At 42.0% G+C, this 240,224-nt stretch overlaps 45 protein-coding genes and 1 non-coding gene across 82 annotated transcripts; 22 read left to right on the top strand and 24 right to left on the bottom strand.

The window, feature by feature from the left end:
* Positions 1–2,855: 2,855 nt before the first annotated feature.
* LOC108604276 (DNA-binding protein Ets97D) lies at positions 2,856–4,913 on the top strand. The gene is made up of 5 exons (XM_017993678.1): positions 2,856–3,147; positions 3,347–3,473; positions 3,541–3,610; positions 3,667–4,399; positions 4,461–4,913. The coding sequence occupies exons 1-5, from the start codon at positions 3,084–3,086 to the stop codon at positions 4,892–4,894; spliced, it is 1,428 nt and encodes a 475-aa protein (XP_017849167.1). The 5' UTR covers positions 2,856–3,083; the 3' UTR covers positions 4,895–4,913.
* Positions 4,914–5,003: 90 nt separating this feature from the next.
* Positions 5,004–27,870, bottom strand: LOC108604277. Its single transcript, XM_017993679.1, has 3 exons — positions 27,663–27,870; positions 26,205–26,754; positions 5,004–6,471 (listed from the first exon to the last, which is right to left on the bottom strand). The coding sequence occupies exons 2-3, from the start codon at positions 26,479–26,481 to the stop codon at positions 5,489–5,491; spliced, it is 1,260 nt and encodes a 419-aa protein (XP_017849168.1). The 5' UTR covers positions 26,482–26,754; positions 27,663–27,870; the 3' UTR covers positions 5,004–5,488.
* A 359-nt stretch (positions 27,871–28,229) lies between these two features.
* Positions 28,230–30,689, bottom strand: LOC108601451 (the record flags this gene model as incomplete). Its single annotated transcript, XM_017989349.1, has 3 exons — positions 28,230–29,076; positions 29,134–29,208; positions 29,270–30,689. Coding segments are annotated over 3 exons (2,112 nt in total), but the record flags the coding sequence as incomplete, so codon positions are not given.
* A 368-nt stretch (positions 30,690–31,057) lies between these two features.
* Positions 31,058–35,048, bottom strand: LOC108604659 (ankyrin repeat and sterile alpha motif domain-containing protein 1B). Of its 3 annotated transcripts, none has more exons than XM_017994210.1 (9): positions 34,926–35,048; positions 34,519–34,654; positions 33,663–34,450; positions 33,439–33,601; positions 32,737–33,050; positions 31,846–32,672; positions 31,553–31,789; positions 31,354–31,485; positions 31,058–31,293 (listed from the first exon to the last, which is right to left on the bottom strand). In XM_017994210.1, exons 2-9 carry the CDS (start codon positions 34,620–34,622, stop codon positions 31,216–31,218), a joined length of 2,643 nt encoding a protein of 880 aa, XP_017849699.1. In that variant the 5' UTR covers positions 34,623–34,654; positions 34,926–35,048; the 3' UTR covers positions 31,058–31,215. The 3 variants fall into 3 exon arrangements, with proteins under 3 accessions (XP_017849699.1, XP_017849698.1, XP_017849700.1); XM_017994209.1 differs by having other exon boundaries at positions 34,519–34,640; XM_017994211.1 differs by having other exon boundaries at positions 32,737–33,011; positions 34,519–34,640.
* Positions 35,049–35,432: 384 nt separating this feature from the next.
* Positions 35,433–39,657, top strand: LOC108604627 (prolyl 3-hydroxylase sudestada1). 2 transcript variants are annotated; one of them, XM_017994176.2, is made up of 7 exons: positions 35,434–35,541; positions 37,611–37,701; positions 37,763–37,902; positions 37,956–38,153; positions 38,212–38,406; positions 38,466–39,083; positions 39,148–39,657. In XM_017994176.2, exons 1-7 carry the CDS (start codon positions 35,493–35,495, stop codon positions 39,459–39,461), a joined length of 1,605 nt encoding a protein of 534 aa, XP_017849665.1. In that variant the 5' UTR covers positions 35,434–35,492; the 3' UTR covers positions 39,462–39,657. The 2 variants fall into 2 exon arrangements, with proteins under 2 accessions (XP_017849664.1, XP_017849665.1); XM_017994175.1 differs by lacking the exons at positions 37,611–37,701; positions 37,763–37,902; positions 37,956–38,153; ... (1 more) ...; positions 38,466–39,083; positions 39,148–39,657 and adding an exon at positions 35,754–37,514 and having other exon boundaries at positions 35,433–35,541.
* A 6,153-nt stretch (positions 39,658–45,810) lies between these two features.
* Positions 45,811–53,912, top strand: LOC108603852 (mucin-5AC). 2 transcript variants are annotated; one of them, XM_017993006.2, is made up of 6 exons: positions 45,811–45,878; positions 46,399–46,557; positions 48,631–48,839; positions 51,220–51,424; positions 51,483–51,734; positions 51,809–53,912. In XM_017993006.2, the coding sequence occupies exons 2-6, from the start codon at positions 46,518–46,520 to the stop codon at positions 53,530–53,532; spliced, it is 2,430 nt and encodes an 809-aa protein (XP_017848495.1). In that variant the 5' UTR covers positions 45,811–45,878; positions 46,399–46,517; the 3' UTR covers positions 53,533–53,912. The 2 variants fall into 2 exon arrangements, with proteins under 2 accessions (XP_017848495.1, XP_017848494.1); XM_017993005.2 differs by having other exon boundaries at positions 51,184–51,424.
* LOC108603855 (kinesin heavy chain) lies at positions 48,854–50,664 on the bottom strand. The gene is made up of 2 exons (XM_017993009.2): positions 50,524–50,664; positions 48,854–50,466 (listed from the first exon to the last, which is right to left on the bottom strand). The coding sequence occupies exons 1-2, from the start codon at positions 50,524–50,526 to the stop codon at positions 49,117–49,119; spliced, it is 1,353 nt and encodes a 450-aa protein (XP_017848498.1). The 5' UTR covers positions 50,527–50,664; the 3' UTR covers positions 48,854–49,116.
* A 45-nt stretch (positions 53,913–53,957) lies between the features above and the next one.
* Positions 53,958–56,996, bottom strand: LOC108603853 (ATP-binding cassette sub-family G member 5). Of its 2 annotated transcripts, none has more exons than XM_017993007.2 (12): positions 56,954–56,996; positions 56,549–56,738; positions 56,340–56,448; positions 56,083–56,273; positions 55,882–56,026; positions 55,357–55,822; positions 55,183–55,300; positions 55,035–55,128; positions 54,839–54,977; positions 54,596–54,787; positions 54,349–54,535; positions 53,958–54,292 (listed from the first exon to the last, which is right to left on the bottom strand). In XM_017993007.2, the coding sequence occupies exons 2-12, from the start codon at positions 56,606–56,608 to the stop codon at positions 54,179–54,181; spliced, it is 1,815 nt and encodes a 604-aa protein (XP_017848496.1). In that variant the 5' UTR covers positions 56,609–56,738; positions 56,954–56,996; the 3' UTR covers positions 53,958–54,178. The 2 variants fall into 2 exon arrangements, with proteins under 2 accessions (XP_017848496.1, XP_017848497.1); XM_017993008.1 differs by having other exon boundaries at positions 54,040–54,292; positions 55,183–55,297.
* A 206-nt stretch (positions 56,997–57,202) lies between these two features.
* On the top strand, positions 57,203–68,240 carry LOC108603803 (ATP-binding cassette sub-family G member 8). Its single transcript, XM_017992901.2, has 8 exons — positions 57,203–57,607; positions 64,854–64,987; positions 65,260–65,391; positions 65,463–66,823; positions 66,882–67,351; positions 67,413–67,533; positions 67,588–67,868; positions 67,932–68,240. Exons 2-8 carry the CDS (start codon positions 64,857–64,859, stop codon positions 68,166–68,168), a joined length of 2,733 nt encoding a protein of 910 aa, XP_017848390.1. The 5' UTR covers positions 57,203–57,607; positions 64,854–64,856; the 3' UTR covers positions 68,169–68,240.
* A 20-nt stretch (positions 68,241–68,260) lies between these two features.
* Positions 68,261–70,363, bottom strand: LOC108603804 (bifunctional purine biosynthesis protein PURH). Its single transcript, XM_017992902.1, has 4 exons — positions 70,299–70,363; positions 69,163–70,235; positions 68,541–69,101; positions 68,261–68,475 (listed from the first exon to the last, which is right to left on the bottom strand). The coding sequence occupies exons 1-4, from the start codon at positions 70,315–70,317 to the stop codon at positions 68,356–68,358; spliced, it is 1,773 nt and encodes a 590-aa protein (XP_017848391.1). The 5' UTR covers positions 70,318–70,363; the 3' UTR covers positions 68,261–68,355.
* Positions 70,364–70,628: 265 nt separating this feature from the next.
* LOC108603805 (tRNA dimethylallyltransferase) lies at positions 70,629–72,224 on the bottom strand. Its single transcript, XM_017992903.2, has one exon. It carries the CDS (start codon positions 72,163–72,165, stop codon positions 70,810–70,812), a length of 1,356 nt encoding a protein of 451 aa, XP_017848392.1. The 5' UTR covers positions 72,166–72,224; the 3' UTR covers positions 70,629–70,809.
* Positions 72,225–72,823: 599 nt separating this feature from the next.
* Positions 72,824–74,617, top strand: LOC108603258 (aldo-keto reductase family 1 member B7). Its single transcript, XM_017991906.2, has 4 exons — positions 72,824–73,006; positions 73,512–73,692; positions 73,746–74,433; positions 74,492–74,617. The coding sequence occupies exons 1-4, from the start codon at positions 72,932–72,934 to the stop codon at positions 74,538–74,540; spliced, it is 993 nt and encodes a 330-aa protein (XP_017847395.1). The 5' UTR covers positions 72,824–72,931; the 3' UTR covers positions 74,541–74,617.
* Positions 74,539–78,944, bottom strand: LOC108603256 (transmembrane protein 245). Of its 10 annotated transcripts, none has more exons than XM_017991898.2 (9): positions 78,653–78,944; positions 77,989–78,562; positions 77,320–77,928; positions 76,725–77,265; positions 76,276–76,466; positions 75,810–76,219; positions 75,598–75,750; positions 75,392–75,421; positions 74,540–74,819 (listed from the first exon to the last, which is right to left on the bottom strand). In XM_017991898.2, exons 2-9 carry the CDS (start codon positions 78,511–78,513, stop codon positions 74,618–74,620), a joined length of 2,661 nt encoding a protein of 886 aa, XP_017847387.1. In that variant the 5' UTR covers positions 78,514–78,562; positions 78,653–78,944; the 3' UTR covers positions 74,540–74,617. The 10 variants fall into 10 exon arrangements, 9 of the variants coding, with proteins under 9 accessions (XP_017847388.1, XP_017847390.1, XP_017847387.1 ...); XM_017991900.2 differs by having other exon boundaries at positions 76,276–76,454; XM_017991896.2 differs by having other exon boundaries at positions 74,541–74,819; positions 75,598–75,747; positions 76,276–76,478.
* A 362-nt stretch (positions 78,945–79,306) lies between these two features.
* On the bottom strand, positions 79,307–82,268 carry LOC108601452. Its single transcript, XM_017989350.2, has 5 exons — positions 82,250–82,268; positions 80,223–80,280; positions 79,731–80,166; positions 79,584–79,661; positions 79,307–79,523 (listed from the first exon to the last, which is right to left on the bottom strand). The coding sequence occupies exons 1-5, from the start codon at positions 82,266–82,268 to the stop codon at positions 79,395–79,397; spliced, it is 720 nt and encodes a 239-aa protein (XP_017844839.1). The 3' UTR covers positions 79,307–79,394.
* LOC108603255 (serine/threonine-protein phosphatase 4 regulatory subunit 3) lies at positions 80,390–87,028 on the top strand. The gene is made up of 9 exons (XM_017991894.2): positions 80,390–80,578; positions 82,797–83,190; positions 83,262–84,388; positions 84,456–84,633; positions 84,705–84,960; positions 85,019–85,291; positions 85,362–85,495; positions 85,567–86,393; positions 86,456–87,028. Exons 2-9 carry the CDS (start codon positions 83,079–83,081, stop codon positions 86,555–86,557), a joined length of 3,009 nt encoding a protein of 1,002 aa, XP_017847383.1. The 5' UTR covers positions 80,390–80,578; positions 82,797–83,078; the 3' UTR covers positions 86,558–87,028.
* A 1,725-nt stretch (positions 87,029–88,753) lies between these two features.
* On the top strand, positions 88,754–89,896 carry LOC108601454 (cilia- and flagella-associated protein 36). The gene is made up of 4 exons (XM_017989351.2): positions 88,754–88,905; positions 88,965–89,176; positions 89,237–89,397; positions 89,458–89,896. Exons 1-4 carry the CDS (start codon positions 88,803–88,805, stop codon positions 89,894–89,896), a joined length of 915 nt encoding a protein of 304 aa, XP_017844840.2. The 5' UTR covers positions 88,754–88,802.
* A 12-nt stretch (positions 89,897–89,908) lies between these two features.
* On the bottom strand, positions 89,909–95,720 carry LOC108603807 (leucine-rich repeat-containing protein 40). 6 transcript variants are annotated; one of them, XM_017992906.2, is made up of 12 exons: positions 95,566–95,716; positions 95,066–95,199; positions 93,460–93,851; positions 92,398–92,792; positions 92,173–92,296; positions 91,932–92,104; positions 91,490–91,863; positions 91,161–91,433; positions 90,913–91,056; positions 90,666–90,854; positions 90,426–90,611; positions 89,909–90,365 (listed from the first exon to the last, which is right to left on the bottom strand). In XM_017992906.2, exons 2-12 carry the CDS (start codon positions 95,086–95,088, stop codon positions 90,260–90,262), a joined length of 2,379 nt encoding a protein of 792 aa, XP_017848395.1. In that variant the 5' UTR covers positions 95,089–95,199; positions 95,566–95,716; the 3' UTR covers positions 89,909–90,259. The 6 variants fall into 6 exon arrangements, with proteins under 6 accessions (XP_017848395.1, XP_017848396.1, XP_017848398.1 ...); XM_017992907.2 differs by having other exon boundaries at positions 91,161–91,430; positions 95,566–95,715; XM_017992909.2 differs by lacking the exon at positions 91,161–91,433 and having other exon boundaries at positions 95,566–95,715.
* Positions 95,555–97,937, top strand: LOC108603808 (carotenoid isomerooxygenase). The gene is made up of 4 exons (XM_033293940.1): positions 95,555–95,640; positions 95,938–96,446; positions 96,509–97,538; positions 97,599–97,937. The coding sequence occupies exons 1-4, from the start codon at positions 95,596–95,598 to the stop codon at positions 97,872–97,874; spliced, it is 1,860 nt and encodes a 619-aa protein (XP_033149831.1). The 5' UTR covers positions 95,555–95,595; the 3' UTR covers positions 97,875–97,937.
* Positions 97,938–99,869: 1,932 nt separating this feature from the next.
* Positions 99,870–100,838, top strand: LOC117134872 (modular serine protease-like). Its single transcript, XM_033294250.1, has 3 exons — positions 99,870–100,288; positions 100,365–100,723; positions 100,828–100,838. The coding sequence occupies exons 1-3, from the start codon at positions 99,870–99,872 to the stop codon at positions 100,836–100,838; spliced, it is 789 nt and encodes a 262-aa protein (XP_033150141.1).
* A 1,333-nt stretch (positions 100,839–102,171) lies between these two features.
* On the top strand, positions 102,172–104,413 carry LOC108601455 (modular serine protease-like). 2 transcript variants are annotated; one of them, XM_033294140.1, is made up of 4 exons: positions 102,172–102,233; positions 102,523–103,235; positions 103,304–103,838; positions 103,915–104,413. In XM_033294140.1, exons 2-4 carry the CDS (start codon positions 102,557–102,559, stop codon positions 104,399–104,401), a joined length of 1,701 nt encoding a protein of 566 aa, XP_033150031.1. In that variant the 5' UTR covers positions 102,172–102,233; positions 102,523–102,556; the 3' UTR covers positions 104,402–104,413. The 2 variants fall into 2 exon arrangements, with proteins under 2 accessions (XP_033150031.1, XP_033150030.1); XM_033294139.1 differs by lacking the exon at positions 102,172–102,233 and having other exon boundaries at positions 102,434–103,235.
* Positions 104,414–104,428: 15 nt separating this feature from the next.
* Positions 104,429–106,369, bottom strand: LOC108602011 (adenosine deaminase 2). The gene is made up of 6 exons (XM_017990014.1): positions 106,219–106,369; positions 105,671–106,165; positions 105,431–105,600; positions 105,194–105,375; positions 104,968–105,104; positions 104,429–104,909 (listed from the first exon to the last, which is right to left on the bottom strand). Exons 1-6 carry the CDS (start codon positions 106,289–106,291, stop codon positions 104,449–104,451), a joined length of 1,518 nt encoding a protein of 505 aa, XP_017845503.1. The 5' UTR covers positions 106,292–106,369; the 3' UTR covers positions 104,429–104,448.
* Positions 106,370–107,874: 1,505 nt separating this feature from the next.
* LOC108604661 (adenosine deaminase 2) lies at positions 107,875–109,841 on the top strand. The gene is made up of 6 exons (XM_017994213.1): positions 107,875–107,974; positions 108,032–108,529; positions 108,589–108,758; positions 108,818–108,999; positions 109,056–109,189; positions 109,247–109,841. Exons 1-6 carry the CDS (start codon positions 107,899–107,901, stop codon positions 109,708–109,710), a joined length of 1,524 nt encoding a protein of 507 aa, XP_017849702.1. The 5' UTR covers positions 107,875–107,898; the 3' UTR covers positions 109,711–109,841.
* LOC108604665 (low molecular weight phosphotyrosine protein phosphatase) lies at positions 109,737–110,495 on the bottom strand. Its single transcript, XM_017994216.2, has 4 exons — positions 110,376–110,495; positions 110,131–110,315; positions 109,896–110,069; positions 109,737–109,841 (listed from the first exon to the last, which is right to left on the bottom strand). Exons 1-4 carry the CDS (start codon positions 110,398–110,400, stop codon positions 109,758–109,760), a joined length of 468 nt encoding a protein of 155 aa, XP_017849705.1. The 5' UTR covers positions 110,401–110,495; the 3' UTR covers positions 109,737–109,757.
* Positions 110,496–110,582: 87 nt separating this feature from the next.
* Positions 110,583–111,384, bottom strand: LOC108604664 (low molecular weight phosphotyrosine protein phosphatase 1). Its single transcript, XM_017994215.2, has 3 exons — positions 111,221–111,384; positions 110,812–111,161; positions 110,583–110,754 (listed from the first exon to the last, which is right to left on the bottom strand). The coding sequence occupies exons 1-3, from the start codon at positions 111,249–111,251 to the stop codon at positions 110,668–110,670; spliced, it is 468 nt and encodes a 155-aa protein (XP_017849704.1). The 5' UTR covers positions 111,252–111,384; the 3' UTR covers positions 110,583–110,667.
* LOC108604663 (low molecular weight phosphotyrosine protein phosphatase 2) lies at positions 111,381–112,097 on the bottom strand. The gene is made up of 3 exons (XM_017994214.2): positions 111,980–112,097; positions 111,561–111,919; positions 111,381–111,503 (listed from the first exon to the last, which is right to left on the bottom strand). The coding sequence occupies exons 1-3, from the start codon at positions 112,026–112,028 to the stop codon at positions 111,405–111,407; spliced, it is 507 nt and encodes a 168-aa protein (XP_017849703.1). The 5' UTR covers positions 112,029–112,097; the 3' UTR covers positions 111,381–111,404.
* A 2,299-nt stretch (positions 112,098–114,396) lies between these two features.
* Positions 114,397–152,031, top strand: LOC108602749 (mediator of RNA polymerase II transcription subunit 15). 9 transcript variants are annotated; one of them, XM_017990910.1, is made up of 13 exons: positions 114,397–114,925; positions 128,167–128,217; positions 134,358–136,575; positions 138,382–139,447; positions 144,635–144,909; positions 145,202–145,339; positions 145,470–145,763; positions 145,823–146,062; positions 146,661–148,001; positions 148,056–148,238; positions 148,299–148,391; positions 148,456–148,573; positions 150,784–152,031. In XM_017990910.1, exons 3-13 carry the CDS (start codon positions 134,392–134,394, stop codon positions 150,903–150,905), a joined length of 6,054 nt encoding a protein of 2,017 aa, XP_017846399.1. In that variant the 5' UTR covers positions 114,397–114,925; positions 128,167–128,217; positions 134,358–134,391; the 3' UTR covers positions 150,906–152,031. The 9 variants fall into 9 exon arrangements, with proteins under 9 accessions (XP_017846399.1, XP_017846404.1, XP_017846405.1 ...); XM_017990911.1 differs by lacking the exons at positions 114,397–114,925; positions 128,167–128,217; positions 150,784–152,031 and adding exons at positions 134,001–134,133; positions 149,279–149,608; XM_017990912.2 differs by lacking the exons at positions 114,397–114,925; positions 128,167–128,217; positions 150,784–152,031 and adding exons at positions 134,001–134,133; positions 148,880–149,183.
* On the bottom strand, positions 116,523–117,368 carry LOC108602757 (ubiquitin-conjugating enzyme E2 G1). Its single transcript, XM_017990929.2, has one exon. The coding sequence runs from the start codon at positions 117,137–117,139 to the stop codon at positions 116,636–116,638; it is 504 nt and encodes a 167-aa protein (XP_017846418.1). The 5' UTR covers positions 117,140–117,368; the 3' UTR covers positions 116,523–116,635.
* A 1,276-nt stretch (positions 152,032–153,307) lies between the features above and the next one.
* LOC108602756 (maker208) lies at positions 153,308–154,357 on the top strand. Its single transcript, XM_017990928.2, has 4 exons — positions 153,308–153,438; positions 153,501–153,562; positions 153,622–153,902; positions 153,972–154,357. Exons 1-4 carry the CDS (start codon positions 153,412–153,414, stop codon positions 154,130–154,132), a joined length of 531 nt encoding a protein of 176 aa, XP_017846417.1. The 5' UTR covers positions 153,308–153,411; the 3' UTR covers positions 154,133–154,357.
* Positions 154,358–154,526: 169 nt separating this feature from the next.
* Positions 154,527–157,148, top strand: LOC108602752 (endochitinase). Its single transcript, XM_017990921.1, has 7 exons — positions 154,527–154,630; positions 154,941–155,574; positions 155,631–155,754; positions 155,813–156,304; positions 156,360–156,539; positions 156,598–156,786; positions 156,845–157,148. The coding sequence occupies exons 1-7, from the start codon at positions 154,627–154,629 to the stop codon at positions 156,980–156,982; spliced, it is 1,761 nt and encodes a 586-aa protein (XP_017846410.1). The 5' UTR covers positions 154,527–154,626; the 3' UTR covers positions 156,983–157,148.
* Positions 157,149–157,854: 706 nt separating this feature from the next.
* LOC108602750 (sarcalumenin) lies at positions 157,855–164,149 on the top strand. 4 transcript variants are annotated; one of them, XM_017990919.2, is made up of 14 exons: positions 157,855–157,927; positions 158,400–158,614; positions 159,995–160,078; positions 160,131–160,238; positions 160,293–160,691; positions 160,748–160,825; positions 160,884–160,922; positions 161,084–161,161; positions 161,223–161,261; positions 161,327–162,000; positions 162,117–162,438; positions 162,495–162,667; positions 162,947–163,402; positions 163,462–164,149. In XM_017990919.2, the coding sequence occupies exons 2-14, from the start codon at positions 158,554–158,556 to the stop codon at positions 163,888–163,890; spliced, it is 2,940 nt and encodes a 979-aa protein (XP_017846408.1). In that variant the 5' UTR covers positions 157,855–157,927; positions 158,400–158,553; the 3' UTR covers positions 163,891–164,149. The 4 variants fall into 4 exon arrangements, with proteins under 4 accessions (XP_017846408.1, XP_017846406.1, XP_017846409.1 ...); XM_017990917.2 differs by having other exon boundaries at positions 160,290–160,691; XM_017990918.2 differs by lacking the exon at positions 157,855–157,927 and adding an exon at positions 158,240–158,302 and having other exon boundaries at positions 160,290–160,691.
* A 596-nt stretch (positions 164,150–164,745) lies between these two features.
* On the top strand, positions 164,746–165,398 carry LOC108602759 (COX assembly mitochondrial protein 2 homolog). The gene is made up of 2 exons (XM_017990930.2): positions 164,746–165,153; positions 165,215–165,398. The coding sequence occupies exons 1-2, from the start codon at positions 165,073–165,075 to the stop codon at positions 165,374–165,376; spliced, it is 243 nt and encodes an 80-aa protein (XP_017846419.1). The 5' UTR covers positions 164,746–165,072; the 3' UTR covers positions 165,377–165,398.
* On the top strand, positions 165,362–166,083 carry LOC108602755 (protein Abitram). The gene has a single exon (XM_017990927.2). The coding sequence runs from the start codon at positions 165,384–165,386 to the stop codon at positions 165,987–165,989; it is 606 nt and encodes a 201-aa protein (XP_017846416.1). The 5' UTR covers positions 165,362–165,383; the 3' UTR covers positions 165,990–166,083.
* On the top strand, positions 166,077–167,260 carry LOC108602754 (protein BCCIP homolog). The gene is made up of 3 exons (XM_017990926.2): positions 166,077–166,281; positions 166,337–166,463; positions 166,531–167,260. Exons 1-3 carry the CDS (start codon positions 166,159–166,161, stop codon positions 167,169–167,171), a joined length of 891 nt encoding a protein of 296 aa, XP_017846415.1. The 5' UTR covers positions 166,077–166,158; the 3' UTR covers positions 167,172–167,260.
* A 124-nt stretch (positions 167,261–167,384) lies between these two features.
* On the top strand, positions 167,385–169,892 carry LOC108602753 (putative aminopeptidase W07G4.4). Of its 3 annotated transcripts, none has more exons than XM_017990924.2 (4): positions 167,385–167,453; positions 167,744–167,856; positions 168,197–168,569; positions 168,632–169,892. In XM_017990924.2, the coding sequence occupies exons 2-4, from the start codon at positions 167,843–167,845 to the stop codon at positions 169,766–169,768; spliced, it is 1,524 nt and encodes a 507-aa protein (XP_017846413.1). In that variant the 5' UTR covers positions 167,385–167,453; positions 167,744–167,842; the 3' UTR covers positions 169,769–169,892. The 3 variants fall into 3 exon arrangements, with proteins under 3 accessions (XP_017846413.1, XP_017846412.1, XP_017846414.1); XM_017990925.2 differs by lacking the exon at positions 167,385–167,453 and adding an exon at positions 167,677–167,692; XM_017990923.2 differs by lacking the exon at positions 167,385–167,453 and having other exon boundaries at positions 167,628–167,856.
* Positions 169,893–179,722: 9,830 nt separating this feature from the next.
* Positions 179,723–179,795, top strand: Trnaf-gaa. Its single transcript has one exon. It is a non-coding gene; the product is annotated as a tRNA-Phe (tRNA).
* A 12,491-nt stretch (positions 179,796–192,286) lies between these two features.
* LOC108602242 (peptide tarsal-less AA) lies at positions 192,287–193,402 on the top strand. The gene has a single exon (XM_017990291.2). It carries the CDS (start codon positions 193,073–193,075, stop codon positions 193,172–193,174), a length of 102 nt encoding a protein of 33 aa, XP_017845780.1. The 5' UTR covers positions 192,287–193,072; the 3' UTR covers positions 193,175–193,402.
* A 14,876-nt stretch (positions 193,403–208,278) lies between these two features.
* LOC108604726 (vesicle-fusing ATPase 2) lies at positions 208,279–211,099 on the bottom strand. The gene is made up of 2 exons (XM_017994306.1): positions 210,922–211,099; positions 208,279–210,843 (listed from the first exon to the last, which is right to left on the bottom strand). The coding sequence occupies exons 1-2, from the start codon at positions 211,029–211,031 to the stop codon at positions 208,701–208,703; spliced, it is 2,253 nt and encodes a 750-aa protein (XP_017849795.1). The 5' UTR covers positions 211,032–211,099; the 3' UTR covers positions 208,279–208,700.
* Positions 211,100–211,305: 206 nt separating this feature from the next.
* LOC108602255 (tRNA:m(4)X modification enzyme TRM13 homolog) lies at positions 211,306–212,704 on the bottom strand. The gene has a single exon (XM_017990309.1). It carries the CDS (start codon positions 212,675–212,677, stop codon positions 211,367–211,369), a length of 1,311 nt encoding a protein of 436 aa, XP_017845798.1. The 5' UTR covers positions 212,678–212,704; the 3' UTR covers positions 211,306–211,366.
* A 332-nt stretch (positions 212,705–213,036) lies between these two features.
* On the top strand, positions 213,037–213,677 carry LOC108602070 (probable small nuclear ribonucleoprotein Sm D2). Its single transcript, XM_017990090.2, has 2 exons — positions 213,037–213,147; positions 213,242–213,677. Coding segments are annotated over exons 1-2 (360 nt in total). The 5' UTR covers positions 213,037–213,145; the 3' UTR covers positions 213,600–213,677.
* On the bottom strand, positions 213,640–214,500 carry LOC108602069 (protein D3). Its single transcript, XM_017990089.2, has 2 exons — positions 214,255–214,500; positions 213,640–214,201 (listed from the first exon to the last, which is right to left on the bottom strand). The coding sequence occupies exons 1-2, from the start codon at positions 214,378–214,380 to the stop codon at positions 213,722–213,724; spliced, it is 606 nt and encodes a 201-aa protein (XP_017845578.1). The 5' UTR covers positions 214,381–214,500; the 3' UTR covers positions 213,640–213,721.
* Positions 214,501–214,620: 120 nt separating this feature from the next.
* Positions 214,621–215,399, bottom strand: LOC108602063 (protein D3). The gene is made up of 2 exons (XM_017990083.2): positions 215,213–215,399; positions 214,621–215,157 (listed from the first exon to the last, which is right to left on the bottom strand). Exons 1-2 carry the CDS (start codon positions 215,312–215,314, stop codon positions 214,675–214,677), a joined length of 585 nt encoding a protein of 194 aa, XP_017845572.1. The 5' UTR covers positions 215,315–215,399; the 3' UTR covers positions 214,621–214,674.
* Positions 215,400–215,455: 56 nt separating this feature from the next.
* LOC108602062 (putative odorant-binding protein A5) lies at positions 215,456–216,329 on the bottom strand. Its single transcript, XM_017990082.2, has 2 exons — positions 216,140–216,329; positions 215,456–216,085 (listed from the first exon to the last, which is right to left on the bottom strand). Exons 1-2 carry the CDS (start codon positions 216,299–216,301, stop codon positions 215,594–215,596), a joined length of 654 nt encoding a protein of 217 aa, XP_017845571.1. The 5' UTR covers positions 216,302–216,329; the 3' UTR covers positions 215,456–215,593.
* A 1,225-nt stretch (positions 216,330–217,554) lies between these two features.
* LOC108602485 lies at positions 217,555–218,684 on the bottom strand. The gene is made up of 2 exons (XM_017990608.1): positions 218,291–218,684; positions 217,555–218,226 (listed from the first exon to the last, which is right to left on the bottom strand). The coding sequence occupies exons 1-2, from the start codon at positions 218,682–218,684 to the stop codon at positions 217,793–217,795; spliced, it is 828 nt and encodes a 275-aa protein (XP_017846097.1). The 3' UTR covers positions 217,555–217,792.
* Positions 218,685–221,447: 2,763 nt separating this feature from the next.
* Positions 221,448–222,759, bottom strand: LOC108602486. Of its 2 annotated transcripts, none has more exons than XM_017990609.1 (4): positions 222,556–222,759; positions 222,220–222,490; positions 221,974–222,155; positions 221,448–221,588 (listed from the first exon to the last, which is right to left on the bottom strand). In XM_017990609.1, exons 1-4 carry the CDS (start codon positions 222,757–222,759, stop codon positions 221,448–221,450), a joined length of 798 nt encoding a protein of 265 aa, XP_017846098.1. The 2 variants fall into 2 exon arrangements, with proteins under 2 accessions (XP_017846098.1, XP_017846099.1); XM_017990610.1 differs by having other exon boundaries at positions 222,247–222,490.
* A 1,736-nt stretch (positions 222,760–224,495) lies between these two features.
* On the bottom strand, positions 224,496–225,491 carry LOC108601456. The gene is made up of 2 exons (XM_017989353.1): positions 225,016–225,491; positions 224,496–224,956 (listed from the first exon to the last, which is right to left on the bottom strand). Exons 1-2 carry the CDS (start codon positions 225,470–225,472, stop codon positions 224,496–224,498), a joined length of 918 nt encoding a protein of 305 aa, XP_017844842.1. The 5' UTR covers positions 225,473–225,491.
* Positions 225,492–227,428: 1,937 nt separating this feature from the next.
* LOC108603894 lies at positions 227,429–238,497 on the bottom strand. 3 transcript variants are annotated; one of them, XM_017993068.1, is made up of 10 exons: positions 238,449–238,497; positions 234,344–235,926; positions 233,373–233,609; positions 232,972–233,225; positions 231,428–231,618; positions 231,015–231,317; positions 230,646–230,820; positions 229,809–229,919; positions 229,562–229,740; positions 227,429–227,961 (listed from the first exon to the last, which is right to left on the bottom strand). In XM_017993068.1, the coding sequence occupies exons 2-10, from the start codon at positions 234,936–234,938 to the stop codon at positions 227,820–227,822; spliced, it is 2,187 nt and encodes a 728-aa protein (XP_017848557.1). In that variant the 5' UTR covers positions 234,939–235,926; positions 238,449–238,497; the 3' UTR covers positions 227,429–227,819. The 3 variants fall into 3 exon arrangements, with proteins under 3 accessions (XP_017848557.1, XP_017848558.1, XP_017848559.1); XM_017993069.1 differs by lacking the exon at positions 231,015–231,317 and having other exon boundaries at positions 238,449–238,490; XM_017993070.1 differs by lacking the exons at positions 227,429–227,961; positions 229,562–229,740; positions 230,646–230,820; positions 231,015–231,317 and having other exon boundaries at positions 229,815–229,919.
* Positions 238,498–240,224: the final 1,727 nt, after the last annotated feature.

The following is a 240,224-nucleotide window of genomic DNA, read 5'->3' as shown; positions in this document are numbered from 1 at the left end:
ACATATTTATTGTGCATTTTTAGTTTAAATAAATAAAATATACTTTGGCTTTAGTGAGAACTGTTGTTGTATCAGATGATTGAGAATTGCAATAAAGCCTGTTGCGGCCCCCTTTTTCATAAGATATTGTTGCGTTAATTATGTTTCATGTTGAACATTCATGTTTCTGCTTGTGTGTGGAACTACAGGTGCTTCGAAGCGAACTGCAGGGTTGCGCAAGAGCAACTACATTGCCCACAAGAGCAGCAACAGAGAAACTTAAATGCCGGCAAAATATTCTCTCAAGCGTGAAGCAGTTGAATTGATAAGACACGTTATGATATTAAATAATAGTAGCAAGCAGCAGCAAGATAGCCAAAAATTATTAGCCAATGTTTGTAAAACAAATACGGTTGTTATGATTCTTAAAAGCCATGTTTGTAAAGTTTTAGAGCGCAAATTGAAATCAATGAAAAGCATGACAAAAATACAAGCCGCATGCAAATCATTTTCGTTGCGGCAGTGACAAAATTTAATAAAAAATAATTGCTAATGACTCTAAACGAATTTTTATGTGCAAAATTTGCTAATGACAATCTAAGCGTGACTCAAACAGCAAATAAATGAAAGTTCTGAGAATTGCTTGCGCGCTGAGCGAAGGACTATAAATAAAGATCAGCCAATAATTTCTAGCTCAAATAATTGTGAATCATGTATTTAGCACTTTTTAGCAAAATGGTCTAAAAATTTGCTTAAGCTGTTAATTTATTTAAAGCTCATAAGCTACTTTAAGTAATTAATAAGTCAAACGAACTAAGTCAGCTAGTTAATCATTCAAGGTTGTACAATTTATGTCTTTGTCGACCCAGTAAGCCTGATGGCAGTCAATGGAAATGCACATGCGAACCAATTAATTAATATAAATTATGAAATGGAAAGAAAAAACAACAACAGCACACAAAAAAACGGAAACACAAACGTTACCTGAGTTATGTGTTGCAAAAACGCAGTTCTATCGCCTTTGAAATGTCCTTGCAACTGATGATGGCGACGTAACTCATGCTCGTGCCGAACCCTAGGCCGACCTAAATACCAGGCAAGGCTTTCACATAGAGTGCCCGAAAATGCAAATACAGCTATGAATATTTTACAATGGTCATAGAATGTAGCCTAATTCACTTGCGCTAGTTTTAGGACCAACAGCGACCGGTTAGCCGTCGTATCCATGTGGGAGTGTGGCCTATTGATTTAATTTTTAGAGCCAACATTTTTGTGACGCAATTCCCATTGAGTTGAATGCGCCATGTCGTTGTGACGTTCAACAATCCTAAAGCGCCTTCAAGGGTTGTTTTTGTCATATTCGCGTCGCGTTTGCTGCTGCTGTTTGCTGGCAGTCTGCCCTAGACTCATAACCCGTGGAGCAGTCGGCGGCGCCACTATGACTACACATAATTTAATGGCATATTTGTTGTTATTTCCCATGCGAGCTGTTCGTAGCCAGCTTAGCTCGTAATTGATATAAATATTTTGGGCTAGCTACAGACCTGCTGATTGCATGAATTGCCAAGAAGTAAGCTGCAGTGGGGCAAGACATGACCTAGACACTTTGGTCTAGTTTGATGACTGTTTGGATAGTGATCAGTGGTACTGCGAAGGTCATTGCGACGTCTTGTACAAACACAAGTATCCCAACGGATTTGCATAGCAAACAAATTAAATATAATGACGAATAACGCTAAAAAGTTTTTGGTTACACATCTGTGGTGACACTGAGTCAGCTTGGTCAAATGCAAGATAAGTTTCCAAGATGATCTAAGCTCAGTTACTCAACAAAAAATAACGTATGATTAAACAGGCAAAATGGCAAACGATTTAAGGGTAAATAAGAGTTTTTACTCAACTAACTCAATTAGAATTTTAACAAAATCTTTCTAGTTTTAATTAACGTACCTTCCTGCCTTTCTCTTGTTATCATGTCATCTACATTTTAGCTTGAAATTCGCAAGTAAACAACTCTTTATGTGACCGACCCCGCGCTCTGCCAACTGAGTCAACAATGAGGCAACAAATGTACCCAACTCTATTTTCAGCACAAAACATGAAAAATCGTTTGTAGTAACAAGTGCGCTATGCACTTGAAGTGTCGACAAATTAGTTAACACTCTGACTGACTGTGTCTGCCTCCCCTTTCTGTCTCTTTTAGACGTTATTGACAACGACAATTGTTGGTCTCTGTTTGTCTGACACACTGCCTGATTGACTGACTAGGCAGAAAAGGTTCTTATACACTCTATCTAACTTAAAGTAGCTTACTTCACTTGTGAATGTATATAACCAAACCATGCACTTCCTCAATGCGTTTAAACAAACATCTTCACTGTGACTGCAAATTCCATTCTTAAGTGTATCACTGTAGTGTTCTTTGCAAAAGTGAGCGACTTGAGAAGCATTTCGTTTATGGTTATCAATAAATGTAGAGCTCTTAATTAATATCAATAGCTTTGGTGTGAAGATTGCTTTTTTATGAATCAAATGCTTCTGTCAATTTGCTTTGCAGTAAGCGTAAATTCTTATAATAATTGTGAGCATAAACAATTTAGTAGACAAAAGAAATTTTTGAAGGTTAACATGTAAATTTATTTATATATGGACACTCGCATATATGATTTGTCCAATAAATATTATCAGAATCAATTTTTTTTTTTTTTTCTATTCTTAATATATCAATTAATCGTATTAAGTGAAGCAGCAGCAGCCTCATCGTGTGTCCATTCACATACATTGTACTGAATTTTTAACCTAACAGCATAGTGATCAGAATCAATAACTATGAATGTATATTTAAAAAAGTTAGGAAATACACATATACATATACATATATTCATTCATATATTTCATATTGCATTTAAACAGCGCGCTTTTGCAGTAAAAAGCTGAGTGCTACGACACGCAATTTGCGCGCAGTATCGACTGAACCAACTATCGATAATTTTCACATCTAAATTTAAGTCAAAAATTTGGTTCGATCTGGTAACATTGATATTATCGGCATCGATTCTTTTGGAAGCACTACAAAACATTACAGAAATTATAAACAAATTAAAATGGATAGCAACAATGATCTTTCGGATGAATTAATGCAACGGCTGACTGCTGGCGGTGGCCTGGGTGAGTTGTAAATGAACGCAGTATAAGAAAAGAAAGAGAAAGCAACAAATTTTGTGTACTTACACACACCACCTGTGGTGCTTACATGAAGTTCACCAAAACATTGTGACGAACGTTTGCTCGATTTACGAGGCACAAGCTGCTCAGACAATGCATTCCAATTGTACATTCTGACTATAAATATGCTTGTATTTTACAGAGGAAGTGATAGCCAGCGAAATATTTGAAGAGAACAACATTTATGAGGACGGCCATGATGTGGAAAATGAACCAGACGACATTATTGTTGTGCACATGGACATTAGAGAACCGCTTAGTACACTTAAGTATGTTAGTGCTTACAGCTGTGTAAATCCGTTTAAAAATCATAATTTTCTTTCATTGTCTATGCAGAAGACTTGTGGAACAAAAGATTGGCGTGGAATTAAACTATTATACATTTTGCCTGCAAGATGCACAAGAAGTAATATTGGCAGTTTCACATTTTTATTGCTCTAATTAATACTTACTTTATTGCAGCTGGAACCCCACAAAAATCTTGTCGATCAGTGTGTTAAGGGCGAGGGTCTGGTGCAGATCAATGTTCAAATACAAACTATACGCAAGAAAATTAATATTGCCGATGTGCTGAAGCCCACTGAAGCTGCGTTGGCTACAATTGCGCTGGAGGACACAACGCAGCTTCCTGCCGCTCAGGAAACAAATAGCAGTTGCAAGAGTTCGCCGCCCAGTAGTCCAATAAAAGCCGCAAAGAAGCGCAAGATTAAGGAGGAATCAGCAGATGTGGATGTTACGGACGAGGACAAAGAGACGGATGTTGATGTGGCCAAACCAGTGCTCAACTGGGTGCTCGATAGCAAATTCAAGCGCGAGCAGGCACGACTCAAAATACCCGAAGCAGTCAGTGAATGGACACAAGCGCATGTATCTCATTGGCTTGAATGGGCCATCAAGGAGTTTGAGCTGCGCGATATTAATATGAATGACTGGTGCATCAATGGCCAAGAGCTATGTGCCATGACGCATGAATGGTTTAGTCGGAAATTGCCACGCGATCCGGGAAACGTCTTTTGGACGCATCTGCAGCTGTTAAAGGAATGCAACTTTGTATCTGTAGTCCATAAGCAGGCTGAAGAGCTACGCAAACCCAAACCGACCAAGCCAAGCGGCGCAACAACTGCCACCACAAGTAATGCAGGACTCGAGCAGCGCATTATGAGGAAATCGTATCAAAGCGCCAAAGGGAATGACTGTGAGTTGCTAAAAGTTAAAAGCCAGTTGATTGCTGAACTAAGTTTATTATCTCATTACAGCTGGAGAAAACTCACCGGCGCCGCAAAGTCCCAACAACTACAACAGCGTTGGCTCTGGCAATAATGGACAGGTGCAACTGTGGCAGTTTCTGTTAGAGATACTCACCGACAGCGAACACACAGACATTATTGAATGGGTGGGCACCGATGGCGAGTTTAAGCTGAGCGATCCGGATCGCGTGGCGCGCCTTTGGGGCGAGAAGAAGAACAAGCCTGCCATGAACTATGAGAAGTTATCGCGTGCGCTGCGCTACTACTACGATGGTGACATGATATCCAAGGTGTCGGGTAAACGTTTTGCCTACAAATTCGACTGCGATCTGAAGCTGTTGATTGGCTACGATGCCTGTGAGTTGTCGCGGCTGGTGAACGAGCGTAAATGGACGGATCAGCAGAAAATGGCACAACGTGAAGGCGTCAGTGATAAGGCATGACATGCGGAAATTGCCATTAAACAGGAACCCGACATACTATGGCAATATGAGGAGCCATAGCGTTGGCCTAAAATGTTAGTTGTTAGTTTTATAGACAGACGCCATGCAATGCAATTGTGCCGTTTCAGGCAAGACATTTTATTGTATGTAATTTGTATGTGTAGATTTATAATGTATTTACTAAGCAGTATAATCTCTGTAATGCTAAGCTATGGCTATAAATATCATAATTTTAGTAGTTACTGTTACTATAAGTATACGAGTACTAGGCGTTTAGCTTTAATTGAATATTGTTCGTTACTTGATTGTTGCGATTTTTGTAAAATCCATAAAATTCAATTCATTTCCTATTCTCTGTGATTTTACATGACTAGTTCGCCGCTCTCTAGACTAACTTAACTAAACTAAACTAAACGTTAACACTTAGCGACTCGTATCTAAATGTGCGTCTCAGTTTCGATGGCATGCCCGGGAATGTGCTCAACTTGTTGCTGCTGCTGCACGCACGCTGCACGTCTCTGCGGTGTAGCGTCGTTAGCTTGTGCTAGTTGTAATACTTTAAGTTTAATTTGTGACACATTGAAATGCAGCCAACTATAGCTCAGTCGTGATTTCGTCCTGCGGTCGAAAGCCCAGCTTGTAGAACTCGTCCTCCAGCCACAGCGAGCTGGCGTTGAGATCCGATATGAGATTGCCGCTCTTCAGCGTGTTGAAGCTGCTGCCGAACGGATCTGAGGCACGTGGCTCCTCGAATTCATGCAGACTGATGAGCGAGCCAAACAGATGCAACTTCTGCTGCGCCGAGGCGTTGCTATTGCGATCTCCTGGCAGCAGATCCACGCCCAGTTGATTGCTGGTCGTGTGCGTTGTCTGCTGCTGCCTAAAGATGCTATGGCCAGCATGCTTCTTGGCGGGCGCGGCGTAGATCACCTCCTGGCCAGCGCCGCCACTGTTGGCCTGGAAAAAGTCTATGAGCTGGCCAACCTGCGGCTTGTAGCGCTCCAGCGCCTGCTCCGACCAAGCATACAAACGCGGCCAGTCATGCGGCGGCGTAGGTATCAGCTCGATGGGTCTGTTCAGCAGTATCAGCAGCTTGGCCAGATCACGCACTATGGGACGATACGAATTGGCAGCTGCCACTTCGCCAGACAGATAGAGCTTACGTATTTGCCGGCGTGTGTCATTCAACATGGCCAGAAAGTACTCCGCATTGGGGCGCATCTCGTTCAGCTGACGCATAAAGTCCGCACGGTCCAGCGTACTCTCGTTGATGAGCTTCTGCTTGACAGACTTGCGCCGACGCTTGCGGCGCACCAGCAGCACGGCCACCGCTAAGAGCGACAGACAGACCAGAAAGCCACCTAGCAGACCCGCCAGCGCCGCCATCAAAGGACCCGAGTAGCCAGTGGGCACGCACACGCGACCCATAAACTCTGTATGCGCTGACCATTGATCCAGGTAGCCGGTGGGGCATTGTTCGACGCATTGGCGTGTGTCTGTCACCAAGTACAGTGGACACTTGATGCAGCCAGCCTTGTTGCAGCGCAGACAATGCGAGCTGGTGGTGACGGGACAGCCTGTAAAGAGAGCACAACAAATAGTTGAAAATTGGGTTAGTTTGAGTTTGAGAGGTGGAAGGTCTGTGTTCAATCAGCATAATTGCTGCTCATTTGCATAGCAAGCACACACAAGTCACAGCGCTCCCACAGACAATTCTAAAGCATTAATGGGCACAAATTAAGTCATCGCTGGCCAGCTAATTACACTGTCAAACACAAAAGCTGAAAAATGAAAAATGACAAACACACGAGTTTGTCAAACTTCTAGCTGAGTGCGTCGAATGTTTTTCTAGCATTCAAATTCAAGGTAAAACCAACACGACAATTGTTTGAACTTAAGCAGCAGCAACAACATTAACATATGAAGTGTTGGCTAAACAAAGAGCTATGCTGCGACATATTCTAGGAAGTCAGGGCGTCCACGTCCACTGGGAAAGTTCAACAACAACTATGTAGAGAGCCAGCCCCAAAGTGTTGTCGCTCGACATCAAAGCTTTTTTTCGGAGTCGCATTGACAACTGCAAAGCATGACGACGACAACAACGCAATGAGACTCCCAAGCAGCAATGCCACAAGACTTGTCGGTGCGGTGGTGTTGTCGTTGTCCGATCAGCAGCTGGCCCATTTATCTTGAGCTAAAGTTGTTGTCTCGACAGTGTCTCTGCTTGCTTTGCTTTACTTTGTTTGTCTGTGTGTGTGTGTGTGTCTGCAGGCATTGCACCACGTACACTACCATTGATTGCCATGCTGCTCAGGTGCCTGTGCCTGTGCCTTAGTCTGAGCTGAGCATCGTTCTCATCAATGGCATTAACTTGTTTAAGCGCTAATCAGACGCAACCCCCGAAGCAGCAGCCGCAGCAGCAGCAGCAACAGTCGGCAGTCCTCTCTCATAGCCTTGGCCAATTCCCATGCAAGAGCTGCTGCGGATAATCAGTCGCAATCACAGCTCGTAATTGATATTGTTTTTGCCCACAAACGTGTAGCCAACTCCCAAATGGGGAGGCGAACAGTTGATCAACGATAATTGCTTATTAAATGCAACATTGGCCCCTGCTGTCAATGTCGAACTCCTTGGGCTGCAAATTATAGTGCGCTGCATTTGCATTGATATATATAATGCATATCGGTAGATAACTGTTTTGATTTTATAATGGCATACTTAAGCAGCTGGCAACATCTCTATAACAATTTTGAATGCTCATAAAGCAATTTATATTTATTTGCTGGCCATAAAAACGCCAGCTAATCACTTTAACTATATAAACAAACCTAAGCACAAAGCAGACAGACAACACACAAATTAACATAAATAACAAAAATTATTGAAACTTTCTATCTGCTGTGGCTGCTGCTGCTGACTCAGAGAATCTGAATCTGAGTCCCTCATGGGCTTTTAGCAAGTAAATTAACGCTTATACCATAAGCATGTGCATTTTTTGGTATTTACTTTTTTATTATCTAGGCAGCAACAAAAACAACAACAACAGCTTTGACTTTCACTCAAAAACAAATATAAAAAAGCAAAAACAACAGCAATTATAATAAAAAGTTTATCGCTCAATCGCCAAAACGTTGGGTTAGGCGTTAATTTTATGGCGCAGCAAATGAAACACGCATGGATGCTGCTGCTCATAGTTCTATAAAGTATCTATATATATGTAGGCTATATATGCTTGATTGTTATAGATAATTGAACTGGTTAGAGTGGGGCAGGCGAAGCTGAAGCTACAAGGTCGTCTCATGTCAATGAGTCGCGCATTGAAATTGAAAATTGGATATCGAATAAAATCAGTGCCATGTAGTGAACAATGCTCGGCTACTGTCTATGGCGCTTGGTGGGGGGTGCGTCTGTTTGCGGGGCGTGGCACTTACGCGCACTGTTTGTCAATTAGGCATTCACTAAGTTTCAACCAAATGTTTTAAACAAATTCAAAGCGTTTTTGTAGCGTGCGGGGGCGTTGCCAAATTGTTATTGCCACAGTGTGCTTCATAATTTAACGGCCAAATGCTTTGAACTCGTCGCAACGTGTTTAGCTTAGCTCTGCCAGCTCTGCAAATATCAACAATTTGTACTCGTTTCTTGCCTTTTGTGTATTTTTTCCCGTTTAGCTGCGTTGCTTTTGTTTTTCTTGTTGTTGTTGTTGTTGCTGCTGCTGCTGACTGCTTGACTTTCTTCGCAGGGCAAGCGACTAAAAAATGAAAAAACTTTTACTCAACTCAGCGCCAGGAAGACAGGAATCCAAATTGTGCCATGCACAAGCGACGTTTATTAAAATAACGGTACTTAAGTACGCCCTAAGCACAACATGCAAACATGCAATTGGGCGTTTATAACAAAAAAGAAATGAAATTGGCGCCCATAACAACAACAGCAACAATGCAGATCAGAGCAAAGCTGGAGTAAAGAACTTTGGTAACGATCATGTGACAGTATGACTGAAAAGTATGTTCTCCACTTGGTAAAGTTCAAAACGAGTGTTCATATTAAATACTTTAATTTGATCGTTAATGTAGTCGTTATAATCCAAACAGTTAATTTTTCTTTTTCACATTTGTAAATGTTAACGGTAATAATATTGAAACAGATATAAAGCTATAATTTCTATATAAAAATCGAATGCAAATTATTGAATTATCTTTGGCATAACATAAATGTTCATACTAGCGACTTTTCAGCTTATGTAGTTCAACTTTCTTTCATCAGCAGCTGTTTACTTTTCTTAACACACCCACTGTGTTGTCTTTTCTTTTTGTTTTTGCCCCAAGCCCAAAAGTTCGTGAACTCTATAAATTTAATAAATTTAAAGTTATACGCGCCTATACATAAATTATATATTGTCAAGAGTTCGAATTGCTGGGGCTTGGCTGTTGCTTTATTGTATTCCTTAATTTTAATTGTCAATATTTTTTTAATATTTGCTGCAGTTGCAAGCGACAATTTATTATAAAAATTACTTCTTTTTTTGCAGACTGAAGTGTCAGACATTCATTATATATAAATAAGTAGTTCTATACAAATTGTTGTTGTTGTCTTATGATAAATTGCTGCTTGAGCTGCTGTTGCTGCTAAAACCAAAACTCAAGCCCAAACAACAAAAAAATTCATTTAAAATTTGTCGATTTTTCAAACATCCGTTTGTTTTGTCATTATTGTCACGATTTTGTAGCTGGACAGGCCCAGACATAACAACAGTCCACAGAATATGATAAATTTGCACAGCATTTTGTATTCGGAGTTTTTGTTATTGTTATTGTGCCAAAATGTAATTAAAATGCAGCTGACAAAATAAGAAGAATTACTTAATTTTGTGTATTCGATACATAAATTCTAATCAATCTAAACAGCTAACAAAGTATTGTTAATCAAGCTGTTGCAAGCGCGGCTTGGCGACAGTTGTAACTTGTTTAGCGAGTTGCCAACATGTTTGCCAGCTATAAAAATCAAATTTACAACTGCAGCTGTCAGCTGTTGTTGCTGTTGTTGTTGCTGTTGCTTTTGTTGCTTGTTAATTTACTGCTGAGTGCGCATGCGTTGCCCCATTGCTTCAACTTAGGCTCTATAATTGCTGGCGTAGCTGGCGAATAACTTGACATTAATGCATGTTGAGTTTAATTGTTGCAGCAGTTCCTTGTGGTCGGCCGATCGATCGCTCCGTTGTTGTTGCAAGGCCCACACACAAGCAGAGCGACACACACTGAGGAAATTGTTTAAACAATGTCACAATTGTTGCCAATTGACTTTGGCGCAAGAGCGTGACGTTCTCGTCCCACTGTCATTTGCATAATTTGTCGATAGGCCGCGCCAACGATATCGCAGTTATATATATATAGATATAGAACAAGTAAATCAATTGCAAATTACAGAGCAGGGCGACAACGACTTTGCCATTGAATTTTGTTGGCAATTACAACAATTGACAGCAAAGCTATAACAATATTTAAATAAATGAGCAATGATAAGCCAGCACAGTGGTGCAAAAAGTCAGATTACGACACATTAAAGTTGCTTAAGCTGTAAAATAGTTCAACGCATTTATCTTGAGCTTCATTAGGCTGGAATTTTGCGCTAAGCAAGTTCCAATTAGCCCAAAGAGCGACTTAAGCTTAAGCCACAAGCTGATTAGCATGACGAAATGTCGTACAAAAAAAAAATAAAAACAGAAAAAAGAAAAACAACAACATGCCCCCCTGGGGCGAGTGGGTGAACGGCAAACAGGCAACGGGCTATGGACAAACGGCAACGGCAACTGCTGTGGCCTGAAATGGTTAAAGCCAAAAGTTCAAATGCTTTGGCGGTTACATCAAATGAAGTCATTGCTGCAGGCAATAGTAACATGACTCTCTCTCGCTCTCTCTTTCGCTCGCGCTCTCGCTCTCTCACTCTGTTGAAAACAAATACTTGGCGTTGCAAAAAATGCGACAAAATCTGCACACGCGCTAAGCTAAGCGAACCGGTTCAGCTTGTGAGACGCTTGTGAGTGGCTGCGCGAACTTGCGCAATGTGGCATGCAACAAACGGTTGCAAATGCTTGTGGCCAGCAAATTGTTTGGCTAAATGCAATTGCACGCAATACAAAAAAAAATAAAAAAAAAACCAAAAGTGTGACGATAATTTTGCTGTCCGGTTTTATCAATTAATTTGAATTTATTCAGTGCGGCAGGCGTTTGCTTAATGGCCGAAAAAATGTGCGCTTGGCCTTCAACACACACACACACTCACACACACACATGTAGATACATTTGTATCTAATGGTAATTGACGCTTGGGGCGAAAGTAGTTTGCTGATAATGCCACAAAGAGACGCTCGCGTCCAATAGCCAAATAATTGCGCACAAATAACAAAAGAGCAAGTTAACAATTGCAGCAAACTTTCAATGCAAACATACGAATTGATCGATGGCATTAAAGCCCAAACAGTAGTCAACAGTAGTAGCTGCTGTGGCAGCAACCAGATGAGCAACGTCATGGTACGAAGTTCGCCCTGCCACACACACAACACACAACTTTCTTTTTGAGGTCAGTCCAATGTGTGGCGGCGGCTCATTAAAGATATTCGTGGCTTGCAGCAGCAACAGCAGCGGCTGACAGGCGCAGTAATTAAATTTTAAGCAAATGATAAGCGTGGGCCTAAGCCAGATCCAACAACAACATACTGTAACAAATGCGTAGAAAGCTGTTGCTTTTTATTTTTTGGGGCAGGCAACGGTTGCAGACTGACAACGGCTGTGGCAGTGTCAATAATGCGCCAAGCGACAGCGACAACATGTCACACAAATCAAATCAAATGCAACTAAAGCAAGGCTGTCAGACTGTTGCATGCAGCAGCAGTAGCAGCAGCAGCAAGTACTTGACCGAATTCTATAGCAACACACACAACAGCAGCAGCAGCAACTGCATAAGTGTGTGTGTGTGTGTGTGTGTTTGCATAATTATGCCCAGTTGACTGTCAGACTGACTGCAACTGCAACTTGATGCCAAAGTCTTTCGAAAACAAATATTTGCAAATTGCTGCTGCCGCTGGCAACAATTTAATCAAAATGCCAAAAGCCAAACGGCGCAGTACACATGTTTATTTAAAGTTTGTTTGATTTGCACAACTTTTAATTGTTTAAAGACTTGGCAACACTTGGGCTAGTCTGCGAGCTTAGCCCGCATATATTCACACATGTCAAACAGCTGAAAAAAAAATAGAAGAAAAATATTCGTTGTCATGGCTAAAGTAAAATTGATAATAATCTGCCATAAAGCATAGAAACAACATTTACAACAACGCAGCGGCAGCGGCAGCAGCAGCAGCAGCAGTAATGCTGCAACACGACGACGACAGCAGCAACAGCAACAGCAACAATGTCGCCACAGACTGTTGCTGCTGCTGCAGCGTCAACTGGATCGTGCTGCTCAAGCCAGAAATATGTTTAAAATCGTGCACCCAAAAATACACACACACACACACATGCATATGTGGATATGTGTGTGTGTGTCTTGGCTTCCTTGAAAGGTGTGCTTGAACAATTAATTTTGCTTTTTCGGCAAAGCATATGGAACTGTCTACGATTATGGAACTGCGGAACTGCAGTTAGCTTCGAGTCTGGCCTGGGATTTTGTCATGCCAGTGAGCGAGAGAATGCGGGCAACGACCAGGTCCAGCTCCAGCTTCAGTCTGTGTGTGTTTATTTATTTATGGCTGCCATGATAATAATGGCCATGATGAGCTCAAGCTGCAGCCTGCATTGTCCATTTTAAGCTAGATTCTAAGCGCAGGCTTTGGAAAGTTGTGTTCGCGGATTTTCCGCGGAAAAAAGAGAAAAACGAGCAATTTGATGACGCCAATAAAATGTGTTTAAACGCGAATTGATTGTTGTAGACAGCGCGCAACGTTGTTGCAACATGCCAGAGCCAAAGACCCCACCAGACGCACTAGCTCCACTCCATCCATGTGTGTGTGTGTGTGTGCGTGTGTGTGCTGACATCTAGTGGCTCTTGAGCTGGAAACTTGCAGCCTGAAGTGCAGTCAGACAAACAGCAAAGAGTTCAAAAACACTTGAGAGCAGCAGCAGCCTCCAATAGAGTCTTGAAGATGCATCGACTACTCACACACACACACACTTGAGTGATTTTTGGCAGTTTGAGCTCAAGGTAAAGTCTTTTTCAGCTGCGCTGTCTGCTTTGTTTGCTTTACATGCTGATAATGAAGTCAAAGTGTAGCTTCAACTTTCACGCGCCTGCATTACGAAACTTTCTAGTCTAAACTTATTAATGATGCTGGCTGCCCCAATGCGTAGCAAATCATATGCATTTACTTATATATTGACTATATATTATTGCTCTATTGTTTTTGGGTCAACGCTGCTTGCTGGGCGTGTCTACACTATGTGCATAAACTATTGTTACAGAAACGCTTTGCGAATGCCATTAGCTCTCAGTGCCTGACTGTAAATCGAAACACCTACGCGCAACAGCAACAACAACAACACACTTGTCTGGCAAGCACAAAAGCTAAATGTTTGAGCATATGTAATTGCAACTCGCTGCAGTTGCACTTTGAACGTTGCTTTTAATTACCCGAAAATAAAAACAACAAAATATAAAAATAAAATGTTAACAGACCAACAACAACAACAAAATGCCTGTAAAGAACCAGTGCATACGAAAATGTTTAAGTACCAAAAACAACAACAACAACAACTGCAGTTGCAACGGCCTTTCAAAGTGAACGGCCCACGAAGAAAAAAGTATTACAATACTTGTGCGCACCGTGAGAACAGTGGGGCAAAAGCTTTAAGCATTACAAAATATTAAATAATATAAATTTGCTAAATATATTAAATATATGCTATTGTATACTACTGCCAAATTTAACTACTAACTGCACATAATTTTAATGTTTAAATTTAGTGCTGTTTGCTTTCTGTATTTAACTTCTGCATTCTTTTCGCTACAGCATTGTGCAACTTTCAATTCCACTGTGCACTGTGCACCGCATGCAATATATTTATTGCTCTACTAGCCCCATTTCGCCCACCCACTCGCCTCATGCTTGGCGCATGCGTCGCCGCAGAGCGGAAGTTGACCACGAATCGCAGCAGCAGAGGCAGCGGCAACTACAACTACAAATAATAATTGCAATCAGCTGAGTCCGTAAATGCACAAAATTTACAATTTTACTTGATTTATTAACTCGGCGCTGGCGTCGCTTGGCGTTGCGTTTTAAATGTGCAACGTAGCGGCAATCAAAAGCTGCTTAAATCAACAAAAATTAGCGCAGGGCCAGTTGAGCCAAGTGCTGGGAAGGGGTAGGGGCTAGAGGGAAATTTGTCTGCAGCCTAAAGTGGTGGGCAGCAGCAATTGTCACTGTCAAAATACGAATTTGTGCAGAGATTTGTCTAGGGGGGAAGCGAACTGTCACTCAATGACATTTTACGATAGACATAATAATACATTTTCATAAATGTAACATTTTAATTTTGGTAAACCGAACGAGCAAGATTATGAAATATCCGGCGGCGCTTGGAAGAGACGCCAAACTTTTAAGATTCGTGGGTTTGATAAGCTGGCAAGTTTTTCAGAAAAAAAACCTGCGCAGCGAGCGCTTTCAACACACATAAAGACAGAAAAAGCAATAACAAAATTTTCTTTTTGGAGCTGCATTTGGCAATGCAATTCCGGCGAAATGCTTTACCAAAAGTGCAAGCGAACAAATGCATATGAATTCATAAGAAAGTTTGCTAACATGAACTAAAAATGAGCGTGTATTAGATGCTCTTGCTAACGATTAAATCTTAAGCATAGCTTAAAGGCACAGTTTAGATTTGTAGTTCAATTGTTCTAGCTTGGAGCTGTGAGCTGTTTAGTTCATTAAGTGAACATGCATTGCTCATTAGGCTCAGCAGTTAATCGATCTAGCTATAAAGCTAAAGTTAAAGCTAAGTCAATCTAATATTTTGCAATCAAGGAACGATATATTATCGAGCTATGAGTTCAATGAGCAATATGCTTGTTCATGAACTAATTCAAAAGAAAAGCTGTAACTGAATTTAGTTCACATTTGTCTGCATAACTTCATTTGGCTTAAATCAAATCTACTTCACGCCTGATTAGAGTATTCGTTAGCTTACCTTAACCCCAACTCTATTTGCCACTGTCTGTGTCTGCTGTTGAGGTTTATGGACACTTTTGACATGACTGACACATGTTTTGGTTTTAGTTTTGGACCTGGGCTTTGTGGATTTGGGTTTTGGTTAACTTCATTTGAATATGCTTTTGGCACTTGGCTCATAAAAAGTGCCTCAGCTGCAGCAGCTTTATGGCTACTTGAGAGCTCACCCATGCATACAAGTAGACAGTCAGTCCTACAGTTGTTGTCTTACCTGGTAGCGAGATCAAAGTACCTTTAGTTTATAGGCTGAGTTAAAAAAAAATTGCAAAGGCCAAAAAGCGATTTCGCCTTCAACTTATTTCTGCTGCTGATCAGCAGTCTGGGCAATTGGCCGCTTGACACCCACATACAGTTATCTACGCTTAATTAATTGAGTTCAACAAGTTGAAGAAATAATCAAAATCAATTTAAAATATAAAAGTCACATTGGCCCGTTGGCGCTTTTTGGGGTCAACAGCAAAATGCTGACAATGTCAAAAAGCGTCAAATCATTTGCAAATTGCAAAACAGACTTCGAAAATTGTTATTACATCAAAAGACTGTTGTTGTTGTTGTTGAGCCAATTTAGCACTATTCATTCATAAAAATGTTTATGCTTAAACGTTGCTGCATTTGGCAACTCACGCGGCGCTTAAGTTTTTGTATATTGAAATATTGAGAAAAACGTGCGCAGGCTGCTCAATCAAAAACGCATTACATGAATTTTGATTTTTATATGCTATAAATATAAATAAATATTTCAAATTGCTTGCGCAACTTTTGGCTGCCGCCTCTGGGGCAGACAAACATATTGAACTATCAGGCTACATATGTGTGACTGTGTGTGTGTTTTTTTAATTGTCATTAAGCGCACATTGTGTGACATAATAATTTTAATTACATTTCAGCTTAGAATGAACTTGAACTCGAGTTCAGTTGCCAGTTGATACTTGAGAGAGCGAGAGCGACTGCTCGTAAATAAACAATAAAAAAAAGAATCTAAAAACAAACTAAATACTTTAGTAGTTGGAGCTTTTATTTATGCTAAGCTCAAGCTTTGGCTGCAACTATTTGCATAATAAAAAGTTTATAAAACTTGCTGCTGAGTCAGAGGCTACAATTATAACAAGTTGTAGCTTTAATGATTCATTTGATATTTTAAATGTTTGGTGCTCATTTCTTATGCTGAAAGAGCCGAAACGCTTTTGGCATACAAAATGCCTACAAAGAGCCATCAAATTGTTTAACAAGTTCATTGCCACTCCAAGAGTTTTCTCAGCGTTTTTCCTATACAAACAGTGGATAAAGCTATATGTGTATATATAACTGAAGCTTAGTCATAAGCATCATCACATGCAAAACTGGTTCTCTAATCATTTGCATGACTTTCCCATTGTATAAATAATAAGCACTTTATACTAATTGCAACTTTTTGATTGCAAGGCTATGATATCATTGCGAAATATTCATATATATATATATATATATATATATATCATAGCTTCTAATCTAGTGTAAATTCTTTGCGGCCAGCGAAGCCTAAACAAATTGATTTATGGCAAAAAAAAATATTACAACACTCAATGTAAATTGTTGTTGTTTTTAGAGAGGAAGCAACCGCTGCCGCCACATTCAATGTCAAATGTTGCCAAGAGTTTTTTGTTTAAATTGAATTTCTCTAGTGATTGAGCAAGTTTTTTTTTGTTGTAAGTGGCAAGCAGCAGGGGCGCTGCTTTAATTAAGGCAGTGGCAGCGGCATTTAACGGTTCTCCATTTGCCACTTGATGCTTAAGCAAACATAAATTGTGGCGTATTTATAAGATAAAAGTCAAGATCGCGCGATTAGCAATTGGTTGGCTGGCTGGCAGGCTGGCTGCGGCTAAAAACTGGCGCAATTATGGCAAGTGGCAACAGGCAAGCAGCTAAATTGAAATGTAGTTGGCCAAAAGCGGCTTTTTCAAGAACCGGCCAAGCCAAAATTAACGCGCTGTCTGCAACTGTTGCTAAAGCTTGTCTAACTAGCCACTGCGACTTAAATATGATAATGTGTTAGCATTAATCAGCAGAAACTAAGAGCAGCCGCTTATGCTAATTAAAAAGAGCAACAGCAGCAGCTTTCTTTTAAAACTTAAACAATGCGCTAAATGTTTGGCATATTAAATTCACACACAATTAAATAAAACACTTCTGCGTGTGTGTGTGTGTGTGTGTGTGTGTGTGTGTTGCTGCAACTTGACTCCACAACTTGCTGCTACGTGCAACAAAAACAATTGCACGCCCAACTGTTTGTTTATTTATTTCGCCTCTAGACACGCTGCTCTTATTTAATGAGAATTTCATTTGCATTTCAACTTATTCTTTGATAGTTAAATGCATTTAATTTTAGTTGAGTTATTGTCTGCGTCGCTGCGCCTCAAGCGGAAATGCTGAGCGTCTGCGCAGCGGCACGTCTGAGCTTAAAAAAAACTTCCGCCGCGGCACAAACTTGAGCTTAAGCGACAAAGTTTATTTAAGCCTAATGTGCTTTAATTGATACGCAGCGCCCTCAGCATTTTCCCAAGCGTTTGTTTCTTATTTGTTCGTCGATAAAGTCGCATTTGCTTAGCTTAGAAATAAATTCTGGTTGACTCTCTTGAGAAGCTTGACTTCTTCTTCTACGCTGAGAACCAGTTTTGGTCGACAAACTTGTTTCTTTTTTTTTTGGCCAAAAGCCACAAGCGCTTGGCAAAGAAGTCAAGTTGGGGCTTTTAAAACGCCGCCGAAAACTTGCAGCTGTCTGTCTGGCAGCCATATGAAGCCATAAAGAAATTGGCCACAACAACAACAAATACAAAAAAAAATACAACAAAAAAATGTTAAGCAGCGCACATTGTTTTAATGAAACTTTATGCGGGGCATACAAACAAATCAAGAGCGCAGATGCGCTGCGCTTTGGCCAAATTAGTTGCGAGTTCATGTTAAATTAATTTACAAAAGCAGCAAACATTGCGAACTAAAATGCAGTGAGGAGCAGCAGCGGGGCTGTTGACTCTTGAACTGCCAGCCCAAGTACCGCAAGCTGCTGCTGCAGAGATCGGCGATAAAATCGAGAAGTAGCAACTCCGCCAACTCCTGCAGCAGAACAATGCTGCACGCCTGTTGTTGCAGCAGCAGCAGCAGAAGCAGCAAAAGAGCATTGACATCATGATGAGGATGCTGCTAAGCTAAGCTGCTGTCACTGCAAAGAAAGTTTGACTGCCTGCCTTTGGTCTATGCTGCAAGCTTAAGACTGTGCAACATGCTGGCTGGAGTGTCGTGTCGTGTCGTGTCGTGAGTGGCAGCCACTGACTAAGCGACTGACGAACTGCTAACATAGAACAAACTGCCGGCTTGCAATCAAACTGAGAAACTCGCTACAGCTACAACTGTAAGTTGAAGTTTGTCTGTCTGTCTGTCTGTCTGTCTGTCCGACTGTCTATTCGACTGTTGGTAAAGTCGTGACACTGAACAAATGTCAGCACTTGCGGGCGTTGCGCATGTTTTTGAGCTGGCAAGCGGCTTTGACTTTGAGCTTGAGGCCACTGAGCTAGGCAACCAATCAATTAACTAGGCCAACAGTTGCGAAATTTGATATGGCTATGAGTGCGCCTAATGTGACTTATGTTGCCGACAGACTCAGAACTAACGGCATATTGAAGAAAAATGCATTCTATTAGTTTAACTTAGACACGCCCACGTCGCCCGCACATGGCCAAGAGTGGTCAAGCTCCGCTGGAGTTATTAAAACACATATCGAACGACTTCATGGCCAGCATACAAAAGACCCAATAAGCAAATGAATGTCAACGCACCGAAAATAAACACAAAAAATAATAAAAGTGTCATTGCCATTGTGTGGCAGCCACAAGAGCAAAAGTTGCTGCTGCTTCTTCTTTATTCAGTTCGATTATTTGCGGTCTCTTTAACTTTCGCATAGCGTTAAATGAGTTTTCGTTCATCTTTTATGCGCTTTAACCTCAGGAATGTCGGCAAATTTGTTATTAAGCTCAAGCATTATAGATGATAAATGTTTTATCATTTCCAAACTATATTTAGTTCACAGCAATAACATTAAATTGAGCGATTTATGGCGCTAAGCAACATTTAAGACAAGAACACGACATGGGCAGCAGCATGTCCATTCGCACCTTGCCACAAGAACAAAACTGTAAATGACAAACATATATCAAATCGAGAAAGCTGCGTAGACCGAACAGCGTTACACACTTTTAATGATATTTCATTGTAGATCTCTCGACTGAGCCAGCAGCAGCAACAACTACACACACGTGTGTGTGTGTGTGTGTGTGTAGCTGTGTGTGTGTGGCGATTGAACATGCTGCGGACAAGCGTTGCGCACGACTAGATATTGGAGTATCTTCAACATGCAGCTCATAGCTATACACACACATTAAATTATCTATTAAATAGACAGTGGGTAGCTCAAACAGTTTGGCAGCTATAGCTGTTCTAATATAAACTTTATATTAATAAATTTATATGTAGCCGATCTAACAATTGTTGGAGTTAACTTTGCTGACTACTTAGACTAATTGATAAGACTATGAATAGTTGAATTTTGTGATTATTCTAAATTTGAATCCAGTCAACTTTATATAAATCTTGATGTGAAAACTTACTAACTCACTACTGAGACTTTTAATCTGAACTTACAAAGAAGAAGCACGACGCAACTCCAGAACAGCTACTGGAGGAGTGTCCAGCGCTTTTCAGAGTAAGACTTATCCAGTTGGGGACCCACACCCTAGACACTAATAAGATAAGAAACTGGAAACAAATTTTGGCATTTCTGCACAAAATAGGACTGGTCAAGGAACTTTAAACTATAGATCTTTTAGGTCGCAGCGCACATTTACTCCAATTAATAATAATTATAATACAAAGCAGAAACTACAGCGTTGGCCAAATAACTATTATACATTTGCCTAACTTACTCACTAATTAAAGTGAACTACTTTATATATAAAGCTTACAATATATTTTCCATAGCTTATAGCTATTTGTTGCTGTTCTTCATTATTTCTTGAGCCACCCTCGCCTGTTGGCTTTGCTTATGCCTTTGCCTTTGCTTTCTATTTATTAGGTTTGCATGTGTTCTGTAGCGGCTTTTGGCCTGGTCTGGGTCTGGCTCTCTTGCCAGGTACTGTGGGCTGGTTTCTATTTCTAAAGCATGTTGCCGCGGCTAATTAGGTTGTAACTTTTAAATGTGAACACACATTTTGTCGAAAAGAAAAATCTATAAAAATGAAATGCTCGTTTTAACACTTTTGTGTGGTTCAAGAGGTGCGGGTGAGTGGGTGTCTGTCTGTCTGTCTGTCTGTCAGAATTTATGCATCATATCGAATTGTAATTGGGTGAAAGTTTCCACTTGAGATTTATGCGTGGCTATAGAATTTTAGACGCTTATTGTTTTGAGTATTTTGGCAAAGTGTGTGTTAATTATATGCCCGCGAGTGTGGGACTGGGACTCGGACTCGAACTCGGACTGTGACTGAAGATGTTTAAGCGTGTTTAGCTTTTAGCATTTTGGCCCTTGGCAGACTAAACTATAATTTGCGTCAGACTCAGTGTCAGTTGTTGCTGCATCATTAGCTAATTGAGCGTTGGCCCTGGCTCCATGGCAGACACAGCATATGTATAAATTATACAAAACTATATTTCATAAATAACATTTGATTATGGCCTGTCTACAGACAAGTGAGCAAAAAAAAACAACAACAAAAAACTCAAAAACAATAAAATGTTTATTTTGAAAGAAAAAAGACATCGGAGACGTGTGTGGAGAGGTTCGTTCACCTGCTTAGCTTAGCTTTAATCGTATGCAAACAAGCAAGAAATGCGAGGGGTGGGGTGTGCCGTTAGATAGGCGTCGATAACGGTAACTGCATAAATATCAAACGCAGCTGAAATATGACAAAACACATTATATAGGAAAATAGGCAACGCCTAAGATTCTATAAAAAATCAATAGCATGTCAATAATTTTCAATCAATTGAGATGCTGGTTGGCTGGCTGGGCACAGTGGGGCGAGATTAACATAATATTATAGTTAAGCCTAGAGATCGTAGATAAAGATTAAGGTGTTGAGAACATGAAAAAGCGCTTCAAAAAAGAAAAGCTCAAATATTTCAGTTAAAGAGCCATAATAATAAAATGTAACAATTTAATGTGCCACACTTTGAGGCATTGACAACTTAAAAGCTCCAAGCGCACAAATTAAAGCAAAAAGAAATGTCGCCACACTTAATTGTGTGTTGGGCAATGTTTAAACGAAATAAACGCACACACAAACATACAATTTTTATAGTCAAAATATTTGTGGAATTTATAAAAGTTGCGACAAGCACTAAGCAGCTTAGTTGCATTTGTTTAAACAACAAATATTTGTGTGAAAAATTTGCTGTTGTAATTCCGGTAGCCGATAATATACAAATGAATGGATGCGCAACAGCTGCCACATGTGGCAAGCTCTCACATTCGTAGTCGATCGCTTAACAAAAGCAGCAATTTTCATTAAATTGCCATAAATTAAGCGTCAACGTGGCTGTGGCTGAGGCTGCTTAACTTTTGCATTAGCCAAGGTGAGTCTGGACTGCCAACAATGCAAATTAACTGCAATGAAAATGCAAATTTTCTATAGTAGTAGTAGTTAGTAGTTGCTGCTGTTGTTGTTGTTGTTTTGATTCATTGTTGCGCCTGCTGGCGAGTTTTGCGTAATTTATAAAGCTGCTCAAAACAGCTTAAAGCTGACGAATTGATTGAACGCTTGCAGGTCTAGGCACGGGGCCAACATTTAATTTTTATATGCACTTGTATGTTTATGTGTCTGTGTGTGTGTGTGTGTAGTATAATTGACTGTTTATTGGCTATGTCGTTGTCGGCTTTTGGCTTTTTGATCATTTATCGTTGATGCTCAAGCAGCAAGCACTGCGCATTTAGTAGTGGGAGTTTTGTTTTTTTTTCTGTTTTTTGATCGCTCTCAGCCCAAAGGTGTTGCCATGACAAATTGTGCAGCAGGCGCGGAAGCAATTTGCAGCTGCAACAACAGTCAAACTTTGATTTCCGCATGGGCTGCAGCAACAACAACAACAACAACTATAATCAATAAAAAGAATTATCAACTTGAAAGTTAAGCAAGCAGGCAAAGAAAAAAGAAAGCATACAAAATTTCTAGGTCAGCATTTATTTATTTATGCAACATGCCCCCGCTGCATGCTGCACTGAGCGCTTGCGGTTTAGAGTTCAAATGTCAGCAGCACACACATACACACACACACACACATGTGTATAACAGATGTATGCTAAAGAGAGCGGGAGAGGAGAATGTTACTCACATGCTGAGCTGAAACATCTGGAGCTGAAACTAATGTCTGTGATTTCTATTTCAATTAAGCACTGCCTGGCTCTGCAGTCAATCAGTCAACTCGTCATGCACTCAATGCATCACACCCAGACATAATGAGCAAACAATGCAACAAGCTGCAGCAGCTGCATTTGCTTTTCTTCATTCATTCTGATTTCATTTTTTTTTTGAAGTTCTATAGCCCGCATATGCAAAGCCCAATGCTTACTCAAATTTATAGCTTTGGCTTTTTGTTTTGTTTCGAAAATATGACACAATAATTTCATTTCATATTACTTTTTAGTGAAAAACACCCACGCTGCCACACAATATAATTGCTTGTGTCATGAAATTCTTTTTTGTTGCGCTTTAAGCTTTTGCTTAACATTCACTTTTCTTTTTGTTAATTTGGCACTTTCTTTCTAACTTTCAAGTGTGTGTTTGTCTTAACGATTTGCTGCCGCCAGTGTGTGGGTGACAACTGCTTGTGGTAGCTGCCACATGTAAATACATTTGCCAGACACCTGTAGTTTTTTATTTGAAAAGCGCTTTTTCGTTGTATTTTCTTTTTATGGAGATTTACGCTGTGCGCTGCACTTTGTCTGCTGCTGGCAACGTAGGTGGTTTCATTTCGTTTGTTGTTGCCTCAAATTGTTGCACTTGTTGGCCATTGTTGGCTGTGTTGTGCGGCATGTGGTTAGCTTGTTCGCCTGTCTTGTCTTGCCACAAGCCGCAGCAACAACACAACGCTAACAACAAACAAACAATGCTATGCGCTTGATAAAAATCTACACAAAATTTGCCTATTTGCTATTTGGTGAGGCGTTTAGAAAGTTCAATACGAATCGAAGACAATAACGCACTAAAGATTATAGAAGAAACGCAAGCAAAATATGTAGAATCGAAGAGTACACAGAGAGAAAAGTAAGCGGCTTTGCTTAATTTTAATCCAGAGATATTGGAAGCTGATTAGAAATTGATTTTATCTTTGTTCTTTTATCCGCAGAGTCTAATATAATGCTTCAGTTTCAAATGGAATATAATTTATATTTTATTACAAAGCATTTCGTAAATTTCAATTAAGGCTGCATCTTTTTTCGCGGTGTATATTTTTGCAATGAATTGTGAAATTAGCGCAGCGAAACGAGAAACTAAGAGTTAGAAATTTTATATGCAAATTTCAAACTCAACTTTGACTCTCACTTTAAAACTGTTTTATGCGTGCTTAATCTCAATCTATCTTTATAATTTAATAGTATTGTTTTCAACAAATATATTTGCAATTTAAACAACAACAACAGTTTCTTTCAAGTTCTAAACACAATAGAGTGCGCATAAATAAATTTATGTTGAGCTCTTGCACAATTTGCAGGCATGTAAAATAAAAACAAATAATTATAGCCCACAACAAACGATCGCTTAAATAAACAGAGCCAAACAAAACGGAAAATATTATTGTGCTTGTTATTGTATTTTTGCAAAAGGTGTAAACAAAATGCAGCAGCAGCAACAGCAACAGATACGATAGACAGACAATGGAAGGCAACAGCAAAGAACGACGAGCGGAGGAGCGGACGAGCTCATGTGGCAGGCAGTGTGTTAAAAACTACCTGTAAGATACGTAGATACAATATGCGTACGACTCTGTAGCAAGGTGCAAGGTGCAAGGTGCATGGATGGTGTGGCATGCCGGCGTGGCGTGTCGAATCGAATGGCATGAAATATGGAAAAACGCCATGAAATGGGCTTTCGTCAAATTAGCGTGCCAGCGTTAACTCTAGTCTCTCTCTCTCTCTCTCTGTCTATCTTTCACCCGTTCTGTTTGTTGCATCCACAGGGATGCGCTGGCACTGTGGGATATTTCGCACATTTGTGCTGCTGTCAGTTCAATGGCGTGCTCGATTTGCTACCTGCAATGCAAACGTTTGCCCAACCTGACTGACTGACTGAGTGTCTTGATTTATTTCAACGACCTTTGCAGCTGTATGTATCTGTTGTTTCTCTTTATCTAGCTAGCCATATATGCAGATTTGCATTGCCTAGTGCTGTTATCTAATGTCTGACTTTGGCACTTGATCTACACCAACTGGGAGACGCTGTCTCTGAGCCTCATAAAATACAGCCAACGTTTAGTTTTTACGATTGTCGGCTGCTCTTTGTTTACCATAGAGACTCACACATAGAGTGTGCAAGCGAGATAGCTATATAGGCTACAAGTTCCAAGTATCTTGGGCAACGTATCTAAATACATCGCTTGCTTTGCTCGCAGAGTTGAAGTGCCACAGAGCTCGCTGCTAAGCCTCCTGCTAAGATTTTTCTCGCCAACATGGCAATTCCTGCGCACTGTACCCACCGAAAAGATATACATATATATATATATATATATATATATATAAAATACTAAAAAAGAAACAGGTCTGGTTTGGTCCAGGGCCAAAGTTTGCGTGCCTTGCAGAAATTTTTATGGCTACTCGGTATCTGTTTGGGCTCCAACTCCAAACTCCAAAAACTGCCTAAAGAGAGCATTTGCCGCTTTTTGGCGCAGGTAGCCCAATCTAAAAGAAAAGACGAAAAATAAAACGCAGAACGTTTAAATAGTTCGAGTGCCAACGTCTGCTGCCGTCTCTAAACTTAGACAATTGGCATTCGGCTTACTCATTTGGCCTGAAACTGAAACTGGCGAGATCGTCGCTCTCCACTGCCAGCTGCCCACAACTGACGAAAGTACTTTCATTTTCACGCTCATAAATGTTCGTCATAAAAATATCAGAAACGCAGCAAGAGACATAAACTTAAGCGTGGCTTAAATGACATTTAAATAAACGAGCAGCAAGAATTGACTGCTGACAAATGTAGAAAGGTAAAAAAGAAGTCCCAAAGTCCCTTTCACTGGCTACAGGAAATTCGCTGCGCAGACTCTGCTCTGACTCTGGACTCTGCCTGTGGCACGTTGCACGAGAGAGTGAGTGTAATAAGAGAGGCAAAACAACAATCATGGCCAGCACACGTCTGTGGCAGTGATTACACTTTAATCTCGTTATAATGACGCAAGAAAATTTAAGCAGCGGATGCGCTGTGGCAGGCAGAAGAGCAGCCAGCAACAGCAACAACAGCAAATGCGTATTGAGCAATAAAGACTTGAAGCTGCGGTTGACATCCTGGTTGCCAGCTGGGCTATCCATCCAACCATCCATCCATCCATCTAGCCAGCCAGCGTTCAATTGAAGGCAATGCGATTGAATTACCATAAGAGCGCCAAAAGGCAAAGGGAGAGATAGGGAGAATGATGTGTGGAGAAACAAAAGCCACAATACAAACAGAAACAGACAAGGCGCAGACAACAAATGCACTTGTTCGTATAATATATTATATTTTTTGTATTTTTTTGAAATATGATGCCAGACCAAGGCGCAGGTCATAAACAAGAGGAAGACAGAACAGACGACAGTGGAGCGACAAAAAGTGTTGTAAGATAAGGTTTAGATAAGCGCGCATACCTGGCACTTGGCTTGAGCTGGAGTTGAAGTGAACACTTCCTCAGTTGTCGGCGGTGTCGGTTCAAAAGCCAAAGGGACGGACATAAGGAATAACCCAAACCCCAAGTGAACAAAATCTAGAGACGCGCTGACATTGATAAGCAGCACTTGAAATAGAAACCCATAAAGTCTAGCGCTGTATCTTTATTCACTCTTTATTTATTTCTTAAATAATATTCAATATTATATCAGCTTACCTGCATTTAGCTGCACGCCCGGCAACACCACCGATGATTCCGACTTGAACGCCAAAATCTCATCCATATCGACATTTAACTTTGATATAGAAGCTCTGCCACTGCTGCTGGTTGGCTTCTCGGCCCCCATGTCCAACGTTGTGGACGCATCCAGTTCCATATCCATCAGTGTATTGGCTTTGAAGAGACCCGCATTGCGATATTCCTTGGCAATAAGTGTGGCGCCCATTGCCGCCCCCAGCAGCATTGGCAATAGCCACAATTGTTTGTGGCACATTTTTACATCGACTCTCTCAATCTCCCTCAGCTAAACATGCAACAATTTGTTATTGTGTTTTTTTTTTCAATTATTTAGTTTAGCGTCAGTATGAGCGTTCGCTTTAATTAAGAGTTGGCAAAAATTTGTTTTTTATATTTAACGAAATTAGTTCAAGTCCCGACAATGACTTGAACAACGACGTAAATTCAATTACGTGTGGGCTTTTAAAAAAAATTATATCATCTCACTTATTCAGGCTTGAGTTGCGTAGTTTTTATTTACGTTTTGGCACTGCAAAGATAATAAATGCAAATACATATACAAATAAAAATTTGGCGATAGTAGCAAAACAAACTAAATTAATTTAAATATTTTACTTTTCACTTTAGCGTTTTAATTTTTTTTTATTGTGTGCATATTTTACAGCAGACTTCTCCAACATATTTTCAACAGCTGCTGCTCAGACTTAAGCGCGGGCGCGTCAGCAATTAATTAAATTTTACATATGGAAATTACTCAATGCGCTAAATTCCATTACAATTTTCCATAGAGTGTTGCGCATGCGCTGAGCAAGAAACGGAAATACGTTTGGATTTCCACAATTGAATGACGCCTCAAAGGAAATCCACAATAAATAAATACAAATAGTATAATACCACGGCAATAAACGGTAAATAAATGGGCTGACTACCTGGCTGCGCACACACACGCACGCCCTTAAAGGGCGACACACACACACACACACACTCATAATTCACATAACACCAGTTAAACTGTCAATGATTAACAATGCGCCGTTAGCGCCGCCGGTCAATATCAATGCAATTTCCATTCGTGCTGCTGCCGGCGGCGGCGGCGGCACACATGTTGATTTGCTGTCTCGCTCACTTTATTGCACTTTCTTAATCTCTTTGTCTTATTAAATGTCGCGTTGTTGGCGAAATTGGGGGCGTAGAGGAAAGAAAACAGCGCTGCGTCTGCGTGGGCTTCTTCTTCTTTGCAAAACAAAAAAAACGGCACCACAAACACAAGCATTAACCAAATGCAAACAAATACACAAGTTGAAAGCTAAGCTGTGTTGTTTATATCCGGCATAAAGAACAATAAAAGCGAGCGCTTAATTTGGCACAAATATTGGTTTATTTGTTTGTTTGTCAATTCTCATATTCATATTAGTCGCTTGTAACTGTATTTCGTACCTTTATTTTGACACTTGATCTGCTTTGCTTAGGGATCTTTTTACACAAATAAAACAAGCATATGATGTATATAACGGTGAAACACACAGCGAGAGCGCAAGATAACGCGTTAAAACAGTTCTCTTAATATTTTACACACGCATTTCGAATTAGCGCATCAATTTTTTCGATGATCTTTTCCGCTCAACCGACAAACGATCCGCGCGCTTCGAACGCAACTTTTAAAATTAACAACAATCTGAGTTGACTTTGTGTTAGGGCTGCCGAATTTAGTAACTGGAAAAAACATCGGCGATGTATCGATATATCGATGTTCCAGCTACTAACTAGTGTGACCAAAAACATACAAACAAGAAAGTACTTTTTTGGACAATATAATAGCGCCACCTCTGGTAAACAGAACGAAACGTAAACAACCCACAGCTGATCGGTCGTTATTTTAATTGATATTGTGTTATCATTAAGTGCGAGTAAGAGGCGAAGTCGAACACTATTAGATGCAAATAATAACAAAAGCGGAATGAGCTCCGCTAAAATTGAAAGCGGTGTGAGTTTATTTTTAAAAAAAGAGTTTAGTAATACATAAAGGTTTAATGTTAACAAAATTAAATACATATTGAAGGTTTAAAAATATTGTAGAACATAACTTTTGAAGCCGGCGATGCTGCATTTTCACTTGCCGTCAAAACTCGAAGTCTAAGAGATTTGAGTTTATTTTAGAAAATATTTTAGTTATACATATACATAATAGCTTAATGTTAGTAAATTTAAATTATTTTGAAAGATAATTCTTCAGCTTAACTTTTATTCTCGTCTTGAAGCCGGCGATGCTGCATTTGCAGTTCAAAGCGCCGATTTGAACGCACTCCACGTATGAGCTCTACATTCTTTGCCTTTGTTGCGGTACGTCCCTTGAACATCTCCATATGACGCTGTTGGCGTGCCTGAACCTTACTCTGTACAGGCTCCGCATCCTTGCTGCTAACAGCTGCTGAATTAAAAACAAATGCCGAGCTGGAAATGTTGCTACTTAAGGGTAACCGTTTTGGCAAAATTGCCTTTGCCATCATGTCTCTAGGATTTGGAAGATTCCCTTGTTGCTCAGATGCTTTCCTGGGTGTTATTGGCACGCTAGATACATCCAATTTCTTCAGAGCGCGTGGTCGGCTTGCTGCTCTTACGTTAGGAGCGGGCAATTTCTTTGCAGATGACTTTGTGATAGATTCGATCCGTTTCTTGACTGATGACTTTACAGCCGACGAAGTTTGCAGCTCCTTGGCGCGTAATTTCTTGCGTTCTACATGCTCAACGAGATTCTCCATTTTAGCAAAATGCTTCTGATGAATCGCTGTAAAGTTGGGCAGCTTGGTAACGGTTTTAAGCTTGGTGGGTGTTGCAACCCTTTGGAAGAATTCTAGAAAAGATATTTGTTTAGGTAAAGTATCACAAATTATGAGTATGCAACTCTTACTAGGTTTTGGAATGCGACTCTCTATAACGCGGCTACAATCTGCTGACAAGGAACGTTTGCGCCTTTGTGTTATATCTGCAAAAATATAAATGTTAATTAAATTTTGCGCACAGCGGGCATTATTTGCAGTACTTACTAGATATATCCAGTCCCTTCCTGTGCTTATTATTAACGGCTATAGTCTCTACTGGGCTGTAAAATGATACAGTATTAGAAACTTTCTCGTTTGAAAGCGATTTGGAACGCCTGCGTCCACGTTCACTGCAATTCAGTAGATCATTGTTGAACTTTTCGTTGGCAGCTGTGGTGTTACCAGAGAATTGAAAGTTAGCACTAGATTTTAACGGAGTTGGAAACTTGAATGGCTTTGAGTTGTCATTAAGATTAATCAGCGTTGTTCGGTTGTTATCCGCGGTAGTTAATACCACTTTAATGGCTTTGTTTTCCAATATAACTGGCACTTTGGGCGCTGGACATTCCATATCTTCAGCATTTAACATTAATGTGTCCATGTATATAACTGAGTTTTCATCTGCATCAAAGGTTCGGTTAAGAACAGTAGGACTATCATCGACTTGCAAGAGTGAAGGCATATCCTGATCGTCCTCGTCTTGCAGTAGTGAAGGCATATCATCATCGTCCTCGATTTCCAATGGGCACAATTCTAATTCAATAGTTGTATTCAACTTTGATTGAGCATCTTGATTAGTTTGTATATTCTGATCTTCCTCGTTTTCCAATGGGCACAAGTGTAAATCAGTTTCAATATTTGTGTGAGCCTTTGACTGCGCATCTTGATTGGATTGCTCAACATTATTTTTTTGTGTACAGGCAACAGCGATATTCGAGTGCGCATCCAGATTAGATTTCTCAATATTCTTTTCCTGTGTGCAAGCGACTGTTGATTTCTCGCGCTCGGGTTGTAGTAGCGAAGGCATATCCTGATCGTCCTCGATTTCCAATGGGCACAAGCCTAGATCAGATTCAATATTGATATCAGCCTTTGACTGCGCATCTTGATTGGATTGCATATCTTGATCGTCCTCGTTTTCCAATAGGCACAAGCTTAAGTCAGTTTTGATATTTGTATCAACCTGCGCATATTGATTGGATTGCGTAATATTCATTTCCTGTGCGCACGCAACTGTAGACTCCTCGTGATTGTCCTGCACGTCATTGTCTTCATCCAGTGAGCACAACTTTATGTTAGTTTTTGCACTGGACTCTACATCCTCATTAACAATCTGATCTACCACTTCCCTCTCAATAGGTTGCGTTGTTACCATTGACTTCGCTTTTTTGCTTTGCTTGCGCTTGGACTTACGGCTGCGCTTTTGTGAATGTCGGCCAACTTCAGCGGCAGACCACTTATGCGCATCATCTTCCTCTTCACGTTCCGCTACGGTGGTGATATTTTGTGCAGCAGCCAATGCACTACTTTTTACTTTGCTAGCCGAGGACATTACATTTCTTTCTATAATATCATCATAGTCTATTGGCGGACGTACGCTCTTACGTGTGCTGCGGCGTGGAGTCTCACAGGCCACAACCGCTTTTGCAGTTGGCGTCTTGGGTACAGGCATCTCAACAGGCAAGTCGTCCAAGGAATCAATTGTCTTTTGACGGGTGCGTGACCGCGTTGATCCTAAAAGTAAACCTTTAAGTAATAATTTATTGACTTGTAACTTAATTGCACACGCTTACTAGAATTGGTATCCATTATGTACAAAATTGTTCAGATATTTTTTCGATGGCGTCTTTATTTTCATTCGTTGCGTTTAAAATGCTAAATGCAAGCGCAATGTTAGTTAACATGCGTTGCTTTTCAGAGCTGCTATTTTGAGTAATATTCGATTACACCGATCGTAAAGTATTTGTTTTATCGATAGAAAAACTGCTGGCGGTTATTTTTTAAAAACTGATCATTAGTAATGTGTTTATTTCGGAAAACTTTTAAAAATACTACTGCTGACATCACAATAATGACAGCATTATAATGGCATCGACGACTAGTTAGTCATAAATACATTGAAATAAAATCAAATGGCATGAACGAATATGTGGCACGCATCATAGCACTCATCATGTTCTGCTTAAAGCTAGTTGATAGGCCACCTCAAAGGCTTGGCCCAAAGTTAAAATGATCTCATTTGCTAATTCCTGTAAAGCAAAAATAAAATAATGTCAGAAGTCTTAATTCAGCAATAGTAGCGTACATACCACTTTGTCAACCATGAATACATGGCAGTAATGGAGTTCCTGTTCTTTGGTTATGTACGCAAAATAACGCATGTCCTCCGCATCCTGACAAACACAATTGATGTTTTCAATATCGTGCGAGCAAATTGCAGTCTACAAATTGTGAATTAAAGTGTCATATAGATTGATCTCAACTTAAACTCGACAAATAACTAAGTACCTTAGTCTCATGATCTATAAACTTGACGCCCAGACAGGAAGCGGCAATGTCCACTTTAAGACGTGTTTGCGAATTGGCAGCCTTGAGATACTTTGTCGACGTTGTACAGTTTTCCAACAAGCTAATATCACTGACGCTTGAGGCCGACTTCAAGTTTTCTTCAATTTTTAGCTTTTGTATAGACTTTCGAGCCGATATGGTGCCTTGCAATTGTCTGATGACAGTAGAACCCAGATACTAAAAACGAATTATGTATTACAAAAGGCAAAAATAACACATTTATATATGCTTACGAATACAGAGTAGCGAATTTCTCCATAGACCAGCGTATAGGGTGAATGACACCAATTGGAAGCCACAGTCTGTGACTTGCCCAATAATAGCTCAGCCGGATTACGTATGTGTAGCGAATGACGTTGATCTGCTGGTGAAGCATTTCCATTTTCTTGTGGCAACGGCTCTTCAATACTTTGCATATAGGTTTCTTGCTCAACAGTGGACACCTCGTTGCCGATATTTTCAAATATAGTATCGATCTCTGCCCAAACACGTGAGGCGCTAAAATCTTCGCCGCTCGCCGAATAACGCTGCTTTGAAAGACTGCGGCGTTGCTGGTTTATGGCAGATCTCACCATGCTGGGCGAACGCAGGCCTTCACGCACAACTGAAACACGTCCATCGACCATATCCTGTGATAGATTCAAAGTTGAGCCCTTGAAGAGCCCTGCAAATGGTATATCGCCCACGAATTCCTCCACAATTTCCGAGCAAATGGAATTGGTGGTGCCCGTAGAATCACCAGCGTCCACAAGGCGTGTGCGTATGCGTGGCGTCACCACTGGTTGCATGTAATTCAGGATTGTTGTCTCAGCATCGACGACAGTGGGTGGTGGATAATCTGGCGTAGGTGAATGCCTAACATGCGTTGGCAAACGTTGCTTACCTTCAGTATCATTATTATTGTTGTTATCAATAACAGCGGATGGAATTGCAGCCTGCTCACATTCTCTGGGCATTATATTCGCATAGTCATTATATTCAGTGTGCGTGCGGGGCATGGGTATTGGCGACGGCAGCGACATTTCCACGTACTGAGGCACAGTTGAATGCTGATGTGCAGCTGTAAAAATAAATACAATGAAAATGACTCAGTGCCCCAATGCATTGATTGACGCATTGCTTACAGCTGCTATTGGTGCTGATGGTGGGCTCCTCGCTGTTGTATCCTGATTTTAGCATATTTATATATTCATAAGAGCGCGATGGTATGGAGCCATTTGAGAAATTATTGCTCGACTGCAACAGCGAGCTTTGGTACGCCTCCTTGTAGACGGGCTTATAGGTGATCCATATGTCTGGGGTGGGCTCAAAGCCATTAACATCGTTGGCCGATCTTTGTTGCTTAACGGGCTTCATCTCTAGATAATTCGCTGGCGGTTTGGTGTAGTTGTCCAAAGAGCTTAAAGAGTGCGAAAGTCCGTTTGGTTTGTCTAGCGTTCTTTAGTGGATTATGCGGTGGTAGTATATGTGGAGGGTTACGTGGAAAAGAAACAAGATAAGACCAAGAACCCGTTATATGTAGGCGCTGACAAAATGATGTACCAACCAATTGTTTTTAGAGACGAGTGCTAAGTGTATATGTGAATGCATGTGCGGGGTGGTGGTGCAAGTATGTGTTGGTATGAGTGCTGACTTTTCCATATGGCATGAGCTGAGCTGTGAGTTGAGTGGAGCACATAAACAAGAATTAGTGTTTGTCAGTTTGGTTTTTGGTTAATTAAGGTCAACATTAATTACAACAACAATAGCTTATTTATATGGAATTGAACGCGTGCGTGGGCGTGTTCCATGAATTTTTAGTTAGAGCTTGACTTGGCTTGGCTTACTTCCTCAGCTTGTATGCATCAGTTTGCTTGGATAACTTTTGCCGCTGCGCATTCTTCTCATACAAACGTTTCGGCAACGTATGTATGCCGTTCTCCAGATCCAAACCAGATCCATTGGCCAGCTGAGCTGGTTTCATGCGCAACAACTGCGCCTCTGTAAATTCTGCAAGAATCAATGTGTGTGGGTGTTAGCAATTCGTGGCAATTGGAGTTAGCACACAAACCATTTATAACTGCTACAATATCGTATGTAACATGGGGCGGATAGTCGGAGAGTATCTCCAGTGCGGTGCGGCCATTGTGATCTGTAGCGTGCACATCAATGCCAGCCTTTAGTAGCGCCACCACCACCGACTTCTTGCCGCAGAGCGCAGCCTCATGCAATGCACTGCCCGCATGCGTCAGAATGTTGACGTCAACGCCAGCCGCTAACAATGTTTCCACCACCTTTTTGTGCCCGTTGCGACTGGCAAGATGCAGGCAAGTGTGTGTAAATATGTGCTTTGTGGGCGTTGTGGCATATTGCGTGGCATATCCTAGTTTTTCAGACAAATTATCTTCCTCATAGCGGCGATAGGGTGTAATTAAGTCTGGATCGGCGCGCAGCAGCGTTTGTACCACTTGCAGACGTCCAAATTGGGCGGCCAGATCCAATGCGGTTTGAAAGCTGTTATTGCGTATGCTAGGATCGGCACCATAGGACAGTAGTATTGCCACTACAGCATTGTGTCCATGCTGGGCGCCCGAATGCAGTGCCGTTTCGTTTTCAATCGTTTGTGCATTGGGATTGGCCGGTGTGTGACTCTGGAAGAGCAGCATTTTCACAATATCCTGATGGCCAGCCCAGGAGGCTAAAAAGAGTGGCGTTGAGCCTCGAATGTCTGGCACATCCACCTGTGCGTGATGGGCCAACAGCAGCCGCACAATACTGCTGTGGCCGTTGAGACAGGCATGATGTAAGGCCGTGTAGCCGTTTACATCCTGGCAATTAAGATTGGGGCTGCGACGAAAACTATCAAATAAACACAAAGCCAATTAGAAATATGTATGTATGTATTTGTTTACAAATTATCACTATACCTGGAAAGCGGTCCATGCCTTTTTGCAGTCAACTCCAGCAATTTGCCAACGGTTTGTATGTCACCATTACGCGCTGCCTCTAGTAAATGCTGATCCTTCCCCATTTGAAGTTATTTTTAGAGCTGTTCATAGGAGACTAACATGTAGCTTCTAAATTAAATTCAATGAGATCATTTCACCACACCGCCCACTCTCCCACTACTCCCGTTCTCACAGCAGGTGGCAGTCAGCTGTGCGCGCTCACACATACATACGCATTCACGCATTCCATTCGTATGCATGTATTCGTATTCTTTTCATAAACTTGTTTGTTTTTGTAAGCGCACTGTTTTTAGGGCCTACTCTTCCAAGGTCATCGAACGCCATTGCCACCCAATTTCCCCCAAAAAATCGAACTGTAAACTTACCATTCATGTAACATTAAAATTAGCCCTTAATTAATACACCACTTGCTCTACGAAAGCCCACACGAATTAATCATTTTTGACTATTTTAATTAAACGATCATTGTTGTGCAGAGTTGACACGGACTGGATATGTAATGTACTATTGCTGTTATGGCATTAACAATCTCTGTTAATGATACCGAGCGAACTGCCAACCACTTAACATTATCGCTGCCAACTTGTTTTTATATTTGAAATTTACGCAAAATTAATAGATAATTGAATAACATAATATGAGTTTTAATATTCTCCGAATTTCGAAAGTGCTTTTAAAAAAAATGTTTTCCCTTTGAAAATGTATTTACCGTACCAATTATTAAGTCGCGAAAAGAAAATGCAACGTTTTTTGCCAAAATTTAAATTTTAAAATTGAAATGGCATGACAGAATTGCCAACTACTGCATGAAAATAGAATGGCGCTGCCAACTTTAATTTCGTTGGATGGTTTACCAACACTTCCAAGCGCATTGCACACTGGCAAACGAAAAAGTTTTATAAAATTTAATTTAAGACAAATATTCTAAAAAAATGGAGGAGACGAGTCCAGTGAAAGCCAAGCGAAAGGACAAAGTCGAAGGTGAGTGGAAGCAAACGTATCTGAATAATTAAACACACGAAAAGCGTGCTATAAGGTAGTAAGTGAGAGAGCCGGCACACCGAATAAAGAGACATCGGCATCGAGATATCTGCTTCGGTGCTTGTTGTGTGCGTGCGGCCGTAAATTAAACTTAAGGTATGCGCCTGATTAACTTGCTTAATGCAATATTATTCATTGTGTTGCCCTTGCAGACAAATGCGCTGATGGCGAAACTCCACTTGATGCACACAGCGAAGGTCCGCATAAGAAACTGGCGCGAATAAGCGAGGCAGACAATGCGAACGTGGAGTTAAGTTTGAATACCGCTTATCAGCAAAAGGAACTGACACAATGGCTGCAGTCAGCATGGTTAAGTCAAGCTAAATCTGCCAAAGAGGATGCAACCGGCGCACAAATATATGCGGAACCATTTCAAATCTGCTTGCTGCCTGAGCTGCTAAGTAAGGGGCGCAACCAGACGCTGGTGGATGAAATGATAAACAAAGTGCATTGGTCACGCAAGCAAATGGATCTGTATGAGTTCTACCAGAGCACGGATCTATCCAACATGGCTGAGTGCAAGCTACTTACAAACTTCCTGCAGCTATTGCGGAAGCAAGTGCGTCCATGGCTGGAGGAGGTGACAAATTTAAAGCTGGACTATGTGTCGGCTTCATGCAGCATGTACACCTGTGGCGACTATCTGCTCGTACACGACGACTTGCTCAAGGATCGCCAAATAGCCTTCATCTACTACTTGTCGCCCTGGGACAATGTTGCTGAATGGAATGAGCAACAGGGTGGTTGCCTGGAGATATTTTCCAGTGATGAGCAATGTTTTCCACAATTTCCCGTGCACCGGAAGATAGCACCTAAAAACAATCAGTTTGCATTTTTCAAAGTTGGCTCGCGCTCCTTTCACCAGGTGGGCGAGGTGACAACCTTTGACTATCCACGACTGACCATAAATGGCTGGTTCCATGGCGCAACCAACGAGAGCTCTGCTGCGGACTCCTCGCGCGCCTTTCCACGTCCGAGCTATCTGCAGCCGGACGTTAACAATAAGCCCGTGCTTGGCCTGTTACTCAACGATGTTTACTTGAAAGCGGCCACGCGGCGCAGCATACAAAAACGCATCGAGGAGAACTCGGAAATATGTTTATACGAATTTTTCAAACGTGAGAAATTTGAACTGGCGCGCGCACAACTTTTAAATGATGAAACGCTGGCGTGGCGACGCCAAGGTCCTGCTAATGCGCACAACTATGAAGTATTGGACCTGAACACTGCACGCGGAACAATCGAGGAGCTGCTGCAGCTGTTTCGCAGCAATGCTATGTTCCATCTTCTGCGCGACTTTACCGATCTAGATTTGTATGGAGTGGATGCCATCACACCCATGTGCAGCGTCGAGCTGCAGCGTTGGTCCCACGGCAATTATACAGTGCTCGGCGATGGTTTGGTCAGCGACGAGAACACACTTGATCTAGTATATTATCTGAACGCATCCGAAGGCGCTGCCGTGATCACATATCTATCGCCAGATGCAGCACAAGCACAGCCTGCTATGCTAGAAAATGGTATAAGCACTGACAGCGATGCTGCGGACGATACGGTGGATGAGTTGGAGGATGAAATCAGCGACGATTCGGTGCTGTTAACTATAACGCCTGTGGACAATGCGCTAAATATTGTTTATCGCTGCGAGGGTACAACGAAGTTTACAAAATACGTGTCACGCAACACGCCGTTGGACAAAGGACCTGTCTTTGTCATATCCTGCAGCTATAGAGAATAATGCTGCGAGTCAATATTCCAAGCCAATATTACTTGTTAGGCTGGCCCAACGCACACACACAAACACACGCTTAATGTGTAGCTATCATTATACACATGCAATTATACATTTGTAACGGTTGATTGTAAACATAAACGCAAACAAGCAAATTTAAATAAAAAATATGTACAACGTTGCGCGCAAAAGCAAATTTTATTTATTTCAGTTTTAAGTTAATTGTGTGTATATTTAAAAAAACCACATTAATGGACATTTATTTATATCTTTGCAGACCAATATCGCATAGCAGCTACCATAGCATTCATTGTGGTTATTGTTGTAATTGGCGTGCCCATGTGGTGGAAGACAACCACAGTCTATAGGTAAGTCTGTTATATATATGTTAGCTATGCAAGATTTTTAATAAACAAAAATTTATTCTAGAGTACAATTGCCCTCGTCTGCCATATTACGCCTTAGCGATGTACCCATCAAAGCCGCAGTACAAGTGGCCATCTATACACATCAAGCGGATCGCGCTCAGCTGCTTATAAGCGAGCTGAGAACTGCATTTAAAAGCAGCGGTACTGCACCTATTAAGTTGTTATAGTCAGCTATTAATGACTCTTACTTTTAGAAATATGGAACGTGGAGTTTAGCCAGCTGCCGACATTTGCCAGAGCTGCAGAGGCACACACGCCAGCGGCGTTAGAGAAGCTTTTGCTGCAGGAATATCCACAGAATGAAGGCGATTTTATGATCATTGAGTGGCCCAAACTGCAGGAAGAACTGCTGTTGACTACCGAACGCTCAGCGTTAATGCGCAGCGATTGCAGTGAGTATTTTAAGCTCCTAATTAAATTTTAAAATCTTATGTATTACTTTCCTGACAGCCTCCAGCAAACTGACGCAGCTGCTGCACTCCAAGATACTGCAAACGCATCGCGTCAGTCAAACACTCAGCACCGATGAACGTTTGGGCGAAAAGTCTGAGGCACCACAGCCTGCCTATGATGTGGTTGTCTCTGTGCTGAATCCCAAGCCTAGACTAACGCATGCTAAGTGGAATGTAGGGTTAGCAGCGCAGAGTAAGTAGCTGCTGCCTTAAGTGCTTCTAATGCTTTACTAAACATTTCGCGTTTTACAGCCTATCTTGAACCCTTTTTGGCGCAATTATCCGACATATCCAACTATACTGTGCGCACGCAATGGAAATATCGCGTTGCTATTGAGGCAGACCAGCGCCAAATACGGGACGACAGCAAATTGGGTCGTCATTACGCACTGCAAGAGTCTGCACTGCCGCATTTGCTCACTTCCATTGCACAGAATCTAAGCGGCAGCATAACAGATAGGCCCGTTATTAATCTTGTAGTGTATATACCGCCCTGCAATCTAGCACCATTGCATATCTACAACACCGAGAACGAGATGCTGACGAGCAATGGTGTGGATGCTTTTATATCGCCACCCTGGGGTGCTTTCATCATAGCTAATCCACCGGAGCATGTGTGTTTGGCCTACATGCAGAATGAAGCGCCTGTGGAGTATTATGTTAACACCAATGACAATATGCAAGTGATGCTGGATCAATTGCATAAGCTCCTGGACATCAGCAGTGATATGGAAGTGCAGGGAATTAAGACTGTGGACATAGAGCAGCTGTCGCCACGACGCTGGGAATATGAGGCTTACATGCGACGCAGCGCTATACGTCATATAGCCACGGCGACCAACACGCTGCAGAGCCTCATTAAACTGCTGGGTGAGTAAGCAGCACAGCGTGAATTAGCCACAAACATTAATAACTTCATATGCTTTGCCTGCAGATGAGATTAGCTATATTGTAATAGACGATAAAGTGGGCAATGCCATAAAGAATTCATATGAAGACATATTGGCTGCCAAGACTGCTTTGCTGGAGCATCGCTTAGTGGCGGCGTCGACGCTGGCTAAAAGCTCTTTTGTGGCCTCGGAGCGCGGCTTCTTTGATGCCAGTTTGCTGGCGCAGCTTTATTTTCCGGATGAACAAAAGTATGCCATTTATATACCACTGTTTTTGCCCGTCATGGTGCCTGTGCTTAGCTCCTTTAACATGCTGCGCAAATTGCATGAGCGCTGGCGGAAGGAAAAACAGCATTAAACGAGGCGCAACAAATGGCGTCGTTCAAGCAAAAACATGCCGTTCTTAATTAAAGTATTTACACTAATTTAAAGCATAACTGAATGCTTCTTGTCTTTATTTCGCTATGACTGTCAAAATTCACATAAGTCACATAACCATAATTAAAAACGTGGCAACATTCAAGCAGAATTCATTGCCAAATTTCAAATTGTTCAAATTATTTGTTGTTCAGCAAATCATAACAGTTTAGACAGTAAGCTCAAAGCAAATTGCCCACAACAGACAAATGTTGACGACGTATTGTCTAAGGTGCGATATCAGCGTAATAAATTTGATGTCAGGGCTGCACTTGCGCTCTACCCCCAGCTCCCAGCTCTCAGCAACCTAACCTTAGATCTCAGCGTGTGAATCGGTCAAATGCGAAATGCGAAACGCAGCCTGCTGTGTGTCAAAACAAAACAATAAGAAAGCTATGCAAAAAATAATCAAAATTGTTCAACACAAAAGCGCGAATACACTGCAGCATATCGTAAGCAAGAAATCAGCAACAAATTATAAATATGTATGTGTATATGTAGGAGTGACAGCATTGTTTTTCAAGCTAATTAGTTGTATACATATTTATTTAATTGAAAATGTAAAATCCTGCGCAGGGCATTTGCAATGGCAGAGAGAAAACAAGGCGGTGACTGTCAAAACTCGTTAAGCATTTAAATGTATAAAAAGCTGAGCTGAGCGGAGCGGAGCGGTAAGGGCCGTCAGCGTTGGCGTTGTTGGCATACTACGATGAGGCATTAAAACTAAATAGTTAATTTTTAATTGCGCATGGCTGGTTGGCTCTCTGCAGACAAAGCACATAGCAATATGTCTGTCTATATTCGTGTGTGGCATGCTTTGAGTGCTTTTGTTGTTGTTGTATTCAACGAGTATTTGTCTCTGAGTATTTCAAAGGTTAAATATTATTTTAATGAGCCAAGCTTGTTGCTTGAGATTGGGACGTACTCCGCCAGCAGCAGCTTCAACACTTGAAAAATACAATAAATTCAAAAAAATACAAAAATACATGATAAAAAAAACAAAAACCTTTTCTCCAATGTACGAGCAGCCGCCGCAGATCGCAATAAAAGGTCAACAATGTGACTTTTAACCAACGCCAAATGCCGTCAGCTTGCCAAGTGACTTTGTGTCACGGCTCTTTATGCTCTCGCTGTGTGTCCCTGTGTGTCTCTCGTGCAGACCCATCATACATATGTCTGCCTGCAAGGGTCGGCCCGGTCTCTGCATTTCCGGGCACACAAATTACATGCTACTTGGGCGCTGCTGCGGCCGCAAGAAAACCCATTTTTCCCACACGCAGCAGCAATATCGCTTATAAAACAAAATAGAAACCAAACGAAGAAAAGAAACATTGTTAACCGCAGCCGCATGCAAGAAATCAATTCAGTTTGACGATCTGCGCTTAGAGATCGGAACTACGTCGAAGGCTAACATAATAACCAAACTAATTTTGATGCGGTTGTTAAAGATTTCCAAACTTCAAGCAGCAGATTGAACAACAACATTTGAAGAAGCAACGCAATGCTTGTTGTAAAGATGCTGCACTAGCACTTAAAGTAGGCGCATTGTTTGATCGAACTATGTTGCACACAATGCCTGCCAACAAGGCGTATAATTAATAATTGATTGAATTTTACAAAACAATTTTTGTAATGAATGACAAAGCAGTCGGAGCAGCTGCGCCGCCAGTCGTGGCGCAAAAGAATTGAAGAATTTTTAACTGTAAATGGCACAAAGTACACATCATAGTTGTATGCCCAAGGAGCCGTAGCCAGGTGTGCCCATGAGTTGGCTTATATGGTGGCCAGGCCGGAGCAGCAGCAGCAGCAACAGTCGCAGGCATTGCAAAATGCTGCAATTGTAATTGTTTGACCATAAGAGTTGTGCCTCTAGCTCTGTTTGCTTGTTTTTTATAGCCTTGTTGCATTCCCACCATCGATCGATAAACGCTAAGTGAAATTAATAAAAATTGCAATCAACTGGCAACTGGCAGCGATGCTGCACCAAAAACGTCAATTGCGTCTGCGCAATGCCACATAATTTGTTTAATTAATTACGCCAACACATTTACTTTTTGGTTACATTGCCCAATCAATGCCGCTGAAACTTTTTCACATAAAAAACGAAGAAAAAAAAGCTAAAACTAAAAACTGTAACAGTCTGCAGCTATTGAAAGCCAAAAGATGCTGTTGCTGTTACTGCCGTTAACTCGTCAGCAACATTCTCAGCATGCGCCAAGGCCAGTGGCATTTTGTCTACACATGTATATGCAACAGTCTCGCGCGTCTTGAGTCTCGCTCACAGCACATCCAATCATTTGGTGAACGGTGTTTGATAGTTTAGCATTTGCCAGCGTTCTAGGAACTGCAACGCTGCTTGCGATGGCTGCTGGCAATTGTTGTGTGCAAAATTATGCTAAACTAGTCGTATACTTAATATTAGGAAATAAGCGAAGCGGCATACAGTATTACAAATTATAGCATTAAGGCATTATGATTATTATTTTTAGCTTAATGCTGTGGCAATTAAGCAGCGCTTGTCATTTGGCAGCTCAATAAAGTTAGGCGAACGTGTTATATAAAGACTGGCAGCCATGGGAAACAAATCTCAGGGCTTTTGCTTTTGGATGCTGCTTGCTTGGAAAAGTGTCGAAGTTGCTGCAAGTTATGATCGTGCTCAAGGACGATGCCAATAAACAAATAAAGCGAAATGTATTAAAAAAATATTACTTACCGCGCTTTTGACATAAATGCCAATTTAAATGCTGCAAAACGCATAAATCAGCAACAACAGACTGTGGCTGTAGTTGTAGTTTTAGTTGTTGCTGTTTCTGTTGTCATGTTTTGGCCAAAGCTAACGATCAGCACAAGTGGCGCACCTTTAAATGCCTTTTGCGGATGATGTTGCCAACGCCAGCGGCAACTTGAACAATTTTGAAGAAGACACCCGCAACGTTGGCCAAAGTTCAGCTGAGTGCCGAGTAGTGACAACAGCTAAGAGACAGCCCGTACTTTAAGCAAATGCCTTCTAATTGAATTAACATAAATACGAATAAGTTGTGCCATAATAAATGCGCATAATTTGCAAGCATCCTGGTCAGCTGGCATTTAAGTAGATGTGAGTGCTTGTCGTAGGAAATGACACTCAGGCTTTGGCTTTGTCTGTGCAACATACACACAGAATCTGCCAACAATGTGGTCGAAAGCTCATTAGCATGATTACAAAGCAGTCAAAGACTGCATAATAATGCACACACACACACATATTGTTGCAAATATAATTACGAAAATGCAGTTGTATGGGCATGCAATTAGTCACAGATAGTCTAACCACAGCAACAGCAATAGCAACAGCAACTTGCTGCAGCATCTGCGAATTCTTGGCGAAATCAGTGTCTAAAGACACCGCCAGCAGCAGCAGCAGCAAGCACCACCACCACCACCACCACTACCGCTGCCATTCCCATAATTTGCAAATACATATTTTTAGTTTTTATTTATTTGTTGTACTCGTCTTTAGCTGTGCATGCGCTTACAAGTATCTGTGCGCATAGCAACTGCAATGTCTCTAACATTTTCTCACGTTTCGTCGTTGCAGAGATTTCGGCACAAGTTGCGCCTTTGGTGTGGCTTGACTTGAGTTAGTGATGGTGATGCTGGCTCATTCACGCGGGGGTGAGCCTAATGCGCATTTTATGCAAATTCTCAACTCAGCTGCAAACATATGTCTCTCTCGCTCGCTCACTCTTCCTCTCTCTCTCTTTAGCTCTATGCATATATTGATTGCTTAAAGTTACTTAGGTTTGGCCAGTTTATGAGTGCAAATAATAATCTGGCACACTTTAGCGTCTAAATCAAAAAAACAAGTTCGTTGCCTAAGTCTTTCGTTTTTGTGGTCACATTAAAAGCGCGCATCAGTAAATTTGCGAAAAAATACCACAATTCGGCCATGCGTTAGCCAAAAACGTCAAATTAACTAACTGACTGAATGAGAAACTGACTGAGTGACAGTCGAACCGCAATCGAATCGCAATCCTTCGCATTTATTTGGTGATTGTAGCCAGCGTCCTCTCATATTGCGTCTGTTGGCATTTCGCAAGCGTCGTCGCATCATAAAACAGTAAATTGCACAGCTGCGGCAGCATTGCCACGTGCAGGCGTTCCAAATCTCAGCTGGCGCTGTGTGTGTAATTTCTTATGATGGGGCTTACCAACGAGCTGGAGTTTATCATGAGGAAAATCTGCTCATGCTTATGCTCATTGCTGTACAATTACTCAATGGGCCCACTGGCTGCGATTCCAATTGAAATCTGCGCGCAACCCAAAAATATTTTCCAGCTGTCTAACTTCTCTTTTAGTTGCTTGCGTTACTTTGTCGCTAGCCTGCCAGAAACAAATGCCAGCCACCAGACGCCGCCAGTTGCCAGCCAGTGATTGTTGAGCACATCTTCAGCTTAATTGAAATTTACTTTTGCTGCTGCTGCTGGTGCTGGTGCTTGTAGTTGCAGTTGGTGAATGTCTGAATGCATTTTGTTTTTTTCATTAGATTTGGCTCCCACACATTGTGCAAATGCTTTCGGCTTTCGGCACTTTTACTGCCAGCCTGTCAAGCTTATATAATCCCCAAACGACACACAGAGCAAATATTAAATAATTTAGGCCAAGCGAGCGTTAAGCGCCGACGCTTAGGCATTCTTAAGACCGCTCTTCATGCCCATTGTCTGTGACTCTGCTCGATCGTTAATCAATGTCAGTGCGTAATTGATGTGTATTTAATTGCTAGCGGGTGTTAATTAGAATTATGGCAGCTAAGCTTTTTTGTAATGCTGACGCTAAGCAACCAAAAGTGGTTCGTGTCTGAAGTCTTTTGTTTTGGCTATTGGCATTGGTCAACTTCCTTATGACCTGGGCTATTCCCACGCAGCTGCTGTGGCCTGGCATCGCGTGAGTCACAGACGAGAGGATGACACAAAACGTAGGCCACAAATAAATTGAACATTTATTATGTTTTCTAGCCAGGCAACGCGCTTACATAATCTACAACTGCAGCTGACTGCAGCAAATGCCTAAAAATTAGAAAAAATAGCAAACAACAGCAAGCAGTAAACAAAATAATGGCAAAGGCTTGCTGGCGGCGGCGGCGGCAAGGCACAGCTACAACATGGAAGCATCTAGCCATATGCCAGGCCAGGTTGAAAGTCACAAGGCTCGTCTTCGTTTCGTTTTGTGAAGGCAGTTGACATTTTTTTCTTGCTTTGCATGACTTTGCAAACGTTTTAGTTTCTGGGATTTTTAGATTTTATTTTCCGGCAGTCAACCTCAACTTTGAAATGCCAAGCCAAGCTGGCTGCTGCCTGATTGTTTGAACCGGCTGACAGCCCTAAATGGGCTCGACGCTGATGGACAACAGGCGGCAAATTGCGGTCGACGCCTTCAGTTGTCGCCTTGACAAATTAAACGCCAAACAAATATCTCGCACTCGCTTTCGCTCTATCTCGCTCTTACTGCTTATGCAGCAACGCCCAACAAAATAGCTGAAGATATGCCACAAAAACTACGGGCGTGCGAATTCCCACACTGCAGCAAAATGCCGCACATACCCCCACTCTGTGGCACACTACTTACCCATATACGCGAACCGGATTGTGGCTGTGGCTGTGGCTTTGGCTGCTGCTGCAGCGACGCGACTTTTGAACCGACTTGGCACAGACAGTTGGCGCTGGTGGAGTCAGTAAATGACAATGCCGCCGTCGCCGCTGCTGCTGCTGATGCTGCTGCTGCTGCCATGACTAACTATGACATAATACCAGCGGAAGATGCAACCGACGCGATGCTCAGCTCGTTTGCCAGCATACAAACAAACAAACATATTGGAGTACATGTAATTGCAGGCGGCGGTGGCGACTTTAGTGCGGTGGGAGTGTGGTTGCTTGCTCATAAACATTTGCCCTGCAGACAATGCTGACGTAAGTGGCAGCCTGCCGCTCTGACTGACTGCTGCTGTGCAACTTCAGTTACTCCTGTCCATCACTCGCTTGTCACACGTTGCGTATGCGTAATATGCGTTAAGCATGCGACACAAAAGCCACAACCGAAGTCTACACGAAATTAGCGCTTCTAGCCAACTTAGGCTCGTGTGCGCTGCAGCAACAGCAACAACAACAACAACAACAAAAGCAGCGCGACGCGACGCGACTCGACACGACGCAACGTCTGCAGCGACGGCGGCGGCGGCGACGGCAGCTGCTGCTTCTGCTTGTGCCATTGTGGAGCCCCAAGTGGATTTTCCTTTCGCTTTCAGAAATCATTTCGCTTCGACAACGTAAACGATAAAGTCGCAAATCGCGCATCACTGCGCCTCGCTGGCTCGTCTCGTGCGGTTCGTAGTTGCCTCTTTACCACAAAAAGATCTACCAAAAATAAAAATAAAAAACTGTTATTGTGACTTTGCTGTGCTGTGACTCTGTGCCGTGCTGTGTGACTATGACTGAGTGTTTTTCTGGCGTTTAACCAGCCAAGTGAAGCGAGCAAGCAACAGACAAGACACTTGGCTTTTGGGGCTGTGTAGCTGCATGTAGTTTGTTTGGTGTCTTCAACGTTTCGTTGCACATTCTAAATGGTTTTCCGTAGTCTTCGCACCTTGCGAAACACTAACGTACGCATTTACATACGGCACGTAGAATTTTAGCTGCTTTTTGCTGCTCATTTTCTACTTGACTGCCGTCTGCTGTCTGCCAAGGCATGACAAACATTTTCCTCCTTAGCCCCCAGAAACGCTCGTTAATATTGTGCTAACTTCCAACTGCAAAATGATTATAATAATTTATGTATAAAAGTTAAATATTAAAAATGAATTTGTGCATGTTGCAATACTTACAAGTTTCGTGTTTTGATTGCAGTGCATTCCATGTGAATAACTACTGTAACTAGCAGCCTAAGCGATTTTGGATTACGCTTTTGCATAATTAAGAAATTAAAAAAACCCATTTTGGATAACAATTGCGGATTAAACAGCGCCATGTTGAGCATCACTTACAAAGTGTGCGCCATTTTGTTGGGTAAGCATTAAAGCATTATTAAAGAAATTAATTTTAAGTAAATGTGATTTCCCATCGCGAAATATAATTTAGAAATAATTAAAATAAGTTATGAAACTAACTCAGCCAAAATGTAATGTAAGATGCTTTTTCTTTTATTTATTTAAATTATTTCATTCTTGAATACCAAATTAAAGTAAACTTAATACAAAAATAAATTAAATTAAATATAAAAGTTGTATTTAATATAAATCCTTTCCTTATTAAGATAAACAAGTAAAAGAAACCACATATAATCTGAAAGCAAATTAAAACAATAATTTATTCAACAACACACAGTTGAGTGTTAAATATTTTAATGGAAAAAAATGAAAAACTAATTATAATTTATTTTATGCTTGTCATTAAAAGAAAAAATTAAAAAAGTATTTAAAGTTATACAATTTGGCATTAAAAACACATTAGCTGAGCTTAACGTCTGCTAAATTCAATAAAAAATTCTTGTTTCTTGGCAATCTTTAAAAGGAAATCTTGTTAGTTTCGCTAAGCGTAGCTCGTTAAAATGCCACACAACATAAATCGATTAAAGTGTTTATTAGATTTTAATACAAGGAAAGAGAAAAAATGTCTGATTACTTGAGACTTTGATGTATGGGCTACGCATTAAATTGACCTTCCAGTTTTTTATAATTAAGCATATACAGACATATATGACAGCTGCTCCATTATGTTCACTCAAAGCTCATCATCGATAACAAATTCGCATGATCATTAGCTGGCGTTGGCTCTTTAATCTTTCATTATAAGAAATTATGCATCAAGGCTCACAAACTGTTGAAAGCAGCAGCAACAAATGATATTTGCGTTTTAATTAAATATCGGCGAAATGTCTGCGCAATTTGTTACGAATTCTTCTTAACAATAAAGCGAAGAGCCCTAAAACGCCTAAGGCTTGTAAATAGCGATATTGGGTCAGGCCATAATGATATGCATACGCAAGTAGTTGTAAGCGTTTATTGTTGGCCAATTTTTGTAGCATGATCATTAGGGTGCAGACAACGCCTTGCGGAAGCTTGAGCTTGATCGGTCGCTGCGTGCGACTCACTTGAGAAAGCAAACAAAAGCAATTGGATATTGTTTAAGCTGCATGGCTATGGGCAAACAAAAGAGCAGACAATGGCAATCGCGCAGCATCTGCCCAGTCATAGTTCACTTCAACTGCGCGAGCAATGTAAGGGAAAAAGTCGAAATTGAAAATGAAATGAAATTCATTTGAATTTGAATTTGTATTTGAATTAAATGCGAATCTGTTGCTAACATTTCTTTCGTCTTGATGATGAATGGGATTGCAATTGCATAATGACAGCAATTTGTGTCTGTCTAGACGGACGAACAGACAGACAGACAAACGTTGTTGCTAGTCTAGGCGATTAGCATTAGTTCTGCAATTGCGACTGCATTAATTGCAGCAAGCGCATCTTCCGCTTGCATTTTGCAAAACAGTGGCCATAAAAAAACCACAAAAAATAGCCAAAAAAAGCAAAAACATAACTAAAAAAAAAACACGCTTACATAAACGTCATGGTAATTAGGCGTTTGGGCCATAAAAGTAGCTTGATAGACAAACAACATTGCTTTGCTGTTAGCTTTGATTAACATGACATTTTAATTGCTTTACAATTCATATATATACACATTGATCTGTTCAATTTGGTTAGATATATTGACATGTGTCGGTGTGGGAACTTGTACGTTTTGCATTCAACTCAAAATTTTAACGATGTAAAAGCCTAAAACGAAAGACGCGAGACGCAAGACGACTGTCAATTTGAAGTAACGAGAAAAAAAATAAACATATAGAGACACGATCTCATAGACATTGCGCACACACAGCAAGAACTTGAACCTTGTGCAGCATTAAGTACTTGTAGACATAAATCATGAGCATGCCTAGGCCTCGCATGCTTAAGAAAGTGATGCGAGCGCCACAGCCAACAGTTGAAGGTCAACATTGACTGGCTGACTGCAGCTTGGTCTTGGCTCCCCCACTTGAGTTTGATTTGAAGATTAACGAGCGCACGATTTCTGTTACAGCAACAACGATGCTTTGGCTGGATCCGGCGCAGACGCAGCTATTGGACGAGGATGAGGATCTGTTTGGACGGCCCTGGCCAACGTACAGTTTGCAGAATATGCCCAAGACGCAGTTTACTTGTCGCGATAAAATACTTGGCGGCTACTATGCGGATCCAGAGACGCAGTGTCAGATGTTCCATGTGTGCGTGAAGCTGCCGGGCATAGGGGTAAGTGTTAAGTGCTAGAAAGCGCTAGCAAAAGGAAAGACTTAGGCAACGAACTTGCTGTTGCTGTCAGTTAAATGGCAAAGCTACACAGCATGGAGTATGTGTGTGTGCATGTGTGTGTGTGTGTGTGTGTGTGTTGCGACTTCGTGACTTCGTTTGCAGCGACTGCATAACTAGAAGAAGAGACCTAAAACGTTGCTTGACCTTTAAATGTGCGATAAATGTTTGCTTGCTTGCTTTTTTTTTAAAGCAAAGGCAAGCCACTTTTTTTTCCAGGCTACTTAGCGTTTGTTGCAGTTGCAATGCTTGCTTCTGTAATGATTGTTCCTTGGTTGTGCAGCTCTGCACATAGCTTGTTAAACAATTCATACAACTGTTGCTCACGCTGCTGTTCACGCGTCTGAAATGCCGCATTCTGTTGCTGCCACAAGCGTTTGATCATTTCCGCATATAGCGACAGCTTCTGCTTGAAAAGTAAACGCTGCTGCTGCACATTATCATTGGATTGCGCCAGCAGCGCATTCAGATTGTTCAGCATTTGATTCTTTTCCGCCAACTGCTGCTCGCTGTGCTGCAGCTGAAAGCCCAACTCAGTTACCAATTGCTGCAGGTCCAGCAAAGTGGATACAGCCTGCTCGGTGCCGCCTTTAATGCCACTTATATAGCTGGACATTTGCTGCTGCAGCGTACTCAGCTGTGCTTCGCTCTCTTGCAGCGCTAGCTGTTGCTGCTTCGCCTCTTGCTGCTCCAACTCCAGTTCGAGCTTGGTGTTGAAATTTTGCTGCAGCTTGGCAGTTAGATCGCTGACTTTTAAATGCTTGCCACGGCGACACCAGAACTGCAGCTTGGAGAGCTTCTCGTTGAGACTTTTGCTCTTACGACGCTCGCGCAGATAAAGCGCACGCCAGAGCTTTGAGTTGCTCGCCTCTTCCATTTTGAGCAGCTGCAACTTGGGCATGGTATAGTTGATTAACACTGTAGACTCAACGCAGTCTGCGCCCATCAGCTCATGCAGCAGTTCCATAAATTTGGTATTGTCATAGCGCAGATGCGACTTTTCATGATTGTCTAGCACGGCAATGACTTTCAGCAGCGCACTCATGGGCGTGTTAACCAGCAGCGACTCTGGACTTTCCACGCTGGGCAAATGTATGATCTTAAGCTCTCCACTCTTGGGCAGCTTGTTTTGTTGTATGCTGAGTGTGAAGCGCAGATACTCATGGGGCGTGGGCAGCGACTGCAGCTTGCGTCGTATTATCCCCTCCATGTAGCTATAGACATCATGCGGCGTAGCTACAAACTGGCTTTTAACACCTGGCTGTGCATCCAGATTGGTGGGCTCCTCATGCTTTGCGTTGAGCAGCATATGACTGATGGCTATGCTAACCTCAAGCTTCAGTTCCAGGCCATAGACATGACGAAACAGCTCATTGAGTATGCGCCCCAGCAAGTCCTTACTGTCGCACTGATCACCTTTGCAGTCGTTAACTGGCCAATCGCCGTAATTGAATATGGTACTGGCTTTGCCCTTGAACACATCGGACAAGACGCTGGCGATGGCCTGCTCGCAGACAAGCGCCTGCTGCCGCTCAAGCTTCGGCAATTTGCGAAATAGATAAACTTTGGCCTAAGTAGCAATTGGCAATGAGTGTTTTGCTTGTTGCTGTTGACACAAGTGTCTTACCATAATATATCTGTGTAAACCTCAACAACATCAATGCTCTAGAACAAGTTTCTAATATAAAAACTAACAATTGTCAATTGGCCTACTGCCATAGTGGCCAGCTACTCGATATCGATAGCTCAACGCAGCTGGAAACGAGAACGTTCACTTCAATTAAACAACAAATAAGTATGTTCTGCAGTTGCCGTTGCAGCGACAGCAGCAACCACAACAGCAGCAGCAGCAGCCACAGCATCTGCTTAGGTTAACCACAAATGCCAAGTGCCAAGCGAAATGCCAAAGTTTGTTAGCGGCCTTTTTGGCTTGCTTGACTGTTGCTGTTGTAAAAGATCTCAAAAGCCTTGTCGAGGCTATACGCTATAGCTTTTGTCACGATATTGTCGTTGCGCTTAAGTACACACAACATGAGTTAACTGTATGCTTATACTACAATTAAGCAATTAACAAACATATTTTATTATTTATTTGTCTGCACAGCGAAAAACAATTGAAGTGCACTTTTATTTATATAAACTATATACCCGATTGCCACCAAATTTAAATATTATTTTGTTCTCTTTAGTTATTATTGCTGCCTTGCTTTGGCCTTACTAATTGTTGCTACCCTTTCTAACACTTTGCATGTTGCTCCCCCCGCTTGTGCTGTTACTCTTTGCGCAGCTATCACATCGCAGAGCTAATTCGTTTGTCCAACAGGTGCAAGACTATCGCTTCCTCTGCCCCAACAGCACGGCCTTCGATCAGGAGCTGCAAATTTGCGCCAACTGGGCGGACGTTGATTGCGACAAGGCCACCGCCTACTATGACAACAACAATTTGAACGATTTATATCGCGGCGGTGACGAGAGCAAAGCAGCCCACGAGGAGGAGGCTACCTTCCATTTGCAGCGTGCCGAAAGCGGTAATGCGCACAATAATCATTTATTATTTAAATTATGATAAATGTGCTTTAATTACAGCTGATGTTCGTCGCCACAAGGAGCAGCAACAGCAGCAGCAGCCAAAGACGCGCTCGAGACATAACTATGCGAATGCCAATTCCAATGCCAATTCCAATTTAAATGCGGACAGCACGCCTGCTAGTAAGCGACCCATCTCCAGCTATTATACGCCCACCACAAGCAGCAGCAGCAGCACCACAACCACCAGCACTGAGCGCAGCTACTACAACAACCACAATTATAATAACAACAACAACGATGATTCAAAACGTAAGTTTTTAGACAATGGCAGCTTTAAATTTATTACACAAATTAATCATGCGCTTATCTTGCGCTTTGTGCAGAAGACATCGATGATATCTTCAAGGGTTCCCACAGCTCGCACTTCTTTGCAAACCGTCATGGTGGACGCGAATTCGACGAGGAGCCCGCGCAGCGTGTGCGTCCCAATGACGTTAATGATTACACTCGCAAGACCACCGAGGCAGTTGGCAAAACACGTGCCACGCCCACACGCGCCCAAACAACAGCATCCACTACAACAACGACAACAACAGCTGCGCCTACAACAAAAGCGCTGAAGAAGATAACGCTGCATGCTGCATACAATACAGACTTCCAGGACTTCACTTCCCATTATAGATCCACCACGCCCAGTTCGGTGACGCCCACGGCTGCAACCACGCCACGCCTGGGCAGTGGGATTACCAGTCGCTTTAGCTTTGGCCAGAGCGACTATCAAACCCAGGAGCGCATACAGCCCACCACCTACAATCCCAATGCCAGTGGCTTTCGCAAGAGCACCGTGTCCAGCGCCACCAAGCTCAGCGGCAAGAATGCCCAAGACTTTGATAAGGAAACCACACGCCGCAGCAAGACCACTGTGATTACCACACGCAAGCTAAAGCTGGGCCCCCAGGAGTCCAACTATGTCAATCACAATGAGTTCGTTGAGCTGCCCAGACACAAGTTGCAACAGCCGCAGCCCTTCCAGGCGCAGCGCAAGCCAGCGCAGTTGGAGCCGCAGTATCAGCGTCCCAAAGCGCCAGCGCAGCCTTTGACGCGTGTAGGCAACCAGGAGCCAACGCCCTTCAAGGCGGCGACCAGTGCCAGGCCGCGCGTCATCAGCAATCGCGGCAGCATCACCTACAAGGCTACCACGCAACGTTATGTGGATGATGAGATTCACTATCCCACCACCACCACCAGCAGTGCAGTTAGTCCAAGTGCCGCTGTTGCTGTCAAGAAGTTGTCCACGCATGCCGCCAGAGATGCCTTTACGCCCACTACCTTCAAGCCTACGACTTATAAGAAATCCTACGAGCAGAGCTTCTATCAAACCCAACAGACACAGCGTCCTAGCCAAGCTGCCGTGCAGAGCATTAGCAAGAAAACGTCGCCCGTAACTGCTAGCTTGCCCACAACTGCCAATCCGTACTACAACGTGGATGAGGACGATGGTCAATACCATCCGGAGCTGTACGAGAACGATTTTCCACGCAACCGCTTTAAGTTCCTACGCAATCGCTCCAGCAGCTCAACCACCAGCAGCACCACCAGTGCACCAGTTAGCAGCAGACAGCCACATGGCTTTCAGCAGGCGCACAGTCATCTGCGCAGTCAACAGCAGTCTGCCTATCAGAAGGAGCAATCCGATCTGAGCGATGAGGATGAGCTCTTCAAGACTGCGCAGTCATTGAACTTTGGTGCTGCCAGCATTAACAAGCTACGCGCTGACATCTACAAGGCCGAGAAGACCTCGCAGCAGTATAACTCGCAGTACAGTCCACAAGCAGCAGCGCCATCTAGTCCGAAGACGACCAGCAGTAGCAGCAGCAGCAGCAGCAGCTCAACAACAACAACTACAATAGCCAGCACTACCAGACGCCCCACAACAAGTACTACAACAACCACCACAACAACGACAACCAGTTCCCCAGTTGAGAAGAAGACTGGCAAAAGCAAAAAGGAGCAACAAAAGGAAAAGAAGAGCAAGTCCAATGGCAAAAGGCCAGCGCATGCTGACGAGGATACTAGCTATGATTATGCCTACTATGACACGGATTAGGTTCATTCCCCCCGTCCATCCATATACTGCGCCACAACCTACTTAACATTTGCCTCTCTACATACTCTTCTTTTTATAGGTGCCACAGTATTTTAAATATCACAACTTTTATTCCGCCCTCCGTCTCCAATTCAATTGCATTTTCCAGAAACACTCGCGTAGATTCATTCAACTCTGTTGCATTCTAATGAATTCCCAAGCGTGTATCTAGTTATTTAAATAAAAACAAAATACAAAACATATGTATGTTTAGTCGTTAGACAATTGTTAAACTAAAGTGCAGCGAAACTTTAAATCATAACTTGTAAATGCAGCTGGCAAAATTTGTAAACGAATTACTATTTTCGAATTAACTGTATGCTGTAATGTGTTTTATTCAAATGCATTGCAATATTTGTATTAAATATAAGTTTTCTTGTAAATAAAACCATAAATAATGTAATCTGCTGAGTTTAAAATTGTGCGCGCCACCAGTTAAGTTATGTTATCGATAACTCAATTAAGCTGAACTTTGACTATCGAGACAGTAGCCCTGGTAAGCTTCTTATGTGGTGAGTTTTGTTTTTTATGCTTGTCTTTCTTGCATTTTTATTAAATTAAATCTTAAAGCATACTAAGTTATGTAAATTAATTTAAGCAATGCGTTTCAGTCCTTAAATTTCTGACGCACACAGCGTGGCATGGGAAACAAATAGAGAAGCATATTGAAAGCAGCCAGACCAACGGCAAAGGCGCAAGAGGCAGCAACATCAATAGTCTCCTACATAAATGTACAATAAATGAAAATGTAATTGCAAACATGTGTTTTTAGCTTACATCCGGATCCGGCAGACCCAAACGCTCATGCATAAAGTCCGCTGGCTTTGGGCATATGACGGAGGCGGTGGGCGTGCAGTTAAGCTTGCGCGTCTGGAAGGCGATGCTATGTAGCAGCGACGAAGCATAGCGTGTATGTGTGCCCTTGGTATTGTCCTGCAGCCAGGGCTGCAAGCCCTTAAAGGAGCTACAACAATAAAATAATTAATAAAAATCTAAAAATCTTTACAAATTCAATTCAACTTACCGCACTGTTCCGCTGGCCAAAGCAATGCTAATGACCAGCACATAAGTTACTGCAATGGCTGCATTGAAGGGTACCTTGACCACGAGTAGGAATGCTATGGCCAACTGCTCTGCAAGCACAAAACTGGACCAGAGCGCCACCAGCAAATAAGCAAAGACTGTGCCATTGTTAAACTTGGCATCCAGCAGCAAGCTGCAAGAGCAATTGTTAACTAAAATAAGTTGCATATGTGTGTGCACTTACGGATAGATAACACAGCTGGCCAAGACAGCAGATACTGCTGAGAATGGTATGGATACAGCATTGTAGGCGACAAGTAGCGTTGTGCCAGAGTATAGCCCTTCGGGCGTATCCTGCGAGAATTTCTTGCGCCATATGGGAACTATAAAATGTAAGACAATAAAATAAAATGATATAAGAGATTCTATAAAGCGCTTACATAGCGTTATGGTAGTCAAAATGCCGCAGCCGTAGCACAAGCCTAGTATATTGAGAATCATGCCATTGCGTGTAAAGAAACCGCTCGCATCATCCTGCCGAATGTAAAATATGTTATATGGATTTAAAGTTAAGCTAACAACACTTACGCCAACATTGTTGTAGAATGCCCACAGGGTAGCCATAGCCAGGGGCAGGAGTAGCAAGCGTAGGAAAAGCGTTTTCATGCCCACTACGCCACAGGAAAATGTGGAGGCCAACAATCTTCTAAATATACAAGATTTTGATTGGAAGCTACATTATTTTTGATGCAACTGACTTACAAGTAAAGCATGACCCAGACTTTGAGTTCGCCAGGCTTGCCATAGGCCAAAGGCACCTTGCCTGATCCCATATTGTTTAGCGGCGCGTCCGAATTGGGTGTTTCTCTGGAGAAGCGTTCGACAAGCGCCTCAATCTGCTGACTGGACTCTAAAAAGCGATCGCGACTGCGTCTGTCCACTGTGGATAGACATAGATAATACATTAAGGGGTTCTCCAGCTGTGGGCAAGGAAAGCCAATTGCATGGAAATACTCCAGCATGGCGCGAGTGCCGCCGGAGTAGACTACGCCGCCCAAGCAAAGAAATAGTGCACGATCCAAAAAGGGAAACACATCGGAGCGTGGCTTCTCCAGCGACAACAAAATGCCGCAGCCTGTTTTCTTGGCAGTGTTGGAGAGTATGGAGATGAGCAAGTAGGCGCTCAGCGGATCCAAGCCCTGAGTGGGCTCATCCAGCAGCAGCATGACTGCAAACAGTTCAAAATGAATTTGTTACACTTCAAAATTATAAAGTGTGCTAGCTAACCTGGATCTCTGACCAGCTGTATGCCTATGGCCAGTCGTCTAGCCTCGCTGATGTTCAAGTACTCCACGCGCTTGTGCGCTACCTGTGAGAGTGCCAAGTCAGCCAGCACTTGACGCACCTTGGAGCTCTTCAAATAACCACCCAGCTGCAAGAGAATTATATAGCAGCATCGGCAATAAATTTAAGATTTATGGGACTTACAATTGTGGGCGTGTAGTGCAGAGTTTGCGCCACTGTCAGGCCCGGCACAAAGGTGCAGGATTGTGTGACATAGCCGCAGCGCTGCTGAAACAAAGCCTTGCTTAGAGGTGCGCCATTGAGCAGCACTTGGCCCCGAGTGGCGCCATCCGCACGCCTGGCGATCACATCCAACAGCGCACGCTTACCGCTGCCTGCAATCAAACACAAATGTTAGCTTGTTATAGTTAAAAACTATGAGAAGGTCAGAGGTCAGTTACCCTTGGAGCCTAGTATGGCCATCACTTCGCCACTGTGCACAGTCAAATTGACGCCTTTGAGCACCAGCGCTGAGTTGCCAGCTCCGTTAAAGCAGCCACCACCATCCACCTGCAAAGAGCAAAGAGAGTGCGTGAGCATGAGATGAGCGAGGGAGCGCGCATGCAAACAAAACAAAAGACTGCAACTGTTTCGATTCCAGTGCACTTGCCTCGGTGGTGTGGAATATGTTGTGCGCTTCCAGAACATAATCGCTGCCGATCATTTTCATAGCCGAAACTTGCTACAAGCTACAATAACAACAAGCGCTATGTATGTTTGTTTGTTTGTTCGTTTGTTGTTCTTTTGCAGTCTATGCCTCACACGCTGTACGCAGTCCAAGAGCGGCTTCAAATTGAGCACTGGAATGAGAGTTAAGCGCGCATGTTAAAAGAGAGGGAGAGCGAAGCAGAGCGAGAGAATTTAGAAGCTGCTATTTTTAAATATTAGCTATTTGGTAAATTTCTAATCTTAAGCTAAAGCTTATCAATAAAATTTGTTGTTTCAACCTTTGAGTAATTAAAGTAAGCATTTATTTGTTTATTAACAAATCTGAACTACAAAGGGCTATTTATACCTTTAAATAAGCGTCGACACGTCCAACTCCACTGAATGCAAGAATTCAACTAAAACTGTTGCTGGCACTGATCAGCCAACAGTCAGTTGGTTTCCAATTGGAAACATTGGAACGTGGAAAGTTGCGCTCTGCGCTTCCAGCTCTACTCGCTGTGAGCTGGCTAAGATGGCGTCCGAGGCCAAGTTCAGCTCAGTTCGGTTTGAGCAGAGCACTGGGAGAGTTGTCGAGCTTCATCAAGCGCTTGCTTGGCGGTCGCTGAAAAAAAAGTATATACAACAAAAGAGTTTTACACTAGTGTATGAAAAAAACAAAAATACAAACTGTGCAGATCTAATTGAAATGTTAGCGGCGTAGCCAACGAATGTTTGTGCGTTATTAATATTTTTATATTTTTTATGGCCATGTGCAAGTGCATGCAAATGCGGTTAATAAGTCTCGTCTGTTTGCGGTGCGACAAATGAAATTGCCAATAGCGGCAACTAAAAATAATTCTCCAATCAGAAACGCAAAGCCAACGAAATATATATAATAAATTGTGACGCAGCTGCAAAGCGCGCTCTGTGACTGTGTGTGTGTGTGCGTGTATATTTATGGAATATGCAGTAATAACTACAATACAACATAGTACAAGCAGCAGTTTATAATTAAAGCCTGGTAAGTGTGCAAAGATACAAAAAGTATATTTTAGGCAATAAGAACTATAGCAGCCGTTAAGTGACACGCATTTTGGGACTGGGAGTGCACAGGCTAATTTTAGTTTTGCACTTACAACAGGTATTAACTGTTAATTTTATTAAATACCAGCAGCGGCGCACTCAAGCGACCACCAATTGCCACCTCAAAGATACAAGACACAACAGCTACAGCTACAGCAATGGGCAGCCAGTATGTCTATGTGTGTGTGTGTGTGTCCGTGTGTGTGTGTGTGTGTATCTATAGAGCAGTGTTGACGGCGCGCAAGCTGCTCCTGCTCCACGTTGTTGATTTCTTGGTCGTCGCCATTGCAGGTCAAAGATCCCACAAGCAAGTTTTGTCTAGCAAACGTTGCCTCCACCACTGTCGTTCTTTGGTGCCCCAGCTCTATCGTTGTTTCCACCATATTTCCACTACTTCCACTTCTTGCTCGCTTATTTGTTGTTGTTGTTGTTATTTCCATTATGCTCAAAAGTTCTGCGCGCTTAGGGCGCTCTGTATAGTCATAGTCAACGCCAAAGCTGGTATACACAGAGTCTGTTTCTGTTTCTATGTGTGTCTGTTCGTATTTGTATTTGTATTGCCGTCTGTGCGCGCTTGTGTATCTTAGAGATACAAGTTTCTGTTTGTTTGTTTCGCTCGCTGGCTCGCCAAGTTCTTGGCTTCTTAGCAGCATTGTTCCCACCGCGCGCTCACTGCTTTGTTAATTTCTTGCGTCTTAGTCTTATTGCTGGCATTTCCTCTGCTGCTGCATCGATCAGAGTGCCGCTTGTAGCAGCGACGCATCTTCAGCTTCAGCTTCTAAATGTAGTTGCTCCATCAACTTTCACATTCATTTTGCAATTTTGTTGCGATCACAATCACTTTCAAAAATTGAGACCAAACAATTAATGTTGTTTTTTTTTTTTGTTGTTTGGAGCGTGTTTTCGCTGATAAATCACAGCAATAGTTAAGTGTGGCGCGCTGGTTTTGAGCTTTGACTTTTAACATAATTCTCAGGCACATTTGTCATAGCTCAAACTATGCAAATTCAACTGTTATGTCTAAACGACTCGCACCTAATTACGTTGGCCGCCATGTGGTACCGTTAGTCTGCGGTTCATTGAAAACGCTTTGCTATCAGTTCCAAAGATTTTAGCTGCTTAGGTCTGCTGACTGGTGGGTTTTCTTCTCTTCTTCTTATTGTTGTTCTTAGTGTAGCGTAAATTAGTTAACAGTATTATTATAGCTATTAACGGTGCTGATGATTTGTTGGTCAGCCAGCAAGCCAGCCAGTCAGCCAAACCAAAAAAAAAAAAAAAAACAGGCCGCGGCGACAGTATCTGATCTAAGAACGCGCTGGTAATTCAATTCTTACAATTTTAATTTCGTCAAGACGAAAGACTTAAGACACAAACTTGCAGTCTAGACACCAAAGCCAAAAGAAACCAATGGCGGCGGCTTAACTCGAATTGATTGTCAGTTATTGACTTTTTTATCTGTTTGGCGGCACCACAGCGGGTGGTGCGGCTGCCAGTGGCATGTTCTTTGTCTAGGCTTATATTAAGGTGTGGTGGCTTGGTCAGAACTTGTTCGAGTATGTTTTATTTTGTTTTTGCTGCTTTAAACACAAAATGCATTTACTTTGCCATATACTTAGTAATCGACTGGCATTAGCTGCTCATCAAATTCATGAATCATTGCATTTAATGCGCGATGAAGTCATTGCTGCCAAGACAGAACCAACTAAACTAAAAAAAAAAACCCATGATACTTAACGAAATGAAAAAGAAATTTCAGTTTGGAAATTCACAAATTTATGCATTGATAAGTACACAAGGCGGGTTAATTTGGGCTTTATTATAATTAAATCAACACATAAAAGAAGTGGAAGCAACAGCATAGACGCATAATTAGGCAAAGAAAGTACGAGTTTCGTATGCTACACAGCTCATGACTTTTATGGCCATAAAAACGAGAAATTCATTTCACTTCAAAAACTTCAACTTGAACTGCGTGTCGACAGCGCACACAGCACGGCACACTTAGAATCAGAATGGAAGCAGTACATATCTCATGTTCTACACTTACACACACACGCACACACACTCATGTGCGCACACCCTGACGTGCTGTGCATAAATTGTTGCTTGAATTTATGTCGCAGCGCTTGCAAGATGTTGTAAATTTGGCTTGGTCTACAATAGGTTCAAACTGCACAGTGTCACAAGCTATGCAAAAAGAATAGTTGTAAGCTAAAATATATTCAACTAAATTTATGTTGACACATTACATTCATTAAGCCGCTGTCAATTACAATTTACACAACGCTAAGTTTGTTGATCCTATGAGCCGCTTGTAAACTAGTTTCAAACTAGAGTTATTTCATTCATAAAACTGTCAAGCCACGTGCTATATAAAAAATATAATTGTAGTTTACATTGAATGGTAGCTAAAGCCAAGCTCGTTAGTTGCAATTGTTTAGTTATTAAGTTTGCTTTTTAAAGTTATTGAACAGTTAAACATGAAAACAAAAAATTCGAAGCTTCAACTTTTTAGCTCAGCGAAGTAAAATGAATTTTAAATTTGCAAAAGTAATCAAAACAAAAAAATATCGTTAAATTTGGTTTATTGTAAAAAAATTGCAAGTTATATAATAAATAAACAAATGGGTAAATAAAATAGTCTGTAAAAATTTATTTGGAAAGTTAAGTTAGTTAAACAAAATAGAAGCATAATGTGAATGAATTAATGACAATAAATTTATCAATTCAACAAATTTATTATATAATATAAAGTCTGCTGTCTACAAGTTTTTCAAAATAGAATTGCCTGCGAATTAATTTCAAATTCTAAGCTATGCGCACAATGTGTCTGTCTGTAACTTGCCCCAGTGTGCCATCAATGGCGCCTCGTCTGCGGTGGGTGCGTTGGCTGTCTGGGATATGTCCAACTAAGTCTGTCTCTCTCGCATTTTAATGCATGTGAGTGTGCAAAAAAAAAAAAAGAAATAAGTACAAAATTTGTTATTTTGTTTGGCATGGAATTTGTGTCAATTAACCTGGCACACGTGTGTGTCTCTATTATGAGTCTGTGTGTATGTGTATGTGGGACGTTGGTTGAGCGAATTGTTGCTGCTGCTTTGTTTTTAGCCTGCATTGAGTTACAATTCGGTATGCAAATTTTCTGCGGCTTATAGAGCGCACTTTCACAAGCCTCGCCTCAGGTGTGTTGCAACATAGGAAAGTGTTTTGTGCGCTGGCTTGGCGTTAATTGCCTGTAAAGATGCCGCAAACTGTAATATTGTGTGGCAATTAATAAAAAAAAATTAACTGACCTTGCTTGAATTTTCCAACTGAATCACTTGAAACTCAGCACAAACTGTTGCCAGCAATGCATATAGCCATGACGAGTATTTTGTTCACGACACGACATTAACTTGGCTTTTGTTTTTGGGGTCAGCACCGAACGCAGCGAATTGGACGTTGTCAGCAGCAGCAGCAAAAGTTGGCGCATTCTTTAGCTATATCTGTGTGTCTGTCTGTCTGTGTATGTGTGTGTGTTCGTTATGGTTTTGTAGTTTTCATATTTATGTATGCCAGATTGCCTAATTTAATAACAATTGTTTATGCAAATCAAAGCGTTAACCCAGTTAGTGAGCCAAAGATGCTTTGGCTTCAATGGAAAGTTAACAGCGCGATTTGTCTTTTGCCACAATTTATTAAATGCTTATTGTCTGCCAACATATTCACATGAGAGAGCGAGAGGAAGCGCACTTGTATGCGAACAATTTTGGTTCATAATCAATTTACGCAGCAACAACTTTCACAAAAAATTTAAACTCTCGTGTTTGTCAAACTGACTGACTGGCTGACTGACTGTCGCTTATCTCAGCCCCATGAGATACGAGCATAATTTGCATTAATAAAAAGAAAAATAATGTGCTAAAAACTTCAAGATTTTTGTTGATGCTTTTGCGCTCGCATTTATCAGCGATTTCGTTTTAAAGCCGCTACAAGTCGGAGACAAGTTCAACAAACCGCTTTGCTAGCTTGGCTGGAATGTTGCTCACCAAATGATCAAAAACTGGTCATCATATGTGGCTGTAAACAATTTGCATGCGCATTACAATTGATATTAGTCAGCGTAGCAGCCACGCCCCAAAAACAGAAATTCTTTTACGACTATTAATTGCATATTGCATTGGCGACCCACTTTGGCCATTTATCAGACGCCCAAAATAAAAGAGATTTCACTTTCTCAACTGACTAGGCCAGGCCAAAACACACCGGGACACACTGTCTGTCCGTCTGTCGATCTGTCTGTCTGACCGTCTGTCTGTCAGTTTGATTTGATGTCTGCGGACCTGTTACCTCTTGCACTGTTGGAACAAGTTTCGTGCCACTGCCAGCGGCACTCAAACTCACTCAGTTTTCAATATCGCGTTGACCAAATTAAATTGCCGCTTGTTGCGTGGGAAACACGGCAAAGGGTCATTTCGGCCAAGATGACGGCAAGAGAAGCTTACAAATTTGTAAGGGAAATGTGTGCTGGCGCACTTGCTGACTGGCTAACTGCATTTTTGCATCAATGCTTATGCTGTTGTTGGCCAAGTCAAGCGCTGACCACGACACGACACGCAACGGTGCTGCAAACAGAACTTGTCAACCAACAATTGCTGCCTCAAAATGCAGCACAAGCAACGGGAATTGGCTGGCAACGGGTCTCGGTCTCGTTAGGCACTCACTCGATCATGTTACAATAGTAGTAGCCATGGCTAAGCTCGACCAAATGCATTGCCAATAACCGTTTTAGCCAATTAATTGTTTGTCATAGCGTCATTTGATTTATGCACACGCTTGCACTTTGCTCCTCAGCTAACCAACAAGTTGCAGCTTTAAGTTGCCACATTGACTTAATCACGCTGGGGTGATATAATTCTGGCCAAGCAACTGTAACTGTGCCACACACACACAGACACACACAGCTCCAGTTTCCGCAATTGCAGCGGAACTTGATTGCCGGTTTTTTTTTTTACTTTTGGTGCAGCTGCAACTATTTGATTTATACGCTTGCCAACTGCGCTTAGATTTGCAGGCGGATAAAAATGCATACATGGGTGTGTTATAATAACATATGAAATCGAAATTTAGTTCGGGTATAAGCAATAATTGCAATAGCTGGAAATTAAGAGTGGCTGCTGCTAGTTGGCTATTAAAAATTCGATCGCAATATTACAAAATAATTATAAAAATAATAACTGATATTTGCTCTTTTATGGCGGATGTTTCCCTAACATTGCTACAGATGTTGAGTCAGACTAAGCATTTTAAACATGCCTAATGCTCATTTATACATTTAATTGAATAATTTAATTGCAACGTAAATAAAAATTGCTTGCTATACAAACCTACGCATAATATTTATTTTTGGGCTTAATTATTTAATTAATTTTCAACACTTTTTGTTTATGTTTTCCACTTTAAGTAAATAAACATATCAGCGTACAACTTCAATAATGAAGCTGATTTTCTTTGCATTACTTGCACTTGCCAGCCTGAACGCATAAATCAATGTCTGCTGCAGTCAATATACACATTCATTCATTCATTCATTCATTACCCGCAGCAGCAGCAGCAGCAACAACAACAAAGCGTCTTTTGCCGCCGACCAGTCTTAACTTTTCTCAGCCAGCCCTACAAGTAGGCAGTATGGTCATATATATACTTAAGTCTGCTCGCATGTAGGTAGATACTTAGTGTTGTGTCTTTTTTCTTTAAGTTGCCTCTGGCAGCCTCTGCACTTATATTTATATTAAAAGCGAAGCTTGCTGGTGGGGAGTTGGTATTAAAAAAAAAAAAGATACGAACCTTTTTGCTTTTAGCCGTGTGTCTTGGCACTTTCACTTCAACAACAAACTAGCAGCTAAAAATCTCACAACAACAACAATAGCAATAACAAGAGCAAAAACAATAAGCAAACAAAATGTGTAAAAGGCAAAAACTTTAACTAAACTATGCTGAACTCTCAGGCTACATAACACACAAATGATTTTTAATGAAAACGAATTTAGCACGCAATTAAAACTGTTTATCATAACAAAAGCAAAAGGCCTGGCAAAAGATATATAACTATAACAACAAAATATATTTAATAACAGTCACTGCCAGCTGTAGCGAATAAAATGCGGTAATCAAGCGTTCGGATGCGTTTTGTATCTCAACCTCAAGCTAAAGCTGAAGCGTTGACTAATAAAAAACACACACACAAATTTAAGCGCTTGCCATTCACTTTCGCTTTAAGTTTGAATAAACAGCGCGCATAGAACGCTGTAGCTACGTAACTTGGCTTAGTATTTACTCTAATCTCAACTCAACTTAGCAAAACGGAAACACGCATACGCCTCGCTGCACCAGCACCAAAGTCAAGTGGCAGCAACAGTTGCACTTGATATACACACTAAAGCCAAATGCAGCCGCCGCTTATCGTGGATTGCATAAGTGCAGCCCAAACACATTTGAAGCGCCTTTTGCTGCTCATTTGCATGGGTTGTTTTAGTTTTAAATTTTCCTTTTTTCTTTTGGCAATTAAAAACGCGCTGACCGTGACGACATTAGCAATATTTATGGCTTTGTTCTGCTCAACAAACGTTTGTGGATTAACTTAACTCAACGCAAGATACCAAATTGAAAGTTTATAAAAACTCATCAATGTATATTAAAAGAAAGCATGATTTTAATTATATTTAATATTTTGTGGAAGCAACAAAGTTGTAAATGAAGCTTGTGCTATAAAATTGATAATTATGATGATCACAAATAAAATAATTCTGAGTTTTCCAACAAAAGCTACGCTATAAAGTCTATAATGAAATTATGATATCCTTGGACACTGAGATAAATCTTTAACTTTATTTAAATATATAGAAATTGGAGCTTCATTTTATTTAACTTAATAATAACTTTCTAACTTAAAAGAAGAAAAGATTAGCAAATCTTCTATATATTTGTTTTTTTAGTTTAGCAAGTCTTAGAAATTTTAAGTTCTTAACTTCCTCTTCATGTCAAATATGATTATAGTATTATATATAGTAGAGTATAAAATAAAACAATGGAACTGTTGTATCTCATGTTTAACTGATTCACATAAAATTAATTTAGCTTCAATTATGCATAATGGACGCACTGCTGACATTCTTGACCCAATTTGACTTGCTTCTCTTCTGTAGATTATGGAGCTGAGCAACTTTTCGAGCAACAAGAAAATGTCACGCGAGGAGCGTCGCTACTCGGTGCCACATGGTCCAAATACGCCGCTACCGCCGGCGGCTTCTGAAGATCTACACGCCTGGTCCATTTACAGGTGAGTGCGGAAATGTTTTTTTGTAGGCGTGCCCGCCTTTTGACTGCGCATTGATGCATCCGCTGGCTTTTGGGGCTGCACCTGCTGCTTGACAAAAACAGAAAACCAACATAATGTTGACGCTTGATTAAACCACAAACTAACGGAAGTTCATAAGCCATAACGCTAATTGAACGCTAGGCCAACATGCAGGCCACGCCTTAATGATATGCCGCTGATCATTGCTATGACCACCACTAACCACTAACACACACTCCTCTCCCCATTGGCAGGCAAAATCTAAACTCTGACTTTACCGATTCGGCGCTGGGCTCGTCAGATAAATCACCGCTGCCATATGGAAATTTCCAGCTACGCGATACCACAGTGCAATCAATCTTAAATCATCCGCGCTACGGGCCCAAGTGAGTACCCACATCTAAGATTACACACATGAGTTGGAAATGTAATTTATTATTCTATCTATCTGTGGCAGATCTCCGCTGGGTTCCAATATGTATACATATTTAAAGTTCGGCTTGCCGCGCGTATTTCCACCCAATGCCGGCTCACAGCGCTCGCATCGGCCTGGTCCAGGGCCCGGTGGCTCGAGTGCCTTGGGCGGCGTGCGTGGCCGCATGAATCGCGGCTTTCGGGATAGCTCCTTGGCACCAGCGGGAGCCGGTTCCAGTGGCTACGACAGCAGCGATAATGAGACCACACGCAGTCGCTTGCCCGCAAATTTACGCAAATATCGCAGCGAATCGGACTTCCGTGCCATCAGCGGCATGGGCATGGCCATGACGCACTCGCGTCCAGAGTCGCGTGCTCAAGTGTCGGGTGTGCCGGCGGCGGCGCTGCGTCAGGCGCACAGTCGCGCCAGCATTGCAGTGGGACAGCAGCTGCATCAGCATCACCAGCTACAGCAACACCAGCAGCAGCACCAGCAATACATGAGCAATGGCAAGCACTATGGACATCGTTCGCATAGCGAGGCGGATTTGCTGGGTGCTGGCATGGGAGGCGGCGGGGGCGATGTGGCCGGCTTGGGCTATGACTACGGCGAGTCGCGCATTTACGGCAGCACGCGCCATGCGCAGCCGTATGGACGCAAGCAGTCGAGCATGGGTCTGATCTACCCCAACATACAGGTGCACTGCCTGGATGTGAGTCCTTGCCTGCACGGCGTCTCGCTGCAGGCCAAGGCGGGCGATCTGTTTGCCATTATGGCAACGTCGCAGCGCGAGGGCAGTGCCTTGGCGGAATGTCTGGCCGGACTGCGCGAGCGCTTGGGCGGCGAAATTCTGATCAATGGCCAGCAGGTGCATCGCCGTGGACTGCGAGAGTTGTGCAGCTATGTGCCGGCGCTGGAGGTATCCTCGCTGGATCCGCGCATGAGCGTGCAATGCACTTTGAACTTTCATGCCGCGCTGCGTGGTCCGCTGGATCGCAGTGATTTGAAGGAGCGCATGGATGTGCTCATTGAGGACTTGGGGCTGAATACGGTGCGTGCCTCGAACGTGTCCACATTGACGCATTCGGAGAAGCAACGCTTGAGCGTGGCCTGTCAGCTGCTGGCGCAGTCATCGGTGCTCATTCTGGACCAGGTGACCAGCAACATGGACATCTTTGATACCTTCTTTCTGGTGGAGTACTTGCGGCAGTGGTGCAGTGGTGGTCGCATTGTCATCATGACGCTGCAGCCGCCCACCTTTGAAATACTGTCCATGTGTTCCGGCGTGCTGCTGCTCTCCGGCGGACGCACTGTCTTCTCTGGCAGTCGCGCGGATTTGCCACGACATATGGGCGAGCTGGGCTACCCATGTCCGCCCTTCAAAAATCCTGCGGACTATTACTGTAAGTTAACTTATCGAAGTTCAGCTCAGCTGTTTAGCTAATGTTCTGATTTCTTTAGTGGATCTGGTTACGCTGGACGATCTGTCCGCTGCTGCGATGCTGGAGTCTTCGGCGCGCATTGAATCGTTGGCGAATGCTTGGGATCAAATAAATGCGGAGCCACCGCTGGCTGCACCGCCTGCTTCCTTACCCAACTTTACGCTCAAGGCGGGCTTCTTCGGCCAGTACAGGGCGCTCATCAAACGCTTTGCCGGCTACAAGCAGCCTGGCTCGCTTCTCACCTGGATTAGCAAGCTCATAGCCGCCGCTGTGCTGTCGCTTTGCATTGGCTGCATCTTCTGGGATGTGCCCGCCTCGGATCCGCAGCTAACGTACAACGATCGCTTGGGCTATCATCACTGCGTCATGGTGCTGGCCTACTGGCCACTGGTCATGCTGACCATACGCGATACCCAAGAGGATCGTCGCCATGCGGAGCGCGACATACGCTTGGGCCTCTACTCTCGCAGTCTCTACATCATAGTGCAGGTAAATAGCGGGCAGAGCCCAAAGTACAACAGCAATTTGATTATGAATGGTTTGCTCGCAGTGTCTGCTGGGACTGTTTCCCAGTCTGTGCATCTGGCTGGCCTATCTGCTGCCAGCGCACAGCATGGCCGGACTGTATACCTACTCCAACAGCAGCGATACGGGCATCTATCTCTACATGGGTAAGCTACATTTAATATACAATAGCTGCAATTGTTACTTATGCTCTGCTGTAGGTTACATGCTGCTCTATCTGACGCTGGTGCAAACGCTGGCGCTCTTCTGTGCGCATCTGCTGCCCTGCAAGGTGTCCGCCAGTCTGTTGAACAGCCTAATCAGCCTGGCATTGGCCTCTGTGGGCGGCTATCTGGTGCATCCACGCAACTTGAGCAAGTTCTGGCATTGGCTGCAACTTGCCTCGCCGCAGCGTTGGCTGCTGCCCGTGCTGGTGCAGGATGAATACAGCGCAGAGACATTGGCCAACTCCGCCGGACTGCAGCTGTGCCGCAACAAACAGGCAAGTGTGCATTGGAACTGCAGTGAAAGATAAGTTTCATTATTTTGCTTGACATAATTGCAGGTGCAGCATCAAGAGATTATTGTGCAACAGCCCTGTCCACCGCCGAACGGCACGCAAGTGTTGCACGACTATCAGTTGCTGCCGCAGCAGCATGTGCTGGATGCTACGTTGAGCTACGATCAGACCAGCTCTATGGCACTGGTCCTGGCCTCTGTGCTTATATTCTGCCTGACTTTTCTGGTCTTTGTGTGCAATTGTCGCGGCGCCTGCCGCAAGCGACGCAGCCGACGCTACTAGACGACGCTGCACGGCAATGGGACGCAGCAACATTGTACATTAGCTAGCAACTAAATTTGATTAAATAAAATAGCAATTAGTACAAGCAACGGTTGTTTAACTAAGGCAAGGGAGTGATACTATCTTTATTGTATATAAGGAATGCAGTTGCAGTTGTTAATGATATGTGCAGGTTTCGATAGCAGATTTAATGATGGAAGAGACGCAGATTGGTGTGAGCCATAATGATGCCATGTTCATCGCAAGCAGCAATGACGCCCGCATCATTTGTCGAGCCCGCTGGACTGGCAATATAGGAGACGCCGCTCTGCAAGCAAAAGCCAAAAGCCAAGTTAATAATAATTTCAATTAAATGTTGCACTGTTTGATTACCAAACTGGCGCGATCAATGTTATCGCGGAAGGGGAAGAATGCATCAGAGCCTAGGGCCACGCCCTTCAGCTGCTTTAGCCATTGCTGCTTTTGCTCCGTGGTCAGCTGCTCTGGCGCCTTGTCGAACATGCTCTGGAACTGTGTCATTGGCATATCCTTGCCTACAGTGCCGTTCACATAGTTATCAATGGCATTGGAGATCTCAGCGCGCTTAACGCCCGCCTTGAACTTCATGCCCGCTACGCTGGGATGCTGACGCAGCCACCAGTTGTCTGCCTTCTCGCCCGCCAAGCGCGTGCAGTGTATGCGCGACTGCTGACCCGCACCAATGCCAATGACCTGTCCATCGCGCGCATAGCAAACCGAATTGCTTTGCGTGTACTTCAAGGCTATGGTGGCCACAATTAGATCACGAACTGCAGCCTCTGGCATGGATTGCAGCTTGCTGACCACATTCTTGAACAGCTGAGCATCAATGACAGCATCATTGCGCTTCTGCTCCAATGTTAGACCGAAAATAGTCTTGCGCTCTATGGCGCTGGGCTCATAGTTGGCATCCATCTATCAAATGTATAGTATGTTAATGCAAAACTCGACGGAGTCTTAAAGGCGAAGTTCTCACCTGCAAAATGCAGTAGCTGCCATTCTTCTTCTTCTTGAGAATCTCCAGCGCTTCGGGCGTATAGCCTGCAGCAATAATACCATCGGATACCTCACGCGATATAATCTTAGCGGTCACCACATCGCACACATCCGACAACGCCACAAAGTCACCAAAGCTGCTCATGCGATCAGCGCCACGTGCGCGCGCATAGGCCGTAGCCAGCGGCGTCAGTTGCTCATACAGATCGTCCACCATACAGAGCTTGGCCTGGGCTGGGTTAAGCGCAACGCCCACAGCAGCGCCGGCAGGCGAGACATGCTTAAAGCTTGTGGCCGCCGGCAGCTTGAGCGCCTGCTTCAGCTCACGCACCAGCTGCCAACCGTTAAGCGCGTCGCAGAGATTAATAAAACCAGGCGAACCATTCACCACACACAGCGGCATCTGCGCCAACTGTGTATACAGCTGTGCTGGCTTCTGATGGGGATTCATGCCATAGCGCAGCTGCAGCTGCGAAACACCACTGCCATATTGCTTTCTAAAGTAATCAGAGATGGCGTCATCATAGCTGGCCGTGTGCGTAAAGGCCTTAAGAGCAAGCGCCTGTCGAGTCTCCAGCGTGGTCTCACCCTTGGCCGCAAGTTCCGCCAGTACGCGTTCGTAATCCACAGCCTCGCAGACAACGGTTACACGCTGATGATTCTTGGCCGCTGCACGCAGCAAGGTAACACCACCAATATCAATATTCTCCACTGCATCGGCCAAGGTGACATCCGGCTTGGCTATGGTGCTGCTGAATGGATACAGATTGCAGACGACCAGCTGTATAAGCTCATATTGCTGCTGCTTCATGTCCGCCAGATCGCTGGGAGTGGTGCGCGAGAGTATGCCGGCATGCACAGCTGGATGCAGCGTCTTGACACGTCCACCCAGCATCTCTGGTGCGCCAGTGATGTCCGACACATCCTTGACAGCCAGTCCTGCGGCGCGTAGCGCTGTGGCCGTGCCACCGCTGGCAACCAGCTCAAAGCCTAGGGCAGCCAGACGCTTGCCCAAGTCCAGTAGACCTGTCTTATCCGAAACGCTGAGTAGAGCTGCAAGCAAAGTGGGTGAGTTTTAAATTAAGGCTCCCTTTTCAGTTTTGAGGTTAAGCTTACCTATTTTCTTGCTGGCCATGGCTGTAATTGCTGCTGGGAGTTGCGTGTAGTGCTGCAAGCGACAACTGAAATGCAAATGAATGATGAAACAAGCTCAGTTGCCAGACGTGGGCTAAAGATTGCAATAAACATGTTTTCGCTTTTTCGCGCTAGGCAACGACCCCTGCCGTGTAGGCTGTGGTTGCACTGATAAAGTCCATGACGAAGACAGCAGTAAGGGAGATGCACAAGGGCGTACTTAGCATTGAATACTACTCTAAGTATATCATTAGTTTATAACTTTACACATGAACTTATTAATTGATGTAACTAAATGTTTGCTTGGTATTAGCCAGACTTAATCATGCAATCCCTGCTTGACTACGCCACTGTATTTATGTTATCTGATGCGCTTGCATCAGCAAATAAAGCAAAAATAAATACATATCACATTAAAGGTTTATGTACGTAAACATTATTTATTACTAAACTGAACTGATTCCATCTCATTTTACAGCCGCTTATCAGCAGCTCAAGCTTCAGCTTCAGCGTTCGCTGCCCGCTGCTGCTCGCGTCGCTGCGACTCGCGACGTCGTTTATGTTTGTTTGACTTGAGATGCAGCCCCCATTGGAACTCGCCCACAAAGTGACGTTCACAGATGCTGCAAAAATTGCTTGTTTCCTCATTGAGTTCACCACCGGGATGCACACGTTTCGCCATCGGCATTATCTCGCAGATTTGATGCTGTCTATAGCTGTCTATAATGCATTCGGCCCGTTTGAATACCGCCTCATGCCAATCGCTCACATTGCTGGTGTCCAGCTCGTAGAGATCTGGCACTTGACGTTGAGCGCTGGCCAAAAAGCGATTGTTTATCCACTTGAGCTGCTTCTTGGAGTAGCGACGCGTCACCAGCTTTAGCTGCTCACAACACTTGCTTAGCAGTTGCAAACTTTCGGCCAAGTTTGCTAGCACTATCTCTAGCTCAGACAGCTGCTCCTGTGTAGGCAGCTCATAGTTGTTCTCGCTTAAATACGCCACCACGCGTTCATCGTGCTGCGCGTCGTACTTCATCAAGTACGGAACAAACTCCTTGTAGCCTATGGTCTGCAGCACGCCCTTGGTAAACTCCTCCGTTTTATCTCCAGCGTAGCAATTGTGGAACTGACGCAGCTCCTGAAGCAGACCCTGCTGCAGCATGGCATCCACACGTTTGTCCAGTCGCTCATTGAGCACCTCCTGCTGACAGCGCAGCCACAACAATATGATATGTGGATAGCGTAGTGGTCCGCCCAGACGATTGCCGCCTGGTTGCTGTCGTTGCTCCGCCAGCTTGTCAGTCAGCGTTTGTCCTGTGCTTTGGTAAACTTCAATAGCACGCTTAATCTTGCGCCTGTTGTTGGGATGCATGCGTATTGCACTGTTGGCATCTATTTTGTTCAAATACTCATGTAGCTCAGCTGTTGTCATTGCAGTCATGAGCTCTGCTGTTAAATGTTCTGCATTTTCGCTTGCGTCCGCCTGCAGTTGCTTTGTTTCCACCAAAATATCCCACAACAATGACTCTATGTAATAGTTGGTACCACCGACAACAATCGGCGGCTTGGACTTGGCCAGCAGCTCCTCGATGATGGGTAGCGCTGCATTGCGAAAATGTGTCACTGTAAACGGTTCGGCAGGTGTCACCACATCCAGCAAATGATGTCGTACACGTGATTGTTCCTCCTTCGTTGCCTTAGCTGTAGCTATGTCCAGTTTGGTGTACACTTGCATAGAATCAGCGCTGATTATCTCACCGCCAAAGCGCTCTGCCAGCTCAAGTGATAATTTGGTCTTCCCCGTGCCCGTTGAGCCCAATATCACAATTAGCGGGACTTTGCGCAGCATATTTAACTTTAATTTAATATAATTTTTCAATTTATTAAACTGGAAGTTATTTTGTTACACACGCAGCGCGCGCAGCAAAGAGCGAGAGAGTCAGAGAGCATGCGATTTGTCTCGCGTTTTAAGCACGTGTGGGTAAGCAACCTGTTGATTCTTCTTAGTAACTACGCACAAAATTGACATTATCCGCAAGTATTCGGCAACGCATATAGTTATTTAAATTTTAGCACCAAAGCCTTGAAATAACAACATTTATTTATATTTATAAACTTACAAAATCAAAGCGCCTATTAGTTGGTTTTAAAAGCCGCCTGGATGACACTGTGCTGTCTCTTGTTAACCAACACTTAAAGTTTATCATAGCAGTGTGTTACAATTTAAAATAAATGCATATAAAAAATAACAGAGTTTTTTGTTTCCAGGGCACTCCCAGGTCACACTACTGTTGCATCTCTCATTATTCATATTAAAAATATAAATATGTATGTATATACAATTTGAAACAAATCCAGCATCTCCGCTTTGCGCAGTATTCAAAATTTCCCGCGGTCTTCAACAGCTCTCAGACTTGAGGGAAATTGTCTGACTACGCTCATGTACTTCTCTCATATACTTACACACACATAAAGCGTACATGTATTTGTGTCTCACAAAAAGTCCGGCATTCATTCCCTTTAAAGCTCTCAGTCAAAACGGTTGTCGTTGCGCTTTTTATTTGAGTTTAAAGAGTGAATTCAACAAGTCTGAAATTCTTAAATACAAAACTTTAATGATGGCGTGCAATAAATTCGTGACTCTAAGCAATGACGAGAAAATGCCCATCATTGGCATTGGCACTTGGCAGGTAAATATGTTAACAATTGATTCCCAATAATTAACATGCATATACATATATTTTTATAAATAATCATATACTATGTATGAAAGCATGTAATAATTAATGATTCTATATGTATATGTGCTTCGTATTTTGTTAGTATATGCATGTATGTACATTAAAACATAAGTTGTATACTATATAATTCTGATTGATGATAATTTGATAAGATGTGCCAGAATTTAATACTTAAAAAAATTATGCATTGCGTCATTAGCACTTAAATCCTGACAAAGTTAAATATAAAATACATTTAAAATGATAGTACAGATAGCAGTTAAAAATAAAGCAAGTCACTGCACTTAGCTCTTGACATAAATAAATGTAGGAACGTTGACCCACAAATGTTTTAGTACGAACTGGTTTTTAAGCCAACAGTTGAATCTTTGTTTAGCTTGATTTTCTCTTTACTTACTTGAACGAAAAATGCAAATACAAGAACTTTATTTAACCGCAATCTCATTTTACATAGGCATCTGATGAAGAAATCGAAACCGCAATAGATAGTGCACTGGAGGCGGGGTATCGTCATATAGACACCGCCCCTGTTTATGGGAATGAACAAGCTATTGGGCGTGTGCTGAAGCGTTGGCTGGATGCGGGCAAAATCAAGCGAGAGGAGCTGTACATTGTGACCAAACTGCCACCCATTTGTAAGGGATGAAATCTTTTAAAATTAACTATTAATAATAATAATTCGCTGCAGCTAATCGTCCACATGAGGTCGAACCAACGATTAAGAAATCATTGGCCGATCTGCAGTTAGACTATGTGGACATGTATCTCATACACACACCATTCACCATTTGCATTAATCCCGATGGCAGCTTTAAAATGGACGAAGAGGGACTCATGGAGGTGGATAAATCTACCAATCTCGCTGCCACCTGGCTGGAAATGGAAAAGCTGGTAGCACAGGGCTTGACCAAGTCTATCGGTGTCTCGAATTTCAGCAAGGAACAAGTGGAGCGTCTATTGAAAAACTGTAAAATTCCACCAGCCAACAATCAGGTTGAGCATCATGTGTATTTGCAACAACGCGATCTCATTGATTTCTGCCAGGCTAACAATGTAGTTGTCACAGCCTACTCGCCACTGGGTTCAAAGGGTATTGCCAAGTTTAATGCCCAAGCTGGCCTAAAGCGCGATCTACCCGATTTGATGGACATACCAGAGGTTAAGGATATTGCAGTTGCGCATGGCAAGACGCCAGCTCAGGTGCTGATACGTTGGATTATTGACACGGGAGTTGTGGCTATTCCAAAGAGCACCAATGCAGCACGACTCAAACAAAACCTGGATGTCTTTGATTTTCAGCTAAGCGCTGATGAGGTGGCAAAGCTCTGTGCGCTGGATAAGAATATACGCATATGTGACTTTGCATTTTTCCACGGGTAAGTTGAAGTCACTACTATTGTCAGTTCAATATAATTATAATATAATTTATTTTAGCGTGGAGCGTCATCCTGAGTTTACGTTCAAAAATCAATACACTAACTAAGCTAAGGTTTTACAAACAAAAAGAATTTTGTATACTTATGTTATGTAATAAAAGCACAGTTATATATTTTCATAGCATCAACAGGTTTTTTGTGGCTCCATCAACTGTATAGTTTTGGTAACAATTTTCAGTTGAACAGGTTTTCCCAAACGCTTTTCCACACCCACGGGTGTGGCCGCCGCTTCATTCAGTATAATAACCTTTGAGTTCTTTTCGTTTTCATTTTCCTTTATACTATTTAAATGCTGAATTTTTTGATTGGCTGCAGTTGGGTTTTCACTGGAAATATAGCTGCTAGGTTTTCAAAATGCACTTTAAGATATTTAAATGAACGTTAGTACTAATATTTATTCGAAACAATGCTTTGGAACTTAAACAAATCACACAAGATTAGTATTATATGGAATAAAACCGGTTTACGGTTATGGACACAAGCTTTCAAAGCAAACTTATGTACTATATACGAATTTCTACATATAGAGGTATACGGTTTGGACTGACTACGAAAGAACGAAGCATTACTACCCTTGCTAAACTATTAATAATCTAAAACTGTATATTTCTTGATAAATATATGTATGTACAAATATGTTGGACTTATAGTTTTAGCAAGGGTTTATGCCTTAAGGAAAGTTAAGGTAGTTCGTCGACATATTGAAATGCTTTTAACGGAAGCAAACTGTTGCATACATTCAATTTTTGTTAAATAAATAAAAACAAGCGTTGAGGTAACAAATATAAACAAAACTATGTTACATATAACAAATATACGCAGTGTAGTTTGTTAGTTTTGTAGTTCGAGTATTAAAAGAGAAATTCGAGGTTCCAGTAACGCCATGCGTTTGACTCACGTAGTGCGTGTTTCCTCATCAGAGCTACGTCTGCAAGAGACAAAAGTTTGATTGTTAGTGTTTAATTCATTAGGAATGCCAAGCAAACACGCTACAAAGCTAAATAAAAATTTAAACAAAGAAAACTCACTTAGATCCTGGAGCGGCAGTTAGTTTTGTAAATAAAATATATAACTTGCATGCAAGGAAATTAGGCCCAAACATACCTGGGATCTGAACTGGTGCGCATGGCCAAAGTTGCCACCTCAAAAATACCAATGAAGAAGCAGAGCATAAGTGGACCGAATATGGCGCCCTGCCAACCAATCCAATACATGCCGCCTGCTATAGCTAGACCATTCAGATATGGATGTCCACTGCTAAAAATAATGCAAAAAAGAATATAAATATATATATATTTTAAAATACAATTACTTACCCCTTAAGATCCGCATATATGGCGGTTTCAAACGAGGAGGGCACCATAAATTGCAGCAGGAACAATATTAGCCCAGCATAGAAACGATCCTGCGCCAGCCAAAGCTCTAGGAACGCAGGCACAGCACACCAATAGCTACCCAAGAATGGCGCCGCCGCTAGCATTGCAGCCAATGCAGAGGGCAAGAATACAATACGCGCACCAAACACCGTATGCACCAGCCAGGTAAAGAGTCCCGTGAATATGGAGCATTTAAACATCGACACCAGCACTACAGTTATTGAATTCTCCAGCGCATCGGCTATCTTAGTGCCTGAGGTAGAATAGCCCATATACTTGGTAATCTGCAGTGGTGCATATTTCTCCTGACTGCTGGATAGCAGGTAGAACAAGGCCGTAAAGAATACAATCTGTTGATAAACAGAATTGATTTGACAAAAATAGCTTTATAGATTACTATACTTACCATTTCCAGTATAAACTCTATACAAGCTTGTCCACCCGACAGCAGCAGAGAGAGAATTTCGCCCGTTACGCCCATTATCATGGAGAGATTGGTACGTATGATATGCCAAAGAGATTCGGCCACCTCAAGAATAGTCTGTGTATTGCTTTGGGCCCAGCCAATGATGCCCTGTTTTGCCACTAAAACTAGCTCTTTAAAATGTCCTTTGTTAAAATAAACGGCCATGGGTTAGCAAATGCAACATGTAATGAGGTTATTAGAGTTTGACGCATACATTACATATGTACTATGAGTACATATTGTTAAATGGGGTATTAGGCAAAAAATAAAAAGCAAATGCACTCAACTAAGTCAACAAAACCAAAAGCTCAAAAGTTAAAGTCACATGGGACAAATGAAAAAAGCAACATAAAAGAAAGAGAAACCAAGCATTTGGTATTTGTACTTACCAGGATTATCAACAATCTCACCAAATGTGCTCTTTAGAGCATCTGTGGGAACACGTGGTCCATAGGAACTGCCAGCCTTGTTAAAATCAATCCAGTACTGTATAAGCCTATCCCAAACATCTAGAATTTGTTCCTTCAGCTTTGTGGCATGCACTTTGTCTGCCTCCGCCAGCCAATCATCAATGTAAGTTTCAATTTTGCGTCGACCATAATGATGCGCATTGTCGAGCGCATCATCAATGGACGCTTGTATATTGGCGGGCAAAATATCAATTAGCTCTGGACGATCTGTGATTGTCTTGTTAATTAGATCTTTGCCCAAGTACGCCACTTCCACAGTCTCTGAATAGATGTTTACACAAAAGAAAACACCCAGAAATATGATAATGAGCAGCATGAGTATGATCATAAGTATGGAGGTGACAGACTCTACGCATGATTTTAACGAATTGCGCACAATGCAATTGATTTTGTAGTTGAGCTCTAACACGCCTGGTAAACACAGCGGCAACACAGCCGAATGATGCTCCAATGCCCAGGCCTAGAAAAGATAAATAAACTTAAAAAATTGGTCTAAATGAACTATGTAAATTACCTTTAGTGTTTGATAGCCATCGTCCAATTTGCAACAGATGAACTGTGTTATGCCCGTATAGCTGCAGATGGTGTAAAGTAAATGCAAAAATACTGGCACTGCTGCCAATATAAAGAGCCAAATGTTGCGATACAAGAATGTGGCCAGGCAGGCATAGAAGAGCAGCTTGAAGTAAGTGTCGCTTTGATGGCCGTCATCATCCGTAGTGGCTGGTTTCGCATCGAATGTATCTTCCTCCGAGTTGACGGTGTCGCTTAAGGAAATATCCTCCACATCTGATTGCAGCATATGCTCACCGCCAGCTTTGTTAATTATGCTTAAATTGCTTAAGGATTTTTCAAAATCATGCCTATCGAATAACTTGCGAAAGCGTTCCAAAAACGTATCCGTTTCGTTCTCTTCGTTTGTTTGCAAGTGATACGCAGTGGAGACAATCACATAAGCCATAACCAGCAGAAATACAGGTACTTGCAGCGCGCCTAGAAAACTACACAGAAATCCAGCTATGGCAATCCACATAAATTGGCCAGCAATGATGAAATGTGCATTTTTTTCAGGCTTCCAAAAGAAGTGCACCGAGCTTAAGTAGATGACTATTAAGGCCAAAAGCTAAATAATAGAAACAATTACTGTTATTTTGATGCATTATTTTGTTAAATACAAACTTACCATATATACATTCAGAAAGCCGATAATCTTGACAAATAGTCCATGGGAGAATGTAACCCAGTGCCAAAGCGCTAACAGAAAGCCCTTTGGAGCATACAGCACCAACAGCTTTATGCAAACGGCTACGCCGCAGCCGGCCAACAATAGTTGCCAGTGATGGCACAGCCAGTTGATGAGCAAACGTCCACAATGCTCAGTGGCCTCCAGTGGTGCCAAGCAAATGGACACAAGAATATTCGAGTCGTTATCTTCTAAGCGCTGAAACCAGTTGTTAAGCAGCTCAGCCAGTTTTCGTTTGAAGGGAAACAGCACCGCTCCCATGAGAAAGGCCCACAGCAGGGGACGCACAAATGGGCCGAGTATAAAGCAAACAGCTACGAAGGCAGCAATCCCAGCTGCTATTAGAAAGTTATACATAGCCGCGCGAAAGCTTTCATGATTCTGCGAGCGCATGCGTAGCAATCTATTCAGCACGCTATCAAAGGAGCGATCACGCCTTATGGGTATGCTATCCGAGCGGTTCATGGTGAATAACAGTGGATTCGCGAGGTCACACAATGAGGAACTGAAACAACTGTATACGCATGTATATGTTAGGAAAATGATTTCGACATGTGGCGTTGACACGCCCGTATAAGTATTTTTAGTTGCTGACTGGACTTACTATTTGAATTTTTTGTAATCTTCCAGAGAAATGTCAACTGATTTACATTCTGGGCTAGATCAGTACACTTGCATGTACTTTAAGGGCAGGAAGTGTGCTGGGCCCGTCGACGTTTCCAAAATAATATACCTTGAATTTTTTTTTATTCGGATTCTGGCACATAAACAAACTCAGTATTGTTGTTTTTATTTGCCAAATGACGTCAGCTGTTCAAGCAGTGCTGTAAAATATTGAACGTAGTGGGTTTTGTAACACTTACAAGCATTCGAAATAGACGCCGGATAAACAAACGCAATGGAGAGTAAGTTAATTTACACAAATTAAAAATGCAATATTTTTGAATATAATCGTTCTGTTTTTGTAGAGTTAACGGTACAGCAACTGCATAGCTTGCAAAATACACTTGCAGATTTAAATTACACCAAAGATGCGTATATTAAATTTTACAGCAAAATGGCGCAACACGCCTATACAGTGGACCTAAAGAATTTGGTATTATTTTTAAAGGTCATTATTTATGTGTGTTTAATTATTGTAATCTATGTATAGACTCGTGGTGACTTTACTCGATCTGAAGAGGTGCTTCAATTGAAAGAGTTGCCGCCATTGAACACTCAACCCACAGAATATACACCAATGCTTATTCCAGTAAGCCTAAGCACACGCAAATCACATTTATTTACAGCTATATATTTATTTACAAATTGATTTTAAATCTCTAGTCAGATAAGTTAGAGGAACTTTACAGTGCCATCAATGAGGGAGAATCACTGCTCTGAGCATCCTTTGGACTGACTGGGATATTCTTAAGCCAATAGGTGTGTAAGATTTGTTGAATCTGCTCCAAGCACTCGAAGGAAGGATGCAACCTCTGAAGTTAATACAATTGCTGGTTTTAAACAACTGGCGTGAAATCTGAGAACTAACTTACATTAAATAAAGGTATTATTGGTGTCCTTCTGAATACACTGCCTTTAGTGCGAAGTATTAGCATGTACTTCACATCAAGCTATTTAAATGAAATAAAAAAAATATTTTACAAGTTCATCGAGAAAATATCTTCTACTTGAAAACTCACATTTTCAATAACTTCATTGAGAACCATGTCATGAATATGTCCATGTTCCACACAAATTGATGTTGACTCGCGTCCAAAGGTGCGCACTGTTGTCGCCTGCAGTGCTATGTCCCTGCTGTAAAAGACTTTTTCCGACTGCACCAGGTTCAATGCGGTGCGAAGTAAATAAGAGGATATAGCTAACCATAACAATGAAGGAATCAGAATGTGAGCTGCTGTAATTCTAGTTCCCTCTTTGTCAAACTTTAGGATAATAGCGAAGTAAACGACCGCCAAGCCGGCGATTAGCAATATTCTTTTAAATTGAGCTCGACACTGTTCGATGTGCAATCGATTTGACAATTGAATTCGCACTACATTGTTGCCGTATTTTTGAACAGTCAGCTCTAGATCCTCTACTAACTTTCCAGCATATTTGGCTGGAATGCTAAAGAATCTGTGAGTATATGGATCCATTATAAGAAGCTTATTGTTTATAATAAACAAACAAACAAGTCGTATTGTTTTGGTTGATTCTTTGCTTGGATGACACTGTGCTGCCAACTACGGGCTCACATAAATACTTCTAAAGTGTTGCATTAGTCGAATACTTGCGTGTACTGAGGTTAAGTAACGAGTGAATACCACTTATACTCAACAAAAAAACAACATGGCGTCACCACAGAAATTCGTAGTCGTCTCGGTTGGTGCAGCGTCCGTTCCGCGAAAATTGTAAAATAGAGAAGTAAATCGCAAATATATTGTAAAAAAGTTATTGGAAACAGTAAATATGCGAAAACGTAAGCTGTATTTGCTTTGATTGAGTGTAGAAAAGCGCAGCCAACCGCATATTGACAAGGAATTGCAACGTGAGTGCATTTAATTTATTGTTACAAGACTGAAATGCTTCCCCTCGCGCTCTCGCCTCCTCCGCTATTGCCCTCTTGCGGCTTCTGTGTTGTGCTGCTCAACTTGTGTATGTGTACGAGTGTGTATATATTTATGAAACTCTTTGGGTTCTGACGTATTACAAATTCGGATTAATTTTCATAATTTAGGACAGATAAAATCAGTTAATTTTTTTGAAGACTTGTCAAGTGCGGCGTGAGTGTAAACATTGCATATTTTTGATATAAATTGTTTTCATTTGGATGCTTGTACTTTATGCAACAAACGTTCCCTCGAGTTGAAATTTTTAGTATGTTGAGTATAATATTGCCGCTGTTACATGTGGTGAATTTTCGCTCGTCTTTTCAGTTTGTGGTGTGTGTGTGTGTACGTACGTACGTACGTGACGACTATTCGAATGGTGTGTATCCGTTGTTTTTCGTGTATCTTTCGAATACGTTTAATTAAACTAAACACCAAAAAATACGCACAATTAGTTAATATTAGATAAAAAATAAGTTTTTCCAAAACAAAATATGAGTGTGAATCAAAACAAAAACTATTTGGCTAAAAGTGTGTGCGTCACATGCGTTCCACAGATAAACGGAATTTCTCTCACCACGCTCTTTGACTTTGATATGTACGCTGCAATTTTTGCAATTCTGTTTTGTGCTCGACATTCGCAATAATTTTATTGAATGAAACTAAAGAAAACTGCCCAAAATGCGATGTATACATATGTACGTATGTATGTATAGCATACACATTCAGAAGAAGCTACGCATTTGCACTTTTCATAATAAATTGTATGCTTTCAATAAAAGTTGTCATTGGTATGAACAAGATTAGACATGCTCATTTTGTTAATCGCTTTTCTGCGCATTCATTGTGTGAGATTCATCATCAAACATTTATTAATGTGTGTGAGTGTGTGTGTGTGCATAAATACAAACGCATTTGCAAAAATCTTTTGCAGTATACACACACACAGATGCATACATACATATGTATGCATATGTATAGAAGAGCTCCAGATACTGAGGATACTGTCATTGTTCACGTTTGCGCGTCTATGCTTATTAACAAAATAATGATTTCATTGCATGAACCAAATGCATTTTATTAAATTATCAAAACTCTAGGTATGACGTGTGTATTTTTGTGTTTAGTTGCATAAATAAATACTTCCGAATTCGCATGTATACATATCTAAATAGATATTTATGCAAAGTATTTGTTTTTAATTGCTGCCTTTGTTTTGCTCTCTTTCGCAAGAGACTCTTAAAATGTGTGTTTGTCTAATACGTATTTTATATTATTACTGCTGCTTATCAGTAAGGAACTGGCGGCCTTTACTTAAAAAAAAATTGTAGGTTGCGTAGCGAATTGATTAAATCTTTACACGAAAAGCAAACACTAATCAAACTTGATGTTTATCAAAAGTTAAATCTCAAATATTTCTACAATATTAATTTTATTAAGTGAATACCAAATAAACACACAATTCTTACAGATGAGACGTGCTGCTCATTGATTTTTTATTACCTAGTGCGTACGCTAAACATTGACAATAATATTATCATGCATGTGTACATATATAACAATCTAATCTAGGCAAAGCGGAATCCCTCCGCCTGCCAGTTGCCACCCACTAACTACATGATTGTGCATGATGAATGTATGTATGTATGTACCTGCATACATATGTAGTATATGTATCAGTATGCGTGTGTGTTAAGCTCTCTCTTACTTAGACTGTTTGTTTTTCTTGCGCGCGTGTCGTTGTGGGGTGGCTTTGGCGAAAGCGCGATAGTAGTTTGCAATGTATGTACATACATATGTGTGGGTCAGACGTCAGAGACTCTCTTGGTTTTGCTCTCTCAAACGCAGGAACAGAAAATGTTGCTGCGTTCGATACTTAAACAAAATAAAAAATAAGTTTATATTTGTTTTTTTGTTTATAAACAGATTGTGCACTAGCAATTTTTATGCTACTGTCTGTTTGCGCGTGTTTATCTCAACTTAACTTTCACATTTTCATTCATGCTGTTTTTTGCATCGTTTGTTTTGATGCTCTCTTCGTCTCACCATATACAAGTGATCATGTTTTTATTCCCATTCATAGCATATCATAGCATTTTTTGTTAAGCAAAATATGATAAAATAATGAAATTTATTTATTCTTTTGATGTATTGCAGCTTATTTTTTGGAGCTGAAGTCTAAAAAGCACAGCCTAACAACCTAACATGGATATGCAAGTCAAGCATACAGATTAGCTGAATGATTTGAATTTCAAATTCAACATCCTAATTTACTATTAATTAGTCTATTAGACTAGCCCCCAAGCGGCTACAAGCCATAACAACAAGTGAAGTTTAGTAACAATTAATACAAGTGCGTAGTAGAAAAAAAAAACAAAAAACAATTTAAATAAAATAACAAACAAGGAGAGAGAATTGTAACAACTAGCAAGTGCAACCATGACGACCGACACCCGCCGACGTGTAAAGCTCTACGCTCTGAATGCAGATCGACAGTGGGATGATCGCGGCACTGGCCATGTCTCCTCGACATATGTGGAGCGGCTTAAAGGTCCGTATAAGTTGTTAACAACAATAATAGCATCAACTATGTGTTTGTTTGTATATGTCATTATATTTTAGGCACATCGCTTTTGGTGCGAGCCGAGTCCGATGGTTCGTTGCTTTTGGAAAGCAAAATACAGCCGGATACAGCCTATCAAAAGCAGCAGGACACATTAATAGTTTGGTCCGAAGGCGATAATTTTGATTTGGCGTTAAGCTTTCAAGAAAAGGCCGGTTGTGATGAGATTTGGGAAAAGATCTGTCAGGTGCAAGGCAAAGATCCATCTGTAGAGATAACACAGGACATTGTTGAAGAATCGGAAGATGAACGTTTCGAGGATATGTCCGATACAGCACCGCCCATAGAGCTACCGCCATGCGAATTATCGCGACTTGAAGATATATCCGAGACAATACAGAGTTGTTTATCTACACCGTTGCGCAAGGAGAAGCTCTCCATGGCCTTGGAATCGGAGAACTATATCAAAAAGCTGTTGAATCTATTTCATGTCTGCGAAGATCTAGACAACACCGAAGGCCTGCATCATCTATTCGAGATTTTTAAGAATATTTTTTTGCTGAATAAGAACGCTCTTTTTGAGATTATGTTTGCTGACGATACCATTTTCGATGTGGTTGGCTGTCTTGAGTACGATCCTAGTGTTGCACAGCCCAAGAAGCATCGACAATATCTAAAGCAATGGGCCAAGTTTCGAGAAGCAGTGCCCATCAAGAATCAAGATCTTTTGGCCAAAATTCATCAAACGTTTCGTGTACAATATATACAGGATATAATATTACCCACGCCATCAGTTTTTGTTGAGGACAACATGTTGAATACGTTATCCAGTTTTATATTCTTCAATAAGGTGGAGATTGTAACGCTTATACAAGAGGATGAACGCTTTCTGCTTGATGTGTTCACACTGCTCACCGATCCGACCACTGGCGATGTCAAGCGCCGTGATATTGTATTGTTCTTAAAAGAGTTTTGCAATTTTGCACAGAATTTGCAGCCACAGGCCAAGGATTCGTTTTACAAAACGCTCACCTGCCTGGGCATACTGCAAGCTTTGGAGCTAACGCTAGTTATGAGCGATTGCAAAACAAAGTCGGCATCCATTGATATACTTACGGCAATTGTAGAATTCTCACCGCTGGTTGTTCGAAACTATACATTGAACCAGGCCAATCGACCTGAGGGCGTAAGTGTTATAAAAATAAATCATTTAATTGAAGCGTTTAACTAAATGGTTTTTATTCTTTATGCAGGAGCGGATGTTGCTTAACATTGCCATAGAGCAAATGTTAAACGATGCGGAGCCAGAGTTGGGCATTGCAGTGCAGCTTATGGGCATTATTAAGATACTGCTGGAGCCTGAGAATATGTTGACTGAGAAGGGTGATTTTCTAAACTTTTTCTACAAGTACAGCGTCCAAACACTTGTTGGTAAGTTAGCAACAAATCGAACTCCATGTAGTAAGTGTTCTTGTAATTTATTCTCGTTTCATTTGCCACAGCGCCTTTGATGTTAAACACAACGGGCGATCGTCCACAGAATGAAGATTATCAGACAGCACAGTTGCTTGGCATCGTATTGGATATATTGTCATTCTGCGTTGAGCATCATAGCTATCATATTAAGAATTTTCTATTGCAAAAAGATCTCCTCAAACGCATACTGGTGCTAATGAAGAGCACACATACGTTCCTTGTTCTAGGCGCTTTAAGACTGCTGCGCAAAATAATTGCACTCAAAGATGAGCTATATAACAGGTGTGTATAAATCGAAGTAAACTTAATACGTTTATTGTTAATGTTGTTGTTTTCTTAGACACATTGTTAAATGTAATCTTTTTGCGCCTGTTGTGGATGCGTTTATACGTAATAATGGTCGTTATAATCTGCTCGAATCGGCTATTTTGGAATTGTTTGAGTTTATAAAACTCGAAGATATACGCACATTGTGTGTATATTTCGTAGAGAACTTTAGCAAAATATTTGATGAAATCGAATATGTGCAGACATTTAAATACCTTAAGAATCGTTATGATCAGTATCAAGATCGACCAAAAGATCGCGATAAGTTGGAGAACCGCACAGATGGGTAAATATTGAGTGACCTAAGCTTTATAATCAATTTTACAAATGTTGTTATTGTTTATGTATAAATAAAGCAACAGCCTGCCTATGATACGCAGTGGCGGACGTTTCCGACGTGATCAGCGTCAAATGGAGGAGGAAGAAGAGATGTGGTTCAATGAGGAAGATGATTTCACCGAGGATATTGACAGCTACAATGCCATGAAACGTAAGCTTATTTAAAATGAAATCATGAGTTCTGTGAGTTCTCATGTTACGCTATGCTCTGTCTTATTTCAGCTGCTGAAAAGAATGGCGCGCAAGCAGCAAATCCGAATCAGAAATCGCCGCCTCACAGCACTTCACCACTCCATACTGGTGCAGCTGGTGGTTTGTTAGGCAACTTGAATTCCACGGCAACGGCAACAGTAACGTCCAGCACAGTAACTGCGTCGGCGGCCAGTGGCAGCAGCAGTCCGGAGGCAGCACCCAGCGTCGATGAGCAAACACAGGCTGCAGTACAGTTAGCTGCTGCCGCCAATATTGCCCTGCAACAACAACAACAGCAGCAACAGCATGCATTCCAGCAGCAACAACAGACGTTGTCATTAAATAGCACAATTGTAGCTGCAGCTACGGCTGCCGTTGCTGTAGCATCCACATCATCAAATGCTGCTGCGGCGGCGCAATTAGAGAGCCAACAGCTGCAGCAACAACAACAGCCACAGCCCGTGATTTCGGATCTGCAGCAGCAGTTACCACAAACCCCGGAGCTAGTACTGTCGCCCGCAGAAGTTGCGTCCTTGTCAACGTCATCCACGCTGGAAGGTGCGACAACGTCAGCGGCCGCTGTTGCGCTCTGTGACTCAGCAACTGCCACGGCTGCTGCAGCCGCTGTTGCAGCCTCGCAGTTTTTAACAACATTCGCATCAGCAATGGTCGCTTCGGTTACAGCGGCTGCGAGCACACCCAGCCTTGCAGATGTTGAGGACAACGCGAGTGAACTGCCGTCAGTGTCAGACTCAATCACTAGCTGCACATCTGCCGATGAGCAGTTAAAGGTGGAGCAGATCAAGGAGGCGCTCATCGCCGAAACTTTTAGTGAGGTTGACAAAATGGATAAAAAAGTAAGTTGTGCAATATTATGTTTGCTTATTTTCATTTACCTAACAAGTGTTTCTATTTTAAGCCCGGATTGGTTGACTATGAAAGCGATTCTGGTGAGGATGATTACGAGGATGATGAAGACTCTGCTGGCCCTCTAGCTCAAAAGCGTGCCCGTATCGCATAGTAAGCAGGCGTTTAGTACAGTGGAATCAATTACATACACACGAGCACACACAGACACACACACACACATATATATATACAACCAACGAATGTTAGGCTTAAAAACAGTGAGCGCGAAGGCCGAACAGCAAAAGCAACAACAGCAACAGCAACAACAACAATTAACAATGTTAAATCGAAGAAGAAGCACATGATCAACTTAACCGTAGAGAAGTGTACGGATAATCTGGAAGTTGAACAGTTGGGCGGGGCTGATTACCTCCTCCGTCATGCTTGCTTTTAAGCAATCATGTTAGACTAACAAGCATAACGTATAAAATTACAATTTTAGCATAAACATTTATTTTAATTCAAGCAAACAAGCAAGCAAAACAAAAAAAAAAAAGAAAAGAGGAAACCCCTTCTAAGTAAAACAAGAAATTATAAATCTTACTTTACTAAATTAAAACAAACCATTCAAAAAATATTTATAAATAAATATGCATATGTGTATATGTTATAAGTGAAAGTAACATATAGATATATATATGTACGCACACGCAAAGCAAAAAACACACACACACCTACACTAAATTATGCACTTATTCTTGCAGTTGTGTGTGTTGAATTTAAGTGCTAAAATAACAAAAGAAAAAACCACTAAGAAACCAAAATATATAAAATAACTTATATATAAATGTTTAGAAATTAAATCAAATGAAAATTTCAGCAGAAGCAGCAACTTTATTGAAAGAAGATTAATCGGATTGTAATGCGATTTGGCGGTGCAGCTCACATATTCAACTCCGTTGACTCGAAAACAAAGCTTATAAAGTTGGCTAGCGTACAAAATGATGCATAACATGCATTCAAAGATTTTGTGCAGTATTTAAAAGGCAATTGTTCTTAACGATTATAAATAAATTATTTTTATATATTATTTTAAATATTATAAATTTGTGCTATTTTTAAAACATTTTAAGTCAACAACAATGCCTAAGGGTATTCTTAATATAAATTGCTTCTTAAATACTCATAAGCCAACTTTAGAAACTTTGTTTTGCTCATCCATTTAGCCATATGTATAAAATAATAGACCCTACAAATATGAATATGCGTAATGTAATAGACCTTGTATATAATTTAGCATTGCCCCTATATCAAGCTGCTTGCTACAATTTGCTGATAATGTTGGTGTAACGCGACGATTTGTAAAATAGTTAGTCAGGGGGGATTTTTTTCAAGCAAACACAAACAACTATACTTACAGTACTGAACATTGTCTAATTTTATAAAAACTGAAATATTTGCGCCACTGTACACAAACACACACACCAATACACACAGAGAGATACACATCCGAAAATTTAAATTATAATTATAAATAGCGTGTAAAGTGTTTAAGCAAAATATTGCAAAGGTAATAAGAAAAGTCTTCTTACGTTTTCCATGTAAGTTATTTTTATAGTTTAAATAATGTTTGTAGTTAATGGTGAAGCATTCACACACACACACACATACACACACCCAAAATATACAATACAAAAACAACAACAACAGGAATATACAGACTATTTGCATTAAAACAGCTACAGTTTGGCCTAACTGCCAATGAAGTTATTTGTTAACGATCTTATTTAGTTTATACACACTTCACATTTCATTTACATAACTGAAGCTAAAAAATGGTTTCCTTTAAATCAGCTGAGCAATAGATACACGAGAGTTACACACAGTTCACAGATTGACATACTTATAAGTATGAATGAATAGATATACCAATTTATTCTTCATGTTGTTGTTTTTGTTTGTTTGTTTGATTGAACTGCAACAATAAACACGCAAACGTTAAGTACATAATACAAGAAAACTATAGTTTATACGTAGTATTTATGATATAAGCATAAACCTGTGTATTGTATGTATATGATATTGCTGTCTAATCCTAATGCCCTAATCCTAATACACAACTACATACAATAAAATACGATACCTAACATATATATATATATATATAAATATAATTTGAGCATCTCTATATATTATGATTGAGTAAATTAAAATAATAGTTTTTAATAGTTTTTAAACAAAAATTACAAAAAATTGCAACAAGCGTGTCTTTTATTTTGTGTTCGACAACTCTGCAAAGCGATTGCCACTGGGGGATGTTCCTGGTTAACATGGCAACCAGTTCAATAACAAATATACTGAGGACAATATTCGTTGGGTTATAAAACATTTTTAAAGTTCTTTAGTTTAAAACGAAAATGTCTGCTGAAGATTCCTGGGTTTTTGATTCGCTGGTTTGTTTTCTACATGGACCTGTTTGGAATGCAGGCACCCAAACGTTTATAGAACAAAAGTCCTTGGGTATGTAAATTTAGATAGACACGTCATGATTTTGCATTCTTACTGCTGCTCGCATGCAGTATTCGATCCCAATTTACAGTTGGATGAGAACGATGCGGAGATACGACAAATCCATGAAGAGTACAAGAATCTGGTGGACTTTATGCTGGGCAGCTTCATGGAGGAAATGCATATAACGCCGGAACAGTTTGAGCTAGCCTGCCTGGAAGGCTGCCAGCAGCAGGGGCAAGGCGAGAATCCATTTCGTTTTCATCAGGTGCTCTTTCAGCAGGTAATTCCCTAAGCTCAATTGGCTATGATAGACATCCCTTTGCTAATGTTTAGCCTTTAGATATGGGCTGCGAATGATTTGAAAATCTTTATACGCATGATGACGCAACGCAATGTGGAGTTGCAGCTGCAAGCGCTCGATCTCATTGAGAAGCATCAGCTGGCGCGCCTCAGTGCTGCAGGCGAGTCAGCTGAAGCAAATGCCACAGATGTTGAGCAAAGGTAAGTGTTTGACTTGACTTCCCAGCCAGTTGTCAGTTGCTCAGCTGTTCAGCTTTGCAGTGATGAGGATGCACAACTTATTGCGCAATCAATGGAAAAGGAGCTGGGCAGTCCTGAGGCAGCACTTGCAGCTGAGCAGGATGCAGATATTGATCTAGTGCAGGACAAGTTGCAGCGCTTGAATCTCTTTTTCGAACGTGAGGAAAAGATTGATCCCAATGATGTGGTCTCACGCCAGGAGTATTTGCGTCAGCAACGTGATAAGATTGTCGAAATTAAAAAACAAACGCGCACCAAACAATTGCAGGACACGCTGGCACGTAGCACGCCACAGACGCTGCCTGGTGCTCGTCCCAGCTCAGCGCAAGTAGCACAGCAGATGCTGGACAATGTGGAGTTAACAGTGCCAGCGCCACTTGATGAGGCCGAGAATACAGCATTGCAGCTACGCCGTACCTTGGCCAAACGACTGCGCAACGAGGTGGTTGAACACAAATAAATTATGCCAACAATTTTAGTTACATTTTTTATTTGGTATTTATTAATTGCAAGCATTTGGCCAACTGCTAACAAAGTGAAAGTTCTGTTGCTGACTAGTTTACTTGCTTGCTCTTTGCCTATTTTTATGGTACACTGTACACTGCGCGGATATGGCCAAATATACATACACATACGCAGTCACACTCACACACTCACACAGGATGTGCGTGTGTCTGTGTGTCGGCGTATATGCATGTCAACTGCTTATACATAATTTTCTTTAAGTTACTTGTCAAAACTAATACAATAAATATTGTATGGGAGCGCATGTGTAGCTAACGCTAGTAAATAAATTAATCAACAATTAGTTATTGCTTGTGATTTAGATGGGTATGCGGTCACGCAGATAAGACATAATGGCATCGGTGCCCTTCATTAGTATTTGATGACGCGGCTGGCGAAACGGATTGCCAATCAGCTCCAAATGGCTGCAAACAAATAAATTGATTAAATTATGCCAAATAATATTTTTACAAATTTGCACGTACGTAATATTTGTTAAATTGCCTAATATCGGTGGTATGTTGTCAATGTCATTGTTGCGTAAATCCAAATTACTTAAACGCTTCATGGCCTGCAAGCCAGCAACATTTAGGGCCTTGATGTGATTGTCACTCGCAATCAAGATTTCCAGGCCTTGCAGCTCATACAAAGCATTGGGCAAGATTTCAAAGCTGCGTATAATATATAGTTAATAATTGTTTAGTTCATATGCATACAGTACGTACCGATTGTTAGCAATATTGAGCTCACGAAGGGTGCTTAGCACACCGAACTCATCGGGCAAGCCGTTGAGCAGATTGTTGGACAGATTCAGAAATGTAATGCGTGTGAATTGCGATATAAATGGTGGCACACTGCTTATTATATTCTGCGACAAGACCAGCTCTGTTACCAATCCACGCATGTGCTGCAAACTGTATACAAATTTAGTTTCTCTTCACAAAGAATGAGTTCTATATGTGTGTGTTATACCCATTGGGCAGTGTGCTCAGCTTGTTGCGCGCAAAGTCTACCACATGCACCTGCTCGGCGGCGGCCAGCTGGAACACCTCATCGGGCACATTAGTAAGTTCCTCCAAATTGACAGCTAAAGTGCGTGAATGTCGCAGTTTGTACCTGTAAAAATTCAAAGCGCAAATAAGTATGCAACATTATTTCTAATACATTTAAAAGCCATAAACAATGAAAATAGACAAGCGTGAAATTTGGTGATACACTACACCCAACGTGGATTTACAACGCAGCGTTCACTGCGCTCATAGACTTCATGCTCTGCCATTGCTCTAGCATCACAGCCATAGAAGGAAGGGCGACTCATATAGCAATTGGCTTGTTGCAACTGTTGCTGCCACAAATTATTCTCGGGCATACTACTATATGATAAACGTGGTGCTGTTGAATAGCAAGCTGCATAGCCTTCAAAGTTATTTGGCGTGGGCATGAAACGAGAATATTGATACTCAAACTGCATGGGATCCTGTTGCAGGCAGCTGCTGTTGCATGCAGCTATAAGTTTCGGTTGCATAACTTAAGAATGAACGCTACTTACTTGTCTGGCATATTGCCAGGCAAATTAGGCATGCCCATTGCTGTCGCGCTGTTGACGCCTGCCAGCTCAGCGCCACCCTCTTCTCTAACCTTTGCCTGAGCACGCTCGTGCAGTGTTTTTAAAATACGCGTCGTGCCACATTGTATAATATCACGGCGTATTGTCTTGATGGGATTACCGTCCACCTGCAGGCTTATCAAATGCGCCAGCGACGACAAAGTGACGGGCAAGACGCTAATGGAGTTATTGGACACATCCAGACGATTTAGATTACGCAGCAGGCACAACTCATCGGGCAAGTCGCTCAATTTATTATCGCGCAAGTCAAAAATTTTTAAATGCGGCAAGTTGCTGCACAAGTCCTTGGGTATGCACTGCAAAGTTAAGGCAAGTTGAATACTTTGACAGCAGACAAAAGAAAATTAACAATTGTAATACGAACCTCTATAAAATTATTGCTGGCATGCAGTTCATTGAGCATCTCATTGCCCTCAAAATCCGGCAGCTCCTTTATATCGTTATGCTGCACATACAAGCACTGCAGCTTTCTAAGCAAACCCATATCCTCTGGCATGGAACTTAAATCATTCTTCATTAAATCCAGTTTTTGCAATGCTTTGGCGTAGAGCGTTATTCGTTTACTATAGAACCAATAAAAATTTGTTTGTCTCAGCTTAACTTACAGCGCATATTGACTATGTCGGGTGGTAGTTCCTTGATGTGATTATTGGGCAATAAAAGCGCAGTTAGACGCACCAGGAAACCAATGCCACCGGGCAGCTCTTGAATGTTATTGTTGCCAGCATCCTTATGGTGGATTGTAGTGTGTTAGCAAGCCAGACGTTTAGTAATTGGATTATTATATACCGCAACCGTTATTATGTAGTATTAAAATAAATGCTACTTACCAGAAATTCCAACATGTGTAGATTGCTTATGTCGGGATTAAGCTCAATAAATAAATTGTATGAGATATTCAAGTGCCGCAGCTCTGGCAAGCTGTAAAGCTCAGCAGGCAAGTCCTTAAGCTTATTGTGGCTAAGATTCAAGCGTACCAGCTTTTCAAGCTTGCCAATCTGTGGTGGTAAGGAGACCAGCGCATTGTCATGCAGCTGCAGCACTGTCAGCGTTGTCAAGTTCTCAATTCTTGGCGAGATTTGTGTCAGCGTATTTGAGCTTAGATCTAGATTACTTATGGGCACTTGATTCCACCAGGCGTCTTCTTCTTTGATGCATAATTGTTCCAAGGTAGCGGCTTTGCTGTCCTCATCCGCTTCATTAATATCGTAAATGCGCTCGGGCACTGCAAAAGAAAAGAGAAGTGGGAGAAAAAATAGTAAAACCCTTGTAACATTTCAAAACAGTGCAAACTATGTACTATTGGCTTGACTCGACTGCACCGGTGGCTCATCCAATTCGAGCTCATCTTCGGGATCCTCACTCTCCAGCTCATCGGCTGAGGAGGCCATTTGGAATTCACGTATCTGATAGTAGCGCCTACTACGCGGATACGGACCACACATGCAAAACGATGTGAGCTCCTTGCGTGTTTGGCGCGAGGACGCAATCTTGAAGGAGAGTAGACAACAGTCAAAGTCAGCAACACTTCCGTGAGCAGCAAACGCAGCTCATAAACTAAACAACACATTGACGATCACACTAAACATTTTGTAAATTTTACTGTGCGCTGTCTGTCTACTGATGCGTGTAATTTGCACAATGCTCATTTATGGTTTAGCCAGGGCCAAGGTCAAGTTTGAGATCATACATCAATTAATTGCTTTTACATATAGTGAAACCACAAGGCGCTGCTGTCCATAAGTTTGTTATTGTCGGAAGCCACGTACGTTTGGGGCACATCTTTTAGCGGCTCGATTATAGACATCCAACGTTGCATTTGCTTGGCCGTAACCACTACGTACATACATATGGCAAACAATAGCTGCAATCAGCTTTGGCATGCTACTTACCACGTGCCATGCCCTTGTTTGTCAAATTCAATGTGCCCGTCTTGCGTGCCAGCTTCCACAGATCGTTCGACAACAGCGCATTATCCTCATTATTGGATCGCTCATGGAAAACGGGTTGCACAGCGCTTCGAATGCGTGGTGTCAAGCTTTGGCGCGGTCTGGGCGACACACGTGGTATTCTACTAACGGCTGACTTGGCGTGTGGTGTGCCATTGCGGTTCCCACACTGCTGGCCGCCATCCATTTCGTTGGGACAGCCGTAGTGTGTGAAGCAGGCGTGTGAATTTGTTGTCGTTGGATTAAAGTCGCCGCTGCAATCTAGAGCATCACCATAGTTGCACTCGTTGGATAAATGGAACGAGCTTAGAGCTGCGTTTGCGTTGTTGTTGTAGCTAGTAATAGAATGCGTTAATTTGGGTTAATTAATAACTAAAAATATTTCGGCTATGTTTATTATTTTGCGTCGTTAGCTGTTTTTGTTGCTGCTCTTGAACAACAGCTGATGTCTTTGCTGTTTAATGCGTTTGCCAACACTGTTAATCACTGCAACGCTTATCAGCACTTGGCGCGTAACGTTTGAATTTGCAATCAATTAAATTGCTACTATTTATGAATTGTTATTTGATTATTATAACATTAATTGTTTTTAATTTATTTTATATTATTATAAACTTTTTATCAGGTACTCATATATTAAACAATTGTTTTAAGCAAACGCCAACAAATGACAGTTACAAGAGATATTTTGCTTGTACTATTAATCTAATTACTTTGAGTTATTTTACAATTAATTTGTATTCTAAGCATTTGCATCATAAATTAAAGGAAATCATAATAAAGAATAAAAATATCATGCAAAGTGATATAACTCAGCCAAAGTTGCTGATATTCTCTATTATTAGGTATTATTTTGTAAGACTGTTCACTGCTTGTTTAACCGCCAACAGTCCAAACACGACTGACCTGCATGTGGCCTCACTTGCTGGCTGACCACCTGCCAGCTGACACACACATAGAAGGTGAGAGCGCAAGCCTTTCATAAAGCCTGAGCAAATGCTTGTGATATGCTTGTGATCAGCCGAAGTGTCTCTTTCGCTCGATCCACATGAATAAAACAAAATTTTTGTTTTCTCAATAAAATAAGTTTTAGTTTGCGCCAAAAATTTATGATACGCATAACTTAGTCATTTCTTATTTGCGAACATATTATTTTCGAAAGTGCAATCTATTATATTCTCAGGTATAGAGATGGGTGTGTCGCTTGCGCAATATGATAAGATCAAATAAATAATAAATACGTACGTATGTATAGCAGCTACATCTCAACTTTCATAAGTTTCTTAATTATAAGTGCAGCTGCATAATTTAGATACAATAATTAAAACCAATTTAAATCTGTTAGCCCAAAACTGGAACAATGTCCGAGAAGCACCTGAATACTATACTTTAGCATACAGACACAAGTATGAATTTAAATTGCTTGCTAAAGAGGCTGGCTTACAATTGATTCGTTCATGAACTTAAGTCACATGCACCACGTGGCGTATGCGCAATGCGTTGCAGTGTAATATTTGTTTAGGGCGAAGTCGACAGCCTTATTACTTACTTCATCATCATGTTCTCTTGCATTCAACTTTGCTTTGTTGTGGCTTCAGCAACTGAAACAATGAAATATGGAGCGTTACTTAGCAGCAACAAGGTCAGACCAGTAAGATGTGTGTATTCAATTTCGTTGTTTACCTACACTAAGGAAAAAAATGTTAGTTGCCTCAATAAGTAGAATGTCCGCACTTATGTTCTTTATTTTTGAGCTCAACGGCTATCGAAGCGGTAAAAATGCGCTGACAAAGCTTTTCTATATATGTAGTTTACATAACTACGGCAACAAGACTGTCAATCAAAATTATGAATAACGCTGGACGTACTGCTTAGGGTCAGTTTCTGCCGCCCATTGCGCAGCCCCCAGGCCACAAATCACTTACCAGCTGTATTTTTAGGGGGTATGTTGTGCTGACGAGGTGCAAATGCTTTGGCTAAACTATTCAGTTGTCGCTTGGGCTTCTAGCAGTGCAGGCGCTACTCGAGTTTACTTTAAATACAACTTACCTTACGTTGCCAGTTGTTTACACTAATGCAATGTCTGCTCGTGTTTTTAAAAGCTTTATGCGTGACTTTTTTGCGGTTAGTTTGCAGTAATATTTACTTCTTTTTTTTGACGAAATTTTGGCAAAGTTTTTCCGAAAATATGCCTAAAAGATTACTTAAAAATGTTTGAAAGAAATTCAAATGAAAAATTGCTTGTGCTGTAATTTGTTTGCTCAATGATGGAAGCCAACACAGCTGCTTATGAACAATGCATGGAATGCGATAGTGGATAATCCCCTTAAAGCCCTGGGCTTTAGCGCAAATTATTCATTTGTCTAGGCTGACGCACAAATCGTGCCAATCAATACCAAATCTAAAATCCATTTCACATAGGTCAAGTACGATGAGCAACGCAGCGATCCTGAAGCAGCGCGCTTGGATGGCAGCGGTCGTTATTATCCCAACTGTTCGTCGGATGTTTGGCTGCGCAGCTGCGAGCAGGAGATACTGACGCCACTGGAAGGTCACATAACTGGGCACATACCCACCTGGCTTAATGGCAGTCTACTGCGCAATGGACCCGGCAGCTGGAAGGTGGGTGATCAGAGTTTTGGACATTTGTTTGACTGCTCGGCGTTACTGCATCGATTCGCTATTAAGCATGGTCGGGTGACCTATCAGAACCGATTTGTTGACACGGAGACGCTGCGTAAGAATCGCGCGGCTCAGCGCATTGTGGTTACTGAATTTGGAACAGCTGCGGTGCCGGATCCCTGTCACTCGATCTTTGATAAATTTGGTGCCATCTTTCGGCCAGATAGCGGCACTGATAATTCCATGATATCCATATATCCATTTGGTGATCAATACTATACCTTAACCGAGACGCCTTTTATGCATCGGTGCGTATACGTAATATTTTTGTTTGTACTTAAATGATGCTGATAATACCGTGTTCTTGCAGCATTAATCCCTGCACGTTGGCCACAGAGGGACGCATCTGCACTACAGACTTTGTGGGCATCATCAATCACACCTCGCATCCGCATGTGCTGCCCAACGGCACGGTCTATAATCTGGGCACCAGCATGACCAAGTCGGGACCGGCATATTCGATTATTTGCTTTCCAAATGGTCAACAGATGTTCGAGGATGCGCACGTGGTGGCCACATTGCCCTGCCGCTGGAAGCTGCATCCCGGCTATATGCACACTTTCGGCCTCACCGAACATTACTTTATTATTGTGGAGCAGCCGCTTTCAGTATCGCTGACGGAATACATCAAGACACAGCTGTACAGTCAAAATCTGTCCGCCTGCTTGAAGTGGTATGAGGATAAGCCAACGCTATTTCATCTCGTCGAGCGCGTCACGGGCAAACTATTGCACAGCTATGAATCGGAAGCTTTCTTCTACCTGCACATCATTAATGCCTACGAGCAGGATGGTCATGTTATTGTGGATATTTGCAGTTATAAGAATCCCGAGATGATCAACTGCATGTATCTGGAGGCCATAGCCAATATGCAAACAAATCCCAACTATGCAACTCTATTTCGCGGCCGTCCACTGCGCTTTGTATTGCCGCTGGGAGCCCCAGCTGCTGCTTCTATGCCAAGCGCAAGCAAGCGACGTTTAGTCAAATCGCTCTCTCTGGTTGGTCTAGCTACGGCGCCACCTAGTCGGCTAAGGCATTCTGCCTCGCATTACGCAGACATAACGTACTTGGCCACAAATGGCAAGCAGGATAGCCCTTGTATTCCGAAGGCTTCAAAGCGTCAGCGCTGTGACGAAGGCTATCCTGTTAACTTGGTCAGTTTGAGCAACTGCAGCGCGACTGCCTATCAAGGCCCTTCAGGCATCTATTTGCGACCTGAAATGCTCTGCGACTGGGGATGCGAAACGCCAAGAATATACTACGAGCAATATAATGGCAAAAATTATCGTTACTTTTACGCTATTAGCTCCGATGTAGATGCACAAAATCCGGGCACGGTAAGCAATTGTAAAGCATAATGTTTCAAAAGACTGCTGCATTAATTAGCCCGTTAATAGCTTATTAAGGTGGACGTTGTCGATAAAACCTGCAGGACCTGGTGCGAGCATAACGTTTATCCCAGCGAACCCATATTTGTGCCCTCGCCACAGCCGCAAAGCGAAGATGATGGTGTCATACTCGCCTCAATGGTAGTTGGTGGCCTGAACGATCGCTATGTTGGTCTTCTGGTATTATGCGCCAAAACCATGACGGAGCTAGGTCGCTGCGACTTTCATACCAATGGGCCCGTGCCCAAGTGCCTTCATGGCTGGTTTGCAGTCAATGCTGTTTAAATTGTTTATTAAATTAGCTTTTGCTGGAGACTCCACAATGCCGGTAACATAATAAAACTTATATACGAGAATTAAATGCTCTTCAAAAAGTAAAGTAAAGCTACAAAATAAATGTATATAATGTGAGTAATATAAAGACGCAGCATTTGTTGCAAGTATTGTGAGCAGCCCAATGAGCTCTAGCATTTGTTATTAATAGAAAAATCATTAAATAAATTTTGAACATAATTTCCTATATAGCTTGTATTGACTCTTCAAAAATGTACACTCATCCCTTAACATAGAGTACATAAGGCTCATATTAGAACAGCTCTGCAATCACAATTACATAAATATGTGATTGCCATGGCTTTACTATAATATACTCCAGATTTCTTTTGCACAAGCTACACAAGTTAAGCTTAAGATGTCGCGTGTCCGCGAACACTGTCTAATATGTAAGATTCGGTAATAATATGCTGTCGGTATAGGTATCTAATCTTTATATCCGCAAAAAATCCACTTTTTAGTTTGTATGTGAGTGAGATTGGCACTAGAACACCAAGGGGAGTTACTAAGCTGTCGTTGAATGGCTTCAAGGATTGTCCATACGGCAGTGATGAGTCCATTTACATGTGCAAATCCTCTGAAACATTTCTCGACGCACAAAGTTTCCTTTGTGCAAGTGGCGCTCGAATTAAAGCCAGTCAGAGCTGTAATAGAGTAAATGACTGCGCCGATGGGTCAGATGAAGCCCTAATTCTTTGTTCGAAGACAGATGAATTTAACCCAGAGTTGACTGACAATTGCACTGAGTATAAATACTACAACTCATATGAAGCTTTATCCTATTGCTTGAAGAACGATGAAGTAAAAGCAAAAATTACTGGAAAGTGCAATAAGTATGAAAAGTCAATAATTATTGATAGTAATTATATATAGTGAAACAAGCCTAACCATCCACTGAAGTATGCCCACCCTTTTATAACAGGGGAAAGAAGGCATCCATTATGCATCCATTCGTTTGCATAACGAATTTGTTGTAGCAAATTGAGTAAAGTCTATTGTATCCAACGCATACAGATGCGCGCTTATTATAACATAACTTTCTTTTCTTATGTTTGTTAGGCAATTCGAGTGCTTGCCAGGCGAATGCATACCGATGGGCAACTTATGTGATAACAAATATGATTGTACCAACGGACGGGATGAGTCCTTGGAGCTTTGTTTGCACGCTGAGTATTGTCCATCCAGTTCCTTTCAGTGTGGCAATGGCAAGTGCTTGGATCGTAGAAAACTTTGTGATGGTGAAATGGATTGTATGGATGGAGCAGATGAAATGCCAAATGTCTGTTTAATAGAAGATCACTCAAAGATTATAATATTGAGGGAAAAATTTTCTTGTATGGAACCTCGCCATTTGGGTCTAAGATTTACAAGCAAAACCAGCTTTCAGTCGAATGGCAAAGAAAAATATATCTATGCAAATGAAGCAGCCGAATTTGAGTGTTACGATGCTAGTGCAAAGTTTTCGGGAAATTTCTCAAATGTGTGCAATAACTCAGGCAACTGGCACTTCAAGCTGCCAGTTTGCTTCATGAAACCGTCAAACCTAAATCCAGATACAAATGGCACCAACGGTTGTCCAATTGATGAATATAACAAAGATTCCTTTGTGATTATTAATAGTCAAACTCTGCAATCAGCTGCACCACCTATAAATGAAATGAGTGTAAGATTTAGTTGCAAAGAAGAATATGAATTAAAAACTGAAGTGGCCGTAGGACGTTGCGAAGAAAAAAAATGGTATCCAGAAATATTAAATTATGTACGATGTCTCAGTAAGTAACAGTTTGTATTTCATTTGATGATGATTTACAATTAATGAAATTAAACATAATTTATTTAGAAATATGCGATGAAAGTCTGTTGTACTGTGACGACTCTTTACAACCATATTCATACATTTCTGCGGAGTCAGTCCGAATACCAAAACCAAAAAGTTTTACTTCAGGCATGACAGTACTTTTTGACTGCAATGAGGGATATGATGCCAAACCTACAAATCTAGATCAACCGACGATGAAGTGTCGCCCTGATGGAACATGGGAGCGTAGTGCCAATATGAAAGACTATTGTGAAGTTCGGTGTGGATATAATAGTGGACAAGGACTATCAAAAAGCGCACTAAAAGTGTCGTCCACATTTTCGCAGTGGACTGTTGCCATTTATGAGCTTAATAAAAAGTCTTTGGATTACGAGTATATTTGTAGTGGAGTATTGATAAAGATGAATTTGGTTTTGACGGCCGCACACTGCTTTAAAGATGATCTTAATCGTAATCCTGCATTTTATAGAGTTGGTTCTTCTACCAGCAAACTGCAAATAGTTAATAATACTTATGGCAGAGCAGTTCTTGAAATACAAATTAATGAGTAAGTATAAACATTATGATTTAACAATTATTTATACTTTTATTTATATGAGCAATTTTTATTTTATTAAAATCAGAGCCTTTCACTACCAGGATAGTGAATATGATGGGGATACTGCTCTAGTAAGGTTGTCTATTGATGCTGTAACGATTGAGAAAGTAATCTGTCTGCCGGAACCTTTCGGAAATTTTAAAGTGAAGCCCGTTGTTGGCTATGTTGGTCAAATTATCACTTGGAGCACGAAGTCGAATAAAAACGAATTCTTGGACTTGACAATGGTTGCCGCCAATATAACGAGCTCCGAAACTGGCCACTTTAGCGCGCAGAGCACGATGGACAATTACACGTTTTGTAAAGGGGATAGTGGAAGTGGATTTGTTGGCAATTGCATGGGGACAGATAGTGCCATGAAGGATTGTTTATTGGGTATTACAAGTATTGCAAAACACATTGATGAATTTACTTGCAGTAGAGAAGTATACTTTTCTGATATAAACCATATTAGCAATTCTATATTTATATCTAAATACTACCATCAGATGACATATAGATGTGAACTATAACATGTTTTATTTTGCCTGAAAACTTAGTAACTGTAATTGTGTACTTATTGCATTAAAAATTAAACCAAGATTCAAGATCTAATTAATCAATTGTATACATAAGTTGTTTTTGTAAATAAACTTGGGATTCAAAATACACTTGCTTTTTTTCTTCGACGTACTCAGAACGGAATTTAAGATTGAGATTAACGTCATCTGCTTGGAGGAAACGCACATCTTAATATAGCTTCTTGATTATGGATCACAGCTGCGGGGCACTGAGCTTATGAGATGCAATTGCTCTGTCTCAACTATTCTGTTGCCGCTTTGATTTCTGCCTGTTCTGCTGACACTACTTGAGCTTACTATAAATACAACTAATCTTACGTTGCAAGTTCTTTGGCTTACGGCAATATCAGCGCTTGTTTTAATAAGCTTAATGATTTTAGTTAATAAGTTGTTAGCTGCAATAGTTAAAACCCCGCAAATTATTCATTTATCCAGGCTTTACGCACAAATTGTAACAATCAATACCTAAACTATCATCCGTTTCACATAGCGCAAAGTATGATAAGCAGCGGAGCGAGTTTAAGGTCAATAGTGTTTAAATTGTCAAAATTTAAAGCTATGCAGGCTATTCCCTGCACCACCACTATATATAATAATATATGGCTGCTGCCAAGTCTCTTAGCTTCTATGTATTGCAATAAATAGCCTGCATATAAATGTTTGCTTGGTGTTTGATTCCCGCAGGTGGTATTAAGATTACAAATTTTTAAGCAAATAACAATAACAGTACAAAATTTAATGGTTTTCATAAATACATATAAATTATAAATAGTAAGTACATATGTATGCATATCTGAAAGGCTTATCGTATATATGTATACATATGTATATGGCTTCACTATAAGTATTTAGCTTCCGTTTGCAGCTAACCAGTTCAACTTAAGCGCTCACGTCGGTAACACTGCTAATAATGTTGATTCGAATAATTATACTGATGTGTACAAGTATATTATTCATATCCGCAAATTCATTTTTGTATAAATGTGAGGAAGATGGCACTACACACAAGTTAAGTACTAAGTGTAATGGCTTCAAGGATTGTCCATACGGCAGTGATGAGTCCATTTATATGTGCAAACTCAATGAAACATATGCGGACCAGTATAGTTTTGTTTGTGCAAATGGTGCTCAAATTAAAGCCAGTCAGAACTGTAATAGAGTAAATGACTGCGCCGATGGCTCAGATGAAGCCCTAGTTATTTGTATGAAGGCAGATGAATTTAACCCAGAGATGACTCACAATTGCACTGAGTATAAATACTATAGCTCATATGAAGCTTTATCCTATTGCTTGAAGAACGATGAAGTGAAAGCAAAAATTACTGGAAATTGCAGTAGGTCTGAATATTAAATAATAATAATTAACTAAACCCTACCATCTACTAAAATATACGTTTCGCTATACTTATACATATTTTTAATAAAAATGTTAAGCTGTTGCAAGGGTATGTAACAGAGAAAAAAAAGACATCTCCGATTAAAACAAATTTAGTAGATTGGAACATGCCCGACGAATTTCTTTATATCTTGCGGAATATTGACCAAAATGTTTAACAAATTAGATACGTCCAACTATAGCTGCGTGCTTATTATAACACAACTTTCTTTTCTTATGTTTGCTAGGCAATTCGAGTGCTTGCCAGGCGAATGCATACCGATGGGCAATTTATGTGATAACAAATATGATTGTACCAACGGACGGGATGAGTCCTTAGAGCTTTGTTTGCAGGCTGAGTATTGTCCATCCAGTTCCTTTCAGTGTGGCAATGGCAAGTGCTTGGATCGTAACAAACTTTGTGATGGTTCAATGGATTGTATGGATGGAGCAGATGAAATGCCAAAAGTCTGTTTAGAAGAAGATCACTCAAAAAATATAACATTGAGGGAAAAATTTACTTGTATGGAGCCTCGCCACTTGGGTCTAAAATTTAGAAGCAAAACCAGCTTTCATTTTAATGGCAAAGAAAACTTTGTGTACGCAAATGAAGCAGCCGAATTTGAATGCTATGATGCTAGTGGAAAGTTTTCGGGCAATTTCTCAAATGTGTGCAATAACTCAGGCAACTGGCACTTCAAGCTGCCAATTTGCTCCATGAAACCGCCAAACCTAAATCCAGATACAAATGGCACCAACGGTTGTCCAATTGATGAATATAACAAAGATTCCTTTGTGATTATTAATAGTCAAACTCTGCAATCAGCTGCACCACCTATAAATGAAATGAGTGTAAGATTTAGTTGCAAAGAAGGATATGAATTAAAAACTGAAGTGGCCGTAGGACGTTGCGAAGAAAAAAAATGGTATCCAGAAATATTAAATTATGTACGATGTCTCAGTAAGTAACAGTTTGTATTTCATTTGATGATGATTTACAATTAATGAAATTAAACATAATTTATTTAGAAATATGCGATGAAAGTCTGTTGTACTGTGACGACTCTTTACAACCATATTCATACATTTCTGCGGAGTCAATAACAATAACAAGACCAAGAGAAAAAAGTATTAGATCAGGCATGACAGTACTTTTTGACTGCAATGTAGGATATGGTGTCCCAAAAGAAAACACAATGCCTCAACCGACGATGAAGTGTCTCCCTGATGGAACATGGGAGCGTAGTGCCAACATGAAAGACTATTGTAAAGTTCGGTGTGGATATAATAGTGGAGAAGGACTATCAAAAAGCGCACTAAAAGTGTCGTCCACATTTTCGCAGTGGACTGTTGCCATTTATGAGCTTAATGAAAAGACTTTGGATTACGAGTATATTTGTAGTGGAGTATTGATAAAGATGAATTTGGTTTTGACGGCCGCACACTGCTTTCAAGATGATCTTAATCGTAATCCTGCATTTTATAGAGTTGGTTCTTCTACCAGCAAACTGCAAATAGTTAATAATACTTATGGCAGAGCAGTTCTTGAAATACAAATTAATGAGTAAGTATAAACATTATGATTTAACAATTATTTATACTTTTATTTATATGAGCAATTTTTATTTTATTAAAATCAGAGCCTTTCACTACCAGGATAGTGAATATGATGGGGATACTGCTCTAGTAAGGTTGTCTATTGATGCTGTAACGATTGAGAAAGTAATCTGTCTGCCGGAACCTTTCGGAAATTTTAAAGTGAAGCCCGTTGTTGGCTATGTTGGTCAAATTATCACTTGGAGCACGAAGTCGAATAAAAACGAATTCTTGGACTTGACAATGGTTGCCGCCAATATAACGAGCTCCGAAACTGGCCACTTTAGCGCGCAGAGCACGATGGACAATTACACGCTTTGTAAAGGGGATAGTGGAAGTGGATTTGTTGCCAATTGCATGGGGACAGATAGTGCCATGAAGGATTGCTTATTGGGTATTACAAGTAATACAAAACACATCGATGAATTTACTTGCAGTAGTGAAGTATACTTTTCTGATATAAACCATATTAGCAATTCTATGTTTATATCTAAATATTATGATACGATGACGTACCGATGTGGAGATTAATATTCAATATCTAAATAATTAAATATGTACATAAGTAAGCTGTTTTTCTAATTAAACTTGGGATTCAACATATTGGCAATAAACTCTCTCCATTTCTTTTGAAATACACGATTAATTTTACGTCTCTCCTGCGCAGTCAGCACGGAATATTTGATTGAGTTTAATGCCAGCTGCTTGAGGAAACGTAAGTCCGCTTCGGCTGGTGCCATGGCCATGAAAGCGTAATAAAAGTCATAGCTAAGACCTTTGGCACCCCAGACGCCGGGATCATCGGCTGATATCACAATGGGAAAGTTTTCGGCAATCATAAATGTGGCCGGGTGATTGCGTAAATCCCACAAATAGCCCAAAACCTGATTGGACAGCGGACTAACCTCAATGGCAATGTTACGCTTCTTGATTGTGGACCACAACTGCGGATGCTTGGGCAAGGCAAATGCATGCCCAATGCGTTTTGTGTTCAACAGTATGGCGTCCATCATATTCCAGCTAGAGCGACCATGCCAATCTAAACAAATGTTTGACAATTATTGAACTTTCTGTTCTTTGAAGTGTTGTCTACTTACTTGTTTCGCCAGCATGGAAGAAAAAGTTGGCTGTGCTGGGCATATCGGAAAATTCATTTAAAAATTTGCTTATTGAATCTCCCGAATCCTCATTGCCTATCATATCGAAACCTATTATAAAATTAGGCTTGGCAGCGCTGCAACAGTTATTAGAGTATTTAATATAAAATTATTAAAAAAAGGTTGCAAATAAATAAGGTTATAAAAATATAAAATATAAGCTTACTGCAGTTGCTTAAAAGTTTTAAGACGCTCGGCCATTTGTGCCTCAGAGGCCTGATTACGCTTGGCATAGATAAGCTTGAGTCCCACAAAGTCATGATGCTTGGCCTTGAACTCCTCCGTTATGCGTTCCAGCTCATTGGCCACATCCAGTGCAGAATATGTGCGATTATGATCATCATAGAGCTATGGATGTCTCAATAAAAATGCTGAATAGCTTACAAATTGATTGCATACTTACAGGTGAGAGCGAGGCTCTTATCTCTGCATATATGATGTTATCCTCGCAGAGCTCCTCCAGCAGCCGCTTATGATACAGACAGTATGTTGGCTGATATTTATACAAGCGATCCACAGTTGTGAATATGTTCTCGAAGCGTTGCCAAAGCTTTTTTCTATCAACCAGTAAGGCTGATAACAAAGGCATTTAAAAGTATACAATATACTATATGTATCTATACTGTATGTATGTATGACTCACTCTCTGGCTTGGCTGTGTACAAGTTAATGTGCTTCTCCAGCTGGCGTTCGTATTGATTGCGATCCTCGGCGTTGATGCGTTCGGTGCACACGTTTTGCTCCTCACTGTGGCACATGGTATCGTTAGCTTTGTAGGTGAATATAAGCACGCCGTTGATATCGCGACAGGTGTAGAGATTGTTGGTTGTGGTCAAATTTTGTATTATCCATTTGGAGCTAACCATAGCTGTATTGTGACCATGCAGAAATGCGCCCTTGGGCATCTTTTGTATGATGCGAAACACTTCGCTCTGTCGCGCATATTGTCTGCCGTGAAAGAAATGCATTGCCGGCGCATACTTTTCGGGATTTTTCACGCCCTCAGCAATTTCCGCCCGCTTGGCATTCATCAGTATGCTGTTGGCCTTCTCCTCGTCCGATGATAGCCACAGATTGCCACCCAACGAGGCTGTTAGCTCTGCTTTCATAACCCGCTCTCGCAATGTCTGATATGCCTCTAAAATATGCAAAGCTTAGACTAAATACCAATTGCTTTAAAGCATTACATACGCAGCTCAGCACCTAGCTGGACACTACTGCCGAGCAGCAGTGCCACCAACTGGCATAACAACATCGCCCGCATTATGCAATTAGTGCGTAGAAGTAACGCTATGCGATCGATAATAAAACGGTAGCTTAGCTTGACGTTCGCTGGACAACTGACGCCGATGATAAGCCCACCAGCACTCTCGTTGGTTCCGCTGCCAGCCTAGTGCTCTTTCTCACTTCTGCGATGCGTCTTCGGATGCTGCGAGCCGCGCTCAGCAGACACTACGAGAGCACTTTGAGGAATTTAGAGGCAAAGAGTGAGAGAGAGAGAGATAGAGAGTGAGAGCTGTGGACAGAGTTCAATGTCAGTGAATTGCAAATTGTGCGCACATTGATCGTTGTTGGGGGTGCAAATAAAACTCACACACTCACAAATTGTTATTGTGTATGTAAATACATAAGTATTCATGGCACTTCGTCATGGCCATGCGAGAGTTTAGACTTGAAATCCATGACGTATCAAAGAATTATGAGAGCCAAATGTTCTTCTATAACGTACTTGCTCAAATTTTTTATATGATATTATTATTTTTTGTTTTTTACAGTACAGTACAGTATATGCATGTACATATTATCAGCGCTGTATTTTTAGTTTTATTTGTAGCATATTACTAACCCAATTTGTTGTGGGGCCATTAAAATTGAAATGTTACATTGCATGGGGTGTAGGCATAAAACTGTTCTGAGCTAAAAGATCATAATTGATTAAAAAAACAATTACGAGTAAGTTATGCATATAAGAAATTGACTTTGGCTAATATTATAGAAATTGTTATTTTAGAGCTGCTCAGATTAGAGTTAATAGTTATTTTTACATTTCTAATTATGAAGAAGCATGTGCAAACTCTTATCTTGGCTATTTACGCTTATTACAAATAATTTTTTTTTTTTGTATAATAATGTGACTTAACTGTGGAGCAATTACCGTTAAATATCTGAGCCCAGCCCTCTTCGCCCAAATCACTTTTAATTCAAATGTTATTCGAAATCATCAAACCGCGTCCGCAAACGTCACTTACAATTGGAAGATACAATAGCAGTGGCTTATGCGATTATCAGCTCACCTGTAATTTAAAAATACAAAACATTACTTATACTATTTGTGTAAATAATCAATAATTTAATTTTGCATATGAAGCTTTGATATATGTACTATGTATGTAAGTTTCGAATTGTTGCTTATGCTCGCCCTTAAGTGTAGGGTATAAGAATTAAAAACGGCAGCGTACGCCAGTTTGTCGTCAGTTTTTGAAATCACTTAATATGCAAAGCAGTCAAAAAAAATAATAGTAATAATGATAGAACAAAATTAGCAGAGACAGCGAGGCTTTTGGCACTACCAAAAGAAAACATGATTAGTAATAAACGTTCCTTGCTGTTGTTGCTTTATTGTTATTTTTGCCATTTTTTCGAACGTAGAGTGTGTGGAGCGATAAACCGGCGTTAATGCCCCACAGTACTAGATAGTTATTGCTACTGACAGGTCGCATTGTGCCGAGGAACAAACAGCTCCCAAAAGTTGCCAAAGCAAACGTGTCAGTGTCGACAAGGTCAATATCCAAGTGGGTGGCTCATTAGTTTTGGCCTAAGTAAATAAAGCAAAGTCAAAGCCTGTTCAAATCCTTTGGCGCTTGTGTCATAATGAGTCAACTGAAACTGCTGCTGTTCTTAAGTCTGCAGTTGACTGCGCTCTATGCGCAGACGCCTAACAAGCTGAGTAGGTTAACTTAAATGTAAGCATTTCTTTTCCTATATTTAACTGCTGAACTGTTAGCCTATGAGCAGGCACGTCAGGCGGTGCTCAGCGCCGAGGAGCAGCTTATGACTGGCGGTCGCATCGAATTGCGTAGCGATGAGGCCAAAGTGGATGATCTCTTCATGCAGTACAAGCTGGGCGAACTGGCACAGGGCTATCGCAATGCCGACCAAAATGCAGCCGCTATGCATTTCTTCAAGGCCAAGCCATTGATTGATCGCAGCACAGTCTTCAAATTTCTGCAGCAGATGCCCAAGGGCGCAGTCCTACATGTGCATAACACAGCCGCTGTAAGCTCGCGTTGGGTGGTGCAGACCTTATCCTATATGACCGGCCTGCTGCGCTGTACGAATGCCCAAGGACAAAGCAGATTGAGCTTTCGTCGTGCGCCACGGGAACATGGCTGTACCTCGCAGTATGTTGCAGTGGCGGATGAGCGACGCAACTCCCTAGACCCATCTGTATATGATGAGAATTTTGAGCGTCTTATTAATCTCTATACACCGGTGCCTGAGAGTAAGAATCGAAAGTTTTAACCAATTACGGCGACCTTAAGCATAAATTACTTTTTGTAGTCGAGTATCCCACCATAACTTCAGTCTGGGACAGGTTTCAAAACATGTTTGATGCCTTAACAGATGCCATTTACTATCTGCCCGCCTATCGCGCCTATCACTGGCAACTACTGGAGGAGCTCTACAACGATAATGTTATGTATGCCGAGCTGCGCATCAGTTTCCGGGAGGTAAGCTGCCAGTCCTACTGCATATAATGCCTTAACTTATCTTTTTTTCTTGGTGTTAGATTTATGATGCCAGTGGTCGCACATTTCCGCGCATGCAGGTCTTGCAGGAGCTGCAGGCAATTAACGATAAGTTTGTGCGACTGCATCCTAGTTTTGTGGGCATTAAGATCATTTTTGCCGTCTGGCGTGGCTCTGGCATTGACAAAATCCGTGAACTTGTGCAGGAGTTTATAAAATTGCAGTAGGTTAATGCTTATAAGCAGCCACTGAATGCCTTAATTATTTAATTTTTAACAGAAAAGCTTATCCTAATTTCGTCGTTGGCTTCGACTTGGTGGGGCAGGAGGATAAGGGCAAGCCTTTGTTTGAGTATATATCAGTGCTGCAGGATTTGCCACCAGGCATGCGCTTCTTTCATGCCGGCGAAACAAGTTTGTTGCAGCAATATTTAACTTGTAAGCAATTTATTTAATACTTTACTTTTCCAGACTGGTATAGTGCCTCGGCGGATATTAATCTGCTGGATGCGCTGCTGCTGAACACCACGCGCATTGGTCATGGCTTCGCATTGGCCAAGCATCCGTTGCTCATGAATGCAGTAAAGACACGCCAGATTGCAGTGGAGATTAATCCCATTTCGAATCAGGTGCTGCACTTGGTGCAGGACCTGCGCAATCATCCTGCTGCACAATACTTGGCTTTGGATGTGCCTATTGTCATCTGCAGCGATGACCCGGGCTTTTGGAATGCCAAGGGCCTAAGCTATGATTTCTACTACGTCATTATGAGCATGGCCCCCAACAATATGGGATTACGTGTGCTCAAGAGTCTGGTTTTCAACTCAGTGCGTTACTCAGCCTTAACGGAGCTTGAGCAACAGCGTGCCTATCAGTTGTTAGAGAAAAACTGGCAACGTTTTATAGATAATGTTCTGCAGGGCAGCGTCTTTTAGTTTATGTTCAAATACATACAACTATGTACTTAACTCTTGTATTAATTTTACTTCAATTGTTGCTCCACAAATCGCTCACAGCTCTCGTTTATCTGCAAATAGACCGCATGAAAGCTGCCCATACCTTGACTCTGCAATAAATTAAATGTCAAAAAGTGGTCTACAACTTATAAAGCACAGCTAACAAAATATGGATCCGGTATAATTTCATCCTGCTTGCGTCCCAAATAGCTGCCAAGCAGTTCTATCCTACATGCCGGCGCTGGTTGTAAACGTGCTGCCATGCACTCTAACTCCTGCAGATTGGACTCGTCCATCCCGAATATATAATCGAAGTCATAGAAATCTTGCACTGTTATCTGCAAGCATACATGTGTTAATTTTCAGAGGCAAAAAGAAGCTTCAAGTATTAAATATTACTATGCGACTAAGATGCTGAGTTTTTAGTCCATGCTGGTTAAGCAACTGTTGAGCGCGTCCTTGTGGCTGTAAGCCCACATTCCAGTCACGCAGTCCAGCACTATCGGTACTCCAATTGCTTAATTGTTCTTTTACAATGATATGATTTAGAACAGCTTCAGCCATGGGCGAGCGGCAGGTATTACCTGTTGATGAGTCATAGTTAGCACTATTGGAAAACTTATATAATTGTTGCATCTATTTACCCAAGCACACAAACAATACTTTCATTTTGTTTAGAACAAAGAGCACCTAATAAGTTAGCACTGCTGTTCGATTTTTATAAAAAACAACAGATTATCGCGAATTTATTATCAGCGCATGGTGTATAGCAACGCACTCACAATTTCACCATAGCGTGCAACAATTATACACACAAACACACACACACACACTAATTAAAATAGGTCATAATCACAATGCAACCAACAAGTGCTATTTTATTTACATTATTCCGAAAACCAGTTTCATATATTTGTGGACACTGTAATTTGTTTACTATTTCTGAAGTCGCTGTTTCATAAAAGCACCGCAAGATACAACACACTTCTGATAAGCTGTCTCAAATCCTTCGGCGCCTCGCTCCTGCAAGTGTATACAGTAATTAAGCATAAAAATCAATAAAGTATAAAAAAATCTTACGTAATACGGGTCTTCAATGATGCGCTCACTTTTGTCCAAGCCAAAGTCACCCAGCATTAGCAGCTCTGCTTTGGAGCCCTGTGGCGACAGACGTCGCAGTTCTTTCATATTATCCTCATCCATGCCGAATATGTAATCAAAGTCTTGAAAGTCCTTCTTTGTTATTTGACGCACAATATGCGTACTTTTTAGCCCATGCTTTTCCAGCGTACTCAGCGCTCTAGGATCAGCACGATTTCCTACGTGCCAGCCGCCGAGCGCAGCACTATCCACCAGCACATCTGTCCGATTGGCTTTGGTCAAAGTGTCTGCCATGACAACCTCGGCAATGGGTGAACGGCATATGTTGCCTTTAAGGAAATCCAATAAATAAACATTCATAGTAAGTGCAAATTGCAAATTTATTTACCCAAACATATCATTAATATTTTTTGCACCATGTTTGTTTGTTTACACGTTGTTGACTAGAGGTGGAGAAACATCGATGACATCGATATTTTTGAAACATCGCTAATATCGATGTTTGGCAGGCAACCATCGATGTTTCTCCACCTCTATTGTTGACTCGCACAAGTTGGCAGCACCATTCTGTTTCAAATCCAAATCTCATTTAGGCGCGCTTGTTTCAAAAAATTCAAACATGCATGTGAGCATTGATCAAATATTTTTTCGAACGGTGCCTCGCCCATATTCTGCAAAAAGCATTTGTGTATATAAAGAACTAAATTAAATCACTTACTCAAAGTTACATAATGCGGATCTTCTATTAGCCGCTCTCTGGGTTGCAGGGTAAACAAAAAATCGCTGAGCAACAGCAATTTGGTATTGGAGTAACTGGGAATTAGTTGCCGTAAAGAAGCCATATCGCTTTGATCCATACCAAATATGTAATCGAATTTTTTAAAGTCGTCCGAAACCAGTAACCTGGCACAATTTTGATATTCAATACCATGCTTAGAGAGCACGCCTAATGCTCGCGGATCTGGTTTATCACCCAAATGCCAGCTCTCAATAGCCGCACTGTCCACATGCCAATGATTTTGAAGACCCAACTTGGCAAAACTCTTGCGCATAACTGCCTCAGCAATGGGCGAGCGGTAAATATTATCTGTGTGTATCAATTTCAAAATTACAAATTAAGAAGATATGCGGTGATTTAATCACTTACCAACGCACACCATGAGCACATGCGTTTTAGTCTTCGCTTGTTTTCCCATTACTTATTTACTTTTTATATAGATACTACACTACACAATTTACGTATAACGATTTAAATTTACAAAGCTGTCAGTAATGACAATAAACTTGAGTACAATATTTTCACATCATTTTTGTTTCTGTTTCAAGTTCTTGAAATATGTAAATACATTCACAATGGGATTCTGTTTGTTGGCTATTTTTAGATCGAGGGAAACTGCATGTTTATTTGGCTGAGCCATGAAATATCACTAGTCCTGGCTTACATAAACAATTTAGTGGGCTTAGTTAAGTATAAAATTGTAGTCTTTACTTCTTTGCCGCAAGAGCGGCTCATGTTTATTTATACCAAAGAATCTGTACGCTGAAATATACAATTATATATATAATCGATTTGTTTGGTAAGCATAATTCAAAGGCCCAAGTTCTTTTAATCAGCGATTGCAGATGCAGTTAAGGTTGTCATCACAGATTGAAGCTGGAGTTTGATTAAAAATTTTTAGAGCAAATAAAAATGTGTCGATTTAATATATAAAAGTGTTTTCTGTAAAGCTTCGGGTTCAGCAAATTTCAATAGCAATGTGAACTTTGGTAAAGTAAATGAGGTGGTGAGCACTGGGCGCACTCATGAATATGCAATCGTAGATGCAGCAAAGGTGGAATTCAAATTTTAATGACCCTTGTCTGGACAAGGGGCAGGTTGCGCTTAAAGCACATGCTGGGCTCTGGTGACAGTTTCAGCTTGGTGTTGAGGCTTGGCGGTTGATGCAGCAAATTTAAAGTAATTTTGAAGAAGCTGCTGAGCAAAACTAAGTTTTATGCAAATTTCACACAACAGTACGGCAAACAAAAGCCAGACATATACTTAAAAACCTTGCCAAGTTTTTCTGACTGTTATTGTTGTTGTTTTATTTTTCCTGTAAGGCGACGTGGGGTGGGGTGTGGGGACGTTGGCTTTAGCTGCCTTCATGATGGCATCAATGCAAGCTTGTCGTAGTGCAGACAAATGTAACACAACAACTCATATCACACTCTCTTCTCTCTTTGCATATGACTATGTAAATTACTTTGCTAGCGTCGGCTGCAGTGCGTCCTCCACAATTGACAATTGTTGAAAATGCAAATGGAAATGCAGAGACATATGCATTGCCGGCAACAACAACAACAGCAGCATCAACAGTAATAACTCATACTCAAGGGGCGGGTGGGAATTGAAGGCGTTGACATTGCTATCTAACTACGATGACGTCTGCTTAGATAAGATAAAGACTGGCAGCTGCAGAATCAACAGCAAGCGCACAGTGCAGACAAATAGCAGTAAAATAAACATACCATGGACCTTAGGCCATGACAGTTTTTCAAGTGCAAATGAGGCAGCAAACAACTGATAAAAGGTAAATGACTATGCAGCTGACAGCAGTTATGCCCAAATGTCGGCAAACATGGACGATATGGCACATGGACAGCCATTTGCTAAATGTGAAAAGCGGAAAAGCTTTAGTCTGTAGTAACTAACAGACAATTGCCTCGTGGCATCATCAAATATTTAACGCCAGCCATTTCAGTGTATGTTGCATAAAAGTAAATACAACTCTTACGTTCAAGTGGTGGATGTTACTTACTTACATATGTATGTATGTACATTTATATTCATTTCTCAGATGCATCTACATACATATGTATATGTGTTTTTATTTATTTAAAAACTACCCTGCTCTATAGCGGGGGTGTTTGTATCTGTAGGAAATGACCAGCAAGCAAAAAGCCGGCAACAACAAACGCCAGATGCAGTAACATTAATGCCCTGTGGTACATTTTTGTTATTAAATAAAGCTGGAAAAATTTAATAAAACAATACATATTTTATTTCTTTATATAGTTAGTGTAACCTGTATTGTATTATTGGCTAATTTGTTGCTAATATACAATATTTTATTGTTTGTATTGTTGTGAGAATAAATGTCGCCACACTAACGCTCTGTTAACTATACGTTAGAATTCAAAATTTAAAAACGCATAATATAAGAGCGAGCAGAGCAGCAGCAGAATAGAAACCAGAGCAAACGAGACGTAAGTAACGCAACTTATACTATGCTCTGTTAACACTGAGCACTGTAATGTTAAAAGCTGAGCAACTCCGCTCTCTGTAATTTTTTCGAATTCTCTGTTAATTTTAAAAACATCGTCGAGGCAGGTGGACGTGTGCGGAGTGTGTGAATGTAAACGCGTTGAAAATCGTAGCGCGTTTTTGAGAAAAGACAAGCACTGGCAAGCAAACAAACAGAGTTAACAACAACAACAACAACATTAGTTTTTATGACGCGGCGAATAGCGCGTCAGGTAGTTTCTTCGATAGTTGTTGTTCTTTATTTTTCGTGAATTTTTATGACTGACAAAAGCGGCAAGCGTGTAAATGTTGTTAACAAGTACAAAGTGTTGTGAAAGAACAAAAACAGATTAAAACAGGCCTCACAAATTAGTGGTTCATTGGAAAGGAAAGTGTTCGAAGCACACACAGCTTCCTTCGCGAGTGCTTAACATACAAATAAACATACATACTTATGTATGTATGTATGTAGATATATTAGTTGGATTACTCATAGAGCGCAGGAGCAACGACCAAAGAGGCCAAGCGACATTTTCACTGTTTTCGGTTCGGTTTCTCCACAAGATCGGCGGCGGGGCCATTGTGCGACTTCGTTCTCTGCTCGTTGGCAGTGTTACAACAACTTTACGAAATCAAAACCAGTATCTGAGCCAATGTATCTGTAAGATACAACAGAAACAACAACAACACAGCTTCAGCGCATATTGGAATTTATTTAACACGTATGCGACGCACCAACACAAACATAAACACACAGACACACACACATAGAGAGAGTCTCTATTGGATATATTACGCTTGTATTTGTAGGTAAGTAAGCGCCCTTTTCTCAGAAACTCCAATGCGCACTGCACTGTGCATGGTTTTTCCTCAATTTCCACCCTAGGGTCGGCTAATGAAGCTTACCTGCCTGCACTTTGCTACCTGTTCAAAGATGACCCTTGGGATAGATTTTATAAGCAGCCGCACACCAGTTGCTGCAATAGATAGATTTCACTGTATATTGAATGCTATTTATAAAACGATCGCTAGGCCCCAGCTACGGCAACAGCAACAGCAACAACAACAACAGCTCCCCAGCTTGAGCTTCCACACCCAAACCCAAGTCCTCGTCGCAGTGTCGGCTTACGCTTGTGCGTTTGCTAACCACAGACAAGAAAAGACAAGAGCAACAGCTAAAGCCGGTTTTTAAGCCTGCAACAACAGCAATAACAACAGCAACAACAGAAACAGCAGCAACATCAATTCAATTTCTACTGGCAGAGTGAGTTTTGCGTTGATGAAGAACTTCAGTCGCCGCCACATTCATTGGAGTAGCATCGAAGATATATATGTATACACACATATAATAATGTAGTAAGCATCTTTTGTGCCATCTTCTGAAGCAGGTTTTTCTTCAAGCTTTTCGTTTTCGTTTTTTATTACTTAGCAAGCGCCAAAGCCAAGCGCTTGGCTGAATTTTCAGTGTATTATTATTTTTTGTTGGCATGGCATGGCCTTATTTACCCAGTTTCCAAATCAATTCCAAAATACTACAATCAAATATATATATATATATATACTTTACTGCTGATTCATATTTTGAGTGGAGCGCGCACTACAATTAGATAGAAAATATTCATACACACCCCGTTTAAAATGTTGACCATTGAGTCATTGTACAACAATGTGGCAGCAGTTTGTGGTAGAAGGCATGACCGGATTATGGGCAAAGCTATGCAAAAAACTTGTTGCTAAAAACAATAACAAAAGACACATAATAAATGATATTTGCAGTTAACCGCATGAAATGCTTTAGCGAGTTTTGTTTGCTGGCCCAAGCAAGCCAACAAATGTTGTTGACATAGAGAGAAAGAGAAGGAAAGAGAGAGAGGGAGAGAAAGAGAGAGAGCGCGATGAAGAAAACTAAATTAAACATAAAGTTTAGTGTTGTTGCTTAGGGTTGCTGTTAATATAATCAAAAATTTATTGATTTTATGTAGACATAAAAAAATGCTTTGTTTTCTTAAGCTAATTTAATTAAAATTTATAATAAGCTCTCGAGCCTTTGGGGGTATTGATCTGAAGTTTATTTAAATATTGCTTTGTAATTTGCTATTTCTCTCTTTAGACAACTCTCTCTGTTGCTCTCTCTTTCTCTCTTGAGAACTATGTCAGTGTGCAAGTGACAAGTCTAAGCGTATTAAGCACATGCGGCTTAAGCTTGACCCAGACCCCAGACCAAGAAGCGCAAACGCCCAAGTCGTCACCACTTATTAATGCTGACAGCCATTCAGCTTAGAATTGGCACAAGCCACTGAGTGTGTGTGTGTGTGTGTGAGTGTGTGTTAACTGGCTAATCAAGTGGCCGCAACAATGTTGGCTTAATTCTAATTAAAAAAAACTTTTTGCAGCTGCAAGCAAAATCTTTTGACACTTTCGCCGACTGCCAGCTGCCCTGGATGCTAGCTTACTTTATTTATTCATCTACGTGTGTGCGTGTGTGTGTGTGTGTACATGTGTTTGTGTGTGTGTTGACCGTTATACTTCCTCCTGACTGCGCCGCACACAGCGCGAAACTTTGCGCTTAAATTCCGCGTAATTATCACGCCATTCCTTGGCCGCATCCACATTCGCCGCAGACTCATCATTGGGATCGGTTAGCATAGATATGACCGACAGCAAAATAGTCTCCACTGTATGCACGGGCAGCCAGCGCTCCTCGGCTTTCTCATAGCCCCACTTATCATCGCCGGGCTCATGCAATATCGAAATGCAAACATCTCCGTTCTTTTCAATGTTCGGATGCCAGATTTCGGTGACGAACTTCATGCGCGGCGGCCGCAGCGGATACTCCTTGGGAAAGATTAGATGCGCCTTGAAGCAACCGCCCTCATAGAGCGTGTCGGGAGGGCCAATGATAACGACCTCCCATTGGAAAATGTCCTCGTCGTTGATCAGACCAGCGGAGAAGCCCTCGACCGGATTGCGATGCAGTTCGGCCAGCTGTCGCTTGAGCAGCAGCGACGCTTGCAGTTCGGACATATCGAGAGGCGCGTGTGGCACGTTCGCTTGTGGCAGAGTCTGCGGCAGAGAGCGCTACTTACTGGAATTTTGGTTGGGGATTGGGCTGCAAAAGAAATCTAAGCTCTGGCTCCAGAGCCTTTATGCTGTGTTTTCGGAATTTTTATTAACTACTTAAGCTGCAATTTTTATATATTTTTTTTTAATTTTTTGAGCTACGCTGACTGCTGCGGCCAACAAGCATTGACAGTTGAGGCGCTGCTGTGTTCCAAAACACAAAGCACAGGACAGTTGAAGCAAAGTTAGCAGTTGAATTAAAATAATTTGAAGTCTTCTTTATGTGCAGCATATGCATGAAAATTGTTGTGCATATGAATTATGCATGCTTGCCACATTGTTGCGGCAATTATTATACTTGCCACATATGCCACATATGCCACAGAGCACAGCCCTAGCCGTCGCTTTGGCCAAAATGCTGCACTGAGAGTTGCAGCTAACTGAAATTATGTGCAAATTGTTAATATCTCTCAATTTCTCAGTTGATGATGTTGACTATTTTGTTGCTATTGGGCCATTGCCGGTTTTTCAAGTTTTTCATGTTGCAAATGTTGCACGAAATTCCAATTGCATGTGTGTGTGTGTGTGTGTAGCTTAATAACATTTACCTGTTGCAAGTTGCTGGCGCAGAGACCTCACAGCTCACAGTTGATGCCAAAAATTTTACACACAAGCAAAACATGTGTCCACCACACATGCATGTGCATGCATGTGCGTGTGTGTGTGTGTGTGTGTATGTATAGAAGTCTAACCGTACTTGTAAAACATGTTTGGCCATAATACTAGAAGAGAGACTGACAGCAGCTGTCGACCCATGCCTCATGTCCATTTAAGTGCCACATGTTGTAGCAGAGCGTTTGGCACAAGCCAACAACAAATTATACACCACACACAACAAACACACACGCACACATGCACACAAAGTGCTGCTGCATTTGAGAGTTTTATTTGTATCTCCATTTTCATTTCGTTTAAAGTGTGGCACGCTTAAATGATAAAATGTCTTTGACGTTGGCGGCGTTTGCTTAGATTGATTTTCCTATTATCATAATATTAATGCACCCACACATACACACACACGCACACAAACACATAAATTTATATTGTTGCTCAGCAACGTGCAACGCGGTGGTTGCTTGTGGGCGTTGTATGCGACAATTGCACTTCCGGCAACACGCGAACTTCAATTTGCTCTCGTTTTCGTCTAAATTTGGTATTGAAATTTCATGCTGCCTTTTTTTCTTTTTTTGGTTGCCCAGCAGGTGCAGCTGCAACATTTAGACGCAGCATGCTCTCGAATGTTGCACGCTCATTGCGCAGCTGGCGGCGTCGATCAATTCAAATTGGTTTTGTGGCCCGCTCTCTTTCTCTTTGTGTGCGCGCCTTTCTATGCGCTGCTCATAAATTGAATATTAACGCATGTCAAACTACTTTTTGGACTTTAACAAATGTCTGCTTAACAATTTTTGCAAAAACTCTAAAGCATAACAAATGCAACAGCAACATGCGCAGCATTTTTTCATTTTAGTGCTTTATGCGTTTTGCCCATTTTATAATTGAGTTGCCAGTTGCCGGCAAAGTTGCAGCAAGTGCTCGCCCCATAGCAGAGGCAGTGCCTAGAATTGCTGGCAGAACTTTCGAGTTGAGGAGGAAGTCCAAATTGCAGTGGAAATAGAGGAGGACCATATAGTAGCTTTAGCTTTGCGCTCGCTCATGTGCATTGAATGCGAAAGAAAAAGTTCTGCAATAATGCACAGTAATGCGAGATTGTACATTAAAAAAAATATATACACCCTGCTTTGTAGCTTGTAAATAATAATTATGTAGTAATTAGAATTGGACTCGGGAGTTCTTGATGCAGCAACTTGCAAATTTCAAAATTTTATTCAACTTAATTTAATGCAATACAATAAATCTTTTTTATTGCGATAAAATATAAGCAAAAAATTATAATAATAAATAAACTAATTACAATAATTGAGACACTCATATATACTTTTTTATATGAATAAATTCTTACCCACTGGATTAGTGAATTGTAATATCAAATTCAAATTTATTTTGGTATATTAGGACAAAATAAATGGCAGCATTTTCGTTAGATGCAACCATTTAGTACATCTTGATATATTAAACAGTTTTAAACATTCCGCTTGCTGCAAGTCTTTCTAATTATTATTATTATTATATTATTTTTCATATTTTTGTTGTTCTCGTCTTATTTTTAGATTATAAAGAGCAAACTGTTTGATGAAGCTTGAAATTTTATTTAAATCTTATTACAATTTTTTTTTATATTTTGACTTAAAGGCAACAAGTAATTTAAAATTTTTTGCTTGTCCAGCCTGCACATAAAAATGTACAAAAGGGTCGTTTCTTTTAATATATTTAACAATAACTCACAGCAGCAAAGTTGCATCCGTCTCAGCGTTTTACCTTTTGGCCAACTCCTAGTCGCGTCACCTAGCAAAAGCGTCTAAAGGCGGGAGGGGTGGGGCGGGGCGGGTTGCAGCTGCTGCCGCACATTGGCAGCAGTTTTTGTTGGCGGTGGTACGTAATGAGCATTTCCGTCAAGTGTGCCAACTGGGGCACGTTTTAAAAGCGCATTTGCTCTTTTGTTTTTTGTTTCAGTTTGTCTTTTGTTTACGCCTCTCGCACAAGCGAAGAGTTTAAAGTCATTTCGGGGCAGCCAAGACCCAAGACCCGGTTAATAACTCAATTTGTCCTTTAACGGCGCACTCATTTGGCTGCTGTGCGTAATTAGGGCTAACACACACACACACGCCTAGAGCTAGCGGAGTTACTGTTAGACGGCGCGTTTAAAGTTCATTTACTTTTCGAAGAAAACTAGGAAGCAAAATATTCCAAAGCGCAAACTAAAGCTATTTGTACTTTTTATTTCTTTTCATTGTATTTTCTTATTGTTGTGTGTTTTATTGTTGTTGTGTTCATATTTAGCCAGACCATTTCATTTTGTGTGCTGTGCTTTTCTTTGGGCCGCAGCCGCGTCTACAAAAATCCGAGCTTGGCCTAAAAACTGCTTATTAAATTTAATGACAGCACGTTTGCTTGCGAAAAGCGTTTCGAGCTCTATTTTTTTTATGGCAAGCGTAAGTTATAGTTTGTTTTTTTCAAGCTTCAGTTTTTTATTTGTCTGGCGTAGTTTATTGTTGCTCGAGGTGCAGAGGTTATAATAATGGCACAAACTTAGCAATTCATTAACAGCTGAACAAAAATAGTTTTATTAAAAAATTATATTGTAAAAAATGCGCAAATATTTTAATAATCAGCAAGTGAAAGTAATAAAAAGAAAATATATTTAAATTAATGCAACGTTAAAAGGGCCGAACTCACCCGCGGGTAATATGTGCAGGTAATTTGCAATCTCCAACTATCTAGAGACACGCTAGTGAGCCAGCCAGGTTATTATTCAACTGGTTGGGGGCTTGAAATTTTATGGCGCACTCGTTGAACTTGCAACTGCAAAAGCGCAAAAAGTGAAATTTGCTTTCGACTCGAGAGAGCGAGAGACTGCACTTTATGGCCAAGTTAATGAACTAAGCCAAAGTGTTGCAAATCTTGCAGTTAACAGGAAGTCAGTTTGTAACATTAGCACACTTGCCTTTCAAATTCAAAGCGAAGCAAAGCAAAGCAACAACATGTTAATTTCTTCTGGTTTCCCAGCGGCGTCAACTTTATGAAATGAATACATTTCCAGCAGCAGCAGCAGCAGCAGCAGCAACAACATGCGGAAGGGGTCAGAAATTAGTTGGCCAACAAACTGTCTATAGTCGCTTACACACACAATTACAAGCGAGTCCAAGTCGCCTCGCGTGCAGTCGAGCATTACACCTGTTAGCAATTAAAAGCCAAGACTTGGCCACTTGGCTTAGAAGTTGATGCAGCAGCAGCAGCAGCAGCAGCTGGCCGATGACCTCGCCCTTTGCCTTTGCCTAACACGCCTAATTAACTTTCTTTTGACAACACTCATGCGGTTGAGCAAGCCGCTGCTCAGTTTCATTTTCAAAATTAGCATAACTCAAATGTGACTGTAACTATAGATCAGCGCCCAGCTCACATCGCTGGGCCATAAATTATGCAAACTCCAGACGCGTTGCTTTCATTTTAAGAGTGTAAGCCTGCTGGGAATGTGTGTTCGTCATAAAATCAAGAGTTGAGCGGAAATCAACATTGATATGATGTGAGAGAGGCTTGAATGCTTAAGTTTCAAGTCATTGTTATGACATTTGAAGAACTGTTTGAGCTGCTTAACAGCTTGGCCTAAATAGCAGACGGACAAACAGTTTAGTTGGCTATACAAAATTATAATATAGAATTTATTTATTTAGTTACGCAATTGATTGTTATGCAAATTAATATGAGGCCAACGATTCGACAGTTAAATTATATTCTAGCTAAGAATTTGATAAGCAATTTTGCATTATTGGTTGTAGGTGATCTAAATAGACAAATCTTTAGATCAGATATGCAATATATTGCATTAATAATTCTTTGCAGCAATTCTTGGCTTTAAATTTATCCTTTGGCAGATGATAACATTGCATTGTCTACTGTGTCATAAAAATTAAATAAACTTTACTTTAATGTATTAAAATATTGCTGATGCGTCATTTTAATTTAACGCTTAGTTAGCTGCCAGCTTTAATTAATATAAAATGTGATTTATTGATTATATTTTTTTTCATTATGTGCAGTAACCTGCATTTGCATTAACCTCGAGGCTGCTGCACTTGCAACGAGAGTAAAATGTGCCAATTGTTTTTGCTTGCAATTTTTATTATATATATATATAGTATGTATAGCATATGGAACAAGAACAGGCTAAACAAGAGACACGACCACTTTAACACGCAGCGTTGGCCAAGCGTGCAACAGCCAGCGGCATTCACGTTCCCCACAGTCTATTGTTGCAGCAGCAGCAGCTCGTGCTTTAAGCGAGAACAGCAAGCAGATAGAACAATGTGGACTGGAGTGTGTGGAGTGGAGTGTGGAGTGGAGTAAAGCGAAAAGTAAAGCAGATCAACAATGCAATGAGCGCAACTGGCTGCCTTATTGAGAGATTTCGATTTCAATGCAAGGCGGATGTGCGTTTTAATTGCAACATGAGGCAGCATGGTCAACTATAATTCATAGCTGCCAGCTCGACTTACACTGTGCAGCAAAAACGCATTAATTGAAATAGAAGTTTAGAATTTGAAAAATTTGTGTTTATCAAGCAAAGTTGAAAGTTATCAAACAATTAAACACTTTTGGCTAAAAGTTTATAAATAAGCAATAAAGCCTTACATTGCCAAAATTTAATTATAAATAAATTATAAACAAAAGGAAATTTTAAAAATTTTAAATGCTATGCATACTTTTTGTTTAATTTCAATTGCATATGCATATCCACTTTTGCTGTCTAGTTGCAAGCAACTTGAAGGTCAAGCGCTTATTGCAATTGCTACAAATCAAGTGAAAATCAATGAAAATTGAAAGGCTGCTGTGTTGCAGCTGCTGCTGCTGCCTTGTTGCTGGTTCATTGCTCGTACACTTGACACTGACACTGCCAATTGGCAAATGCTTAGGTAGCTACAGTTGCAATTGCAATTGCTCACACTTGTTCACTTTCACTCACTCTCAGCGTCTCAGCGTTGAGCGTCTTTGGCAGATTGGCTTTTGTTTGCGGGCCAATGCGTCGTATGCTTGATCGAAAGCGTGAAGCCAAAGTTTAATTGAAACTGCTCGCGCGCACGTTTGTAATTGGCCACATTGAATGCATGATGACTTTCAAAGTTGCTGGCCACCATTTGAAAGCCATTTGGGGTCCACCGAAAAGCTGCTGCAACTTTTTCTTTTACTTCATAAACTTTTGTGCCACACACACACACACACACACACACACACAAAATGTAAACTTCAGATGTGCACAAGTTTTGCTAAGCAGCTGCAACTTTAACTTGGCCCAAAGCAAAACGCACGCAGCTTGCTCGTGTGTGTGTGTGTGTGTGTGTGTGTCTGTCTCTGGGCGTGTCTGTGCCTTTGGGGCGTGGCATGGCGCGACGCTTGTCATAAATTGGGTCACCAAATATGTACAATTAGTTGTTGTTGTTGTTTGCTTGCTACAAAATGCAGCACACATTGATTTTTGGGCTTTAAATAAAAAAAAGAAAACTTGTTTGCTGGGCCTTGGCTTAAAGTCACGTCTTTCGCTTTTTTTCGAAAGAGTTTCATAACAAGTTTAGGCGCTTAAATATAAAAAACCCTTTAGCACACATGGGCATGCCATAAATACAGACACTGTATGCTCAGCGACTTTCCAAAGCAGAGATTTTCATTTTCACAGCATTTGTGTGTGTCCCACACTCCAAATGGGATTTGAGACTTGAGCAGGCGTTGAAGTTTGATCGATTCTGATGCAGCCGGCAACCAAACACCAAACACCAAACACTTGCAGCAATTTGTAACAGTTGCGGTTGAATTGACCGTTCAGAGGGTGTAGTAGGCCTTCGATTGATACACTCCGTACACTCCGTTGCTGCTTCGTTGGGCGCACATAAAGCGTAGGGCGGAGCGTGTCGCTTGGTTAAATGTCGGAACTTGTTTGTGGTTGAATTTCGGGGTTGAGCATTCGTCGCTGGGCATTATTGAGTTGTTTTGTTATGAGACTGCAACATTATTAAAATCTAGCTGAGTTGAGTTGAGTTCAGCAGCTGACATTTAACATACTTAGCTTATCAGCTTGGCACAGTTTGGTAGCCACTGATAAGCGCCGCAGCATGTTGCAAGACATTGTAATTGGTTTCGTTGCTGGCTGCTTTTACTTTTGCCTGTCAACTGCAATTTTTATGTTTGCAATGTGATTTTGCTTTGTCTGTCTCTGGCAGTCGAAAAATGCTGATGCAAGTGAAAGAAACTAGCCGCAAGTCTCTGACACTTATTACCGCGACTGCCAAGACTTTGCTGACTGCATTAATGTAATTCGAAGCGCGCTGCTGATCGAGCATTAAATTGCCTAATGAAGCGTGGCCCATTGCAAACTGCAGAGCAACAACAGCAACAGCAACAACTGAAACTGGCTGGCCAAGTCTAAATTGCAAAATTTTCAAGCTGCAGCGCTTGTTAGCATTGATCTCAGGCATTGATTTAAGCAGCAGCAGCAGCAGGTGCAACAGCAACAGTCGCAGTCTATAAATTGTGCAAGTCTAGTTGGCTGACTTTTTGCATATTACGTATGCGCCATGTTGTCGCCGCTTAAAGCTTAAACTGAATAAAATAAATAAAGCCATTGAAATGGAAAGCAATAAACTGGCACAGCAGCCATAGCCAGAGCACAAAAAATACAAAAAGCAGCTAATTGCAAATGCAATATTCTATACGGAGCGTGTGTGATTGCCACTCGACGTGGCTGCCAAGTTGATGGCATTTTCGCGAGTGTTACGCGACTTTGAGCGCTATAATTGTGCGCTTTCGTTTACAAATATATATAAGCGACAACAACAGCAGCAGCAGTAGCTATAGCAGCAGCAGCAGCAACAACAACTAGACGACATGCAACAGTGCACAGTCGTTTAACATTTAGCAGTGCTGAAAACGCCAGACAAAAGCATAAAGTACAGATTGCTATAGTGAGCATTAAATACTCTATGGCTACTATATATGATAAATTAAACAATATAAAATGCAGGCTGCAGCGATAATAATATAAAATTGTACTCCACTCATAGTAAATTTTCAGATTGTTTTAAAAGTAATTTCTGCATCGCGCTTGTAAATTTAATATAAATTTTTAAAATTTTATTTAATTCGTGGGTGACCTTGAGCTTAAAATGAAACTGATCCTCTGCTGTTTGGAAATGATTTGAAATACTATTTATTTATTTTAATTGCAGCCTAGAATTAAATTCTATGGTATAATTGGTATAGCCATAGCAACAAAGGCCTTTGAAATACTGTCGCACATTTTATTTGAAATACTGTCGCACATTATTTTTAAGCTGCCAAGCTGGCTGAATTATTTTAACACATTTTTCAATACATATATATTTTTAATTATTTTTAAAATGAAGTTCTTAGCTAATGCGCTTGCTTTTTGTTTAGTGTGCGCAAAGACAATTAACAGGTGTAATTTGCTATGAATTGGAGTGGAAATGCGTAGGTAAAAATATGATATAATCATATAAACAGCGAATGGGCGTGTTGGGCCGCGTGTTCAGGCAAATGGAACTGACAACAAATTCAAATTCAAGATCAAGTTCAAGTGCAGCAAGTTGCATGCAGCACATGATGTGAATGTTACCCCCAAAACGTTGCTTAGCTTTAAGCTTATAGGGGTGGCAAGTTATCTATCAAATTGCCAAGCGCAATGCGCGAAATCATGATGGGAAACTTGCAATTGGCATTTTCACAACTGCGAAGCCAGCGCCAGGTTAAATGGCAGCCAAGAGACATTAAAGCAGACAGAAGACAAGAAAAAGAAGAAGAAGAAGCAGAAGAAAAACCTTGATGCGCTTGGCAATTTGCCAAAGAAAACTTAAAGCAGCGCCAGTGGAAATCAACTTTTGACCCACTTTGCTTTGTTGTGTGGTGCATAATGTGAAAATGATGTTGCTGGTGATTGATGCCAAGCAACAGCAACAGCAACAACAAACATAAGTTAACCGCAAATCAGCGACAAATCAATTGCAATTGCAATGGGAATTTGAATTTGTGCAGCGCGAGTAAAAATCGAATGGCAAACGGAAGTTAAGCTGCAATTTAAGCATTTAACGCTGCAGGCTAAAACACACACAAACACACACACACATACAGTTAGATAGACAGTAAATGTCAAATGCGCAAATGGCTGCTGCTGCGGTTCGCGTTTTTGCGTCTTCTTGAGCAGACGTGACTTTTGCATTCGCCTTGACGCTTTGGTAAACTCTTTAGGCGCTTGCCACGTTGTTAAGTGTGTCAACGGCAGAGGCTGTGAACTCAACTCAGCTCAGCAGGGCACTGAGGCATATTTCACGCATAGCTGCTTACATATGCACTTAATTATGCATTAGACAGCTGCATTGACAGCAGTTCATTGAACTGCCAGCCAGCTCCACCAGTGTGTGGTGGAGAGTTTTGGTTAAGCCAAGTGCTGGTGGCGGTCAGCTTCATTAAAGTGAACGACAAACAATTGCAGGCGCCAGCCACGTGGCTTCAGCTACACTTGGCGCTGTAATTGGCAAACCAGCGAGCGCGCTTCAATGAACCAGAGACCAGAGCGTGCAGCAATTGGAGGTGAGTGAGGCGCATGTGGCTGCAATGAATTGAATTGAATTTAGTGCGCGACTAACCGCTCAATACACACTCATGTGTGTCTGTGTGTGTATTGCCTACATATGTGGGCAGGCTGTCGCTGTTGTTGTTGGCAATTGATTTCGTTTTTGGTCTCGCCCGCATGTCCAACAACATTGTCTCTGTCAAGCGGCTACTCTCGAGACAGCACGCTCCAGTGCACTGCACAACAGCCAAGAGCAACAGCTAAAGCGACTGTGAGTGCGAGTGCGAGTGAGCAATGTCCTGGGCGCTGCACGAGCGCCTTGTTTATTGAATTTGGGCGCTTTTGTGTGCGCCACTGCAATTCATTGCCCCCAAGCTTCAGCTCAGTGTGTGAAACTGACTGCGACTGCAATTGAGGATGTAATTTTTGCATGTCTCCGGCATTAAATTTGCGCCTCGTTGTCTCTCTGTCTGTCTGTTTGTCTGTTTGTCTGTATGTGTGTGTGTGTGTACTTTGGGCAATTAGGGCTATGACATTCCGCTCTAAATCTCCTGCACACTTTGCTAATTGTTTTCAATTGCAAATGCAGCATACAGTGGCTAACATTGCTAACTATTTTGCTTGAAGCAAACACAAGTCAAATTATAGCTTATGTTAATTTTAAAATGGCTTAATGATATATGCCAAATGCCCACTGTAAATGCCTAATTGCAGTTTGATGGGGTGAGCTTAATTAGTTTTGAGTGCTTATGTTAAATTGCAAAATTGTTTGTCAGTTGCTTGTCAGCCTCTAATCGAATTATCTGCGCATGTAACAAGCTCCGCTGTCGAGATTAAATTTTAATGCAAACATAACAAACTATTGGCCCATGGCAAAAGTTTTGTGCAAATATGCAGCTCAATAAACTCACATAACTTGCTGCACTGAGAGAAATTCGATGAATTAATAAATAAAATATGCTATTTATGTTGAAACTAAAGCTCAATTAACAGAGTTAAAGCAAACCCAAAGTGAGCCAAATAAATTTCTAAAATTCCTAAAGTGCAATAAAGGTATAAACATAGATAAATATTTATGCAATGGCTAAGGCTTCACGAATAAATAATATTTAGAAATAAATTTAAAAGGTGTGTATTATAAAACCAAAATGAGTTTCTAATTTCTAAAACTCCCAAAGTGCAATCTAAATAAATATTTATGCTAACAAACTATTTAAAGAATAATTTTGAAAGGTGTGTTCAAAGCTGAATGTATCGAAAATTCAAAACGAAATGAGTTTCTAATTTCTAAAATTCCCAAAGTGCAGCTGGATTCCCATTCAATTGAATTGAAATATCAGTGCAAACCCTTTTTACATTGTGTGGTAGCCCAAAAGTAATTTTGACTTCATGTGCGGCGTGTTTTTGAAGCGCGTGTTTTTGTCGTCGCTGCACGTGACCTGAGTGCACAAAATTTCTACTACGCACACACATGTACACCCATGTGTGTGTGTATTGTTTCATGTTTTGCATTTGCGTGCAACGATTTGTATGTAAGTGGCAACCAAGTTGGCTCTTGTGCTCTGCCTTTTGCCCATATAGGTAAATCTATATGTCTCTGTCAGTCTTGTTGTTGTTTCTGTTGCTATTGTGTGTTATAGGCTTTTAATTGACATACGCGTTGGCTACACGATTTCTCAGTCCCAAGCCTACTACAGCTGCATACTAATTCCATTTGTCTATCTCTTGCTATTTGCAGCGGACAGTTGAAGATGCGGAGTATTGAGTAAAGCAAGTCTAAAGTCTAAAGGTGAGTTTCAACTATTAGTTGTAGTTTATTTAAGTTAATTGCTGCCACATGCGCGACTAATCATATGCTAAATGGATAGAGAGACACAAGTTATTGATACTGACGCAGATTTTATGGCAAGCGGCGATAATAAAATCATTTATATATTTTAGTTTTCGCAATTTATAAGCTGCCGGCATTGTGAGCGCTCTTTCAATTAAATATAAAAGCTTTATTAAGCTTACACTCAAGCTATTGAGCCAACATAGCGTATGCGCAATATTATGCAACTTTTATGCCAACCCATGCAAAGCTTTTGGCAGTCAAAGCTTACGCTCAAAGCAAAAGCTTACGCTCCGACTTTCGGCCTGAGTGTCCTTTCGTATGAAAATTTTCTGCAGTCTCCTTACAAACTTCGCCAGCGACGGCCGCCCCGCAACGTTAAGCGCACGTTTGGGCCCCAACGCACGCGTGTGTTTGGTGTAGCAGCAGCAAAAAAATAAAAGAAAGAAACAAAATAGTAGCAAAAGTTGAAATCAAAAAGAGAAGACACTTTTGTGGGCTGGGCGTGCGGCAGTCGCTCGTGTTGTTGTGCTGAGTGGGCGGCGGTGGGCTGGGCTGGGCTGTTAGCTTTAACGGCACTGCGCAGCAGAACGCGAATAATAAAAGTAAAATGAAAATGAATTAGAAAATTGTGTGAGAGCGCGTTGTGTTATATAAAGCGACAAGAAGTTGTTCAAATCAAAAAAATAAAAAATGAAAAGCAGCAAGAAATGTAAAAAAAAATAGAAATTATGCTGAAATGTGCAAATGTGGCAGCTACTTTACTTATATGTTGATGAGCCAGAGTGTTAACTTTAGCTTTCAATTGTTGTTTTTGTTGTTTTTGTTGTTGTTATACACACATGCGCTTATATTATGTAAATTATTATGTGTTGGAGCAGCGTCTCAAGCTTCGTCAGATTGCCGAGGCACGAGACCACGAGTCCTGCGGCTAGCACTAGCGTGTATACTAACTAAAGTTTAGCGCCTGCTGCTGCTGCTGCGAGTGAAAGCGTCGCTCACCTTGTGAGGCATAGGCCTGAGTCTGAGTGTTAGTCTGACTCTGACTCTGGCGCTGTTGTTGAAATTTACTTTAGCGTTTATTTTTGTGTGCTGTGCGTCTTCAAGTGTCTACACCTGTAAATCCTGCAGCGCTAGCATTTGCTTTTAAAGCAATTTATTATGCCACACACACACACGCACACATGTCTAGCATATAATGAATAAGTTATGCTCAACATTTGCATATCAAGCCGACATTCGCCTTAGCCTGAACGTTGCAACGCATTAAAACGTTTTTATTTATTTATTAGTGCAACTTTTAGCTAAATTGCAAATCAACGCATTTAATTGACATTTGATGCATGCCAATTTATCTTTGTTTAGCTCTAATTGAAAACGAAAACAACTTTCTTTTGCATTCGTGCAGATTGCAGCTTCATTTAATGCGCTTACTCCATGGCCATGGCCTAATGTAATTGCTCAACTATTTTGCCATTAGGCATCATCATGTGTCTGTCTGTCAGTCATTTGGATATTCATAATTTCATAATGGCCTTGCCTAATTTTAGCATTTTCTCTCTCTAGTTCTGCCTGCAATTTGACTGTTGGTGGTCTGCATTCCATTCTATTTATATTTCTACTTGCTTGGCATTTATTTCGCTCAGAGCTTAGTGCTCAGGTAGCTGCTGATAATTGCCAAACTCATTATGCACTGCACTTGCTGTATGTTGTGCCACACACACAAGCTGCTTTTGTTGGCAAAGCCAAATATTGCTGGTAAAAGTTTGAGTTAAACTGTTTGGCAGAGAGCGACAGAGAGAGAGAGTTTGCCAAACTCACCGGGACATAGACGCAACTTCAACTTTAACTTTCAACATAAACTTCTAAGCCCAAAGTCAAGCAGTCAAAGTGCAGCTGGGCGCATGATATGCCCATTGGCAATGGCAGCGAGGGCGTATACGTAATATATCAAACAAGCCATGTGCTAATGAAAATTCACACACACACGTGCATTTGCATTTAAAATTGCGAGATTTGCAGCTTAAAATTTATGTAGACACAACAGCTGCAGCTACACTGAAAGTTTTTGTCGGTCTTATACGCAGCTTAATCAATAACAATTTACACACACACACACACACACACACACATGCAGCTATATGTATATAGTATTTATTTGTATGTAATAAAAGCAAACAATAGCGCAGAGAAATGCCAAATGGAAGCAAAGCAAATGGCACATAAAAATAACGATATATTGCAGCCTGTCAAACGCACGTGGGTGGCTACGAAAGTATAAAGTATAAAGCATAAAAAAACTATGCAATATATAAATATAAATATTGCTTTGAAATATAGTTTTTAGTTAAAGTATTCAGCTGGTTAAACTTAGCTGCAAATATTTATTTTATTTGCGTGCGCAATCAGTTGGAACTACGCTCGCAATTTGGGGTTTGGTTTTGCTACAAAGCTGTCCAAACAAATATAAAGCATAAACAAAAGCAATACACACACACAGGAGCACACAGGCACACATACATAGACACGGACGCAAAACTTTAGCGACAACTATTAGAGGAAAATATTTTTGCTTGCCTTTTGTGCTCGTTTTGTGCCGCAAAAATGTGAAGAGCGGGTGAGAGTGAAGAGAGAGAGCAAGAGAGTGAGAGAGTGGGCGTGATACCGTTATAAACATGGCACACATCCTGCAGGCATACAAGGCATAGTCGAGTGGCTTTTGTGCTGCCCGAAAAAAAAACAAAACAGAAAACAAAAAACGGAAATGGGTAACAGCCAGCAAACGAACGTTGTGTGGTAGCAACTGCTGCTGGCCCAACTGACAGCATGTCCTTTGTGTGTGTGTGTGTGTATGTGTATTTAAATTGGTATGCAACATGAATGACAGCCCGCCGTCGCTCATGTAGCGCTGATAGATAAAGTCCTGGCACCTGCAGCTTTGCTCGTTCTTTTTTTGCTTGTTCACTTCTGGCGGCTGCAAATGAATGCGAGCATTAGAGCAAACGAGGCACCCAGAGCGGTGTTAACAGAAATCCCGCTTCAGGGCCGGCAGCCATGTCAGCCATGCGATGTCATTTTAGCCAACAACAGCTGCTGCTGCTGCGGCTGCTGCTGCGGTTGCAGCATCAATGACTTATTCAGCTTCCTTCAGACTGTTTAGTCAATTTACCTGCCAATACTTATGCATGCGCATGTCTGTGTGTGCCTGTGTGTGTGTGTGTAGTCAATAATCACCTAAGCTCTAATAGCTTGTCGTGTCTAGGCGCACGTAGGCGAAGGCAGGCCAATCAGCATGGCAGCGACACAATGACAAAAGTGAAAGCAACAAAATCTTCAGCATCAAGTGTCGTTCACTATGACAGACACACACACACACACACAGACAGACAGATACATGCATGTGTAGCTATCTCTGTTTGGTTTGCTTGTCATGAATATTTATGTTTGCTGTTTGGGGTTTTGTTTGCTTGCTCGCTTTTTTTTTTGTTGCCAACTAGCAGGCGGCGTCGCTAAAAATTCCAAGTGCACTGTTGACCAAATCAAGTGTGCAAAGTTTCAATTGCAATGTGGCAGTTGCCACCACATGAATATGCGCTAATCAACTAAATGCCGGAGACAGAGAGAGCGAAACTAATCAATAAACAGCAGTTGGTAGCTTTGATTTATGCAGCTTTTAATAGCCCACAATTGTTGTTTAAATTAATAATTTATAGCGCAGGCAATAAGCAAATGGCGTGCCAAATGGTTTGTTGCAAAATATTATGCAACACTTTTGCCCCAATAAGTATGCTATGACCCAAAGGGCACACACACACACAGCTCGTTGACAACTCATCAAAGCGTCTGTCAGTCGTTCGTTCAGTCGGCATAGTGAAGCAGGCAAGGTCATGTAGCTTCGCTCTAGCCCCAGCGGGCACTCAAGAAAATGCTAAAAAGTAAAAAGGTTTTTGCCTTTGTAGTTGCTGCTGCTGCTTTTGCTTTTTATTGTGTGTGTGTGTGTGTTTGTCACACTTTTGTGCTGCTGCTGCTGCTGTTGCTTATTGATTTTCTCTTTTTTTCGGGCTGTTTGTCTTCCGTTTTCACTTGAAATCAGCCTGTGATGAGTGCTTGTAATTGCACTCAAGTCTTAACAAGCTGTGCTGAGTGTCCGTCTGTCTGGTCTGGCCTGGGCCACACCCCTCTCTCAGTTCCGTAGGCGTAACAGCGCAATAATAATTAAGTTGGCCCAACTACTTGCCACTGTGACCAGACCCCGCTGCGGGCTACTTGAGCCTTTTATGCCGCCTTCGAGTGGCATTCCTGCACCACTTGGCTGTCATCAGCTAATGACGTCATGAGCTGAGCCGCAGTCACAGCCATTGCCATTGCATGCGCGGCAGCAGTTTAAGCATTTTTTAATGCTGCCAAATCACAGCCCAAATAACAGTTATTACACTCACATATACATGGCTGTTTATTTTTGGGGCTGTGCTATTTTTAGCGTGAGCCAGACATTAGCCTGGACAACATGACGTATGCGTAATGATAATTGTATAAAAGCCAGTCAATTATAAAATTTGTCTAGTTGGACAGCTGACATTTGCCTAACTCAACTACAAAGCGCATAAATATTTGATTATTGCTATAATAATGTCAATTCATTTGCACGCAAATATTAGTTACTGCTTTTATTTATATGCGCATAACTTTGGTCTCGTTCGCTCTCTCGCTCTCGCTCTCGCTCTCGCTCTCGCTCTCGCTCTCGCTTTGGCTAGACAATTTATACGCTTGTTGTTAAATCATCATCGATTTTTTATTGTTGCTTTTGTGCTTGTTGTGTGTATAATTTATTTGTGCGTTTGTTGCTTTCGGTCACGTCCGTGCAGCGTTAATTGAAAGCCATACAATATAGTCTATATAGCAATTATAAAATCCGCTACGTTCGCAACTCAAAGCCTAATGCGCTAGGATTTGCCATTTCAACAGCGCAAAGTGTGTGCGAGAGCTGCTTGCTTAGCTTGGGATCAATTGTTTATTTATTGCGCAACATTTTCAACGGGATTCTGTACGCTGCCAAGTTGTCTTGGCTCTATCTAAAGCGCCTGTCTGTATGCAATATTTATGTAAACTCGTTTGCCGTAAATCAATTGTCATTTGCCTGCTGCCATTTATAATTCATTTAGCAAATGCATTCAAAAATAACTTATGTCACACACAAACACACACAGAGGCAGAGAGACACACACACACACATGCATAACAAATGAGTTTTATTGCATTTGCGTTCATTTAATTGGTGGACAGCAATAAATGCATTTGCTTCATAACTTTGTTATCAATGGCGACTCATCTGTCACACACACACACACACACATGCATACTGCATGCATTTTAAGCTTAATTGGGTTGGACTGGCTGCATAATGAAGAATTTCGTGCGATATGGCGCAATGTAATGCGAACAAACATATGAAGGCCCCAATGTCAATGTATATTTTTAAAATATGTGCAGACACAAATATTTCAATAACAATTGCGCGCTGGCTGTGGCTGGGGCTGCATAAAAATAGCAAATTATTTGTTTAAATTTGAATACGCCGCGTGCTCATGCGATTTTCTCTGCGCTGCGCTCAATACAAATTTAAATTATTTCTATGCTACAGTTTTCAATGCTATTAAAACACACACACATATCAAAAGCTTAAAAACAAAGCAAATAAAAGTTTGCGCAACATTTCAATCTGCAATTAAAAAATGCGCGTGAGCAGTGTAATTGAGTTTTCGCACCCAATAAAATTGTAATAAAAAACAAAAGCAAAACAAGTGCGTACAACTAATTAAATTATTAACAACAAATAGTAAACATGTTTGGCTGCATTTATCAACTTTGGGATTGGTAAGTAACTAACTGGGATAGGCATATGTTAACTTTAAGTTGCTTTAACTATTTTTAAACTGTGGCACTCAATCAATTAGCTTCAATTAGGCTTGAGCTCGAGCTTTAGCCGCAGTGCTGCGCACGCAATTTAATTAAACAGCGAGCTCAGTTAATTGAATGCAACTATCAACGCGCTTAAGCATAAAATTACTTATTGGTTGCTTTGTTTTATGTTTTCGCAGGCTGGAGGCGCCACCGCTGTTCACCCCTGGCACCATGGACGCCAAGAAGCTGCAACAGCTGCAGGCGGCCTCAGCTCAGCAGCAGCAACTGCAACTGCAACTGCAGCAGCAGAAGAAGCTGCCGCTGTCGTATCAAACGAATCTAATCGATTATCGCGCCGCCACACATTCGCCAGCGGCTTACCACATGCCGTACCAGCAATCGCCCACAGCCACCTCCAGCAGTGGCGGCGGCCCACTCTCGCCCATCGACATGCAGCCGCAGGCCAAGCACAATTTACTGAAGCACGCACATGGCGGCGGCGGCGGCGGCGGTTCAAGCAGCTCGCATAGCTCGCCCTATCATCAGTCGTACTCGAGCAGCGAGCCGTACTATCAATCGCCTACGGAGCGCACCTATTTGGCAGCCGCGGGCAGATTACAGGCCAGCAATGCTACGGCGGGGCACAATCCGATATCGGCGCTGCAGGCGCAGTATCAACAATTGCAGCAAGCCAAAATGCATGCACAGCTTGCAACACAAAGCGAAGCAGCGCAGCAGCAGCAACGCACGTTCGCCATGCGTCAGGCCATGAATCCGCCCACAGCGCATTTTCAAATGAGCCAATCCGCCAGCATGGCGAGCAACATTACACTGCAGCAGCAGCAGCAACAACAGCAGCAACAACAGCAGCAGCAACAGCAGCAGCAGCAGCAGCAACGCGCACCGCCCTCCAGTTTGAATTTAGCGCAACAATATGCATCAGGACCTTTGAAGCTGCAGCAGGCCATGCCCAAGCACTATCAGGAGCAGCTCTATGCACAGCAGCTGCAGCTGCAGCATCAGCAACAGCAACAGTTGCAGCAACAGCAACAGCAGCAGCAGCGTCAAAAGGCTGAGCTGCAAACTCCTGGAGGCAGCGAACATGGCCCAGTTTATATACAACAGAATCATCCAGGCCATGTGGTCAATCAGGCCTGTCAAACACAAATATCGAGCGTCAAGCCCAAGCCCACGCCCAGCTCGGAGGAATCCTCTAGCGCCTCGACGCGCAGTCCCACGCATGCGCCGCTGGATCGCAAAAAGAGTTTGGGCTCCATTCAGGCGCTCAAGTCGCCGGTGACCAAGCGTCCACCCACTACGCCGGTGACGCTCGCCGGCTGGCTGCATAAGCAGGGCTCCGATGGCCTCAAGGTGTGGCGCAAGCGCTGGTTCGTGCTCGCCGAGTACTGTCTCTACTACTACAAGGGACCCGAGGAGGAGAAGCTGCTGGGCTCGGTGCTGCTGCCCTCCTACAGCGTCGCCGCCTGCCTGCCCGAGGACAAGATCTATCGCAAGTTTGCCTTCAAGTGCGAGCACCAGAACATGCGCACCTATTGGCTGGCCGCCGACAATGGCGAGGCCATGCTGCAGTGGGTGCGCGCGCTATCCGCCGCCAGTCTCATGCAAGTGCCCAGCAGCGGCGAGTCCGAGCCCAGCGTCAGCTCCTCGCTCAACCACAGCGGCGAGAACTCCGACTCGGGCATTCACACGCTGCAATCGCAAGGCGCAGGCAAGGGACAACTGACGCCAGCTTCGGACAATGTTGCTGCTGCTGCCGGCGCTGGCGGCGCACAACCTTTGTATGCTAATGCGCCGCCCAAGCCGAGACGCATCAATGATGGCGGCTACTCCTCGCCCTCACCCGAGCACAATGAACAGCCAAGTCGCCAGCTCTATCAGCAGCAGCGCCAGCAGCAACAGCAGCAGCAGCAGCATCATGCCATCTATGATACACGCACGGGTCAGGTCTCCACCTCGCTGCAGCTGCAGCAAGCACAACAGCAATACTCGCTGGATCATCTCGAGGCGCAGTTCCAGCAGCAGCAGCTGGACATGGAGGAGCAGATAGCGCGTCTGCAGCAGCAACGCGCCGTCGAGGAAATCTATGGCGAGCGTGAGCTCTACATGGCCAAGCTGATGCAGCGCGGCTATCCCAGTCAGCAGCAGCTGCAAGCCGAGCGACGCACTCCCGACGCGTACGGACGCTCCAAGCGCATGTTTGCCGCTGCCGCCGCCGCTGCCGACTACGAGGATATCTACAACATGTCACAGCTGGCGGCCGCAGCACCCATGTCCGCCCAGGAGACGCTGCTGCAGGAGGCGGCCAGCTACAGGCGACCACTAAGTCCGCCCAGCTATGATGGCAGCAAGCATCTGCCCGCCATGCCACAGTGCTATACGCCCAATCACTTGGAGGTAAGAAACAAAACAAAACAAAGCCTTAAGCAACAACAAAAGTTGAGGCTTACTCAGAATCAGAAGCTAGAATGAATAAATTTTGAATAATATTCACTTGCTAAAAATACTTTATTCAATAGAAAATTAATTTATTTAATTCGCTCGATATAAAAATTAACAGTAAACTACAGCTTAGGCTACTTCTATGTTTTTTATAAACAAATTTGCGAGGCATATTTATTGCAAAAATCAAATTGGTTCCACATCATAAGCATCAGTTTGGACTTTCACGAGCAGTAGAAGCCAGCGCTTATACAAATGACTAAATTATGCATAGACCCATTTTATCAAAAGATTTTTGGCCATACTAAAACTTATGGCTGCTAAGCTTTAAAGCAAAAATAAGACTCAGAACTATTTTAATTATATTGTTGTATAATATTATTAGGCATATATTTATATAATCTATTCTACAATGAATATTTAATTATATTGAATTCAATTTTATATTGAATTTTGCAGCATTTGATTAAATATTAATATTTTGGCTCGTAGGCTTCAATGCTATGAAATCAATTATTAAATTCAATTAGCAAGGCAAATGATTTTTAAACTAGGTCTGCCCTCAGGCTGCTCTCAGCTTCCCTCTCATGCTCAAATTCTAGCTGCAGTGTAAATAGAAAGAGAAAACGAACAATGCAAGCGACGCTCTCGCTTAGTCGCAGCAGCTGGGAGCGCAGAGCGATCGAGCGCTGCTTTCGCTCTCGCTCACGTTCTCTGGAAAGGACGAGAGCGCTGCCTTCGCTTTGTGTGTGAGAGTGGCAACTAAGCCAGCAAGCGAGGCTCCGTGTAGATCAGTTGTGTATGCACTGTTGGCGATTAAACAAGCAGCGTCTTAATTTTGCTAATAACTAATTTGCATTGTTTTACTTACAATGAATCTATTCCGCTATTTTGGTTAGTCTTAACTTATTGCAAATTCCACTTTCACTTAGTTTTTTGGTGCCATGCATGAAATTTGTATTCATATATGGTAATTGACTTACTTTTGCTTTACATTTATGCTCCAAATACAAATCGATTGGCAAAACACCTCAATAAAATGAGTTTGTTTTTTAGTATGAGCCAAACATTTATGATAAAAAGAGTTTATGCATAACTAGGCCATTAAGTAATTCAAAATATAGAGAGCTCCAAGGCAGAATCAAATAAATATACATAAATTAGTATTTTGGGTCTTTTCACATTACTTCAAATTAATTATTAGCAATGCAGCAAAACAAACATAAATTTTAAATTGCTTTTATTATTGAAACGCATTTTGCAATTGCAGTTTAGACTGCTGTTAGCAACTTTTGTTTTATCGAACTATATCTTTTAATTGAAGCTAAAGCCCAATGCATTTATTGCAAGTTGAAATTTCTGCACTTTATTGCGTATACGCAATTTCGTGTCTATGGCGTGCACGTGACCAGCTCTAGCAGTAAGCGGCAACATTTGCGCAGCTTTTAGTTTCAAAAAGACTTTGCCCGTAGTTCTTGCACGTTGTGCACCCCCTAATTAGAGTTTAGTGTGTCAGTGGGTTGGCTAAAATTGCAGACGTTCTGGGCTTGCTGCACTCTGGCCTAACTGACAGCTGGGAACTGCTGGCAAAGCAGTTCTAAGTGCAGTTGCTGGTGGGCCGCCGTTTTTTGGGTCAGCGGACAGGAAGTGGTTCGCGTGCTGCTTCATTTATTTATGCATATGCCTCGGAGCTGAGTGAAACTTTTACGTAACCAAACAGTTAATGGAACTGCTTTTAACCCTTGCCCTTTTTGTTTGCAGGCAACGGGCGCCGATCAACTAATCAATAGCCTGGATTTGCGTGCTCGCTCGGCGGCGGCCATTGTGCGTCCGCACTCGGCCGACTTTCTGGAGTATGAGGCGCGTGCCGAGGCCGCGGCTGCAGCTGCGGCGGCGGCAGCGGCGCACAACAAGCACGAGACGGGCCGCGCACCGCGACCCAAATCCAGTTTGGACATTAATCGCACGCCCGACTGCTTCTACTACTCGGAGGCCAGCTATGCGGACAAGATGCGCAAGAGCGCGCTCTACTTGCAGAGTGGGGGCGTGGCACAGCCACAGCAGGCGGGCAGCTATCGCATTGCGGGCGAATTCGCTGTTGGCGGCGTCAATACCATTGGCTATGAGAATCCCTATGAGCGCGCCTACAAGCGCCAGGAGCTGTTGGCCGAGACGCAGGCGCAGAGCAGCGCTGCCAGCAGCATGCCGCGCATGAGCCGCTCGGCTAGTCATAGCGTGGGCGTCACCCAGCACCAGCAGCAACAGCAAGCACAAATGGAGGACTTGCCGCCCATTAATGTGCAGCCGGGTTCCATTTTCCCGCCCTCGATGTCCACACAGGAGATTATATGCAAGAACGAGCAGTTCCTGCGTTCGGCCAGCGCACGTTTGCCCAAGCGCAGCGGCGGCATGGACGATGACTACTCGCCCAGCGATTCGGTGGCCACGTCACCCACAGCGGCTACAGCGCCGCAGGCGCAGGATGGCGAACGCAAGCGTGAGGAGTCGATGAAGCGGCTGCTCGAGTGGAAGCAGCGCATGCTGCAGTCGCCGCTAACACGCAAGGGCGTGCAGCAAGGCGGCAGCAACATGTCCGCCATGTCCAAGCTGGGCAGCAATCCCAACATACTGCTCTCCTCCACCACAGTGGCCAGTGGAGCGCGCTATGCGCAAAATGCAGGCAAGAGCGGACTGGTTGCCAATGCGGCGGCTACAACGGCAGCAACGACAAATGGGCCAACTGCTGCCAGTGGCATTCAACGCTCCAGTTCAGAGACGCAGGCGAATGCAGCTGCGGGCTATAACAACTACTCCTCGGATGATGAAGGTGAGTGAGCTCGAGAGTTTGGTCCTGATGCCAAACTTTGCTTTTCTTAAAGTCTTTTTGTAGTGTTAACGCTATCGCTATAACTATTGCTGTCTCTCTCTCACACTGTCGCTCTGCTCTATTGAAAGCGCCCGTAGTTCTCTCTCTCTCACTCTCTGCCTCTCTTTATATAAACAATATATATACTATATAACAAGTATATACTCATGTTGCCATTTGCCTTTGTCTGCTGTACTTAGCACTTTATACTTTTGCCATACACAGCAAAAAATGCGTCTAACTAAAAGAATTTATATACAAAAATATCAGAAAAATTTAAAATTTGATCTTAGCATATTTTAAAATTTTAAAAATATTCTATACTATATTCTGTATATTATTTAATTTGAAATTGAAACTTCAGTAATGCAATTTTTTCTGTGTATAATAGTTTGCGTGCTCGCTATCTTACTCTCTCCCTCTCTCTGTCTCTCTCTTAAGCTAGCTTAAAGTTGAAATTTGTTTTATTTACTATTGTACTTAGCGCTGCTGTTTGGTAACTCTTATTAACACTCACTGCTAATCCACTGCGTCCAGTTAGCCCAAACTAAACAAATAGTTGTAGTATTTGCATATAAAACACACACACACATACACCCAAACAAACACACAAACACACGTATGTTGAACTTTTTCGTTTATTATTTTTGTTGTTTAATTTGTATTTATAAAATGTTTTTAAAACAAACAAACCATAATATACAATTTACCTTCCTGCCGTGCGCACACAACAAACTGTGATAATTAAAAAATATATTCATACGATATTTATATAAAATTTGTTAGCTGCAGTTATTTGATCAAAGTTTTGGCTTATTTATACCATAGTTTATTTCCAACCAAACTTATTTCTCGGTGTAGTGGGTATACATATAAATTTTATATATTCGGGTGCTTGGTATTTCAACTACTAAAAGCCGCTGTACAATTTTCGCACTAAAACCCAAAACTTCAATTCAAATTCATGGGCTCAAAACTTGAAACGTCAACAGCCATTTGTTTGAACCAAAACCAAAAAAAAAAAAAAATGAAAAACAAATCAATTGTTTTTATATTTCTTTCTTTTTACATAATCGTTGTGTATACGTTATTTGGCTTTCAAAAAAAATTGAATATTCTTTGTAAATGTTGTAAATGTTTAAAAAATGTTTCGTAAACAAAAAAGACAAAGAAAACGCATTAAGCGCCGCTGGGCCTGTGGATGATTATAACAAATGTGTGACGGCAGGAAGGTCAACAGCAACAACTGAAACAGCAACAACAACAACATGCACACCAAACACAACAATAACAATAACAACAACAACAACAACAACAACAGCCACAGCAACAAAAGCAGATAACATTAGCACAACAACAACAACAGCAGCTACGACTGTTGAGCCAACAACAACAATTTCAGGCAACCATAATTTTCAGCTTAAGCCCATACTCAAAGTGCATGAGGCTAGCAAAACGCCCATTATACAGGTGCAGCCAAAGCAGCAGCAACAGCAGCAGCAGCCGAGCAACATTCAAGTGAGGCCCAAGCTGCAGCTGCAGTTGCCATTAACAAGCAGTGCGATTGCAGATGAGCAGGCGGTGCCCATTTTGCCAAAGAAAACGGCACCCAAGTCACCACAGAATGTAAACTATGTGCCCGTCTACAGCAACAAGCTGGTCAGCAGCAGCAACAACAACTATGAGAACGTGGAGTACAAAAAGCCTACACAGGACACTGAAGCCATTAGCAATGAAGAAGAGACGCCCATGTTAATGCAATTGAAGCTGTATAAAGAACAGCAGCAGCAGCAACAGCAGCAGCAGCAGCAGCAGGCGGAGGAAGATCTAACGCCAACGGCTGAGGCAAAGCCAGCGCTAGGCGAGAGCGAGACAGCAGCACAGGCGACAGTGGAAGCGGCAGATGAGGATGAGGATGATGATGATGATGATGAGAGCACTGCCTGTGAAGAGTATACAGATGATGACATAGATGAAGCGCTAGCGCAGGATGATGACGATGATGACGAAGCTAATGAAGTGGAGCAGCAGCAGCAGCTGCAGCAGATCTATGTAAACGAGCCCATCACACCCACAGATCAGCAGTTTAATGAAAGCCACTATTTGCCCATGACGCCCAAAAAGGTGGAGCTGGGACTGAAGGGCACGCTGAGCTTGGTGGCAACGCAGGAATGTTTTATAGAAGCGCAGCAAGAGGAGGAGAATCACTATGTGGAAATGACCAAAGGGCTCGATGACGAGGACAACAAGAGCAACTATGAAATCATGTGCCTGGCCAGCCAAGTGCTCAGCAGCAGCAGCAGCCTGAAGAGCACTCAAGCAGAGCCGCTTTATATGGAGCTGGCAGGCGTTAAAGCTGCCGCTGCAGCGCTGGCAGCAGCAGCAGAGGAAGCTCACTGCAGCTCCGGACGTTCTACGCTGAAGAAAAGCAAGAAATGCGGTGCAGAGTCAACGCTGAAGAAAAAAACAAAGAAGCGTCAGGGCAAGGACATGCCGGATATACTAAAGCCTGTGAAGAATGCGCTCGCTAGTGATAGCTCCGATGCAGATGATGAGAGCAGCAAGCAGCAACTGGAGGCCAAGCGACTGCGCTCACGCACACGCTTCAGTTTGTCGGATACATTCAGACCCGCCAGCTACTATTTGGGCGCCTCCACGCCACTGAACAACTATGCGGAAAGCTCTGATAGCGAAATACTGCCGCCGCCACCTATTCCCGACTCGCCGCCCCCCATGGAGGAGCTCAAGACCGAGGAGATCTTCAGCTCGGAGCACTATGATACGGTAAAGCGACGCGACAGCAGCGCTAGCAAAGTGCATTTGTCCTATGAGCAGCTACCCAAAATGCACGCCAGCAACAGTTCGCTGAATCTGCCCAAGACAGAGCCGCTCAAGAGCAGTCGCCTCTCACTGCCCGATCAGTTTGCCAAGGTGCGCGGCACGCCGGAGCAGCAGCAGCGCAAACTCAAAGCAGCAGCTGCAGCTGCCGCCTCAGCAGCAACTGCACTGCTGCAGCAGCAACATGCGCGCACTTTATCCGATTCAAATTACAGCTCACGCACCTCTTCGGATGTGGAGCTGTATCGCCAGCTGCAGCAGCGTGTGGCAGCTACGCCCGCGCGTTCCAACAGCAACAATTCGCTGCCGTTGCGTTCGGCGCTGGGCGACAGCAGCGAAAGCGAATCGGTGGAGTTCAGACAGCGCTCAGATTCGGAGCTGGAGCGTCAGCGTTCGCGTCGCCCGCTCTCCCAAGAGTCCATTAGCGAAATTGAGTCGATGAGCGAGCATTTTGAGGAAACGTTAAGCAGCCATGAGCTGGACACATATCTCAGTCATTTGCAAGGCGGCGATCTGCATGCCACGCCCAATCGACAGCTTCCCTCGAGTGAAACGCCGCTGCTGCTGAAGCCGCCCAAGACGTTTCGCAATGCCGAAGGTGACGAGCAGCACTTCTATGGCAACATACACTTTCTCTCCTCCACGGACTCTATACAGCAGCTGGGCGGTCTGCCGGAGCTGCCGCTGCACAGTCGCAACAACAGCAACATTTCCACGCAATCAGCGCCTTACTACTACTCAGAGCTGCCAGCAGCACCAACACTCAACAATCAGCGCGATATACATGCGCCTGGACTGCATATAGCGCATATACATAATCCCATAGATCGGCTGCAGTTCGATGTGGATGCGCTCGTGGAAAAGGATCGCGCCATTGACAGCAAGAATTTGTATAGTGTAAAGTCCAACAATGAAAAGTTGAGCTACAGCTGCAATAAGCATTTGAATCTCAAGTTGAATAACGAGCCATCAACAGCAACAACAACAACAACAACAACAATCGACACCTCATCAAGTACTAAAAACACAAATAAACTGCTCGGTGTTACTCATACTCATCATGTTGGTGGTGTTGGTGGTGCAGAATTAAGCGCTGAGGCTAAGCAAACAGCAGCCCGCAATAATGCCAATCAATTGTCAGTTCTAGGTGGCGAGCTGCTCTGGGAGGAGGATGCGCTCTGGCGCGAGAGTCTGCGTCGCGTCTCACAGCGTCATGCGCGCTCCCTGGACGATCTCGATCGCATTGCGCTGGCCAGCAATGCGCCCATACCCACGCCGGCGCCCATAACCACGCCCAGCAGTCAGGCAACAAAAACCAAACTCACACGCGACGTTTGCTACGTCAACGACTCGCAAAAGCCGCGACTCAGCGACAAGACTGCGATCACGCCCACGCCCAGTCCGCCAAGCAATGAGCATGACGTCTATGTGCAGCTGTTGGCCAACAGCAGCATCTCGCCATGCAGTCCGGATGCGGATGTGTATGAAGTGCTGCGTGAGGAAACCGCCTCGAATCTATCACACAAGTCCAATGAGCTAGATCGCGAGACTATACGCCAATGGGATGCCATGTCCAGTGGGCAAATGAAGAGCAACAACAACAACAACAACAGCAGCACGCCCAATTTGCCGCTGACCAGCAATGTGCGCTCCATTATACAGCAGCTGAATAGCAGCAGCAGCACTGAGGCGAGCGCTACACAAGCGTCGCCGCGTACGCCGCGCAGCAACAACAACAACAACTGAGCGCATATTACGCATACGCAGCATGTGCTGCCTAAAAATATGCTACATTTATTGTTGTTGTTTTATTATAACTTGTGTGATTTTTATTGAGTTTGTTGCTTGTTTTTTTATTTGTTATTGTTGTTGTTTTATTCAATGTTGTGTTGTTGTTTGTTTTGTTCATTAACTACAAGGGTAAGCAAATTTTCTTTTATATATCAACCCCCAGCACTTTTTTAACATATTATGTAATTATCAATGCGGCTGTAAATACACACACCCAACCAACCACACACGCACACACACACAGACAAGCTGTACAGTTGTAGCTAAAGTGAGCAGCCTGACTACAAACCTTTTTTTTGTTTAGCTCTCTTCTCTTCCGCCCACCAACAAACTTTGCTTGTAATTATTAATGGCAGCAATACATACAAAATACAAATTGATTTGAATTCAACTCGCAAATTATTGTAGCTAACCGCTTTCTCCTAACTACTTGGCGCACGCATTTTTAATTACATTTCTCGCAGCCCATTGCAGCTCACAGTATGAAATACATAATGATGCGCCCATATATACTTGCAGCTTCTATATCGGTACGCAATGTGCACAATCTGCCCAAGGGCAATCTGACTGTGAAGCCGGATCCAACGGATGCGTCCTTTGCCCAATATGATGTCTACTATGGCGGCGCAGCGGAGACTAAATACGCCAAGGCTACAGCGCTGACAGATCGTGCGCAATACGCGCGTGCAGCGGTGGCGGCTACATCGACGCCAACGCATGTGGGCGGCATGCGACGTGCGGGCAGCCGGGCTGAGATTGATATGCTGGAGCGTGAGACGAGCACACAGATTAGAGTAAGTCACAAATTGCAGTAACATTGCCATTCAATTAAAAAAAAAAACGTGTTGCTGTTCGCTTTACAGCTGTAGGATGTAGGATGACAGTGAGTTTAATGTATATCCTGTTAATTTAACAGCAGCGTAACTTAACAGCAGCAGCTTAGCTGAAACAGCTGTTAAAGCAAGTTACAAATCAGAGACTGCAGTTCGTTTACATTAAAAAGTTTAAATTACAATTGTTATGATTTAAGTTTACATTAGCAAATCCACACAACTATACGTCTATTCCATATATAAAATTCTTTAGAATCTGGATGTGTCCGCTGGGGATTTGTTGAGTCGCACGCATGAGGAGTTGGTGCTGTTGCTCATCCAGCTACGTCGTCAGAGCAGCCAAACAGCGCGTGCCATTGAGCAGTGCTGCAGTGATATTCACAATGTGCAGGTTAAACACAAATTTTGTTTGACTAAAACGCTGGTGTTGGTTGCTAACTTTTGCCTAACTGTGTAACTTATAGAACTTTGCAGCCTATTTAAACTTGCATTTAACATTCTCATTGTTAACTTGTTCACAGAATCGTCTGCGCGGCGCTGAGGGTTTGACGCGTGCAGAGAGCATACAACGCTTGGATTACTTGAAGCAGCATTTGCTGGACTTGGAGCGGCAGTATGAGAAGAGCAAACCGCTGGTTAATCTGGTGGACAACATGGTCAAGCTGGGCTCGCTGTATCGCAATGATGCCAATGGGCGTGCACAGCCAGCTACGCTGGATCGCCTGGAGTTCAATCAGCGCATGCAGGAGCGTCAAATGCTGCAGGAGGAGCAGCAGCAATGGGAGCGCCTAAGTCCCAATCAAGCGGAGCTGCAGGTAAGTCAACATAACTGGCATTTGTTTTATTTATTGCTTACACTTATTGTGCTTGGCAGGCCAAGGTGCGTGAGCTTTATCAGCTGGATCAGCTGCTGCAGGAGGAGTCTGGCACGCTGCAGAGCTTGCAACGCGACAAGGAGGATCTGGAGCGGGCCCTGGGCGGTCTGCGCGCGCGCATTCACGACAACAATGCCACGCCCATGGCGCTGGAGGCGGCCAAGAAGCAGCAACATGTGCTCGAGCGCGAACTTTCGCGCGTGCATCAGCTGCTGGCCGAGAACTCAAAGGTAGCAGAGGTGCCTAGTAGAAGTTTTTTGCATACTTCACTCTCTGTCTTTATATGTTGAATATTATGTCTAATACGCGCTTTAAGCTTCGCATGTCGCTTTTGTAACTAATCTATATGTGAATTCATTGAGCCACCACAATCTGGGGTCGCAAGCAATTAATATTTTTAATTTAAAGCTTAGTAAACAGTTGAGGGTAAATAAGATGTAAAATGAGATGCAGCTAAAATGTCAAATCCATATAAAAAAAGACAGATAACTTAAACTTATGTTAGTTAAATATTCAATTCCAAACGCTTGTCAATAGAATATTGAGTAGCAAACCAAAGATTGATTTAATATTTTACTTGCTTAATAACTTGTTCAGAAAGAATATTAATTGTCTAAATTGTCAGTTCACCAGCTTTACGAAGCCTTAACAGATTGTTATAAATTGTTATTAATTGCACGATCCCCGGCTATAACAAAATTCTCAGCATGACAAACAAATGCAAAAGACTTCTACTTATACCAGCAAACATTGTGTAGCCGCTGCAGTTGCTGCATGTGCCCCAAGCTCAGTCGTAGCTTTAAGTGCTCATACTCAATTAACTTCCATTTGTTGCAGAAACTGGAGCAAACAGTGGCGGGCAATGCGCGCTTGGAGCAGGAGCTGCTGACGCTGCGGCAGAAGGTGCAAGCAACACGCCAGCTGGGTGGCAACAACGAGGCTCAGTTGAATGGCAATCAGAATGCAGCTGTGCTGCAGTCGGAGCTGGAGCGTGTGCAGTCGCTGGTGGGCGATATGCAACGTCAACGGCATGAGCTGAGCTCGGCGGTGCGACAGTTGACGGAGAACTCAACGCGCTTGTATCAGGAGATTGGCAACAAGGAGCAGCTGCCCGCCAATGGCGCAAATGGCAGCACCAATGGCAGCCTGAAAAAGCGCCACAACTCGGCCAGCTGGACTGAGACCGATCTGGATGCCAATTTGCTCAATGGCAGCAGCAGCAACATGGGAAGTCAGCAGCAGCTGCATGACTCCACACTGAATCTGTCGACGCCGCTTTATGTGGACACCAACAGCGCCACGAAGCTGAGCGACTATAGTCGCTATAATGGCGGCAGCAGCAGCGATGCCTTGGAGCTGAGCGGCGTGGATAGCGATGGCTTTCTGGACAGCAATCCGTTTGCCAATCTAAGCAATCTGGAGAAGCAGGAAATCAAAACGGTGCGCATTGTTAAGCGCGAGTCCGAGCGACGTCATCGCGATCGCAGCGAGCGTGGCCTGAGCAGCTCCACACAGAATCTGGATCAAGTGCTGGAGGAGGAGCTCTATGCCAAGCAACAGCAACAACAATTGCAGCAGCAGCAGCAGCAGCAGCAACAACAACAACTCTATGGCAACAGCTTGGAGCCGCAGCTGACAAATGGACATCACAATCGCTCCAAGTCGCTGCCGCGCAGCTACAACGAGCCGCCCAAGCTGCGGCACAGCAGACACCACAATGGCAAACAGCAGAATGGTCACCACTACGACTACGACAGAAACAGCAACTATGAGCAACAGGCGCCGCCACCGCCAGCGCCGCAGAGCAATGGCCAGCACTTGAATCCCTTGGCCAATGCTTACTTTGCCAAGCAGCTGCAGCAGCAGCCCAATCCCTCGCGCGACAGCGCACGCGTTGCACTGCGCGCCAAGACCGACTCCATGCAGAGCCTGAACAAGAGCCTGACCGACATTAGCCCCGAGCCAGTGTTCCAAAGCGTTGCAGCGCGTCAGATTATTAACGAAATGAGCGCCGGTTCCGCCTCAGAGGATACTGAGAAAATTGTGGAGCGAGTGCCGCCGCCACACAAGCATCGACGCGCTGTGCCGCGCGAGAAGCGACGCCACTACACAGCGCCCAACAATGTTAACCAAAAGGCCATGGAGAAGGTGCAGGCGGAGAATGACATGAATCGCAATGTAAGTGAAGCTCGCTAAAGCAAAGTTTAGAGTTAAAACAATTATTTTTTATAGAACACCAACTGGCGTGCACGTGATGATTTGGACATGGAGGTGGCGTTGCGTCCGCGCATGAATGCGCCGGATGTGGTGCGCTCAGCGCTTGGCCAGGGCGAGAAGATATCCGAGAATACCATAGACAACTTGCTGCTAGCGCCCAACAAGATCGTCATACCCGAGCGTTATATACCCGAAACTGTGAGCAGCTAACAAATAAATAAATAATTTATATAACTAATAACTAAATATAATCAATAGACGCCCGAGTTGTCGCCAGAGGAGAAGAAGCGTCGCCAGGAGAAGGTTGAGTCTATTAAGAAAATGTTATCCGAGGCACCCATAAGCAGCAATGTAGGTTATCCAGACTTAATGTTATAGTAGCTTAGCTTATAATATTTCTCCTCTATTTGTTTAGGAGAACGAGAGCGTGCCCGCCAGCAAACTCAATGCGGAGAAGAAGCAACGCGAGCATCTGTTGCAACTGAATCAAATATTGGCACAGCAAGTGATGCAAGTCAGCAAGATCGTAGCTGGTATGTTATAATTAATAATTAATTCAATTTTACATTAATATTCAGTTGTTTTTACAATTTGATGTCCATAAATTGTTAGAAAGCAAATCAATTTGTTTATAAGTATGTTTGCAATGGCTTGCAAGTTGAGTTTATGTTTCTTACTAATAAATCGTTTTATGTTTCAAATTGTATATATGTTCTAGATTATAAGCATTCAAACTCTGCAGTGTCATTCATTCAAGCTCATTTTGAGACTCTGTCTGTCTACTCTAAACTACTTCTAATCTACTATATATCTTCTCTCAACTTTTTCTAATTTTCTAGACGATTAAGCTGAATACATATCATTCATTAAGTGTTCAGCTGTGTTTAGCCTATCAAAACTTTCCCCCATTATTCTCTCATGCCATTGTGAGCTCATCATCAAAGACGTACCTTAATCAAATCAATAATCCATGCACACTTCACAATTCACTTCACACACACCAATTACACTTCAGATACACTTATCTACAGTCAACTGTGTACTTCCCGTACAATTATATGAAATAAACCCACATTGCCCTATCATACTCATACTATAAATTGCGCATACGCTGCGTATGACAAATATTTTGTAAGCTTTGTGAACAAATTCTAGTCTTAAGCTATAACAAATTATATTTTAATTTTTTTTTATGTTATTTACGTTTTTTGTTTCTATTTTTTTGCATATATTTTTAGGTAATCCCACTAGTCAAAACTAACTAAAATTAGCTTGTCGTGTTGTTTATGTTTTTTGTTCACATTTTGTGTTCTTTGTTTTGCATTAAGTTGCGCACTGCGCTTCAATGTTGGGTAATATTCTATATGCAACAACAACAACAACAAACACTATACAATAAGTACAAGTACATACATAACAACAACAACAACAACAACAAAAGCACAACAAGAACTCACGCGTCGTTAAGATTAATGCATGCCTAAGATCACGAATAAAAATAACAACAACATCAAACGTGCAATGCAATCACAAAATACTAAACGACAACAGAAACAACAACAAAAGCAACCATATGAACAACTACAACAAGCACTAGACAAACAACAACAACAATTAAACAAATGCGTAAGTCAAGGTTTGTACACATTTCTATACTCATAAACCCCTAACAAATAACTAACTATTATATAAGTATAAATATGCATTGCGTAGTATTTGGTAGCTGCCGTTTATGGCCAACATAAGCAGCTAAATTTGTTAAACTTTATTAGCTTTGCATTGGCTTAACTAATCAGCACGCACGCATTGATAATAAATTCAAGTAAATAAATTTATTACTTACATGCAATAAACACATAATAATATAAAGCTCAAGCTCAAGTACAACACACTATACGAACACTATTTTACACACACACATATGCAGTAATAGCACAAAGCAACGTCAACACTTTAATGCAAATTAATTAGCATTGACTCGAAAATCAAAGACACTGAGCAACAAAAACTCAAAAATATATATAACTAGGTATATTATGAGATTACTTAAGAAATTAAATTGAAAATTAAAACAACTTTTAGTCAACAAAGTTGACTATTTAAAAGCTTAAACAGCTAAGACAAAATATTTATTTTATAAACGATGGTTATGCCTTGAAATTTATAAACGTGGCTTCAAGTGTTTAACACAAAATATGAAAAACAAATAGTTTAATACTCAAGCGATCAAATTTCAAATATTTGCAGTTTATAGTTTATTACCAAGCAACGTTTAGTTAAAATATTTTAAATAGAGCTTACACTTTAAAAGTTTTTTTATATCTATCAAGCCACAGCGGCAACAATTGTTGCTATTAAGCAACAATATATGTATTTAACTTTTATTGCAGTCAGGATAAAGCGAATCCAACAGTTTTACCTTAGCTTAGTGTCTTTATAAAATTTGTGCACTCTGCAGCAGAAAAACTAAAAACAATTTAAAACAGTTCAAAAACGCTCAAAAGACGAGTAAGTATAAGTTCAACAACAACAACAACTACAATACTATTAACCGAAGAAACAACAACAGCAACACACACTCTATATAAATACTTGAGACTTTCTTTTATACTCTCTCTCGCATATGGGTTTAAACTTAAACTTTTACAGCACGCTTGGGCTAAAGGTTGCGGGCCTTGTTAGCTTAACTTTTCGGTAAGCAACTGCCACTAATCTAACTTTGTTTGCCTTTGTTAACCCACAGAGAAAGCCATGTCGAAGAGCAGCAATGGCAGATCCGGCCAGAGCAGCGATGAGGAGCGTCGTTCGGAGTCGCCAACTGAACCACTGCCGTTATATCAGCAGCGCGATAATTTTTACAGTTAAGCGCCGCTTCCGCCGTACTCCGAAAATACGAAAATACAAACGTAATAAGCACAATAAACAGCTGCATTTATCTAAACGAAAATCAAAGTAGAAGGATTTGCTAATTGAATCTAAATTTATCACGAGCTCTCGTATCAATTGTTAAGCGACTGAAGTGTAACTAAAATTTTATCAAATATCAAATCAGCATCATCGGCATTCGAAAAGAGTTGAACAAAATTAACGAATTTTTAAAGTGCGTCAGACATAACACGCACACAACAAAAGTATTTATTAATATATATACAAGCAACTAAATGCCGATATTATTATAATTATATATACACAATGAGGCGACATATCAGTAAGCGTGTTAAATAATCTATTAAACAATGGCAATTACATAAAATGTTATCAAAAACTATATACATATATATATCGTTGACTAGTATCGGTTACATAAACTCAACTTTGATGTCAATATATTTGTTGTATAGTTGAAGGCGTACAACGTTCCTGTGCTTGGCCCATAGGCCAACATATATACACTTATGTATGTACTTGTATTGTCTTGTTAACTAAAGAAACAATAACTTTAAAGACTTTGGGTAACATATTACGATTAACAACAGACTTTGAAAAAGAGTAGCGCATTTGCAGAAACAAATTTACAGCCAATCGAAAGCATTTGATATCAAACAACAAAATCAACAGCAAGAATCAAACAGAAGAGTCACCAAATGATAGTTAGGAACTAGCATTTAATACAACTGGAACTAAACTGCATTTCTTTAACAACAACAACAACAATGAGAAGAAGAACAATACCAAGCGCACTTTTTTCTAGCATATTCTGCAATATATTTCCAAAAAGGTACCTATTACGAATTATGGATAGCAATAAAAGAAATAATCGAATACATGCATTACATTTTAAATAAACAAACGCAGACACGAATTATTTAATTACATATAGGTCAATTAGCCAGGCAATTATACTATTTAAAAACTATGCACAGCAAAAATATATTGCAAGCAAATATGCAGCAACAATTCACAAGTCAATCATATAACTATTTTATTGATGTCTGATAACTTTTAAAGTTATTGATAAATGCAATTAATATCATACATAAATAAATAGACAACAACGATAAATTGTTATAAATAAATATATATTATATACGTATATAAATAATATGCAAATAATTTTAATGAAAAGCAAGCAAATTGTACAAAACTACTTTTAAGTTGATGTCAAATTTTTAGTTATTAATTGTTGCAAGTTTTGATTTTAAATTAAGCTCAATTGCATACACACTATGCTTGATTATTATTATTATTTTATTTTTAATTATAAACAAATGTGTAATCTATGTAATTTGTTCGCGGTGCTATATGTATACAAATGTAAATGATTGCTTATGCCTAAGTTATGTTTTTTTAGTTGAGCAGAGTCAGTTTACACACACATACATATACACGCTAGTTCAGTTAATATTAGCAGCCCTATGATTAAACATATGAATTGCACAGCATTTATTAGCAAGCATAACCAATACACAGACACACACACACACATACATACACATATTTATTGCATACGTACATATATGCTAATGCTAAAAATGAAAAGAAAAATTGTTCAAACGATAAACTGCGAAAAGACGAAAAGATAAATGTTATCAATAAAGTATATAGTTGAAAATTCAAATTCAGTGCGCGTTTTTATTTTTTGTTTATAAACTTACAGCTAAATGGGCTTGGGACACACCCCACGGAACAGGAAGACTAAGCCGCTGGGATTTTTTTACGTCAATTGCGCGCGAAATTCAAGATCAATGTTAAAGGCTATTTAAATTTGCCACTGACTATGCGAGATGTTGACAACCATCGCATGAATCACAATGAATATGAATATCACGTACGTGTGCCGTCCAGTTTGTGAGCAATACTGAAGCAACAACAATGAAAGCAAAGCCCAAGCATAAGTTTTGTCGCTTTTAAGTGTGGGCGTTTGCTTCTATGAAATGTAGAGCAATATGCACAATAGCTTTCTAAAAAGCAACTTTATCTAATTCTTATATCATATTAACATAATCGTGACCATAAATTTGACTTTCACACTTGCACTGGGCTTTTGGCAAAGACAAAAACAGTTCATTATAAACAAATTAAATTAAAAATAGAATTGGGGTAATTAGCAGCTTAGTTCGCCTCTTTAAATGCTGCGCAGCATGTGCGTATGTAAACTATAAACATGTGCGTTAAATTATATACACAACTATACTATATACATGGGTATTTGCCATAAAACCTGATATTAAACCAGATTGATGACATTGTTAGTCGCTGTTGTTGCTGCTGCTGCTGATGAGCAACTCAAAGTTTGAGTGAGCAATGGAGTAGCTGCAAAAATATGAAAACAAAAAAAAACCCCAATTGTGCGAATTAAGCTGAGGCTGAGGCATCTGCTTTAGTTGGCTGCATATAGTCCAGCTGTATAGAGCTCAAGCGCGCAAAGATAATGTCAGACACACTCCACGCAACTCTTGTAAGTTATTTGCCTTCACTTTGTGCTGCGACGATAAACGACATGCATTTGTTCAATTTCAGCTGCTGCAACTGCTGCTGCTGGCGATGAGTCTGCTGCTGACTGCAGCAAACATTGAGCATGCGTTAGTATAAGAAGCAAAGGAATCTTTTGTATGTTTTGTGACTTGAGTTTATCTTGCAGCGCTTACAGCAACGAGGATTTATTGGCAGAGGAATCGGCGCCAGTGGGCAGCCTGCTGCTGCGTCAGCGTCGCGATAATTGGCTGCCCCACTTTGGCTGTGGCAAGCAACACAAATGGCATGGACATCATGATTACTATCATCATCATTGGCCTGCCCAGCCATTCCCTTATGCAGGTTTTAATTTCGGCTTTCCAATGTGGCCCAACTTTGGCTTTGCTTTTGATAAAGATGCAGCTCCACCCTTTAAAACTCCATTGGCACCTTTCAACGTTGACTCTGGTGGGTTGCAACAGCAGCAGCAGCGTCAGCTTGTTGAAACTGTAACTGAATGCCATTTGTGTTTTGCAGATAAGCCACCCAGCACAGCAGCGCCAGAAACTACAACAGCAACGCCAGCAACTACAACAGCAGCACCAGCAACTACAACAGCAGCAGCAACCACTACAACAGTTGCCAGCAGCACAGCGGATCCTAGCTTGGATATTGACATACGCTTTGGCCGTGACTAGCTTTAAGTTACTTTTAAGTATTAACTGCATTAAATAGCAAGCTTAAGTGTCAAAGTTATCTATGCATTAAATTCTTAAGCGAGTGCATTGCACGCTTTGCTTGGCAGGATGCAACTTTAAAGGTTTCGCTCATTCTAAAACATAAACAAAATCGTTAAAAATGCAAAATAACAACAAAAGAAAGTCGTATCAGATCTGGAATTGAGCACACGCATACACAAGCGAAAACAAAGAGCAAAAACCACAATAAAAAAACATAAAACAAACAAATCTTGTGCACAGCTAACGAGCATGCGGTGCCTCTCACGCACTTTTGGCCAGGAACAAAGGCGCGCTCCAAGAACCGGACCGTCAACGCCGCCGCCCACTATAAAAGCAGCGCTCGCCAAGCCGCTGACTGTCATTTGACGCGTAACAAGCGTAGCAGAAGCAACCCAAAGCCAAATCGTATAGAGCGCGTGTTGAATCGAAGAGAGTTTGAGAAGCATTGAGAAATGGGTAAGCCTGGCCACGCATACTAAGTGCCAACGGTGAATGAACTCTCAATGCAGTCCAGCATTATGGACAGCCAACCTTAGCGCACCCAAAAACGTTTTTTGTGGGCAGCTCCAGACTTTTAGTGCATTTCCACATCATATATTGTTAAAATGCCAGTCGCGTTGATCTTGAAAAACAAGTCGTGCCGAAATTTAATTATACTAAACGCTTGCAAATTCAAACAACAATAAAATTAAATACGTAGTGGCAGTTCTGGAAGTCTAAAGAGTTTTCTAGTCATTTCGCTGTTTTACTGTTTTTTACTTCTCAGCTCAACAACACAGACTACTGCTGCAGTTGTTGCTGCTCTGCCTGCTGAGCCTGCTGCCCACGCAGCTGTTGGCAGCGGAGCAGCCAGCGCGCATTGTTTGCTATTTTAGCAACTGGGCTGTTTATCGTCCCGGCATTGGACGCTATGGACTGGAGGATGTGCCTGCAGATCTTTGCACGCATTTGGTTTACTCCTTCATTGGCGTTGACGACAAGAGTTGGGAGGTGCTGGTCATAGATCCGGAGCTTGATGTGGAGCAGGAGGGCTTCCGCAAGTTTACGCAGCTGCGTGAGACGCATCCAAAGCTGAAGCTGCAAATCGCTGTGGGTGGCTGGGCCGAGGGTGGCTCCAAGTACTCGAAGATGTCGGCAGTGCGTGAGCATCGTCAAAGTTTCATACGCAGCGTGGTACAGTTCATGAAGCAGTACGACTTTGATGGCTTCGATTTGGATTGGGAGTATCCTGGCGCTACCGATCGCGGTGGCAGCTATGGCGACAAGGATAAGTTCCTCTACTTTGTGCAGGAGCTGCGACGTGCCTTCGATCGCGAGGGACGCGGCTGGGAGATAACTATGGCCGTGCCTGTAGCCAAGTTCCGACTGCAGGAGGGCTACCATGTGCCCGAGCTGTGCGAGTAAGTGCAGCAAACTCGAAATTTATATTTATTTTACTGATGATATTTTCGGATAGACTGCTGGATGCTATACATGCCATGACCTACGATCTGCGCGGCAACTGGGCGGGCTTTGCGGATGTGCACAGTCCGCTGTACAAGCGCCAGCATGATCAGTATGCCTATGAGCGACTGAATGTGGTGCGTATGCTCGGTTGGTAAATGGTGCATGGCAAACTAATTAACGTTGTCGTTCTAGAATGACGGCCTGGCGCTGTGGGAGGAGATGGGCTGCCCGGCGAACAAGCTGGTGGTCGGCATACCGTTCTATGGACGCACCTACACTCTGAGCAGCTCCAACAAGAACTACAACATGGGCACGTATATCAACAAGGAGGCGGGCGGCGGTGCACCAGGACCTTACACCAATGCCAGCGGCTTTTTGGCCTACTACGAGATTTGCACTGAGGTAATGGACAAGTCCAAGGGCTGGACGGTTGAGTGGGATGATGGTGGCATGGTGCCGTATACCTACAAGGATACGCAGTGGGTGGGATATGAGAATGAAGCGTCCGTGCAGATCAAAATGGACTTTATCAAGTCGAAAGGCTATGCCGGCGCCATGACTTGGGCCATTGACATGGACGATTTTCATGGCTTGTGCGGCCCCAAGAATGGACTCATGCAAATACTCTACAACAACATGCGGCACTATCGAGTGCCGGAGCCAACGCGTGAGACTACGCCACGGGTAAGTGGGCGCCTTGCCAAGTTTTCTAGAGTGAAAGCTAATGAGCATTTTGCAGCCTGAATGGGCAAAGCCGCCAGCAACGCCACCAAATCCCGATGAGCTACAGCCAACGATGACGCCGACGACGACGACGCGTAAACCGAAACCAAAGCCAAAACCCACGTCAACGCCAGTCAGACCAACAGCAGCGCCAGTGCCAGCTGTAGCAAGCACCAGCAAGAAACCAACAACAAAGGTGCCAAACATACGAAACAAATAATTTCAACCAAGCTAAACAACATATACATTTATAGAAGCCAAAAAAGCCCAAGAAGACAACAACAAAAACAACGACGACAACGACGACAGAGACGCCCTTCATAACTGAGGAGCCCGAGGAGCCCGTCGATCCTGTAGAAACTGCCACAGCTGCCGATGAGTTTGATGCTAGTGAAATTGACTGCACCAATCGCGACTTTGTGCCACATCCCAACTGCCGCAAGGTAAATTTTGGAACAACTAACTATAGCTTATAAATTTAACTTATTTTTTACTTGACAGTACTTCCGTTGTGTGCATGGCAAGCCCGTGGAGTTTGAGTGCAAGGAGGGCACCGCCTTTCATACCGTGCTCAATGTCTGCGATTGGATCGAGAACAGCGATCGTTACTACTGCACGCGCATGAAGAGCGGACACTAGAGCAACATAATTTATTTATTTTATGCATATAATATTATTATAAGTGTAGCTGTCTATTTTAAGACGCTGCGTAGCTTAGGATCTTAATTGAATATTTGCGGCAGCTCGTAAACAAATTGATAATACCCATGACTAGACGAAAGCAATAAACATTTGATAAAAATTATTGAAGCGTGCAATCTGCACAAATTATGACTAAGATACATTATATAACTGAAGATATTACAAAACTTTGTCGCCATGTCAAAGTCTTTAAGCATTTAGCATTTAGCATTTAGCGACGGCAGCGCCTTGAAGCCAAGCGCAACATATGAAACATACATATGGATTCATCTAGGGAACAGCTGTTCATGCAATCAAGCATACTAATGAACGGTGATAAATGTTACAAGAACATTTTTAATTTCATATTTAACATCAACGAGCGCACGAGAGAGGGAGAGCGCATCAAAATTTAATCAAATGTGACAAATCGCTTTGCTTAGAATAAATCTTTGTGCTCAATGTGCTGCTTTTAGCTAAAGAGAGCTGCCGACAAAATGAGCAAATCATTTTGTCTATAATTAAACGCAGTTCCAAAACATAAATGTTGAATATTTAAATTTGAAATTATAAATCATACAATGGTATACAATACAAACAAGATCTTATAAGTAAGGATTAAGCTTAAGCTAAACAGCATATCCTTTCATTTGAGCTGCTCACACTCTCAGCCTTTTGCCAATGCTCTCCGCTCGAGAGCGTGATCGACTGAGAGCGAGGCGAGAGTGTCAAAAGCCAAAAACTAGACAACAACAATAGCAGCAACAACAAGCAGCCAAATACTGTTGGCTACAAAAATATCAAAAATTAAATAATTTTCGCGGTCACAAGGTAAATTCATGGTATATGCATGTTGAGTTACGAATTGGTTTTGGACCGGGAGAGATCGTCTCGTATACTCGTGTACGCAAAAATATATCACTAGAAATTTTTAGCATTTTGGTGTGCTTCAGCTTTTTACTAAAAATTAGAAAATAGATATTGCTGCAAAAGTCAAAAAACGAAACGCACACAACGTGCACAGACGACAAAGAGCCAGAAATAAGCAAATTATTTGGCTGACAATCGTCGAAAGGGACACTAAGGATTACCCAGCCGACGATTGTTGCTGAAATTTGCAAACGGCCAATAAAAAATATATATTTAAAAAAACACAACGCGATATAATACAATTAAATAGTTTTATTAAATTAACGAATAAAGTGTAACATTTAATTAAAAAGAAAATCGAACAAGTGCAAAATTGTAAAATCTCAGCCAACAAATTGTGAAAAATTTGTACGAGGCATAGTTTTAGTTATATATACGTATATATATTAAATTTTAAATGAAAATTGAATGCAAAAATATTGAATCTTTCACTTCTTATGTTTAGTGCATTTAAACGAGCGCATATATTTTGGATATATATGCGGTAAACGAGCGCAAGTGATTAAAGTTTGACAACAAACATAAAGGATAATTTATGACGTGGCTAACATATTAACCACACTGGGAAAACTCAAGGATATTTTGTTGATTTGGTTATTATGGGGCGGCTAACAATTTGGTTCCTACTGGGACTTACGTTAATCGCCGTTAGCAACAATGGTAAGTCTCAAACCAGGACGTTAATTACATAAGCTAAGCAGAGAGAGTCTGCTCTGGGGTCTGGGCTCTGGGCCTGGGTCTCAATGCTCAGCAGAATTTCTACGATAGGCAGGCATTATGCAATTTTTATAGAAAAAGAAAAGCCACAGAAAAAAAAAATTAAGGAAAAAAGAAAATTAAAATACATACAAATGTACCGAAAGCATATATTTAAAAATATTTTTTGCTGAGCTGTGTGCGTGTGTGTGCAAACGTCAGCGACGACACTTTGAATATATACTAGCTAAAATGTTCGCCTTAGTACACTTGTTAGATACAAACACATAGACAAATAGCATGTTGGTCAGCTCTTGTTGCTTTTGTTATTTATTTATTCTTTTGAGAAAAGTCTTTCTGAGCAGCAAGCGATAGCCTGTTTGGTCGCTCTTCGTTGTCATCGTTTGTAATAATTTTAAATTTAGAATCTTAAAATTATTTTTTTTCTATTCAGCGAGTATCTGTATCTGTTTCTCACACACACACATATATGCAAGTGTGTGTGTGTGTGTGTGTGTGCAAGTTCTTGATATATAAATATATATGTATTGTTTGGTTTGCAAAAATGATTGCAAAACGCTGAGAATTGGCGCAAATGATCTATATTAGAAGTCGGTTGGGCTGCAAGCAACATAAACACAATATGCAAAAAATTCATCACACAGGCATAACGTATAAATAATTCTGTTTATATGCAAAGCAATGAATTGTGAAATTTTTTAAATAGCTTCCTACCCACATACGCCAAAGAACAATTTGAAATAAATCAAGGAAACAAGCCGTCGACAGTTTGTAGGCATACTTGGCACATAATTAAATGCATTTAAATTTCAATTCGATTTGTATTATATTCCGATTGCCTGGTTGCTGCCTCACTGGGCGAAAGTAATTAGCAACGACCTTTAAGCTGTCACTCATTCAAAAGCAGCAAACACCAAAATAAAAGTTTGCCATCGCCCATATAGTATAGCTCTGTTTATACTTATGCACTCACGTCATTAACCAGTGAGTACTAAAAAACTGTATAGATGGAAAAACAAAGATATAGTAGTGGGCGAGTAGCCAACAATTTCATACATCCATTCACATTCGTTTATACGTAGACAAGCTCAAATATTCTGTTGAGTTTTCCATTTTTAAAAATAAAATTCATAAATTGCCATATACATTGGTCAGTGTGTGCGTGTTTGTCTGTGTGCAAATCCATAAAATAATGTCAAGTTTGCATAGATAAAATAACCTCAACGCAACAAGTAAGCAATAAATGTTTCAAGCTCGAGCAATAGACAATTTTGCAAGTTAATGTTAAGCCAATATAGTAATTTATATTTATACGATTCGCAGTTGGGTTTGCCAATGCCGAAGTTGGACCAAGCGAATCAGAGTGTCGACCCTATATCGAAAAAGCTATAAATGAACTGAAAACAGGTAAACTGCTATATTTTGCTGTTGCTCCTTAAGCTTAAGCTTTGGTTTACAGATGGTGTCACTGGTAAGGAAGATTCGGGAGAACTGCAATCTGATCAGCCTAGGGATGATGATGATGATGACGATGACGACGACCACAACGACGATGATGATGATGATGGTGGGCGTGATGAAAAAGAAACTGTTGAAATTACTGATGTGGATTCCACAGAAGATGCGAAAAGCGCCAACGACATTGACGGCGATGGCATACCAGATGACCAGGACGATGACATAGACGGCGATGGCATACCAAATGAAGAGGACGACGACATTGATGGCGATGGTATTCCAAATGAAAAGGACGATGACATAGACGGCGATGGCATACCAAATGATGAAGATGACGACATTGACGGCGATGGCATACCAAATGACAAGGACGACGACATTGATGGCGATGGTATTCCAAATGAGCAGGATGATGATATTGATGGCGATGGTATACCAAATGATCAAGATGACGACATTGATGGCGATGGTATTCCAAATGAAGATGATGATGACATGGACGGCGACGGTATACCAAATGAAAAAGACAGGGATCTGGATGGCGATGGTATACCAAACAAAGGTGCGTATACGCAATAAACTTGCGTAAAACATTTGATTTCAATATATAATTTACAGAGGATCGCGATATGGATGGCGATGGCGTGTCCAACGAAAAAGATAAAGATTTGGATGGTGATGGTAAAGATAATCACGGTAAGCATGCTTAGTATTTATTAGTTAGTAGGCATACAAGCTTGTTTTAATTATGCAGAGGACGAGGATCTTGATGGGGACGGTACCCTTAATCACGGTATGTGCAATGTCACATGTGCACTCAAAGAAATACAAGACTTTCCCAGATTAAATGGAGCATGCATTTCAATAGCACTTTTATTATTTTATTTTGCATTGCACTGCAGTCTACATATTATTTGCAGCATTTTACTAATTAGCTGTATTTACTGCTTTTAGAGGATGAAGACTTGGATGGCGATGGCTTGCCAAACGAAAAGGATGAAGATTTGGATGGTGATGGCAAAGCAAATCACGGTAAATTATTAACTTGCTCAAGTTGAATTAAGCTTAGTATCATATTATTTGTAAATTGCAGAGGATGAAGACATTGATGGTGATGGCACTTTGAATCACGGTATGCTTATTTAATAACCGAAAATTATTTTTATTTATGTTAACGATTAAAATAATTATTTTTAGAGGACAGCGATATTGATGGCGATGGTGTGCATAACGATGAGGATCATGACGTTGATGGTGATGGCCTTACCAATTCTGAAGAGCCACAGAGCATGGATATTGATGGGGATGGTGTGCCAAACAGTGAGGATGATGACATTGATGGCGATAAATTGGTAAACGAAAAGGATGATGATATGGATGGCGATGGCATTTTAAATCAGCATGACAATGACATGGACGGTGACGGAGTACCAAATGCGCATGACGATAGCCAGGAGGACGATGATGAAGAAGAAGAAGAGGAAGCCGTTAAGAAACGTAAGAAGCGTGAGGTTGATGCTGCACCTGTGCTAGATATGCAGGAGCCACCAAATCCAGCTGATGAATTCCCCGCAGAGGAGGAAGCGCCTAAGGAAGCATCTGCTGAAGTTGAGGTAGAAGCACAGCCTGCTGTTGAGGAGGAACATGAGCAGGAAGCAGAGCCAGAGCCTGTTGCAGCAGAAGAATCTAAAGAAGAAGAGGAAAAGCCAGTTGAAGAGCCTGAACAGGAAGCTGAGCCAGAGGCGCCAAAGGAGGATTCTGCAGAGCATGCTGAGGACAAGCTAGAAGAATCAGATGCACCCGCTGAAGCTGAGCAAGCAGCTGAAGCTGATGGTGAAGACGACACAATGCCAGAAGATGAATTGCTTTGGGTAAGTCACCAATCAAAAGCTATTTTTTGATCTTTTTTTTTATTTATTTACTTAGCTACGAGCTATGTGCATTATTTAAAATTATATTTAATTAACTGCTATGTTTATAATTTTAGGAGGGTGAAGTGCCTCAAAACCGTCGCAGCCGTCAACACATCAGTGAGCTTTTGCAGCTGGATGAGGAATTCAATGCGCGTGAAAAGGCCACCGACAATGTGGCCGAGATCATCTTGCGTGACATAAAGAAAATTTACGAAAATGCTGTCAAGCCACTGGAAACTTTGTACAAGTACCGTGACTTGAGCAATCGTCATTTCAGTGATCCAGAGATTTTCTCTAAGCCTTTGATTCTCTTCATGGGCCCCTGGTCTGGCGGCAAGTCATCTATACTGAACTATCTGACCGATAATGAATATACAGCCAATTCGTTGAGAACCGGTAAGTAATGCTGCCATTATACTGCTGCCTCTATATATAATGGTTTGAACCGTTAGGAGCGGAACCATCTCCGGCTTACTTCAACATACTTATGCATGGCAATGAGACCGAGGTCTTGGATGGCACACAGCTGGCAGCTGACTACACCTTCGCAGGTCTGCAAAAGTTCGGTCAAGGTCTGGAGGAGCGTCTGCGTGGCCTGAAGTTGAAGAGCAAGCTACTCGAAAAAGTAAGTTCTGGGCTGTTTATTTATTTGTGTAACTGTTTGCATGTGTTTTGCTGTTCAACATTTACCTAGTTCTTAGGCATACTAAGTGCATTAACTTGTCTCTCAAATAGCTTTTGACAGGGCAGCTCGACGATTGGGAAACTTGTATGTAAAATTGTGCTGGCAATTTGCCCAAAAGAATTTATAGCCTTTTGGTTATTAACAAAAGAATTTAGAATTTGAGTGAAATGCTAGACAATGCCTAAATTAAATCATATGCTGCATGAAATTTGTTTTCAGGTCAACATCGTTGAGATACCTGGCATACTCGAGGTACGCAAGCAAGTGTCTCGCGTCTTCCCCTTCAATGACGCTTGCCAGTGGTTTATCGATCGCGCCGACATTATCTTTTTGGTCTACGACCCAGCCAAATTGGATGTTGGCCCAGAGACCGAGGCCATACTCGACCAACTCAAGGGGCGCGAGTATCAGACTCGCATCATCTTGAACAAGGCGGACACAGTAAAGCCTGAAGAGCTTTTGCGTGTGCAGGGTGCGCTCATTTGGAACATTTCGCCGCTGATGTCGTCGGCCCAGCCGCCACTCATGTACACCACATCGCTGTGGACGCATCCGTATCAGGATGGCGCCCCAGCACGTCTGCTGCTGGCCCAGGAGCGCGCCTTCCTGCGTGATCTGCGCACCGCCATCGACAAACGTATTGAGCATAAGATTGCCAGTGCCCGTCGATTTGCCGTAAGTTTCTTAACGTACAAAAAAAATTCAAATATAATCTAAATTTAAAATGCTTACAGGTGCGTGTGCGTAACCACGCCAAGATGGTCGACTGCTATTTGAACACCTATAACAATCACAAGACGCTCTTTGGCAACAAGAAGCGCATCGCTGATGATATTATTGACCATCCACAGAATTATCACATCTACGAGGGTCTATCCACGCTGACAAATATCTCGCGCTATGACTTGCCCGATCCTGAGGTCTATCGCGACTTCTTCCGCTTGAATCCACTGTATGAGTTCAAGAAACTCACGGACACCTGCACCTATTTCCGTGGCTGTCCCATAACCAAGCTGGATTTGGCCATTGCCTATGAGATGCCAGAGCTGGCGGGCAAATACAAGAAAATGTCAGAGGCAGCGCTGGCCGGCATTGAGGCCCAGGCAGAAAAGTCAGAAGCTGAGGCGAGCAATGTACAGGCTGAGCCCAAAAAGACGAGTTGAGGTGTTGGCTCCTTTAAGGAGAATGCCTGCCATTTAGTTTGTTTTAATGAGAGATAGTGAGAATGTGACATAGGCCATGGTAACCGTCTACCGACAATAAACTGCACCAACAGATATAGAACGTGAGAGAGAGAGATACAGAGAGAGAATGAGCGAGAGCAGCGTGAGAGTAATATACACTATACACTATAATAGAGCATAAATATTGGTTAACGAATTTGTTCATCGACGATGCAAACAACAGCGTAAGACCAAAAAAGAGAGCAACACTTTATTGTAGAGTGTTTTTTGTTATTTGATATATGTATCTATGTATGTTTGTAAGCAGCAACGGTTGCTAGGCGCCTATGTTGTGACCTTTAGCGAACTTTTTATTTTCATCTGAGTTGGAATTTCATTTTAATTTCAATACTTATAATATAACCGAACTGAGAGCTTTATGAGAGAAAACTAATGCACAAATGAGAGCTTATATACAAACACACGAGTATATATTTTTAGTAAAATTGTAGAGAGATAACATAGAGTTTTTTAGAGGAGTAATTCAGCTTTTTAATTTTAACTGAGAGCATAGCGAACTTAACCAACAAGCAGAGCAAATTTCGTTAGCGAACTTTTGACGAACACTAACACAAAACCATTAAAACCTATTGGCTCCGACCGGCAAATTCCCAACATTTTAAATAGTTGTTACAACAGCGCATAATTTTGAGAGTTCAGCAGTGTTTTACTTATTTTTTTTTTTTTGAAGATGTTTGAGCAAACACAAGATACTTTTTTGGAGGATACCCTTTTCGATGTTGTAGTTGATAAGACTTTTCAGCAAAAGTAAACAGTGAAGACGTTATCGCCCCCAAATAATCCATGAGAAATATTTCAAGGCATGTGAGAGATATAAAATATGTTAATGAATTTGATAATTATATAAAATAAAAACTATGTAAAGTCAACTGTGAGAGCGGGTAAAATATACAAATAAAACTACAAAAAAAAAACAAGTGACTTTTGAAATTCAAATTAACCACTACATTTAGAATCGATACTTGCAACATTTTACAGCACTACGAAAGTATTTTAGCCGGTACGTGTAAGAACTGGTCACACTCTTGACAGCTGTAGAGTAACGAAAAATAAAAATACATATTTTATGTATTTATTGTAAAAAGCATTTATTAAATAAAAATGCACACCGACTTAGCGTCACATTTACATACGCCGGCCTGCAACAAACTCATAGAAGAATTAAAAGCCTGTCACGAAACTGTAAGTTAAATGGGTATTTTTACATTCTTCCGTATTGTATAACTAAAATCTTAACCCGCAGCACGGATTCGCCAAATTCATAGGAATTTGCAACGATATTGACGACAAGGTAGTCAAGTGCCTTAAATCAGAGCGTATAGCTCGTTCCGCAGCCAATCGCGCCAAAGCTCGAGAGCGTCAAGCTAAGATAAAGGAGCAGCTACAACAGGAGCAGGCACACTAAGAGAAACATGGCAGCCAGAATCATGCAGACGGATCCGCTAGAGGATTACTACTTTGAACACGAAGAGCAGGAGATTTGTGGACAGCTGGTCAGCCCGATTACGAACTGCTATGAAGAGAACTATCCTAGTGTAGTGGATCGTTTTTTTACACGCTATTATTATATCAAAGGCAACGCAGCCTACCAAGTGCTTTATCACTCTAACCGCATGTGTCTGATATGCCTGGCTCCCGCACATCCTGCCTATAAAGAGGGCATAGCTTCGGTTAGTTACGATGTGGGCAATGTCGATCGCAGCCAGAACGTGGTTAAGGGCAAAGCCAAGAAGGGAGGCATGATACTGCAGGCTGAGACAACGCTGGCGCTGCTCACAACCGATGCGGGCACAACGTACAAAATTCCCAGTTGCATACGCGGAAAACTAGTTGAAGTTAATATGGAATGGGTTGCGCAGCCTAAGCTGATGGAAAAATCATCGGAAGGCGCCGGCTACTTTGCAATATTGCTGCCCAAGATAGAGAACTGCGATGACATAAAGGCAAGCCTGCTGACTCAGGAACAATATGAACAGCATATAAGCCACATCGAATTAGAAGATAAACCATGCACTTAATAATCTTAAGATATTGTACATTTATATTTTAAATTGTGTTAAATATACGCTGCGAACTAGTACTGTTCAAATGAACCGGCTATTTTGAGTGAGCAGCACGTGTTGTAGCAATCAGCTGTTTTCATACAAGCTGCGAAGCTTGGCTGATTTTTATTAAGTTTAATTGAAAATGTCGTCCAACAAGCGCAAGAATCTTAACCAAATGGAAGTAGATGCTAATAATGACGAGTCTAGCTCTAGTGACGATGATGATGACGATGAACCGCACCCAGATGCCTACAGGGGCAACGAGGTAAACAAAAATTCACTACAGTATGCATTTAAATTATTAATAATTCATCATTTAGGAAGTGCAAGTGGACTTTGAGGGCCGTGCACCGGTAGATCCGGATGCTCAGGGCATTTCACAACTGCTACAGCGACTCTTTCTGCGCGCTCATATTAACTGCAATCAAATGGCAGATCTGCTTATAGGTAAACAAAACTTGATATGTATATAACGTATAAGATTACATTGCAACTTGGAACGTTTTGATTCTAGCCCAGAACTATGTCGGCAGCGTGATATGCCAGTGCGAGGACGATGCTGAAAGCGAAACAGATGATGATAATATGGCGGAGGATGGCACCGTTTTTGGTATAACATCAGTACTGAATCTATCGACTAAAAAGGATCAGCCCAGCATTAGCCAACTGCGTACGTTTTTGTTGGAACGCGCCCAGTCAAATGCCACAAAGGAAGTGCAGCAACGAATGCGTGATCTTCTAGACAACGAGGAGCATCACATAGGCTTCCTAATCAACGAGCGTTTCATAAATATACCAGCGCAAATATCTGTGCCTTTGCTACAAAATCTGCAGCAGGAAATAGATGCTGCCAAGGCCAAGAAAATGAAGTTTACCTTCGATACGCTGCTGCTCTTAGTAAAGTTTCATCGCACGGAGGCTAAGAAGGGCAAAGAGTCAGAGGACCACTACACAAACGCGGAGGATGAGCTTCTGTCAGAGCGCGCCAAATTTAGCTTCGAGTATTCGGTTGCCTCGGAATGCGATTCAGGTATGGCTGGGGATTGGCTTGAGGGCGATGCTGTTATGACGCCCTATAGAAAGCTATTGGCACTCGATGCCAAACAGCTGCCAAAGCTAATTAACGATATACAAAAGTATATAAACGGAGAATAAATAAATGAAAAAAAACCTTTTTGCAGTAAAACGTTGGCAAACACTTGTGTCTGAATATGTGAAATAGTTAAGCTAAAGCTAATAAAGACATTAAAGATATACTCGCTTTATAGTTGTAAGTTCCTTTGTTGTTAAATTTAAATCTTATAACCACACATTCTTATTGAACAATGGACCTTAAAGCAAGTTGGCAGCACTGCAGCGAACAGCTGACCGGCATTTGTTTTTCTTACCACTACTCGAGAACGTGAGAATTGCGTACAATTTGCATTGCATACAAACGTGAGTAGCCGCTTTGTTGTTGTTTGTTATTGCATAGTCGTTTTGCTAGAGTATCAATAATAACATTCCAACAATTATTCATCAGTTGTGGACAGTTGTTTGTGAATATAAAAAACAAAAGGCGTTGTCGCGCTATAAAAGCGAGTTGCCTGTGCGACAAACAAATCAATTGCAACTTGTGCAGTCGTCAACGACAACGCCTTCGCTTTCGTGCAGATAACAAATATACATATATACAAGTATACTAACAAATATACTTTTCATTATCGGTGTGTTATCGCTAATTCCAGTTCCAGCCTCCATTGTATTTCGACTTCGACTTTCGCTTAACGCTGATCAGTGCCTAAACACTTGCCGCTTGAATCAGTTGTGGGCAGCACAACTTTAATATGGGACTTGAAAAGTGAGTATCCTGCTGATAAGCTTTCTCTTTCTCTCTCTATCTCTCTCTCAATCTCGACGATAAGGGTCACAAGTTACCATTTTAAGTAGCTTAACTAATGCTCCGTAATTTTGATTAGCGTCGCTTTAGACAAGCGTATCGCAATCGCAATCACTGTAATTTACGATATTCTACTACAGCTGCGATAATCTGTGTAAAGCGCCGCCGCTCCCTCTGTGTTTCGCAAGCAATTGAAACACACTCACTTGAAACGTGATAAAATTACAATTAAATTAATTGTCTTCAGCGCATGCATGCACAACAAAAAGCTTTTTATTAATTTGTACTTTGTCCTTTGCAGATTTTTGCCATGCTCGGTGCAGCTGTCTAAGATACTGGCCAAATCTGGTCACGATGTGCTCTGCGTTATAGATCGAGCAGTGCCAGCCGAGCTGGTCGATACCTTCAATGAGCACCGTGCCTTTGACAAGTCTTTCGATAGTGTGGTCTCGTGCTTCAAATCGGCCAAACTCGATCTACCAGTGATATATTCGCCCGTGGAGGACCAATCGGACTACTGCGATGTGCGCAGCTATCAGCAGGCAGCCGCAAAGTCCTTGCAGCGCGCTATTAAGGCTGGTTACCAAAAGCCACTGCTGCTGGTGCCCAAGAGCAAGCGCTTTGCGCAGTCGGAGCTCTGCACTGTACTGGGTGCATTAGAAGAACTGTATGTGGTATGTATGAGTAGAGTAGTAACAACTTGAGCGCTGTTCAACATAATGTCTTTGTTTTGTAGCCAATTCAACTGCGTGAAGACGTGCCGGACAAGAAATGCCGCATCAATTCGCTGTCCCTCATGATTGACAGTCCTAAGGCTGATGCTATTATGCAGGAAGCTTTGCTGTTGGAGGCGGCGCGCTTTATTGCGCGCGACATTGGTGTTGGTGATCCAGAGCGCATGGCGCCACCACGTGTGGAGGATTACATTAAGCCTGTGTTCAGCAATCTGCAAATCAAGGTAATCAGCGATGTCAAGGAGCTCACCAAGGAGTATCCACTGTTTGCAGCGGTTAATCGCGCTGCCAGTGTGGTGCAGCGTCATCGGGGTCGCATCATCTTTCTGGAGTACAAGCCCCCAAAGCCGTCGCGCAAGACGCTGATGCTGGTTGGCAAGGGTGTGACCTATGACACTGGCGGCGCTGACATCAAGGCTGGTGGCATTATGGCGAGCATGTCGCGCGACAAGTGCGGCGCTGCTGCCGTCGCTGGCTTCATGAAGGTTGTCAGCGAGCAGCAACCAGAGGACATACATGTGATTGGCGCACTTTGCCTGGTGCGCAACTCTGTGGGCGAGGAGTGCTATGTGTCCGATGAGATCATCACCTCGCGCGCTGGCGTGCGCGTGCGTGTGGGCAACACCGATGCCGAGGGGCGGATGTGCATGGCGGATATACTCTGCCGCATGAAGGAAATCGCTGTGGAGCAGAAATTACCCAATGCTCATCTGTTTACCATTGCAACGCTGACGGGTCATGCGTATATGTCGGCTGGCATTGGCCAGTCGATTGCTGTGGACAACAGCGTTGCCGCCAAGGAAGATCATGCGCGCAGATTGCAAGCTGCTGGCCAAGCCTACGGCGAGCCCTTCGAGGTTTCCGTGCTGCGCAAGTGTGACTTTGACTTCAATGCGCCCAAGGTCATTGGCGAGGATGTGGTGCAGTGCAACAATGCCTCATCGGTGCGCACGCCACGTGGCCATCAAGTTCCGGCTGCATTTATGATCACGGCCACTGGCCTCGACAAGCATGGCTTGGAGTCGGAGCACCCGCTTAAGTATACCCATTTGGATATTGCCGGCAGCGCAGGCGAATACCCAGAAATGCCAACTGCCGCTCCAATTGTGGCGTTGGTCAAAACACACTTGTCGGATTAAATTCGATGGATAAATAAACATACTTACATAAATATGTCAAAAGTACTTATACCTTATGTATTCACTGTATGCATCACTTTTTGAACTTATTTTATAATAAATGCGCAGAATTTTTAAAGCAAAATGCAAATATCTTGATTCGAAAATTAAATGGAAGGAGCAAAAGCTGCTGACACCCATTAATTAACATCCTGGCTACAGCCAAAACCAACAAGTTCTTTTAAATTATAAATTATTTCATTTTTTTTTATTTTATTATTATTACCTATAGCTGCAAGCAGTGCTGCATTTTATTTTTTGCTTTGTTGCAGGCTTCTTTGGTTTTCTTGTCTGTGCGCACTTGGCCAACACACAAGCTTTAGAGGAACCCGTTAGTTGTTGGGCTCTCTCTCGCACTCTCTTTCTATCTTTATTTTGTTTTTGCTCTTGTTGGCCACTTGTCAGCTGTCGCTTACGTCGCGTTACCGTTACATTGCCTGGCTTTGGAAACTCGGTCAAGAGTGTCTCATTCATGCCGTGATTGCATAATGTACCGTTGCTCGTTGGCCATTTCTTGCTGCCTGTTTGCCAGTTGGCAGTTGCCCCCGCTGCCTTCTTGGCCTTCTTGGCGTTCTTGGCAGCGCGTTTTTGTTCTTGGCGTTCTTCAGTGTAATTTATTGACGCAAGCCGCCACATTTGACAATGACAACCAGTTGCCTTTGGTGCTGCAACGAGGCTGGAAGCGCTCCAGTGCCGCCGCCGCCAACTCCTGCTGCTGCTGGCCTGGCCTGGCCAACAAGCTAACGGTATTTATTATTGATGAGCGGCATGCGTTAAAGTCACTTTTTGTTCTTGGCCATTAGTGTGAATTTATTGGCAGCGCTGGCTGGAACTGTTCTTGCTTGGCCGTTAGGCAAGGCATGACCTGATTATGGCAGGACTGGTTTGCACTAAATAAAAGAGAGATGCATATGGTTTTGGCCAACTTGCTTTTAGCCAACTCGTATGCGTAGTCAATACCATGTTGTTGGACTGGGGACTGGGACTGGCATTTGGTCTGCTCGGTGCGGTATGCATTGTTGATCCATAAATTTACAAAAAAAACCAACGACGCGCTTCACATGAGTAGCAACAAAAACAACAACAGCAACGGACAGCAATAGAAAGCGGGGAGCGACGACGCTGGCGGTGGCATTAATAATAGCAAAGCAGACACACACACACACACACACACATATATACACATAGGCAACACCAAATGAGGGGGGCGCTGTTGCTGTTGATGTTGCAAATCTGTGCACCGGTAGCAGCAACAGCAGCAACAACCACTTGAAGCACCAACGACAGAAATGATCTTAAATGAATGCGGAAGTTTTTCTTGGGGTTTCGTAACCAGCTACAGCTACATGGCAGCAGCAGCGGCGGCAGCAGCAGCAACAACGCTCCCAAAGAGGTCGCAATTCCAGTGGCAAGCAGCAGCCAAGCTGGCAACCAAACGTTGCTACATTTATGTATACTTATCCATTGCAGCCATGTGTTTTGTGGGCAGCATGGAGCGTCGATTGCCGTGAGTCCATAATCATAGATTGAGCTCGAGCTCGAGCTGGAGATTGAGATTGAGCCAGGTTGAACGCTTTATAGCCATGGACATATTAAAATTAATCCAATGATTGCAGCAGTCGGCAAAAAAGTGGCAAAAAAATTGTAGCTCGCCAATTTAGGCATTCGAGTTGATGCGCCTCCAAACTGACTGCAAAACCGTGTGAATTGGCAACAAGACAACAGCAACAACAACAACAACAACAACAGCAGCAAGAGCAACAGCAGCTGCCGCTAAAAGTTATTTGATAGCCAATTGGTTAAGCTGTAAGCTTAGCCGAAATATAGTCAGAGTCTGATGCGCTGGCATTTCCCATGTGAGCAATCAGCCGGAAGATGCCAAGGTCCTGCACACACACACACACACACACACACACATACAGCTGCGCTCAGTTGAAGTTCAAGGATGCAGTATTGAATGTCGCCCATTCATAACGTGTGAAAGTCTCTCTCTCTCTCTCGCTCTGGCTCTTGGTTGCCTGCGTGTGGGCCAGCTGGGAATGAAAGAAAAAGCGGCGAGACAATTTTCTGCATAAACCCATAAATATCAAAATGATCTAAACGCAGCGCCAGGCGCCAGAGACTAAGGCAATCAGTACCGCTTGCAACACCTTGAACTTGACAATTTGAAGGCGCAAATCCAAGCAGCGAACGAACCAATGTCCCGCCCGCCCGCGTCACGTCGCACACAACACAACAGACTTGACAACTCATAAATAATGTGAGTAAATTATGAACTACAAAAGCGAGATAAACGAAATGTGTTTTTGCCACACCAATTTTCCTTGCAACCACACACACACACACAAACATAAACAGATACAGATACAAATGCAAGGCAAGTCGACTCATAATCCATAATATTGTGTCATGTTCATGATCAGCATGGTCTTGGCCTCAGTGTTGGCCTTAGCCGCCGCCTGTGGAAATGTTTTTGTGGCAAAATTATTTGGAAAAGCAAATGAAAGTAAATGGAAAAAACTGAAATACTCGACTCGAGCTGCATGCTGCCCCTAATGAAGTGGTAAAAGAGCCTCGAGTTTAGCTGTCTGTGTGCACAGTTGGTTAAGCATTTTTATGGATACAATGTGCAACGACAGCAACAACAACAAAAGCAAGCAACAGCGGCGTGCAAACAGAAATTATGAATTTTTACTTTCACCGCATGTGGCAAACTGTGTTTCAGGTTTCGCCTGAATTTGAACTTGAAGGCGGCAATTTGCGATTGTCAAGGCTGCCGCAAAAGGTTAGAGCCGTGGGTGTGGTCCGGGGCTAGATTAGAAAATAGCCCAGCGCTCGCAATCAGTTAAGAGCCCCCGAAGCTGAAGATGTTTGCGCAGATAACAAATTAATAAATACAAATACGGGCAAACACACACACGCACACACACATTTATTGGCAACGTGCAACATTTCCGCATCGCAGCAGCAACAGCAGCAGCAGCTACTAGCTGGGAGCTAGCGCTAGCTCTTAAGCTTGCTCTTAGCTTGATTTGTTTTTGGTTCGCTTCAAACCGCAAAAGAGACAAGCCCAAATGCTTCGAGCCAGGTTCGTTGTGGTCTAAGCCTCGGCTACAGCTGCAACTTCGGCTTGAAGTTCGGCTCTGACGCGCTCGCTACGTATTCGATCATGGAAGTAATACGTCACTAGGGTGAACGTACCTCGCAGATGTTAGTGGGTCACTATTTGTACGGTCAACGAACTTTTGGCCGTTTGTAAATACAAAAAAGCAACAAACCGAAGAAAAAAGCGCAGCGACAAGGCGAAATGGAGGATGCTGCTGCTGCTGCTGCTGATGATGTTGCTGCTGCTCGCTCGCTCGCTTGCTGACTTGCTTTCTTTCTTAGCATATTACAAGCACACACACACACACACACATACACACACTTGGACACACACATGCATGCATTAGTTGTTGTTGTCTTGACTAACTTGACTGGTTGCAGTCGTAATTTACTTGGGCTATAGGTTGATCGTCAACTGAACACAACTGAGCAGCGCGCGGCTCGTCTTGTCTTGTCTTGTCTCGTCTCGTCGCTGCTTATGCATCCCGCTGGACACCTTAAGGCCAACTCGGCCAACTCTGGTTGCAGTTGTTATTATTGTTGCTGCGGCTGCTGTTGCTTTGCCGTTTTGGTTGCATTGCTTGCAGCAGCCCAGCACCCACTTGCAATATCCAGCAGCAGCAGCAACACCACCCCTCAGTCCTCAACTTCAGCCTCGTTGCAGCTGCTGCGGCTGCTGCATTTCAGTGTGTGTTCTTATTACGAGAGTACGTTGTGCCTACAAACAGGTCCGTGTTGGTTGTTGCTGCTGCTGCTGTTGCAGCTCAACTCAGCTCAGCGCAGCTCGACTTGGTTTGGTTTGGTTTTCACGTGATTATCATGATCATCATTACCTCCACAGCCGCATTAATATCGTCATCTTCAGGCCAACACACACACACACACACACACTGAGAGTGTTGTTGTTGTTGTTGTTCACATGCAAGTTTGCCGGCTAAAGCTGGCATGACTTGTGGTGTTTGACTTGTATATACATTTGTATATGTAAGTAAGACCATAGAAATGCATTTCCGCATATTTTACACCACTAAAAAGTCAAAAAATGTTTGTTTACGCTTTTGTTGTGGGCCGTTCCTTTTGGCTCAGTTCGCCTGCCTCACTTCGATTCGATTTAGCTCGCTTGTCGTATCTCTGGCTCTTGTAATTGAAACCATTATCATTATCTCTCAGCTGTACTATGGCAGCAGCAGCACTCGGTTCAATCTCAAAGCCGCACCATGGCCATTATAATGAAGTAATTACACTTTGTGTTATTGTCAAGAATTTTTGCACTGATTTCAGTGCCTCAGCAATGTGGTTTATCAACTCTATACACTCTCACACACACACACACATTCATACATAACATACATGGCCCCTTTGATAAGATGTCACTGAACTCGCATTATCTGTTTATTTATTCAACATTATGCATGCTAATTTTTATAAAGAATATACAAATTATTTAAGTATAAAAACATAAATTAGAGTTTATATTTGACAGTCTGCTTTGCTGCCAGTTGCATTTTTTGTATAATTATGCAATATTTTGCTATAAAAAAGCTTTTGGGCTCAAACACAGTTGCCGGCTTTCGAAACAGGGGCGTAGCCAAAACTCAATTTAGAGTAGCAGGCAGCAGCTTTTACCCCTTGTGCAATATTAATAATAATTTTCCAAAATTTGTAACTCAAGCAATAAAAGTGGGAATTTATATTTAACTAACTTGTCCAACAACTGCCTGATTCTATATTCTGTTTTATTCTCTTATGGTTACTGAAATTAAATATGACAAATTGCACTTTTGATTCTACAATTGCAATTTGTTGTTTATATGGTAAAAGACTGGAATACATTCAATAAAATTACATTAATAAAATAATAAAATTATTGAGCTTACAGAAGAGCTAAATTAATGTTGAATATAGAACTTCTATTGAAATTGGTCTCTGAGAAAAGCTACGAATGGCAGATTCAAGCCTCCCCTTTCCGTTATCTAGCTACGTCCATGTTTCTTAGAATTTTGTTATCAAGAAAAGTGCACGATCACGCTAATAAAAGAATAGTAATGGGTATGGGTATGAGAATTGGTAAGTTTGACATGGTTACAACTTAATGCATTTCGCGTTCAAGTGTCAATGATCTCGTTAACCAAAAAAAAAAAAGAAATAAACAGAAAGAAAGAAAGAAAAAGTTTAAACATTTCACGCATCTGGAGTTCATTGTACGACACACACACACACACACAGACAAACACACAGAGCATATGACCAACTGATCACAGAATGATATAGATACATGACTAGACTAGGGGGGGGGCTAGACAACTGGAGCTGGAACTGGAGGTGGAGCTGGTAATGGCCAAATCATGCACGAAATTTAATTTTTTGCAGAATGAAGATAAATTAATATGGTCAGCATGTCATGAATTAGGTTTCTTCAATAGCTGGGGCTGCGCTTCTTGGCTGATTGTGATACCTGTGATCGTGTATCGCCGACAGCGAACAAAGCAACAAACAAATACATACATCAAAAATATACATATGTATACATAAGTGTATGAAAACTTACAAACTTTCACGCAAAACGTACATTCAACCTGAGAGCTTGAGCTTTGCCTGAAGACAGCAGCAGCAGCAGTCAAAGCCAGTAGCCAAGACAGAGGGCCAAGAGGGCCCCAGAGGGCTCACAGAGAGTGCGAGCGGCGGCGGCGGCGGCAGCAATAGACCTGGGGAGTTGCTGTTGGAGAGAGACAGAGACACAGAGAGAGAGAGAGAGAGAGAGCGAGACATGGACACGTATGAATTCCCATAAATCAGCTGTGAGCCAAAGGGTCAAATACCTCTAGGCGAGCTAAAAATTACACGCGAACCGAGAACATGTGTTGAAAGGAGAAATTAAAACAAAATTAGTTTTACTTTACACGCTCTATCTGCAGCTGTATTTGTCAGTTAGTTAGAGACACCTCTCAGCACACTCTGAGGCGCTCTGGCAGTGTCTGCAACACTGTTGCAACAAATTTAGAAACTTTAAATTAAATAAGCATATTGCAATTTAAAGTATTTGTCAGCTGCGCTGAGCTATTTACAAGACACTTGGGATTTTGTATATTCAATGCATGCGGCAGAACATCGGATGGCCAAGGATCAGAGTGGGAATCAGAGTGTGGGAAGCTAAAAGAAGCGAACCCTAAAAACGGCAAGCAGCCAAAGAGACGTCTGTGTGGCCATAAAAACGCGTGAGTTATGTCTGCGTCAGTCACTCAGTCCGTCTGTCTGTCTGTCAGTCGGTCAGTCAGTCAGTCAGTTAGCCCAAGAATCGCGCGCGCGTCATCATCCTAAGCTTACAGCTCTGCTGGAGTTTGGTCAAACAAATGCAAAGCAAATTAAGCATTGGCTCTGCCTCTGTCCGCGCCGCAGCCATCAGCCCGCACCCCGCCCACTTGGGGCAGCTCTAGCGTTTTGCCAAAAAGTCTTAAGCGCGTTTTCGGCCATGTTGATGACGACGCTGTGGCTTCTTTTGGCTTTTGGGCTTTGGCTTTGGCCGCCGCGGCCGCAGCCGCTGCTACGTTTAATGCGCCACGGTGTTACCAAAGTGGCAACGACAGTTGCGGCCATTCACCTCCCAAAAAAAAAAACATATGTGAGTAGACTGCCAGTGTGCGTACAAACATATACATATATGTATCTTTCTTTCATTTTGTGTGTGTGTGTGTGTGTGTTACAGCCAAAATACCAACATGCTGTAACGCAAGCAAGCTGTGGTTGCTAGTTGGAGGCAAGCCCCAAACACACACACACACAGGCAAACAATGGCTTCAATGTTAAGTGCGTTTTGATTCTACTCATATGTATGCATGCATGTGTGTGTGTGTATCTGTGTGTGTGTATTTTGTACTTAAACTTTTTTTGGCGGCTTGTTGTATATACAAACAAACATACTTACTTACATATGTGCAGGCTTATACACATTTTATTTTCATTTCATTGTCAGTACAATCATGCAACAAGAGCGTAAAGCTCACCAACACAGGCGCACACACATATGCAGTCATGCACATGCATTAAAGACTCGTTGTAATGGGTTTGGAAACACGTTCCTGCTGCATTTTGGCCTGCTTCTTTGTAAGCTGCAAAGTCGTGCCAGATCCAAGCGTCAGTGCCAAAGTTGTGATTGACATTGGGCAGGGTCGCTGCCGGCGTCGACAGCAGCAGCAGCGCCTGACACGCTAATATGCAGGCGCTACTAAGTGCAACAAAAAATAAAATTAAATCTAAATGAAAAGAAAAACAAACAACACAATTGAGCGCTGATCAGCGTCGACCGCCCAAGCACCCGGCAAAAGTTCAAGCAAAACAAAATCAGCTGACTGCCTCCAAGCAAAGAGAGCGCCAAAGTCAAGCAAAGAGAGCGCACTTGGCTCCAACAACAACAACAAAAGCAGCAGCCGCAGAGCAGCAGCACTACTGACTGCAATAATGCGGAAGTATAGACGACGACGCTGACGTTGTTTCTCATGCATGCGTCCGTTCATACAAGCGCACACACATAGATATACACACACACACACACACACACACCACACACATGAGCGTTCATGTAATGCAGTTGAAGCTCAGCGCCATGTGATTTTGCTGCGAGCTGGGAGCTGAGCGCCAGTTGAGCGAACTGGTTTTCAATTTCCAGCTAGTGGAAATTTCTATGCATGTGTGTGTGTGTGTGTGTGTGTAATTATAGTTGTGTATTGGTGTATGTTTGTCACTGTTTAGGCAAACATTGTTTTTAACTTGTTTATATAAATATTGTTAATTTGATGTGACTTGAGACTGGCAAACGCTTAAAAGCTCTTCAGCATGCTGCCCGGTCGCTCTTTTGAATTTCGCTCTCCAGGCCTATCAAGAGCGCTCAGCTGTATGTGTGTGTGTATGTGAGAGACGAAAGAGTAATGAAGAGAGCTGACTGTGTACCGATGCGGCTCGTTAAAAGCACAATTAAGTGCTTAGTAGCAATATCAAATCAGAATCAAAATCGTCTTTAATGAATTGCGCAAAATTGCTGAGATTGCCGCTGATTTGTCGCGCAGTCAAGTCGCGAACCTTATTGCCCCCAATTGACATTTGAACAGTTGCTTGATTTTATGCCTGCTTGGCCCATGGTAAGCGCACATTTATGTAAATGAGATCAGTGAAATTATAATTAAATTTGTTTCAATTAATATGATTAGGGTTTTCGCACGTAATTAGCGTAAAAGGGGACTTACACTATAATCAACAATGTTGCTTGGGGCACATTTAGGCGATCACTAATGTTACTTATGGGAATTTTCATGTCTTATTTATAGCCAACAATTTACATTTATGCATTTCCAATTAGACTTGTAGTAGGTGCTGGGCCACACTATCAAAACCAAACTCCAAGTCCAAGTCCAACTCCAAGTCCCAGCCACATTCACACGTGCAATATTCCCCAAGCCTCAAACGATTTCGATGCATGCATTAGATGCGCACAAAAAAAAACAACAACAACAACAGCAACAAGTACAGAAAGCGATACAATGTTATATGGATGTGTATATGCATGGCAAAGAATCCAAACTGGTAATGAAAATAAAGTGCACGTCGCATGCGGTAATAATAACAATAAAATAAAATAACAAATTACACGCAACACTGCCGCCGCCGCCGCCGCCGCCGCCTGGGCCGGCTTTGATTCTGCTGCTCACTGTGACTTGGACTTGGAGTCCCCACACTATGCATGGACATGCACACCGCCCGATAATTACACAGACACGCCAACAAAAAAATACAAAAAAAAAAACACAGCCCAACAACAATTGAACAGCCACCGACGCTGATGTCGTCGTCGTGGTTAGGTTAGCCAGAAATGGCGCTGGGCAATCGTGTGGCCCCATTTCGAAGCAGCGCAGCAGCGGGAAGAGTTGCCGGCAGCGGCAGCTGTCCAAATATCAAAGGGTTACAGCCAAGGGCAAGACTCCGAAAGCTCAGCTTACAAGACGCTCTTGCGCTCTTAACGCGTCTGCTCTTTCGATACGCTCTCTATGTTCTAAAGAGCAACCACACTAACACACACACACAGACACACGCACAGACGAACACACACACATGTATAGAGTGAGAGGTGCTATGGGCTGAAAGCTTAGTTGTGCAGCTCAGACAATCTGGGTCACATTTTGCCATTGAACCGGTGACGTCAGAGCAGGGCAACGACCGCAAAGCACGACCAGCAGCAGCAAGAGCGGCACCAGCCATTGGAAAGCGTGCAAGCAAACATTTTTACAACGACAACACGAAGCTAAAAGTCTCAGCCACAGCTTGAGCCGCAGTTACAGCTTCAGCTTCAGCTACAATTTCTGGTTTGCTCGCTGGCTGATTTGTTGCCCAGCCAAAGCAAAGCCAAAGCCAAAGCTGTGTGCGACATTGTGCGCACTACCCACCGCCCCCCTCCCCCGGCACCAACAAACATCATAGAAACACACGCCCTCCCCGCCCCCAATAGTTCATTAGTTGCCAAGCGCTATCATGGCGGAACAAACATGATTTGGCAGCACACTGTGCCTCTGACACTGAGAATGGGCGATTTTAGCTGAAGATGTATACAGCGTTCCATGCAATTGAAATCCATTTGACTGCCAGCGCAAAAGCGTACGCCTCGATCTAACTAAATACATATACATAGCATATATACACACACAGGTACATACACATATGTGTGTGGCTATTTTTAGTGCGTCGGCGATTAGATAAGTTGGCCAGCTAGCAAAACGTATGTGGCGTAGCATTCAAGTTGCTCGTTAAGCGCAATGCCTTCAACGTGCCGAAATAGCTCAGTTGGGAGAGCGTTAGACTGAAGATCTAAATGTCCCCGGTTCAATCCCGGGTTTCGGCATCCGGTGAAAATTTTTTTTTTTATTTATTTTATTTAAATCTAGCATGTGGCTGTCAATCAATTGATGCACGGCAAATTGAGCTAAGCTGACCAGCAGCGTCTGGACAACTGCTGGCATCTAATACAATGGGCGAAAGGTGCGGATTAAGCTGCATAAAGGACACAGCTCAATCAAGCAGCAGGCAGTAGGCAGTAAGCAGTAAGCAGCGGCAAGGCCATTGGAAAGGGAAAATGCAAATCGCATTATTAACGCAGTCTCGGACCTTCTTCTGCCCATTGTCCAGCGTACACTGCAGCAAAAGTGTGACGAATGGCGTTGACAACAATTAACATTTGAATTGTCTGTGCGCAAAGGTGAGCGCGTACACGCAGGTAGTGGAGTGGACAACTGATTGATTTGGCCAGTAGCACAGAGCACGCTACTCTCTATGTATCTAGGTTGGGGACTTTGGCTGGAGAGCATTTTTGCACCGACAGCTGCAACATATGCAAAGGCGCAGCTGGGACTTGGGACTTAGGACGCGTGCTACAAAAGCCATTGACTTGCTGCGGTCTAGAAAGATTGCTGCCTTGTTACGCCCAAAACATATCGCATATCCGCTTGGCCTAAAAAAAAAAAGGAACCCACACTCTCACTCCTGGCACGCACCACATGGCGCCCTCAGCAAGCTGACAAAATCGTCTTTTGCATAAAAAAATGTGAGTGAGCCTCGCGTTAGTTTCGATTCATTTTTTTGTAAGCGCGCATGTTTTATTTTCTATAATTTCATTGTGTGTTTTTTTTTAGGTTTTTTATAACAATTCTTTTTTTTTTGTGCTGTGCTGTGCCTATTGAAAGTGAAAGATGGCACAGACGCACCCTCAAATTGCAGCATCTTGAGCCCAGGAAGTGTGGCAGCCGCGAATCTAAACAAAAAAAAATGAGAAGAAAAAAAGTGAAAAGATCCTTTAGGCTCTGCGGTTGTTGGGGTGCCAATTGTCAGCAGCATAGCTATTAAAAGATTGTTGAGATGCTATCGAGGAAATGATTTTTAAAAAATACATGCACACTTATTTCTTATGTGTGGTAGGCTATGCGCTGTAAAAAGCAAATAAAAAGGATATGATGTTGCATAAATAAAGTTGAATATTTGTATTTAATAGGTTCAATGCTAGCAGCAATACAAATTAATTTTAAGCTAATAACTTATAGTGAAATAGAATAAATGCAAACAATCTGAAGTTGCTGACTAAATTACAATTGATTAAATTGATTATAATTTACAATTAATTAACAAAGATTTTTGCATTCAACAAATGTTGCACATAAACTGCTTACAGGGTAGATCGTAGTTCAGTTTGCTGCAGCTTTGTTGAATTATTGTCTTTTGCTTTGCCTATGCTAAACAACGAGGGTGCCCACAGCACCTTTTACAACTCTCGCTTTCAGTGAGCGAATCCTTGCAGGCGGCTGGCTGTGCGCTACCTTCGGGGACGAACGCAACTTCAAACAGATGCGCTTAGAATTTAGAAATATGCAAACTTGTACTAGGGCCCCAGCGTTTCATGGAGCTGTCATCTAAGCCAAGCCATTACAATGTGCACATATGCAGACACACTATACATAAGCTTGTAACTGGTGGGTGGACGTGTGCTATTGGCGGTGGCTGTAAGGGTTGCCTTGCCCTTGTTGTTTAACGCTTTAACATGTAAATTTTGATGTGTTCGTAGTACAAAATTCCTGTAAAAGGTATTAGGCTCGCAGGATTACACAGCGAACAACAATGTAATGCTTTAAAACGAGCTCATCGCTCCTACAATGTGTGTACTTTGTATTGGCGAGCGAGCATCCCCCATGGCAGCCAACAATGTAACAGTGGGCGTAGCTGCACTGTGGAGCAAATTCTTGCAATGGACAACAAAAATAAACAAAAGTGAGAGCTTGCAAATTATGTGGCAGGCTAAATGCAACGCTGCAATTACAAGCAACAAATTGACTTTTAGCCAGCTTTTATTTAATTTGCTAACCATTTATAAAGCTCATCCAACTGTGCCCACTGTCTGAGGGTGGTATTCTCTTTGCGTCTGCGCAGACTGTGTCCTTGCTATCGTTTTATTAAAATCCTGTTAAGGCAAAGCACTTGCGCTCGCTTGCTGTTTGCCTGTTAACAGAATCTACAATATTTCTTTTTCTCCATTAAAGTAGTACGCCCACGCAATGGTAAAATGCAGGCCACGCTTTTTGGCGCCAAAATGATAATGCGTCTGTATGTGTGAGCTATGGAATGTAGGCGCTGCTGCTGTGGCTTCTGCTCTGAGCACGTGTGCAAATATAAAAATTTCTTATCATTATCGTAAGGGTAATAGGCACCCAAAGTTGGGCAGTAAGTTGGGTTCACATCGTAGCGCATTCATAAGCACAATATGAATGTGGGCGTGGTCTGTCTTATGCATGTGTGGGCGTTGGCGTGGGCGCTCTCAGCGCATGCGAGCTGGCAAGCAAAGGATATGCAAGTAGACGAATGCAACAGTGCGGCAGTTGCTGGCGTCCTGGTGCAAATCGACGTCGCTAGGTTGACTGTTTTCGCATTAAAGTGCGAAATTTATGGCCAACTTGAAGGCAGCAGCGCTGACGTTTCTAAACAACTCGCTTAGCTGCAACTATGCCGCACAGTTTATTTTCTAAACTTTCTATGCAAATATCTGCGTAACAGGCGCCCAGGCGACCACAGATGGTGATCGGAATGCGGGCGCCCTGGTTCTTTGGCTTTGGCGCTTAGCACTGAATTGGCTGCCTGGATATGTGCGCAGGATCTGAGCTGCTCTGCCTGTTGGCCTGACACCGTGTGACGAAAATGGAAATTTTCTAATGTATGTTTAGGCCAGCCAGCAGCAATGCTGTTGGCAGTCAAAACTTAGACGCAACTTAAGCATGTGTGTGCGTCCTTAAAAAAAAGGAACGCACCCATACATATGCAAAGGCAAACAAATTTGCTTTGGGGGGGCGTTGCTAGTTGGGGGCCTGCGAGCCTGTTCGAATGCGCAAGAAGATTGATGACTTGACGTTTTAATGATGTGTTAAATGCACACACACACACACAGACACACAGCCAGACACACACACACACACATGACAATGGCAAGCTTTTGATTTTTTTGTTATTGGGGTAACAATTTTTACGACTTGCAGTGTCAGCTGTGTCCCTGCTCTTGGCAGCTCGAAAGTATTTTTTTAAAAATCTGCACACGTGTCATGTGTGGCATAAAAAAAAGGACGACAACTTAAACTTGAGTTTAACAGAGGCGACGCGTCGCAGTTGAAAGTTTGCTATTGAGAGCGTTTGCTGTTTGCTATGCGCATTAAAAATATTTATGTTGCTGCTGCTGGAGGCTGCGTACCTGGTCGGTTAGAGCCACAAGTTGACACTTTAAGAAGCGGCGCCATTTTGTTAAATCATTTGCGGCATGGCTCTGGTTTAAGACGCGTCTGTGATAAAGCTCGGTGAGTGCGCAATTTGCAATTTGCGCTGATTGCAGCTCTGGGTTGCTGCTCGCCGCATGCGGCACATGCAACGGATCAATAGTTGCCCGGCCACGCCCGTTAACTTCATCTGCGGCCGCACGCAGCAATGCTGCCACACATGCGGAACTGATGCATTTTCACTTATCAGGCGCACAGCCAGCGCAGCACTCCATTAACCGGAAGTGAATTCCTTTGCACACTTCCGGACTCAACTGCGCCACGCGCTGCTTGCTGCCAACGCTGCCGCCCTGTGCCTTTGGCGTTCTAAGCAGTCGCCTTGGCTCATGTTGCCATGGGCAGCCAACAGCCGCGAACGCCATTGGGCTCCAAACAAAACCAACAACAAACAACCAAATAGCTAACACTGGTTGGCAAGTATGTCAAAATATTTGGTATTTTGTGCTTTTATTGGCCAGCGCGCTCTTTTCGGCAGCGACTACGTCATCAGATTGGAATGCGCTGGCTGCGATGTTGGCTGCCTGTTGCCAGCTGCTGGCCTAATGACGGTATTTTTCAGCTGGCTCCAAAAATTCTTTGGCTACAGCTGCACTGCGACACTTGCCACATGCCACATGCCGCATGCGACTCAGCGAGTTGCCTATTCACGAGTTCTATGCGCCCAACTCTCTGACACATCAAGGGTTACTTTCACTTACTGTGTGTGCGTGTGCTCCCCCAAAAAAAGCAACAAAAACGAAAGGAAAGCAAAGCGAAAATAGCAAACGCTTTGCTTTGGAGGTTGGGCTGTCTGTTAGTTTGGCGCAGAATTGTATGCTATGAAAATTGCTGTGCAAGTTTGTGAGTGGGCGCCTTGGCGAACTTCTTCTGGCAATTCTTAGCTGCCTCACATGTGTAGTTTTAGTGTGCCAAGCGCGCAGGACACTTTCCTTTTCCGTTTCCAGTCCAGCCACTCGCTCACTACGAACTACTCACATGTGAGTAGCACGAGAGAGTGAGAGAGCGAGCGTAACTAGTTGGCTGCCCAGTGAGATAGTTTGTGTGTGCTGCTGCTCAACGCTGCTCGCCTGTTAGGTTGGTATGGTAATACTGTTAGTTTTGAAACACTATAGTTTCATAGTTTTAGTTATAACAGTAAACATCGAGTAAGCACACACACAGACAACCGCACACATGTGTGGCTGGGCACTAAATTTATACTAAAGCAACAATGCGATTGACAGTGCAAATAAAACTTAATACATGTACTTATATAAAACGAATATACGTGTGTGTGTGTGTGTGTTGGCTTGTGTATTTATATATGTGTGTTAATGCTGCGCGCCTTGTGGCTATATATGAAAAAAACCATTATTATGAGCGCCAAGCTGACATAGCTAATGTAATGCGCTGTCTGTCTGAGCGTCTGTCGCTTAAACGCTTCGCACCTGTCGCTTAAAGCGTTGCCGCGCTTTACCGAACAAGGATTGCATAATTTACCTGTGGCCAACCGGCACACAGCAAAAAGCATAGCACACTTTGTGGCGCCTTTACCCGCAGGTGACAACGCACAGCATAAAAAAAGGTGCAACACCTCTAAACAGGCACACACACACAGATACGCAGACACACCGACACATATTAATAGCAGGCTATATTAGAAATTTCTAAACTTTGCGCGTGCCGAGAATTTCAGAATTAGAAGCAACCAGGCGCCCAACAGTCGACAGCAAGCTCTGGTATGCATTAGCACACTCGAGTCTGAGCAGTGCGCATGTCTAGCACCCACACCCACACCCACATAGTTTGTTTTAGGGTGGCATTTTATCTATGTGGGCGGGGCACACAAGTGAGAGAGCGAGCGAGTGTTGCCCGCATGCCAAATGTTATACAAATAAAACTAAAACACGTTGCATGGGGCCTTAAAAAAAACGAAATGTATATGAAATACTTTTAGCTTAGGTCACGTAGGCGTGTGTTTGGGTGCTTGTTGGTGCGCCCCTGTGGCATGCAACACGCTGTGCTAGGCGGCTGTGGGCCTGTTACAAATGAATTTCTGGAGCTTTGAAGATTGCAAAACTCACTTAAGTGGCGCTTTGATGTTGACTTATGTGGAGCAGACGCTCAAGTCGCAGCTCGGTTCAACTTAATTAACTTAAGAGGATCAAAGGCGCCGGTTGCCATGCCAACTTATGCGTCAATGCGTCGCACAAGTTGCATTTAAAGGATACGCCAGCAGGCGAGCAGCAATGGCAGCAGCAGCAACAAGCGCTGCACACACACACAGAGACACACTCAATTCAATTCGATTTAACGTGAGACAGAGACGCGAGAGCGTGAGCGAGAGCTGCTGACAAATTGATACAAATATAAAAACAAACCAGCCAAGCGAAAGAAAAAAAGACAGCATAACAACAGATAAATCGCTGGTCAACTGTTTTGTAACAAATACACATGTAATAGACACTCACACACACACACACACACACACACACGTATACACACTCACAGTTTGCTATACATATGTATATGTGCGCGCGTGTGGCATGTCTAGGCATGTATCTGTGGCATGTACTTAATGAAGTGGCAACATGTGTAGCATATTATTTACACAATTTAATGTATTTTAATGTAATTCTTTTTGTGCGCCTTTTTTTGCAACGTGCCACGTGCCACATATGAGGGGCAGTCACACACATACCAGCGCAATGATGTAAGTATATGAAATGTGATTAGGTTCGCAGGATATGTGCGCAAGCATCGAAGCTTTTATACGTATGTAATAACATCATGCCAGCACGTAAAACAGGGGCACACACACACAGAGAGATAGCCTCTGAGTGTGTGTGTGTGAGCGAGAGACAAGGGCACGGGATTAGCTGGGGTAGCAACCCCCAGTTCATGCTTATGTTCCTCTTGATGTTCATGTTCATGTTGTTTGCACAATTTACGTGCTTACACGTGTATCTGTGTGTGTGTGTGTGTGTGTGGCTGCCCCAAGTCTTATGTCTTTTTTTCTTTTTTTTTGTACTCTGCTTTGCTTTGTCAGGGGTACACTTATATAAATATGTACGTATATATGCTTTGCCTTGTCTACATTTCTAAATAATATTATACATATGTACATATCTATATAATCTGTGTGCTTATGTATGCCATTCGAATTACATATGTTATTTGCTTTGTATACTAGTTTTAGGGGCAAACTACTTATATAAGTAGCAGCACTCAAGCATGTTCAGGCATAATTTGGACAATGCTGAGAACCTGCAGTGCCAGAGTCTCTGGACTTTCGCTTTCAGCTTGGAGTGGAGTGGAGTGGAGTGGAGTGAAGTGAAGTAATAAAGTCATTTGGCTGCTAAATGCTCAACTAAATGTTTTGCTATAAACTCTCGGCGCCAACGTCATAAAACGTAATCAAAGTCAGCAGCAGTATGAGAGAGAGAGAGTGACAGAGAGAGAGAGAGAGAGAGAGAGAGAGAGAGGCAGCTACAGTCTATATAGAGCAAAGACATATGCAGCAAGTTCAAAAACCCCACGTCTATTATTGCTAGTGCTGGCAACTAAGTTTAATGTACTTTGCAGCATGCAACTAAGCCTATGCATGTGTGTGTGTGTGTGCCTGTGTGTGTGTATGCATCAGTATAACAATATCCAACAGCCGCACTAATTGTTTGTCGTGCAGTTTTCAGATTCTCTGCGCGTGCCAAGTATAATTTCTCGACTTAAATTTAAGAGCAAACGAGTGAGCGAGCGAGCGAGAGCGAATCGCACGTTACAGCTGAGAGCACAACACGTTTTGGCATATTGTTAATGAGGAAGGAAATCGCTTTAATTGGTTGTCAACAAACATATTAAATGCAGACCCATATGCTTAGCGCTTCTTAGTACACAATTGTGTGGGCAGTCGCCAGTTCCAGTTTCCGGAAACTTATTTCGCGTCAACTTAATTGTAAACGAGATCATCTGATTCGCCGACAGTGCGAGCACTGCTGCTGCAATTTGCAAAATAAATGCGCTATAAAAGCAAAAACGTTTAATTGAGCGAAATGAAAACTGCACTCGCAGTCGCAGTAGCAGTCGCAGAAGATTGAATTAGTTGACAGTCGCTAGACTCACACGCAAAATAAAAGGGCAATTCATTGATATATCCGGGCTGGCTGGCTGGCCGCTCCCCCACCACGACGATGACGCTGACGGCGACTCCTTGCAACAAGTTGCAGTGTAGCAAAGCCCAAATTCAGTGCCAGCCAAGTTCATTCAACTCTCGCCCCAGTGAACTTAGCTGAGGTTATTTTTACTACCAAGCCAAAGCTACGATCCGCTCAACTAGTTATTGCCAGAGCAACTGGTCTGGCCCGGTCTGGCCTACACTGAGCGCAACAATTGTTCAATCAATCAATCAGTTTCTAAACTAATTCATAAATTTTCATGCTTTTCTTGCTGTGTAGAGCTTAAGCTGAAGCTGCGAGAGACAGAGAGTGCGACTGGCGCTCTGGGTCTGGCTTTGGTCTGCGGTCGTCTCTGCTCGTCTCTAGTTGTTGGCTAGCTGGCAGATTTATAGGGCCTGGTTGCTGCTGCTGCTGCCTGTTTTGCTTGGCTGCAGTTTCTGGTTGTTGTTGTTGTTGCTTGTTTTGCTTCCTTATTGGGTGAAAATCGCAGCAGCAGCAGCAGCAGCAGCGCCATGGGCAAGTCATATTTGATTGCCAGCCGATTGATTTGTCATTTGCTTTGCAATTTGCCCACCCCTATGGCCCAACCCAGCAAACAGTCGCACTGTTGTGTGTCCCTCAACTCTATGCATTCATTTGTAATGCGATTATATATAGAGTATAGTATGTGCATTGATCTAGTGGACATTGACTGGGAATTATGAAATCGATTGCACGGCCAGGTTCAGAGTTGGCAGGCAGCAGAGTTGAAAATTCTGTTTCTCTTTTTAATATTTTGCTTCAGCAGCAGCCGCAGCAGCAGCCGCAGCAGCAGCCAGCCCGACAATAATTAAATGTGTGTGAGGATTGAGACCGAGTCTCAGTCGCCGCATGCAAATTAATGCGGAATTTTCACAGCCAGGCACTTTTCATTTGCATTTTCCGCAACTCAATCGATTGATATAGAATCAGTTGGCTTACTGTCTGTTGACGTTGTCGTTGCTGTTGCTTTTGTCGTTGTCGTGTCGCTGTTTTCATAAATAATTTTGCGTAAGCAGCGCCAACACATGGTGAAAGATGCCGAGGCTGCTTACGTGCCGCAACAGTCGGCAACAGCAAGAGCAACAGCTACAGATACAGATACTTACATGTAGCTTTAGCTACATAACGATGCGCAGCTGAGACAGCAGCAGCAGCAGCAGCAGCAGAAACAGGCCAATGACCGTTTGACCGCTGTGTAATGATCTCTCGGTGCGTTGAGTTTTGATATCTGATTCAGAAACAAAATATCCAAGTTGTATGCAGATTCTTACATGATTTGTTGATTTTAAACGCCCATAACGGTAGTTGGGGTGTAAGCCCACCCCTTGCCTTAAACTCTCTTACACTGAGCTTAGCTCAGCTTATTCAACTTGCTTTCATTGAGTTTTTCCGCTAGACCAAAGCCCCAAAAAACATTCAACAGCGTAAACAAACTAATCGAGAGCTTGCAATTTGCATTGGCTTTCGTTGTTATCAACGTCAGTGCGCATGTTATGAGGCGCTTGGACTGCCGACTTGGTTTAGCATATTCAGTGGCTTTGGTTCATTTAACATATTTGTCTGTCATTACGGCGGGCCGCCCAAGAATTGCCCCAGGTAGCCGTGGCGTGTCGTGGATTTCGCTCGCTTGCACCAGCTGCGTGCCGCAGCTTGGTATTTGTATTTATATTTTTTGGTGTTTGGAAATCGAGGAAAAGTTCCATCAATCAGCACACGGCTCAAGCACGTTTTATTTGATTTAATTCCTTGACCAAAAACTGGAGTAAAAGTTCACGCTTTAATTTATACGTGTGCGCCGCCGCCAACGACGAGCACGTGTATCAACACAGTTGATACTGAATCCAATCCAAAACAATTGAACGATTCGGTTTTCGGTTTCTAACTGGCCTGCGCCGGTTTGCAGGTGATTCACTTCGCGCCCGCATCCGCACCCCAATCTCAGCTAGAGTCTCTGGCTTTGCCCGGCAACTGGCAAATCGAATTGCAAAATTTCTTTTTGTCAAACTGTTTTGATTTCTTCGAACGCTCGAGAAGGGTGCCCGATTTCCAAGTAATTCTCGCCAGCTCGAGCAACAACACAACGTGATTATTTAAAATACAAAGTGCAATGCACTTGTAGCATAGTCCATGCTCTAAACAGAACAAAAGCTAAATTCAACGTGCAAATTACGCCGATTTCAATTGCCAAGGGCTTATATCATTTTAATGAGTTTGCAGTCATACGTACTAATTTTTCGATTTAAAAAACATGCCCATATATAGTTTTAACTTTGAAATAACAAAGCATTTTTCTTATCTTAAGCTAAAATTAAATAAAGTCTCTGTTGAATTGAATGTTTATATATTTAAATGTATTTCTTATGTATTTAATATATACAACATTTTAATCTAATTTTACTTATTTAAGACCAACGATACAAAGATCTTTCACCAGACGTTAGGAAATTTAAATAAAAATTTCTCTAGTATTTTCTAATTTATGCGGCCAATTAAAGCATGAAACAAACACCAAAATGTTCTATTTTTAAATAAAATATTATAAAAATAACTAGCTAAGTGTCTATTGAATAAAATACAAATATATTTGCATACTTAAGTATCATGGGTTTTAAAATTATAAAGCATTTTAAGCTAATTTAATTTCTTGGAGTTTGAGCACATACAAATGTTTTATAATTTTTTAGAGTGATTAATCCAATACCAGCCAAAACTAGTATACAAATCTTATCAATTTTCATTGCTGCTCCAATATCTTGTAAGCATTTCATTCTAGTTTATCAGCTCGGCTTTAATGCAGCCATTAAAAAACCCCCCGAGTTGTTTAAGCTGTTCATTAGAATACGCTTAATCCAAAGAAAGTGTGCCAAGTGTGCATATCATTGGCAACTTTGTTTGCCAGCTAGTTAAAGTGAAATTCGACACCAGCTGTGAGTCAGTTGGTCTCAGAGCCAAGTGCAAGTGCGGCAGTAAAATTAATGCTGGCCATGCCAAATTAAGAGCACTCTAAACATAAAATTTAATAAACTGCAACACTTGCATGGCCAAGTCCAAGAGCAACTAAAGTCAGCGTATTTTTGTTTAATAACTGACAACAGCAAAGAAGTTCAAAAACAACAAAAATACTGTTATATATGCAGAAACAGAATGGAATGGCAAACACACGTTGCCACAAAGCATTGACCCATATTTTTTTTTTAGTTGCCATGAGAAATGTCGCTCAAGATCAATTTTTTGGACTCAACAAACATTGCACAAAATCATAGAGCAGCCGTTAAAAGTGAATCTGCCTCTAAAAAAGGTAAAACAAAAAAAGATGCGATCAGCTTACAAAGCAAATGCAATTTGGGGATGAGGGGCAGGAGCCGACAGCAGTTGTGCCAACAAATGTTGGATGAGTGTGGCACGTGGCACGCTGCCGTAAGACAAAAGGTGCAAGGCGCAAACAAATGAAAGGAAAACCTCAAATGATGCACAACGAATTTGATAGCTAAAAAAACGACATTGAAAAGGGAAATGCATTTGGAAAGTGAAAAGCCACAACGGAAGCGCCAAAGCCAAAGCCTGCTGCCATATCCGGCCAGGTAAACACTAAGCAAACAACTAACAATGTAACGGTGCTTGAACTACATTAGTTAGCAGCAATCCACGCTCCAGCAGCAGCAGCAGTTGGCGCCAAGTTGGCCAAAAGACTCAGACTCAGACTCAGTTCCTCTGCTGTAGCGCCACAGCTCGTGCCACAAAGGGGTTGATTGCCAGCGCTCGTGCCAACTGTTAACTCCAACTTCAAGATGCAGCAGCAGCGGAAGTCCTTGAATGCGACAAACTAATAAAACGAAAGGATTTATATTTCCTATTGTGGCGTGAATTGCATATCTTGTAATCTTGTGCGCCAGCTGACTTATCTTTTTTTTATATGTACAAGCGCTGCTGGCATTTTGGGCTAAAAATGTCGAAAACTCAATTCTGCAACATTTTGTTCTTTGTTCTTTAGTATTTTTGCCAACTCGTTAAGGTCTGTGGTGTCGCATTTCGCGGAAGCCAGCGTCGTTTGCTGACTCATGCCGACGCGTTTTATCCTTTTTATGAGCGGCTTAAGCCTGCCAGCCGTGTCACGTAAAGTGGGCAGTGGCTGTCGCGTCGTCGCAGCAGCTAAGAGTGATCATTAATTTGCGACTTATGCCACATGAAAGGACATTAGGACATACTAGGCGCTGTTTGTGCAGCGGTAGCTAACTTGTGTATCTTTACACAGGCTACTTGTTGGCCCAGACTAAAATTTTAGCCAAGTCATGAGCTCAATTAGCTGCGGCTCTCAACATTTCGTAGGTGGAGCCAAGCCGCAGGATCTAAAACACAGCGCACCAATAAGCAAGAGGCTTACCTGCCTAGCAAACACACACACGCACGCACACAGACACACACATACAAAGACAACAGCCGCATAACGAGGGCACAGGCATGCGATCGTGTCGCAGTTTGACAAAAAACAGCTGTTTCTTGAATGAAATCCAAGTTGGAGGCGGCTCTCTGCCCTCATATGTACCTTAGCTCTCACACACACACACGCACGCACAAGAGTTAGACAGAGAGCGTGAGAGCGAGAGCTACCTGAACAGCAGTGTAGATGAATGAAAATTGCTTTGCGCTCTCGCTCTCGCTTAACAAAGAGCGCACAACTAAGAGCAACACACCTGCCAGCTAGCGTTCTCTTTTGCACGCGCTCCCACAACGTGAAGCTTACTCTCGCACCATCGATCGCTCGCGCGCTCGCTCTGCCGCTCTTGGCTGTATTTGCTTACACTCTGCGCGCTCAGATTCATATAAATAACGCTGGATGGGCAATGTCTTGAATCATAAGATCGACTACGCTCGACGTGTGCAGATATCAGTGCAGATCACTAAATATATTCGATCAGCTGAGAACGCTTTATTAAACAAAAAAAAAAAAAAAAGAAGCAGACACAAAAATAAATAAATAAATAACTTGTGGTATTTTGTATTGTTTTACGTGTGCGGGATTTCATAAGTCCGAAAATAAAAACGACAACAAAAGACAAGAGACCATTGCTTAAATTAATAAACAATAAAGTTCGTACAACAAAAGTATTTAATGGATTTTAAGTGTCAGTGACTCTAACAACAACAACAACAACAATAAATAAAAACTATTGACAAGCAACCGAAAAAGTTTAAAATTCTTCAATACACAAACGCCTATATCTGCTGTATAATCAGTTGATAATAAAAGCACAAATCACAGGAGGAGACCAACAAATTCAACTTTGAAGTCACTCAAGTATTTTTGGCTAATTACAATGGCAGCCTACCTGGATCCCACCGGCCAATACTAAGCAAACGATTGTTGCAAAAGATTTATAAACATTTCATCAGCATACCATATATATAAAACAACTGTTTACCATGGCCGCCTATCTGGATCCCACTGGTCAATATTGAAACGCAGTCAAGCTGCCAACTTTGTTAACTTTGAAGTTTGTATAACAATCACAAGTATAAATATGTCGCCTGCTCTGGATCCCACTGGCACATACTAAGCCTGAACTTTGATTCAAACATCAACATCAAACATCAACATCAAATTTGATTTTTTCAACTCACTCAATTCTACTTGCAACTGCTACAAAATGCTGCAACTTGATCCAACGGGCACTTATCGCAGGCCGCGTGACATGCGCGACACAAGAAACAAGCAGCGACCTGAGCTGGATCCCACAGGGCAGTACTAGGATAACAACTACTACTACTACTGCTGTTGTCCTGTCCTAACTAATTCAGAACGCCTTTGCCTTAAGCAATGATTGGGGGCGCGCGTTGGTTGCGCCTGCGTGGCCGCGAGGAGACTTCCAGCTGCCGGCGCCGAAGAAAGTAGGCGCAGCTCCAATGCCTGGAGACTCAGCCTGAAACTTTTGTATTTAGTTCATTTATATGCATAATTGCTGCTACTACTATTATACACATAAATTATTTATTATTATTATTACATATATTATTTAAATTAAATATCTTGTTCATTTATTGTTCACACACACACACACACACATAACCACATATATTTATATGTTTTATATATACATATATATTCATCTACTATTTATCAGCTTTGTTTTTCGCAAAAAGTATTAAATTTTAGTGTCATATTTATGCGCCAACAATTTGTCAAATTGCTAAAATCATTTGTTATCCATTCACACTTTTTTTTTTTAATTCTTTGCAAAGTGTCTTTTAAATTATAAAATTGTTTAAATTAAATGAAAATATATCTTATAGCTTGTAAGCATATTTATAAAAGAAAAACCAACAACAAACAACAACAACACACATAAATTATAATTATTAAAAGAAAACATATTTAAAACATAAAACATTAAAGTTGTTCGCTCTTTTTTGATTAGATTTGTATGTAGATCGCTGCCTTGATCGCGATCGCTGAGGTGCATAAAATTGTCGCATTAATTTACACAATTTTCCAGCCACACACACACACACTCATAGAGACAGACACTAACACACATTTAGGTACTGCTAGGGCCTAGGAGCGCTAACAAATTGCCGCTGGGGCTATAAAATATGATTTTCCAAACGGCCGGCGCATATTTGATGAATCTGTGTGCATTAATTAATGTCACTGGGCGGTCGCTGCTGGCTAAAATGGCAAAGTGATCAATAAACAGAATACAAGCGCACACACGCACTGAGAACGACAGAGCGACTGAGAGAGAGCGAGAGACTTGCAACATGTATTAAATTGCATGCGGAAGTAAAAGTTCAATGTTCGTTTGTGCTCCACAAGTGATTAGGTCAATACGAGAATAACAACAACAACAAACAAAAAAAAAAACAATAGCAGCAACAGAGCAGAAACAAAACAACAACAACAACTTTGGCGCTGAGCACAAGTTCACATAGAACTGCATTCTGAGCATGGCTAAAATAAGAGAGAGAGCGAGTGCGAGAGTGTGAGAGAGCCAAAAGAAGAGCGCGTGATATACTCGTAAAGCTCGCTCGCTCGCTCGGCTTACGCTCAGTATTTTTTATCAACAGGAAGTTTACATTTACACAAGCTCTGAGCAAACTCGCACAGATGACGCGGATGTTGTATGGGGAGCTAACGCTAAAAATAGACGCATTTGCTTTATTGCAGTGTATGAAGTTCAGGGAAATCTACTGAGAGAGCCAGCCAGCCAGCCAGCTGTTTGCCAAGGTTGTAACGTTGCCCCGTCTAACGGCAAAGCTTTCAGATTTGCATTGAAAAATGCAATTAATACGTGCAAACGAAATAAACTTATGTTTGCTTCTCTGTTTTTGTTTTTGTTTCTGTTTGTTGCGCGTTTGATCTGCGCCCAATCAGGCAAATCGCTATACAGCAGGCCCACATTTTGACCCAGTTAAGCGCACACAGGCGCCTCGCTGTGTTTTGATATTAACTCGTCACTTGTGACGCCCTCAAAGCGGCCCAGACCAGCAACAACAACAACAAAAACAACAGCACATAACCGCAAGCAGAACTTTCTAAGTGAAAGTTGGCCTGGGATGAGGATGAGGCGACTAGAAAAGTCTGCGCTGGCTCGCCAACTGGCTAACTGGCTGACGATCTGGCTGACTGACTCAACTTGGCGCTCGCTGTATCAAGCAACGTCCCACAAGCTCACACACACACAGATACTCACCATATAACTTGACCTACATTTTTGCAAGACAATAACAACGAAAAAAAAAACAAATTTTTTTTCTGTTTGCTGTGTGTGTGTGTGTGAGAAAAGAAAAAGCAAGAAATTTCCAACGGTACCTGGCCTGACGTTGACGCTGATTCAATGTTTATGGCAGCAGCAGGGCTTCACCGCTTGTGGTTGTTGCTGTGCTTTCAAAAAAAAAAACATATATATATATATTATTATCGTAAAATTGATTTCATTGAAGTTGTCGCTTCGCAGTCGGCGTCGCAGTCAACGCTGCCTTTCGCACGCGTCTTGTAGTAAATACATGTGTGTATATATATGTGTGTGTGTGTGTGTGTGTGCTGTGGGATACGTTTCGTTTATGTATTTTGATAATTAGGCGAAAGGTGAACAAACTCATCAACAAACTGAAACTTTTGTGGGCAGTTTTAATTTACACACAAGTCGCAAAAGAAATCGCAGTGTGCTCCCATTTGTCAACAGGCTAAAGCTCGAAATTGAATACGTGCTAAGTTCATATGTTATAATTTATAATTAATGCACATGAGTAGCGCATATAGCAATCTATTAATTTCTAGAAACTATATTTGACAACTCTGCGGCGGAGCTTTCGCTGCAAGTGTTTTCTTTCGAGAAAACTCTCAACAGACAACCAACAAGCAATAAAAACAGATTTTCCCTCATTTAAAATACAAAGCTTTGAACTAAAAATAATAATAAACACTCTCACTGCTCTGGGGCAGTCAGAGGTCAATGACATAGTCCCAATTTTTCGGCGGCGGCTGTGAAGATGACTGCCACTTTAAATGTAATGCAGCAACAACAATCAAAGACACAAAAAAAAAGCAACAGCAACAGCAGCAATGGCAATGGCAAGGCGTCGAAAGACGACGCTCAAAACAAATTCAATTCACTTTCTATTCCAATGAAAAATCGCTCAAAGCTTTAGCGCTGCCACAAAATCAACAAGAGTAACAACGAAAGTGGTAGGCCATACCAGCAGCAGCAGCGGCAACAGCAGCAGCAGCAACAACAACAACATACGAGTTTTGGTGGTAACCTGGTCTTGGCTAAATTCACCAATAGCCGCATTGATCTTCAATACAAACAAAGCTGTTTTTAGTGCAAAGGCTAGGACGGCATTGGCGGGGGTTAAAAACAAACGCCGCGCGCACGCCTCATTAACAATTGCGGCGGCGGGACGAGGTGGCAACAGCAACTTGTACAATTTGAAAGCGACTTCGAGTTGAAAACTAACGTTTTGCTGTTATTGTAGTTGTTGTTGTTGTTATTTAGCTTTAACGGTTTCCGTTTTTTGTGTATTGGCTCTGTTGTTGTTGACTGTTTTGTTTGCTTGCTGTTTGTTGCTTTTGCTTTTTGTTGATTTGAATAACTGGTGAAAATTTCACCCAGACAAGTGCCTTTTGTTATACATATATACTCTCGTAGTAAATTTCAGTTTCATCTGTGCATGCGCCGCACCAAAAAGCAAAATATGTCTAGCAAAAGTTTCTCCTAATTTGCAAAAATATTTATCAACAACAATATTTGGATTTTGTTGTTTCGCAGATGTTTTGATTTTTTTCCACTCACTCACGTGACGAATGTTACAATTCCACTGAAGCTAGGCTTAGTCATGGCCAGCAAGATGTAGTTGCATAGTGCTCTATGCAAAAGTTGAGCATACATTTTGAGTCAACACACGGCGTATGCGCAATATGCAGAGTTAAATGGGTCGCTGCTTTGGGGATTTTTTGCCAATTGTAAACGATAGTTTGGCTGCAAGCCAAGCTACTTAGAACCTTTTGCAGCGAAATACTTAATAGGCCAACGGGCCAAAGCACGTACGCCGCAGGCTTGGAAAAGCGCAGCAAAATGAAAAGTGAAAAGTTGACAGCGGCAACTGAGCAGACAGAGCTGCCTGTCTTCAGCGCTGTTTTTAGCAAGCTGTATGTGTGTGTTGGTCACTTGCCAATTGCAAATTACGTGCCATAAAAATCAAGCAACTTGACTTGGCATGTGGGCTGCGGGCTGGACAGCGTCGCTATCGCCCACGCCCCCGTCTCTCATGTGCACAACTCGCACTTTCACGTCTAATGCCAAAACACGTTGCAATTTTCATTACTTGGCACTGACTTTAAGCGCGGCTTGGCCAAGTCCAAGTTAAAATAAAAAAACCAAGCTGCAATAGTGCAAGCCAAGCTTAAAGCAGCACATTAGTCGTGACGTCAGTTGTCAACTATTGTAATGCCAAAAAAATTGCGTAAGTCAAGCAGCTTCAAACAAAACAGCTATTGTGCAATAGTGTGGGGATAAACAATCAATAACAAAACACCCACCAAAACAATTAATGTACAATTACATTGGCAACACTCAATAAAAAGTCTGGCAGATTAATTGTATATATAAATAATGTTGTTGGCTGTAAGCTTATGAGCAGCATAAATAGCATTTGCTTTTTTTGTATAATTGCTGCCAAAAATACATGACCAACAAAAAAAAAGAGCTCTAAAGTTTTGCAGACTCCCCAGACATGAAATGTGAGCCGGCAAACACACAGACAGACATGCGCGTGTATACGTGACCATGCGTGTGTGTGTGTGTGTGTTGTATGTTTGTACACCTGTCAGGTGAGACTGGGGATCTGAAGCTGAAACCAATCCATCTAGCGCCTCTATCAGCATAACAATTAAGCTTAAATGATTTGCTTGCCGTTGCCCAAATTGGCATTATTCACACTTGATTGGAGGCATGTGAAACGCTTTGTGGCATACCACATACAGTTCATTCAAAACTCTTTATGACAACGTGACAAAAATCGAAATTAGTAAAGCAAAGCATATCGCTGGAAATTTACATATGTAAGCCTAATGAAATCACATTAAGAATGAGTTAAGCTTTTTGGGCATGTTCATTTACAACAATGTAAATGGTAAATGGTAAATGGGTAAAGTATGTAATTAATTTGTAAATGAAGCTTTCGTTGCATTTTAAACAAATGCTAGCTAGATCTTCAAATTAACATACGAAAATTCCGATTCATAACATAAATAAAAACACTGAGCGTGCTGCTGAGCGTAATCTTTTTTTTTTTTTAATATATACTGAGCGTTGCAGAGTTAGACGGAGCGTTGTGGAGAGACACTGAGCTGGCTAGAGACAGACGGAGAGAGCGAGAGAGAGCGAACGCGCAAGCAGCATAGCAACATACACCATAGAAAAAAAAAATAAAACAGTTCAATGAACTATTCGTGAGCTTTTTTGTGTGTATTAGTCTGTGTGTGTGTGTGTGTGTGTGTGTGTGTGTGTGTGTGTGTGTTTGCTGTGGTTTCTTTAGTTTTATTCGTGTATTATGGTATCATAGCCTCCCCAACATGCTGCCTAGCATATATACAAACACAATAGATATAGCTAAAGCTACACATAAACCATATATGTGTATGTATATGAAGTATACGATTTGTTGGTTTGGCTTGGTTTCGTCTGTTTGCAGAGGGTTTTGGGTTTCGAACTTTGGATACGAGCATTGGATGGGTAATGCTAAACTTTTTATCATGAAATTCAAATTGATAGCAGGCACAGGTGTCGCCAGAGAGCGAGACAGACACACAGTCAGGCAGGCAAGACAAATTGGCTATAAGTCAATGCAAGACGCTTATAGATTTCACGTGCATTAACAAATTGTGTTGCTTAAACTCGAGTAGATAATCGCAATAATGACCTTGGGATTAGCAAGTGAACCAGCCATAAAATCAACGTTCAAGTTTAGGCACAGACAGCGAGACAGAGACACAAATATTTCGACTAAATTCGCAGTTTTTCAATACGCTTTGAAAAAAAAAAAACCAGCCCTAAGCGCTATGACGCTGTCTCCAAGCCAAGACACTCACACACACATATAAACGTTAAATTTAAACTGGTCTGCTTGCTGCCAAACAAAACAAAATGCATTCAATTAAATTTATTTTTATATGTCTCATTGTTGTTGCTATCATTACTTATGTGTACTTATTACAGATATGTATATACATATATATGAAGTCACACCCCCAATCCGAGCACACCTCCTAATTTATATATTTGGGGGACTTAGTACTGGGACGAAGTAACTCACGAAATTTTAAAGCCAAACGGGTATTTTTTTCGTTTAAATATAAATCGATTTATTACGCCAATAGAACAGACATGTGCAGTGAGCATACGCTAATTAAAAATTATATTAAAATTCACAAATTTTTAATCTTCAGCCTTTTGCGTCACAGTTCCTATAAAAAACCAGGCTATTTTTATTTAACTGCATTCCTATTTAAATAAAATATGACATATGTGTATTTCTAATTCAGACTTGCGTAGACAAATTTTTAATACCATTCTAAATCTAAAAATAAATGCATAAATTGTCAGATCTTGCTGTTTCTTATTTAGCAGCATTCACTGTAAATTAATTGATCCGAACAAAACATATATTTTAGCTTAATTTACTTTGTCGATATCAATAAATTGGCCATTAATAATATTTACTTAAGCCTGCAAAAGCCATTAACTAGCCAAGTCAATTGAATTTAGAGTTTATTTACTAAACAATACCTAAATAATATTTTAGAAACCAATTTATATACTACAAAGTATAGCTTAGCGCATGTTTCGCATTAAATTAGTAACAAAAAAAAAAAAAAAACGAATGCATACAAATTGGCCTGGAACACGTTTAATGCACAAAAAGCGATCAGCAATCAGCAATCAACGGCAGCAACAACTCCGCCTACAATGCGCACAAACGCGTTGACAACATGCATGCATACATAGATTAATCAATTAGAATAGAAAATATGTAATAATCGCACTATAAACTATATGCCGAGCTTGTTGCACAGTTGCGACTGCGACTGCGACTGCGACTGCGACAGCAACAGTGTCAAAGCCAGAGTCGCTCGCAGCGCCAAGTTCAATATCAAATGACACGCGCTGTGAGGCAAAGCTGCAGCTCAATGTGATCGATCGATCGCTCTAACTGGGAAATGGGGCTGGTCAGCGTGAGATGCAGGAAGTAAACTTCAAGATTATAATGCCAAAGCAAATAAATAATATATGGCTTGCCCTTTTGGGTTAGCTTAACTTTAGACTTGCGCCTTTTGGCAACAGTTTAAACCAGCTGGCAATCAATGCGGTAATAACAACAATTACAACAACAGCAATGACAATAACAATAGCAACAGTTACAGTTAATAGCTGTAACAACTTCCGTATATACTATTTTTCATGAGTCTGTAATTTAGCACAAGCAACAACAACAACAACAAAAGCAAAATAATAAAAAACGAGCCTAACAACGTTTGCAAACTGCAATTCAATATTTGCATCGATTTCGATATAACAGCAGACATGTCTAGCAACAAATACTTGTTGAGCATAAGCTAGCGACTTTGGCTAGCGACGTGTTTACCTACAAATTGACATAATTTGCCTATAAATGTTTAATGAAAAATGCCCAAAGACAACAACACAAAGCTTTGCTGCTGTGCTGCTGCTGCTGCTGCTGCTGCTGCTGCTTTGGGAATGCCCTGTAATTGTTAATTAATTTATCAAAAATGCCATAATATGTAGGACTTTATTTTAGGCAGCCTGTCAGCAACAATAAATTAACATCTGCTCATAATTAATTGCTCAAAGTTTGTGTGCTAAGCTTAAAACATTTATTTACATTTCAAACTCGTACCCATAATGTATAAAAATCTGGATATATCCTTCAGATAACAATTTAAAGCTGACTTTGATTGCATAACAACACAACAAGCAAAGAAACAATGACAATTAACTACGTAAAATATTTGCAAATAATTAGCATAACGATTAAATTGGTGTTGGTGCCAAAAGAAAACAAACAAGCATGCTAAAATATATGAATAATATTCATATTGCATACGAGCTGCTAAAATTGACGTAATTGTTATAATCTGCACAGATATTCAAGCTCATCCTTTGAGCTTGAAATGGATCGCAAAGCGAACTAAACCAGTCAGCTGTGCTCAAATATATGCGGCACACTTTTTATTATTTTATTTAAAATTAGAGTCGACCTGTTCTGCAGTCTACAGAGTCTAACTGACGTAAACGCACTCCTTGATATCTGCATATATAACAATGATAATGATAATGATATCGTCACTGCAGTTGAGTGTATGTGTTATTATTAACACTTTCAGTGGAATTTCATGCGAAAAAAGAAACACATAAGAAATGTCAAATGAGCAAGCGCTGAGTGCGGGGATTTGGAATTTGGAAGCATGTGTAATGTGCAAGCGGAAGCTGCATCAGTTAGTTCGTTGTATATTGGTCAACATGTCGTATACTTCATATGGTGGTGGCGGCGGCGGCAGCGCACAAAATAGCGCCGCAACCTATTACAATTATTACTACATATTAACATTTGTAACATTCTTACATACTTAATACATTATTATAGTAATTTAATAACATGTTCTCATGGTCAACCTCAACCTGCTGTGCATAGAGGGGATTGCATTGGATTGGCCAGAGTCCGGAGTGGAGTGTGAACACACACATAAGGCATAATCTATTGACAGTTACCAAACGCTGCTTCAGCTGCATATTTTAAAGAGTCGCAGCAGCGATTACATTGTAACAACAAGAGGCGTTCCATAATGAACAACACTTTATGGGGCGTTGCAATGACTAAGCCAATGGGCCACTTGTCCACTTGGCCTGGCCTGGCCACTACTGCTGGACTGCTGCTGATGGCTCTCAAATATCACGATTTTCAGCTGTCAACCGTTAGACGGATGTTGTATAAACTCGAGCAACAGTTACACGTGTACTATATGCATATCGGGTGAAAAGTGAAAATGCTGCGTTCTAATTATAACACGTGATATCATCAGGGCGTGCATGATTTATATGCTCCAAAGATCCGGCAACAATTGGCTGCACCTGATTGCACTTGCAGCCAGCACAGCCAGCAGCATACGAGACGAGACGGGCTTAGACCCCGCTGCCAGCGCTCAAGTTCAATGCAAAGCGGCTAATCCGAGACTCCAGACAAGGCGAGACCCTTGAACATGCAACCTGGAGCGGAGCTGCCGCTGCCGCTGCTCGACTGGCCATCTGATATAGCAAACAAGCGACAATTGCCGCTGCGTCTATTACGGACACCCAAAACCACAGATGTTGGCCTCGTCAATCGCATATGTGTGTGTATTTCATTTCGTTTCATTTCTTTTTTGTCAACTGTGTGTTTGGCTCAATTGGGTCTAGTTTATGCGGCTTTTATGAATCTGACCTTAGTCATGAACAAGCAGTGATCTTTTTGGGGGACACATCGCATGCAGCGCTTGTGTTTGCGTTTGGGTTTGATGAAAGCTTCCTGTGCACGCCAATTCAAATTCTAATTTGCGAGTGTCTACTGTATGAGTCGTAAAGTGCACTCTGCATAAAATAAGTTTGACACCCGAAACAAGCTTTAAATCAAGTTCAAAGTCAAACAAATTAGCGAACAATTTAGCAAATCAAAGCGAATCAACTGCGCTTGCGACTTTTGAGCACAAAACGCCCAAAATAGTTGCATGAAACATGTTTCAGAAATTAAGCACTAGTATAAACTACAGCTGGCTATTATCTACCATATGTAAATGTATTGATGACTGTACATAGCAGCTAATTAAAAACAAATACACACACATACACAGACAGTCGTATATACAAGCATTTAGCAATATTTTGGCAACGAACTTGTTTAATTTGCATACGGCGAGTCCCAGCAGCTCCAGAAGATGCAGCCAAGTAACGAATCATCAGCATCGGCATCGGCATCGGCATCATCATCATCAGCTGACGCGTATGCTTTAGACAGTCATATACACATATAAGGTTGGTTTATTGTATTCATTAATATACTATATATTGTATATGTTTATATGCAGTTTGTTTCTGTTTGGGGAATCTGTGGTTAAACTAGTTCGCCGATCGTGCTCAATATATATATATTGCAGTAAATAAGCATACTTATATTTATATTTATGTGCTATGTATGTGTACTTGTGCCTGTCTTTCATTTAGCGTGTTCTATTGAAAGGACAATAAACTTTAAACAAGACATCAAGGTCAACCAGAACCGCATTAGAAGTTATCACAAATGAAACACCGGCAATTATTTGTTTATTCTTCTTGGCTTTTGATTATTTAGTTCTCAAGTGTATTTTTAAACATAAACTCTGTATTATGCAAATAATATATGATCCAGAATTTGCGCCGTGCCAGTTTTATAGCAATTAATTAAGTATAAACAAAAGCTAAGTAGACTGCGTCTGATGCTTTGTTTTAAGTTAAAAAAAAAAAAAACACTTACAGCTGTTGTCAACTATTTATTCCACTGCCTCTATATATAAATATGTATATATTTTTATTATGGAATTTACAATTCTGTTTTGTTGTCGCCTCTCATATATATGTTCAATGCACTCGACACTCTTTGCTGTTGCTGCTGCTGCTGTTGTTGTTGCTGTTGTTGTTAATTTCGATTAAGTCAGTTGTTTACTTTTGATTTTGTCGTATATTTTGATTAAGTGCATGCAACGCATTGCAGCTAAAGATATAAATGCGTATATAGCATGGAAGTGTATGTATAATTTACATTATCTGCCCTTTTGCTGTAAGCTCAGAGCTCCCAAGAATGTCACATTGAAAGAGGTCAACCACCAGCTAGCGGCGGCTGGAGCGCCTTGTCATGTCATTTATGTAATTGAAAACAATTTATTTTATATTCGTTTCATTTGCTAACGATATTACGATTTAATTTAATTAAAGCATCTGAAGCAGGAAGCCCACAACACAACTCGCTGTGTGTCAAGAGCCATAGAAACCAATACGCATCGCAGTCGCAGTACATATATATAACTTATATATATATATAGTTTGTGCATGACTGATCGAGCATTGGTGCAGAAAAGTATAGGTTAGCAAATAAAAAGCGCATAATAAGCGTTTAAATGCAATTTTCTGAGCAAAACGTTGCGAACAAAATATCAAATGGAATTATATGTTTGGCCAGCACGTTGATTAGAATGAAATATATATATATATATATATATATAGGTGTCTATATGTATTTGAGCAGCAGCAGTCACAACACACAAAAAAGAAGTCCTTTTCTTTTTAACAGAAATATTTAGGTAGCATTTAAAGAGACAGACAACTTCAAATCGGACTGTGTGCTGCGCTGTTTGGTTTTTTTTTATTTATTTTTTAGACACAATTTATTTTTTGCTTCTTGGCTGCTCATTTCTTGTGGCTGCTCAATAATTTTGTGAGGGTGCCGCCAAAAAGGGCAGTCGCTGGCGCAGGTTTGCGTTTTTCTTTGTTTTAAAATAGATTATTGGCAATATGATGAACATATTATATATACGGCCAGCAACTGTAGCAAAATACTTGTATCGTCTGCCTTCCTTCGATGGCGTCGTCGCCTCAAAAGTTCAAGGATTCTGCGCAGCAGTGCCATTGAACCTAGAACCAAAAAACCCAGCCGGAAATATCGAATTCGCTTTAATTATGCCAGCACACAAATTAATAAGTGAGTTTTGATGGAAAGTGAAACACAATGGCCTGCAGATGTCATCGCTTGTCCTATCGCTGTCAAAGAGTCACATTAGGCGAGCTTCGCGTTTGAAAAGTTGCAGGCGTTGAAAAATTGCTCGACAGGCAGCGAAATCAATATCCGCCTTGCGTAATGTGTGCGCCTTAATCACCTGGCTGGGGGCGTGGCCTGAACCCTTCTTCGTTGTGTAATCCGAGTAGCTATGGAAAGTGTAGAAAGCCGCTGCTAGGCACGTGCCTCCCCCTTCTAGATACAGCTGGCTACCACTCAAACGAAAGTGAAGTGACAGTGTGCAGGAAGAGTGAGCGAGAGAGCGAGAGCCAGAGCGAGAGAATTCGCATCACGCAGCAGTGATTGATCTGGCGACTGATTTTTGGATTGTGCCAAGGAATTCCTAAGAACAAGCGCACAAAAACGCAAACACGCAAAAAACTGAAGCAATACTATTATAAGATGAAGGGGTTGGCATACAATATAATAATAACAAGGAAGAAGGCACAGGCAGCCAGGCATTATTTAATTTGGCACTGTGTCTCGGGCCCAGAGTGTTTTTTTTTCTCTTTGAGCTCAGCCTCTGTCGAGCGTATCAATGAATCGTAATGAAATGCGAATGCTTCGATCGCGTGCGGCAAATATTTCCACGGATTTTAGCTCCCGCAACGCTGAGTTTTTGCTCAGGCTTTATGTTTATGCTTTTTAGAAGTTTGAATTGTAATCTTGTGGGCTTGGGCCTTAAATGATACGTTTAACTTCTTAATGCTCTTGAAGATCACTTGCTTAGTTTTATTATAATTTATAACTAAAAAATGTTTTGATATTGTTATTTCGACTTTTTTTTTATTGCTATAATGCAATCATATTTAATCAATACATATAGATTTAAATGCAACAAGTTGATGACTAATACGCATGCAAGTTCCAAGAAAATTTTTACTGCCAAAGAGTTGGCCGCATACCACAAATAGTTTTTGGGCGCAGGCAGCAGTCAATGCTGTTCCAACATCTTGGCTCGCATGCCAAATTGCAACTTAATTATAAATTGCAAGAAACAACACACACACACACACAATCAGATATATATATATATATATATAAACATGCCTACATCTATGCGGAGCATATAAAAAGCCAAAGTTTTTAGCTAGACACAATGTAAAATTGTAGCTTCAGATCCGTGAAGCGCCACAACAATATAACGACAACAACAATAACAACTGCTAATTTAACTGTTTGTTGCACATACACACACACACACACACACACACATGCATATGCATATGCCATGAAAATGCAGTCAGCATTGGAAAACTCCATGAAATGTGCGAGCAAGAAAAATTTCCGCGTTTGTGTAATGCAGGAAGATTTTTGCATGTTGTTTGCTATTTTCTGCCTGTGTGTTTTTCTTTTTTTGTAGTTTTGATGAGCGTGCATTGTATAGTTAAATTTATATGCAAAAACAAAGCTTGGAAAACTCTAGAAGTTAAAATTGAGATTCAGTTTATTGCCTGCAATTTAAATAAGTTGAGAGCTGGCAGAGCTGAGCCATATGAAAGAAAACAGAGAGTGAGACGCAGTCTCTCTTTCTCACTCTCTTTGACCGCAGTCGACGTCAGTGATAGCGTGCGAAAGTGAAATCGAGCCTTTGCTGCCGGCGTTTGCGCTTTTGACAGCAACAATAACAACAAGAGCAGCCGGTTTCAAAGTTTAAGCGCAGCGCCTCTTAATCTCTGCTTGTGTGTGTGTATCTGTGTGTGTAAAGCTGTCAAGTGCGCGCACGGCCTCCAATACACACACACACACACACACACACACACTTATACGAGTGCCACCCGCCACTGGCAGAGCGCCTTCAATTAATAACAAAAATACTTTACTTACAGCATTATTTTTGTAAAAGTTTCGCATTTATTTTTAAAAGCAACACGACTCGCAGCAGTGTTGAATGAAAATTTCGTTTTGGTATTTGTATTGGTAACGCTTTTTTCATTTTTTGGGCTGGCATGCGGTCACTGAACTTTGTCCGACTGGACTTTCGTCATGAAAATTTGCATACGTATGCTGATGACGCGCTGAGCCGCTTGGGTGCTTGGGTGGTTGGGTGGTGTTTTTTTGGTTGGCTTGCATTAGCTGAGTTTATGGGCGTTGGTATGACGCGCCAAAAGCGTCTTGACGCCAGTCATTAGGGCAGCAGCAGCTGACCAGTTGTGTATTTATAATGCAGTTGGCTCGTAACATGGCTAATTGTGCCATTCCATCAGTTTGCCGGTGCAAATCAATTTTGCATCTTAAGAAATATGCAGTTTTAATTAGTTAATAAGCACGCTGGTTGAAGCTGGCTGACGACGGCGACGGCAGCGACGGCAGCGACGGCAGCGGCGGCGGTGGCAGCAGCTGACAGCGGCGCTAGCTAAGGATTCCAGCAGATAAACTGTTGTGCTGCTCCGAACCAGAAGACCATGCAAATGGGCGTTGTGCGCAATTAGCGCCATATATCAATTGCAATACATAAATATCAGCTGCAACATATGTACATACATGATACGTATATGTATATTACATATACGCTTAAGACGCGCGCGCGCCGTTAAAGTGTTTACATTATAAATCATTTATTCAAATTACACATTAAGCTGGCCCAGATTGGCGACTGCTGTGCTGTTACTGTGCCTGTTGTGCTGATGTGGTGGTCAGTTATACTCGTCTAACGACTGGTGTGGCCCTCCAGCAAGTCGGGGACAGGCTGGCGGGTCAGATCGACGCCTCAATCAGCTGATCAATGTCGGCGACTGTTCCTTAGTATGAATTTATGACAATAGTTAAATTAACTAACGATTTGCAGTGATTGCTTTTTAGGTAAACCCATAGCTTCACCATTGCATATAAGAAACAGCAGGTTCTAGTTTGTTGATTTTTTGTGTAATTTATTTAATTGCAGCAAATCAAGTAAGCTTCAATGTTTTTTCACTAACAAATACACAAAACATTTTATTATTTTAACAAAATAAAATAATTGTATTCAAAAGTAATCGTCACTGTATTTCAAATATATCCGGAAGAAAATTTCTCTTTGGTGGCATACAAAAACTAAAGTCTACTTATGTGCGCTGCAATACTCTTACTTTCAAAATCTGCCGCTAGATGGACAGTGTATGTAACAACTATTTCGTTTGTATACAAAATTGTATTTAAATGCATTTGTTATCAAAAAAGAACTCCGAGGTATCGTTTGTCGTTTGAGCAAAACCTATTTTAAAAAATTAGCTTTCTGTACAATAATTTAATTAAGTAGCCAATGAGCAATTTGAATTAAATTTAGTAGATCAGTGTTGGTTTGAATTTCATTTTTACATCAATTGCACATAAAACACTGGCTACGGGTATCGATTCAGATATTTAGACAGTTATATATGTATATGTATATAGTTGCTATAACGTTGCTATTACCCGCTTATCCGGCTGCTAACAATAGTTAGTCGCTAGTTTAAAATATTCGTTTGAACTTAGCAGCGAGGCATACATTGTGTAAATATTTATCAATTATGTATATAATATATTTTTGTTGTGGACATACATATAGTATAAACCGATTATCGGTTACATTGACTGACTTTTGTGCTTAATAAAATATTACACATATAGTTCATATATAGATAATAGACATCAATACAAATTTTCAATAGTTTAAGTTGGCCATTAACTATCGGTACATTTAAAGCATGCCAAGATTGCAGTTCGACAAATCTGTAGAAGACTAGCCGCTGGGCTAACTGTATGGGTGTGTGGAATGTTTGTTATAAGTTCTCTTTTGTTGGTCGGATTCTTTTTGTAACTGTTTTATATGGACTTCACTTGCGATATAAATGTACCTATTAAATATTTCTATTTGAGCTAATTCGTTGGTGCGTTTCAGTTTCAAAAAGCATCGTTAAGCTCGACGACTGACATGCGCAGTTCCAGCGCGGGCGGTAGCTACTGTGGTCTCGCTATCATATCCAGCCCGCCTTCCTCCTCCATTTTGATGAAGAACTTGACTATGCGGTACTGCGGCTCCGACTGCCTCACCATATCAATCAATGCCAAAAGCTTCTTAATGCCAATGTTGACGCGCTTGCCGGCCATTTTTCTGGCAATGATTTGCAGCTCATCGGGACTGAAGAGATCCGAGTGCTCCAGCACAGATAATACATGTTCGGGTAACGACAAGTTGGGCACATGCAGCACGGACGTAAACGCTGACAGCATCTCCATTTCCTCCAGCACTGCACGTCGGCTTGAGGTGCACAGTATGAGCAGCTTGCGTCCCTTCGGAGGTTGTTTCTTGAGCAGCACCAGCAGCGCCTGCAGCGTGAGATTCGAATAACGTGGACCGATTGGTCCGTAGTCCAGCAGTCGCTCCACATTGTCCACCACAATGCAACTGAGTGTGGAGCGATAGGCGTCATCGAATATCTTTCTTATATGCAGACACTTGGCGGACTCGGTGAAGCCCACCATATCTTCGGGCGAGCAGACCTTGACAAAGGGAAAATCGCTCATTTTGGCAAGATTTGCGGCCAGCGCTGATTTGCCTGAGTTGGGTGCACCTTCAATTAGCACAGACACCAGTCCAGAGCTCTCTGTGGACTTGGCTTGCTGCACATACAACATGCCATCCTCCAGCAAACTGGTCACTGGCTGACCCCAGTTGACCACACTACGGGCCAGCATATTCTCGAGCATCTCCTGAGCGGCACCAAAGGCCGGCTTGATGTCATTCTCTAGCGCATGCATGAAGTCCGAGCGAGTGACCTTAAGTTTCTCCATTGCCTCTGGATCAACATGCACCTTGGCATCGGCCTTGATAAGACGATTCATTGCAGTGGACTGGGCAGCACGCACCAGACCCTCCAACTCGGCACCGCTAAAGTTCTTGGTGAGTGCGGCGATCTCATTGTTGTCAACATCGCTGGCAATCTTGTTGAACTCACGCATGCGCTTGGTGTGTATATTAAGAATCTGTATGCGTCCGTCCTCGTTGGGCAGACTGATCTCCATTTGCACTTCCAGACGACCAGGTCGCAGCAGCGCTTCATCAATCATATCCCGACGATTGGTCATGCCGATGACCAGTATGTTGTTCAGTTGTTCCACGCCATCGATTTTGGCCAACAGCTGATTGACAACGGTATCATGGACACCACTGTTGCCGGCTACAGAGCCACGCGCCTTGCAAATAGCATCGATTTCGTCAAATATAATTATGTGCAGACCGCTGTTGGGGCCCAGACGTTTCTCCTCTTCCTCCGCCTCGGCAAACAAGCGACGTATGTTGGCCTCGGACTCACCAACATATTTATCCAGAATCTGCGGGCCATTCACAATCTTGGGCTCACGCGCATTCAGCATGGTGCCGATTTGTCGAGCCATCAGTGTCTTGCCGGTGCCAGGTGGTCCATAAAGTAAGATGCCCTTGACGTGCTTAATGCCCAATTGCTCAACGAGCTCTGGTGGAAACACACGCGATGCAAAGGCGCGTCGAAAGATAGCATTAAATTCTTTGTCCAAGCCACCAATGCCCATTTTGCCAAAGTCCCAGTCAGGGTTTATAATAGACTGACGTACAATTTTGCCTTTGGATCTGCCCTGCAGATTGAGCACAGAGTTCTCGGCCTTCTCAAATTGCACCACAGTGTTGCCCAAAATGCGGCCAAAGCGCACATTTCGGGTCTTTGGCTCTTTGCCGTCGCCCACAGTTCGTGGATCCACCGCCTCAAGCGTCTTTACTGCCAGGCCCAGCAATTTCTTGTCCTTGAAGTGAAATACTAAAGTTTGGCCCACAGTCAAAGCCATGCCAGCAAATTGCATTAGAAATTCTTTGGCCATTTCGTCCGAATCATACGCCTCCTGGGTAATGGTCTTCTTCTGCAGAAAGTCCGTTTCAAAGGAAACCAGTGTTATGATGTCCGCGCTGGCATCGAAGCGATAGGGCCGCACATCAATCTCTTGGTTAATAGACAGTGTCGCCCACTTACGCTGCACCAAAGAGAAGCCCACATGTCCACGTGGCAAATCCACAATCTTCTCTAGCGCGAATATATAATGTTGTCCAGGTCCGGGCGAGATGTCTGCATATCTGTTGTGAGATCATCGAAAGCAACATTGTTAGTCATATGCATACATTAATGAAAGTAAAAGCTGATTCAACACAAACTTGACTTCCTCGGTGAAATCGGCAATGTTTACAATTGCTTTGTTGGTCAATGATAGCTCGTCAGTTGGGCATTTAATGGCCTTCATCTTGTATGCCATTTCAGTTGACATTTTTGCAGCGCTTCAAAAAAAATCAATTGCAATTTTAATCTAAGCCAAATATTTTTCCAAGCACTAGAGTTGAGAGATACCTTGCCAACTGCTATTCGTCACGGGTATCCATTAGTTACAGTAGTGTAACGACACGACTGCAAATCTTGCCCAAGTGTTGCGAAACGTAATAATACATTTTTAAATTTGGCGCTTTCAAAGTATATTTTTATTTAATAAGTGCACTTATTTGTCAAACAGAAATATATATTTATATATATATAGAATGCGGCAGTAAACATATTTAAAATAGTTAACTAGGCAGTTGCGATTGTCAAATTGTACGAAATTATTGGTTAGCTTATGGATTTTTCGTTATTGGGCTTTCGTCTTGCCAATAAAATAACATTCTCCAACGTAATATTGCGTGGTACATAGAACTTTAACGATGCTTCAAAACCATTGGTTCTCAGGAATTCCACGCGACCGTAATCCAGCATGCGCTTGCATTGATATCCAATATCCTCACGCTCTTCGAGGCTCAGCCTTTGGGTAATCGACTCCTGTGGCGGCTGTGTTTCTTCCGCCATAGCCTTACGTCGCTCACGACTTAGCCCCGTTCCACTCACAGCCCAGCTAACCATTTTTGTGATGATGACAAATTCACGTACACTTATGTCCGCGGCTTGAAGAAACGCCTTGCCTACATAGGAACGCCAGGAACAACGATGATGGCAGCATAAAGCAATGAGTATATAATCTGCTGAGCAAGCAGCATCATTTAGCGCACAGCGCAAAGTAAGATCAGTTGCCGCGCCGCAAAGATGCTTCGATATTGCTACATTACGCTTGGTTCGTTGCAGCTCCGGCAACTGTGACATTTTCAGATCAGCAATGTCCGCTCGAATGCGTTGCACCAACTCCTTGTTGGTCAATTTATTGTCCTTCTTGTGACGCAGTGATAGACGATCTATGAGTAGCAGCTGCGAGTTAGATAGCTTTTGGGACTCTAGTGCCGTGGCTAGGAAGAAAGCCAGTTGTCCCTTGCCCGCGCCGAATTCAATAAAGCTGGTATTGTCGATGAGCTGCTGGTCCTCTTGCAGTATGCCAAGCAGCGCAGAAGTCTGCACTAGGTGCCTGCGTGTCTCCATGCCCAGATCTTCTTCTTCGATAGCTTCCTTTAGAGATGAATGGCGCTTATCCAATTGCTCAATTTTGTTAGCTATGTGGGTCTCATACAAACGCTTGACTTTATCAATGACGCCATAAAATTCAGCGTCCTCCACAGTATGCAGTTTTAGTGAGCAGTAATCTTCCATATCTTGTTCGGTGACGTCTACCAGTTCCTCACCTGCATTAATGTTCCTTACAATATAGGGTAAGTTGCTGTCTTGATCTCTGGCATTACATATTTTCAAATGTTTGGCTAGCTTTCGTTTAAATACAGTGTGCTTGGGATCTAATGGACAGGGTATGCGTTCAGCAGCTGGATCATCTATAACCTCGCTGGCCGGTTCATGTGCTCCACAGTACACACTCCCTTTGTTTGGCGTCATCTTGCAATAGCGTTTCTTCCGGTGCACATAGTGAGCGCAGTGATCGTCAGCTGGTGCTGCAGCATGTTCTGTCATCTTAATTTTCTTAGCCGCGCTGTCATCAGACATCATTTATCACATTACTTGTATTTACTTTGTTTTTATTATTCATCAGCGATGGCATTTGAGGTTGCAAACTATCGATGTCACTGAAATATATGGGTTAACTTATACATCGATAGTGATAGGCTTGGTGAGCGATTCGAATGACTAATCAATTGGTCTTCCAATGTACACACTTATTTGTACAATGCTTAATTAAATCAAGTTTTGTCTATGGTAAGAAATATATTCTTTTAAAATGTATCTCAGCATTAAATTTGGGCCACATCTTGATTTTGCAAGACATTTCGATTATTCAATGATACTCGATATGCTTATATCGATGCTTTACCAACTCGTGGGGTTGGCTGAAAAACAAGAAGAAGAAAAAAGCCGCGAGGAGCAAAGCAAAACGTTTTGATAAAATAATATTTACTTTGTATAAAAACAATATTAGTCTTGCGACCATAACATATTTACTGCCAAGAGTTTAATAACATGTACGTAAAGCATATAGAAGACATTCTCGTTTGAAAACATATATCATCAGACATATCAACAATGTATTTTAACCGGCAATTTTTTTTTTTGCAGGGCTCTCGTGAAACCCAAGTCTGAACTGACGCCGGAGGAACTGGCGCGTCAAGAGGAAGAGGAGTTTAATACTGGCCCTCTTTCGGTGCTCACACAATCTGTGAAGAACAATACACAAGTGCTAATAAACTGCCGGAATAACAAAAAACTATTGGGACGTGTTAAGGCCTTTGACCGCCATTGCAACATGGTGCTGGAAAATGTGAAAGAGATGTGGACGGAACTGCCACGCACAGGCAAGGGTAAAAAGAAAGTTAAGCCTGTGAACAAGGATCGGTTTATATCGAAAATGTTTCTGCGTGGCGACTCCGTAATCCTGGTACTTAGAAATCCATTGGCAACGGCCGCTGGCAAATAAGCTGAAGTAATAACCACAAGCAACAACAAATCATTCTACATACATTAATTAATAAAAACCAAATTCATTTGTTCATAAATTGAAAGCAACTACTTAAATTTTAGAAATGTTGATGAAACGCTTTAGTTGCCGGATAGCTGCGCGTGCACGGTGGGCACATAGTCATCATATTGTGCCTGATAGAAAGTACCTGCAACCAGCTCGTTTATCTGATGATGCTCTGCAAATTTGGCCACATGGAACTTTGGACGACCCTGACGCGATCTGTTGCTCACACGTTGTCCATCAAATTGAAGCTTGCCGGGTTGCTTGTACAGAAGAAACACGTAGCGATGCAAGCCAGTATCCTTGGGCGGACCAGAGCCTACGTAACCAGCAAGCACATCGCCCTTGGACAAATCGTTGCCGGGTATGTTGACTACAACCCAGTGCTTGAACTCACGAAATTTTGGCTCAGCACGACTTGGCGCATCGGGATCGGTCATAATCAAGGCATAATACTCGCCTGGCTGAGCTGTCCACTCAACCACAGGCTGATCCTTAACCTGTGTAGGCGTCAGCTCTACGCCATCTTTAGCAACAAGGCCATTGTTATACGTAACCTTTGAATGGAAAGTTTTTAGTATTTAGTTTGTTGTAAATTTGCGTGTCGCACCTTTAACAACTGGTTTGGTGCTTCTGGAATCACATCTGGCACTACACCATGAAATTTAAATGACTCCTCCACCGAGTTGCAGTTAACAGCAAGAATACTGGCAAACAATATCGACAGCCACAACATATTGAGAGTTTTTCACAGCAATTAAACTGTTGTTAAATGCAAGGCTAATTTAATTAAACAATTTTTTAAGGCAGCGCCCAGCTGAGATATTTTTGCCCGTACACCGACGAGGTTGGTATACAACTAAAACCAGTTTGCCATGAAGCAGCGCTTTTAACTCTTTATAGTGCAGCTATTTGTAGGCAGAAAACAAAAACAAGCTGATAACTTAATACTATACATTTAAGTATTATTATTTAGGTTATTACATGCTAGACTGCAATTTCTAATAAGCTTAAGCATTTACATTTAATTTTACTTTTTGCCCGACAACTGCTTGTACAATTTGGGTACATAGTCATCATACTGCGCCTGATAAAAGTTGCCTGCCACTGGATTGCCCAGCTTATACTTGGCTACGAATTTGGCTGTGCTAAACTTGGCGCGATGCTCGCTGCTTGTCTTGGGTATGCGCGGCTCATTGCATCTCAACTTGTCCGGCTGTTTGAAGACGAGAAACACATAGCGATGCAGGCCAGTGCCCTGCGGAGGGCCCGAGCCCACATATGCGCTAAGCACGTCGCCCTTCTCAAGCTGTGTGCCTGGCACATTGACCACCAGCCAATGATGCCACTCACGAAACTTGGGCTCCTTGCGACAGGGCGCATCCGGATCGGTTAACAAGATAGTATAAAGCGAAAAGGGCTCAGCCGTCCAAGACAGTGAAGGCGTAGATTTCACCTGTGTGGGCGTCAGCTCATTGCCGCTGTTCACCTCCAGGCCACCAGCATAGGTTACCTGCAAATTTGTGCAGCAGACAGCTGAGTGCAAACTGTGGTAACTGAGCGCCTACCTTGAGCATTTCAACTGGTGCCACTTGCAGTATGTCTGGTATAATCTTGTGCTTCATGAAGCACTCAGCGGGCGCACAGTCATCTGGCTTACTCGTTTGCATTGTGTGTTGGTGGAAATGAATTCAAAAACTCAAATACATTTGTAGCTCAGCAATGTTGTCAAAACTTAAATTCAAATGTGGCTTAGCTGAAATTGTTGCTTATCTATGCTGAAGTCATAAAATTTGTTTGCAGTGTAGCTTAGTCAACTGGCAATAAGCTAAGCATTTCGCTGGCTTTATCTTAATTTATTCATTTCTTTGGCAAGCGCTAAAAACCGGCCAAAAGATACACAGACTGTTATATAAATATATATTGATGATTGCCCAAATCGACAGCAACTACGTCTTGATTTCACCCGGCATGATGGCCTTGTGCAATGCTGGTACATCGCTGCTCCAGCTGCTCGTAAAGAAATTTCCTGCCAGCGGCACTTTTAGCTTATAGAGCTTGGCAAACTGTTTGGTGCTGAAGGCGGTGCGTCCCTGGTCACTATGATTGGGCACCTTATCAAAATCAAACATCATATGCTCCGACTGCTTGTACAGCAGCAAGACATAGCGATGCAATCCGCTTTTCTTTGGCGGCATGGCGCCCACATAGCTAGCACGTACATCGCCCATTTCCAGCTTTGAGCCTGGTATGTTGACCACCAGCCAGTGCAGAAACTCAGTGCGCTTGGGATGTTCTTTGTTGGGCCAGTCTGAATCAACCATTATGAGTGTATAGTAGTTATCCTTGCCCGCTATCCAGTTGACTGTGGGCTTATCACGCACCTGCATTGGCTGCAGCTCCACGCCGCGATCGGCGCGTATGTTGCCCGCATAGGTAACCTGTCAAAATTTAACTTAAGCAAACAACATAAACCTCTGTCTCCGCCTGCTTACATTGAGAAATTCTTGTGGTCCCATATCCAAGACATCTGGTATAACATCCAAGTGGCGCAGAAACTTGCTCACTTCGGTTTCTGAGTCTTCGGTGGCATGACCTGCTGCATAGCAGGCGAGACTTGCACACAGACTGAGCAGCCAAAATCTTTTGATACACATTGTGGCTTAAAGCATCCAACTGGCTTGCAGCTGGCTCAAGCTTTGGCTTAAATAGTTCGACATACAGACGCATAAGTAAGCAGGGCTGCAAAACCGGCTGTCTGGGTCTAGGTCTGGTGGCCAGTTTTGCCCCGTTGAGTGGCTGAAAAAACAGCTGTTGGCTTTCAAGTCATGGCTAAAACACTTTCAACTGATTGTGGACCTGTCTGACAATAGACTTTTATTGCATAATTTTCAATTAGCCTAGTTGCCCGTTAGCGCTGCTTTCAAATCGTTTTAGCGTGCGTCGACTCAATTTGTTCTCGTCAAGCTTGCGTGACGGGCGTGCTCCATTAGAACCAAGCAGCAAAACGCGTGCGAGCAGTAGGCAAAAGATGAATAAATGTAATAAAGTTTACAATCAGTTAGTAGCTCGTTTAGCTGATGAACTATTCCGGAAATTTGCATCACAGTTGTGAACATGCAAATTGAATTAGAATGTACGTATGTGAGGCACACGCTTTTAAATTAGAAGGTAAATGTTTCAAAAGCAATTTCTGTAGCAAAAAGTTGTAAGTTCTGCATGGGTGCTATTAAAATGAATTAAATCTCTATATATTCAGTTCCTTTTATTCATGTAGCTATTGTATGGAACTTTGTAATTGGATGCCATTTTGCTGAGTTAGAGCTTATCAATTGATGGATTGATATTTCACAGAAAGCTGTTTTGCTTGCTTACTCGTTTGTTTGCTTGCCACGCCAACTAAAAAGGGAATGAAACAGTCATATCAAAATAATTCCAAAGCTTCTATATTTGCAATTTTTATTAAGTTGCAACTCACGAGTCTAGCAAGGTGTGAAACTTTGCAATCAGAGAAGCCATTTTGGAAAGTTACAGCTTATCAAGGATTGCTATTTCGCAGAAAATTTTCTTGATGGTTCATTATTTTGTTCATAACATTGCTAAATCATTTTTTAGCACGTTAACATGTGCCTACTGTATCAAGTTAAAGGCCATTAATCATTGATGTCGTTAAAACAATTGTGTGAGAATTTGAAAAAGAAAGAGAGCTGAATTTTGTGGATGCTGCAGCTTAAAAGAAATTTATCATCAGTTTAAACAAACCACTTTGTTCATAAATAAATAAATTCAACTCAGAGAATAAAACAACGCGCTTACACAATTGACTTTCAATTTTTGCATTTTTAATAAATTAAATAAATATTTCAATTAAATAGCTTGATTTTTGGTCGATTTTCGCAGAGGTGCAAGCGAGAGCAACGTAAAGAGTGGGAGTGAAAGAGAGCTAAAGAGACTTCAAAGTTGTGTGGGAGGGAGAGCTTGAGAAGCGGCAAAGTATAGATAATGGCTAAAACTCGTGCGCTTAACCTTAACAACTAAATACAAATATATGGCCTAGGCTTAATCCGTTTCCATTTGGTCTGCTTAGTCAAAAGTACAGAGCGTACTTAGTCCTTGGTATGTACATGAACAGCGGCGGGGCGCTTGGCTTAAGAAGACGAGCTGTAGCTGCTGGAGCTGCCCGATGAGGAGCCCGAGGAGTGCGATGAGGAGCTGCTGGGATGGTACGAGCTGTAGGCGAGGTTCTGTGAGTCCCAACGCGCATATGGGCCACCGCTCATGGGCTCCCAGCTGCTGGGATCGTAAGAGGAGGCAGTGGTGCTGGGAACACCATATTCGGCAGCTGGCATGGGTGCGGGCATCATGGGGACCATGTTCATCTTCATGCCACCCAATTTCTGAATGAGATTGTAGATGAGGAAGCCCAGCACCAGCTTAATGGCAATCTTGGACAGAATCAGAGCCTTGGTGGCCTTCAGACTGACCAAGGCGAGCAATATGGGCATGACCACCTTCAGCTTGAACTTCATGAGCAGCAAGAGAGGCAGAAACAGTTTGTCCTTGTTCTTCTTCTCAGCACGTCCTAAAAAAAATAAGAAAAGCAATTAAAGTCGCAGCTTAGTTGGGCTTGGCTGGGACTGACGCACCTTCCTCCTTGGGCAGCTCCAGGTCAAAGCCACGATCAGCGCGATAGGTCATCACGGAGCTGGCAAAGAAGGTCTCGGGCAGTTGCACGCGCACCTCGTTGTTGCGCAGAATGCGTGCCACACGATCCAGAATAACCTTGTCGATGACATCAGCATCGAAGGCACGTCCACTGACCTCCTCCTCAACGTTGGCCACCGTGTCCAGATAGGTCAGCACCTTCTCCTGCAGACAATGCATGGCATTGGCATGGAAGCACTTATCCACAATCGTCGAGATGAGCTCATCCGAGCTGTGAATGCGTGGCGTCACCGCATTATCGATGGCCGCCCCCTGAACAGTCGCCGCCAGCAGCAAACAACCGAACGCGAGCAAGGACGTAAAACGGGATGCCATTATTATGGGATATGCACTTAATTCAAGCTACTATATTTATTTATACACTAGCTGAGCGCGTAGTGTTCACTGCGATGCCGTTGCGACGACAATGTTGATTAAACGTGCGAGTACCGACGATTTTATACTGCCGCTCCTCGGCTGGCGGTTGTCAAATTGAACTTGCGACTCCAAAGCGCATGCAGTGCAAGTAGATTTGTGTTTTTGTTTTTGGAGCGTACAAAATGGTTTTTTGGACAGCTGCGAATTGAGTGACGAAAGCCGAAAGCCCACAACTTCGTAGTGTCCAAAGTTTTTCACCAAACGCAACAGTTGCCATTGCTATCTGGGTTGCCTGGCGTCGGCCAAGCGAACAATTGGTATAAGCAGCTACGCTTGTCGCAAGCTTTCTCGCTTTCCATATTGATGTGGCACCCCCGCCAACATGCCCCGTTCGATCAAAGTTGCATTATCGATGGCCAATGAATATAACTTTTGTCGCACATTAGTATGCAGCTCCACAACTCTTACGCGACCACAAGAAAGCCAAGCCACAGCACACCCCAAGCTCAAACTCAAGCCCAAGTCCAAGCCCAAGTCCAAGCCAAAGCCCAAGCCCCCGAGCCCAACTGCAGGGCACGTACATTTTTCAGCGTATTGTGTCAAATTTTTGATACAAGAAATCAGTACGGAACTTGTCTACGCTTTGGTATTGGCCAATGATTTAAATTTTGGCCATTTGCTTGGTCAGCTCCGCAATGCGGAACTGTTAACAGCGATTTCAATAATCCACACACAATTTGTTTTTGTTTGTATCTGCGTATTACGGCATAGATTATTTTGACATACATATTTGGTTTTGACACGCTTTTGCCAGAGTTTGAAATGCCACCGACATAGCCAGGAAGTTCCATTAAGCGGTAAGGAAAGTGAAAAAAGTTTGGGCGCTTTAAAGCAAATAATTGCTGAGTAGGCGGTTTTATTTTTATACAATTTTCCATCATCAATTATAAAATGCTTTTGCATATGATTCTGCTAAATGAAAGTGATTATTCTCAATGACTGAGCAACGGCTCTTTGATATAAAAAATGAGCTGAGCGACAAGCAGAAGTCTTGGCCGAAGCCAGCATTTAACTTGGTGAGGCTATGAGCTCATAGCTACTGCTTAATGTACATGAAATATAAATATAAAATAATTCTTAAAAATCCAATCAACGACAACATCAAATGTGCAAACTTTTTGATTATTTTGTTATTTTCACTTGAATTCAACAGAAGCTAATGTAGCTTCAAGCATATATCAAGTATACGCCAAGTTGGCGGCTTGAAGCTAAAGTTTGCTGCAACTTCAATCAAAATACAAGTGGAAAAATAAGCGTAATTTTGCATGCCCCTTCAGACTATAACATAAGCTAAGGATATTTGCAACTTTGTACTTATTTGCATATCTGCAGACTTGAATATAGGTTGCCAAAGAGTAGCATACATTACATACAAATTGCGGCCAAATCATCTAACAATTACCTAACGTCAAGTGTGAATAATGCAACAGGTGTTGCCGTTGTGATTCAAGCTGTTTATCAATCGATAAAAGAAATTTTAAGCGTTATTTCACAAGGCCCATGCTCTGTACAAAAATCGTGCCAAAATATAAAGTGCCAAATGCACAATGCTATAAATTTCAAAGCCTGCGCTGCTGTGCATAGTGATTTACACATATGTAAGCAGTATTATTATGAAATCACAAAGGAAGAAGCTGGCTTGGCACTTTAAAGTGCGCGTCCGTCGGTCAATTAACTACTTGACTGCATTTGAAATGAAATTCAAATGCGTTCTTTTGTTAGAAGTTGAACAACTATTTTCTAATTTGTTTGCAGGCATTGCGTGCATGCAGCCAAGTGGATTCATATGGATAGAATTTCACTTGTGGCTGCTTCCAGCCACTGACACCCCCACAAAGAATGTTCAAAGACTTTCACTTTCACTCTGTGTGTGTGTGTGTGTGTGTGGGGGTGTGTAGGGACCGTTATTAACTTTCGCGCAAGTGAAAAAAAAGAAACTTATCAGTGGATTTTATGCGCAGTTTATCATTTTAATCGACTGTCCACAAAAGCAAATAATGACATTTGGACGCGCATTTGAGCGGAATATTTAATTAGATTGCGAGCTAAAGAATTTGAGGCGTTTAAATTTAGCCAATTAGGACAGCTCGAAAGCACGTGTTGGCTTATACATATTTGAAGTCAAGTGAAACTTGAGCCCAAGGTATGCAAAGCCCACTTGTTAGCCAGGAGAGCGCTTTCTGAGCTACAGCAAGCTAATTAAACGCCATTGAAGTGGTTTCATCAACGTGCCTGTGTGTGTGTGTTTGTGTGTGTGACTTCTAAGAATTAGCAACAATTAATTTGAGTTTAATCATTTTAATATGTTTGTTTATTTTTAGCGTACTCATTCGTACTTGTGCAATTCATTTAATTGGTTTCTTGTGCTTTTCTTTTTTTAATTTTCTTTTGTTGTTTTCAATAAATAATTAATAAATAGTTATTATATATAAATGTGCTATAAAATGCGCAGCGCCAGCTTCGCTTCCAATCGTGCGTCCACTTTCAGCCCCATCTGCTCTGGACCAAGCTCACAGAACACGCTTAACAATTAACAAATTGGTTTGTGCCTTGGCCTTGGCTATGGCTGCGGCTGTGGCGCGTTGATTGGATTTGGTTGCTGTGTTTTGTTTTGGAAAGCGGGTGTAGTGGGGGTAATGGGGGCTGGGGATTTATATTTATTTAGGCATAGGCCTGATAGGCCAAGTCATGCGCCATTTGCTGGGGCTGCTCCATAACGGGCGCGGGCACAGCGCCAATGCTGCGTCCATCCCAAGGTCCGTGGGCGGTGATGTGTGCAGTATGATGATGGTCATGGGCAAGCTTAAAGTGAAGCAAAGTAAAGCACGAAAATCGAATTAAAATATGATAAAACCCAAGTGGATGTAAACTCATGTAATATAGATTTTTGGCACACTCAGCAGTTGGAAGTGGTGTGATGCGTTATGAGGAGGGGAATTGTTGGGATTGGGCTTTGTGTGCTCGACTTACCCAGCGCACGTGACCTCTGGTAAGAAACTATACATACGTGTGACTGTGTCTATGTGTGTGTGCTTTGCATTAAAGTAAATGTTACAACTCTACCCGTCGCCCATTCCTCCTCCTCCTCTTCCTAACTCACAATAAACGCACTCTAATTACCACAGCCAGCGAATGCCTAAAAAACAAAGGGAAAGGGGGGCTAGTTTAATAAGTGCTTGGGTCTTACCTTTTTGCACAATTGGAAAATGGCCAAACCAACCGAGACTAGGAAGGAGAAGAAGCCCAGGCCGAGCGCATTGAATGCCTTGATCTTCAGAATGCCAATGGCCATGGGAATAACGGTAATGGCCTTCAACAGAATGAGCACCATAATGGGCATGGCCAGCTTGCGTAGGCGATGCTTCTTGCCTGTAAAGGAAACAAACAAATGTTTAGTAGTTGATACTATAGTGTTGCTGCTTTTGGAACCCACCCTTCTTGAAGATGTTGCCCTTCTTACCCCTGGCTTCGATATCGCTGTCATCGCTGTCTGCGTTCAGCTGCAAGTTCAAGCTCAGCTCGTCGTTGGCCAGATTGCGTGCCGAGACGGTGATCTTGGCATCGGCCACAGGCAACTGCATGCTCACATCATGTCCGCGGATATAGTTCTCAACGGCATCCAAGAAGCCATCGGCGCTGTTGGCGCGTGCCTCGCTAACCGCACTCGACTGCTGACCATTGGCACGCACTTCCAGGTCGGAAAGCTGCAACACAGCAGAGAGTGAGAGTGTGAGCATTGGATGCTGCTTTACATTTGCTTCGAGCTTACCTTGTAGCTATCTTGGCTCATCACATTGTCCACAAACCGCATGGCACGCTCTTTAATGCACGCCATGGAGTCTTGACCGCTGGCGCATTTGGTTTGCTCCTCGGCAATCAGACGCTGCAGCTGCTGTGTGCGGACGCCTGTGGCGCCATGTGCTGCCGCCAGCAAAGCTGCAACACCCACAACCAGCAGGAACAATTTAGCCATGTTTAAGTTTGCTTAAGACGCTGTGTTTCTGTTTTGTAGAGGGGGTTCGGACAACTCGCCTCAATGCTGGCACAAATGCGTTTAATAATCGTTTTTCTATTGTTCACGTTTTTTATACTGGCCAATGTTTTGGAGTTGAGCAACGAGCGACGCTCGGTTGGATTGCTGCGCTCGCTCGGCGGGCTGTCGGTCGGTCGGCGAAGCAAAAGCAAAAGCAAAAGCAAAAGCAATGGCGGAAGAAGACATAAATGAGGCAGACGCCGTAAGAGGCAGCGCCGGCGTTGCTTTTTGTTGCTGCTACTCAGGTGTACCACGTGTCGTATGCTTAATGCGGTTTTATTTCAAAAGCGTGCCAACGACGCATTGTGGGAGTGCGACGTTTCATTAGAGCGCCATTTCTTTTTGTCATTTGCATGCATTAGCTGGTTAGCTGGCTAGAATTTCTAAAGCCATTTCTCCCCCACTTGCTTGCTTGCCAGACATTTTGTAAAGAAAGTTGCAAGATGAGCTCGAGCTGCAGCTGCCCTTAAAGCGAAAGATCTTCATACCTAATTATAGAGATTGAGCCACAGACTATGTTAAACGCACACCGCTCGCTGTCTCTGTGCGTGCACTTGGCAAATGGAAATTCATAATTAATAATTAAAAGTCAAGCGCCAAGTCAGAGTGGGCAAGAAGTTAGGCAACACTTGAAGCGCCTACACATTGCACATGCAAATGCCGTAGAAAGTGCTAAATGAAAATGAAAGTGAAACGCTTGCAGTGCCAAAAGCATGCTCTGAATTATGAATTTGGCATATTGATTACGCAGCAAGCATGTACCCGAAATGTAATTGATATAAAAAAACATTAAGTGCTTTTTGTCAACAATTTTTTTTTTTTGGATATTGTTTTTGTTGGTGCTGCAAGCCAAGCCAAAGTTTCTCCCCAAGCGCGGGCGCTTCATTTGCAATTCTGTGCGCACTTTTTTACCACTGCCAACGAAATTGGAAAAGTTAACACTTTGTTGTTTTTTTTTTTTTTTATCAAATTGTTGCGTAGAAACGCTGGCGATGGATGCGTCGCCAAGTGCATGTCGTTTAATATAAATGAACTGCTTGTCAACGAACGCATATCATGCATGTGTGTGTGTGTGTTGGTCTGTATGTGTGAGTTGGGTACGCCATTTTGCATTGCTGCACGTGAGTGTGAACGACTTTCCCAACTGACAACGCGCCTGCAGTTGCTTGCTCGCCTGGCTGCGGTTCATACCGAAACAAAAATCAAACTATTTATTGTGTTGCCAATAAAAAAAAAAACAAACAAGCTTTCACCAAAACGTGGCAAGCGTTGCTTCTATTTACAACTGCCTCACTAATATTGAATCTGCAATTGAGATATCGCAACTGCAAGTTTTATTTTTTCCCTGCGCTCGGCTTAAATTTAAAAGTTTGCGGCAGCAGGTCTTGCTCTCAGCTTTAATTCACTTAAAAGTTTGTCGAGAAACCCTAATTAAGCAGCCAAGGGCACACACACAATGGCAATGTCAGCAAAAACTTTGCTCTTCGGGTCCTGTTGGGACACTGAGCTGTTGCCATTAACTTACAAATGCTTTCATTGTTTACTTTTTGTTGCAAAAATTATTTAATTCCGTTTGTTTCTTTTTTTTGGTTTTTGTGTTTGTTTTACTTTTTGTACAATGCAAATAAATAATAATAAATAAATAAATAAAAACAAAAGAAAACTAACTAACACGCTTAGCGCCGCTTCTGAGCCGCATAGGCCATGTCCTGTGCGTCCTGCGGCTCCTGCGAGGAGCGTGCCCAGGCATGCGGATCCCAGGCGGGCGCTGGATGCTCCAAGTGCTCAATGTGCTCAACGGGCAAGTCGACATGGTGATCAATATGATGATCCAGGTGATGGTCAATGTGATGTGGTGCAAAGTGCTCAATATGATGCGGCACGACATGCTCTATGTGGTGCGGCACCACATGCTCCACCTGATGCGGATAGTGCACAACTTCGTAATTGACAATCTTGGGCTTGGCAATCTTGAAAATGACCAGCGCACCCGACAACACCAGCGACAGCAAACCCAAAGTCATGGCCTTCCAGGTCTTGAGTGCGATTAAAGCCAAAGCCAGTGGCACCAGCACCGTCGTCTTAAGCTTCAAGCCCAGCAAAAAAGGCAGCACAGCCTTGCGTATCATGCCGCGACCTGTTGAGGCAACAACCTTAAATATCGTTGCTTTAAAGCAAACGCTCGCTTAAACTCACCCTCATTGGCAGCAGAAAGTGGCACTAGGCCGCCCTGGGTTAGTGGATTCTGCAGCAGGAAGTCGGGCACGAAAGCACGTGCCTCGGAGCTGCGGAAGTATTCAGGCGCTCGAATTCTCAGGGAGTGACTAGCCAAATAGCTGTCAATATTGTTGAACATACGCTGCTCCGGACTGAGCAAACGGGCGGAGTCAGCATCAGCCGCTGCCACCGGCAGTTGTTGTGTGGTGCGCACAATGGACAGACGGTCAGTGAGCTTCACTTCCGGTTGCTGCAGCGCGGCGTTGAACCATTGCAGTGCCTTCGGCCGCACACACGACACGCTCAGATCCTTGAGGCAGCCGTGATACATGTCCAGCGCCAATTGTGTTGCTGACTGCGGCAGCTGAGATTGCGTGGGCGCACTTTGAGCGGCGGCCAGCGCCGTCAGTGCGACAATAAGCCAATAGCACTGCATCCTTGCACTTTCGCTTACAATTGAAATGTGTCTCGAAGCAAATTCGTTGAAAATCCAAGCGTTGCGCACTCGCTGGCGACTCAGTGGGTTATGCAAATGCCGAGCGGGCAGCGCTTGATTTTTATACGTCGTTACTTTGTTAATTGAATTGCGTATGCATTGGACGCGCGGCAGTTTGCTTCTCTTTTCGTTTCGCTTTGCCACGCAGCTTTAGCGGCCACTGCGCCTCTGCTCTGCTCGTTGTTGTCAAAGTCATGGAAAGCGCAAGTTGCCGAGTTTCACCCGCACCAAAGCACTTTGGGCTGCGGCCTGAGCAGCTGCTGTCCCCTTTCAGATTCACGTACTGTTTGCGTTCTGGGATTTATGGCCATGCCTATGCCATGCCCCGGCTGCGGCTTAATCAGTCACTCAGTTGGTTCTAAGCTATATGTGCAGGCACGCAGCTAATGCCGCAGTTAATTGAAAGTTATTTTATGGCTTCTGCGTCCAGCGCCAACCACTGGAGCTACCAATCGGAGTGCGTGCCCGGCAACTTAATTAGCATACAAGTGGTCATATCTTTTGCTCTCTGACACAATGCATTACCAGCAAAGTCGCGCTGGTGTTAATGCCACTTGTAAAGCCCATCAAATGCACTTGCTGCCGTTGCTCATACGCCTAGGTTACCGGCCTACGTATTACGGATTTTCAACTTATTTTATTTAAACTCCTATGCACATTACAATTTTAAAGTCAGTGACATTGGCATGACTCTTGACAGGCAAAATTAAAGTAAATAACTAAGGGAGGCAACACAAGTCCACGCAGAGATAATTCCGCTCGACAAGACAAGTCGCTATTCTGCATTACTTAATTTACTCAACAAATACATTGCACCCAGCGTGAACTCTTAAATACAGAATTCTTGTTAAATGTTATATTATTAGCGCATTATGTAATACAGCATTTCGTTTAAATTTGCATTATTAAAAATCTCAAATAAGATTTATTTAATATTAAATATGTTAAATCGAAATTTAGGTGTAATATCTTTCACTGTTGCTTGCAAACAAAATAAAACTTTCTTTCAGCAAACGATTTATACGTTTTAATTTTTTAAGAGAGCATTATCACTTCTGCCTTATCCTATTTTGTTATCTGCAATAAATTACGATTACGCTGGCATTTCTTTCAGTTCTTCATTACATTTTGTTATGGGCTTCAGATAACGGAAATGTCAAGTTTGACCAAGCCCCAAACCCAACGCCAAGTGTATGGCTTATAGACACTGTGGGGGGTAATTGTAGGCGCGGCTTAGCTGGAATGGGTCCAACAATACTTTTACTACTTGGCTATTTAATGAGCCGCTAATTTGGCAATTGGTGTTTTGATGTCATTGCAGCAGCGCACAACCAAATTATTTTCATTGTGCTTTTATTTCCGCCTTCTTTTATGTTGTGTGTGTGTACATAATTTTCTTATTTTTCCAATGTTTTATTTCTGGCAGGTTCAAATCAAAAGTGAAAGCTTTGCGTGTTAATTTTTTCTTAGAATGCTACATATTTATTTATTATTATTACAGCTAGATTTTGTTTCCTTGGACGCACATCAAAGCAATTGCAGAAGGTTTTCTGCTAATAAATAAATTTATGCAAATGACATACTTTTTACTTGGTCCGTAGCTTGGCAGCATGCTGTGTCTGCAAGGCTCCTCAATTTATGCAAATATTTATGCTTATTATTGCGTATACGCACCGTTGCTGCTGCTGCTGCTGCTGCTGTTTATGACTAAAGTAAGCTGTGGGGCGCACATGATTAGCGCACAGATTTAGCAATCTTGCATTTTTCACAGTCAATTGATCAACATGCTGGCAATAAATTTTGTCGGCTTTTGACTCACAACAACGGGCGTTCCAATATTTGAGTAATTATACTGCAGGCTACAAAATTTAATCAACAATTTATTATTCATCAACTACATATGGTATGTGTACATGTGTATATATAGTTAATAATTTGACATGCGACCATGACTGTTTGCGTTTAAATTAATAAAAATCCTGATTTCATTTTATGTTACAATGTTTGCTTGCACGGCATAAAATAAAATCGATTTGCAATGCAATAAATTTGTAACGATTACCAACAAAATCAGAATGAGTATTAATGTAGCAATACGTGGGCGTCACTTTAAATTACATTCGATGCTTAAATTATACAAATAAATAAATAAATAATGCTTTTAACAATTAAATTACGCCTAAAGTTTACATATTCGCATATTCACAGTTTCGATTTAACAAGTAAATGTTGACTTAATAATTGCTGGAACTCAATGCCGCTCATAAGAGAGAGAAAAAGAGAGCCCTCAATTGGCTGGCATATTGCACTGCGGATAGAGGCTCTGGCAATCCTTTTGATCCTGTCCATCTCGTGCTGCTTGAATGAGTCGATAGAAGCGACGCACTGCCTCATTGGCATGCGTCACGGGCTCCAGTTCGCTGGTATCTCTGCAATAAAACCAAATTTAATTAACTGGCTCATTCAAAAAACTGCAAACAATGCATGATGCTGGCTGCTAACTTCGCAGCTAATTAACTTGGCCTATTGAAACTAAAGTTATCTATGTGTATGCATTAAAGCGGCTATAACTCAATTTCACGTTGCCTTTGTGTACGTGGCGGGCAAAACAAACGCCTCGAGCCCACAGGCTGGCTACAGTTTTTCTTATTTTCGGGGGCTTTGATGCCGCCGTGCCATGTCTGCCCTTCTTAACTATTTCGACAAAATTGGCCCAGAGCCTGGCTAATGGTGCTCGAGCTGCTGCTAATGGAGCCTTTCAAGTGGACTCTAATGCCAGACGTTAGTGGGCGTGAATTAGCAGGCATAAATTTGAAATACATGGCAGCAAGTTAGCTCTTCTGTATATTTATGTCTCAATTTCAAGATGCGTATGACGTCACTAGTTACATTCGATGAAATTCGACATACAATTGTCACAGCTTAGGTTATTGCTGTATTGACAAGACAAAAAAAACAATTTGTTGCTTCGCTATGAAAACAAATGGATAACAAGCCTATTTTAGCCATAGCATTGTGGTAGGACTTAAAATCTCGCCGGCAGCTATTTCAAATATTAATTTAATAGAGCTAGCGAATAGCTGCTGTGGTGCTAAGCTCTTATTGAATATTAAATGAATGAGAATGTGTTTGCTTGCTTGCTTAATTAATTGAATTGTCTGCCAGTGTGACTTTATCTAGTGGCAAGGCAACCAAGAAAGCGACCAAGTGTTGTTCTATTGTCAAAGTTAATACCACAAAAGCTCGTTCTACGGCTTTAAAACTTAACACTCCCACTCCCCAACCGGCGACAGCAACAACGACAAATTTAATTAATTCCAGTCGGCATGCCAGAATTGTGACTATTGTGTTGAGCTCAACCAGGCTGCAGCATTGATAAGGCCCATTCAATTAATGATGTGTCATTAACATAAGCAGGAGACGCAACGGAACGGTGGCACGCCCCTGGGAGTATGCAACAATGTTGTGTGGCTGGCATGTCAACAAACTTATGAAAATATCTGACAAATGCTGTGGCGTTCATTGTGCGTGCCGCTTACACTTAATTGAACAAAGAAACTAGCACAACAATGTCAAAGATAAATTCCCCAACGCTCCAGTGATTTGCAGCTGTTGTCGTTGGGGAGTTGCTCTGACCGCTCAGCATTTAGTGTGGGTGCAACAAGTTGACGCGCTGTTTACACTTGGCTGCCCAAGTGCAGTTCAATTAGTTGACAATGTGACAAATGACCTAAACCTGCCCAGTTGTGTTAACAAAAGGCAATCTCAAACACACTGCGGCACTTTCTTCTTCTTCATGCTTCAAGGCCCAAACTGCATTGAGTCAAAGCGCTCGACACGTGACAAGTTTTTTTTTTTTTTTTTGACACTGCCTCACATTTTAATTTGGCATATGCCCGCAAACTATGAGAGCATAAAAAATAGTCAAATGCATTTGCCACACGCCGCTCTGACAGTTATGGGCCATTAAGTCAAGCTAAGCTATGCATAACAATAACTGCATTTATATATAGCTATTTATCTACTTACCGACTCAGCTCGGCTGATATGAAGTTGCTGTGCGGACTGTAGGTGGCCGGATCCTTGTACATGCTGCAAACGATGCGCTCCTTGCATAAATCATTCTTAACGCCTAGCTGTTCAATAATCTTATCGATTTTCAGCAATATGGGGCTATAGAACGGATCATAGTTGAGTGGATACAGCGGCTGGCAAGGGTGAAGAAGTGAATTAAATTAGAGGCGGCTCAGCTGTTTAGCTAATTTGGCATGCAAACCTGTCCGTCCTGTACAAATGGCTGATGCTCCAAGATGTGCTGCTGCTGCTGGATTAATCGCTGCTCGGCCTGTATGCGTATGGCTTCCTTTAGTTGAGCGGCCAGCTCGGGCTGTAAATGAAATGATTGAGTGACGGATTAGTTTGCAATTTATAGCAACTTATAAGTAATTTCAAGTTTAATTATACGCTCAACTCCAAGAGACTACTTTTGAATTTTTGCGCTAGCCCGTTGGCCCGCTTTCCCAACAGCAAGCAAGCCTGGCCTGGGTCAGCAGCTATCGCTGTCATTCTGAGTGTTGCAGCTGACCCGCTGGGAAGCTTGAACTGGCTGTGTGCTCATTTAATTAACACTAGCTGGCGGCAAAAGGTATTTTGCAATTTTACAGCCAGTGCGTTGTAAAAGGCAAAGTGCATTTTAATTATGGCTATGGCTAACACCGAGCTCCAGTGCTTGGCCCACATGCACGCCAAGGCCCTGTGCACTTGAAAGTGAAAATCGCCCAGAGCGCAGAGCGCAGCGCTCAACTGGCCAACGGCAAGTTGTATGCAAACAGACGGGTCTGGAGCTTAATAGCTGTCTTACTTGAACGCGACACTGCAATTTGCAAACACTAAACATTGTTGAGCAAACATTAGTTTAAGTAAGAAGGGAAAACGCATTTGCTGTTGTCTAGACAACAAATAACGTAAAGTGAAATTGCGGCTGTTTGGCCTGCTTCGTTTTGTAGGCGCAATTATGAACAATGACTTGACAACTTCGACAGCACACGTGCGTTATTAAAGCCTTGACTAAAGCTAGAACATAAGCGTATACTTAATGGGCATGAGTACGCACCGATAATTGTGATTCTTGCTGCTGCTGCGGCTGCGGCTGCTGTTGCTGTGGATGATTGCGCGCTGGCTCGTACTGAGCCGCAATTTGTGCGGCAGCTGTGAGTCCTGGGCTCAGATTCTGTCTCGGAGGAGCGGCAGCGTACGCCGGATGCTGTTGCGTAAATGCTGGCCTCGAGCTATAAATATGTTACGACAAGGTCAGAGACACAGTCACACAAATAAATACAGGTTCATTACGAATTCACAAATTAAAGATCAAGTTACAAGTGTTCTTATTAAATGTTGTTAGTGATTTTTGTTAAAGCAAGCAAGCATGCGTGTATGTGTGTGTGTGTGTGTGCGTTTGTAGGCGTGGCTGTGTGCTGACTACCTTTGTTTGTCCAGATTCTGTAATTTATGTAAACTGTGACTAGAGACATGCACTGGGTGTTGTTGTTGTTGTTGTTGTTGCTGTTGCTTGTGTTGCGCTGCTGTGGGTGGTCTTTGTTGTTGTGTGGCTGGCCAGCGTTGCTGCTGCTGCTGCTGCTGGTGTTGCTGCTGAAGCTGTTGTAATTGCTTTTGTGTCGTTCCCAAACCCCAGGCATGCAACTCATTAGCATCGTTTGTTGTGTGAGGTTTAAAGTAATGCGCGTTCTCTTCAACTTGTGCAACGCGATTTATATCGCCTATATATCTATTAAGTAATGTGATGAAGATTCAATGCAAATGTGATGTGAAGACAGAGACAGAGAGATGCAGGCAACATGTAAAGCAAACACTTAATAAACACTTGAAGCAACTTACTCAGAGCCCAGGCCGGGTCCGCTGTTCTCCCACGCGCCCTCGAAGTGCTCATGTCCGGGTCCTGGACCGTAACTTTCGTGCACGGGCGCGCCATGCAAGTACGCCGACGGATGTCCTTTTGGCGGATGCGTATATATGATTTCCGGCACCGAATTGTGCTGCTGCTCGCTGCTATGCCAAGGCGGCACCACCTAAATAATAGAGGCGTAAAGTTAATAAGCAACGTCTTAATGAATTTTCCTCAGGCACAGGCACAGGCACACACTTCTGCTGTGGCGGCTACTTAAGACCTATTTATAGCTCTAAACTCAGACAGCGGCAGACGCAGACTCAGACTCAGCGAGTGCTTTTGAGTCTTGTTGATTGTGACGAAGTTCATTGACCGTAAAATAGACCTATATAAATAATAAATACGCAAGTAAAGCGGTTGCCAAGCCATCTACCTATCAAACCAATAACAAGTCGGCTGACGTTTGAAAAATGCTTTACTCGACTTTGCTTTTATTTATAAAATGCTTTATCCATTATCTACGATTTGAGGTGGCGGCACACACGTGTGTCACAGGGACACAACTTTTAATGGCGCTGAGATAAGCGCGTACTTAGCTGCTAACGTGGCTTTAACAAAATATGGCTCATGTGCTCATGTTAACGCAAAGTGCGTGAAAATTATATAATTTGTAGCTGATTCGAAGAATCAAAGCTTGAGCAGCAGCAGTGATTGAACTTTGAGCCTAAAACAATAACTGTTAATTTAATCAAGTTATTTTGGGCTTGTTTGACTCGCTGGCCCCATTTCGAATGTTGACCCAAAATAAAAATCAAACTTGTATATGCACACCAACGGGATTCTCCAACAGTCTGCCCTATATATACATGCGTATATTAAATTAAGAAAAGGTTAGCTTCGGCACCAGCTGCAGTCTGTTTATCTATTACAATTATCTCAGCTTAGGCTTATAGGCAAAGCCCTGGCAATGCGTCAAGTCAACAACAACTTTTGCGTATTCGCAAGTGGATTACTGTCATAAATACGCATGTGTTTATTGTTTAGTATATATATGTATATATATATATTCAGCCTGAGCTGGCATTAAGCATTTCATTTCTGTTTATGATTGCAGGCATTTGTGTCTGATTAAATTGCTATGCATTGCCATGGAATTTTAGTCTTTAAGCTAGTTCAATTAGGATTTTTATGCGTAACACATACGCCCTGTGGTTTTCTACATTTTTAATTGCCTCATAACAAATATGCGCGGATGCTGCGCGAGCTGCGAGCGTAATGAATACCAATATGCCAATACAAAAGCCACAAAAAGATGGGTGTGTTTCTATGTGTGTGTGACATAAATAACAGACATAAAAGCTACAAACAAAAGACTGAGACTGAGACCGAGAGAGAAAAAAAGAAATTCAGCCTCTTCAAAATTAATGAAATTCTGCTTAGCTGACATTTGACGCAAAACACAACAGAAAATTAAATGCGTGCGGGCACAAATGTAACAAATATATTTGTTTCTGTTGTATGCGTCTCTACGTACCGTATGATGATGATTGATTAAATGATGATGATGATGGTATTTGGTGCCGTGGTAGGACTGCTGGTAGTAGGAGCAGAGCTTAAAGAGATGCGATAACGCTGGGAAGAGGAACAGCAGGAACTTCAGCAGCAGCTTTTTGGCCGCACCAACTCCAATGACAATTGGCAGCAACCAGAATAACTTGATTTTGATGATCTTTATGATGAGCACCAAAGCAATGAATGACAGCAGCAATTTGTTGCGCAGGAATTTTTCTATAAAGCAAGCGAAAGTAGTAGTTGATTATTGGATTTCATTTGCATTTACATTTCCACTTCCAATGCAGCAGAAACTGAAAGCGGATTAAGGCCGCAGCGAATCCAGTTGCTGCGTTTGCATGTGAAAATTATCGTGCCACTTACGTATTTTTTTCTTTATCATAGTGCCTGCCAGACGAGCCTCGACAAGCTGCTTGGGTATGAGCTCCAGTTTGGCAATGACACCATTGCCTTCAATTGAACGCGGCGATATGCGAAATGTGGCGCCGTTGAACACAATCTCGGGCAAATCAACTTCCACATCGTGTGTCAATGCAAATTTAATTGACTTCCCATAAAGTGCATTTGTCACTTCCTCGATGGGCGTTTCCGGCTGGTCAGCTGAAAAGCATTGGAAAAGTGAAATGTTATAAAATTTTGTTAGCGCAGCATTAGATTTTAATATATTTGGGAACATTTCAAAAGGTTGCGTTGCTCTTAAATATGCATAGTGGCTTTTATATGATTTGACGATGATTGGGCGGCGTTATTTAAAATTCAATGTACACATTTGAATTAAATAATCATAAAATATAAATATTTTTTGAATTTTAAACGCATTTTCCTTCAATTAAAATTGCCGGAACGTTTTCGTGTAAGAAACACTGATGCTTAAGATTCGAAAGCTCGTGATGAAATCAAAATTAATAAATTCATATGACCGAAATACTTATTGAACTTATAAATATGTATACATATATTTTAATACAAATTGTAATATAAAAATAACTGTTTAATATTTTATATCAGAAACTGTCAAATTTACAACACTGCTACGTACTTTTTGTTGAATATTTCTTGTTTTCTTTTGCATATATAAAAATACGTAAAAATCAAAATTAAGACGCCGCAAGTGAAAGTTGCTGCTAACGCGTACGTGCCAAGCAAAAAGGTAAACAAAACGCATGCAAAGAAAGAATCGAATGCGGACCGCTCGACGGTCGCAGACGGCGAAAGATGTGAAAAATGAAAACCGATCACGCCAGCGAAAAGCCACAAAGCATCAAACGAAAGTGAAATGAAATGAAGAAAGGCCCTTGGCTTACGTAAGTTCATTTAATTGCTAGATTACTCACCTGAACGTGCCTGTGCCACTGTGGGCAGCTCAGCGGGTTCCCCCTCCGGATCCAGCTCGTATTGCACTTGATTCTTGTAGAACTTGAGACGTTGTGTGATGTTGACGTCTCGCTGCTCGAGTGCGTCACTTAGGTAGCTGTAGACATTCTTTTGAAAGCAGGACATGTCTGGCTGGTTGTAGCACTCACGCACAATGCCATCCCAGAGCTCGTTGCCGCTGGAGAAACGCCGGGCCAGGCGCAAGAGCACTGAGTCGCTTTTTTTGCTGCTCGCGCTCTGTGTGGCATTCATTGCAATTGGCTGCCAGTCATCGAGGGACGACATTGGTGTCGTTGTCTTGGCAGAAGGTGTTGTTGCATCCGTTTCAATTGCATTGCACATGGTCAGCGTGGCCAGCGCAACGGCCAATGCTGACCAGAGCAGCAGCCGGTTCTTTGTAAAGTTGAAGTGGCTTGTCATGCTGTGGCGCCTGCTTTTGAGATTTCTATTAGGCGCTGTGGAGGATGTGCTGCTGCTGCTGCTGCACTGGCTCTCACTTTGTAGCCAATTATGGTCGCTGTAGTGTTTTCTGTGCACTGCTGTTGACTTTTGCATTTTCAACGCTTTCCAGCTGACAATTTGCAGCAAATAATAGCAGACAATTAGTTGGTCAAGCGATCAAGATCAATTGCCCTTTTGGTTGCGCTTGAGCAAACATTAACTGGGCTAACCGCTAGGCACTCAGCACTACAGACAATGCCCAACTATTGAAAACCAGATTAACACGTAAACACAGTTTCAATTTTCAATTGACTATTAGTTTTTTTTTCTGTTGTAGGTATTGCTAAATTTCACAAATTCTTTTGACAGTGCGTGGCATGCGCTAGTTTTGCTTTCTTTTTGCTTTTGCAATTTCGCTGCTGCATTTAGCACGTTTTCTATTTACTCTCTGGCCAAAATAGCGACAGAGACACAGACGCAGACAGAGAGACAAGGCGAGGCGGGCCTTGTAGCGCTCACCTGCAATTACTTCATTCGCACACACCTACGGTCTAACGGCTTAGCGCGCGGTATTTTTAGTTTTTATTTCTTTCGTATTTTAGCTTGATCCACTGCTACTCGCTGAGTATGCAAATCAATTGACGTGAGCTCTGCTTATGACATGCGCATGCGTGCGCGTCTGACCGACAACTGACGAGGAAGCCTCAGTGTCGTTGGTTAAGATCATGGCCCCGGACTCAGCTCGCGCTCTCTCTCGATCAGTTGGCTCGCTCTTGGCTCTCGGCTCTTCGGCTTTTTTCCCATTAACATTCACACACGTTGAGCTGTGAGTTGGAGCCGCGGTACTTGTTTCCGAGATTCTTTAACTGTTGTCGTCGGCCTCAGTGCTGTTGCTGTAGTTGTTGTTATGGTTTTTACTGCCTGTTGTCTGAAAGTTGTTTAGCCGCTCTGACTTTGTTTGTTTACATTTTCCAGTTAGTTGCGATGGTTGCTGCTGCGGCTGCTGCTGCAATTTAGTCTGCACTTTGCTTATGCACTCCGCTCTGCTCTGCACTTTTCGCGGCTCTTTAAAATTCTGCGCAAACGAGTTTCGTTGCTCTTGCTGTAAAAGACAAGGTTCGTTTCTGAATTAAGCGTATTTAATAGGCCACACTATGCAGTTGGCTGGCTGGCTTAACTGGCTAAGTGAAAATTGCCGTCAGAGTTAATCAGAAGTAAACAGAAAGTGCCAAGTTAATAAATTGCTTAGGGCGTATGCTTGGCTGTCTAGCACTTTTTTTTCTGTTTTTAAGATAGATATGTCAGTTGAAAATCAATTACGCACACAACTGCAAATGTCGTAAACAGCTTACGCTTATTACTTTTAATGAGACAGCGAGCTGTTGCATGTGGGTAACGAACGCAGTGTTATCAACAACGACATGTGTTTCATATGTCATGTTATGATTATGAGTGCTTTATTATTATGTCTTTTCGTATTAAACACATTCTTTGAAACAACCGTTGCGGCGGCTTATGTAAGCCGTATTGAAGTAGCCATTAAGCATTTTAACAATTGTCATCAAAAAGTAACTAACGACAAAAGCAAACAAGTTCCGAGTTACCAGCGGCCAGCAGAACCCACAACGCTAGACATTACGTATGTCTAGGTATGAAGTAAGTGGGTTTTGACTTGGATTATGTTAAAGCCAGACAGTTAATGGCCGGCGGGTCAACAGAGCGTTTAGATGTTGAACGATGATGATATAACTAGAACACTTTGTAGCTGCATGATCAGCAGATTTGAGCATTTTGCTCTTATATAAGCTACACTAGTTAATGCAAAATGTTCAACAATTTTAAATTGCGCTGCTTTCACTGCTGGACTGCTTAGCTGATCATCGCTGGGCTATAAATGATTTAATTACGCATCTGTCGCTCTTAATGGCACTTGAACAAACGGCCAAAGTGCCGCAGCAGATGCGTACGCGACTGCACGCCAGATTTAATTTGGTAACAAGCTTTCGCTGTTCAAGATTTTATTGCATTTTTATGTGGATTTGTGTGGCGGCGTGAAAAGTTTACAGAATCTCGCTCGACCGTCAGACAATTTTGTTTTACAAGCGCATTATGTAAAAGATTGAAATTTTTGTATCAAATGTGCGAGACAAGTTGGCAACTTTCAGTTTCAGCGCTAGTCAAAATGTATCTAATAGATTGCTAATTTCACTCTATGCGTGTTAGTCAATCTGTCTATTTAGCTATCTCTATGTGTGTGTGTGTGTGTTTGTGGCGATTTGTAAGCTGATCGCGTCTAGCGTGCAAATATTTTTATAATTTATAACAAAGTCGTTGCTGTTTGCCGTTTGCTATTTGCCATTTCTTGGTTTTTTGTTTGTGCCTGCGCTTAGAGAAATCTAAAGTAAATTCACTTTCGTTGCGGTTAACCAACCCGACTTACTAATGGCTTATTAAGCCCCAAATACGCGCAGTAGATTGGATTCGTTTCATGTGCAAGGGAGTGCAACGCATTAAATGCTATTAAACTATACAACTATAGCTTTATTGTTGCTGCTCACTGCCAAATATAAAATTTAACGGCTTCAACGTAAACGTAAACGTGCTTAATAAATTGACAATAAAAATCCCACTGATTTTACACAATTTTAATTGTTTTTTTTCGCGTGCATAAATCTCCCAACTGTTTTTTTTAGCTTAAAATGATTTTTTTCGTTGAACGAATTTTGTAACAAGGACGCTTTAAATTTAGCTACAATTTATGCAAATGAACGTTGTAACTTTTGCCAGCCTTGTCAAGCTGAAATAAATGTTTGTAGCGCGGCTTAGTGTGGGGTTCAACATTATTTATAGAACGTTCTGTGTGCAGCCACAAAATATGTTTATATATACAAGAATTTATGCCTGTCATGATAGCCAGGTAGAAGACGGCTTACAAGTCCAGCTAATTGGCATTCTAATGTGTGCGCCGTTGTCAGTAGCTCGGTCTGAGTATCTGAGCCAGCTGCTCTTGTGTATTAGAGCGTACTGAGATTCTCATCTAGCATGCGCTAATAACTCAAGCGCAGAGCAAATAACAAAATACTTTTGGGCACACTTTGTATATGTTTATGTTAATGCTAAGAACAGCAACAAAAATTTCACTTTTAGTTGCACACACAAAATTCGTGCTAAAGAGAAATGCAACTGCCGGCAAACTGGTTTGCTTCGTTGATAAGCGAAATGGCCATGGATGCTGCCTTGACTGGCTATAAAGCTCGTCATCAGCCAGCCAGCCAGTTGGTCAACTGTTCAACTGTGTGGCCAATCAGGCAGTTGGCAATGAAATTGGGTCAAATATTTGCATGCAGTTGCAATCAATTGTTTGGTTATGAGTTTACCTTCAATTAAAGCGAAAAGCTCGACAAATTGACTCGCGGCTGTTAACCAGCCTATGCCACTAATTGCGTTAGACACTCACACAAAGAAACACAAACACACACACACACACACATACACACACACACACACTTAATTAACGCATTATTCTGGCGCGCACTTTTGTTGATACCTGAAGTCTAATTAGCAGTAGCTGTAGCTATAGCTGCCTTAATAGTTACTTTCGCCTGTTTGTATAACAAAGCTTACATATTTCAAATTAAGAATTAATCTTGTCAAGTAACAACTGCTGTGACCGTCTTTCACTTTTCACAGCTGTGGGTTACAGTTTGGGTTTTGTGGTTTTTGAGTTTGCTATTGCTGTTGTTGTTGCTGTTGCTGTTGTTGTTATTGGCACAACGCGACGAGTGGCAAACGTTTGTCGGGCAAGTGTTGAACACCAACTGAGATGGGGCGATTGGATGCCAGCCCGAAGCCGCTGCCAACAGCTGGCAGATGTGACCAACTCTGGGTGCTATAAACAAAGAGAGTGTGCGAGCGTGTGAGAGAATTTAAGGACAGCCTAAATGTATGCTATGATTTTTATTAATATACAAATTAAACAACAGTGACATGAGTTTGGGGCGCTCTGATTGCAAACTTAAAAGTTTACAACATTCTCGTGTCCTCTGTTGATCTTGTGGGCCATTCTGTTGTTGAAGTCCATTTTCGTTTAAAGAACTGTCCCAGTGGCTGCCTTTTATCTAGCGGAGCAAATCTTACATTTTCTTCAATTGCTGTCGCAGGCGTATTAGAGCTATTGTTCACATCTGCTCTTTCAGCAGTCTTATACGCTTGACAGGAGCAGGCCAGCAGCAAAAGTAATAAGCAGAATGCCGTTATATTGACAAAAAGCGGCTGCATGGCGTCTAGACAAAAATACGATAAACTTCAAAGTGTCTTCAGACTTTTATACGCACTGCAAATTAATTAAGCATTAAATTAGGTCAACTAACCGCAAATTAAAATCCGCTAATCGATGCTTGTGTTTTTTTAAAGCCTGCTAATAACTTTTATAAACAAGGCAGACCGCTACCGGGAAAGCAGATTAAACAAAACAACAGAGTTACGGACTTTATACAATATATAATTAGTGTCTATGGCATTCATTTCTTTACTTTAAGCGTTGTAGAGAAAACTAATTTAAAAATAGATGTATGTTAACACTCCTAATTAAATAAATCTATAAATAGACTTTAATTTCATTCATAGCAGCTTACTTCGATTTAAGCACAACAATGTTAAAGCTTACTCAGTCATTAGTTTAAATTGACAATGCGATATTAATTATTAATCAGAGAACATTTGTTGTGCAAGCAAAAATTATGTTTTATTTTTCGTTGAATAAATATTATTTTGCGCTAATTCACATAGATGCTTTTGGTGGTGAATCCGTGGTCCTTTTATTATTCTTATTGTTTCGCTTTCTTGCAATCCATTTTCTAATGGCTGAGCCCTTAAGCGTGGGTTTATTGCCCGACTTGGGGGCCTTAGTGCTCTTGCCAGTTGTGGGCGCTGTAGTTATTATAGGTGTCTTAGTTGTTGGGGTTGTTGTCGGTTTTGTTGGAATAATCTGTCTTAGATATTCCTCAGCTAAAACTTCCTCAGCTGAATCTGTGAGCACAACCGAATCAAAAGCTACATCATTGTCATCGCTTTGTTCTGCTGCTTCGCTGGGTGCAACTGGCATTTCGGGCATCTGCAGTGCGTTGGGTGCGATCGGGGGCATAAAGTAGGGTGGATAGACAGGCATAGGATAGTAGTAGGGTATTGGCAAGCCATAGTGACAAGGATGATGATGATCATGCTGTGAACGCCTGTGTGGCTTTGTAGTTTTGTCAGCTATTGAGGCGGCTTCTGTTGCATTGGCAGTCTCATCTAATTGCTCGGACTCTTGTTCATACTGTTCAGTTAAAGGCGCCAAAGGCTCTGCTGTCGTATCCTGAGCGATGTATGCTGCGCTTGTCCACGCAGCACAAAGCAGCA

Source organism: Drosophila busckii, chromosome 3R (assembly GCF_011750605.1).
Source record: "Drosophila busckii strain San Diego stock center, stock number 13000-0081.31 chromosome 3R, ASM1175060v1, whole genome shotgun sequence".
Classification (NCBI taxonomy): Eukaryota; Metazoa; Arthropoda; class Insecta; order Diptera; family Drosophilidae; genus Drosophila; species Drosophila busckii.
This window is presented reverse-complemented; position numbering and strand designations above follow the sequence as displayed.

Excerpts from the sequence above, each read along its gene's own strand:
- LOC108604276 (XM_017993678.1), top strand. The coding sequence starts at position 3,084 with ATGGATAGCAACAATGATCTTTCGGATGAATTAATGCAACGGCTGACT. Across the intron at positions 3,474-3,540 it reads GAACCGCTTAGTACACTTAA|AAGACTTGTGGAACAAAAGA; the intron begins GTATGTTAGTGC and ends TTGTCTATGCAG. Across the intron at positions 3,611-3,666 it reads GCCTGCAAGATGCACAAGAA|CTGGAACCCCACAAAAATCT; the intron begins GTAATATTGGCA and ends ACTTTATTGCAG.
- LOC108604277 (XM_017993679.1), bottom strand. The coding sequence starts at position 26,481 with ATGTGCCACAAACAATTGTGGCTATTGCCAATGCTGCTGGGGGCGGCA. Across the intron at positions 6,472-26,204 it reads GGGCGTGCAGCTAAATGCAG|GCTGTCCCGTCACCACCAGC; the intron begins GTAAGCTGATAT and ends CTCTCTTTACAG.
- LOC108604659 (XM_017994210.1), bottom strand. The coding sequence starts at position 34,622 with ATGGGGAAGGATCAGCATTTACTAGAGGCAGCGCGTAATGGTGACATA. Across the intron at positions 33,602-33,662 it reads TATTGTAGCAGTTATAAATG|AATTTACAGAGGCGCAGTTG; the intron begins GTTTGTGTGCTA and ends TGATTCTTGCAG. Across the intron at positions 31,486-31,552 it reads TTATAGATCATGAGACTAAG|ACTGCAATTTGCTCGCACGA; the intron begins GTACTTAGTTAT and ends CACAATTTGTAG.
- LOC108604627 (XM_017994175.1), top strand. The coding sequence starts at position 35,493 with ATGGAGGAGACGAGTCCAGTGAAAGCCAAGCGAAAGGACAAAGTCGAA. Across the intron at positions 35,542-35,753 it reads GCGAAAGGACAAAGTCGAAG|ACAAATGCGCTGATGGCGAA; the intron begins GTGAGTGGAAGC and ends TTGCCCTTGCAG.
- LOC108603852 (XM_017993005.2), top strand. The coding sequence starts at position 46,518 with ATGTTGAGCATCACTTACAAAGTGTGCGCCATTTTGTTGG. Across the intron at positions 48,840-51,183 it reads TGAAGCTGCCGGGCATAGGG|CTATCACATCGCAGAGCTAA; the intron begins GTAAGTGTTAAG and ends CTCTTTGCGCAG. Across the intron at positions 51,425-51,482 it reads TTTGCAGCGTGCCGAAAGCG|CTGATGTTCGTCGCCACAAG; the intron begins GTAATGCGCACA and ends CTTTAATTACAG.
- LOC108603853 (XM_017993007.2), bottom strand. The coding sequence starts at position 56,608 with ATGAAAATGATCGGCAGCGATTATGTTCTGGAAGCGCACAACATATTC. Across the intron at positions 55,823-55,881 it reads ACAGCTGGTCAGAGATCCAG|TCATGCTGCTGCTGGATGAG; the intron begins GTTAGCTAGCAC and ends AACTGTTTGCAG. Across the intron at positions 54,978-55,034 it reads TTTGACTACCATAACGCTAT|TTCCCATATGGCGCAAGAAA; the intron begins GTAAGCGCTTTA and ends TACATTTTATAG.
- LOC108603803 (XM_017992901.2), top strand. The coding sequence starts at position 64,857 with ATGGAGCTGAGCAACTTTTCGAGCAACAAGAAAATGTCACGCGAGGAG. Across the intron at positions 65,392-65,462 it reads CATCCGCGCTACGGGCCCAA|ATCTCCGCTGGGTTCCAATA; the intron begins GTGAGTACCCAC and ends TATCTGTGGCAG. Across the intron at positions 67,534-67,587 it reads GGGCATCTATCTCTACATGG|GTTACATGCTGCTCTATCTG; the intron begins GTAAGCTACATT and ends GCTCTGCTGTAG.
- LOC108603804 (XM_017992902.1), bottom strand. Across the intron at positions 69,102-69,162 it reads GCAGCTACTGCATTTTGCAG|ATGGATGCCAACTATGAGCC; the intron begins GTGAGAACTTCG and ends TACATTTGATAG. Across the intron at positions 68,476-68,540 it reads ACATTGATCGCGCCAGTTTG|AGCGGCGTCTCCTATATTGC; the intron begins GTAATCAAACAG and ends TTTTGCTTGCAG.
- LOC108603805 (XM_017992903.2), bottom strand. The coding sequence starts at position 72,165 with ATGCTGCGCAAAGTCCCGCTAATTGTGATATTGGGCTCAACGGGCACG.
- LOC108603258 (XM_017991906.2), top strand. The coding sequence starts at position 72,932 with ATGATGGCGTGCAATAAATTCGTGACTCTAAGCAATGACGAGAAAATG. Across the intron at positions 73,693-73,745 it reads GACCAAACTGCCACCCATTT|CTAATCGTCCACATGAGGTC; the intron begins GTAAGGGATGAA and ends AATTCGCTGCAG. Across the intron at positions 74,434-74,491 it reads GACTTTGCATTTTTCCACGG|CGTGGAGCGTCATCCTGAGT; the intron begins GTAAGTTGAAGT and ends AATTTATTTTAG.
- LOC108603256 (XM_017991895.2), bottom strand. The coding sequence starts at position 78,513 with ATGAACCGCTCGGATAGCATACCCATAAGGCGTGATCGCTCCTTTGAT. Across the intron at positions 77,266-77,319 it reads ATGGCTATCAAACACTAAAG|GCCTGGGCATTGGAGCATCA; the intron begins GTAATTTACATA and ends TATCTTTTCTAG. Across the intron at positions 76,220-76,275 it reads TAGAGTTTATACTGGAAATG|ATTGTATTCTTTACGGCCTT; the intron begins GTAAGTATAGTA and ends GTTTATCAACAG.
- LOC108601452 (XM_017989350.2), bottom strand. Across the intron at positions 80,167-80,222 it reads CAACCAAAACAATACGACTT|ATTCTTTAGCATTCCAGCCA; the intron begins GTTTGTTTGTTT and ends ATATACTCACAG. Across the intron at positions 79,524-79,583 it reads CAATAATACCTTTATTTAAT|AGGTTGCATCCTTCCTTCGA; the intron begins GTAAGTTAGTTC and ends TATTAACTTCAG.
- LOC108603255 (XM_017991894.2), top strand. The coding sequence starts at position 83,079 with ATGACGACCGACACCCGCCGACGTGTAAAGCTCTACGCTCTGAATGCA. Across the intron at positions 84,634-84,704 it reads CAGCGTCCAAACACTTGTTG|CGCCTTTGATGTTAAACACA; the intron begins GTAAGTTAGCAA and ends CATTTGCCACAG. Across the intron at positions 86,394-86,455 it reads TTGACAAAATGGATAAAAAA|CCCGGATTGGTTGACTATGA; the intron begins GTAAGTTGTGCA and ends TTCTATTTTAAG.
- LOC108601454 (XM_017989351.2), top strand. The coding sequence starts at position 88,803 with ATGTCTGCTGAAGATTCCTGGGTTTTTGATTCGCTGGTTTGTTTTCTA. Across the intron at positions 88,906-88,964 it reads TATAGAACAAAAGTCCTTGG|TATTCGATCCCAATTTACAG; the intron begins GTATGTAAATTT and ends GCTCGCATGCAG. Across the intron at positions 89,177-89,236 it reads ATCAGGTGCTCTTTCAGCAG|ATATGGGCTGCGAATGATTT; the intron begins GTAATTCCCTAA and ends TTTAGCCTTTAG.
- LOC108603807 (XM_017992906.2), bottom strand. The coding sequence starts at position 95,088 with ATGCAAGAGAACATGATGATGAA. Across the intron at positions 91,864-91,931 it reads CCAGCAATAATTTTATAGAG|TGCATACCCAAGGACTTGTG; the intron begins GTTCGTATTACA and ends TTAACTTTGCAG. Across the intron at positions 91,057-91,160 it reads GTTGTAAATCCACGTTGGGT|GTACAAACTGCGACATTCAC; the intron begins GTAGTGTATCAC and ends GAATTTTTACAG.
- LOC108603808 (XM_033293940.1), top strand. The coding sequence starts at position 95,596 with ATGTCTGCTCGTGTTTTTAAAAGCTTTATGCGTGACTTTTTTGCG. Across the intron at positions 96,447-96,508 it reads GAGACGCCTTTTATGCATCG|CATTAATCCCTGCACGTTGG; the intron begins GTGCGTATACGT and ends GTGTTCTTGCAG. Across the intron at positions 97,539-97,598 it reads ATGCACAAAATCCGGGCACG|CTTATTAAGGTGGACGTTGT; the intron begins GTAAGCAATTGT and ends GCCCGTTAATAG.
- LOC117134872 (XM_033294250.1), top strand. The coding sequence starts at position 99,870 with ATGACAGTACTTTTTGACTGCAATGAGGGATATGATGCCAAACCTACA. Across the intron at positions 100,289-100,364 it reads CTTGAAATACAAATTAATGA|AGCCTTTCACTACCAGGATA; the intron begins GTAAGTATAAAC and ends TATTAAAATCAG.
- LOC108601455 (XM_033294139.1), top strand. The coding sequence starts at position 102,446 with ATGTTTAACAAATTAGATACGTCCAACTATAGCTGCGTGCTTATTATA. Across the intron at positions 103,236-103,303 it reads AAATTATGTACGATGTCTCA|AAATATGCGATGAAAGTCTG; the intron begins GTAAGTAACAGT and ends TAATTTATTTAG. Across the intron at positions 103,839-103,914 it reads CTTGAAATACAAATTAATGA|AGCCTTTCACTACCAGGATA; the intron begins GTAAGTATAAAC and ends TATTAAAATCAG.
- LOC108602011 (XM_017990014.1), bottom strand. The coding sequence starts at position 106,291 with ATGCGGGCGATGTTGTTATGCCAGTTGGTGGCACTGCTGCTCGGCAGT. Across the intron at positions 105,105-105,193 it reads AAAACTTTTAAGCAACTGCA|CGCTGCCAAGCCTAATTTTA; the intron begins GTAAGCTTATAT and ends TAACTGTTGCAG. Across the intron at positions 104,910-104,967 it reads CTTCCATGCTGGCGAAACAA|ATTGGCATGGTCGCTCTAGC; the intron begins GTAAGTAGACAA and ends ACATTTGTTTAG.
- LOC108604661 (XM_017994213.1), top strand. The coding sequence starts at position 107,899 with ATGAGTCAACTGAAACTGCTGCTGTTCTTAAGTCTGCAGTTGACTGCG. Across the intron at positions 107,975-108,031 it reads GCAGACGCCTAACAAGCTGA|CCTATGAGCAGGCACGTCAG; the intron begins GTAGGTTAACTT and ends CTGAACTGTTAG. Across the intron at positions 109,190-109,246 it reads CTTTCATGCCGGCGAAACAA|ACTGGTATAGTGCCTCGGCG; the intron begins GTTTGTTGCAGC and ends TTACTTTTCCAG.
- LOC108604665 (XM_017994216.2), bottom strand. The coding sequence starts at position 110,400 with ATGAAAGTATTGTTTGTGTGCTTGG. Across the intron at positions 110,316-110,375 it reads AGTATTGTTTGTGTGCTTGG|GTAATACCTGCCGCTCGCCC; the intron begins GTAAATAGATGC and ends ACTCATCAACAG. Across the intron at positions 109,842-109,895 it reads TTATACCGGATCCATATTTT|AGTCAAGGTATGGGCAGCTT; the intron begins GTTAGCTGTGCT and ends AATTTATTGCAG.
- LOC108604664 (XM_017994215.2), bottom strand. The coding sequence starts at position 111,251 with ATGGTGCAAAAAATATTAATGATATGTTTGG. Across the intron at positions 111,162-111,220 it reads AATATTAATGATATGTTTGG|GCAACATATGCCGTTCACCC; the intron begins GTAAATAAATTT and ends ATTTCCTTAAAG. Across the intron at positions 110,755-110,811 it reads TCATTGAAGACCCGTATTAC|GAGCGAGGCGCCGAAGGATT; the intron begins GTAAGATTTTTT and ends ATACACTTGCAG.
- LOC108604663 (XM_017994214.2), bottom strand. The coding sequence starts at position 112,028 with ATGGGAAAACAAGCGAAGACTAAAACGCATGTGCTCATGGTGTGCGTT. Across the intron at positions 111,920-111,979 it reads TGTGCTCATGGTGTGCGTTG|ATAATATTTACCGCTCGCCC; the intron begins GTAAGTGATTAA and ends TGATACACACAG. Across the intron at positions 111,504-111,560 it reads TAATAGAAGATCCGCATTAT|AATATGGGCGAGGCACCGTT; the intron begins GTAACTTTGAGT and ends TGCTTTTTGCAG.
- LOC108602757 (XM_017990929.2), bottom strand. The coding sequence starts at position 117,139 with ATGTCCGAACTGCAAGCGTCGCTGCTGCTCAAGCGACAGCTGGCCGAA.
- LOC108602749 (XM_017990908.1), top strand. The coding sequence starts at position 134,102 with ATGTTTGGCTGCATTTATCAACTTTGGGATTG. Across the intron at positions 146,063-146,660 it reads AGAACTCAAAGGTAGCAGAG|AAACTGGAGCAAACAGTGGC; the intron begins GTGCCTAGTAGA and ends CATTTGTTGCAG. Across the intron at positions 148,392-148,455 it reads AGGCACCCATAAGCAGCAAT|GAGAACGAGAGCGTGCCCGC; the intron begins GTAGGTTATCCA and ends CTATTTGTTTAG.
- LOC108602756 (XM_017990928.2), top strand. The coding sequence starts at position 153,412 with ATGTCAGACACACTCCACGCAACTCTT. Across the intron at positions 153,439-153,500 it reads ACACACTCCACGCAACTCTT|CTGCTGCAACTGCTGCTGCT; the intron begins GTAAGTTATTTG and ends GTTCAATTTCAG. Across the intron at positions 153,563-153,621 it reads GCAGCAAACATTGAGCATGC|CGCTTACAGCAACGAGGATT; the intron begins GTTAGTATAAGA and ends TTTATCTTGCAG.
- LOC108602752 (XM_017990921.1), top strand. Across the intron at positions 155,755-155,812 it reads CCTATGAGCGACTGAATGTG|AATGACGGCCTGGCGCTGTG; the intron begins GTGCGTATGCTC and ends TTGTCGTTCTAG. Across the intron at positions 156,305-156,359 it reads CGCGTGAGACTACGCCACGG|CCTGAATGGGCAAAGCCGCC; the intron begins GTAAGTGGGCGC and ends AGCATTTTGCAG.
- LOC108602750 (XM_017990917.2), top strand. The coding sequence starts at position 158,554 with ATGGGGCGGCTAACAATTTGGTTCCTACTGGGACTTACGTTAATCGCC. Across the intron at positions 162,001-162,116 it reads CAGAAGATGAATTGCTTTGG|GAGGGTGAAGTGCCTCAAAA; the intron begins GTAAGTCACCAA and ends TTATAATTTTAG. Across the intron at positions 163,403-163,461 it reads CCAGTGCCCGTCGATTTGCC|GTGCGTGTGCGTAACCACGC; the intron begins GTAAGTTTCTTA and ends AAATGCTTACAG.
- LOC108602759 (XM_017990930.2), top strand. The coding sequence starts at position 165,073 with ATGCACACCGACTTAGCGTCACATTTACATACGCCGGCCTGCAACAAA. Across the intron at positions 165,154-165,214 it reads TAAAAGCCTGTCACGAAACT|CACGGATTCGCCAAATTCAT; the intron begins GTAAGTTAAATG and ends CTTAACCCGCAG.
- LOC108602755 (XM_017990927.2), top strand. The coding sequence starts at position 165,384 with ATGGCAGCCAGAATCATGCAGACGGATCCGCTAGAGGATTACTACTTT.
- LOC108602754 (XM_017990926.2), top strand. The coding sequence starts at position 166,159 with ATGTCGTCCAACAAGCGCAAGAATCTTAACCAAATGGAAGTAGATGCT. Across the intron at positions 166,282-166,336 it reads ATGCCTACAGGGGCAACGAG|GAAGTGCAAGTGGACTTTGA; the intron begins GTAAACAAAAAT and ends TTCATCATTTAG. Across the intron at positions 166,464-166,530 it reads AATGGCAGATCTGCTTATAG|CCCAGAACTATGTCGGCAGC; the intron begins GTAAACAAAACT and ends TTTTGATTCTAG.
- LOC108602753 (XM_017990924.2), top strand. Across the intron at positions 168,570-168,631 it reads CATTAGAAGAACTGTATGTG|CCAATTCAACTGCGTGAAGA; the intron begins GTATGTATGAGT and ends TTTGTTTTGTAG.
- LOC108602242 (XM_017990291.2), top strand. The coding sequence starts at position 193,073 with ATGCTGCAACTTGATCCAACGGGCACTTATCGCAGGCCGCGTGACATG.
- LOC108604726 (XM_017994306.1), bottom strand. The coding sequence starts at position 211,031 with ATGTCAACTGAAATGGCATACAAGATGAAGGCCATTAAATGCCCAACT. Across the intron at positions 210,844-210,921 it reads GATTTCACCGAGGAAGTCAA|ATATGCAGACATCTCGCCCG; the intron begins GTTTGTGTTGAA and ends ATCTCACAACAG.
- LOC108602255 (XM_017990309.1), bottom strand. The coding sequence starts at position 212,677 with ATGATGTCTGATGACAGCGCGGCTAAGAAAATTAAGATGACAGAACAT.
- LOC108602069 (XM_017990089.2), bottom strand. The coding sequence starts at position 214,380 with ATGTTGTGGCTGTCGATATTGTTTGCCAGTATTCTTGCTGTTAACTGC. Across the intron at positions 214,202-214,254 it reads CACCAAACCAGTTGTTAAAG|GTTACGTATAACAATGGCCT; the intron begins GTGCGACACGCA and ends TTCCATTCAAAG.
- LOC108602063 (XM_017990083.2), bottom strand. The coding sequence starts at position 215,314 with ATGCAAACGAGTAAGCCAGATGACTGTGCGCCCGCTGAGTGCTTCATG. Across the intron at positions 215,158-215,212 it reads CACCAGTTGAAATGCTCAAG|GTAACCTATGCTGGTGGCCT; the intron begins GTAGGCGCTCAG and ends ACAAATTTGCAG.
- LOC108602062 (XM_017990082.2), bottom strand. The coding sequence starts at position 216,301 with ATGTGTATCAAAAGATTTTGGCTGCTCAGTCTGTGTGCAAGTCTCGCC. Across the intron at positions 216,086-216,139 it reads GACCACAAGAATTTCTCAAT|GTTACCTATGCGGGCAACAT; the intron begins GTAAGCAGGCGG and ends AAATTTTGACAG.
- LOC108602485 (XM_017990608.1), bottom strand. The coding sequence starts at position 218,684 with ATGGCATCCCGTTTTACGTCCTTGCTCGCGTTCGGTTGTTTGCTGCTG. Across the intron at positions 218,227-218,290 it reads GGAGCTGCCCAAGGAGGAAG|GACGTGCTGAGAAGAAGAAC; the intron begins GTGCGTCAGTCC and ends TATTTTTTTTAG.
- LOC108602486 (XM_017990609.1), bottom strand. The coding sequence starts at position 222,759 with ATGGCTAAATTGTTCCTGCTGGTTGTGGGTGTTGCAGCTTTGCTGGCG. Across the intron at positions 222,491-222,555 it reads TGAGCCAAGATAGCTACAAG|CTTTCCGACCTGGAAGTGCG; the intron begins GTAAGCTCGAAG and ends GCTGTGTTGCAG. Across the intron at positions 222,156-222,219 it reads GGGCAACATCTTCAAGAAGG|GCAAGAAGCATCGCCTACGC; the intron begins GTGGGTTCCAAA and ends TTTCCTTTACAG.
- LOC108601456 (XM_017989353.1), bottom strand. The coding sequence starts at position 225,472 with ATGCAGTGCTATTGGCTTATTGTCGCACTGACGGCGCTGGCCGCCGCT. Across the intron at positions 224,957-225,015 it reads ACTTTCTGCTGCCAATGAGG|GTCGCGGCATGATACGCAAG; the intron begins GTGAGTTTAAGC and ends TTGCCTCAACAG.
- LOC108603894 (XM_017993068.1), bottom strand. The coding sequence starts at position 234,938 with ATGCAAAAGTCAACAGCAGTGCACAGAAAACACTACAGCGACCATAAT. Across the intron at positions 230,821-231,014 it reads CAGAATCTGGACAAACAAAG|CTCGAGGCCAGCATTTACGC; the intron begins GTAGTCAGCACA and ends ACATATTTATAG. Across the intron at positions 229,920-230,645 it reads AGCAAGAATCACAATTATCG|CCCGAGCTGGCCGCTCAACT; the intron begins GTGCGTACTCAT and ends TTTCATTTACAG.